A 288,358-nucleotide genomic window follows, 5' to 3' on the forward strand; every position below is an offset into this window, starting at 1 on the left:
TTTGACTCATAAGATTGGAAGAAATTAATAAGAGCAAAAAATAATCAGTATCATTAACTAGAGCAGCTCTTCAAGGGGCTAATGAGAATGTAGCTATATATTTTTCTCTTTTTCATACGGAAAAAGGAGACCTTCTTACTTGGAAAGATATAAATTGCAGTTCATTTTTAAAATCTACTATACAATATAGTAAAGTTTTAATTTTTAAAACCTAAGTTTATCTTAAGCTTTTAATTCCAACCTATAAATCATCTTGCTCTACTTACAAATGTAAAAAATTAAAACGCTTTAAAAATCTATTAATTTTTATCAATGTTCAGCTAACTTAAGTTTAGCAGATTAAATCCTTCCTTAATGTTTAGCCCACTTATTTTTAGTTAATCATATTTTTTGAAACTACAATCACACATTTAATACATCAGATTCTCTCAGGCTGTTGAGACTCCTGTCATGGCAGGCTTAACAGGAAAAATTATTCTCAGTAATTATGCACTTTTGAAAATTAATAAGTTGATCTCATAAATGTGATAAATCAGATTCTTTTACTCATCTTGAACATCATAAAAACAGAAAAGCAAACAAAGCAGCACGCTGATTTAATAATTTTGAGATTTATGGTATGTGCAAAGGATCCATTTGCTTTCATTATTCCTATACTTATTTGTATATGTGTCTATGGTTATGAATTTATCCTCCAACCAGGGAGAAAAGCACCAGCTTAATGAACCTGAGATCAGGAAGGTGCAGCCTTTCACTGCCTGGTCTGAGATGTGTTTGTATGCTCGCTCCATATTTTTTGTTACCTGTCCCATCACCCTCCTTCTACAGTTCTGAACTGACACAGTAGATATTATAACACGACATAGGGTGGTCATACACGCTAACAGGTCTCCCTCATAGCCACAATCTGGCAGGTTCACACATCCTGAATTGAGTTTAATCCTCCTATACATCAAAGAACTAAGAGAAATGCAATGCTAACCTACCATCTATAGCGAATCTTTCCATGTAGATGGACATGTCATAAAAGACTTTCTTCTTCATCCAATTTCACTTATTGTTCCCAAAGAATTTTTTGTACCCAGCAATAAAGTACCAGGGTAGAGATGACACTCATTAGTGAATCTTCTGAAAACAAAGCCCTTTCGTTTCAGTTAGTGTGAAGAGCAAGCTGTGAATCTAAGTCATTCAATAATGTACAGAACAGAAGCTTTCAGGCTATACCCTGCCTTGAGCATCTCCATTCTATGAAGCTCAGTTTGCCACAAGATACTCTACTTTGAGAGTAAGTGCTAAGATAGAATGACTTAGTAGCTTGTCTGGGCATATAGATGACAACTAGATGTTGGACATAAATAATTTATCAAAAGGAATAATCCCCAGCTTCACAGTGTAATCCTAAGGCACAAACTGATAAATAAATTGTGCTAATTAAAAATGACCACCTAGCCAGGTGTGGTGGCGCAGGCTTGTAATCCCCGCACTTGGGAGGCGGAGACAGGAGGATCGCGCAGGTTCGAAGCCAGCCGCACTGGCTTAGGAGACCCTGTTTCCAAATAAAAAAATATAAAAAATAGGTCTGGGAGTGTAGCCCTGAGGTAGGAGGTAGAAGGGTTTCCAGGAACTCCAGTGCCACGAAAAATAAATAATAAATAAATAAATAAATAAACAAAAAAATAATAAAAATGACCACCTATGAACTTATTGAATTATATCAGAAGCTCATGGATCCATGAGTTTATCAAACCCATATCATAAAAGCCTTTGAGTATCCATCTCACCAAATGTAACTCCGTTGCCTGAAACCTATAGAGAAGTACTCCAAGTCTATTTATGGAAGCGCCCACAGATCTGTCATCAGACCATCCAATGAAGGCATTATGAGGTCAACAGGCTATGAACCTCTGAGTCTCTATCCCCAGGCTTCAGCTCAGCTCCATCTCGTTGCTTGACATGGTAACTTTCAGAACTTCCCGCTATCCAGGCCCTGGCCTACAATAAGTCTTGAGCTCTGACAGCTTGCATCCTGACCAAGTTCTTTGGCTGGTTGTAATTTTTTATATACTGGGGATTGAGCCTAGGGTTGCTCTACCAACAAGCTGTATCTTCAGTTCTTTTTATATTTCTTATTTTGAGATAGGGTCTCACAATGTTATCCTGGCTGGAAACCTGCAATCCTCCTACTTCAGCCTCCCCAATAGCTGGTATTACAGGCAAAATGCATCTGTCTTGGTTATAATCTTATCTGAGCACCTACAGTGACTTTTTGCATTTTAATCTGCAAATACAAATACAATTGCTCAATGCTATTTCTCTGAGTGTAGCCTCCTTAACTCTTTCTTAGTCTATCTTTATACTTGTATAATGTGTGATGTGTGACTTAAGTGTTATATATATATATATATATTAATAATTAAGATTAGCATAAAATAATCTGTAATTGCCCAGATTATGGCTACCACGTGACCCATAAGCCCTCTGTGAATTGCATCTGAGGAAAGTGATGTAGCTTGTGAATTTATTGTTGTTCAATAAGCTACAACATTGTCAAAAGATGAATGAGCCACTTCAAAAGTAGAATTCCTTTGACCAGGAATCATCTACACTCATTTCTTGCACATCATGCTCTGTCCATCCGCGTACCTGTCAGCTTCATGTTCCATCCTGAACCTGATCTCCTCTCACCATTAGGTAGCCATCATTTCCTTGTATTTCAATTGCTTCCCACGAGTCTCCCTGCTTCTTACACCTACCCTTCCTTCTGTCCCTGTGTCTTTGCTCCACACAACACCCAGGGTGAAGACAGAGCCATGTCACTCATCTCTCATAACCCCCTGTGGCTCTGTTCTCTGGGTAAAAGCTGTTTATACGATGGGCTGAAAGTCCTTCCTGACAAATGGCCCGCCCAGAGCTGTCTCCCAGCCCTTGCTCCACCTCCACTCCTCATAATCTCAACTTTCTCCCTAGTGTTCCTCAGCCCTGCCAAGCACACTGCAGACCCAAGAACCTGTGTTATTCTTCCCTCTCTTGCCACTTCTCTCTCCCCCATCACTGATGCCCACCCCTTGCTTCTTTAAGCTCCATCTCAAGAATTGTCTCTTGAAAGAGATCATCGTTCTGACCACCCTATATCGAAATTGTAGCAGAGACCCTTCTCCCCCACTCGCTCTCCCCAAAACATCTAGTATCTTTTATAGTTACTTATTAAGTTATTTATTTTCCATATCCCTCCTCTGGAATCCATGATGGTGGAGAATTTGTTTTGTTAATTGCCGAGTCCCCAGAAAACCAGCGCTTTGTTGTAATTTTTTAATAAATATTTGGTGAATGAATGGACAAATGAGTGATTTTTGTGGTAGTCACCCTGGGAGACATTCTATGTACATTTGTACATTAACTCATTTCATCCTCACAACAAACCTACCAGATGGGAATCGTTATTTTTTTCTCTTTCTTTCTTTTTTCTTTTACTTTACTTTTCGTTTTTCCTCTTTTTTCTTTCTTTCTTTCTTTTCTTCTTCTTTTTTTTTTTTCAGTACTGGGAATTGAACCCAGGGGCATTCGATCTCCGAACGACACTCCCAGCCCTCTTTTTTATTCTCTATTTGGAAACAGGGTCTCACTGAGTTGCAGAGGGCCTCACTAAGTAGCTGAGGCTGGCTGCAAACCCGGATCCTCCTGTCTCAGCCTCCCAAATGCTGGGATTACAAGCGTGAGCCATGTGCTGCTGATATAAAACCAAGCCATGTTAATCAAATATATCACTCTTTTTCTAAAGGTCTGCCTTTTAAAAGAAAGTTATGGAGAACACAAGAGTTGAATCCTTAACAGTGCAAAGTCCACATGCTCTGGAATGGAACCTTTCCCAACTACTCAAGCCGTCTCACATGGGTGCCGTCACTCTCTCTCTCTCCTCTCTCGCCATCTCCTCTCTCTTCATGCCATCATCCTGAAAGAACAACCCTTTCCTATATATCAGAAGCAACCTAGGCCGGGCATGGTGGCACATGCTTGTAATCCCCGCTCTTGGGAGGCAGAGACAGGAGGATCGCGCAGGTTCGAAGTCAGCCTCACTGGCTTAAGAGACCCTGTTTCCAAATAAAAAATATAAAATAGGTCTGGGGGTGTAACCCGGAGGTAGAAGATTTCCAGGAACCCCAGTACCACCAAAAAAAAAAAAAAAAAATGAAGCAACCTGAGGAAACGAGAAACATTGGATGTGAACTCAGAACACTTGGATTCAACTCAGAACACTTGGATCAAGCTTTTCTCTAGAGTCTAATGTACTCACAGGGTGACCCAGACAAGATATCTCCCCCTTTTGAGTCTGGTCTCACTTGACCCATTTCTTTTTATTATGTTTAGATTTTTTTATTGGTGCATTGTAGTCATACATCTTAATGGGGTACAAGATGGTAGAGACTTACATGCACACATCATTAAGTTAGCCCTTCCCCAATTCCCACCCCATTCCCTCTCCCCTCTCATTTCATCAGGTGGTGATGAGGATCAAAAGAGGACACCTGGGCAAATGTTTTGCAAAGTGCTATTCAGGTGCGCGCCCTCATTATTACCCTGCAGTGTGAACTTGTCTTGCTTATATCTAGGAGCGTGCATCTTATGTTAGTGTTGACAGATGAGATGCCTCTCTCCAGCTCTGCTCTAATACTGTAATAAAATTAACAATTCCAGCCAGGCATAGTGGCACACATCTATAGTTCCAGTCCTTGGAAGGCTGAGACAGAAGGATCACAAGTTTGAGGCCACTCTCAGCAACTTACCAAGACTCTTGACAATCTAGCAAGAGCCTGTTTCAAAATAAAAAGGATTATGGTGAAACTCAGAGGTAAAATGACCCTGGGTGTGATCCGCAATACTTCAATAAATAAATAAACAAACAAACAAATAACTCGGCATTTCTGCTGTGCTTCCCTGTCCTCCGCCTTCAGTGTCTTCTGAATTGTCTTGAACTTTTGCTGGGCACCCTCCTGCCATTCACACCATATCTTTTCTTTCATTTCACAGACATGAGGTAAGAGAGGTACCTTTCTTGAGTACACATACACATACACACAAATATAGATTTTTCTCCCCATTCTCAGCTTTGGACAGGCAGAACTGTCCAAAAAGGATAGCCTGGTGAGAGTAAGGTAGAGCAACTTCATTGAGGAGATGCCCCAAATAAGGAGATGAAGTGCAAGAAAGGGGTGTGTGTGCTGGAGGGAAGAGTGGCTGGGCAGGGTGTGGGCGGTGCGGTGGAGCAGGTCAGGAGTGCTGGGCACACACAGCTGTGTTGGCCAGTGGGCAGGCTGTGGGCAGTAAGGCTTCTATCCTTGATCCTGGAAGCAGAGCAGTGTAGGGTTATGGCGAATGCTCTCAGTCACCCCACAGCCCCCTTCCCCACCTTATGTGGGGCTACTTGTGAGCAGTGATGTTTTAGAAGACTACCAGGCAGCCTTCTGTTCTTGGCTGATCTCTGTGTGGCTATTCTAAGAGAGATGTGAGTGTCTGTGACTCTCACCTCTCCTTCGCACATCTATCTTTTCCCTTACCCTTCCCAGTAAAGACTTCACACCGATCCTATTGCTTGGGAGTTCCAGCTTCATATCAGTCTAGGAAAATATCCTCTTTGAGAGTTTAGTCTCCAGTATGTAAAGTGGGAAATTCATCTCCTCTTAGTTCCTTCATCAAGAAAAAGAGAGAATCGAGTGACAAGAAAAAGAAAGCTTTCTCTCAGAGTGAAGAAAGCTGGAAAGAATGTTCTTCCCACACTAAAAATGAGTAAAAGCTTATACACTGCAAAATTCTAAACTTTATGGAGCCCTTGAGAGAGCTGAGTTCACTAGGCTACCAAGTAAATAAACAAAAATCCAAGGAAGGACAATGCCCTCAAAGGCAAGGTTGGACATGTGTTCAGTCTTTCCTTTGGCAAACCATGGAAGAAAGACATGACTACCAAACAAGGGAGGGAAAAAAAGAAACTAAAATGTCAACAAATCCTTAAAGGCATGGGGTGCACCTTATGTAACTGTAACCCATGTCAGTTGGGAATAGCTGAGGGCCCTAGACACAGGACAGCTGTACTTACTGAAAAGCTCTTCTTCCTCAAAGACTTAGGCCAGGGCAGGAAACATAAGAAATATACTTCACTGGCATGGAAAGGAAGAAGTCACCGAAGGCCGAGGGGGACAAAGCCTGCTTACTCCTCCAGAGCCTTTCCTCCTATGAAGCAAAACCCTGAAGTTACTAGAGGAAAGGTAATTAACCCTCTAGGTCCAGACTTCTTGTGGAGGAGTAGAATCAAAGCCCACCTCTCTCTGGAGAAGGTAGAAACACCTCTCCCAGGATGTAGGTGAAGAGCCATTACTACTGGGAGAAGGGTACTACTGCCTACTGAAAGAAGGGTAGAAGCAAAAATCTCATGTGTTGCAAGCACTTTCCCCAGTACAGGAAGTTTCAAAGATGGGGCATGACTGGAGGGCGTGGTGAGATGTGGCCTTAAGGAGGACTATGTCTGTCCCTGGACTCCTCTTCTAGCTTCCATGAGCTGATCAGCTTTCCTCTGCCTACTCTGCTGCCAGTGTGTCTGCCTCAGAGCCATCCAACCATGGGCTGAACCTCTGAAACCATGAGCTAAAAGAAATCTTTCCTCCTCTTGTTGAGTATTTTGGTCATGGCAATTAAAAAAAATTAGACAAATTAGACTAAAGTAGGCAGAAAACTTCTCAGGTATGGAATCCTACACTGATGCCAAGAAGACTGCATGACTGGGAAGAGGCAGTCAGTTTGATGGTAACCACAGATACAAAGCAGTTTGGCTGCCAAGGTGAGGAGGGCAGAAATATTAAAAGATAACCTTCCCAAAGCCAGGTGTCTGGGTTCCACCTAAGATGGAGGCCAGTCAAGGACAAGAAGACTTACCTCCTGCCCTCCCACAAGCCCAGCCCTGGGTAGCAAGAACTGTGCTGCTCAGGGAGAGGTGAGAGCAGTGAGAGAGACTCCTCTGTGGGCTACATGCTTTGGAAGGCCAACAATTGAGGGGGAGAAGAAACCCTGAGAAAAACTAGCACCCCAAGCCCATACTAAGAAGAGACAAGAGCCACCCTCTGTTAGAACATGAGCACAAACCAGCTCCAAGCCTGACTAGACTGGCTCATCTCTCACCTCCCTATTACAATACTGGCCTGACAAAAGATGTGTTTCTTTTTCCACTTGTGAAGGAGAATGGGTCCTCAAATAACGTTTCCTGAACCAGCTGTTCCCTTTCTTGCTTGCTATTTTCAGATTAACTGTAGCAAGAATGCAACATTCTGAGATAAAAATATGTATATATTTCCTGTAACAGCCCAGGCTTTGTCCTCATTCTTTCCTACAGCACTTGGGCTCAGTGATCCGCATTCACCTGGGGTACAAAACCCAGGGTGGAGTGTTTCTCAGCTGTGGTGTGAAGTACGGCACATAGAGATGAGACTCCATCATCCTCGCATAAGCTTTCCAAGCCATGGAGTGCTGGCTTGCCATGGATCCAAAGCTCCTATTGATTCTTGCTACCTACCTGTAAGGAAAAAAATTGGGTGTTCTGTCTCATTAGATTAACACTCTGGTAGCTGGGTTTATGCCAAACGTCTTTATAGATCTAGGAACCTAACAAGAAGATATAAATATATTTACTTCAGTCTCTATTGTTCTTCTACATGTGATATGTGGTATTTCATTAAAAATAGGAGGCAAACAAAATCACAAGAGAAAACAAACTATTTTCAAGAAGTAAAGAAATTTTAAAAAATCAGAATCAGAGATTTTATAGATTTGAGAACTATCACACAGAAATTTAACATAGCTAAATATATTACAGGCTGAAAGGAAAAATGTAAATGCATGAAGAACTGGGGGATTTAAGCAGAAATATGGAAATGATGAGAAAGAAATAGTATGCTATTATCAGATATAGTATTCCTGTGATGGGCCCATGAATGTAATTGACACAGCTGAGAAAAGAATCAGTGAACTTGACTCTACCTAGGTCAATAGAAACTATTCCAAGTAAAACACATACACACACACACACACACACACACACACACACACACACAGAGAGAGAGAGAGAGAGAGAGAGAGAGAGAGAGAGAGGAATAAGAAAAGAGAAAAGATCAAAGTATTCAATGCTGTATGATGCTACCAAATCAAATCAAATGTTCTAACATACATGTAACTTGAGTCTTAGAAGAAAAAGAGAGAGGACAGAGTTGAAGACATAAAAGTCTTTTTAAAATATGATGAAACAGCTGGGCATGGTGGTGCATGCTTATAATCCCCGCTCTTGGGAGGCAGAGACAGGAGTATTGTGCAGGTTCGAAGCCAGCCTCACTGGCTTAAGAGACCCGGTTTCCAAATAAAAATATAAAATAGGTCTGGGAGTGTAGCCCGGAGGTAGAAGGGTTCCATCCCCAGGACCACCAAAAATAAATAAATAAGTAAATAAATAAATAAGGAATCACAGATCTAAGAGCTACAGAGAACCTCAAGTAGAATGTATTCTTTTTAAACACTATCATTGCCAAATTATCAAATACTAGAAATAAGAAGAACATCTTGAAAGCAGCCAGAGAAAATAGAAACATGTGTGAGAAAAAAAAGATTAGAAATAATATTAGTCTTGTCAGAAGCTATATAGTCAGAGGAAATAAAGTGATATCTTTAAGGAATTAGGGGGCATCTGTCTATCCAAACTTAAACACTCAGAAAAAAATATATTTTAAAGGAAGATTGTTACCGAGAAAAGTGGCATTTACAAGTCCTGCCAACACTAGATCCCTATTGCCACAAAATAAGCGCTTTTCATAGCCAGAAAACACTATCAGCAGAGAAATAAAAACTGTAAATACAAGGGACAGAGAAAAAGAAGACTACAAGAACAACCAGAGACCAAAAAAGAAACCCACCCATATTGTGGTGGTGGAGCCCCACCGGCGCCATTTTGCCTCACAGCACCAGGCTCCAGAGAGGAAAGGTAAACAAGGAGCTGAAGTGAGCAGCTGCAGATCATTCCGGTGTAATTTAGCAGTTCTTTCAGCACAAAGAACGTCTAAAACTCCCAGTGGCCAAGCTCATCACGCCTTCCAGGGCCTCAGAACAGAGCTCAAAACCAGAAAAGAAATATGCCAGCCTCGTGGCTGAGGGTATGACAGCAGCACCATATTGCCAGCAGCAGCAGCGAGTTCACCACGCCCACCACAGTTCCAGATCAGTGCACCCAACAACCATAAGTGAAACTGCAGCCCCTAAAGGTGAAATCCAAGCACTGCACCCCCAGGGACTTGCTCAGCTTTGATAATTTCCCTGGGTCTGAGATTTTGCAGTCCAACCCAGTGAAGGAGCAGCGGTGGCAGAGATGCCACACCCTAGTCGCAGCTCCCCATGGGAAGACCCCCAGCCTGGCACCCCCATGGTATCATGCAGCCTCAATTAACTCTCTGGGTCTGAGACTTTGCAATACAACCCAGTAAAGGAGTAGTGGAGGCTGAGATTACCACAAACTCGAGATCCAGAGCACCCTAAGTGAAGTCGTGGTGACCCAGGGAAGAGCCCAGAGAAGGCACAAACTTCTGAAATTGGGAAATGGATGCCCACAACCCCACAATATCAGAACCTAATAACACAGAAATTCAGAGATCTCCAGAAGATTAAATGAGGAATATAACTGTAGAAATGATATAGGACCTTTGAAAGAATTTAGAGAGAGTCTAAAAGAAATAAATGATGCAATTAGTGAAGTAAAGGCATCAATTCAAACTATAAACAATTGATTAGACCACATGGAGAATGGAATCTTGCTCCTAGAAGATGAACACTCCAAAATCGAACAGATAATTTATAACTTAGAAAAAAAAATCTGACAGCAGGAATTTGACATTGAAGAAATATGGGCCCATTTTAAGAGAGCTAACCTAAGAATAATTGGATTAGAGGAGGGAAGGGAAGGTGAAACCAAAGGGATCAATAATCACTTCAAGGAAGTAATAGCAGAGAATTTTCCAAACATAGAACATGAGGTCGATACACAGGTCCAGGAAACTTATAGAACTCCCTTTAGACAGGATCAGAGAAGAGGTTCCTCACACCACATAATTGTAAAAATGACCAATATGGAAGCCAAGGAGAGAATCTTGAAGGTAACAAAAACAAAAGGACAAGTGACATTCAGAGGCAAACCAATTAAAATTACTCCAGACTTTCTTAATAAAGTGGGAAAGGTCATGGGTACCCAAGGTGAGCCAGCCACGGCGGGCCATGCCCAGCCGTGACCTGCCACATGAGTTCACAGGAGCCATTGTGATGGAGTCTCCCTCCAGGATCAGCTATATAAGGCCCTCACCTTATATAGTGTTTTGTTTTGTTTTGTTGCGGGTGTGGGGATGGAACCCAGGGATGTTTAACCTCCGAGCTATCCCCCCTGCCCTATTTTTTTTTTTTATTCTTTATTTTGAAACCAGGTCTCACTGAGTTGCAGAGGTCTCACTAAGTAGCTGAGGCTGTCCGTGAACCGTGATCCTCCGGTCTCAGCCTCCCAAATGCTGGGATTAAAAGTGTGCACCACCATGCCCGGCTGCGGTTGGTGTTTTTTATCTGATTTGTTGGTTTCGGCTTTGGGCTTTTTTGTTTTGCATGTACGTTGGTTTGGGTTTGTTATTTTGCTGTACGATTGTTTGTTGGTTTGTATAGATAGAGTCGTTAGCTGTATTACAGCTTTCGATGGAGTGTGGTAGGAGAGAGTGTAGGGAGGCCTGGCCAGGCCTCCCAGTCAGCTCTACTCCTGAGGATGGCCTCATGGACAGCTATGTGGTCCTGAGTGACATTGGCAAGGGTGCTTTTGGCCAGGTGAGACTGGCCTGCCATAGCCTCATGGGCATCCAGATGGCTGTGAAGGCCTTGTCTACATATAGGTACAAGCAGTCCCTGTGAAATTAGATTGGTACTCTGAAGGCAGTGGAGCATCTGCACATCGTCCAATTGTTTGAGGTCCTGGTCACCGGCAACTTTGTCTACCTGGTGATGGAGCGCATGAGTGGGGGAGATCTGATGCACTACATGTGGGCATTGGGTATGCTAAAGGAGAAGAAGGCCAGGAGGTTGTTCCAGCAGGTGGTAGGTGCGGTAAGCTACCTGCACCAGAGGCACGTCCCGCACAGGGACCTGAAGCCTCACAACATTCTCCTGGACTGGCAAGCAAATACCAAAGTCATAGACTTTGGGATGGCCTGCCACTTCAGGCCCAGGCAAGAGCTGACTCAGTTCTGCGGCACTAAGGGCTACTGTGCTCCAGAGGTCTACCGGCACAAAGCCTAGAGCGCAGGTGCAGACTTCTGGAGCCTGGAGGCGGTCCTCTACTTCATGCTCACAGGCTCCAGCCCATTCAAAGGGTGGGACTTCCAGGAACGGCTGTGGAATCCAGCGATGTGGGAAGAGTACTACCTGCCCGCTCGTGTGACCAGCTGGTCAAGAAGCCTTATTGTCCATCTGTTGGCTGAAAACCCCAAGTTGAGGGCCACCATGGATGAAGTCCTGGAACACCTGTGGCTCCTATCGGGTAATGAGTACTCATCTCCTCCCAAGGACCTGCTCCCCAAACGCCCCAACATGGCAGTCCTCGGACTCATGCACTGCTTTGGCAATTACCCGCGAGAACCTGGCTGGCCGTGGTAAACAAGACTTTTAATGCTGTGATGGGGACCTACTTTATGATTCTCTGCCATGGGCGCCACGGGGCAGGGTGCAATGTCCAGGTCCAGCCCAAGGCTCGGTGTGTGGCACCGCCTTCATCCCCAGCAGATCCCTCAGCATTCCCGTTACCACCCAAGAGAACAGCCAGCCAGAACTCCACACCTCCCAAGATGCACAGTGGAGGCTGGAGGGCAGAACACACAGCCTGCCTGCCATTGCCCTCAGCTGCCTGCTCAGGAGCCCCCCCCCCTCTCCCAGGGCTGGAGGCAGGTCATCAGGACTGTGGCCCGTCTCGTTCAAGCCTGCTGCTGCTGCATCCTGGACTCCGGAGCCAACAGAGTGGCTCCAGAGAAAGGGGGTCAGAGGCAGCCCAGACTCTTCAGAAACAGAGTCGGTCTAGAGGGACAGGGGCAGAGGCGCCTCAGACTCTTCAGGAATGAAGGCACTCCAGGAACACCAGGTGGATGAAACAGCACCCAGGATCAGGACTTCGCCCAGAGAGGTCTCAGCTTTAGGATGACGCGCTCCAACTGCCAACTGCCCAGGCCTCTCCACACAGATCCCCTACGAGAGGCCCCGCCTGGGAGGAACCAGACTTTCCCTAGGAAACAAGCCTTTTCCCGAAATTATAATAACATTTTTAGACAAAAAAAAAAAAAAACTAGGAGGATTAATTTTGGTAGAACTATTCTATAAGAAATGTTCAAATTTAAGTTTTTCATGTAAAAGGATATGACACCAAATGAAAACTTGTATGTAATCAAATAATTAAAAAATGAATGAAAGGCGTGGTTGCCATACTTGTAAACCCAGTACTTGGGTGACTGAGACAGAGGATTTGGGGTTTGAGGCCATCCTCAGCAACTTAGTGAGATCCTGTTTCAAAATAATAATAATAATAATAATAATAATAATAATAATAAGATTGGAGATGTAGTTCAGAGGTAGAATGCCCCTGGGTTCCATCCTCAAAACCAAAATATAAAATTTGTTAAAATGAGCCATTATTTGATTTACTCTGAATTACACTATAATATCTATTTGACCAAAGACAAAAGAATAACAATGCATTGTGCAATTTATAAAACTATATTAAAGTAAAATATATGAAAATCAAAAAATAATTGAAGAAATGATTTTTAGAAAAATCATTGTAAGTTTCTTATGCTATTTATAAACTGGTATATTATTATTTTAAGATAGAAGATAAAGATGTGGTAAATCCAAAGCCAACCACTACAAAAATTAAGGAGTAGAGCTAAAGAATTAATACTAAGTAAAAATAAATTACGAAGAAATAACACAAATGAGGGCACAAAAAGTAATGGCAATGTTTTACGTGTAAAGCCAAACAATTATGTCAAATGTTTAAGTTTTGCCGGTTTTGCCAGGTGTGGTGGCGCACGCTTGTAATCCCCGTGCTTGGGAGGCGGAGACAGGAGGATTGCACAGGTTCGAAGCCAGCCACGCTGGCCTAAGAGACCTGGTTTCCAAATAAAAATGTATAAAAATAGGTCTGGGAGTGTAGCCCAGAGGGGAAAGGGTTTCCAGGAACCCCAGTACCACAAAAAAAAAGTTTAACTTTAGGACTTCTGATTTTACACAAGATGGAATGATAGAGACCATATTTACCCTCCTGCCTGAGACCAAGAAATGGACAAAAACACAACACAATTGTTTTCATGATAGTGAATAATCAACAGAACAAACAAGGGAAGACCCAGGATTGATCGTCTAGGCTTATTGCTTTTGGAAAGCATACCTAGGAAAACCCTAAGTAGACTGAGCTTAGAGTGTAGGGAAACTAAGGAATCTAGAGTTTTCCATGGGAAACTTCATAATCCATGTGGCATTGAATAAAGTATTCAGAAACATCTCCTTCAGTGTCAAGAAGTGATTAGTCCTAGACTATACATGATGGTGGTCTCATGTATTATATCTTAAAAGTGATCCCTATAAGGATCAAATTATTTCCAAATAACTGTATCCCAGAACAAAGCTCAAGAATATTTATGGGAATAAACAAAATATCTAGTATACAAGAGGATGAAATTTAGAATGTTTAGTATCCAATAAAAATTACCAGGCATACAATGAGGCAAGAAAATATGATCCATAGTGAGAGTAGAAACCAGTCACTTGAAAATGACACAGAATGGATGTGGATGTTAAACTTAGCTGGCAAGGACATTTAAATAGTTAACTGCAATCAATATTTTCAAATATTTATGTAGAAAAACATGATACAAAGAGACGAAATAAAACTTCAAGGATAAAATTACAATGTCTAAAATTAAAATACATTGAATGGGATGAACAACAGATTCATTATTACAAAAGAAAACTTTAAAAAAATTGCTGGTGATTCAAATTGCAAAAATCTGAAAATTTCTTTATTTCATCTTAATTTTAGAATATTTTACTGGATATATAAGAATAGGTTTGTATAAGATTGCAAGTTAACTATTTTTTCTTTCAGTGCTTTAAGACATTTTTCCACTGTTTGCATGTTTGCATTGCTTCTGAAGGTAAATTTATTGTTATTCTTAATGTAGTTCTTCTACATATAATGAATGTGTCTTTTTTTTCCCCCTCCTAGGCATTTCTCTCTTTGATTCTGGTTTAGAGCAATTTTTGTTTTGATGGACATCAGAATAATTTTCTTCATTCTTCTTGTGCTTGGAGTTCATTTAGCTCTTTGGATTGAAGAATATAGTTTTTATCTTATTTGGAACATTAAAAGCCATTATTTCTTCATTTATTTTCTCTGTCCACTCTTCAGGAAACTCCTAGTGAAAAGCGTGATTTCTTTAATGGGTTTATTATGAGCTTGTGGCTCAACTAGAAGGTGGCTACTTTCTTTTCCTTCTTCCCAAATCCTTGTCCATGATTATGCGGTAGCTGTGAAATGGGGGTTTCTTCTGAGCCCCCCAAGATGAAACAGGGGGTTTCCTGAGAAGAAACCTGGTATTTCATCAAAGATGAAATGGAGTTTCTTGAGAAGAAACTCGGCGTTTCCTTACTGGGTTCTTGTCTACGGTGAGCGAAGAATGACACCCGCAGACCTCAGGAAGGGGAGTAAATGGTTTATTGGAAGCAGCAGGAAATAAGGAAAGGTGGCTGAACACACCAAAGGGGCTGGAACTCTGGGGTCCAGCAGCTGCCTTTAGGTCACTACCTGAGTGTTGCCCGAGCCAAGTGCCGACAGTTGCAAACTACTTTCTCCCAGGGTCCATGCGATCTGCCAGAATAGAAGTGTCTGTCACCCCTAGGGGCCCTGGTCAGCCTTGATGTCCAGCAGAGGCCTTCAGGTCACTACCCGAGAGCAGCCCAAGCCACGTGCCCTCAATTGCACTCTGTGTTCTCTCTCGGGGCTAACATGACCTGCGAGAGAGAGAGAGAGAGAGAGAGAGAGAGAAAAGCTCCCCAAAAGGGGAGGGGGTCCTGAGAGGGAAAAATCCCATTTGGTGGCCGGCTGGGGCCTTTGCCCCAATGTCTGGGTGTCCTCTTTTGGTTATGGTTAGTTTGGAATCCCGGGAATTCTGGGAAGCAGCTCTCAGAATTTGCATAGGGTATTTGCAAGTCCTTTGAAGAATCTCCTTTCATTCAGTAGGAGTGTCAGACTTGCTCCTGTGGTGGCTCCTGGTTTTGTTGATTAGTAAACCGATGGCTTTGTGAAGCTTTGGTCCTTATCTCTGAACCTTGGAATAGCTGATCTCAAAAGCCTTGAAAGTTAGTATTCCTCACCCCTCAGGAAATTGAGTTTTTTTCTACCGAGGCCTTTTCCCTATCTGCCTATTTCCTTTCTCTCTCCTCAGCTGGAACAAGAGATTTCAGCAACGCTGGTTTACTCATGTTTTACCACTTGAAGCCAGGCATGGTAGCACAGGCTTGTAATCCCAGTACTTAGGAGGCTGAAACAGGAAAATTCAGGTTTGTGGCCAGCCTCAGCTACTTAGTGAGGCCCTCTGCAGCTTAGTGAGACCTTGTTTTAAAAATTGTCCACGACTTATGGATTCTTTGCTCACACTTTATTTTTAATTTTTTTCTAGCCTGGCTGATCATAATAGGCACTATTTAATTTTCTATGAGAGCACTAGGTGTTTTCTCTCTTATTCATTCAATAGACACTTTCCCCTCACGCCTGCACTGAACAGGATTCTTAGAGTTTGCTTTTCCTCTCTCAACTGTAACTCTACCCTGCAGACCCTAGTCTCCCCTGCCTCCTTGGAGCCCTCGCCCCTGCTCTTCAATGCAGGGAGAATATCAGGCTCTGCTTGGGCTTCCTCTCCCTGCACCACAGCCTAAACACATCTCTAAGCAGCAACCTGGGGCAATGTAGGCATCACACCGTTTGTTTCCTGCCTCTCAGGGATCATTGTATTCTTTTGCTTCACCTTCAATTTCTCAAATCCTGTTGTTTCATGTGTTCTAGATTATAGACAGAACAAAAAAGTTTTTTTCATGTGGGAGGGTAAATCTAGCCCTGTTACTCTGTGTCAGCCCTGGTGTTAAAAAAAAATTAAAATGAAGTCAAATCTGAGAACTTTATTATTGAACTTAAAAGCAAAAATAATTCCAATTTTAAAACTTAAGATCTTTTATAATCAAAAGAAGGGATTTTTGTTATATCCTGAAATTTATAACTTATTAATCTTTCAGATTTTCACCTGGGGAGACCTACCAAAAATATTGCAAAGAAACACTTTTTTTCAATCAAAGAAAGGTAGAAGGAAAGAAAAGTGATGTGTACTGTAAGGAGTAGGATAGGCAGACGTCATTCATCAGGAAGGTAAAGAAAATTAACAAAAAAAAAAAAAAAAAAAAAAAAAACATTGGCCTGTGTTAGTTATTCCTGGGCTGAAATATCCACAAGACCTGAGATCAGCCTCAATCTTATAACCCAGGGAAAGTTGTGACCTAGTTGAAATTTTGTAAAATATCTAATTGCAGAATTGCCAGAAAAAAAAATCATTAAATAAGAGTATAGGTAGAAGATGGTCACTATAATGCCTACAAGAACACAATAAATACTAACCCTTCTCTATGGCCACTTGTATAGTTCAAAAATCAGCAAAGCCTGAATGGAAACCCTATTCTACAATGTAGATTTTATTATTATTCAGCAGTGGTGAAGCCAAACGATCAGGGACTTTAAAAGGATCCTTTGGCAGAGCCCCCAAGAGGAGGCATGCCGTGCTATGAGGGCCACAAGGGGGAGCCCCAGAGTCTGCAGGCGGCACAGGGAGCAGAAGGAAACTGAGGAGACACTTTATTGTGATGTCTTTGGGAAGATCCAAGCAAAGCAAGACAGGCAGGGTAGGACTGGCTAGTGGAACAGTTTCAACAGCCTCCGAGGGTAAAGACCGTCTCTCCTTGTCTGGTACCTGGCCTGCGGCGATTAGGGAAGGGGGATAGTGGACCAGGATATATGAGGCCCACAGGAGCCGGGGAGGGTAGGGGTGTGGGCTCTGGCTGGCTAGTTTACACATGGAAAGTATGCTCACAGATTAGTCTTTACCATCTCTAGAAATTAGCTAGCCCTGGGAGGGCCAGTCCCTCTGGGTCAGCAAAGCCCCAGTTGTCAAAGCATCAGAAATATGAAAATAAAAAGACAACATTAATATGGAAATAAAAAGACAACGCTAAGGGCTAGTGGTCTGATGATGTTGTCCTCCTGTGCCCCGACTCTGGGCCTCCTCCTGGCCCTCCCATCCTGCAGCTCCTGGGGCCAGTGGGGACAGGGCCACCCTCTCACCCTGGGCGATGCTGGGCCATTATCCCATCTGTGACTCAGGGGACCGGGTGTATCTGCTGTCAGCCAGGAGCCAAGGCCTTCCTTCCACTCCTGCCTCCCCTTCACAGCCAGAGCCCAGGGCCAGCCCCCTCAGAGCTGGTTCACCCTAGGAAAATGATGCCACCTGGTGTTAGTCTAAATAATTAGTTCAACACCATATGTGTTGTGTTATCCAAGTGCTTCTCATACATAGTTAATGAATTACTGGTGATGATGCCACAGATTAAAAAAATACATATGTATTAAAGAAGAAACTCCAGGTCCCAGACTATACCACTAGTGGGGTCCAGTTCTGCCCTCTATCGGCTTTGGCGTCAGCCTTTCTGTTGTCCAGGCAGGTGGGATCCTTTGGGATTGCCCAGCAGTCCCAAGGGCACCTGCACTGACTGGTGTCCTTCTTGGGCCCTCGGCCCTGTGGCTCGGCTCCTATTCTTTTCACTGATAACAAGGCTGCCCAAGTGCAGGCCTTGACCCTGGGCTTGGCGGGATCCTGCTTCTGAGCTTGAGCTCTGCCTGACATTGCCCTCCCCTGCCTGCTTGCTTTAGCCTGCAGAGGATACGGTGTGCCACCAGGGACTGGCCACCTGGGGGTTAGTGCCCTCGGGTCTCCATGGTTTGGATACAGGACTCATCCTGGAAACACTCATGTATTAGCAATGCAAAAAGTGCTTAGAGGTGAAATATTGAATCCCAAAGGTTCTAATCTCTGCAGTGGATAAATTTACTGATGGATTTATTGGGTGGTTAAGTAGGATGGGCTGGAGGAGGAAAGCCCCTGGGGCGTGACCTTGTGGGCTGTGTCTGCCCCTCATCCCCGCCCCCTGCTCTCTCCAGCCGTGTGGCCTCTGTGAAGGGAGAGCAGAGCTGTGTCCTTCCGTGCACCCTGCTGCCACTTACCCTTCAGAGCCAGCCCTATGGACTGAGACCTCTGAAGGTGTGCGCCCCAGTAAACCTTTCCTCCTCTAAGCTGTTCTTGTCTGGTGTTCTGGTCAAGGCGAAGGGGAAGCTGACTGACTAGAGCCCACACGCCATGACAGCTTGTGTAGGCCTCCATGGTGACTTTATACCAAGCACCTCAGAACCAGATCACGCTTCCGAGCCCAAGCTAAGCTATTCAATAGAAAACCCCAGAATCTCAACTGAGTTTTTAGCTTTTCACCTGGCTATTCCACCTTTATCCCAACTCATGAAAGATAAAATACTTATATATAGAAAAGTATGTATAATATGTTGGACATTCTGCCTGGAATTCCTGGGAGGGCCTTGGCTCTGTGAGCCCATTCAAATAGCTTACAAGAAATTGGGGAAGGTGCGTTTCTCTGTGGGTTTCCATCCCGGTGGCAACTGGAGCCTCAAAGGCACCCCAAGAAGCTCTCTGGCACATCTCTCTGGCCTCCCTGGCCCTGTCGGTGCTTCTTGCCTTCTGCCACACAGGGAACGCTGGGCCTCCTGCCCCCGCTGCGCACGTCTCACCTGTGCCTTTTAGACCTCTCACCTGTGCTCTGGATCACACGTCCTCTTTGTCTCCCAAATCATCATTTCTCTCTCAAATTTTGAACCTCCCTTTAGTTTCTTCTCCTGAACCTATAAAAAGGCTGGAGAACCTCTCTGTCCATATCTCATCACACCGTCTACACTTGTCTACTCTCCTCTTTACTGCATCGTCAGCTACACAGGATTTCCAAAAACTATAGTCACTACCATTAGTTTTTTTCTCTCTCAAACCTGCTGACAGAGTAGAATAGCTTATGGATTAGAAATGAGGACTCTGTGGTCAGCCAACCTGGGTTTCAAGCCTGGCCCCACCCATAGCAGCTGTGCGACCTCAGGCAAGTTATTTAACTTTTTCTGCAGTGTGGAATGTACATGATACAATACTGATGCTGTGGCTGTCGTGAGGAGTAAATAAGACCTGTGAAAACTCAGCACAGTGTCTGACACATCACAGATGCTCGATAAGTGTGAGCTACTATTCTTTACATCTGTACAGCCCACATGCCTAGAACCGAGCTTACATTTTCTCCTTCAGCTTCTTCCTCCTCCTGCTGCCCGTTTGTGATTAAACTTTGCCCATTTGTCATCTTGGGCACCCTCTGCCTCACCAGCTGCTAGCCCTGCTCCATGGGCCTCTCTCACCAAGCACTTGCCACACTCTCTTTTTTTCTCTCCATGCACAACCTTCAGTGGCTCCCCCCTACCTTCCACATGAAATAAAAAATGTTAGGTCTACCATGTTGGGTCCTCTGAGCTCTGGCTTCTGCTTCTCTTTTCCAGACCTATACCCACACTCTCCCACCCATCCTAGATTATTCTTCCCCCATGCCAGAGAGCCAACAGGTATCCTAAGGAGCCATCCTGCCTCAGCACCAGGAGACTCCTCCTTCCCCCATAATACCATCGGTATTCAGGTCCTTACCCTCCAACCTGCAGATCCTTGGCAGCTTCCTGTGGAACCCCTACCCCTCGCCCTGCACTAGCTCATTAGCAATGCACATGGCTGTCAGATGCACCTCCCTGGACATCCGCCATTACATTTCTGTGCCTTGGCTGGAGAGCTGCCTTCCTCTTTATCTGCCAAACACTCATCTTTCTTGTTCTGGTCCCCGGGCCATCGCCAGGAGAAGCCATGCCGCTTCTGCTGGTTGAGCTGGATCCTGGCGCTCTGTGCTCCCAGCATTCCCATCCTATCCTGGCCTCTGCCACAGCACTAACACATGTCCTTGCAAGTCTCTGTTTACATAGCAGTCTTGCCCTGGAGCGCCTGAGCTCCTCCAGGAGGGGTGTACACACTCCTGGCCTAGGCTCATGTTATCTTTCTCCTTAGTATTCATGTGGCTTAAGGAGGAGATGTTCTCATTGTTCATCTCTCTCTCCTTACTAGAATATAAATCTATGAGCAGAGGCTTCAGTGTTTTGCTGTGTCCCCAGACCTAGAGTAGTACTCACATAGTAAGTGCTCAATAAGTATCTGTTAAATAAATTGCCAGGTCACTGACTAGTATTACATTGCCTAGCCTTATGTCTCTAGCAGGGAACACATGCCTGGCACATTGTACACACTCCTCCACTTCTGATAGGGTCACCTCCCAAAGCAGTCATGGTTAAGTTGGAAATATCTCAAGTCCAAAATGTATTTAATGCACCTGATCTGCCAGACATCCTAGTTTAGCCCAGCCTAATCTAATAAAAAGCTTATTGTCTCTCCTTCTTCTTCTTCTTCTTCTTCTTCTTCTTCTTCTTCTTCTTCTTCTTCTTCTTCTTCTTCTTCTTCTTCCTCTTCTTCTTCTTCTTCTTCTTCTTCTTCTTCTTCTTCTTCTTCTTCTTCTCCTTCTCCTTCTCCTTCTCCTTCTCCTTCTCCTTCTCCTCCTTCTCCATCTCCTTCTCCTTCTCCTTCTCCTTCTCCTTCTCCTTCTCCTTCTCCTTCTCCTCCTTCTCCATCTCCTTCTCCTTCTCCTTCTCCTTCTCCTTCTCCTTCTCCTTCTCCTTCTCCTTCTCCTTCTCCTCCATCTCCTTCTCCTTCTCCTTCTCCTTCTCCTTCCCTCCTTCTCCATCTCCATCTCCGTCTCCTCCTCCTCCTCCTCCTCCTCCTCCTCCTCCTCCTCCTCCTCCTCCTCCTCCTTCTTCTTCTTCTTCTTCTTCTTCTTCTTCTTCTTCTTCACCTCTGAGCTACACCCCATGCCCTGTTTTTTATTCTTTGTTTTGAAACAGGGTCTCACCAAGTTGCGGAGAGCCTCACTAAGTAGCTGAGGCTGTCTGCAAACCAGGATCCTCCAGTCTCAGCCTCTCAAATGCTGGGATTACAAGCATGGGCCACCACACCTGGCTTGAAAAGTTTATTTCATAATGCAATGTTACATATGTAATTTACTGGATACATGTATGAAAAAATACAGTATAGTGTCAAATTGTTTCTCCTGCTGATCACAAGGCCTACTGAGATCTGTGCCTCACTGTGGCTATCCATACATTGCTAGCCCAGGAAAAGATAAAAATCCAAAGTATGATTTTTACTAAAAGTGTGCCACTTCTATAACCACTGTAAAGTCAAACAATTATAAGTAGAACCTAAGTCAGAGGCCTTCTGTATCTGTTCTTGGATGAATGAATATCACATCACTAGCATGTTTAAAAAAGATCAAACACTGGTGTTGGATTGACTGTTCTCTGCTTTCTAATCCTAGCCACTCAATTTTGAATCCTCGCTGTCACTGCCTAAGCCCTGTCTGGACTCTGGCTCTCTGCTCCCTGGCCTGCAGTATATCCTAAGCATTCCTTTCCACGGGGCCCACACTCAGGCAGAAGTTACTCCGCACCCACTTACTCAGCATGAAGACCTGAGCACTTGCAGCAGACCACTTCCTCTTTCGCCGCAGTCCTACCTCTATCTGACTCTTCCTCCACAGGGTAGTGGCACACTGAGCCTCCCTAGGGACGCTTTCCCTGACCATCCAGGCCTGCATGACTTTTGGGGGGCACTAATGACTCATATTGATGTATATGTATTAACCATTAAATACACACTAAACATGGGCCTATTTTATAGAAAATGGCCCTTTAAAAGATCAACAGTTTTTTGCTGGGCTTGGTGGCACATGCTTATAATCCCTGCGCTTGGGAGGCAGAGACAGGAGGATCGCACAGGTTCGAAGCCTCCTCACTGGCTTAAGAAACCCTGTTTCAAAAAAAAAAAAAAAAAGAAAAGAAAAAGAAAAAAGAAAAAAAAATATATATATAGCCGGAAGTGGTGGCGCACACTTGTAATCCCTGCCCTTGGGAGGCAGAGACAGGAGGATCACGCAGGTTCAAAGCCAGCCTCAGCTACTCAGTGAGGCTCTCAGCAACTTAGTGAGACCCTGTTTCCAAATAAAATATAAAATAGGTCTGGGAGTATAGCCCTGAAGTAGAAGAGGTAGAAGGGCTTCCAGAAACCCCAGTACCACCAAAAAAAATAAAAATTTATATATATATTAGGTCTGGGAGTGTAGCCCGGAGGTAGAAGGGGTTCTAGGAACCCCAGTACCACCAGAAAAATAAAAAAGAAAAGATTAACACTTTTTAACACTTTAAACAGTTTGGATGGAAATCTTTCTAATATTCAATTCAAAACTTCTCTGTCTTCTTAAATATAACACTGTGTACAGAGCGTCCATCTAGGTTTTTCAGTGCAGCCTCACCTCTGTGCATGGCAGCTATTTTTTTCCATGGCGTGGCTGTGTGCCGGGAGGATGTCTAGTAAAAGGAAAAGGAAAGGAAAGCTTTGGAATCACGCAATCCTCATAATGACCCCATTTGCAATCTCTGTTGTCTTCCAAGGTCACCTCTGATTCTCTTTTAATGTTTTTCTAATCTATAATGGGCTTAGGAATCAGATAATGAAGGTTATTAGAATTGTCTCTAGCCAGGCGTGGTGGCGCACACTTGTAATCCCCAGGCTTGGGAGGCAGAGACAGGAGGATCGCGCAGGATTGAAGCCAGCCTCACTGGCTTGAGACCCTGTTTCCAAATAAAAATATAAAAAATAGGTCTGAGAGTGTAGCCCAGAAGTAGAAGGGCTTCCAGGAACCCCAGTATCACCAAACAAAGAAAGAAACAAACAAACAAAAAGAGAATTGTCTCTACACTAAGCATAAACAGAACCTAGAGAGTTTCCTATTTATAAGCCCATCTGTTTTAAAGCATCATGTGTACAAGTTACTTTGTTGATCACAGGCCTTTCTCACTTAACTCTTATTTTCTGGGCATATTCAGAATTCCTGAGGCTGGATAAGTGACTTTTTAAAAAGTGCACCTTTAGTGCATTTAGTATTTTATATATTATTTGTGGTTAACTATCTTTATGTGCAGATATCATGACTTTTCAATAGACTGTTCCTGGGTTAGCTTATAAACTCCCTAAGGGCAAGGAGTTTTTGACATTCATTCATTGATTTGCTAAGTCTGTCTTATGTGGAAAGATCTGTGATAGAAACAATAGACAAATAAGATATGACATGTACATAATGTAGAAGAGAAGAGATGCAAACAGCCAATACAAGGAGAGAAGGTACTAAAAAATACAGAGGTGCTCTGGGAATTCAAATGGGGAAAGAGACTGTATTCTGGTTGGGAGAACTGGAGAAGGCTTCGGGTAATGGGACTTTTGAGTTGGGTCTTGGTGAGAGAAAGAACTTTAGTGGGTAGCATTCTAGACTTTTAGAAATCTGTACAAATGGACAGGAGAAAGAAATACACACATGAATGTGTGGGACGTGGTGATGCCAAAGTTTTTTGGGTTTTTTTTTTTGTGTGGTACTGGGGTTCCTGGGAGCCCTTCTACCTCCGGGCTATTTTTACATTTTTATTTGGAAACAGGGTCTCCTAAGCCAACGCGCACGGCTGGCTTCGAACCTGTGCGATCCTCCAGTCTCTGCCTCCCAAGCGCGGGGATTACAAGCGTGCGCCACCATGCCCGGCAAGCCAAAGTTTTAAAAACTTCCATAGAAATCTCTTTTCCAACCTTGTTTGGAATAAATGGATTAGTGAGACAAAGGAGTGGCAGATGGCACCACAATATTACTTTTATTACTGACTAAACCTAAGCTGGTTTAGTCAACTTTAGGTAAAAGCCAACTAAGGCTGAACTGTTCTGCAACTAGCAATTTGCTCCAGAATAAGACTCCAAGCAACACCAGACCACCACGCAGTGCCTGGGTAGCTCTCCAACGCTGACCTTTATAACTTTCAAATTCAAGATTGTTGGATAAAAACAAAGAGTAATAGCACTTACAGGTAAAATTATTGTTTTAAAATAGCTTAGTTTGTACTACCCTTCTCTCCCACAAAAAGCACTGTGGTAAGAGGTAGTAACCTAAAGTGAAATGAAGCCGGGCATGGTGGTGCATGCTTGTAATCCCAGCATTCGGGAGGCTAAGACCAGAGCACAGGTTCTCAGACAGCCTCAGATACTTAGTGAGACCCTGTTTTAAATTAAAAAGAATAAGGGCCAGGCATGGTGGCGCACGCTTGTAATACCCGCGCTTGGGAGGCAGAGACAGGAGGATCGCGCAGGTTCCAAGCCAGCAGAGTCGAAGCCAGCCGCGCTGGCTTAAGAGACCCTGTTTCCAAATAAAAATATAAAAATGGTCTGGTAGTGTAGCCTGGAGGTAGAAGGGCTTTCAGAAACCCCAGTACTACAAAATAAATAAATAAATAAATAAATAAATAAATAAATAAATAGGACAGGGGGTGTAGCTCGGAGGTCAAATGCTCCTGGGTTCCATCCCCAGACCCGCAAAAATAAATAAATAAAGTGAAATAAAATTACTTTCCAGGAGAATACATTGAGTATCTCCCTGTCACAGTGGGCTTCTCAGTAGACTGACAACTTGAATTGGAAAGCCCTGCCTTTAACTTTGAAGGCTCTAAATGTCAAAACGATGCTCCACAGCTGTGCACCTGGGCTCCTAATCATGGTGGGTAGACAACTGGCTCCTTGGGGGGATCTGGCTGCCAGGTCCACAGTGGCAGTGTCTGCCCTCTGGAGGCTGCTGAAAAGAGGGACCCGCTGGTCCAGTGTGGGTACATGTGGTCTGGAGCCTGGTCGCTGTGGTGGTGACACTCAGCCCCACTGAACATTTGGTTGTCCTCTTAGGAAGAGTGATGCGCGGGGAGAAAACACGAGGTAGAGTGTGAGGAGAAAGCGGAGCGGGGAGCGAGGGCTTCTTGGGGTAGAGGTCCCTGGCTTCCCAGCTTTCCAGCCCAACTGCTCTCAGTACCCCTGTAGAGACCCTTGCAAATTCAGCACCTCTGCATACACTGTCTCTGCTGGAAACTTGTCAGAGCAGCAGTTGAGTCCCAGCCAGATCTGACATACTCGGCATGGTGCCTAACCTTGGCGACCCAGACCTCTAAGGGGGAAGCGTGCAAATACTCAGGAAAGAAGTTGCCAAGGGCTCCAAGTCTGTTGAGTGTTGGGCACTTTCTATAACCCTCATCGCAATCGGCAAGGCTCCCATTGGCATCCTTGACCCTTTGGGGACAGGGGAACAGAAGCTCAGACCTGATTGAATCAGTGCAGAATCCTGGACGACCTGCCTACAGAAGCCCGCTCTTTCAAAACTTTCTAGGAGGCTGGAGGCAGGGACAGGAAGAGGCGGCTATAGGGGTGTGTGTGTGTGTGTGTGTGTGTGTGTGTGTGTGTGTGTTGTTACTTGTAGCGCAGGGACATTTCTCAGGCTATCAGTGAGTTTCAGTGTGAGTGCTACATGGGTCGAGGTGAGGGTGTATACGAATATTTGTGGGTGTGTTCTCGTGATGTATATACATGTGTGTGCAGGGAAGCGGATGGACTGGGGTCTGGAGAAGGCAAACGAGCTTGGACGCCATGCATAATTCTAAGTATGCGTGTGTTTGTGCCTGTGCGCGAGTCCGAGGGTTCGAGTCTCCGGGGGTCCCCGGCGGGAGGGTCAGCGCCCGGGCTGTGCGCTCGCCAGAGCGGGTGGGCTGGGGCGGGGCGGGCTCCGTGGGGCCGGGTGGGGCCGGCCGCGGCAGGTGGGCCGGCCGCTGCCTCCTGGCTGGCGGCCGCGGGGCGCGCGGGGCTGGGCCGGGGCTGCGGGGCGGCGCCGGGACAGGAAGCGGAAAGCGCGCGGCGGCTCAGCCTCGGGCGCCCAGCGCAGGCCGCAGAGCCGGCGGCGGAGCCCAGACCGCGGCCGCGGAGCCCGGGCGGGCGGCGGCCGAGGTGAGTCGGGGGCCGGGGGGGACCCACCGCCCCGCGCCCCCCGCCCCCCTCCATCGCCATCCGCGGCCTCCCGCCCGGTCCTCGGGGCGCGGCGGGGCGTGCTGCCCGGACCCCGGGACCCCAGGACCCCACTCCCCGGGACTCCAGGACCCCACTCCCCGGACCCCACTCCCAGGACCCCACTCCCCGGGACTCCAGGACCCCACATCCCGGGACCCCAGGACCCCACACCCTGGACCTCAGGACCCCACTCCCCGGACCCCAGGACCCCATTCCCCTGGACTCCAAGACCCCGCTCCCCAGGACCCCAGGACCTCACTCCCCGGGACCCCAGGACCCCGCTCCCCGGACCCCACTCCCCGGGACCCCACTCCCTGAGACCCCCACTTCCCGGGGCCCCACTCCCCGAGACCCCTCTCCCCGGGACCCCATTGCCCGGGACCCCACTCTCCGGGACCCCACTCCTTGGACCCGACTCCCCGGGGCTCCACTGCCTGGAACCCCACTCCCGGGACCCCACTGCCCTCCTGCCGGCTCCTTCTTTCCCGCCCCGCAGGGCCCCTCCGGCCTTGGGGGTGCGCCCCACGCCCCCTTCCACCCAGCCAGCCCCGGGGCGCGGCCCACGCCCCTTCCCACGGGCCCCGGGACGCCCCAGCCTCTCCCCACCCGGCCGGGGGCGCGGCCGCGGCAGCGCCGAGCGCAACAGGCGGGCGGAGTTTACTTTCAAAAGCGCTGGCGAGCAGAGGCGCGGCGCCCCCGGCCCGCCCCGCGGACCCCGGGGCTGCTCGGAGCCGCTCCACACAAGTGTGAGCTTCATAAAAATTTAAACGCGTCGGTCAGAGGCAGGAGTGGGGCGGGGCCGCGGCCTGCGCGGCTGAGGACCCGGAGGACTCGAGCTGAGCGGCTGTGGCTCGGCTTGTGCACCCCAAGCCGGGGCCTGCGAGGGAGGCGGGATGCTCCCGGGCCATCCATCGGGGTCTGGCAGGGGGCTTTAACCCTTCGAGGGGACCGCGGTTGGAAATGCGTGTGTTCTTAGACACTTATTCCACTGCTCACAAGCTGTACAGAGCCTGGCCTTTGCACTGACGAGTTTATAATTTACAGGGTTGCTGAAAAATATTATAACTTATGTCACTAATCAACAATGCTCGTTAGCATTTTCCTTCCTGTGGGTGGATTGTTGGATTAGCCAGCTCCCAGGCTCTTTAAGAGAGATGGCAGAAACTGTCTGAATCCAGGAAAACATAATTAGCCATTTTATGTAACCACTAATTAGAGTTTTTAGAGTTGAATTAAATCGATGTGATATGGTTGGGGCTTCCAGTAGATGGGAGGAAACTTGTATTCTACAGTTCAAAGAAATAGTGTATTTCACCTATTCATGAGCAGGGAGCATTTCCAAGTGTTGGGGACTCTCAGTATGATTGCTGAAATCACCACCAGAGTGACTTTTCACTGTTACAGTGTTGGAGTGTGACTTGGTTGCAACTTAATTTGTAAATAGAAGAATCCAGAGAAAGGCACACGTGTAAGGACCGTGTGGCCAGCAGTACTGCTTTGTCTTCTATGTTCAGCAGCAAGATTAAACCATAAGAAAATTGAAAGTTTCCTTACCAAGCAACAATTCCGTGTCACTCTTGCCTATTATGGAATTAATAAGTTGAATTACTCAACTGAACTAGGAAAGTATTTTCTCTCTTAGCCCCCTGATAGGTGCATAAACACACATCTGTTTGCCACCCCACACTCGAGAGGCTCTTGGGGTTGGATGGGCCCTTATTTCATTGGATTTGAACTGCACATGCCCACCTTCAGGTTGTGGGCTTCTTAGGACCTGACACTGTTTACAATTCATCTCTTTTCTCCTGAACCCCCCGCCCCCCCATCTCTGCGCCACTGAACCTGTGTGAGGAGTTGAAATGGCAAAATGTTCTATGAGGTTATGTGTGGTTTGGAATCATTTATGATAGTTGCTCGCCCCCCTCCACATAAATAACAATTCTGGTACTTGCTATATTGCAATGAATTTTCTGTAGCAAAGAACACCAGTTTTAGAATTAGTCTCTCAAAGCTTAAGCTCTAGCTTCAGCACATACCAGGTGTGTGGCCTTGATTTCAACTATACCATGAAATTAATATTTTATCTCTCTTAAGTGCTTGTTCTGAGGATTAAGTGAGATGTTACTTGCAAATGACTTCAGACAGCCCAAAACCTCGCAAGCACTTGATAACTCTTAGAGTACCGCTGCCTTCAACTCGCTGTGAAGTGAACCAGCCGTGGCTGGGGCGTGGCTGTGTATGGCTGGTGATCTTTGCAAGGCATGCTGCCATTTTCCCCAAGGTGGACGAGATTTGGTGGCTTGCTGCTGGATCTGCTTCTACTTGCAGTCTCCCTGAAGCAAAGGTGCTTGTGTGTTCTGCTGCTCTATGTCCCTCCCTGTGTCCTGAATCCCACAGCAGTCATTGGACCTGGCCCAGTGGTCATGAAATCAATTTTCTTTGAAGCTTAAAAATCTAGCAGGGGATAAAAGGGTTGCTCGAAGACAAATATCCATCATAGAATCCCAGCTGCATTAACCGTTCACAATGCTTCAGGAGTCTCCAGCTGCTGTAGGCATTTCAGAAGCCATTAATGACTCAAGCCAAGAGCAGTTATTCTGGGAATGTGAGTTGAAATCATTGGCAAAACCGGTCAGAGAAGGTTGATACTTTCTTTCCTCGTGAACAGTGGCCCAGAACCATTCATTTGTAAGAGCTCTGTTGCCATAAAAGGATCAGTAGCTCTCTCACAAGTGCCACAGGCCCTGCGGAGCCACACTGTAGTGACCTGAGTGAGGTTTTTATGGGTGATGGACCACAGGCTCAGCAAAATGTCTCATAGGACTTGGGTGCTTCTCTACACCCTCCCTCCCACCCTGTGGCCCTCGGAATATACCCGCACAGTGTTCTCTAATCTCTGACATTCACTTCCAAGCCCAGTAAATGGAATAAGAACCCAGTAGATGGACACCTGCCAAGGACAGAGTGGAAATTATTAAATTAACTTACCTAGCCACAGTTAATAATGGTTGTTAAACATGGACTATGAGTCCAAAACAATATATGTAAGTTTAGGGAAAACTGTATATAAACAATGTGTGCCATACAAAGGTATTCTTTCTAACTAAAGGAATATCACCTCATGGAGTAGTACTGGTTGACAGCTGTGTGAGTGATGTGCTAGGCGTTCTAGATGGTTTTCATGAATTAACTCACTTACTACCCACCACAAGCTTATAAGGTAAAGAAAATTGAATTCTGCTATTGTAGTAGGGAAACCAAGGAACAGAGAGGTCAAGTGGCTGGCTCTGAGGTCACACGGCTCCTGAGTTCTTGAGTCAGGGTTTGAATGGCGATGGGCTGACTCCAGGGCCTTGGCTCAGATGCACTTCCTCTCTAGAAGGAAAGTTGACTCTAAAGAAAATTATTTACTTTGTCATTTTCTGCCTGAGGGCTATATGGTTGTTTATCATCATCATCATCATTATTGGTGGTGGTGATAGTAGTAGTATAGGGATTGAAACCAGGGGCTTTCTACCTCCGAGTTACACCCCAGCCCTATTTTATTTGTAAATAGGGTCCCACTAAGTTGCTGAGAACCTCACTAAGTCACTGAGATTGGCCTCGAATGTGGGATCCCTTTGTCTCAGCCTCCCATGTGTTGGGATTACAGGCGTGTGCCACCATGCCTCACTGAGGCATGTGTGACGAAGGGACACATATGCACCAAGAGTCCTGTGCATGTATTTTTCTGTCACTCTATATTCCAATGTGATGTAAAATTACAATCCACCAAATTTAAAAAAAAAAGCTGGGCAGTTGGAGAAAGCTATTAACTTCAAGATAGAGTAAAATAACAATGGAGTAAGCCCTTTACAATCATGTGTATGGCAAAAATCAAATTAGTGTACGTAGCATATATAAACACAGTTGTACTTCTTTCCCTTGAAAATATCTCCTGTGCAGGGTGGCTCTTTAGTTTCAGCACACACCTCTGTCCCCCTTGCACAGTGACTTACCTTCCCAAGCAGAGCCCCCTTAATTACTTAATAGCTCAGGGCAGAGCTGTTGATGTTTTTATAATTTCCTTTTTGTGAAGATGAGCCTGTGATTACCCACTGTCATTACCATACCCTATTATTTCCCTCATTTGATTTTTCTGAGCACTGTTTTTCTTTTTAAGTCAGGAATCAGGTGTATTTATATGATTGAACATGATTTTAGGGGAAGATTCTTATGTGAGGACACTGACCTTCACTTTGCTTTCAATAAAAAGTGGGAAAGGAGGTTCTTTCTGGCATTTTTGTCTGGGACTTCTAAAATTTAAAGTGCTGTTCCTCATAAAAAAAAGTACCCCATACAGCCGGGTGAGGTGGCGCACGCTTGTAATCCCAGCATTTGGGAGGCTGAGACTGGAGAATCGCGGTTCGCGGACAGCCTCAGCTACTTAGTGAGGCCCTCTGCAACTCAGTGAGAACCGGTTTCAAAATAAAGAATAAAATATAGGGGAGGGGTTGTAGCTCAGAGGTCGAATCCCCCTGGGTCACATCCCCAGACCCACCAAAAAAAAGTACCCCATACACCTGTCCAACAGTGTCCCCATTGCTGTTGCGTGATGTGGTTTGACAGGCTCCCTTGGGGTCCTGACCCTGCCTCCAGTCTGCACACACGCAGGGCCTGTAGCTCTTAAGGAGTGTGTAACAAGAGACATGGGATGCTCTTGGGCAGCAGCTGGAAGAGGCCACTACTGAGTTTTACTTAGCACCTCTGGAATATAAACGCTGTCTCTGCGTGAGCTGCCTGTGAGTGTGGTGGAGCTAAGCCCTTGCGTGTTCCGACATCACCACTGCGTTGGCTCCTGGAAGGTCTATTCTGTGGTTCATGTAGTATCCAAGTCCTGAGATTTGCTGCAAAGTCTTTCATTCAGCAAACATCAGATCCCAGTTATAATCTAGGAGCAGAGAAGACAGTAATAAAAAAAAAAAATTCCTGCCTTCCTAGGGCTTACAGTCTACACAGGAGCCAGAGATTAAGTAATCACATAAGTAAATGTTTAGTTTACTTATGGGATAAGAAGAGTGCTGAGTGCTGGGAAGGACCTGATTTAGACTGGAGGGTTAAAAAGGCCCCTTGAAAGAAGCAGTGTTTAAATTGAGAAGAATTGGGCAAACCAGGGCATATAAAGAATGAGTACCAGCAAATACACCAGCTCTGCCAAGGCCCTGAGCCTGGAAAGAGGCTGATTACCGGTGCCTTAGAGGAGCCGGACAGAAGGCGGGGGTTGGGGGAGGCAAAGCACTGCAAATCAAATGGAGAATTTTGTATTTATTCACAGTTCAGAGGGTTACCATAGAAGAGTTTTAAGCAAGGAAGTGACATCTGCACTGTAGTTTAAAAGGTCACCCCAGCTGCTGCTCAGCCTGGACCAGACAAAATAGATCATGTCAGGGGTCAGTATGATAAAGAGACCACTCCAGGGTGGGATGCTGTGTAAGACTCCATCCCATCCAGGCCAGGAGCCTAAAAGGTTATCACCCAGGGACCCTGATACCTCTTCATTACTTGACTATTTTTCCTGATAAGGGATCCCTTCTGACCTTGTAGTGAGTGGGGAACTGTTAGCTGAATAGTCTGCAGCGATAAGCCTCAGGATATCGTCTGTTAACCCAATCGAAGCTCCTACCTGGGCTCCAATCTTCTTTTAAAATGAATTCACTGTGGGTTTTATTAGTTTGCTTCCTGTTCCTTCTCCTTGACCCTCACTCATATAGGACAAGAGTCAGTAACCACAGTGGGAGCAGGGCAGAGTTAGGAGAAGGGCTTGGCTCTGTGTAGACCGATTAGCTGGGGAAACCTGGAGGCTTTGCTACAGCTGAGCCCCATGTGGCTGTGATCTGGCAGCAGGAGGGGAGGACCTGGGGACAGGCAGAGCTTAGTGATGGCTGGATGTGTGGAATGGAGGGAGCAGGCACTGACAGTGGTCCATTAGGTCAGTAGGATGGTTGGTATCGCCATGGCAGAAGAAATTGGAAAGACTAGGCTAGGGCTTGAAAGAGCAGCAGGGTGATGGTAATCCCCAGCGGAGCGGGAAGTGTTCATCTGGGCTTTTGCTGGGGACCTGTCTTGTTCTGGGTGCCTTGGGGGTAGGGAAGCCATAGCTCCTGTCTCCAAGCAGTTGTTTAACTTAATAAAACGGAGTGTGGTTTGAGGGGTAAGGGATGACCTGATGGGGGAGAAGGACGGAGGTGTTAGAGAAGTCCTGGCACCTGTCCCATCTAATTGGAGTCCAGCCAGCAGCAGAGCCCGACAAGGACAGTGTTCGTCACTGCAGTGTCCTCAGCATGGCAGAGCCTGGGCTCTCGTGGCTGCTCGGTATTAGAGGTGAGTCCATGGGTCGGTGGGGTCGGAGCACGGGATGTGACCTTTGGAGCTGGCTCCAGTGGGTGGTTTCCACCGAGGACTGGATTTGGTGACGGTAGAGAAGCACGGAGTGGCCACATGTGCGGATCCCTCGTCTGTAAGCATAGGCAGGAACTGTGGGAGAGAAACTGGGCCAGGATGGGCAGTAGAGTTAGGAAAAGCCTTTCCCCACAGGGCACTTGGGGGGTGTGATTTCCTTTCCTTTTCTCCATGCCTAGAGTTGCTTTGATGGGTCATTGATGACCTTTAGCAGAGGAGGTCAGCAGTGAAACTTGAGTTCAACATGCTAGAGACTTTCTATCAGGAGTCTTGATTAATCCTCCCCAGCAACCCTGGGAAGAGGCTACTAAATGACTCATTTTCCTGGGGCCGGGGTGGGAGGTGGGATGGAAGCTCAGAGAGGTAAGCAGCTGGCCTTCCTTATCCTGCCTACCATCAGCACTGGTATGCGGGACTGGGGCCACTTACCTGAGGTACCCCTCAGTATTTAGCAAGAAATAAATGTTGGAGTGGAAAAAGGAACCAAGAGTTGTGGGTTGAAAGACAGAACCAAGTGTAGGAGTTATGCAGGGTTAATTATGAATGTAGTAAAGTTTTCTGGGTGAGGAGCCAAACCTGGGAAGCTGTAGGTCAGCAGGGAGCTGGGCCAGGGGCTCTTGGGGAAAGAGTCTCACTGTGCGCCTTGGCTGCACCTTCTAAGGCTGGTGTCTGCCAGGTGTGGAGCTGTTGAGAAAGCAGCCAGACCTGCAGCGGGAAGGCAGTGAGACTCAGAGGCTGAAAGCTCATTGCATTGCGGGTGGAAATGAGAGAGAGGGAACAGGGAGAAGAACCAGAAAGCTGTAGGCCAGAACAGAAGCCAAACTAACATTTTAAAAAAGGCCTGCCAGCCGGGCGTGGTGACGCACGCTTGTAATCCGCACGCTTGTAATCCCCGCGCTTGGGAGGCGGAGACAGGAGGATCGCGCAGGTTTGAAGCCAGCCGTGCTGGCGTAAGAGACCCTGTTTCAAAAATATAAAATAGGTCTGGGAGTGTAGCCCGGAGGAAGAAGGGCTTCCAGGAACCCCAGTACCACCAAAAAAAAAAAAAAGGCCTGCCGTGCTTCACTTTCGTGTGTGTGTGGTACTGGGGATTAAACCCAGGGTCGCCCTGCCACTGCGCTACACCCCTAGCCCTTTTTATTTATTCATTTATTTTGAACCAGGAACTCATAAAGTTGCCAAGGGTGGCCTCAAACTTATGATCCTCCTGTCTCAGTCTCCCAAATACTGGGACTACAGGTGTGTGCCATTGTGCCCGGCTGCTTCCCATTCATCTTTGGTCATCCCCCCAAATGAGGCTTTTTTCTGGAGTGGGCAAACCAGCACTCCAGAAAAAATGCCTTGTTCTCGGACACAGCTGGTCTGTAAGCAGTGGACAGGGAGCCTGGTGGACAGGGAGCCTCAGGCGGGAAGGCTCCAGGTGTTGGCTCTCTGCCCTGCCTCTTCCTAAGCTCTTCTTTCACTTGGAAAGACAAGGGGAACATGGAACTGCCAGAGAGAACACTGATGGCCATCAGCTTCCATTTACCTGGCACATCTGGAGCCCGTGCTGGGCATCGTCACAGCCCTTGGCTCCTTTGGCCATCACAATCAGCTTGCAGGTCCAGGTTTAGGGGAGCTAAATTATTTGAGTAAGGCCCCCGCAGCTTGGAAGTGGGTAAAGTGTGCGGTTGGAACCCAGCCCTGGCTACTTGGGCATCTGCTTATGTCCTCTTATCAACCCTGCAAGGCCAGTGGTTAATTGACTTACCCCCACTTAACAAATGTGTGTACCGCTGCTGGAGAAAGCAGACTGGTCCCAGGTCGTCCTCCTTGGTGGCTGGGCTGTTAAAGTAAAATGACAAGTCAGGACACCAGGGTCCGTGCGGCTAGCCAGGGCGACAGACCTCAGTACATCACTTCTAGGAGGAACAGATGGTCATTTGAAGCTTGGGGGGCCTTGTTGGTGGGTGGCGATGCCATGGGGGTGGGGGGGGGCAACCAGAAGCTGGAGGTTCCCGACCTGGCCTGCCTGATCCCCCGCAGCTTCCTTGCTGGGGTCCTGAGGGCCTCCTCCCGGTGGGGGCTGGAAAGGCATCTGCAGCTCCTTTGTGTTGTCATCACACTTATCTCCCTGGCTCTGTTTGCAGTTTCAGCTTCCAGGGGAGCTGGGAGGAGGAACTTGTTGGGTGGAGTCCAGCTCTGGGCGAGGGGTGCTGGGAAACTGAACTTTAGATCTTTCTTCCAGAAGTAAAGGTTTAGCATGTGGGAGCTCAGGAATGCACTTGGAAATGTTTCCAATTTATTTTTATTGCGAGGCAATAGCCAATGAAAGTGTGGCGAAGGACCTGGGAGCCTACAACTAGTAACTCCTTGCTTCTGATGTCCCCTTTTAGTCCTCGTCTGTACATGGCTATTTTGTGATTGTAACTCCAATAGAAATTCAGTACTTGTCTATAATTGTGTGTGTGTGTGTGTGTGTGTGTGTGTGTGTGTGTGTTACTAGGGATTAAACCCAGAGGCATGCTACCTTTGAGCTACATCCCTAGTAGTAGCAGTAGTAGGTAGGTCTCACTAAGTTGCTGTGGCTGGCCTTGAACCTGTGATCCTCCTATCTCAGCCTCCCAGATCCTGGGATTATAGGGGTGCAGCACCATGCACAGCTGTATCTTAGTTTTGTTTGCTCACATATGTGGAAATTAGAAATTGGGAAACAAAGGGGACTGCAGATGAGAAGAGATTCCACCAGAATGGTGAAGGGGGGTTGGGAGAGGGAGTTGGGGAAGGAGCCTCCATGAAGGAAACAGTTCAAATAACGCTGCTTCCATATCCGTAATTATCAATACCGTGCTCCGTAACATGTACAGGGAGTGGGCTGGGACCTGGACAGAAACACACCGAGTACTGTGTGCATGCGTGTGTCTTATTCCTCTGAACCACATTATGATGTATAATTATACCAATAAAAGTATACTGAATTACAAAAATTATCATTTGTCATAAAAATCTCCATTGTTTTTAATGATCACTCACTTTGTGGTATTTCTTTGGGTAGGTGAACTATGATCTTATTAACCTAAGCGCTTTGCTTCTACATTTTTTTTTTTATTATGGGCAGGGAGGCAATAATGATTTTTCTTGAAGAATTGGTTCTCTAAGACAGATTCTTAGGATTTGGGATTCTTGGATTAAAGAGACTGAGAGTTTTTTTTTTTTTTTTGAATGACTTTTGGAAATTATGATCAAATCCCTCCAAAGCGACCTCTCTGTTTTAGCATTGTTTTCTCAGCCAGCACCTGGCGGTGGGGGCTGGGCCTTCTGTCTGGTCATGGGTATAGGAAGCCACTTCCTCCAGCTCAGCTCAGGAAATGGACCACTGCCCAGGCTCTCACATCACATTGCCTTTCTTCCTGCTGCCGGGCTGGGCTGGCTGAGCGGGCACCCATCCGGTCTGACACCTGGGAAGCTTGCCTTATGTGAGTGGAACATTCTAGAGGTCAGCACTTGGCCCTTAGTAGAGACCCTGGGGAGGAGTGTGCTGTCACAGGGAGTGAGTACTTGCTGTCCATTTTCCCTTGGCCCAGTAAGCCTGACTTTGAAGATTAATCACTTTTCTCCCCTTTTTCCAGAATTTGTTCCTGTTGAAAGAGAAGCTCCTCCTCTGATCCCCAGACTCCTTGAGGCTTAGGAGCCAGGAGGTGAAATTCTCTACCTTGAAGGAGAAACATACCTGCTCCTTCATCAAGACGAAGCCCTCCATTGCTATGGATACCGAATCCACATATTCTGGATATTCATACTATTCGAGCCATTCCAAAAAATCTCACAGACAAGGGTATGTAAGCTATGGAGTGTCTGGAGTGTTCTACTCTTCTTTGCGGAGAACCCTGCAGGCTGGTGGGGCTTTCTAGACTCCATTCCCCCTGGAGGCTCAGTCCACTGGGGCGTGGGAATCTGAGCCGTAAGGGCGGTTGACATGTGTTGGGAGTAACTACACCACCAATTTATATTTTATAGCCATCATTAGAGTTGATGGCCTTAATTTCTCACGATTGGTTTTAAATTAAAATTTCCCCCTGCAGTGGAAATGTTTTCCACTTTCTAAGTGCTTCTTGTAGATGTCAGTTCTTTATGCTTAATGTAAATGAAAGTTTAAAAAAGAAGTGTTAATTTGTTGCTTTTCACCCAAAGCTGCTGACTCTATTATGCATTGCCACGAGGCTTCCACAGGAGCCAAAGTGACTGGCCTGGCGCCTTATTTCTCTTTGACTAGTCTTCCAAGTGAATTAGCTTGGGTTTCAAACACACCATCCTGGGTGATAGGGCCAGAGTCCCCCTCCTGTGCAAAATGAAGAGGTCCGCGCTGGTTTACATAGGGCAAGCTGTGTTACTTACTTGCAGGTTTGCTGAGGAGAGAAATGAGTGAATGGATGAAGAAATAAATGAATAAATAGGTGCAGGATGCAGCTGATGAAATTGTAGTTCTGCCTCTTAACCTGTGCTCTCCATGGGTGAAAGGAATCGATCTCCTCCTTAAGGGGTTAATCTCACTTAAGACTAAGTGAGATTCTGCTTGCAAACCATTTAGCCTAGCACCTAGTAGGAGGTCACTAGCCAGTGGCTGTGTTAATGCTAGTAAGGCTTTTACATTTCAGCACCCTGTTCAAAGGTAGCCGCTGGCCACAGCTCTGCTGGCAAGAGGACTGATGGTGGTGGTACTGTTTGTATCATGGAGCAGATCCCCATACATGCAGCTCAGTGCGGAGTGAGATTTGTTTCATGTACATATAATTTACTAATTTATGTACCAGCCTTCATGGATGTGTGCACATAAAAAGGTCTGGAAGTGCATCCTCCAGGCCGCCAGAAGCAGCCAGTTACAGGGAGGAGGCTCAGCTGCACACAGGCCCGGGAACTTTCATTTATGCTTTATCTTTCTGTACTCATTCAATTTTTTTGCAGGTATGTATTTTGTGATTTTTTTTTTAAAAGTGAATGTATTAAGAGAGCACAAAGGAAAGGCTTTCAAAGATTATTTGTTTATATGAGAATGTTCATGAGACCATATTAAACTTATTTAAAATGGGATCCCAAACCTTGTACATTATAATAGTTCTATGTACATATGATGAATGTGACCATATTGACTGTGCCTGTCTCTGAATATAGGATTATGGGTGGTATTTTCCTTAAACTTTTTTATGATTTTCTAAATTTTCATATACTGCTCTTATACTCATCGCCTGTGGCTCTTTGTGCTGGAGGCCAGGCCTGCGTTTCTGGTCGGGAGGGGAAGCACAAGGCTGTCCCCTGCTCTGTAGGTGCTGCTGGGTGGGTGGAGGGTCTGAAGTAATCCAGCAGGTCCCGAGAAGGTTAGAAATCCCCGGGTGATAAAAATTCAATCACAAATTTCAGCCAGATTAGTTATAACATGCCAGAGCAGCTATTTTAGTCATAGGTCTTTGGATCTAACTAGAAAAGGCAACTTGCTTGCCCCTGGCTTCCCTCTTCCATGCTGCAGTGGAGGGAGTGGGAGTTTGGGTTCTTTGGGAGCTTGGCAGTCGATAGGGGGATGGCTTGCTGGACCCTGAGTAGGAATCGGCTCTGACCTCCCTTGTCTAAACTCACATTTTTGACTTTGAGCTTCAGGGCCCGCTGCTGCTCCCCGCTGTTATCTCAGGCCTCTTGGGGCCCCAGAAATTGAGACCCCAGTGCTGTATGGGAACTTTAAAAGACTTTAACTTTTCACTAAAACAACACACAGAACTATCAGTGCCTTGTGGAGCCTATGTGGAAAGTACTTGGCAAATGTTAATGCAAGCTGAGGCTTTTAATCAATTAATTAAGGAATGTTACTGAATGTCTACTCTGAGAAAATATGAGGGAATATGAGCCTCAGGGACTTGTAGGTGCATTCCATGAGATCTTAAAAAAACACAAACCATCACCCTTGGGTGGTGAATTTTCTGACTGAGAGGCAAAGTAGGGGGACAGGAACCGTGTGTCAAGGTAGGAGGTACCTTGGATGAACGCGCGTTAAGCGGTAATGATGCCCTCAGCAGTCAGGAGAGCAGACCCCCGCCACTCACCGCACCCCTCGATTGCCCTCCTCAAGGCCGCTTTGCTCAGTGTCCTGTTGGAGTTTGAGTGGAAGGGTAGGAAAGGGGAGGGGCTTTGCTTCTTGGTAATTTAAAGCAACTCCAATTCAGAGGGAAATAATGAAATGTGCTAAGCTCCATATGCCCAAAGACACCTTCATCATCTTGGAGGACTGGCCAGCTTCCAAGCAGATGACAGGTGACTCTTTTCTAACAGAAAGATGGACAGCTCCTGGTTTTAGGATGCCACAGTCTCCAGTTACCTAGAGCTGACCTGACCTCACCTGTGTGATTGGGGCACAAGTTTCCCACCAGTCATGTGAACGACCACTTGGGAGTCAGCTGGACTCTGGGTCATGGCTACCTTCCTTCTCACATCAGTCCTGGAAGGGGGAGGTGGTAGCCCTGTTTGTAGGTGATGAGATGGAGATACAGGGAGCAACAGTGTTGCCTAAGGTTACAAGGTACCCTCTGCAGGCTTCAGGCCTGTTGGTCCTTTGGCAGGTAAATTTCACTTTTGACTGGGGAGCGAAGGGCAACTTAGGTCTAATGGACTAAAGTTTATGACAAGGCCCAGCGGAAGCACCCAGCCAGGCTCACAGTCAGCAGGGAAAGGACAGGTGGTGGGTGTTGGCAGAGAAGGAAAGGGAGGAGTAACCGGTGGGGCTGCCTTTCCCCAAATAGAAATAGACAAACAACAGAAACAGGACTAAGTAATCTTCCCAGGAAATGCTGACTGGAGGCAAGAATAGTGTGGGAATCCCGGGATCCCGGCTGGAGCCAGGGGATCATCTCAGCCCCCACGGACTCGGCTCCAGAACTGCAGATAGGTGCATTTATGTGCACGTGTAGGCACAGACACACATGGGTGCCCCCTGCATGCTGCTCTTCCCACCATCTTGTGCATGTGTATACACATGTACACGTACACGCAGGTATACTTATCTTTGCTCTTATGGGCGGGTGGTGTGTGTGGACAGATTTAGAGAAGATGCAGAGATTTCCATTGGTGACAAGGCTGCCCAGCAAAGGCACACACAGGTGATCCCAGCCACCAATTAGGCAACTCCACGTGTACACATGTTGTATAACACCGGTCTCCTGTTTCTGTTCACGTGAACACATGGACTTGTCTTCATCACTGGGGGCTTTCTCCCAGAGGACACTAGGAATGTCCTTGGAGTTTCCATATGGTGCCTACTGCGGCGAGGTAGCTGTGGTGTGACTTGTAGTTCTGCAGATGGCAGTATTTTTAGTTGACGTCACTTCTGAGTCCTGGCTTGGCTCAGAGATCCACCTGGATCAGGAATGGAGGAGTAATGATTTCTGTAAAAGTTGTATGGCAGGTCTTGCTTCCTCTGAAACCAGACTAGTATATGGAAGCCGGTGGCACAGCACTGGTGCCCAGATGGCAGGGCCTGTGCTGCACTCCGCCTCCCTTGATGTGTGTGGATTGCACGCTGCCTTCATCCACTGCTACTCTTTTAATAAAGAAGCACTGTGCTTTGTAACATATACATACCCACAGCTCCCATTATGGATCCCCTGCTGTGGATAAGGCATTTCACACACTGGCAGGCTTCCCCAGAGTCATTCCAGCCTCCCCCAGGAGCAGCCGAGTGGGCGAATCTTCGGGAAAACTTCCTGACCGCTGACTGAGTGAGAAATGTAGATTCCCATTGTCTCCCTTCCAGACAAATCCTTGGAGGGCGGGGCCAGCTAATCTGCACTTCTGTCTGCACCCCAGGCGGTTTTTCTACACCTTAAAGTTTGAGAAGTACTGGTTTTGGGATTGGGAGTCTGGAGGATGGGAAACCTCCCTCAGGTTATCAGATAAAAGGCTCCTATCTGGTTTGCCTCAGAAGTTCTGGGGTATTTGCTAGACAGTTCTGCATCTGGAAGTTCCTCAGCCCTTTAATAAAGAGCAGGCTGGGCGGGTGGGGTGGCATGGGGGGTAGGGCGCCAAGGCTGGTGGAGAAGGGAGAGGCTATTTCCAGTCCTGGGGAGCTCCGTCACTTGTTTTCTGCCCTGGTTGTGTTCAGACTCTAGAAATTAGTGCTCAGTGAAAGATTTTGATTTCTAGTGGAATTTGTGCTGTCACAGGATTTGACCCTGGGACTCGTGAATAGAGAGGCGGGTTAGATAAGCATGTGACTTGGCCGATTGCCGAGACAGTGATAGATGTGAGGGCAGTAAAGGAAATCGGATGTTTGCGGGGCCATCCCGTCCGGCTGCTAGTGGGGTCTGCACAGCGCTGGGACTGGGCTCCACTCACTGTGAAGACTGACCGGGCGGGCGTGGGGGACATCTCCCGCACTGGTCATTGTCTCTCCCAGGCAGGGCCTTTTGAAGTGATTGTATTGGACGACCCAAGTGTGGGGCACACGGCCTCCTGCTATCTAGGGTCACAGTGCAATCATGATTCCTACTGTAGCTTCAAAAGGGAATTCCATGGCTCTTGTAGTTTGACAAGTGAGGGTGTAAGGATGAGCTCCAGGAGTACTAATGCTGTAAAATCCTCCAGTTGGCCATTAAGACAGCGTAGCAGTGTAACACAGTGGTGTTGAATAGAGGTAGAGGCAACAGGCCTGGATTCAGCTCCTACCCCGTCACTACTACAACTATGGAAAGTCACTTAAGGGCTGCGAGTCTGTATCTGTAAAATGGGGACAGTAATATTGTCCTTGAGGGTTATTGTTAGGATTGGATGAAAGTAATCGAGTACAGCACTGCTCTCATGTAAAAATCCCGAGTTTTCAGAACTTGAATCGGGGCATCTAGATCTGTGCAAAATCTGCAGGTGCAATGCTTTTCCTGTCTTGCTTGGGAGACCTTCGGAACAAGAACAAGTCCTTGTTGGAAGGGGGATGGATGTTAAGCAGCCTGTCGGGACAGGAAGCTCAGGGAAACACTGTCAGCCATCAAGGGGCTGCTCTGCTGAGGGCTTCTGGATTTGCCCTTGGCAGCTGGAGGTCCACATGCCAGTGTCCAGAGGTGGTTATGGAGGTTGTGACCTCTAGGCATGGCCACAGTGATTGACTGATTTTGTGATTTCAAGATTGGCCCACAGCAGGGTGGCCTCCCCAGCATCCTGGAAGACCACCCAGAGAGTTCCTCTGCAGTCTGAGTATGCAACAGCTTGCTTCCCTTAGGAGACCTGAACACACACACACACACACACACAGCCTTTACATTTGTCCCAGCTTTGTTTCTGAGGGCGTTTCTGAGTTCAGCTAGAACCTATGGGAATGACTTTTTGTTGTAAATTTGTAAGGATGAGAAGTAAATGATTCTCTGTCCTGGTTTAGAATTTCCTTTCTTTTTGTCCCAAGTATAGAGTGACCCTGTGTCCCAGATTTTTTTTTTTTTGGACAGACCAAAACTGAGATACTCTGTGGCCATATCCCAGGTTTAAAAAAAAAAAAATATATATATATATATATATGTGTGTGTGTGTGTGTGTGTGTGTGTGTGTGTGTGTGTGTGTGTATTAGTTCAGGCAAATTATAATCAAATTAAGTGAGTAACTGTTATAATGTGTCTTAGCTACAGAAATTTAAAAATTACAATTTTAGATACTGAAAAAATGTGATAATTGTTGATAGAGCAGAAGTTTGACAATCTTTGTTTTGGGTCTTGCGGTAGCAGAAAGAAAATACTTAAGTAGGGAATGAAGATCAGTTTACTCTTTGCAGCCAGGGGTGGGAATGTGTGGGTATCGGTGCCGTGTGTGTGTGTGTGTGTGTGTGTGTGTGTGTGTGTAGAATTTTCCTAAATTCAAAATGAAATTTATAATATATTCTGGTAAGCTGGAGTGTTAATGAATATGGCATAAGTATACTAGCTGGTTATCGTCTATTTTCTTATTTTCTTTCAGGGAGAGAACTAGAGAGAGACACAAATCACCCCGCAATAAAGATGGCAGAGGGTCAGAAAAATCTGTTACTATTCAGGCGCCGACTGGAGAGCCCCTGTTGGGAAACGATTCTTCTCGGGCAGAGGAAGTTCAGGTAAGGGTCGAAGGTGGCGTGTCAGCACACTGCTGTCTTACCAAAGCCTCCTTTCCATAAATGTTTCCCTAAGTCTTGTTGCAATAGGTTCTCTTGGGCTTTTGCCTTTATTTTTCTAGCATGTTAATTAGTTTATCTCTGTCACGGTGGTTTCTTGTTGATCTAAGGACAGCCGGCCCTGCCATTGGGTAGCTTGGGGTCCCTTCTGAAGTACGATTGGTTGGCCTGCTTTGAATGGTTTTGAAAAGAAGCCAGATTGCTGACAACAGGACAGGGAAGGGAAAAGTTACACTGTTAGTGAAAGAAGCTCCCTCTCCAGAAAACCTAGGTAGTATTGGGAAGAGGGGAGGGGAGAGTTAGGAATAAATCCAGGTCTGGATACTCAGATCCCTGATACAGAAACGTGAATGAATCAAATACCCCTGGATCAAAAGAAAGGACAGGAACATGTCCAGCAAGCTTTGGGGTTAGCAGCAATCTGTGTGGTGGCTCAGTGTCCTGAGCATGGGCTGGTACAAGGGAGCCCTGGCAACCAGAGAACGCGTTTCCTCTGCCCAGGGGCAGCGGCTTTGCTACACTTCCTGGCACTCAGGAAAGCAGGGGCTTGGTGTGACTGGGTCTTACAGTGTTGAAGAGCTGAGCATTAGGATTTTATGTGAAATCACCCAGTTTTGAAATATAAACCGTTTGTTTCTTTTTTTATTTTTGGTACTTGGGATTGAATCCAGGGGCATGTTACCTTCAAGCTACACCCCTAGCCCTATTTTATTTATTTTAGTTTTTGTGGTACTGAGGCTGGAACCCAGGGCATTCTACCTCTGAGCAACACCCCCAGCCCTATCTTTTATTCTTTATTTTGAAACAGGGTCTCACTGAGTTGCAAAGGGCCTCACTAAGTAGCTGAGGCTGTCTGCTAACTGTGATCCTCCTGTTTCAGCCTCCCAATTGCTGGGATTACAAACCTGCCTGAGCCATCAGGCCTGGCTCTTAATTATTTTGAAACAAAGTCTCCCTTAGTTGCTTGAAGGCCTCACTATGTTCCCAAGACTGGCCTCGAACCTGCAGTCCTACTGTCTAAACCTCCCAAGTATTGGGACTACAGATGAATACCACTGCTCCTGGATATTTTTTTTTTTTTTTACAAACATTGTGTGGGTTCTTCTGTTTCCCAACTGTCTGGCAGCATATTGGTTTTAAGTAAATATCTGAGCTATACTCAGAAACATGTTTGCACACTCTCTACACCTCCTGAAATACATACATGTCCAGCCTTGCCTCGCATAAACAAAGCAATATATGCATACACAGCTGGAAAGATATAGGAATATAGATAAGCAGAGATCTGTATCCACCTGTGGGGAAACAGAGATAAGCACTTATAATCAGATAAATGGGCTGAAACTGCTACTCCTTGGAGCACACAAAGTACTCTTGGGACCCCAAATTGCAGCTGTGGGTTGTGTGGGGTTTGTTGAGTGATGAGTAAAAAGCCTTTAGTACTGCTGCATGGATGAATGGATGGATGGATGGCGCCATTCCTGGAACTGTACCGCCTTTAAATAATCCAAGGGTCAGTTTCCTCCTAGAAGTGGATTCAGAGATGCTGGTACCCCACTCTGAAGGCATTTCGTTCTTTGCACCTTCCCTACATCTTTTCTTCAGTGGGATGCTCCCTGTTGCACTCACACCGGGACGATGCAGTGGGAAAAGCATTTGGAGAGTGCACATTTCAGGAGCTGTCACCTGGGGCCGGCACTACATGTGTAGGCCTCTGCTTTCTGTTGAAAGTCTGGGGGATTGGATTAGAGAACCGAATCCTTTTTGTTCTAAAAACCTTAAGCTTCAAAGAAGCCTTTTGTACATCTACATTTTTGAGGCACAGATGTACACATATTCTTAAATTGGATGGGATTTAGTTAGCAACTATTTGGCAGGAAATAAAAAAGGATGAGAAGCTAAATCAGAGCAGTGTGTTAGGCAAGGAAGTGGTCACAAGATAGGAGTGAAAATTACTTCAGCATTGATGATCAGCTGCCTGCTAGGCCTAGCATTACTTGCAGATCAGTATTTGTTCTCACCAAGAGTGTTACAAAGTAATTGTTCTCTGTAGCCCCTGAACTCACCTTCTACTAGAGCAAGTTTTATATCTTTGAAATTTTGGCCTTTCCCCTTTTCTATGTATTTTCTTTCTTCTTTAAAAATTGGCCCATATTTGCACACAGAAATAAAACAAATCTTAAAGAACACATTTTGAGGAGTTTTATATAACACTCACCCCTTACCACAGAAAGTTCCTTTTGGCTCTTCCTAGTCTATCCCTCCCCCCTTCCCCCCAGTCCCACCCCTCCAAGGCAAACACTGTTTTGACTTCTATCTCGATGGATTAGTTTTGCCTGTTTTCAAATTAAAATAATTGGAACCATATGATTTTTTCCTCATTCAGCATAATGATTTTGACATTTATCCATGTTTTGGTGTGTTTTAGCAGTTCATTCTTTTTTGTTTTTGCTGAGTAGTATTCTATTGTATGAATTTACCACAATTTTTTATTCTTTCTCCTGGTGGGGAGACATTTGAGTTGCACCATTTGGGTTGTTTATGAAAGAAAGCTGTTAACTTCTTGTATAAGTCTGTTGTGGACATATGTTTTCATTAATTTTGTATAAAACCTGAGAGTGCAGTTGCTGGGCCACAGAGTTAAGGGTCTGCTCAAATTTCTGTGGAACTACCAGGCCAGTTTTCTAGAGGTGTTAGGCCGTCTCCCACTCCTCCTGGTGACGTCCACCAGCCCTGGCTGCTACCACCTGTTTTCTGTAGTAATTTCTCTCAGGGCACGTGGTACTTCTAATGCCCCAGGTGAAAGGCCTGTTTGTTAATAAGTTGAATTTTACCACCACCTCCTCTTAACATTTTAAGTTGTGGGTGCGTTTTTTTCTTTTTACTAGACTGGGGGTTGTTGGTTATGAGGGCTCTGTCTTGCTGATTTAAGTAGATGGTTCTAAGTTGGCGTCCTCATTTCACTCATCTTGCTGTTACATCTCAGTGGGTGTTTTTTCCTGAGTTTCTACATGTGGCTTTTCTGTGCCTTCTTGCTCTGCTGTGCTTTGGAATGGAGTCCTGGTTGCCAGTGAAATAGCTAACGTGTTTAAGATCCCAACAACTGGATCTTGTTACAGAAATAGACTAGTTGCTGCAACCAGCCACAGCCTAGACTAAGAAAAACGAGAGTAAAGCTACATTATAATAATCCTGGTTATTTGTGTTCTCTGAACATTTAGTTTGTCATGAAAACGTGTTTTCAAAAGAACTTTTTAGCTCTTCTGGCCTTTGCCAGATTGTTAAATTTTCTTAGCTTGATCCATGAGAGCTGCAGGCAAAGAGTATTTGCCTATGTATTAAGTGGATCTTGTGTGTGTGTGTGGGGGGGGGGTCTGGGGATATAAACATCATGAAGAGCCGGGCATGGTGGCGCACGCTTGTAATCCCTGTGCTTGGGAGGCTGAGACAGGAGGATCGCGCAGGTTCGAAGCCAGCCTCTGCTGGCTTAAGAGACCCTGTTTCCAAATTTAAAAAATATATCATATAAAATAGCTCGGGGAGTGTTAGTAACCCAGAGGTAGAAGAGGTTCCTGAGTTTCATCCCCAGCACCACCAAAAATAAATAAATAAAAATGAACATCGTGTAGATATTTTTAAAAATATGTGTTCTAGCAACGGGTGAGTCTGGATTTGTATAGTAATGTAAGATCCCTTCCTAAACCTTTTGCTCTGCAGAGCTGTTGGAGGGTGTAATAATGTCCCCAGCTTCCAGAAATTGGACTCTCTAAACCTTTAGAACTCAGCATGAATTGGGAAGAAAACAGAGGGCTTTCTTCTGTGGGTGAGCTCTCACCAGGTTAGTGTAACAACTGGGTTGTTTATTGCAGAGCAAACAGCCCCAAGCCCGGATCTTCTCAGGACTTTTCAACACAGGGAATGGTAATCAATGTTATGCTAATGAATCACCCAAACAATAGAAAGATTTAATTACCTTTTCTCTGTTTGGAAAAGCAAAACATATAATGCACTTTGAAAATTTTAGTGAAAATGGTTGAAGTTAAAAATTCCTTTGTTTATAGCTTACTCGGCTCCCATTTTCTAGAAAAAAATCAAAGCAGAGAGTTAGGTGTATGAGGCTGAGCCTTCACACCTGAGCGCGGTCTTTTCCCAGCTTTTACAAATGGCCTGGTTCTGGGGGATCATCATCCTCGTTGTGTTTTTTCCCGTCAGGATGACAACTGGGGAGAGACCACCACAGCCATCACAGGCACCTCGGAGCACAGCATATCCCAAGAGGACATCGCCAGGATCAGCAAGGACATGGAGGACAGCGTGGGGCTGGACTGCAGGCGCTACCTGGGCCTCACCGTGGCCTCCGTGCTTGGGCTGCTAGTTTTCCTCACGCCCATCGCCTTCATCCTGTTACCCCCGATCCTGTGGAGGGATGAGCTGGAGCCTTGTGGCACCATTTGTGAGGGACTCTTCATCTCCGTGTCGTTCAAACTCCTCATTCTGCTCATCGGAACCTGGGCACTTTTCTTCCGCAAGCAGAGAGCCGACGTGCCCCGGGTGTTTGTGTTTCGGGCCCTGTTGTTGGTCCTCGTCTTTCTCTTCGTGGTCTCCTACTGGCTCTTTTATGGAGTCCGCATTCTGGACTCTCGGGATCGGAACTACCAGGGCATTGTGCAATACGCCGTCTCCCTCGTGGACGCCCTCCTCTTCATCCATTACTTGGCCATCGTCCTGCTCGAGCTCCGGCAGCTGCAGCCCATGTTCACCTTACAGGTGGTCCGCTCCACTGATGGCGAGTCTCGCTTCTACAGTTTAGGGCACCTAAGGTAAGGGCGCCGGGGACATTCTGGAGGCAGCAGGGGTAGCTGAGACCTCTGAGACACAGCATGGCAAGGCGAGGACAGATCCTAGAACTAAGGCCTGGTTTCTGGTTTGCCTGCTTTCTGGTTTTGGGAGGAGCTGTGTGAGTACAGGAATGTGTGGGTGGTGGGGCATATTTGTGTGCGCCGATTCCTTGAACTTTCAGAGAAGGGCAGTTGCTGTCCCGGGTTCAGGTTCTGCTGGGTCTGGTCTCAAACTTGATGGCAGTTCCTAAAAGTGATGCAGAAATGGTATGCATACTGATGGCTGCCTGCTTTGAAATTGGCTAATGGACAATGGATAAGGTGACTATTCCATTTTTTCCAAAATGGTACATCTAATTTATCCTGGTATACCCGTGGATTTATAATTGTTTCTTTTTATCCACTCAGAGATATCTGTTTAGGGTAGTATATTACATCATTACTCTACTCCCCCCCCCTCCAATAGAGAGCAGATGAAAGGCTCCCAGTGTGTAAAGGTGGTTTTGAAAACATATGCATGAGAAAAACTAGGATGCCATAGTTTAATGCTATACATAAAATCTAATAATTTTGTGGTTAATTAAAAGTGAGCGTCATTTACTTTATAAATCAAGGTAAACACTTTATATTAATTATATACTTAATCTTCATAGAACCCTGTGATATGTTATTAATTATATATGAAGAAACAAGGGTTTAAGTAATTTGTACAAAGCAACATGTCTTGTTTATAATTCACTCAGATGTCATGAGGCTGGGCAGGCTAATGCCCCCATGGTAGCATCTCTTAATAGCTTCCTTTTCCATCTATTTCCTGCCACAAACTTGAACTCCTTGAGGACAGGAGCCAGGACTGACTCCTCCTGGCCTCCGCGGTACCTGGCATACCTCTGGCAGTCATGTGGCTCCTGGCATGTGTGACTTCAAAGCTTCACTCTCCTGGGCTCTTCTCCTGGGCAGTGTATGCTGATGTGTGTAACTTGTGATGGTGAAGCTGGCAGAGAGCCAAGACCAGCAAGGGCACCTTAGTGGGTACCAGAACAATTGGCTTTGTCATCGTTTTGGCCAAAGCCCCGGCAGGTGGCCCAGCCCTGAGCCAGAGCCAGGTTACCTTGCCAAACCTTGTTCCTGTAGGCTAGTACCTACTTTCATTCTTTCTGGCTCGGGTCACATCACCTGAGAATCGGATGATATAGTGTCACTTTAGCTGACCCTCATGTGTCTGAGTCATATGTTCTGTGCAGCAGAATCTGGTGTTTTGAGACCTTTGCAGGTACTTGTAGGGCTCTGAAGGCAAAGCCCTCCCATGTTCAATCTCAGAGAGCTTGCTTCTCAGAGTCTGCATTGGAGAATGACCAGCAGACGCTGATGAGCACTTGCTGTGTGTGGGGCCCTGGACTTGGGGCTCCAAAGACCCAAAGTTGGCTGCTTTCAGAGCTCTGTTTCAAAACTCCTGGGGCTCACAGTCACATAGAGAGAGACCAGTCCACTGTTCTACCATAGGCAGCTGCTGAAATGGAGACACAGAGGACGGGGTTTCATACAGTGGCAGCAAGTGGGAAGCAGTCTGTCTCGGGACAGGTTTTGCTGAAGTTAAAGCAGCAGGGAGAATCCTAGCTGTGGTCACAGTGGAGATGATAGTATTTGGGACTGGCCAGCAATGGGGCTTTTATCCCTAGTGGTCTGAATTTCACCTGCAAAGGAAAGGGCGGTACCTTTCCCACCTTAGGTCAGTCCAGGGTGCTGGGACTGACTTCCCCTCCATGGGCTCCCCCATTGCTCCTCTTGTCTGAGTAGAGGTGGGATTAGGCAAACCAAACAGCCCTAGGAAAGCCTGAAAACATAACTAGCAGGAGCCCCAGTGTCTCACACCATAGCCATGCTGGTCAGGGTTAGACATGAGTGGGGAAAGCCAGGCACTGTATGCTGCGCAGCCCGCAGGTTGCTGTAGACTTCTCAGTCTCTTCTCTCTGTGACTGACTGCTGCCTCTAAAGGGAAGCCATGCACCCCAACTCTCCAGGGATGATGGAGGGGGCAAAAGTCCAGCGCTGGAAGAGAGCTTTTGGACTGGTCTCCAGCATCTTCCTTTCGGCCCCTCCTTTTCTCTCTGTCCTGTAGAAGGCTCCTTTTGTTCTTCACCTGGGGACCATGGATTGAGGTAGAAAGAGTACTAGGAAGGAGAGACATCTTTCGTCACAAATAAGAGCCTTCAGGCAGGGCCATGGCAGGCTGGGCGTCTCCCCTAGTGCCGGGTGGCCTGGTCACCTGCCGATCCCTGGGCTAAATCTGTTCCAAACACAGCGGTGTCTGGAAGAGCCACTGGACCAGAAATACAACTTCTAAGCCTTTTTGTAAAGTACAGAGACAGGAGGGAAGGCGAATGAGGATGGACAAAGCGAGTATAGGACATCAGAATAGCAAGTTTTCATTAGGCCCAACCAGAACCGTGGGCCGTTCACTTTTCCCTTTATGCAAAGCCTGGCTGCAGCAGCAGGCACCTACTGCGTTAGGTGCAGAGCAATGGGGAGTTCTTTCTTCCTCTTTTCAAAGATGGCCTTGTTGAATGGACTGAGCTATTTTAGAGAGCTGTCAAAAGAATGCCTACTCTTTGGTTTCTTAAAGAAAATAGGCTTCTCGTTGCTCTAATAAAAAGGCACTTGCTGTGGCCCTTCTTGTTGGCAGGAATATAGTTTGGGACTTATTTGAAAACCATCAGAAATGCAAAAGGTTACCGCAGTAGGATGGGAGATGCCATAAATAGATTAAGATTCCTCCCTGACCTTCACCCAGTGCCTTAGGAGTTAGGAGGGCTTTGTGTGTGCATTGGTCTTTATTTACCCTGTAGGTCAGAGCAGATCAGGTAATGATGTCCCCTTTAAAAGCTGAGGGCCTGAGCCTGTGGGTTAAGGGACCTGCTTGAGGTCACAAAGAGCTGGAACCTTGCTCTGCTTCACGCTCTGTACTTTCAGCAGCACGCTGGGATCTTGGAACCATTGTTCTTGATTTTCCATCCACACCCCACTTGTCTCTTTGCTTGATGCCTGTTCTCACAGTGGTTTGCTAATAACCCTTCCACTGTTTCACCAGAGACTAGTAATTTTTTACCTGACTCTTATTTAGAGAGAAACCTAGATGACTATATCCAAGAGACTAAAAATAGCATTGAATTTTCCCAATTAATAACTTGTGTTTTGAAATCTCGAATGGGAAATACTGTGTTATTGGAACATAGGCACTATTGTAATTGATTGATTCCGAGTTGTAGAAAAACCAAAGACAAACACAGCCTTCACAGTGAACAATCTCACAGCTCAGCTCCTCATGTACAACTAAGTCTCCAACAGGATCCCAAGGGCTGGGTCCTGTTATCCTCGTTTTTAGAGGAGGAGACGGAGGTGTGGAGAGTTAAGTAAGTTGTCTAAGGCCCCACACGGCTTGTGATGATGAAGCCAGGATTGGAGCCTTGGGGATCTGATTCCAAAATGATCTTAACTCCTCCTTCTGCTGCCTCTGAACAGAAGGTTCGGTGCACAGCACTATTCTGGAAGCACATGAGCGACCTTGTGAGCACTGTGTGAGTGTCACTGTGTGCTGGGTGGGTGCAGACTGTTGTGAGCATCACCATTTGTCATTCAATTTTTTCTCCAGGGCTGGAGGGGACCAAGTGAAGAGGTGGTCAGTGCTGGCTCTCTACAGTCCATTCCTTTGTTTGTTTTGATTGTTTTGTAATAGAGATTGAATCCAAAGGCATTCTACCTCCAAGCTATGCCCTCAGCCCTTTTCATTTTTTTATTTTGAAACTGGGTCTTGCTATGTTGTTAAGAGTTACACTAAGTAGCTGAAACTGGCTTCAAACCTGTGATCCTTCTGTCTCAGCCTCCTGAGTGTTTGGATTACTAGGTGTGCGCCACTGGTTCCTTTATACTCAGTTGACAAAGTCTGGTCCTTAGGAGCACAGAGCAGGTTTGAACCTTTGGTCAAACTTTTCACCTTCTCTACTTCACAGATCTCAAGGAAGATGTCTTTTATCCCTTGCTGTGTTCCAAGTTCTCTACAGTATTAGCTTAAAATAACCACCACTGTATCATTCTTCTCACAGTGCTGCAGGCTGGGTTGGGTTCAGCCCTGGGCTCTTCTGCTGGTCTTGCTGGTGGTTCATGTTGTTGCATTCTGTGGCGAGCAGCTGGGCTGGGCTTCTTTCTCTTCCCAGGTATTTTGAGTCTTTCTCCCCTTCCTTCCACATGGTGTTCAGGCTTCTTAAATGGCTCCTTAAATGGCAGCTCAAGGCTCCCAAAAGCTCCCAGGCGCCTTATGGCTGAGGCCTGGAGCTGGCCCCGTATTACTCCTGCTGCATTCTTTATTCAAAGCAAGCCACAGCATAGCCTGGACTTGGAGTTACAACCACACACAGTGGGAACTGTAGGACTCCAGTAGTATGACCTGAGGCTCCCATTCTCAGTCTGTTCGTTCCTATTTTGCATATAACTCAGGCTTAATTATTGATTTGTATACTTTAAAAACACCAGAAATAACATTTTATGAGGGGAGAGAGAAGAGCTGATTTCAGGAGAAAGATAGAAATCAGGGATTCTGATGTTCATTGGCAAGGAGAGAGATAGGGAACTCACAAAAGCGGACACAACACACTGTTCTGGGGAAACCCTGTCCACAGTAGGGCTTTTATGTTGCTGAGTTCCAGAGAAAGGGTTTTCATATTATGCCCTTGTACCTAATTCAGTTTTTTTTTTAACTGTTTGAGTTATTTTTATTTATATATATTTTTTTACTTTTGTGTTCCTAGGATTTGAACCCAGGGCCTCATGCAGCTAGGCAAGCACTCAGTCAGTGAGCTGTACCCCAGTGTTTGCGTAGTTAAGCATTCATTCATTGAGACTAAGAGTATCTTGTAAATTGATCTTGAACGTGGACCTCTTTATCAGAGTTCCAATAACAAATCACAGAACCTCCTGAGCTGTAAGAGACGTGATTCTTCGATTGGTTTTCAGACTGTGGAAGTTAATGATTGTGCATGACTGTTGCACTACTGTGTTGAAATGGACTGCAGTGGATTGAATGTATTTCCTTCAAATTTAGACGTTGGAGCCCTATCACTTCGTGTGGTTATATTTGGAGATGGGGCCCATGAGGAAGTAACTGAGGTTAAATGAGGTCATAGGATAAGACCCTGATCTAATAGGATTAGTGTCTTCATATGAAAAGACTCCAGAGAGCTTACTCTGTTCTCTTACACCCTACATACACAATCTGCCCCCATCTCAATCAATCAATCAATCTCTCTCTCTCTCTCTCTCTCTCCTGTTTCATATCTCCTCTCTCTCTCGCTCACCAAGACAGAAGAAGGTCTCCATCAGAATGCCAGGAGGGGAGCCTTCACAGCCCCATTGGCTGGACCTTGGGCCCGGCCTTCCAGACTTCTGAACTACAAGTAAATAAACATGTCCTACTCTGTCTTGGTTTTTTTCTATGACAGCCCAAGTTAAGACAGGAATATCATGGATAATTGTGATTTTGTCAGGGAGAGTAGCAGGGATTGAACCTCCCTATTCCCATGTTCTGTTCTACCTCTGAGCTATACCTCCAGCCCTATTTTATTCTTTTATTTTGAAACAGTGTTTCTTTAAGTTGCTGGCCTTAAACCAATGATCCTTCTGTCTCAGCTTCCCAAGTACTAGGACTATAGGTGTGCATCACCATGCTCAGCTTGATTCTTAACCTCAGAGCCCTAGGAAACCATGGGGTCAATAAGCACAGCTCAGCCCTGATGCAGCCTAGCCCATCTCATCCTCTCTCCAGCTCCTGCACACACCCCTCCAGCTTGAGTGGGCCCTTGCTTCTCTGGGTTTTACTTTGGCTTGCTAGTTAAAATTGAGGAAGGGAGATTCTCCCAGGGAGGTTAAAGTTACGCTGGTAATGTCAGGATGTGTGCAGCTCCCTCTGCAATCTCGAGTCTGTTATTATGAATCGAATCATATGCAGGCCAGTGATCACACTGCCCATCAGACTTGGCTGTGGTGCGGGGCCAGGCCCTCCTTCCCATTTTGGCACTGGCCCTAACGGTCTTGGGAGGGGCCTGGGAAGGGCACAGAGCATTGGCTGTGACTGTGGAGCGTGTTTTAAAATGACCTTCAGAGGTTCTGGCTCATGTTATAGTGTGGTTTCATATATAATGTTATTTTTAGAATTTTTTTTTACTTGTATAAACTACTTTACAATAAACATATTGCTCCATTCCTCACCCCCACTCCCTTAAAAAAAAAGCCAAGGATAAAAAGGAATGAGAGCTAGAAGTAGAGCATGAAGGTTTTGCTCAGACTCTGCTCGGCTGCAGGAGGGTTTTGAAGGCAGGGACGGAGCTGCCGTTTGTGGTTTGAGGCTGTGGTGCTTGTTAAAAGTGGCTTTAATGAGAGTGTAAGGTGCTGGACACTGAAGCCCTGTGTTTATACAGCTGCCTCCTGGCAGTGGCCACAGCTGGGATGGCTTGCCCACGTCTGCTGAGCCCCGTGGGACTCCTCCTTTCCAGAGCAGTGCCTCCAGTGAAGGGGAGGCTGGTATAGACAGCCTTTCAGAGGGAGGCGGTCTTGCTGTGTTAACACGGTGCTGCTCTCCCCCGTGAGGCCTTTTCATGGGCCAGAACCGAGCTCTACACACTGACCCACGATGTGTGGGTGTGGCGGTGGAGCCTCTTGCCCTGACCCTGTCTCTCTGAGTGGAAATCCGGTTGGGCAGGTTAGTGGCCCTAGGACTCCTGACCTGCCGCCTATGTTCCTGTACTCTTAATTGCTGTGGCTGAAGAAGTCAGGACAGGAAGGGGAGGCCGGCCAAGCATCCCGGGTGTGTCTGCAGGTGCACTTGGTCCATATCTAGATTTGGTTTTCCAGCCATACTAAGCAGGTGCTTCTCTTTGATCCCTGGGCTTCTGCAGTTTATCTTGGTGTGATCCAGCACAGTAATTTTAGACACTGAGAAAGCTGAGTTCCCATCCCAGCTGGGAGGTGGGGCCCAGGCCAGCCATGCCATGTATTGGGGTCTGTTTCACAGCCTGTAAGCAGGGCTGCCAGGCCTCTAAGCAGACTGTGGCAGAGCTGGCCTACACCTGTGGACACATGTCTCCCAGGCATCCAATGCGAGAGGGCCCCGACGTCTCCGAGCTGTGGGTAGGGTGGCCAATGGGCTCCAGTGGTGACCCAGTTGGCTGCTCATGAGGAGGCTGTCTGTCCTAAGCTGCCACCTCATTCAGAGCCCATGGGGAAGTGGGGGGTCATGCCTGGGAGGGGTGAATGCCCATGACAGCTCTTTGTCCTTCCTGAGACCAAAAGGAGCAGGTCTTATTCTCACAGGCTCCTCCCAGTATGAATAGAGCGGTGCCCTCTGGGTGTGCTCTGGGTGTGGTATTGTGTTATTAAAGAGGGTATTTTCCAGGGTTATACTTCATCAGCAGAAACTTAAAGTGGGGGCACTACGGTGCATGGGAGTGCCACAGGTATCCCCTAACCTGTGCTTTCTAGGTCATCCCAGGATTGCTGACTCTAACCCATGGAGCTCTGGGATGAGATTATTCCAGGCTACCACCCTCCTTGCTCATCTTTCAATGGGGATACTCGGCAAAGCTTGTCTACAGACCGATATCCAAAGCAAAGGCCAGCACACTTTTCAAGTTTGAAGCTTGTCCCTAGCTGAGGAGCAAGCAGGCCTGGGCACCTGTAACCCAGGGAGCGGGGAGCAGGCCTCGCCAAGTGGGCTGAGCCACTGAGCTGCCTCCCCTCTCAGGATGAGCATCGTTCCCAGTGTCTCAGCATCTCAAAGCAGTATGTACCGTCCTTGTTTTTGAGAGTCCCAGAAACCTAGTCTTTTTCCAAGTCAGTAAACAACGAGCCAATTCCAGTTTTTGCCCCTCCTCGTGTCTTCAAATTCTAAGGTAATCATTGCTTTTTATCTGCGTGGGACTTGTGAAGTTAGAGTAAGCTAACTTCACCAATGCAACTTCCAGACCAACATTTTATTTAAAAGGCAGAGGTCCAGGAGGTGTAAACACTTCTGTGCCTGGTTGTCAGGAGAGGCAGTGGGGCTCAAAGGCTAATTATTACTGCTCCTCTGGGACTTACAAGGATGTTGCTGCACATGGTCCCGACTGTTGGTTCTGGTCCAGGTTTGGGGATCCGTGAAGCCCATAGTTGCAGGTAGACTCAGCTCTCATAGACACTTCTGGGTAGAAGCAGTAGCGATCAGATAAATAGAAGGCATTGCTATCTCGCCCTGGCTGGGAGTTTTCACAGAAAACTGCTTCAACTTTAGTTGGTGGTCCTGCACTATAGAACTGTCAAGGTCTAAGTTTGCTCCCTAAATACGATTACAGGAGCAAGCATACCCTGAAGAGTAGGGGGCAGCTGGCTTAGGATCCTGGCGGCCTTTGTTGGTGTCCCTGGGCCAGTCGCTGCCCTCTCCCTCCTGCCACCTCTCTCATTCTTGGTCCTCTCATCTCTGCCTCTGCATTCATACTGAGCCTCAGTGGCCAGTGACTCAGCCCAGCCCTCTCCTTTGCCTGTTTGTATTCTTGCCTCTCTGAATAGCCAGCCATGTGCTCACTTCCTAAGGCTGCTGTAATAAGGTATCACAGACTAGGTGGCTTAAAATGATTTCTCAGTGAATTCTCTAAAATCCGAAATCCAGGTGTTGGCGGGGCCATGCTCTCTTTGAAGGCTCCAGGGAAGGGCCCTTACTTGCTTCTTCTGAGCTTCTGGTGTTTGCTGGTGACCTAGATGTTTACTAACTTGCAGCCACACCACTCTAATCTCTGCCTCTACATGTCCTCTTTTTTTTTTTTTTAATAATGACAGCAGTATGACCGTACTTTAATTATACTATCATCTGTAAAGACCTTCTTCTTAAAGAAGGTCATACTCTGAGGTTCTGGGTAGATAGAAATTCCAGGAGATACTATTTCCTGTGTTGGTTTCCTCCTGGCTGTCCTGTGACTGTACACTGTGACCCTGCTGCTCCCAGTGTAGATGTTCAGGAGGATTATTTAGCACCTGTTTCTGCCCACACTGCTTCCTCTGCCAGGCATTGGCCCCATAGCCATTACCCACAGGTGGGACCATCGTGCATCTTTTTTTTTTTTTTTTTGTGGTACTGGGAATGGAATCCAGGGGCTTTCTACCTCTGGGCTACACTTCCAAACCTATTATATTTCATTAGAAACAGGGTCTCACTAAGTTGCTGAGCGCTTCACTAAGTAGCTGAGGCTGGGTTCGAACCTGCGCGATCCTCTTGTCTCAGCCTCCCAAGCACTGGGATTTCAAGTGTGTGCCACCAGCCTGGCTATCATGCATCTTTTAAGACTTAACTGAGAAACTCAGCCCTGCCTTCTGTGGTTTGAAACCCCTTTTCCTTTTCCTCGCCCATACACATGCTCTGCCATAGCCTCTGAATCTGATTGCATTCTTTGTGTAGGTGGCCGTCACCACCAAGTGGAGTGGAAGCCCTTTCAAAGGTCTGACTCACATCTGTATCTCAGTACTTGGGGCCTAACAGGTGCTCATAATTCATAATTGCTTGGGATGGAGCTAGAGAGGCTGGTTATTAGGGCTTTTCTGAATGTCAGCATCTTTAGTTGGCTTACAGGATAATGAGCACATACCCTAAAAAGAAGTCTTTCTAGATTTTACTGTGATGAGAAAACTGTTAAGAGTTTTCCTACCGGCACATACCCAGGTAGTCAGAATGGTGGCCCGGCATTGACGTGGAGCATTAACCTGCAACAAATACGTTTGCCATTTCTGCACATGAAGGAAGCTGTTTTTGTGAACAAAGCTAGAGAATCCAACTGATACTTGAAATGACTAAAACATGCAAGGAGCTTCCTGGCCTGGCCCTGGCCTCTCTCCCTCTCTCTGGGAGGAGTTGGAGGCCATGCAGTGTGAGGCCTGAGCCTGGACGGCTCTGGAGCTCAGCATTGGCTTCTGAACGTATAATGTGCAGTAGTTTGATAGCAGAAGCCACAGTCAAGTTAAGGGGAAAGTGAACAAGTAGCAAGCAGTTCACAAGGATTCCGTGGGTGTGAGTGTGTGTGTGTGTGTGTGTGTGTGTGTGTGTGTGTGTGTATGTATGCTGTTATGCAAAATGAAGGATTTATGGCCAAAATGACTCCCTTTAAGTATCTGATGGGCTTTTAGAAGGAAGTGGTGGGTGGGCCAACAGAAGAACTTAACCTATTTCCCTCAGCATCCCAACTACCATATTTGCTCAATGTTTTATTTATAGGACAGCTTAAATACATGTAAAAGAGATTAAATTGTTCCAATGTCCTATTTATAGGACAATCTGTATTTTCATTCTTATATAAGCTATAGATTATGATTTCTAACTTGTTTTAATATACCTGTGTCAATTTCTGAGATAGTTACAGAAATTAAAAACTTGGGACTTATGGGTTTTAAAGAAAGTCTAGTTTTTTTCTTTGTGCATGTGTGTGTAGGACTGGAGAGTGAACCCAAAGCCCACATATCTAGGCAAGTGCTGAGCTACACTCTCAGCCCCTTTTTTTTTCTTTTGAGACAGGGTCTTGCTAAGTTGTCCAGGCTGGCTTCCAACTTGCAAGGCTCTCGTTTAGCATTCTGAATAGCTTGGACCACAGGCATCTGCCACCCCACCTGGCAAATTATTTTAGTTTCATGTGAGAATGAACTTTCTTTTTATAAGCTGGAGGTTGTCTCGAGTATTATCAGTAGACTTAATAGATTAGGTCAAATGGACTCTGGTTTCTTTGATTTTTTAAATCTCTGGGTGAACACTGAGGTTCCCTCCATTTCTAGAATTCTGATTGTATTAGTCAGCCTTTCCTTGCTGTGACAAAATGCCTAAGATAACCAGCTTATAAGGAAACATTTATTTTGGCTCATAGTTTCAGTCCATGTGGCTCGGTCCCATTGCTTTGGACCTGTTACACGGCAGAACATCTTGACGGGGTATGTGGCAGAGCAGTACTGTTCATTTCATGACAGCTAGAAACAGAGAGATAGGAAGGGGCCCAGTTCCCAGTCTCCCCTCTGAGGACACACCTCAGTGACTAATTCTTCTTCTAGGTTCCACTTGTTAAAGGTTCTACCACCTCCCAGGAGCAGCATAGACTGCAGCCAAACCTGTAACACATAGACCTTTGGGGGAACACTTAAGATCCAAACTGTAACAGCGATTGAAAATAAGCAAGAATTGGGTTCTGTTTTATGCCCTGGGGACTGCATGAATATTCTGGTCACCAGCCAGCCTCATGCCCTGCTGCAAAGCGCTCATTAGTAGTGTGGTCATATTTTGTGTTTGCATAGTGCTTTATGGTGTGCAAATGCTTTCACTGGCATGATTTCATTTACTCTTCCCAGCAACCGCATGCAATAGTTAATTCTATCTGCATTACAGGCCAAGAAAGAGGAAGTTACTTCTAAAGGGTCATAGCATATTAAGATCAGGCCAGGAATCCAAACCGTCCAAGGCCAGGACTCTTTTTACCTTGAGAACCTTGGATACCTCCCTGTAGATAGATAGGATTTCCAGGAGGCTGAGCGTTGGCAGGAAATGGTGCAACAAAGAGTAGCAGACTTTATGGCCCCTGTCCCTGTGGGAATCTATGCAGGGGCCCCTCCTTGGATGGTGTTCTTGTGGTGGGCCTTCAGTGGGGGGGGGGGGTCAATACCAATGCATATGGGCCTTCCGAAAATATATGAACATAAGCTCATGGCATCTATCACTTGGTAGGCATTTATTTTGGGCCATTCACTTTAAAATACATGATCTTTAGAACAAACCTAAACCAGGCGGGCAGCTCCTCTTTAGGAAGCAGGAAATAGATGGTTAATTCTCATGTCTGTAGTTTTTTTCCCGGATTAAATAGAAATTAAATACAAAGCCTCAGAAAGTCCTAGAACTCAGAATTCCCCGCTTTTGAGACAGCCATCCCAGCGGATGCCAGCCTTAGCCACACGTCTTGCATTCTCACTAGAGTCCTGACTTCAGCCGCCTAGGAGTATCTTATACCAGTGAAACTTTGGAGCGCACTCGCCCCCGTATAGCAGGGCACTGCAGTTTGTTTCTCCCATCCTACAGAAGAAGAGTCAGAGGTCTGGAGAAGCTAATAATTTGTCTAAGATCAAAGAACAAGAGGAAGAGCCCAGCCTCATGCTTCTGGTGCCTGCTGTCTGCTCCATTTGTGGCGTTTCCTCCCAGAGTCTGTGTCTAGACTCAGGCAGGTGCAGAACCTGGAGAGACAGTGGAACATGTTGGCATGTGGAACTTTTTTTTTTTTTTCTTGTATGTGTTCTTGTTTTAGATAGAAATTTTATCTTTCAGAGCTAGAGCTTTCAGATTTGAACTATTTCCAGGCACTTGCTTCTCCCCAGGCCTGGCAGGAGGGTGAGTGCCTCTTCCTTCTTGCTGTTAGGGTAGGTCACGTGTAATAGTTGCCAGCCACACTGGCAGTGTTTTACATGGTTGATTAGACACAAAGATCACAGCCTTTCACATTCCACTTTCATTGTCCTATAAACAAAATGGACCAGTAAGGAGAACTGGTCAACAGTGAGCTTTATTTATGTTATACTTTTATTGGCGCATTATAATTATATCGCAGTGCAATTCGCAGTGATGCACACACATGCACAGAGCACTTGGTGTGTTTCCCTCCAGTTCCCCCCAACCCCTCCTCCCACCCCACACATTAGTGAGATTGGTAGTAAAATCTTCACGTATAGAAACAGCAGTGTTTGAACTGTTTCCTTCAAGCCTCCTTTTTCCTTCCTCATCTTCCTCCCCAAATTCCCTTCCATTATTCTACTGGGCTCGTTCCTCATTTATCTGAAATGCCTATTTCCGATCTTCTCTCCAGCATTTTACATATGAGGGAAAACATATAACCTTTGATTTTCCGAGACCTGCTGGTTTCACTTAGCATATTATTTATCCTTTTTTTTTTTTGCCAATGGCATAATTTTGTTCTTCATGGCTGTATAAAATTATGTTGTGTGCATAGACCACATTTTCTCGATCCATTCACCTGTTGACAGACACCTATGAAAATGCCACTATCCAAGTCCCTCCAGCCCTCCCATGCGCTCAGGTTGCGCCAGGTTGGGCACAGCACAGCTGAGGATGTTCCTTTCTATTGGTGGCAGCATCAGCTCTTCTCGTCCTGAGCTTTCCACTGTCCCTGTTGTCTTTTCACAGGTGCATCTGGGAGTCCTGTGGTTTTACATGTAGGTGTCAAGTAAATGGTTATTTCACCCAAGCACAGCTGTGTGTACTGTTGCACAAATGTGTGTGGTCTCTGGAGGGGCATTTTCCTGGGCAGTGATAGAGGAGGATGAGGTATTGACTCAGCACAGGGTTCTCTGTGTTGGGAGAATGCTCCTTACTTTAGACTTCAGATGGGGCCATATCCACAACCCGTGTCCACACCTGACAGAGCTCTTGCATGGGACTGTTTAGCCAGATTGCTGTGTTTTGCTTCTGCATGTGATGCTGGTGAGAAAAGTGGTGAGTTTCTTTCCAGTTTGGTTTTTCTTGTCTCTCTCTTTCTCCAGGGATGACCTGGTCTCAAGGTTGGGATTAGTTGGAGAGCTAGCCTTTGTTCATCTCTGAGGTCCCCTTTGCCTCTGAAATCCCATTGTTTTATGAGCTCTATTCTCAGGACAGAGCCTAGGCCTTTGAGAATTCTACAGTTTCATGAATGCACAAGTTGAGCCAGTGACTATTATGAGCCATGGAGAAATCAAAGGAGGGGGCCCTTGTGCCTGAGGGACATCCACAGACAAGCTGTTGAAGCAGGGAGGCCAGCAGCCAGACTGCCTGGGGGACGTCACAGGCTGTGTGTGTTGGGAGTTTAGGGGAGATGAAAAGTCTTCCTGAAAGAAATGGGTGCTGCTCTGGGTGCTGCTCTGGGCCTGTATGGTACCATATTTGGAAGATACAGAGGGATAGAGGCAGGAAGAATTCTGAGGCCTGCAGTTGGCAAAGGAAGCAGACATTGCCGGCATCCTAGGCTTGAGGATTATGGCTTAGGGCCAGTGCCAGGCACAACAGCTGGAATCACTTTGAAAGCCAGTGGGATGGGAAACTATAGGAAAAAAAAAAGTATAAACCAAAGAGCCTGGGGTTTTGATTCTGTGCGCAGCCTGGAGCTCAGGGACACAGCTTCTGCCTGTCAGTGGCTCTGGACATGGCTCAGCTCAGTGATAAAGACATTTAATCATCTTACCACCTCTCAACAGTAGTTTTCATGTATCACATAGCTTACACTCTGCAAAACAATGAAGGGTGGCATGTTGATTTTATATTTATTTATTTTATTTATTTATTTATTTTTTTTTTTTGGAGAAGAGCGTTCATTCTTTATTTACCTTGGAATTTTTTTTAGGTGAAACTATCATACATTTTTTTTTCAGAAAAAATCTATCCTAACATAAAATATGAACTCTAAATCCCCAAAACAACCTCAAAAAAATAACACAGCTAGAAGATGTACATTTTCTGATTTCAAACCTTAAAGAGCTACAATAATCAAAACAGTATAGTACTGCTATAAAGGCAGATATATAAACCAGTGGAGTAAAATGAAAAGCCTAGAAATAAATTCTTCCATATATGGTCAAGTTATTTTTGACAAGGTTTTCGAAAACATTTGGTGAAGGAAATAATAATCTTTTCATTAAATATTGTTGAAAAATATTAATTACATGAAAAAGAATAAAATTGGACCCTTACCTAACATCATATACAAATATTAACTCAAAATAGATAAAATACCTAAATGTAACTCTTTTTTTTTTTTTTTTGGTGGTACTGGGGTTCCTGGAAGCCCTTCTACCTCCGGGCTACACTCCCAGATCTATTTTATATTTTTGAAACAGGGTCTCTTACGCCAGCGCGGCTGGCTTTGAACCTGCGTGATCCTCCTGTCTCCGCCTCCCAAGCGCGGGGATTACAAGCGTGCGCCACCACGCCCGGCTCTAAATGTAACTCTTAAGACTATAAAATTTTAGAAGAAAACCTGGGTCATAAAACTTCACAACATTGAAATTGGCACTGATATCTTGGATATGATTCCAAAGGCACAGGCAACAAAAGAATAACCAAACAAACTTCATAAAAAATAAAAAATATTGTACATCCAAAGACAATGTAAACAGAATTAAAAGTTACTGATAGAATGGGATAAAATATTTCCAAATGCTATATCTGAAGGTATATTAATATTCCAAATATAAATCCTAAAAATTAGCAACTATAAAAGCAAACAATATAATTTAGAAATAGGTAAAAGACTAAAAGAGATAATGAATCTCCAAAGATTATATGGCCAATAAACACATGAATATCACTCATCATTATATAATATACCTAATCATTAAGGAAATACAAATAAAAACTATAGTGAAACACTACTTTACATTTGTTAGGATGGCTACTTAACATGAATTACCTTGCTCCAGCCCTTTACCTTGAGTTTGTTCCTATCTTTACTTGTAAGGTGTGTTTATTGTAAGCAGCAGATGGATGGATTCTGGTTTTTAATCCATTTTGCCACTTTATGTCCTTTTATTAGGGAATTGAGGCCATTTACATTCAGTGTGATTATTGAGAGATAACTTTTAATTCCTAACATGTTAAGATTTTATTTCTGTTTGAAATACTGTTTATTCTTCTTTGCTTGTCTTCTGGATGGAAAATCTTGTTTCTCTGGTTCTGGTGTGTATTACCTATTTCTTCTTTGTAGTTAATCTCTTTGAGTATTTTCTCTAGCACTGGTTTTGAAGACATAAATTCCTTCAGTTTCTGTTTGTCATGGAAGCTTCTTATTTCCCCATATAATTTGATAGATAGTTGTGCTGTATAGAAAATTTTTGGCTGAAAGTTGTTTTCTTTCAGAGTTTGGAATATGTTACTCCAAGCCCTTCTGGCTTTCATGACTTGGTTTGGGAAGTCTGGAGTGATTCTAATTGGTTTGCCTCTGAATGTCACTTGGCCTTTTGTTTGTGTTGCCTTTAAGATTCTCTGCTTGGCTTCTACATTGGTCATTTTGACAATTATGTGGCGTGGGGAAACTTTTCTCTGATCCTGTCTAAAGGGAGTTCTATAAATAGTTTCCTGGACCTGTGTATTGACCTCATGCTCTATGTTTGGAAAATTTTCTGCTATTTTTTCTTTGAAGAGATTATTGAACCCTTTGGTTTCACTTTCTTTTCCCTCCTCTATTCCGATTATTCTTAGGTTAGCTCTCTTAAATTGGGCCCATATTTCTTCAATGTCAGATTCCTGCTGTCTGATTTTTTTTCTAAGTTATAAATTATGCATTCATTTTTGGAGTGATCATCTTCTAGGAGCGAGATTCTATTCTCCATGTGGTCTAATCGATTGCTTATAGTTTGAGTTGATGCCTTTACTTCAATGATTGCATCTTTTATTTCTTTTAGGCTCTTTCAAAATTCTTTTCAAAGGTCCTGTATTATTTGTACAGTTATATTCCTGATTTGATCTTCTGAAGATCTCTGAATTTCTGTGTTATTAGGTTCTGATATTATGAGGTTGTGGGCATTCATTGCTCTATTGTTCTTCCTCTTTCCCATGATTTGAAAAGTTTATGCCTTCTCTGGGTTCTTCCCCGGGTCACCACGATTTCACTTAGGGTGCTCTGGATCTCGAGTTTGTGGTAATCTCAGCCTCCACTACTCCTTTACTGGGTTGTATCGCAAAGTCTCAGACCCAGGGAGTTAATCAGGGCTGTATGAGACTGTGGGGGTGCTGGGCTGGACGTTTTCCCACATGGAGCTGTGTGGTATCTCTGCCACCACCACCTTTTTACTGGGATGGACTGCAAAATCTCAGACCCAGGGAGATTATCAAAGCTGTGCAAGTTCCTGGGGGTGCAATGCTGGGATTTCTCCTTTAGAGGCTGAAATTTCACTTACAATTACTGTGTGTGCTGATCTGGAGCTGTTGCAGGTGTGTTGAACTCGCCACTGCTACTGGCAATATGGTGCTGCTGCCATGCCCTCGGCCGTGAGGCTGGTGTATTTCTTTTCTGGTTTTGAGCTCCGTTCTGAGTCCCTGAAAGATGTGATGAGCTTGGCCACTGGGAGTTTTAGACGTTCTTTTTGCTGAAAGAACTGCTGAATACACCCGAATGATCCGCAGCTGCTCACTTCAGCTCCTTGTTTACCTTTCCTCTCTGGAGCCTGGTGCTGTGAGGCAAAATGGTGCCAGCGTGGCTCCGCTGCTGCATTATGGGCTAATTTCCTTTCTGGTCCCTGGTTGTTCTTCTAGTCTTCTTTTTCTCTGTCCCTTGTGTTTACATTTTTTATTTCTCTGCTGATAGTGTTTTCTGGCTATGAAAAGCACTGATTTTGTGGCAATAGAGATCGAGTGTTAGCAGGACTCTTAAACGCTACTTTTCTCGGTCGCCATCTTCCCAGAAGTCTGTTGATTTTAATCTAGAAAGTCACAGCTATTTTGCCAGGAGTGGTGGTACACACCTGTCATCCCAGTACTTAGGAGGCTGGGGCAGGAAGGTCACAGATTCAAGGCCAGCCTCGGCAACTTAGTGAGACTTTCTTTCAAAATAAAAATAAAAAGGGTTGGGGGTATAGTTCAGAGGTAGAATGTCCCTGGGTTCACTTCCCAGTATAAAACACATACACAAGCACATACAACCATTTTTTTATGTTAAACCCAGTGGCTAATGTGTTTCCTTTAGTTCTGGGAAATTCTTCCTTCCTAACACTGCTAGATTTGTTGAGTATCAGACAAACCGTGCTCTGCAGGTGAGAGTATACACAGCTCTTTGCAGCATTTGTAGCTTGGCTCAGAGTGTCTTCAGCTCTGCGTTATCTTGTGGGCCTGGGAGTCCAGCCAGGCCCATGTCTGGCTTCAGGTCATCCCGAGGTGACGGTGCTATAGGGAGACAAAGATGTCTATACTTATTCCCTTGTACTTCAGAACAGAGGTCTGAGGCCTTGGAGAAACAGAGACCTGGGTATGAACCACCTTTGCTCTGCCAAGAGCACCTGTCCCATCCCTGGGCACTCCCCAGGGGACATCTGGGGCTTTGCTCTGAGGTGGGCTGCCAGGCGTGGTAGCCTTGCCCCAGTTTGGAGGGTGATTGCCCTGGCCCATGCTGGAAGGTGGTGGAGTGGGAGCCCTGCTGGAGCTGGGCAAGGACAGAAGCCACTTCTGCAGGCAGCATGGTGCTCTCAGCCCTGGTCTGGGGTGGAGGCCTTGGACAGTACAGCCACCCCTCACCGCCCACCTGAGATGCCAGGATTCCTTGGCTGCCTCCTTGCAGCCTGGGTGACCAGAAAAGCAAAACCCAGCAGCAGCCACAGGAGGGTTTTCTTTGACAGCAGGCTTGAGGAGAGAGCCTCTAAAATTGCCTTTTTAATACTTAAATTTTGATCATAGAAATAATTTTCTGGTAAATCCAGGTACTCAGAGAAAATTTTATGTCAGAATAAAAGTATTCAACCCCAATGTCAGAGTGTGTTGCTAAGGCTTCTTTTCTGTGAAGAGAAATAAGCCTTACCTGACCAAAGTCCAGGCACTCTAGAAAATTGGTCTGCAGACAGGGACAGCTGGTAAGAGGGTGGGCTTCTGCACAGAGGGGCGCAGTGGCACAGCACTCAGCTCCAGGGCTGCCTTCCCAGTGAGGCGGCTTCTGCGCTCCACGCTGTCCCCAGCAATGTGGGAGCTCTTCTGTGTGTATCGTAGAGTGAGAACGCACTCGTGTACATGGCCAGTACCTTGTGCCTGGGCTAAGGAGAGGCTCCTTCCCTGTGGTGCCAGCGCTTGGCAGATGCAGGGCTTTAACATGAGATGGTGAATGAATGGCTCACTGATGCAGTGACTACGGCTTTCTAAATAGGAATCGTTCTTAGGAATCTTACACTTCCATAACACAGGATGGATCTTAACAGATTCCCCTGACAGTGTTCCCTCAGCTCACATGACTGTCCATATGTAGGAAGATATTAGGCATTAGCTGAAAGCAGACCATGGATTGAGGCGCCGCCAGGATATAACTAAGGAAACATGGAGGTTAGCTGACTGACTTCTAGATTCAGAGTCTGTGAAACTCTTCAAGCAGAGCCCCCAGGGGAGCTGAGGGAGTGGGTTGACAAGTGTTCAGTGGTGTGTTAGGCGCAGCATTGTCTGCTGTGGAGTGAAGATCCTTGAGCCACTCTGAGAATGCTGGAATGCAGAGAGTTCATTCAAGGACCAAAGGCAGTCTGTCCTGGTGCTCCAACTATTGTAAATAATCCTTGGAAGCCCATGAACTGAGCAGAGTGCTAGGAATGAGTATCTAAAGGGCAAGATAAAAATACCCTTGTGGTGTTTAACACCTGATGTTTGGCGAGGAGCCTGAGATGTGAGAACTGACACCTACGGACCGCATATTACAGGGAAATGTTTACAGAGCCCACGTTGGAGGTAGAAGAGGCAGCACCCGAGTTCCAGCTCTCCTGAGTGTTAGGCGCATGTGGTTGTGAAGAGCATAGATTTTGAGCCTCAGTTTCCTCACCTCAAATGATCATGGGGGTCCAGCGAGCTGGGGTGTGGGGGACCCCTTGCTGTGTCATCATGAGTTGCTCTTCCAGGCAACAAGTGTCCTGTACCTGACACCAGGAGCGAGGTTTCATACCACCCTGCTCATCTCTGAGTGTGGCGCCCTCTTCACACCCATGCTCCCAATCATAGATGGTACCTGCTGCTCCCAAGGGACCAAGCCAATGGTAGCTGGAGGACTTGGACCTCAGGATAGGGATGGGCCCCCTCATGCCCTCAGCCAAGGGCCAGAGCCAGCAGTCCAGACAGGAAGCCTTGTGCACCTTAAACCTCAAATGGCCTCAGCTAAAGTCTTTTATTTAAATGGACTCTGCCTTGTACTGATGCCACTGTTCAGATTCATGTGATACCTAAAACCCAGGATTCCTTGCACCTGGGCAGTGAGGTATAGGAGACAAGACACTGAACTGAGTCCTAAGATACCTAAATGGACACTTTCTCCTTTCCTTCTAAGCGTTGGGACCATCAGGAAGTCTCTTGCCCTTGTGGGGTTCCTCAGTTTCCTTTTCTTTGTAAGCCTAGGAAAAGTCCTATGTAACCTATGTCTAGATGTCAATTACGAGTGGCCTCTTCCTCATCTTCTGCCTGTTGGCTGGTGGATGTGGCTGGACAGAGCCTGCAGGAGGGCAAGGAAGTCACTCGGAGACACTTAGAGTGATCACTGTGCTCTCATCCTGAAAGCAAGAGGTGTATGGGACCCACCACCTCTGAGTGGGATCATCCTTCAGTTTGTCACCGTACCTGACTCAGAGGACCTGTCACCTAGAATCTGTCGAGCCCATTGGAAAAAAACAAAACAAAACCAACTTTAAATCATTTCACCCTTTTTTTTTTTTTTTGGTGGTACTTGGGGTTCCTGGAAGCCCTTCTACCTCCGGTATACACTCCCACGGGCTACACTCCCAGACCTAATTTTTTTTAACATTTTAATGTGGAAACAGAGTCTCTTAAGCCAGCGAGGCTGGCTCCGAACCAGTACGATCCTCCTGTCTCCACCTCCCAAGCGCGGGGATTACAAGCGTGCGCCACCACGCCCGGCCTCATTTCACCCTTTTTTCCCCCCCAGTATCCAGCGAGCAGCATTGGTGGTTCTAGAAAATTACTACAAAGATTTCACCATCTATAACCCAAACCTCCTGACAGCCTCCAAATTCCGAGCAGCCAAGCACATGGCTGGGCTGAAGGTCTACAGCGTAGACGGTACGTACCTCAAAATGGCATCCACAGCATGTACAGGGGTGCGGTTAGGTTTGCACTTCATGGTACATTTGATTCTGCCTCCTCTTTATGCTTGTCTTATGTACTTTCCCATTTCAGAACAATTTCTTTCTTTTTTTAAATGTAGGCAAACATTTTCTGAGCACTGTTGATTTATATGTGGGAAACTCATTCATTGGGGGATTTTATGATTGAAAACAGTAGTAGTACATTTCCCCCTGTCTGCTGGGAACACCTTCTATTGAAATCCATTAGGAAAAACCAACTTTTCAAAATTGGAATAAGTTATTCAAGGATGCTGAACACTCCTCAGACACACTGGCATTAGAAATCTCAGTAGTCAGCCGGGCGTGGTGGTGCACACTTGTAATCCCTGCACTTAGGAGGCTGAGACAGGAGGATCTTGAAGGTTCAAAGCCAGCCCCAGCTGGCTTAAGAGACCCTGTTTCCAAATTAAAAATATAAAAAATAAAAATAGGTCTGGGAGTGTAGCTCAGAGGTAGAAGGCCCCTGGGTTCCATCCCCAGTACCACAAAAAAAAAAAAAAAAAGAAAGAAAGAAGGAAAGAAATCTCAGTAGTTGAAGCACCTGGTGAGATCCTTAAGGGCATTTCCCAGTCCTGGGGAGGAGCTAGCGATGAATGGGTAGCAGGAGGCTGATGGCCAAGATGGGTAAGTCCAAGCTATGTTTCAGGGTATCAGATGGTTCAGTGCAAGAAACAAGACACGGTGTCATTCCCTGCCAGGCACCTTGGTCAGAGCAAGAGCTTTGCAAATTGGAGAAGAGGATCTTGCTGTCAACAAGTCAAATGATTTACATACAACATCAATTCGGGGTAGCAGTATCCATCCCAGTTCTTTTGACTGTCCTTATTTATTATCCCTGAAGGGCTGATAAATTTCTCTCCTGACTTGAAAACTTAGCAGATTCTCACTAGTGAAATCAAGTCACCAGCTAAGTAACTCATCCATAAGGAAGCCTGAAATTGCCCATGTCTTTCTGACAAGGCGGTCAGTGGTCAGGGAACGAGTTATAATACTCTGAGTCCAAATTAATAAATGGGCCATTGTGCATGGCCTCGGATGTCGGTATTTTCTGTAAAAGTTGCTGCCCTGACATCCCAGCGTAGCTTGTTTTCCTGTGTGTGATCGGTGTCTCATGTCCCTTGACTCTCTTTTTTCTCTGTCTGTCCTTGTTCTCCCGTCCTGCTCATTCTCTCTCATTGTTTGCTGAAATGTGATGTCCCAGCTGCCCTTATGGCCAAACTGAAACTTTGTGTAACTGATGGTAAGTGACATCTTCAGCACACCCTTGGTGTTGTTTTTGGCCAACATTTTAAGTGACGAGAGTCGCACTTCCCCTCCTGAGTTCTCTTTCCGTTTCCCCCATCAGATCGGAGTGCGATCTCCTTGCTCTGGTGCATTGGCCCTGGTGAATGTGGAGCTGGGGCCCTGTTCCCTCTCCCGGGAACTCACTTGTAGGGTTTGTGTGTGTGCTTCTTGTGGGTGGGTGGGCAGTGATGCTAGACTGTAGAGCTTCCCAGTCCTTGGTACTAAGACTGCTGTGTTGTCTTCCTTTCACTGAAGGCCCCAGCAACAATGCCACCGGCCAGTCCCGGGCAATGATTGCTGCTGCAGCGAGGCGCAGGGACTCCAGCCACAATGAGCTGTACTACGAGGAGGCCGAGCACGAGCGGCGGGTAAAGAAGCGGAGAGCCAGGTGTGTGACCTCCCCAGCCAAATTCCCTCTCCCTGGGGACTTTTTTCCTTTTCTTTTTATATTGCCAGAATGGGATTTTTTTTTTTTTTTTACTTTTTTTTTTTGTGTGTGGTACTGGGGATTAAGCCCAGGGGTATCCTACCTCTGAGCTATATCCTCAGCCCTTTTTTTTATTCTTTATTTTGAAACAGGGTCTCACTAAGTTATGGAGGGCCTCACTAAGTAGCTGAGGCTGGCTGTGAACCTGTGATCCTCCTGTCTCAGCCTCCCAAGTACTGGGATTACAAGCATGTGTCACCATGCCCGGCACCCAGAATGAGGTTTCTGTTTACAGATGCAACCTAAGTGAGCCCTGGGAATGCACCTGGACTCTGTGTTTCCCAGACTTTGTTTATAACCATCACCAGGAAAGCTCATGGGGTCAGGGTCAGCCTGGGGTTGGACCCAGGAATTGGCATTTCTAACAAGCCCAGACAGTGCTGGTCAGTGGCCTGCATTTGGAGGGGGCCAGGCCTGCCCCTCGCTCCTGCTTTTCCAGTTTTTTTGATAACTGAAGGGACGTGTGTGTGTGTGTGTGTGTGTGTGTGTGTGTGTGTGTGTGTGTGTGTTTTATTGGAAATTGAACCCAGGAGCATTCTACATTAGAGCTAACCCCAGCCCAATTTTATTTTACTTGTTTTTAATCTTTGAAACAGGGTGTCACTCAGTTGCTGAGACTGGCCCGGGATCCTCCTGTCTCAGCCTCCCAAGTACTGGGATTACAGGAATGCACCACCAGGCTCAGCTAAGCTTCGCTTTATTATAAGCTGCTTCTGCACACCAGCTCCCTCTCAGTGTGTATGCTGATCCTGATTCCTTGTTGGCCAGAGTTTGAGGGGGCTTAGAACTCTTTCCATCTAGCCCTTATTATAGAGATCTAAAGTGGAGTAAATTGAGTTTCCCAAACTCGTTAGTGATAAAACTGAGAACAGAGTTCATATCTCAGCCCTGGTGCCCTGTCCTCCCTCTTCTTTTTGCTGTTATGCTCACAGCTAGGGATATGAGCCGTGTGATCAGTCCTTGGGTAATTTGGTGTTTCGCCAGGCCACAGCAGTGAGGTGGCCCTCTGGATCCTGTGGGACTGCTCCCCAGCCCTGTAGTGGCCTGGCCTGATGACGGTGGCATGTCCCTTTGCAGGCTGGTGGTGGCCATAGAAGAGGCCTTCATCCACATCCAGCGTCTCCAGGCCGAGGAGCAGCAGAAGGCCCCAGGGGAGGTGATGGACCCCCGGGAGGCAGCGCAGGCCATCTTCCCCTCCATGGCCCGGGCGCTGCAGAAGTACCTGCGTACCACCCGGCAGCAGCACTACCACAGCATGGAGAGCATCCTGCAGCACCTGGCCTTCTGCATCACCAACAGCATGACCCCTAAGGTGTGCTACGCAGCCAGTCGCATTTTAGGATGCTATGGGTTGGCTATCCCGTACCTGACCAGAAGTGTTTCACATTTGGGTGGTGGTTTTGGTTTATCTTCTCTCCTCCTAGATTTTAGACTCTTTCCATGTGTACAATGAGCTGTCTTGGGCACGAGAGGAAATTCTTTTACGCTTTATACATACCTCATACACTAGCCTGAAGGTAATTTTCTAAAATATTTTAATAACTGTATGCAAGAAACCATGTGTGTACACTGACCATCAGACTTGTAGCATCATGTCCATGCTCAAAATATTCAGAGTTTTGGAGGATTTTAGATTTTGAACTTTGTATTAGCCTGCACCAGGAATAAAAAAAAAAATGAAAGGCTATCTCTAAAACACCAGGGGATAAGAATGAATGATTCTTGTTTATCTTATATTACCTTAGTACAGTTATTTTCTAAATGTGCCTTTCAAAGGCCTCTAGATTCTAGAAGAAGAAAAAATTTCACCTAGAGAAAGCATAGAATAGTGGTTAGGGGTACTCTGTGGGCAGTGGGGCCAGAATGACCCTAACCTGGCTTCTCCAGCACCCGGCTATGCAGTCTTGGGCAGATAGCTTAATGGCTCTGAGTATCAGTTTTCTAAACTATAAATTAGGAGTAATGCTTACCTCATTTGGTCACTTTGGGAGCTAAAGGAGTTAACAATTTATGCAAAGTTGCTTAAAATAGATATTATATGTTTTTTGTTTTTGTTTGTTTTGTTTTGTTTTGTGGTACTGGGGTTCCTGGAAGCCCTTCTACCTCCAGGCTATACTCCCAGACCTATTTTATACGTTTTATTTGGAAACAGAGTCTCTTAAGCCAGCAAGGCTGGCTTCAAACCTGCATGATCCTCCTGTCTCCGCCTCCCAAGCACGGGGATTACAAGCCTGTGCCACCACGCCCGGTTTAGGAATGTCTTTTTTATGGATGGATTCATGTATTTTGTTTCCAAAGGATAAAATCTGCAGTCAAGAAACAGCTGTATTAAAGTTGCTGATTCTGCTAAGTCGCCCTTCTCAGAGTGTTTGCATTTCCTAGTTTGGCTTTTGGCATCCAAGACTTTCTATTCCCTGCACTCTTGGCAGCACGGGGTGTTGTCATTCTTCTTAAGCATTGCCCATCTAAAAGGAGAGGAGGGAATCAATTTTATCATTTTAACTTATCTTTCTTTAGTTATTAGTGGGTGGGAATTTTTCACATTAATTTTCCATTAATAGGAATTCTTTTATAGTTTGTATTTTTAGTTTTATTTTTCTAACTGCTGAGCTCTTTTTCTTAAGAGCTATTTTTATATTAGAAGTGTGAAAGTAGAGAAAGCTTCACTTTCTGCCATACACACACACTCTCTCACACACACACACACACACACACACACACACACACACACACGAAATAATACACCTGGCAGTAGCAGAGAGATGTGGATGAAGGAGGACACCACTTGCCACTTCAGAACTGTCCTTGACCTCTGTCTAGGACCAGATTGATACATTCTACTATTTTTCTGTCTGTATTACTAGCTGATTCTTCTTCTTTTTATTTTTCATAGCTAAGTCAACCTGTGTATTTAATTTAATTCAGATGCTGTTGAGTTCCTGGTCTCTGCCAAGCACATTGGAAATTAAAATGTTGCAAAAAAAAAAAAAAAGAAAGAAAGAAAAAGAAAGGAAACATAGTCCCTGCCCCCAGCCCCTGCAGATGTGGCTCTCAAGATAGTGAAGTCTAGGTGAGGTGGGGAAGACAAGTGATTTGGCAATTATAGTTCAGAAAGTGGATGTTATACCAGATCATGCTGCTGAGTATAGGAGCTTTGAGGTGGGCGTCTTAATTCAGCTGAGGGGTTCAGGGAAGGGTCTGAGAATTGGAAGGACAAGAAGGAATGAGCTGAACGGCAGTGTTTAGCAGGAGGAATGGCATGTGTGGGGATGTAGTGCCGAGAAGCCCTGGGGCTAGGTGCCCAGGGCAAGAGCTCACAATAGAGCAGGAGGTGGGTCTGCCACCCCTGGACTGGCCATGCGTGCGCTGAGCTCCACATAAAATAGCCATGGCTCCCAGTGATCATTCTTACACAGGCCAGCGTAGCTGAGAGCCAACCCTTCTGTCCTCATGGCAGCCTGTGAGCTAGGCGGTGCTGTTGCCCCCCACAGAGAAGGTGAATAACCTGCATCAGAGAGCACGTGCATTTGTCTGTCCAAGTATGTTTCTGTCTTTTCAGCTCACATTTACACCATTTGCCCTGCCCCCAAGGGATGCCAGTGTAGTTCCAAGAGGTGGAGGAGCATGTACAATGGCACTCACATCCTTCAAGTGGGTGGTGACCTGAGATGGCTTCTGGGCAGGCATTGACACCAGCCGCTCCAGGTCCCTCGCGGCTGTGCCATCACCACCTCGCCCTCAGGTTGGAGGAGAAGGTCCAACAGAGTCATCTCTCTCCAGTAAATGACTTGGCTACAAGGGTCTGATAGAAATTTGGTGTAATGAGCAGGGCTTTGGTCTAAGGTGTTGGTGTATTTGGAAAACATTTTCCTAGGTCTGAGGACAGTTCACAGCAGGACTTCCCTTGGAACATGTTTTCTTCCTAATGATCTCTGTCTGCTTTCAGGCCTTCCTAGAACGATACCTCAGCGCAGGTCCCACCTTGCAATATGACAAGGATCGCTGGCTGTCTACGCAGTGGAGACTTATTAGTGACGAGGCCGTGACTAACGGATTACGGGATGGAATCGTTTTCATCCTTAAATGCTTGGACTTCAGCCTCGTGGTCAATGTGAAGAAAATCCCGTTCATCGTACTCTCTGAAGAATTCATAGACCCTAAATCTCACAAATTTGTCCTTCGCCTACAGTCTGAGACATCGGTTTAAAAGTTCTATATTTGTGGCTTTATAAAAGAAGAATCTATATAGAGAGATATATGTCCAGAGGGGTGTCTTTTTTTATTATTTCTTTTTATTCATTGCTGACTGAACCTGGCAGATGACAGACCAGTGTCCCTTGACCACCTGCACTTTATTTGAAAGGAAGCAGGGGATGTCCACCTTGATAGAAGTGACTGACTGGTGGCCTCTGACTTTCGTGGATGGGACTTCTCAAAATGCTGTCCCCTGGAGTTTCCACAACGTGACGGCTGTAAACCAAAGCGGAGCTGCTGTGTCCTGGGGAGCCTCGCCTTACAACTAGTCCCTGCCTCTCGTCCCCTGTCACTTCTGGTCAACCCCCTCATAGCTTCTAGGGGACCCACGTTTGTTCTGTTTCAGGAAACCAAACACTGCACGCCCACACGTGTGTTTGTGTGTGTGACTGTTCACCTCACCCACAGGCATCTCCGGCAGTTCAGAGGATGCCCACCTTCATCTTCGTTCTTTGTTGCCTTAGATTCCTTGAAGAAACAGCCCAACAACAACAACAACAACAAAATACACTATCAGGTTACAGCTATTAAGTGATCTTTTTTTTTTTTTTTTATTGTTGCCCAAAGAAAAGACCTTCCTGTCCTGTTTCTGAGCCTGCTGGCCCGAAGCAATAGCAGCTCTTCAGTAGCCCTGGGACTGCCCAGGCAGGTGCCACTCCTTCCCGCCCTCCTAGCACACACACCACAGCCCTGCCTGGCCAGGCAAGCTCCACCCTCCAAAGCTGCCTGGGACCTGGCTGTCCATGTGTACCTGCAGGCTCTCTGCAATCTCAGCAACGTCCCATGGCTTGTTTTCATAGGGAAGTAGGGTATGGCCCACCAGGCAGAACACAGGAGCACAGGCCAGTGCAGTGTCACTTTTAGGCTACAGCAAGAGCTCCTCCCCACCCGGTCCACACCACTGAGTCCACCAACCAAGGGAAGCTAACACTGTGACTCGGGTTGGCGGGTGCCGCTTGGCGCAATCTGATTTCCCAGGGAGATAAGTTTTCATGAAACTCATACCAAGCTGCCCTGCTCAGGGAGACCAAACAGTGCTGCCCACACTGACAACTCCTGCTGGCCAGTCCCTGTGTTTTCTGACCACCGTCACTGTGCAAATTATCACCTCGGCCACTTACCACCGGGAAAGGGGCTTGCTTGGTACCTGATATGTAAATAGCTCTTAGTTGGTCAGGTAGACAGGGAAAGTCCATGTTGCTGCAGAGATGGGGAAAGAAGAGCCAGTCTTGGGTCTGGAATGATTTTTCTGTGACCTGCTTTTTAAATGCAGGCTTCCGAGGGCTCTTCCCCAGCTGTGGGTAGAGGAGTTGCCCTGGCAGAGACCTGTTGCAGGGCAGCCTGAAGGAGCCACATCCGGACACCTTGCAGTGGGCTCTCTGCCTCTGTTGGCCTTCCTATATCTGCAGCAAACTTTAAGAAGCATTCACTCTTCCTTTTCCAGATATTCAGGATGACCAGTCAGCTTGCTTCAGTGAAGGATGGCACCTCGCGCCCTCACTGCTGCATGCATTCCGCAAGTGGTCCCGTATTTTGTGTATCATTTTTAAAATCAAATTTGGCTTTGGATAATTGTAATACATCTATACCTGAAAGAGTAAACATTGTTCCTGATTGAACAGCCTGCAGCTCAGAAAACTATGTTGGGGCAGAAGGGGAAGCCCGTGGGTGTGGCGAGGAGCCGAGGTGTGCTGTTGAATTACACAGTTCTGTTTGTGGCAAACACATCCCCGTGTAACCATGGTGCTTTTGTTCTTAGTTTTTGCCTTTAGGTCCCTTCAAACTGGAAGTTCCTTATGACGTCTTTCTCAGGAAATACTAGGTAGGGTTAGGGATGGTGACTATGTGTGAAGAGGGTTACGTCCCAGACTAGCTTCTGCGCTGTGACTCTGGTGTGGTCGGGAGTGCCATGCCTGTATGTACACAGCGCTAGTGATGATACCGTGTGTCAGCATTCTCAAGTGCTGTGCTCTGACCCAATCTGAAGTGACCCGTCTGGAAGGAGTTCAGTAGATTCATTCAGTTTTGGCATGTACATTTCCAGCAGGTTAAAGAAAAGTTTAAATTAAAGAATTTATTTTTTCCTTTCTCTTCTCTTTCTTTCTCCTTCTCTCTCCCTCTCCCACTCTGCATAAAAGGTCAGATTTCCTGAAATTATTGCTTCTGTTTCAAATTGAGTATGGATTTTTTTTATACTAACTTTGTATTGAGTCCTTTTTGAAAGAATAGCCAAGTCAAATGCAAGTTTCTTGTAAACCGTTCACACTTTCAGCTTGAGTTACTGGTGGGAACCATGTAAATAAATGGCATTAAAAGAAAAATGTAAGGTTTCAGAAAGCTGCCTCACACAGTTGAACACAATAAATTTTTATTTCAGTTATTGGAACCAGTAGATTATTCTTTTTAAAGGAGGCAAACTGTGCCCCAAGGCTAGTAGAATCTATGTTCCTATTAGTGGAGACAGGATTTCATTTAAGTACCTTAAATGTTTATAGATTTCCTATAACTTTCAACCTAAGTTATTAAAATTCTAACATTAAATGTGAAAGAAGAGCTTAATGAGGAGTATAGGTCTGAGATCACTGTCTTCTCCGGTGGTGGTTTAACTAATAGATAACTTTTGTCCATAAGTGTTCTTTAAAAAAATACGACAACGTTTAATAGTCCATGAACTCAATGTTAAAAATTTTTAAAGCCTGCATTGGAAGAGATTTTAAGGTTTATTCATCCTTTACATTATCCATTGAGTCAAAATGATAAGCTTTTTTTTTTTTTTTTTTTTTTTTGCTAAGGTTCGGAAAGCCCTAGAGAAATTACTTGACCACCAGTTTTTTTGTTTGTTTGTTTGTTTTGCATAATGATTATCATCCTCCTTTTTTCCTCTTGAAATCCACAAAGAGGACAAGATTCTTTATAGGACAACGTTTTTACAGCAGAGAGTGAGAGGTAGGTGGCCCTGTGTGACTGTCCCCTTGCTGTATCTTGCCGGGAACTTGCAACTCATTTTTAATGAGCAGCTTGGCCTCATTGGTGTGTGCTGGGGAGTGAGGTGCTCACCCTGTCTCCAGTCAGTCAGTTCTGGTAATCAGTTCACTTGTTTTGCATCTCATCTCCTGGAGTGAATGTATTTATGTAAGGGCTGTAGTTCGATGAGATGTCACCAGCACCTTGGACTGACAGAAACTGACCACCTGCCCTTCCTCACTATCCTCACTACCAACCCATGCACTGAGTGAGTGTCCCAGCCACCCTGTGAAACCAGCAAAGTCCAGTCCTTGGTTTATCCTCTTCAACGTGGGCCCTACTGTGTAAGGCCCCTACACAAGATGCATATCTATGTGTGGGTGTTTCTATATTTGTGAGCATTTCTCTGTTATTACCGGGTAGATGGCTCACTGGTATATTAACCATCTTAACATCGGTGTTACTTGTGGCACAAGATCTCACAGATAACTCATGACTCTGTTTATGGCTGTGTGCGAGGGTCTTTGTGTTTCTGCCTATGTCCTGCGTTAGCTTTCCTGGTGGCCCCTGGCCTTTGGAAGGTTACTTGGCAGCCAGTTCCTTCTCCCTCTGCTTTATTCTCTGCCCTCAGTCACGCTGGCTTCTCCCTGGCTTTTTGCACAGCGGTGTCTTCTGGAGAGGCAGCTCTCTTGCCGGGCGTGTCCATTAGATTCATCCTTGCTTTAGGACCCTGTGCCCTTACAACAGCAAAAGACAGACAAAGGCCAAGCAATGAGAATCATTGCTCCAACTTCACTACCCTGGAAGCCTTACTATATATTTAATAATATAACTTACAAAAGAGAAAAAAAAAACACCTATTGGTTACTAAAAGTAGCACAAAAATGTTAACATGTTTATTTAAGGAGTCCTGAAGCAGAGACCCTGCAAATATAGGAATGTAAGCATTTCCAGGTAGTGTTTGTGCTTTATGGATCTTGTTACATTCAGAAAATGAATCACTACTGTGAATTTACTGTGTAACCTTGTCATTATTCCATTATAAATAAAATGTGGATTGTTGCTAAGCCCATAACACAGCTCCTGAATAGTCTTTAGCACAGTCCTGAGCTGAGATAGGCTAGCCCCTCCATCGGAACCACTGTACTGAGCTTTCCTCAGATCGATGCTCAGAAAATTAGGAGTTGGGTCACATTTTGACCAAGCATTTTACCTTGGTTGCAGAAGGAAAGGATGGGTACTAACACATTTATGAGGTGTTGAATATCACACACTGCTCTGCATAGTTTTTCTCACACTCTTAAGGTAGGGATTCTTTCAGCTTGACAGGTGAGAAAAGGGCAGATCAGAGAGGGGAGGACTTGCCCAGGGACCTGTGACCTTACCTAAGTGGGATTTCAAACAGGTGTTGGGTGCCAGTCCCTCTGTTCAGGATACCCTGAAGCACAGGCTGAGTGGTTCAGCATTTCTAAACAAAGGAGGGACCTAGAAATGCAAGTTAATTGGATCCTTGAGGGGCACGCCTCGGGGGGCAGGGGGAGGCACACAAAGGCACTGCTGTTCCGCCATTGCCTGTGCTTTTTCTTCTCCCATCTGGCCCCCTCCCTGCTGGCTTGGGCGGGATGCGCACCCTGGGCCCTGGGCTCAGGTGGGGTGCTGGGCTTGGCCTAGCCTCTTCCTGGTGCCAGTGCAGTGTCTGGCAGCTATGATGGGAGAGGGCTTGCATGTAGGGCAGCCGGGAGGTCTGGAGCAGGAGTTCAACCTAGCTCTTTGATACGGGTGTTCTCAGCAAGGGATTTGCATCTCTGTTTCCATACACTTGCCCTCAGGATTTTGAACAGAACAGACATAAAATAGTCTGAAAAATAAAGGGAGGTGGGAGTGTCTATTCCACTGCTTTGGAGTTTTGAGTCCGTTGTGCATAAACCATTTTTCCCTGCCCTCCTGTTTCAACAGAAGGCAGAGAAGGAAGGTGGGGTGCACACCCCTTAGCATTGCTTCCTATTAGGAATTAAGATGAGCTTTCAAGGGGGTGGGTAAGAAGTGTAAAACTACTGAGTAAAATTAGATTTTAGGACTCTGAGTCTTTTTTACCAGGTCCTGTCCTATCTCGACTTTAGCAATCCAGTTTGTTTCACCTGTGAAAGAGAACTCTTTAAGAGAATTTCCCTAACACAACCATGATTCTGGAAGCCTGAAGGCTGCTTTTACTATGGCCTTCAAAGTCTATAGTTTATGCCTCCCTCCCCTCAGAAACATCAGTGTTTTGTCCTGGTCTTAGTGGAATAAAGGCATTTTCATCTTAGCCTTGGGAACAGATGTGACACAGTCCCAGGTTTCTATCATAAGAATGTCTTAGTTACTTATTTTGGCACTGAAATAATATTTGGATGACAGAGTTTGATTGTCAAATTCTGTCAAAGTTGTCTGGCTTTGTATGTACTTTTGCTTTACAGAGCCTTCACTTGTGGGTAGAAACTTTACATTAGTGTAAAGTTGCTCATTATTTAGGAGTCCTTAAACCTTAAAATACCCTCAGCCTAGCAAAGCTTCATCTGAGAGGACAAGAGACTTGCTCAGGGAATTAGTTATGGGACTTTGGCATCTGATCTGCAGGTGGCAAGATTCATTCAACACATGTTGTAGGAAATGTACCCAGGTGTATACCATGGCCATTCTAGGAGCCAGAAAGAAACTTGTAGTTGTCACTTTCTTGTGCCAGTGCCCCTCTGTTACAGGAATAATGACATATTTCCTTAGTATTCAGCCAGCATTCCTTAAAAAACAAAAGGGAACATAAGAAAATCTAGACTTTAGTGATAGTTTCTTATTTTTTGATGGATTTTACTCTGGGCTTCAAATAGATGACAGACTCCCTGAGACCCCCCTAAATGCTTAACCAGGTTTGATTTCTAAGCAGTCATTTATGAGCGCAACTATTTCATAGAGGACAGAACACCAGCTAGGATGGGGTGGAAACAGATACTGGCTTGCTAGGTAATGAATTTAACTCACTTTGTGGGTATCCACATCCTCAACAAAGGTGCTAGAAGGAGAATCAGAGAGGCCTGGACCAGGTCATGTTGGAGAGATTATCTGACAATGGCTTTCATTAGCTGGAAGTTTCTATCCAGAAAGCTCAGTGATGAAACTCCATCTCACTGATGGAGACAACTGTACAAAACTGTCAGGGACCGTTGTGTTCTTTTGGATTAGTTAATAGTTCTGTTTGTAACCAGGAGGGGCAGTTTTGCTAATTAGCCTCTACTGAAGGTCACTAGTCATTATCTGTATGACGAAGCCTAAATGAGTTGTAGCAGTAACTGGGTGGTGGGCTCTACTGAGACATGTCAAAATATGTAAATTAATGAATCATACAGCCAGCAAAAATCTGTTTACTTCGGGAAGGTTTAGCTCCGAAACCTCTCAGTGTCATATTGCAGCAGTGGCGGCATCTGACATGGTCACAGTGTACCTGGTATCCAAGTTACATGGTTCCCTTTGGGTTCTCCAGTGATAGCCATCCCTCATCCCAACTAACCAGAAACCCTTTTACACATTACATTTTTATACTGTAAACATGGAAAATAAATTGAAATCCCAAATTATATATTGTTTCTTTTTTGTGTGTAATTATTTCAACCTAGATAGTTGGGGAGGCTTAGGGAACATTTTCACTCTTGCATAATTTTGATTCCCCATTAAAGATAACTTATTATGTTTCTATGAAAACCAAGACAATTTTAGTAGATTGGAGAAATAAAACTAGCATCATAACAAAAACCACAGGTTGCCAATCATTTAATGGTGATAAAAATATTTTAAATGTATAGATAACTAAAGATGAAATCTTTAGGCCCTAAAATTTTGGAACATACCTTTTGAGTACATCAAGTGAAATAGATACTGGAGTTAAGTAAAGAGAGAAAATGTGTCGGACGGACCCTGGATTAGATTGTTTTTGGAGAACGGCTTGTTTGGCAATTCGGTGTAAAGTATGGATTCCTTTTAGATAGGCATTTTTAAAAGGAACTTGATCATTTGACAAAGAAATGTCAACACTGCCTTCTGCTAAACCCAGCTATTCTTTACCTTTAGGTAATGCTGAAATACACAAATCCCTACTAGTTGCACTGATAAGAGCAGAGAAAGCAACTGACTTGAAGATATTCATTGTATAGATTATTGATAAACTGCTTCTTTCCTCCATCAGCCAGATGTATGCACTTTATAACTACACAAAAACCCTGCTAGAGGAAAGATCAAAGCCATATGAATATAATGCCAAAGGCTCTTCTTGTTGTCATCCACTAGCCAGGGTACAGCTATAGTATCTGGAGGAGTTCTGAGGCTCTCAGATGATAAACGACCAGATTATGGAGTGAGGGCTCTCAGGATGACACCAGGTGGAGCCAGAAGCAGAGACGGCCCACCAGCGTTGGGTGTGCAGGGGCAGCATCCCTGCTGTAGGAGAGAGGTGGTGATTCTCTGTGAGTGTCAGTGTATCATTCAAACATCCTCTCATTCTACAGGCTCAGCTATAACTTGTCATGGATAATCTAAAATTGTAATAGGCTTTTGGTGTGTGCTCTATGCTCACATCTGAATGTGTTTCCGTGGTCCGCAATTTCATAATATCTCAGACAAAATGAGGATGCGTTAGTAGAACTGACACAAGGTGTTTCAAACAAATTTCCTTTTTTAGGCTGCTCAGCTCTCCCACTTGCCGGCTGGTTTTTGCCTTCTGTGATCCACATATGGTAAGCTTTAAGGGTCCACTGGTTGAATTTTTGAATGAGCAAATGAACGAGAACACGATAGTATACTCACTTGTAAGATGACTGGCTGCAATTTAATTACAGGTGATTATTTTAGGGGATTTGTTAGGATTTTTGAAGGCCCCAGGGTTGTCATTAAGAACTCCAGTCATCATTGCTCTAACGAGTTTGGATTTAGAAAGTCACATTAATTTTGAAAGAGGTTGTTAATTCACCTTGTGAGCCTTTGGGTCTGTGAGTGCATCGAGTAGGTGACTTGGCGTCAGGTGGCTACGGGCCTCCCCTTCCCCGAGAGTGGGCCTTGGCGCTTCTGCCCTTGTCCTGGGTTACTTGGCTTCCCTTGATGGTGGCTGTGTTTCTGAGAACTTTGCTGTCTTCAGGAGATATAATATACTGCACTGGACAATTTCTCATGAAGCCAAGGGGATTCTCTGTTCCTGTTTCTTCAGCGGTTGGCTAGCCTCAGCAAGTCTGAACAGATAATGCCAGGTTGCCAAAAACATCTTTGTAAGAGTCATCTTCAATAATTACTAGATTTGTTTGCACATTCTGGTTTTGTTTATTTGTATTGAGGTCTTCTATTATTAGTGCACTGCAATTATACACCATAGTGAAGTTCAATGTGATAAAAACATACACACACACATAGCTCTTGTTGGATTTGCCCACCCTGCTTCCCCCTCTTCACTCCCCATACATTTTAGCGAAATGGGTAGTGATGACTTTATAATATACATATTTCTATTGTATTATCTAAACTCTTTTCCTCTTCAAATCCTCCCTCTTCCCTTCTCTAGCCCCTGCCCCTAATCCCCATCTGCTACTCTACAGGTCTCTCTTCACATTATGTAAAGTCCCTTGTGTTTCTTATTTTCTCTCTAGTTTCTACGTATGAGAGAAGACATATAACTCTTAACTTTCTAAGACTGATTTTACTTAGCATAATATTCCATCCCTTCTTCTGCAAACGACATACTTTTGCTCTTTTTTATAGCATCTTGATAAATGCAATCACTGAGGAATTTATTTTGCATCATAACTAAAGAATCTTTGGTCAAGTAAGATTTCTTAAGTGCCTATCAGAACTTAGGCACTGATGATGGGATCAGATCAGCCAATCTCTCCCCAAAGGTTACTTTCAGACTAATAAGTGAGAAACACAGACAAGTGGAAGTACAGTAAGTTGTAGGTTCCAGAGGAGAAGTCTACACAGGATTCAAGGAGAGCTCAGAGGAGAAAGTGGCCAATTTTCTGGGGCATAACAGGTGAAGGCCATGGAGTGGGTAACATGGCAAGCCCCAAAACTTTATTGATTCATGGTGCCCAGGGGACACACAGAGGGAGCTGGCCAGGGGCTTGGAACTCAGGCCGGAGAAGGAGGGGAGAGAGAGAGCGAGAGGGAGCAAACAGTGAAGCCATAGGTGGGATGAGATGACCAGAGTGAGCAGGAAGGGTGGTGCTCCCCAACCCTGGCTTGTGCCAGACCTCAGCGATTAGAGATGGTCAGATGTCAGTCCTGAAGATGTCTGTCAATAGCTCTGGGCTGGTGACAGGCATCTGTTTTCTAAAATAAGCTCAAGTGTATTCCACATGCTCACTGAGCAGGGCTGAAAACCCTGTTCAAACTGTGGAGTTTTCTGACAGAACCTCAGGGCCAGCATTTAAGAGGAACTGAGTCTGAGTTATCAGGAACTGTGGATCAAAAAGCATTGACTGGTAACTGGGCGTGGTGGCGCATGCTTGTAATCCCAGCATTTGGAAGGCTGACGGGAGGATCACGGCTCGAGAACTACTTTAGGGAGTCCCTTTGCAACTCAGTGAGACCCTGTTTCAAAATAAAGAATAAAAAATAGGGGTGGGGGTGTGGCTAAGAGGTAAAATGCTCCTGGGTTCCATCCCCAGTACCACAAAAAAAAAAAAAAAAAAAAAAAGCCAGGTGATGTTATTAACAAGTGGGCTTCTTCAGTGCTGCAAATGAGAAATTGACTGGCACACAACCTCGTTACAGAAAAGACCAGCTCATTGCAGGTTCTGGGATGATTTTTGACAGAAATGCATTGAAAGTGATTGTGTGTTCTGGATAACCCAGTGAGTCTTACCTTTCTTTTATTCTTTTTCCAACAAGATGACCAGAACTTCCATTTCTGATTGGCTTATATTTCCAATATTGCTAAAGTTGACTAAGGCCTCATAATGAAAGGAGAAAGGGCATTTGGTTCAAAAAATAAAAAGGAGTATGGGAAATTTACTTGAGTCCAACTTTGAGCATTATCTGAGTAAAAATGCAATCCTTTGATCCTTATTTTAAGGGATTAAATTAAAATGAGGACAATAGCGAGATGCAGCTCCTAAGCCTTTATGAGGCTAAAATGCAGAAACACATGTAAAGTGCTTAGCATACTCCTCTAGGTATACAACAAATATTCAACAAATCTCAGCTTAAAAGTTTCCTACTACTAACTACGCAGCACTTGAACTTTGACAGGGCCAGCCTTGCTCCCAGTGACTCTAACAAAGTGGCACCATAAACAACAGTTTAACTTAGCATGGGAATAAGGGAATTTTCCCAGGCTGAGAAATAGACTGCTTTCATGATGGACTTTGGCTACATGGAAGATGAACATCAGAGACTCCTTTGGGAAGTTTGTTCTCCAAGAGCTTAAGTTGTAATTGGGCCTAGGCAACACAGAACAGCTTGAGAGGCTCCTACTTGGCTTTGTAAGGGGAGAAATAAATGTGGAGGCCCTCTGGTGTAGACCGTGATCCCCCAAATTCATGTGGAAGCCTTCGCCCTTAATGTGACTGCATTTGGTCCTTTAAGTGCTCAAGTTAAATGAAATCAGAGGGTGGGGCTCTAATCTGATAGGATAGGTGCCCTCTTAAGAAGAGGAATAGACACCGGAGTTTGCAAGCACATGCTCTGTCTCTCTTGTCTGTCTGTCTGACTGTCTGTCTCTCTCCATTGAAGAAAGTCCATGTGAGGGCATAGTTAGGAGCCAGAAAGAGAGCCCTTCTCAGGAACCCAGCTGGCAACTTCAGCTTGGATTTCCAGCCTCTAGAACTATGAGAAAATCTTCTGTTGCTTAAGCTACTCAATCTGTGGTATTGTTATGACAGCCCAAGCTGACTAATGCACGTGATAATCTCTGTTATCTAACAGTGTTGAGGAATTACAGCTATTCATCTTAATCAATTATTCATGTATCAACTCAACAAATGAGTACCTACTTCATGATGGGCAAAGCACTAATTGCCTACTATGTCTTGCTTCTAGGGAGCCTACAGTTTAGTGAAATGGCAAACATGCAAAATATGTTAAAAGATTGGGGGGTAGATATGGGATATTGAACCCAGAGGCATTCTACCTTCAAACCACATACCCTCAACCCTATTTTATTTCTTATTTTGAAATGGGGGTCTCACAAAGTTGTGGAGACTTGCCTCCAACCTTTGATTCCCCTGTCTCAGCCTCCCAGATACTGGGATTACAGGTGTGTACCATCATGCCTGGCGATATATGTTACAACTTAAATGATAAATGTCATGACCCAGAGTACACATCAAATGCCGTAGATGCAGAGGGGAAAAAGGTGCTAGAAAACAGCCCACAGCAGTATCATCGACTGAGTGCAGGTTCTGTTGTGTTGAGTGTGAAGCGCTTGCATAGCAGCCAAGCCAAGATGCCCAGAGGCAGCTAATGAGTGGGTCTAGAACTAAGGCAAGAGGTCAAGGTTAGAGAGCCCTGTTTGGTGGTTATTAGCGCACAGGTGGTAGTTGATGAGCCTGGGTGATACTGCCTGGGAAGAGTGAACAGAGTTGAGAGATTGCAAAACCCCATCAGGCAGAGAAAGAGAGGCCTGATAGGGAAACAGAGATGGACTAGCAAGGTAGGACTGCAGCCAGCTGAGAGTGAGTAGGAGCAGAAAAACCAAGACAAGATTTTCAAGAGAGCCTCAGTATTTTCCAAAAATTAGTTTAATGACAGAGTTAGCTAACTACTCTTCCACAAAAGGATTTGCCCTGATTTCAAAAGCATTTGCAGTGTTTTTAATATATGTTAACAGATTGAGAAAATAAGTTAGAACATTGTACCGCAACTCAACACTAAGGCTACCAAGCACAATGTAACTTTGAGACAGTTCAAAAGGCACTTGGGATTTCTTTCAGTGCCCAAGGGCATCATCTTGAACTCCAGCTGTTGACTGGCTCAACTGTGGGAGCGCTGATAAATGGAGAGTTAATTAGCCCTTGCCTGGGTAGAGCCACCTTTAAATAGGAATTCTGGCTGGCAGTGACAAAAAAGGGGTATTCAGTGCCCAGCTCAGGCTAGCAGGCCAGCTGACCCATTCAGAGACCTGAACCCACCCCCATGGGGAAAAATAAGCATCTTTATTCTTCTGTATCCCCTCCCTCCTCCACTGCTGGTGAATATGTGGGACATATCAGCTCATGGGACGTTCAGAGAGCAAACCAACCTCCCATCCCAGATCCTAAATTGCCAGAGGTCAAGGCGACACCTACATGCGTTTCTAGGCCTCTCAGTCCCATCCAAAGTTTTGGATCTGAGTCCCCCTGATGTCCTTGGTATGGGGGCCACATTAATTAATCGTGTGTCACCCCAGGGCTCTGGTTACAAGGTCACTCCATGCTCATGGATTAGCAAACTGTCAGTTCTGTTACACACATGGTCAAAGACAAAAGTAAACTTGAGGAGAAGTTTTCGAGGGTTGTTCTCCCCAGACTGGCATATCTAGGCTCCTCCCTGAACCCTCAGCCCTCCCAGTGGTCCAGCAAAGAGCAAGAACTGTCCCATGACAGCCAGGCAGGTCAGCGTGGGGATCCTTCCCCTGCTGCCCCTGCTGAGAGGGCCAGGCTGGATTTGGAAGGCCTTTTCTTAATCGCCGGCTCCTGGTGAGGGGGAGTAGAGGGAGATGTGGGAGCAGAGAGTGGAGCTGATGGGGGCGAGGAGGCTGCGCACTGCTGCCTCGGGCTGTCTGTAGAGAGTGGTTAGCCATGACTTTGTTTTCTTCAGAATCACCTGGAGTTGGAGCTACTCATCATCGTCATCATCGTCACTATCATCATCCTCTTCATCAGAATTATCATCGTCATCGTCGTCATCATCGTCGTCGTCATTATCATCGTCCTCGTCTTCATCTTCATTGTCATCATCTTCCGTGTTGATCTTTCCAGACAGCACATCCTCGATCCAGTCTTCCAGCTCCTCGGCTGTGGGCAGGTCATCATCATCGGGAATCTCCATCCAGACGCTATCAGCCTGCAGGGAGGGACACAGTGGCTCAGTGAGCGAAAGCACCCAGGTGGAGCCAGACCAGAGGACTCCCAGAAGCCCCGGGTCTCCTACCCCTACCAGGAGTGTACACATGCTGCTAAATGAAAGCACCGACTCGCAGAGTGGCATGTGTGTATACTGTTTGTGTGACATAAAAGGAAATGTCTATTCCACTGCGCAGAGAATACACAGGTGTATATGAGATTTCTGGAGAGACACGTGCAACCAACACCAGTGATTCCTCAAGGACGGGACCAGGGACGGAGTCAGGACACAGAGGAAGTCTTCTCCTTTTCATTTTATCCTACTATTCTGTTTTAAGAGGTGTTTCAACTTAAGCATAATTTTTTTAGTTATTATTAATTTTAAAAGTAGTTTACAAAGTAAATGAATATAGAGTTCTCCTGGCAATTGAACCCTTCCCTATGGGGTGAAAGGAATTGCTGACTAACCTTTGTCACAGAGTCCATCCCCATTATGATTCTAAGGGGCCCTCTGCGATCATCCCTCTGTCCCCACCTCTGTTTTGTTGCAGTGGGGTTGAATCAGATGTCCGGACATCTGAAATTCCTCATACTCCACCAGTCCACCTCAGGGATCCTTCCCACCCTCATCTCCCCAGTGCCTGAACTGGGCAGGGAGCCCCTCGCTCATGCATGATTTCCACCCTTCCCTCCACGGGCTGATCTCCAGCTGTAGAGTGGTTTCCTGCGTGGGCTTCTGAACCACAAGTGCCCATCACCACCATGCAATGAGGACTCTGGGTGAGGCTCCCTGATCCTTGTTGTTTGGCTTCGGGAGGGGGGGATATAGGAGAATTTTCTTCAGTGAATTGTTCTAGGACAGCAAGTCTAACTAGGCTGGCCTCATAAGCTAGGAAATAGATCCATAGAACAAAGCAAGGAACATAGACTGGGACTGACTGGCTCAGAGGCCAGCCTTGGGCCACACCAGCAAGTTTCCTGAGCTCAGGCAGGGCCACAGGTTCTGCTCGTTTCTGAAGGAGCCAGACTTCTAAGCTGACCTCACAGTCTGGGTGCAGAGAGGCAGACGGGCGGGGCTGAGCATGATTTCATGAAGATACTTACATCCGTCACATTCACTACCCCTATCTGTGGCTTGAACAGGTCAATCTTGAAAGTCTTCTCCCAGTAGGCAACAAGCTGCAGCAAGAAAAACTCACATTAGACAGTAGGCAGAGGACATTCCCTGGAAAAGCCACTTTTTGCGGCTGGACTCACCTGCCACCCTCCCACAGCAACTGGGTCACCATTGGTTAAAGGTCTGCAAAACAGCTTCGGGCGCTTAGGGAAATTGAAGACTTGGCCCCAACCTTCGGGCATTTTTAAATGAGCATTAAATAAAGGATGGCATAGCACGAACTATGAAAACATATAATATCAAAGCGTCTGCAGCTGTGAGGAAGAAAATTACAGAGATGGTCTAATGTTAATCCCCAAATTACCTGTGGCTCTTTTATAGTTTATGGGTAATGAAAGAACCATTTCCCTCCATCTTTCTTTCAAAGTCCCATTTTTAAAATTTTGTATCTTGTGCCAGTCCGCTAGAAGAGATGGCTGGGGAAGCAGTGGTATGCTGGAAGTTGGCATGAAGAGTTAATAAGAAGAAGGTTCAAACAGGTTTGAATAAATCTTTGCTGGGGCAGGACTGAAAGAGCAAGAGGCCTTGGGGGTAAGAAAAGGGGGACATTCAGTGATAAAAAAAAAATCTCCTGGGCAAATATAGGGCCTGATAGGACTGAGATATTCAGGAATCTGGAAATCGGAATAGCCTGGAGATTACTACTTTGCAAAAACCAAGGCAGCTAGGTGTGGTGGCGCACACTTGTCAGCCTAGCATTCGGGAGGCAGAGACTGGAGGATCGCTGACAGCCTCAGCTACGTAGCGAGACCCTTTGGATCTTAGGAGACCCTGTTTCAAAAAATAAAAAAGACTAAAAAAAAGGTCTGGGGGTGTACCTTGGAGGTACAATGCCCCTAGTTTCCGTTGCCGGTGCCACAAAAATTTAAAAAAACAACAAGGCAAACACTTCTTATAATTAATCAGAAATGACTGGTTTCAAGGGTTATGGAAGTCTCTGCTTTTGATCCACACATCTTTATGTAGGATTGTGCACCAGGGTCCTTGAGATCACTAAAACCCTTTAGTGTTCTCTACTTAATCATAGTATCATCAGTTATAACCTATGCAATTGATAATAATTCCTGGAAGACCAAGTTGTCAACCAAACAATAACTAAACTTGTGCTGATTACCAGAAGTTATCTCTACCAGAAGCAGCCAATCAAGCAAGGCTTGGCATCACCATAGACCTAAATTGGAATATTACATCTTACTAGCTTTACTCTCTCCAGCTATCATTCTTTTCATCTGCTGGAAATTATAATGGTGCCTGTGTGACAGGGTCGTGGAGGGGATTAGCCATGATGACACATGGCGACAACTTAGATGGCAGTTCCAGACACACAGCAGAGGACAGGAGCTGCATTCATTGTCATCGCCTCCAGATTCAGGTACTACACAAATTCTGTTCATTCTTTTTAAGACTAAGCATAATCATGGGTTTCTGGCCATTGATCATGACATTGGCTGGAGTCTGAACTATAAGGTTCTTGCACTTTCAACAGGTTCTGAGATTATTCTGGGATCTGGGGAGCAGACAGTGGCCAGGACAGACATGACCTCTGCTCTCAAAGAGGTATCTCCACACTGAGTAACTTATGCAAAATGTCCATCTCTGGTTTGTATTATTTAGTAATAATACAAACCTTTGTATTTCTGCTGCTTCAGAATGATGGCCCCCCACTTAGAAATCGAAAGGAATTACAGGATGGGATGAGGGGCAGCTTCGGGGCTGCTGGCAGAAAGAATTCACCCAGCTCACTTGGGTGGGCCCCTTCGAGAGTCTCCAACTCCAGGAGTGAGAACAATAGTAACTGACCACGTCAGCCACTGTCCCAGGCCCCAAGTTCACTGCTGTGCCATGAGCTAGGATCTTCCACAAAACAGGAGGGGCACTGAGCTTCTTCAAACGCCTTTACGTGTTTACCCCGTCCTTCATGCTTGAGAGCCTCATTCTGCACAGAACACGGGACTGTGAAGCACTAGAGATGTGGCCCGGCCTGAACCACTCACCAGAGGAAAGTCGTCAGGGTCGATCCACACGATGCTCAGGTCAGGGTTGTCGGTGTTGTCCCGGGCGACTTGTTTCAGGATCTCTAGGAACTCGTAGCCATCTGAAGTAAGATTCAAGAAGGTTGGTAAACCCTGCACGTACATGGCTTCTCACGTGGAGAGCGGGAGAGCATGGTTTTCCACGAGGGTTTCTTAGGCTATTTGATGCACACCCTTAATTACAGGATTAGTCTATACAATGAGTCAGATGAGAGCCCCAGCCACAAAGCAGCTTATATGAAGGGAACAATAAAAAGTGAATAAAGAAATTAAAAGGTCACAGGGAACTGGCCAGTTTCTAACTAAAGGCCAAACTCAATTTGTTCATCTGCCCAGCCTTGGTGACAAAGGTCAGTACCAGCTCAGAGAACCCCTGCCTGTCCTTAAGGACCCTGTGCCATCTCTTGATGCCCACACTACCCTTCAGAGCCCCCACAACACCTTCTCTAGAAACCAAGAGCATTGCAGTCTGGCCCCTTGGTTGGCTACAACCTGGAATTCCTAAAACCTTCCAACTAAGGCTCCACAGTCACACAGGGCTCCCCTCCCTCCCTCGGCAGTTCTGTACACACTCTCCCTTCTCTCTATTCTGTCAGCAGCATTCACATGCCCAGGGAGGGATGATTCATAGGAAAGGCAGGCCCAAGACTCTTAACCTTTAAGGAAAAAAAAACCTTTGTAATTATTATTATTATTATTAATATTATTATTAATATTATTAATTTGTGGTATTGGAGGTTGAGCCTAGAGGCAATCTACCTCCATGCTATACCCCCAGCTCTTTTTATTTTTCATTTTGAAGCAGGGTCTTACTAAATTGCTGAAACTGGCCTCAAATTTGTAACCCTCTTGTCTCAGCCTCCCAAGTACTAGGATTAAAAGTGTGTGGCACCACAGCCCGCTCAACAGTTTTCATTTCAAAGGCCTGAACCTTGAAGGACTTGATGCATACATTTTTCTCCAGAAGCAAAATTTGTGGAAGAACATTTGGTAAGAGATAGCATACTCTAAGGCCTCAGCACACTATCCCAACCTACACAAGGCAAGAGCTTAGGTTCTGGCGGGTCCCTGAGAATGAATGCTATGTGTGTACATGTGTGCGTGTTCAGGTATCACATGTGCAGGGAGACGTGTATGTGTGTATATTTACCCACATACAGAATAGCCATGAGTTCAGAGAATCCCGGAGTATAGAGGACTCACACTTTGATTCAGAATGAAACTGTGAGAGACGTAAATGCCCATGAATCTCTTAGAACGTCCCTTAGCACAATGGCAGAAAAGTTCATCAGGAAGAACATGGAGAGTCAGAGGGAGGCAGACAGGATGCTGCAGCCCTGCAGGAGGGGGTGAGCGGGCCAGAGGACAGACAGAATGACGGCCTTCTCTGCAGACGCTAGTGTGGATGGACGATGATGACCCCACCCAGCTCTGCCTGGGAACCAGCAAGAACCTGGTCTCTTTGGATGTCTGAGTGGGAGCAGGGACGATGGGCAGGTGAGTTTCAGTTGTGCACAGCTCAAAATAGAGACTCAGATTCAGTTCTAAACAATCAAGGGACATTTCTTGCATAGCACAGTTTTGGGCCTGAAATTTATAATTTCTCTACAGGCAGCTCACCATCTGCCTGGAAATTCAGTGTGGCAACTTCCTTTTCTTTAAAAAGCCTCTCTCCTTTACTCTGCCTCCTAGAGAACTTGGGCACCTCTCAGCAGCCTCTGTATAACAAGCCTCCCTCTCCAAGAACTGACCTTTATTTGGCTATTTCTGCCTCCTGGTAAAGCTGTTACTTCCTCTTCTCTAATATATTCCTGGCAAAAGGCACACGATTCCTTGAAGGTCTGCTCTGAATTGGTGTGGTCACTGCAAACGTTACTAACTCTTTGAGGATTCCCACCAGCTGCCCCCCTTCGGCCCAGGCATTGTTACCTGGGAAACAGAGTGACTACTAACAGAGAAGAGGGTCTTTACGGCATGCAGCCCACTCCTGCAGAGATAGCAAGGATGGCCCAAGTGGTTTTCAACCCATGCTCACATCTACATTGCAAACGAGATCGGATGACAGTCACCTGAGATGAACAGGGCCTACACTTTAGAGTTCACGATCTACCATTTCTGTAATAGAGGCGAGGGTACTGCTTCTGCTGCCTCTAGGTGTGGCCACAAATGTCACGCCCCTCCAGAGCGGCACCTCTGTATAGGTTGACACTGTGGATCCTACCATGGCCATGTGGCTGTGTCGCAGAAGAGGGAAGTATGAATCTCCACAGACAGCCATCTGGGGATTCATGAGTCATAATGCACAGAGTGCAAGGAAGACTTCTTCTAAAACACCTGCGGTCACTGCTTTCAGCAGCAGAGAAGAAAAGGAAGAACAATGGAGGTGACACTGCCCGTTCCCTGGAAGACGAGATGCAAATGATAATGTGACCTTGACGAATCTAAAATCACAAACAGGATGAAATTCAACAACACAGACCCAAACTCAAAGAGTAAACTGGTGGTAAAACTTGAGATTGATTTATAGAAACATTGATTCAGAGGAAAAGGAGAGGCTGCCCCTGCACAGAGGTAGAGACATGCTCCGTCACCAGAACCGCACACCAAATACACATGTAGCACTTGTCAGTCCCATGAAAAAATTCAGAATTTTTTTTTTGTGTGTGTATGGTACTGGGGTGGAACCCAGGGGCATTTCTACCTCCGGGCTATACTCCCAGACCTATTTTATATTTTATTTGGAAACAGGGTCTCACTAAGCTGCTGAGAGCCTCACTCAGTAGCTGAGGCTGGCTTTGAACCTGCGATCCTCCTGTCTCGGCCTCCCAAGCGCTGGGATTACAAGCGTACGCCACCACACTCTGCTGATGTCAGAATTTATAAAAAGAAATGTTACACACAACATACCTACTCTATTTCTGTTCTGTGTTCTGGAGAAAGTTTGGAGAGAAAAAGAAAAGACAGATGGAATAAACCCTGGGCTCTACAAGAAAAATAAAAATCAAGTGATAAGCATTTTTACATAAATAAATGGATTCAGAACGATAGCTTAATGCTCATTTTTAAGAATATGAGAGGTATTTGTGAAGAGAATATTCTTCGTGTCTATGGGAAGCAAAGAAAGCTCAAAAACCACTCACAGAAAGAAAAAAAAATAAGATTGACATGAAAGCCAGAGAAGCTTCATGGAGATCCAAGGGCAACTTTGACTCCCAAGAAGATGGGTTCTATAATGGGCAGCCGTCTACAGCCCTGGATATTTTCCCTAACAGCAGAGTCTGCTCTTCAGGGAGGCAGCCAACACAACACTTAAACACAGGGGTTCTGGAGCCAAATGACCTTGGTCCAAATCAGAGTCACTCAGGGCAAGTGATTTAATGTCTTGTTTCTTCGTGTGAAGCCGGAGATTCAATAATAGTGCTACTGGCTTCAAGCGGGGTGGGGGTGGGGGGATTACAAGCGTGTACCACCATGCCCCGCTCCATAGCCCTTTTTAAAACCTTGAGAGCTGGGCGTGGTGGCACACGCTTGTAATCCCCGTGCTTGGGAGGTGGAGACAGGAGGATGGTGCAGGTTCAAAGCCAGCCACGCTGGCTTAAGAGACCCTGTTTTCAAATAAAAATATAAAATAGGTCTGGGAGTGTAGCCCAGAGGTAGAAGGGCTTCCGGGAACCCCAGTACCACAAAAAAAAAAAAAAAAAAAAAACCAACAACTTGAGAAACTCTTCCTAAATTGCCTAAGCTGGCCTCAAACTCGTTATTCTTCTGCCCCAGCCTTTGAATAGTTAGGATTCCAGGAAGATGCTGAGCCAGAAAATTTAATTATCTTCATTTCACAGAGGATGAAAATGAGACACAGTGAGAGAAAGAGTCAGGAGTCTAACTCTAGTATTTGATCTCCATGTCTAGTGCTATTTCCAACACCCTTCTTCCCTCTGAGGTCTCATCTCTCCCTTCCTTCCTTCCTTCCTTCCTTCCTTCCTTCCTTCCTTCCTTCCTTCCTTCCTTCCTTCCTTGAGTTTGTGCTGAGGTCCCAAGGCCTGTGTGAAGGCCTCCACATCAGAGGAGCAGGGCAGGAGCGTGGCGCTCACAGCCTCAGTACCAGTGCCGGGGCTGTCTCTGCTGTCCCTGGGAGCGGTGGAGCTGAGCCTCTCCCTGACTTCTGCCCACACTCCTGAGTCCAGTCCTGCCCACAGCCACTGTGGGAGGGGCGGCCTAACCTAGTAACCCTGTGAGTGGCACCGTAGTCTCAGGAATGGACCTAAATAAAGAAGGCTGTGCGAACTGCGAGTCATTCCCAGCCACACGGACTTTAGTCCCAGGAGTCCAGGACCCAAGGCGAGGGACACACCCTGAACCAGAAGGTTTCCCATAGCAAGTGAGTGGCCTCTGAAAACAGCTTCATGGGAAGAGGCCCCAGTGTTTACTCTTCCCTGCTTCCCTGCAGTCGGGTGGGAATGAGGCTGCACTGAGCTCTGGGGACCAGCTCCAGGCCAGTAGCTAGCGCCATGTTGGGAACCATGGCCCCACTGAACAGAAGCTTCTGTGTCTTGGTTCAAGCCATGGCCCAGGTGCAAAGAGATCCGCCAAGCTGCTGGCCCTGTCCTTGCCCCGCCATGGCCATGCTCAACCCACTGACTGTGCACCATGGGGAGTCATGCTCCTCTCCCTGGGAAGCAAGGTCTAGGCTTGGGGTTCCTCAAGAGGGATCCAGCCATGGCCAGGTGGCCAGGGACAGATGTGCAGGCTGGGCCTGGCCCATCACGCAGCTGGGAGGTGGTGTCTGAAGAGGATCTGGCTCAGGAGTTTGGAGACCCCACATGACCCTTAACCCCTCTAGGTCCTCTACTTCCTCCTCTGAAAACAGAGAGCATGGCTGCCTGGGTGGCCCACAGGCCTCCCGACAAGGAGATATTGTTATCCTGAGGTGAAAACAGTGGGACACCCACAGAAGTCTCCTTTCAGACCCACAGCAACCTTCATTTTAAGGAGCCTCTTACCCCCAACCACTTCCATCCTTCATGGACAGGATGGGTCCATTTTTGCCTCAGGTATTTGAGTCCCTACAACATTTCAGGGCCAGGGCCAGAGGCCAAGACACAAAGATGGGAAAGGCAAGTGAGTCCCTTCGGGTCCTCTCTCAGAAAGGCCCAGGCGGTCCTCAGGCTGAACCCACCCAATAAGCGTGGAGGTCTCCAACAGCAGAACTCTGTGAGCCCGGGCCCTGTGGGGAGCCTCGACAGGACAGACAAGGCGGGGAGCTCTTCCTGACGAGGCAGAGTCACCACAAAGCCACTGGTGAAAGCGAGACAAACCCTTAGAACAGGAGACATTGTGTGGGCCCCAGGGTTCTGAAATGGCACCTAAGACACTGGAACACCCTGCAGCTCCTGACTGAGGCTGCTTGCTCTGCTTCCCTTCTCCGGGCTTCCCTTCAAATCCAGAATTGGTGAAAAGGATACATTTTTATAATGGGGAGAAGCATAAGGTGGTAGGTATAGAGCCCAGACTTGGAGCCAGACAGCTGGGCTTGAATACCACTTTCTGAGCTTCCACCAGCCATATGAGCTGGGGATGCTACTTAACTTCTCTGTATCTATGCTTCCTGATCTGGGCAAGGTGACAGCAGTCCCTACACATAGGCTTGTTGTGAAGATTAAATGCATTGATAATTGGTATAACATTTTTTTTTTTTTGGTACTGAAGATTGAACCCAGGGGCATTCTACCTTGGAGATAGACCTCCATCCCTTTTGTTGTTGTTGTTATTATTAATATATATTTTTTGCAGTACTGGAGATAAAACCCAGTACCAGGATGGAACCCTGGGTTCCAGGGACATTCTACCTCCAAGCTACACCCCCATCCCTATTTTTTTATTCTTCATTTTGAAACAGGGTCTCACTGAGTTGCAAAGGGCCTCACTAAATAGCTGAAGCTGTCTGCGAACTGCGATCCTCCAGGCACAGCCTCCCGAATGCTTGGATTACAAGCGTGCACCACCACGCCCAGCTTCCTTTTTATTTTCTGAAACAGGGTCTCACTAAGTTGCTGAGGCTGGTCTCAAACCTGCAATCCTCCTGTCTCAGCCTCTGTATTTTGATTCAGGCACCTAGCAATAATCAAATATTGAACCTGATAAACCAACTTAAAATTTGAAAGCTCAAAGAGTCAGTTAGTGTTCCTATTTAAGACAATTGGTTTCCGAACCAATTTTACAAGAACCAGAGGCGGTGGAAGCTCAGGGTGACAGTGGATCTTCCCTCGACAGTGGCGAGTTCCTTCCTTCCAGAGCCCATCATGAATTCTGTTCCTCTCCTCAAAGACAGCAGCCTGTCCTTGCGTTTCCAGCTTGTTAGAGCTAATATTCCTGGTGCCCCTGGAGGATATCCATCCAGTATGCGCTCATGTAGAAATGTTGCTTTGCAAACCTTTTATCAAGTGTTATAAAGAAGATGTCAGCCTGATGCAGGCACATCTGGGGGCAGCAGGGAAAAGAGTCGTTCATTTTCAACCTGTCAACCAAGCAGCTCTGGCAGGTGCTCTGAGTGCAGCACTGGGAAAAGAGAGCAGTCAGAGAAACGGGCTGCAGAGGGCCACCGGCGAGAGCAGAGAGCAGACGGGCCTAGCAATGTCCTTCCCCGACAGGCCTGCCTACAGGCACCGGGGTGGGTGCTTATAACAGCAGAACATTTGAGGTTCTGCTCCAGGCCCAGGAGAGCAGGCGCCGCCTCCTCCAAGGAGGCCTGCCTGGCCTCAGCTTTCTGCAGTGAGCTATCATAAGCTCTGGCTATGAAGGTCATAACTGCAGCAAGAGTCCTTCTGGGCCCAGGCCGCTGGGATGATGTGTGTTGGGCCGAGGCCGCTGGGATGATGTGCGTTGGTGATGCTTTATAATCTCAGACTCCAAATCTGGGAACGTCCATGAGCAGTGAGAGGAGGTTGGACTTGTCTTCATTCGTTGGTTGCTCACGCTTCTGGATGCCTCTACTCTTTCTCCCCACTTCCTGGTACCCTCCACTTGCTCACACAGCCCTGACCCTCTCTCCTTACACAGCAGCACTGCACATGCTCAGAGCCTGCAGCTGGCCAGGGTACTGTTGGAGGGGTGGTGCTACAGGGTAGACCCTGCCAAAAGGAGCCCTTGGCAATTTCAGTTCCCTTCCTTCCTTCCTTCCTTCCTTCCTTCCTTCCTTCCTTCCTTCCTTCCTTCCTTCCTTTCTCTCTCTCTCTCTCTCTCTCTCTCTCTCTCTCTCTCTCTCTCTTTCTTTCTTTCTTTCTTTCTTTCTTTCTTTCTTGTGGTACTGGTGATTGAACCCAGAGGCATTCTACCTTCGAGCTACACCCCCAGCCCAATTCTATTTCTTATTTGGAAACAGAGTCTCACTGGCTTGATGAGAGTCTCACCACTTGCTGAGGCCATCCTTGAACACTTGATTCTCCCGTATCAGATTCCCAAGTACATGGATTATAGGCATGCGCCATCCTGCCTGGCTCAGTTCACCTTTATACCTTGCTTGTAACCCTGTGGTCATGAGCATGCTTCTGAATTTGTCTGTCTGGGTCTCTGCTTTCTTGAATTTTGAAGGTAGGAGGTGAGGGGGTAGTGGGGGACAGCAGAGGGGAGGACGGTGCATTGATGACCTCCTGGGTATCCTCAGGATAGGAACTCTGTGTGGCATGTGAGTATCTGGGGAGCCAGGGAGCCCTCAGTTTTATTCCACAGCCGCCCAGTGTGTTTCTCAGCCTCACCTACCTGAGTTGTAAAATGGGAATAAACGCAGAACCTCCCTTGTGGGATTGTTGTGTCATATAAGCACAGAGTAAATGATCATCATTCTCACTTTCATCACGGTCAAGATGCATTTATAGGCTGAGCGTCTGCTAGAACGTGAGTCTCAGCTTAGATGCTGTGTGTCGATGACATGGACACACTTTTTAACCTCTCAGACTTCTTCCCCTCATGTGACACTGGAGTAGTGGTAATCAGCATGCACAGATCACAGGGCAGCTTTAGGACCAAATGAGGTCGCTCCAGAAAGCTGCAGACACCGTTCCTCGATGAAGTTAGCTCTTGAATAAGAATCATGTTGTCTTCCTGGATGTGCAACCTTCCTGCTTTGGCACACAGGAGCAGTCTGGTGAGGCAATAGGTCATTTGTAATGTGCTAGCGAGAACAAAGTCATCCGAGGAACTGTCGCCTGTCCAGGAATGGAATTCCTAGTCCTGCAGCCAGGTCCAGGCCCCGGGTTACACATCAGTGCCCTGCAGTCAGTCACTGACTAGCCACAAAGTCAAAGTCAGGGACTTGCATGGAAAAGCCCTTCATTTTCGCAGCCCCAGTGGCGAGGCCCTCCCTTTGCTGAAAGACATGCTTCCAGAGCTCCTCCCTGCACCTCAGTGCAGGGCCTCAGCTTCCTGTGACAAGCCTCAGCTTGGGCTCTTGGGGGAAGGCAGAGCTTCAGGCCCTGGGATATTTGTGTAGGGAGGAGGTGGAAGCAGTTTCAGGAGCTTGATTCATTATAGCAGCAATCTCTGTCAAACAGGTTTCTACCACTTCAGGGAGGCCTCTTTGTTCCATTGTTGGAGAGAGCCAGACAGCCCCCCACCACCCTGGAAAGGGGCAGCGGGGTGGGAAGGAAGCCCCTGGAGTCCAGCCAGCTGGCCTCTGCCAGTGGCAACTCCATCTCTGTTCACACAACACCAGGGATCCGATTCTGCATGATTAGAGCTTGAAAACCTTAGGCAACTGGCTTCCTTTGGTACTTTCTTCCCCAGGGGCAGAGGGATGGCCAGAAACTGTGACAAGAAGCTAAAACTACATTGGTATTTGTTTGTTTGTTTGTTTGTTTATCTTTGGACAAGGCCTAGATCTTCTTGGAAAAGTTTTCCAGGTGCAAGTTTATAATGGAAAATCTGAGACAACGGGGAACATTCAAAAAACTTAATGAAGAAGGCAGGGGAAGATCTCAAGTAATTTGGAGCAAAAATTTGCTGCATAATGGATATACCTTGAAAATAGCATGCTAAGTAAAAGATGCTGGATACAAAAGGCCACAAATTCCATGATTCCACTTGTATGAAACAGACACATTTACAGAGGCAGCCAGAAATCAGTGGTTGCCAGGGGAAGAGGTAATAGATGTGATTGCTAATCACCTTCTGAGATGAGGAAAATGTTCTAGAGTTAGATTGTGCTGGTGTTTGCACAGCTTTGGGACTGTACAAAATCCTACTGGAGTACACATTTGAAAAGGGTACCTACTATGGTATGTGAGTCATGTTTTGATTTTAAAAGTTATATGAAAAAATCTTGACTTAAACCTATAGGTAAGTTATCTGCATATTAATCATCTGCCCCACAAGTATTTATGAGGCACATGACAGGTGTCAAGAACCTGTGAGCAGGTATCTGTCTTTCCTCCATGGTGCACTACCAAGTATGTTTCCTTAGGCAGAATGTTAAGTTTCTCTGAGTCTTCGTTCCCTATCTTTGTTGAAGGTCCTCTCTAGATCGTTCCCTATTAGAGATGCTGAGGTCCCAACAAGTACTACACAATTTCCTGTTTCCTGGGCCACTGCTGGCGCATCGCAACGTGGCTGGGGAGCTGTTTTGGCTGCCTGGGGTGGCTTTGCTGCATTGCAGGCTGAGCACTGTCAGGGTTTAGAATCCCTGCTCAGGCACTGCATCCTAAAGGGAGCCTTTTCCATCTCTGGATTGTCTCCCAAAATGCACCTCAGAATCCCCACTTCCACCTTCCCTTTGGAAGCTCTGCATCTCACAAAGTACTGCCATGGAGAACCAACATTTTACCTTCTGAAAAATTAATTTTTTCAACACTCCATCGGTGTTGAAAGAGAGAAACCAGGGGAAAGTTGTCCATGTTGCAAAAACTAAGCAAAATTACTCATCCATTCCAGGAATGGAATTCCTAGTCCTGCAGCCAGGTCCAGGCCCCGGGTTACACAAAAGTGCAAGGTCATCTTGCACTTTTTGGATACGGTGCTCAGTGTGCCCAGTTCTCATTTAGAGTACCTTTTTTTGTTGTTCTGTTAAATGATACATTATTATGTTAACAGAGGATTATGATTTCTATAGGCTAGATCACAAAATTGGTAAATAGAACATGTAATGTGCACAGAAGTTCACTCATTCACACATGCCCTGCAAGGTTCGGATGTTAGAATCCCTTCCCCGCTTCCCAGCACTCCTTAGTCTGGGCAGCTGAGCAGAATGCATGAGCTCCAGTCTGTTCACATCTGAAGAGACCCACACCTAACAGGTGACCACCAGGGGGTGCCCAATGTCTTGCGGTTGTAGATGGGATGCCAGGGAAGAGAAGGTAAGACCTAAGGAAGGTGAGAGCCAGCTCTCCCTTAAAGGCTGAGTACACTTGGGGGTCTCCTACCTGGGTCGCTTCTCTCTGCAAAAGCCACGATGTGGATCCCATTCAAATCATCCTCCTGTAAGAGAAAAGAATCAAAGGTTACTTTCTCAGGTGAAGAGATGCAAAGGAGTGGGAGGGGGCAGGAAAGCAGAGGCTAGGCTGGAGATGGGGCAGGGGGGTAAGGCCATGGAAGGGGATGGTCACAGAGGCACAGAACAGGGCCAGCACGCACTGGAAGGGGATGCTGAGGAGCGGCTGGGAGGCATGCGAGGAAGTCTGAGCAGGGAGCCAGGTAAATAGATTTGGGAAACACCAACCACACAGGAGACATTAGCACTAAATAGGTCTCACTCCCATGGTCTGGGTGGTCCAGGAGAGCAGCGGCAAAAGGCAAAATGAGGGAGAGTGTTAGTCTGGCTTATCCGGCGTTCCAGGGCAGCAGGCACTCCAGGAGATTTACCAGCCCCCAAAACATCCCCAAATGGGCAGTAGCCAGGAATCCCCCAGGTGCGTTAGGATGTGGGTCACTGCCACATAAGAATCGTGTGCAAGTCAGGACTCCATCAGCTCCTCTGGGTGAAGAAACAGAGCCAGGGACAAAGGGGACACGGGGAGCCTCAGCTGTGCTCCTGACGGTGCTTTCTGCTCTCACCCCAAAGCTTGCCAAATTAGTGTAAGCACTCTGTGAGTGAGGGGAGCTCCAAGAGGAGTCTGGAATGGGGTCGGTGGAAGGTCAAAGGTGTTCAGCTGAGATCACCGAGTGTGGCTGTCGGGACTGGGGTAAGGAAAAGAAACCAGAGAGAAGATTTTAAATTATGGGGCAAGCAAGGGCCATTCCGTTTTCCACCTCCTAGATGCAAAGGACCTTTTAACTATGGCTGGAAAAGGAAGAGTGAGAACTTGGGGAGAGATGTGCGTTGGGGGAGACTGTGAAAGTAAAGGTGATTCCCCAGGAGACCTGGAGAGCAGTGTGTGTGAGATGGAGGCAGGCGAAAGGGACAAAGCCAAGCAAATACAGATGGCAGAGGAGGGATTCACTGGGCCCCTGAATGTCATATCAGAATCATCCTATAATGGGGGAGAGAAAATAAAATAAAAAACAACTACACAACTCTGGGCTTCTTGACCCTCCCCTGATCTCCGTTTCCATTTCAATTGATTTTAATGCTGGTGCAATCCTATCTAAATGCTAATTTTTTTCCTTTGAGTTTGGAATGGGCAAAATCTCCAGAAAGTCTGAGAGAGATTAAATAGAAAATATTATTATTAAAAACAAGAGAGTGGGCACTGCTGTGGTCAGATTCTCGAAGGAATTGAATTTTACAGATATATATGTGCGTACGCCAGTTTATTACACAAATCCGACAGCAACCAGAAATCGAGTCTGAAGTTTCACTGTTTTACATTTGCTGTTACCGCCAGACAGATCTTCCTATCCGTTCTCATTAGGCTGCCGTGTCTCTGTCTCTTGCCATCAGCTAGATGTGAGCGCTGTTAGCTCTGTGAAGCAGCCCTCATTTCTATGTGTCCTTCTAGAACACGTTTGGAAATTGGTTTTAGAATTAAGAATCCATATTCGTTTTCTAAGAGACTGCTCATAATATGTCGGTCACTCCCCAGGCCTGAGATTGTCTCTGGATGGAAAATCATAACTAAGGGACACAGCTTTTCTCTCCCAGTATTCAGCATGCCAACCTGTACCAAACACCTGTGAGAAAGTAGGCACTTGCTAGGCACCAGGTATTTTCTTTTCTTTTCTTTTCTTTTTTTCTTTCTTCTTCCTCTTTTTTTTTTTTTTTTTTTTTTTTTTTTTTTGGTGTTACTGGGATTCCTGGAACCCTTCTACCTCCGGGCTACACTCCCAGACCTATTTTATACTTTTTTTAAAATTTGGAAACAGGGTCTCTTAAGCTAGCACAGCTGGCTTCGAACCTGCGCGATCCTCCTGTCTTCACCTCCCAAGCATGGGGATTACAAGCGTGCGCCACCACGCCAGGCTAAGGCACCAGGTATTTTCAGTAATCAACTCACGGAGCAAGAATCATGAGCTCATGAGTCAGGGGTTAGCTGGTGAGACCCCAGAGTGCGAGGAAGAGGTGAGCTGTCTGCAGGACTGGGGGAGCCACGGCCTTTCTCTGAACCCAGAACCTTGGCTACCCATTGGTCTTACATCATTCTGCCTTAGAAATTCTCTGTTATTTCACGAATCTTCCCTCAACAAGATGGTAAACTCAAGAGATTATGCTCTAAAATAGTGATGATGTTACTAAAATCAGCGACGATCTCTGCCACTTTTGTGTAAGTACTTTGTTCATCTCTAAATGTCAAATGAAAGTCCTATTCCTATTTAATGCTTAAAGAATCAGCAACTTACCTAAGGTCACAGAGCTGGTAGTGACATAAGTGTGATTCAAGCCATTTGTATCTGGCCCCAAAGCCCACTGTCTCAGTCTATGTTGGCTGCCATAACAAAATATCATGAACTGGGTAGCTTACAAACAACAGAAATCAGTGGGCTTTGTTTCTCACTGTTCTCGCAGATGGGAAGTCCAACATGCCGGCACCAGCAGATTCAATGTCCGGTGAGGATTTCCTTCTTCCTGCCTCATAGGCAGTGCCCTCCTCCTGTGTCCTCACAGTCAGAAGGGATCAGCTAACTCTCTGGGGCTTCCTTTTTTTTTTTTTTTTTTTCCTCTCAGTACTGGGGATGTAACCCAGGGGCATTCTACCTCTGAGCTACACTCCCAGCCCTAGTTTTTATTCTTTATTTTGAAACAAGATCTCACTGAGTTGCAAAGGGCCTCACTCAGTACCTGAGGCTTCCACAAACTGTGATCCTCCTGTCTCAGCCTCCCGAATGCTGGGATTACAAGCATGCACCACCACACCCGGCTGGGGCTTCTTTTATAAAGGCACTAATCCTATTTATAAAAGATGCTTATGACCCAATCACCTTCCAAAAGCCCCATCTCCTAATATCATCACCTTGAACATTGGGATTTCAAAATGTGAATTTGGGGGAGACTCAAATGTATACTATAGCACCCATGCTTTTTCTGTCTCACCACTGCAGAGCAGTCTTCATTAATTGATTGATCCTCTGCAGGGTTCACAGAAAATATTTTTTTTTCAGTACTGGGGATGGAACCCAGGGGCATTCTACCTCCAAGCTATACCCTCAGCCCTATTTTTTATTCTTTATTTTGAAACAAGGTCTCATTGAGTTGCTGAGGGCCTCACTAAGTAGCTGAGGCTGTTCACGAATGTGTGATTCTCCTCTCTCAGCCTCCCGAGTACTAGGATTACAAGCATGCACCACCCCACCTGGCTAATCTTTTAAACTTGGATCAGTGACTTTTAAGTTGAAAGAGGCTGAAAGGGAGACTATGCTTAGTCCCCACACACTGCATCCCCCAAAGGCCAGAGATTTGGGGATCACTTTGGTGAATACCCTCCTCTGGATGCCCTCACACTCTGAACACCCTTCTGTTAACAGCAGTGAGCACACTGGGCTGGTGTTAGGTTTTGAGATTGACTTATCTACTCAACCCTGAGCTTCTAAGGACAGAATAGCAACCCTCACATTCATAACTCCACTCTGCTCAGTGTAATAAACTCTTGCTAATGTCTATTGACAAAAAAATGTTTACATTCATAAAATCTTTACATTCATTTTGATTAAAGAAAATTAGAAAATATTAGAGATACCAAGAAGAAAATAACTTTATCAATTAGCTACCAATCAGATATGCTACCAGTGCTCATAGTTCTATTTCCTTCTTCCCTATTGAAAGTTCTCATATTTAATGAGAACACACACAAACACACACACACACACACACACACACACACACACACATACACACAGAGTTTAGACCAATGGGCTCCCTCAAGGGTAATGGCCCAAGGGTTTGTCTAGAACTCTTTTGCCTCATCTTGGAGGTACTTTGCTATTGCAATAGAGAGAGGATTCTTCAAGAAGAATTGCAGGCTCTCTTCCCTTAGGGACAGTTGCCAAGGACTCTGACTGATCCCTTGCCAGGGTAGGGGTGGAGTGTCCTAGGAGAAAGACAGGCCAGCACTGGGTCCAGACTGCCCTGCCTCACCTTGACATTCTTTGAATGTTATAATAAATAAATAAATGCTCTTGAACTTAACACACTACAAATATTTCTAGGCACTGATTTCTTTGGTAATAATATGTGATATGTTTTGTATGGTCTGCTACTGTTACAACCTACACACTGAGGGGCTGGGGGTAAATAGTTGCTGTAGCCTGGCTAACTTTCCTGTCTTTTTTTCTTTTTAAGTATTTGGCAATGTCTGGGAAAGTGGATGTTGACAATAAAGACCTTTACATTCATTCCCTGATCACCTTCGACAGCATCTGTGGTTTGAGTTGTTGTGACTAAGTGGCCTTCTGAGATGTCACTCTTTGGAGGAGTTCCTCCAGGTGAGCATGAGGCTGGGGAGGGGTCTGGGGAGTGATCCCTCAGGAGCCCTTCTGACCAGTTGGTTTCTCTTCTCTATTTATTTATTTATTTGTTTGTTTGTTTGTTTGTTTGTTGTACTGGAGATTGAACACAGTTTAATCCTCAGATTGAGCATTCTACCTACACCCTAGCCCTTTTTTAAAATTATTTATCTTTTGAAACAGGGTCTTGCTAAGTTGCTGAGGGTTTTACTAAGTTATTGAGGCCCACCTTCAGCCTAAAATCCTCCTGTCTCAATCGCCTAAATTCTGGGATTACAGGCCTGAGACACTGTGCCTGGATTCTCCTTTTTAAGGGTGCAAAGATTAACCCCAGAAGGACCCAATTGCCTTCCTTTCAACTTGGAGACTTGGGTGAGGGGCTGGTTGGGTCTGATTAGGCCTTTTGAGGAGGCCCACTGGCTGGTCCAGAATGGGGTGATGCAAAGAACAGAGCTAACTGTTCTTTCCTCTACTTGGTTAAACTTAATGTGCAGCATTTCTCCAATTCAAAAACAAATGGATATATAAATGAGGTAAACAACATGAGCCATCACTGTTATTTTATATTATAGCAAAAGGCTATACCTTATCTTATTCATTACATGAGAAGAAATCAGAGAAGGAGTTCCACTGAAGCCAAAGAGACTTCCTCCACAAGTCTCCTCTCATGTGAAGCAGGGTTTCTGCTGCGCTGTGGGTTATGGTCAGGGCAGGGCATGGGCTCCCCAGCTTTGGAAGTCATGGTCTTGGGTATGATATGTGGTGTCAGTAAGGAAAGTCCTAGGAGAAGGAAGTGTTCTATAATTGAGAATCCTCTCCCTTCTGAGGGCCTAGATGATTGAAGATTGGCTTTTAGGGATAAAGAAAATAAAAAGAGAAGCAATAGATAAAGACACAGCAGAACAGAACAGCAATAAATGCCTTCAACTTAAAATGGTACTTCATACCATGAAAGAAAGATTGAGAACCTGTTCCAGATCAAAGGCAGCTAAAGGATCATAACAACCAACCTGTGTGTAGTGACACACACCTGCAATCCTAGAACTTGGGAAGCTGAGGCTGTAAGTTCACAGGTTCAAGACCAACCTCTGTAATGTAGTGAGACTCTCAGCAACTTAGTGAGACCCTTGTCTTAAAACAAAAAATAAGATAGGTCTGGGAGTGAGCTCAGAGGTGGATGCCCCTGGGTTCGGTCATCCTCAGTAACACACACACACACACACACACACACACACACACACTCAAAGCCATAACAACCAAATGCAAATGTGAGATCCTCTATTGGATTCTGGGCCAGGAAAAAACAAAAACATTTTTCTCTTGCAATCAAAGATGTTAGTGAGACAGCTGATCAATAAGAAAAAAGCCTATAGATAAGATAGTGGAGTTTTATCAGTGCAAATTTCCTGACTGTGATAATCATACTGATGTTAGAAGAAAGCCTTTGTCTTTCAAAAATGCTCAAAATATTTAAAGATAAAGGACAATTGTATATGCGACTTACTCTCAGTTCAGGAAAAAATATGTACATTTACATATATACATATATACATTTACATATGTACATTTGAGACAGACAAAGTCATGGTGGTAAAATGTTAACATTTGGGGAATTTAAGTGAAGATTGTTTGCACTGATTTGCAAGTCTGAAATGACTTTAGAGTACAGAATAAAAACATTTTTAAAAAGAAATATTGCCTCAAAGCATTGTTATGCCCTTTTGTTATTATTTTTAAATTTAGTAACAAGACCTTTTAAAGGTTAATTTTCTGAAAGGCTTACATGTAAGGAAAATAGGTTTCTATTGTGCTGGACGGTTGTTAAATAATGCACTCCTCTCGCCTCGATTATTTGCCCTTCAGTGTCTTGTGAAATGTTTGCTTTCCCTTCAGAAATCCAAGTAAGTTATGTGCCAGCAAAAGAGTACATGTCAAGTTACTCCCTGGTTCTGTTCATCCATCACTTCAAGCTACAATTTTAAAAAAATTTAAATGCTTCCACGTTAACCTCCTTCCCCCACCCCAAATGGCAGCCTGTGGGGACATGGGCATCTTAAGGAGGCAAACTGGAGAGAACATGAGATTTGGCTCCAGATGGCTTTGATTTAAGTCCCAAGAACTAACATTAATTATATGTCCTTGAATAATTAGCCTAATCTCCATGACTATCAATTTCTCGGATGAAAAATGGACTACACTAAACCGATACCTGTTTTCCCACACCTTCTGGAGCTATTGTCTGGTCCAAGCTGAAGAACACAAGAAATGGGGAATGCTCCACAGACTTTAGCTGCTATTATCCGTGGAATCTGGTATACAGGGTGGTGAGATAGATGTGTGGCTATCTGAGTCACACATAGCAGGTGACAAAGGCCTAAGGGACAAGCTGACCAGGCCACTTTCCAGGGCCTCAAGCTGATATTTTTGAAAGCGACCATTCCTTAAAGGGCAACCTCCATGCTTTGAACTCCATCACACTAATCCTTACAAAAAGGCATGATTTTAAATGGAGAGCTAAAGCTCAGGCACATCGAGTGACTCCATGTAGAACACAAACTACTAGGTGGCAGATTCAGGACTTGAGCCCCAGTCTCCACGACTTAGAAGCCTGAGCTCCTTCTGCTCAGGTAAGAACCCTGGGTGACCTGCAAATGGAAGCCAGCAGTCTCCGTGGGGAATGGAGCAGACTGAGTACTTTTGCGTAGTAAGTAGTACCAAAGAGGCTTAAACTTGATCCATTGAGAAATAGGTTTTTACTGAGCTTGATGCTGTCTATATTTTAAATACACCCCTGTCCACACATCTTCCGTAGTCTGATAAGACTTAGTTTGAATCCTGGGCTGGAATCAAAAGGGCACCTTGGGAGGAATATAGTCCTCTCCCTGAGACAGAAAGGGTTTACTCATTTCTTACCCATGTTTCAAACATATCTTCTGGGCGCAGGCGACGTAGAGTGGGTCTGAAAAGCAAAACAAAACAAAAGGAGGATTTTCCTTAAGATCATAAGACAGAGAGGGAGCCTCAGCCAGGAGATGTAAACGCAATGTCTGTTCATTTGTAAGACATGAAGGCCCCCAAACCTACTTCTGCCCCAAGAAAGCAGAGCAGCTTTACCCTACTGCATGGGGCTGAGAGCTGGGAACAAACCTGCGACCTTTGCATAGACCACTTGATGCAGGGCATAGACAGCCTTTTACAGACAGTGAGTCAGAGGCTTCAGGGTCTGCTCATTCCCAGGGCAGGAAGCCTTTCCCTCCTAACAGACAGCAGCACCGTGAGAGCCCAGAGCAGGCCCAGAAAGAAAATGCTGGAGTGAGAAGACAGGAAGTCTTGGTTGTCCCAGCCCAGGCCTGCCACTGTTCCAGCATCAGGGTCATCCATCTAAAACTCCTTTGGAATCTTTGGGGAGACAGGGGGCTCTCTATACTGCTCAGTTTAATCTTTCTGAATATTGGCAAGTAATGCTAGACATAGTGATATTTGTTCTGAGTGCCCAGGTCGTAGTTCTCCAGGTTCAGTGAACACAATTGTGCATATGTGGGGGTGAGGGTGCACGAGGCAGGGGGCCCACTAACATGGTCCATGTTCTGGTATTATTCCTCCCTCAAAGCAGAGTCAGCCAGCTGCAACTGCCTGGCCAAATCCAGCGGGTACCTCTTGGTTTTGTAAACATATTTCGGGATATGGCCACACTCATTTGTTTACACACGGTCTGTGGATGCGTTCACCCTACAAGGGCATTGTTGAGCATCTGTAACTTGGAGGCCATCTGCCCCACAGAGCCTGAAGTATTTGCTTGCTACTTGGTGCTTTAGAGAAAGAGTGTTCTGATTGCTGCTAGAGCTACTCTGAATGGAATCACATCTTTTCCTCTCCCAGGAGTTGTATGTATAGAGTATCCATCCTTCACTAAGTTACTTAATGACTATGAGTCTTATTTCTTGGTCTGTAAAATTGAGATACTAATAATAGCTCCATAGGGTTGGAGATGGGATAAAGTAGTTCCCATAAGGCATCCACCACACTTTTAACATACAGGGAGCTTTTATTAAATTGATATCATTATTACTGTAGAATTTTACTTGTATCTTATTCTGGATTTGAGAAGATTCGCAGACTAGGAGAGGGGATTGTAACCCTACTTTACAAGTGCAGATCCATATTTGGAAGTAGTAACATCCCAGCCACTTATCGGTGACAAGCAAAGCCATACCACCAAGTTCTATTCTGCTGGCGTCCTTCCTCTAAGCTGCTTCCCTCAGTGGCTTGGTGGTTCTGAATTATCAGCTCTGGCTGAGAGCCCCTTCCCATTCTCCAGCTCCCCCATTCCCCCACGCCATCCCAGATACCTTTGGTGTTCCTTCACAAACTCCACAAGCTCCTCTTCTGTGTGAGGCTTATTGGGGATGGAAATGGGCTCGTCCATAAATGGCTCGTAGAAATCGACTTCATTCATCTTTAAGGACAATTTCTTTGCAACCTGAAACAGAAACAAAACTGTAACGCATTTGAATGCACAAACATGAGAGTAAATGTTCATACCTTAAATGTAGTCATCAGAAACTCATGACTTAGAATCCGGGCTAGACTACTCTTCTATAATCAAAGAAAGAAAAAAGGAGAGAAAAAGACTTATTTGGCAAATGAAGGTCAGGCAAGGGCAGGGAAGAGCCGAGCAAAAAGTGGAAAATTTAATTGTATAATCTCCACCACTCTCCTGTCTTTGCCAGGGTTGGAGGAGGAAGTAAATGCCAACGGAGTGTGTTTACTATACAGGGTTGGGTGGATTTAATTGAACCAGTTTTGATGGAACAGGTGATTGATGGAAACCCCTAAAACATGCAGGTATACAGAATCAGGAGCCAATCCATAATCTCTTCTTGATCAGCTCATAAACCCTAATCGCCATATAGGTTGAAGCACAGGCCCCAGGGTTCAGTCTCTCGGTGCCAGGCTTGCTTGGTGGTTTTTCAGGCTCTGGGAATTGTCTGGCTTGTTAGTAGTCCATAAGGTTACCCATCACCCTGCTCTTCTCAGAGCAGAGGGGTTTCCTGGGAAACAGGACATTCAATGCTAAAATCTGGATCGTCCCCAGCAAGCCAGAATGAGTGGCTCACCCTATAATAGGCAAAAAAGCTCAGGAACCAGCCTGGAACACATTTTCTTTCTTGATTAAAGTGGCTGCATGTCAATCTGTTGTCAAGCAGAACGGTTGCTGTGTTTGCCTGCAAAGCTGCTGAACTCAGGACTTGTCTCGTGACATGATTTGAGAGGCCTGGAATGTACAGTGCTCAATAGAAAACCAAATGTCACTCTTTTCTAGCTCAGAGCTGTGGTCCAAGATGAACAGGGATGAACAGTGGTTCCCTTGAAACTACAGAGGAGTTGCCTAAGAGCTGAAGTCCTGTGGTGGTTACCACATGACCCAGTGACCAGGGAGGGGGCTGTGACTAATTGAAGAGGGGGGGAGGGACTGGGTGTTACATAAGCTCTTACACAAGGCGGTCCATTCAGAGGAAACACTATGTCCATATGGCTTTTGTCATCAATTGCTATTAATTCCAAGTCACTATATGCCAAAAGACATTTCTTATAGTACTTAGGGAAAGAAATTCCAGCATCCTACTCAAAATCAAAGAAATTAGGATGAGTTTACAGCTACAGTCAGTAGAAGGAAACTTTATTATCATGTTGATTTTGTTTAAAGAGGTTTTCTTAGATCTCTCTCCCTCTTCTCTAGGGTGGATGGGGTGTAAATGTTGGGGTGATGAGACAGGGGCCCTAGGAGGGGAGAGCAAGTACACAACTAGTGTCTGGGTTTACATACAGTTCTCTGCAAAGCCTAGGGGAGAATGGACTTGAAAATGTCATTGGATTCTCAACTTCTTGAGTTCACTTCCTGTGTATTCTAGGATCCAGGAAACTGCGCTGCTATGAAATGGGACGTGACTCGATAAACATAAACAGTGATAATAGCAAACACGAGGAGAGCTAATGTGGGCCAGGCACTGTTGCAAAGAGTGTTAGGTGTCTTACTTTCTTAATCCTCGCGTTGATCGTATGACGTAAGAACTACTCTTGTACTTATTTTACAGATGAGGACGCTGGGGCGCAATCTGGGTTAGCAATTCATCAGGATCGCATATGTAGAGAGGAGCAGAGGAAGAATTCCAGTGCAGGCAGTGGGCCACTCCAAACCTCTAGTCTGCCTGCAATTCAGCTTTCTTTCCATTTGGAACTTACATTCTCCTTGACAGCACAAGAGAGGAATACACACGTGTCCCTGCAAAGCTTATGCTGAAGCTGCACATGTTTTAGTGAGATGTTTCCTTCTTATAATATGTTCTCATTAATTCATTCCCCATTACAGTCTGCTATAATTAACACTTCCTGAAGGTGAGAGAGGGGTGATCAGAGCCACGCTCAGGCAAGCAGCATGTCATGCTCGTGTGTGTGTGCGTGCGTGTGTGTGTGTGCGTGCATGTGTGTGTGTGCGTGCATGTGTGTGTGTGTGTGTGTGTGTTGGTAGTGGTGGTGGTCTCGGTCCTTAAATGCCAGTACCTGGGTCTGAGTGTTCTATTAATTAGTTCTATTAATGTAAAATTGGACTGTCACATTCTTAGTTTGAGACTTAGGAAATCTGAGTAAAATTTTCCAGAGGTTTCTTCACTCTCTCTCTCCTCTATCCTCACAGAGGGCCCTCATTTTGTATCTCAGAGCATCTCTCTCTTTCATTCTTGTTATCGTGTCTGGAGAGGTAGGGACTGAAGGCGAGTTGACTGACTGAAGCACTCATTCATTCATTTCATTACTAAGTATTTAGTGGGATCTTCTATATCCAATATACTGCCCTAGGAACAGACTTGGTTCGTGGACACTGTAATTAAATAAGAATGTATTGTACTATTAAAAGTCAAATAAGTCCATAAAAATAGATGTGCCTGTGCTCCCTCCCTTCAACTAGTTGGGATTTATTTTTGGCAAAAACAAGAACATTAAAAAATACAATGGCCATTTTTCTGACATTAGCATGTATGTTAATTATGATACAGATGATTTATTTTTGCAAGCCAGCAAGCCATTTCAAGTGTTACCAATGAAAAGCCATCCCAAAGTGAATGCAGACTCTCTCAGCATCTCTCTTCTCTGTCAGCTCTGTTTAGCTAGTCACAGTTCCCGTTAGGCCCAAGCACGATTCAGAGGAGATGGAGACTGTTCATCTTGCCGATCCCTCAGAGAGAAGGGAGCAGGTCAGGGGGAGGCGGTGTGAGATCATGAGAACCGGCATTTTTCAGACTTCTGAGTGCAGGAGAGTGGCTGCTACCTTTGGCGCTCCTCTAACTAATTTGTTGAGGCTGCATGTGGCTTGATCTAGGATCAGTATCAGTAGGTCCAAATCTGTGTCCTATAAAATTCCTGGGGAAGTTTATTCACAATGCAGATTATTGGGCCCTGTCATACCCCCAAAAATTCAGATTTCCAGGAGCAATCCCACAGATCAATGCTTTTGAAAGCTCTTTGGAAGATACCAGCATCGACAGTCTTGGGGAACTGTTGGCTTTCAAACTTACATCAGAAGCCTTGTCATTCCACCCTTTTCTTCTACACTTAGATGTATGACATATGTGTTGGCTTGTTTATTTACTTTCTGTCTTCCCACCTTCTCTCGCACACTACACTCTATATGGGGCAAGAGTCTGTTTTGCTCCGTGCCGTTTGTATCACTAGTATCTAGAAGAGTTACTGGCATTCAGTGAATGAATGAATGAATGAATGAAAACACCTCCAGTCAATTGTTTTCTCAATTTGTAAAATAAAAAAAGGCTCATAATCCCATCTTGTGTTCTTATGTTCCTTGGTAGATCCTTCTTCCTAGATCTACCTTTGACGATGTGAATGCTTCCTTAGCCTCTTACAGCTTAGTCTCTCCTGGTTTCAAACATCTACAAAGCACCTCCAGGTCCCTCTGAGATACCCTAGGGTGTGTTGTACAAACAAGGTCCTTTCAGCCATCCCATGACATTGACTCTTCCCCCTTCTGCTCTACCCACCCTGCTGTCATTACGGAGGCTGCAGCCACGCCTCCTGGAGCCACCCTCTCCCACTGGGCACTACTCCCCACTCCACGATGGGCACAAGCCCCATGTGGCATCACAGTGCTCCCAGTGCAACCGCCTCTGTGCTCCCTATGGGGGAATGTGTCCCTTTTTAAAGCGTTATAAAATCCCACAAGGCTCCATGAACAGTGGCACTTATGACTCAGTGTCTTTGGGAGTTTTTAGTAAAGCAGCTTTCGGAGTTTTTAATTACAGCCTGACCTCACCTTCTTCACAGGCCACAGACATGAAACCATCTAGTTGGACTGGGATCTGAAAACAAATACTACCCTGAACTCAGAATTGAACCACTCCTCTAAAAACTAAAGCTTTGTTGCTTGGTCAAGCTCATCTGCCCGACTCTCTGCCCTTCAGACAAGGTGTTACCCAGCAGCCCCTGAGCCACTCCCGGCCAGCAGAAGTTCCCACCAGCCATGGAGCCAGTGTAGATGTCTGTGTTCCTCTCCCTCACCATCTTGGTCCTAAATGACTGCCTTCTCCTCACAACAGCCCTGGTGACTAACTAACGTCGACTGGATTTTTACTGCATGCTAAACATTTTGTCTCTGTTGCTTTCTTCTCTAGAGCACTGACTCTGAAGCCAGGCTGCCCCAGACAACATCCAGCTTCACTACCGGCTGTGACTGTGAGCGAATCGCTTGATCTCTTGGTACCTCGGTTTCATCCTCTGCAGAATGAGAATATGGATTCCTCTCTTATGGGCCTGTGGAAAGAAGGAAAGGAAATAACCTACCTAAAGCTCTTAGCTCTGAGCTTGCACATAGTAAGCTGGTGCCTTGCCTGGGCATGGGGAGAGGGGAGCTGCACCCCGTGTGTCAAGGTGGGTGGAGGGAAATGAGGTGGGATGGGTGACATAAAAGGAATATGTAGAAAGAAGACAACAGGAAAGAAAAAGAGGGATGTAGCTCTAAATCTAAGCACTCCAGGGTCACCCTCCCCTTCACTCTGTAGGCATGTTTTCCTCCAAGCCTGAATTCTTAAGAGCCAGTAAATCTTTTAGATGGTTTGGACTCTATATATTTTGTTAGGTTGTGTAACATTCTACTTCTGAGCTTACCCCCAGCTTTTTTATTTTTTGCTTTGAAACAAGGTCTTGCTAAAGCTGTGGGGTGTCTCACTAATTGCTGAGGCTGGTTTTGAACCTGCAATCCTTCTGTCTCAGCCTTCCAAGAAATGGGATTGCAGGCATGCATCACTATCATGCCTGAGTTACATAATATCTTTTAAACTATTCAAAAGAAGTCCAAAAGCCAGGCGTGGTGGTGCATGTCTGTAATCCCATCACTCGAGAAATGGAGACAGGAGGATTGCAGGTTCAAAACCAGCATCAGCAATTTAGCGAGACACCCCACAGCTTTAGCAAGACCTTGTTTCAAAACAAAACATAAAAAGAGCTGGGTAGAATGCTCCTGATTCAATCCCTAGTACCACATACAACACACACACACACACGCACACACACACACACACACACACACACACACAGAGGAAGGGTACATGCCTGTAATACTAATACTTAGGAAACTGAGACAGGAAGATCACAGGTTCAATGTAGCTTCAACAATTTATAGAGGCCCTCAGCAACTTAGTGAGACCTTGTTTCAAAATAAAATATAAAATAGGACTGAGGGTGTGACTCAGAAGTAGAATGTCCCTAAAGCCAATCCCCCTTCCTCAGTACCACAAAAGAAAGAAAAGGAAGCTAAAAAGAAGTCTAGAGAAAGACATTGTTCAAACTCTGAAGTGGTTCAGAACACTTGGTCCAGTCCAAGTACTATCTATCATCCAGACAACTAAAGCCAAAGATTCTGAGAATACCCAGACTCAGGAGATCCCTGCTCCATACTCTGCCACCAAAGGAATCTAGCTCACTGAAACCACCTACATACCTCTTATGCTCACTGTTTACAATGTTTCCTATTAAAGCAGAGACATACCCTCTCAAAGCATCTATCCCCCTCTCCATCTCTGTCTCTCTCACCCTGGAGACAGCCTGCATTCTCCCTTAAATGTGTATTTCTTGCTTTCCTAAATAAACCTGTTTGTAGCTCTACTCTTTGTCTTGGAAATTATTTACCAACCCATACCTGTACCATGACAGTATGTACTTGATAAATTATATTTACTACTGTTTTGGTGTTCCTGATGAAGATCGTTTCCAACTCTAAAATCCAACCAATCAGAACAAGCTTGTTTCAAGTCTAAGGTTATTTTGCATAGATTATTGTCCTTTCTTCTGGAGTATGGGCTTAAAGAAAGACAGGGGTCATGTACACTGAGGTGGTTCAGTAAATATATAGGAGTTGAATGTGATCGCTTCCTTGTGCCCCTTCCCTGCTCCACCATCTACTGGACTCAATGAAAGAGAAAAGTCTATACTAGTATACCAGTTCAGTTTAGACACAATTTTTTTTTATTATTTTCCACCCAAGGTTGGTTTGAATCTTTGGATGTAGAACCCGCAGATACAGAGACTTGACTTTATATCAAACTGTGCCCAACATATAAAAACACTCAATGATTAGGGGCCATCTTAGCAGTTACAGAAGCCAGAGTAGAGTTCCCAGGCTATAGTAAACCCCAAATAAATTACCTGTTGATTCAAGGCTTGTTGGTCTCTTCTGTTCTTTGGACTATAAAATCATATGCCATATAATAAGAGCTATGGGATTATAGAAAACTGCACTGCCAACATCTCCTGAAAGTAACTTTCTAAAGCACCAGGGCTTCATGAAATCAATGTTCCTCCTCATTCAATTCCCATCCCAACTCCAGGAAGGAAGAGGTAAGAGCTTAGCGGTTCTGACTTTTGGGGCTCACATGCTTGCCATTCTTAGCATATTGGAAATTAAGGGGCAGGCCAGCACTCTTCATCAAATATTTTTAGAACATGCTTCCCTACTTAGAATGATCTTTGACTCATCTCTCACTCAATTGTAAGCCAAACTTCTAACACTTGTGGAGGAAGAGAGGCGAGGAAGGGTGGTTACTATGGCTCAAAGAGGGGGTGGTACAAAGTTCAGTCTTTAGTGCTTTTAGCCTACCAAAGTGTTGGGATTCCATGGGTACTCACTCCTTTGTCGAAGGTGGCAAAAAACTTGATGTAAGGCTGGAAGTGTTCAGCTGCCTCTTCAAATGCTTTGTAATCTAGGAGAAAAGGTAAAATGGAAATATTTTCAAGAGGCACAACGCAGACTTCTTTTTTTTTCTCCTAATGTGAGGAATCCCACCCATGGCCTTATATATGCCAGGCACTAACTCTACCACTGAGCCATATTCCTGGACCCAGACTTCTCTTTTTAAAATGATGTAGAGAGGACAGAAAGCCAATTAATCCTGATCAGATAATTATGTAATAGGTATTATTTAGGCAGCTAATTATTAAGTACTAATTTAAACCCAAGTTTCCCCAAGGAGTTTTAAATTAACTAGCATTTCATTGGCGGAGAGAAGACATTTCTGCTATGTTTTAAAGAGGTTTATAGATAGAAAGCAAAAGACAGAAAAGCGAGAGAAAACGGGAAGATAAAAAGACAAGATAAATCCTAAACCAAAGGAAAACGTCCTTCCAATCACACTTTACTGTAGTTATAATGCTGCATATATATATATATATATGTATATATATATATATATATATATATATATATTTACTGTAGTTATAATGCTGCCCTATAGAGAATTTACCGTGAAGTATAGCTGAGCCCTAATAAGAAAATTCACCTTCCTATGTGAAATAACTTCAATCAAGATGAAATTATAAAAGTAATTTAGTCTCCAAAGCAGGCATACCCCTGTTGGTGAATTGTAGCTTTTTTTTTTCCTTTTTAAATTTTCTATTTTTTTTCTAATCTTTTGAGAGGATTATTTAAATTTAACCAAGCCTATGCTTGATTCTGGTCCAAAACAAGTCTGAACTGGTCAAGGTAGGCATGCACCCACACAAGTGTGAGAATGCTGGGCGTTGGTACACCCAGGCAGGCACTTGGTCAAGATATCTACATTCAGGCCTTAGATGTACATACAATGGCAATAGTGATTATAGTGATTGTTCTGGATAAATTCCATAATCCTAAGAGTCTCTGACACTATGATTTGTTCTTAATAAGATTTAATTTCTTCCATTCTATGGAATGCCGTATCTCTTAAACATCAGAAATAGGAGCTACGGGCTTCTGGGAAGATAGTGACTGAGGGAAGCAGCACGTATCAGTCTTGCTGACACTCGATCTCCATCACCATGAAAATAGCATCTTGACAAGAGAAATAAATCAGCAAAAATTTGAACAGAACACTGACAACTGAAAGGTGACAAAAACAAAGCTAGAAGGCAGAGTAGAAAGCAGAAAAGTACCCCACCTGCCTTCAACGGCTGTGGACAAGGAGGCATCATCTTACCTCACTGCACCAGGACTGCCTGCATTATGGCATCCAGAGACCCCACAGCAAAAAAGCCAAGGACTTGAAATAAAGTAAACAGCTGCAGCTCATTGGAAGTGTAAGCAGTTGGGCCCCCCACCAGCCCCACCCAGACCTCAGCTAAGACCCGCAACATTGGCAGCCAAGATTTCTACACCCTCCAGAGATGCAGAGTGGCTCTCAACAACACCATAAGTGAATCTGCTGTCCCCTTGGAAGACCGTCTGGCACAGCCTCAGGGACTGGAGCAGTGAGCAAGAGGCTCAAAGGGTCTGAGACTTCGTGGTTCACCCTGGTGAAGGTGGGGGTTGATCTCAGATTAGCAGATAGCCCCCAGGACCAATCAGGCAAAAAGACCCTAGGCTCAGAGCTCTAGTAGGGCCTCCAGAGATCACCACATACCACTCAATCATGGTGACCAGGGAGAAGTCAGACCAACCCAGCCCTAACTGTGGAGGACACAGACTCCTACGTGTACGCTGGGTTTGGTCCCAGTGACACCCACTACCTACACAAGCCAGGAGAAATGCAGGCTTAGCATTAGTGGAAAGCATGGAGACAGAGATTTACATTTGACACAAGATCCAGTCCCAGTGATACTGGTCCCTGCATAGTCTGAGAAAGTCTCAGAGACAGGTTATTTTTGAGAGTGCAGAGATCCAGACTTGCCATGGGAAAGGTGTCAGTGTGATAGGCACCTGAACAGAGAGAGGCGCCAGGCTAGGTGCCCACCTGGTGTCTCATTGAAGGAGAACAAAAAGTGGGGCTATAAACTGACATCACTACTATAGGTTACAGAGCTAAGGAGAGTGCTTGGAACATGCTAAAGAACCTATTGTAGAATGTGAACCTTAATTGGCGGAAAGAATCCACGCAGACCCAGGATGATACAGAGGCCAATTCTGCTCAGTATTCATATATTTGTAGGGTTGTTTTATTTTGCTGTCATTTTGTTTTTGTGTATGTGTGCATATATGCTTGTTTGTTTGCTCTCTTCCCCACCCTTTTTACAAGCTTCTTCCCTCGTACATATCCACTCTCTTCTCTCCATCTCTTCTCTTTTTCCTTTTCTGTTCTTTTTTTTCTTTGTCTAATGTTAAATCCACTTTATATCACTATACTAAATATTCTACACTGGATAATAGAATACTACTACATATTCACTATCTCCAATCTCTATTATATATTACCTTACCAAACTCAGATGCTCATTCTATTCGATACTATCTGCTACTTTATCCTATTCTTGCATTTACTACTTCATCACCTTCTTCCTCACTCAATCTTTACCACTGAATACAATAGAACTTGCCATTGTATATACCAGCTGACACCTACAGAGTGAGAGAAAGCTATCAAAAGCAACAAAGATACAAACCTAAGAAACCTGAAATCATGAGGAGGAATAGTAAGGAAGTAATGAGCTCCCACAATCCCACAATAACAGTACCCAACAACACACAATTGCAGAGATTGCCAGAAGGACAAATAAAAAATTTAACAGTAGAAATGATTCAAGGTTTCTGAAGCAAACTTAGAGCCTGAAAGAAATAAAAGATCAAATAAAAAAGAATCTGACACCCTGAACAGGAATAAAAAAGACCTGAAGGAAGTAAAGAATGGAATCATTGAAGTGAAGATATCAATACAAATTACAAACAACAGATTGGACCACATGGAAAGTAGAATCTCCCTCTTAGAAGATGATCACTCCAAAAGTGAATGTATAGTATATAATTTAGAAAAGAAAACAATTCCATGCACGAATTGGACATGGAAGAGATATGGGTTCATCTTAAAAGAGCTAACCTAAGGATAATAGGCATAAAAGAGGGAAAATAGAAGGTGAAAAGAAAGGAATCAACAATCTCTTTCAAGAAGTAATATCAGAAAAACTTCCAAATATAGAAAAAGAGGTCCATACACAGGTGCAGGAAACTTATAGAACCCCCTTTACACAAAATCAGAGAAAAGGTTAACCATGCACATAATAGTTAAACTGATTAATGTAGAAGCCAAGGAGAAAATCTTAAAGGAAACAAAAGCAAAAGACTAAGTGCATCAGAAGCAAACCAATTAGAATCACTGCAGACTTCCCAAACCAAGTCATGAAAGCCAGGAGAGCCTGGAGCAACATATTTCAAACCCTGAAAGAAAATAGCTTTTAGCTGAAAATTTCTACCTAGTAAAACTAACTCTTGAATTCGATGGGGAAATAAAAATCTTCCAGGACAAACAAAAACATAAAGAATTATGTCTTCCAAACCAGCACTAGAGAAAATACTCAAGCAGATTAACTGCAAAGAAAAAAAAGTAATAAATGCCAGAACCAGAGTAACAATAATTTCCATCTAACAAATAACTAAGCAAAAACAAACACTACCTCAAACAGAAATTAAAACTCAAAATGTTAGGAATTAAAAATAATCTCTCAATAATCATGCTGAACATAAGTGACCTCAACTCCCCAATCAAAAGACATAAGGTGGCAAATTGGATTAAAAATCAGAATCCATATATATGCTGCCTGCAAGAAACACACCTTACAGGTAAAGAAAATCACAAGCTAAAGGTAAGGGCGTGGAGCAAGGTAATCCATGACAATGGAACTTGAAGACAAGGAGGAGTAGCAACTGTAATATAAAACAAATTAGACTTCAAGCCCAAGCTTATCGGAAGAGACAAAGCATGTCATATTTTACTGCTAAAAGGAATAATCCAGCAAGAAGAAATAACTATAGTCAACAATTATGCCTCAAGCATAAGAGCACTTTTATAAAACAAATGTTTTGTGACATTAAGTCACACATAGATACCAATACAACAATACTGGGAGACTTCAGCACTCCTCTCACACCACTAGACCTATCTGGTAGATAAAAGATCAGTAAAGATGCCTCAGACCTAAAGAACACCATAAGACAAATGGACCTATTAGATACAGAATATTCCACCCAACTACAGCAGAGTTCACATTTTTCTCAGCTGCTTATAGGACCTTCTCCAAAATAGACCACATCATCCATAAAGTGAGCACTAGCAAATTCAAAATATGTAATATATCCCCTTGCATCTTTTCAGACCAAACTGAAATGAAACTAGAAATCAACTATAAGAAGACCCAGAGTTAACCATATAGACATGTGGTGACAACACCACACTGCTAAATGAGAAATGGGTCATAGAAGAAGTAAGAGGTGAAATTAAGAAATTCCTAAAAACAAATGAAAATAAAGACATGACATATCAAAAACTCTGGGACACCTTGAAGCAAGTATTAAAAGGAAAATTATATCACTGAGTGCCCACATAAGAAGAACAAAAATTCACCAATTAAATAACCCAGTGACACAACTCAAAGCCCTTAAAAAAGAATAATCTAACCTCAAAGCCAATAAAAGACAGAAAATTATTAAGATCAGAGCAGATATCAATGAAGCAGAGAATAAAATAGTACATAAAATCGACAAACCCAAAAGCTGTTTTCTTGAAAAAAAAAATAAACCACTAGTCAAATTAACCAAGAGAGTTTGGACTTTGCTGAGCATCAGAATAAACTTAATTGAAATTTTCAAGGACCATGTAGAAGATATCAATTTCAAGGCAGAAATACCACTTATCAAAGGAAGTTAAGATGGCCCACTAGTAATTTGGTTATTTATATTTTAAGAATTATTAATACTAGAAGAGCAATATCTATGTGTTCCTAAAGACAAGCCTCATTATTATTTTGGAATACAGAGTATAACATGAAAAATATTTATTTGGATTTTCAATCCAATTAAATTTTTACAAGAAATAGAAACATTACATTTGCCAACAAAAAGAAAAAACATAGATGTCAAATTGAGAAGATGTTCATGCCCTTGAAGGACAATTCAGAGATTCGATTATCTGAATTATGCCCATTCATTTCCCACCATCCATATAGGCAAGCAAATCTCTTGTCCCTGATGACTGTCAAGAGCTTGAAGAAATCTTTAATTAAAACCTTGATAGGAAATTGCATGCTGCTATTTCAAGCATAACATCTAATACCAAAAAAAATTTATTCTTGGGAATAAGCTTGAGTCTCATTTAAAATCTAAAAATATTTTATCTGGAAAAATTTATAATGGAACATTAATAAATGATACGTATGGGTATTATATAATATGTACTTGTAATATATTTCCCATTTTGTTATTATATCATATACAAAAAGTAAACCTTTTCTTACTGAGCCTAAGTCTCTTCCAGATTACCCTCATTTTATGCCTTCCAGCATTATCACAGCTTATGTGTGCCATCACCTGACAATTTCTGAAGTCTTGAAAGGATAGCCCAGAGTATGTGACGCTATTGTCAGGTTGCTGGCATTTAAACCATATCTCTAGCATTTACTAGCTCTGTGATCCTGGGCGACTTAATCAAACCTTTATATTCTACCCTTTCAATCATCACTAAAATGCAGACAATAATGGTCACTGCCTCTCAGGCTGGTTGTGAGGATGAAGTTCTCCATAGGAAGCTCTAGCACAGGCCCTGGTCTAAGGTGTGAGCTGATGAAATGGACCTGTTACTATGATTAGCTTAGAGTAAAGGAAGAAAAGTACCCAGAAGGCGCTCTCCATGCTGAGCTCAGTGTCTCCTCCTCACCAACACCCTGAGCTCCATGGAGGAGGAGAGAGAAGCTTAAGGATGAAAATAAACTGAAAGAGAGGGACTGGATGGGAAAAGAGAAATAGAAGGGAACTCTGTGAGGAGAAAGGAGAAGCTTCCTGGAGTAGTCAGCACCCACAGAAGTGGAGCAAAACTCCCTGGCTAGCACCATCCCCGAATGCACCCACCCTAGGCGGTGTGAATGGGAGTTTTAATGACGCAAATGAGAAGAGGGTTAAGTTGGGGCATGGAAGAAAGAAAGCAGGCGGCTTGTTGATGGGTGACTCAGGATGCTGCAGTTAAAGACAGTTTTGTAAATAATTTCAAAATACTTTAAGCATTCCAGAAATAGTTAGAAGCAGCCCATATTGCACCACCTACTTGGATGAATGCCGCCAGATCCTCTCACAGTTGTGCCCACCTCCTTTCCCATTTCCCTCTCTCCAAGGAAAAGCCCTAGCTCCTTGGGAGCTAAAGCAGTTTAACTCCAGGATGCTGAAGCAGTTTTTATTCTTTTAATTTTTATTTATTTCTTTTGGTACTGGGGATTAAACTTGGTGGGTTCTCTCTCCAAGCTTTTTAATTTTTAATTTCAATTTTTTAATTTTTAATTTTAAAACAGGGTCTTGTTAGGTTAAGGATGGTCTTGCTAAATTGCTGAGGCTGGCCGGAAACTTGTAAGCCTCCTGTCTCAGCCTCTAAAGTACTGGGATTACAGGGATGTGCCACCATGCTCAGCTCTAAAGTGGTATTTTTTTTTTTTTATGAACTCAAGTGTTTGCCCTTCCTGGCCCCTCTGCTCTTCCCACTCCCATCCATTACCACTGCATCCCTGTACGGGCTGTGGTGATGCTATCAGAGGTTCCTGTGCCACCCAGAACCTGGCCACAAAGCCTTCCCAGGGGATATGCCCAAGGGCGTGTGATGCTGTGGCCTGCAGCCTGTTAGCAGCTGCAGTGCCCATCCCTTCTCACATTTTCCTCCAAGGCTCTCCAGTCATTTGAGAAGCTCTGAAGCTGGTGCCCAGGGGAACCAGCATGTTGGGGGCAGCCTGCTGTGTGTACCACTGCAGGGAGAATATAACTGAGAGGTGGGCAGGTAGGAAAGAGAGGAAAGGCTCTTTGCTGAAGAACACACACACACACACACACACACACACACACACACACACACACCCCACTTCAAGGCCAGGCCAGAGGACATGGCCCCACCTTATAGTTCTTTTGGTTCTGCTACCTGTTTTGCAGTTTCTGCTAGGCGCCACTGCACAAAGCCCAGGAAGGCTTCCAGCCTCTGTTCTTCCCAACAAGCGATGTTGAAGAGCCATCATCTGTTGGGAGAATCTAACATCCTTTGCTGACAGGTAGGGATTGACAACTTACATTCTGAATCTTCACTCTTGAAAAAGCCAAGGAGTTTGATCTGGTCCTCGATGCGCTCAAATGCCTGGACTTCCAGTTTGCTATTGATGATCTCCACTGGGTCTTCAATGACCTGAAATGCCACACGCAGGCACATACATATACTCAAATAAAAAATCTTTCCTCCCCAGGGGAGTAGAAGTAGACCTTGTGGTCGGGGCCAGGAGCATCCCCCACCCTGCCTGAGTAGTCACAGCACTGGTGCTTTAAGGGCAATTGATCCTAGCTCAAGGGGTGAGGTGATTGGTCTGAATTGGGGCAATTCTTTTCCTTTTTCAAATTTTTTTATTTTTAGTTGTAAACTGGAAAACCCTAATTGTATGTATTTCTGGGGCAGAAATGATGTTCTGAATTAGTAACATAATGTGAAATAACTAAACAACCTAATTAAAATATGCATTAGCTCAAGTAATCACTCTATGATGAGATAATTTGAAACTTTCTCTCTTGGTGATTTTGAAATGCACCATATGTTATTATTTACCTTATCTACCATGGTCTGCAGTGCATCTCAAAAGGGGAAAAATCTAAACCATTTTCCTTCTGTGTGATTGAGGCGTGTATCACTTGATCATCATCTTTCCATTTTCCTGCCCCATTCTAGTCTTGGAACCACCAATTTACCCTCTGCTTCTTTTTTAGTTTAATTGCTTTGGGTTTCACATATAAGCAAGAACATGCAATATTTGTCTTTCTGTGTCTGGCTCATTTCACGTAGCATACGTTCTCCAATTCCATTCATGTTGTCACAACTGACAAAATTTCGTTTTTAAAGCTGGGTAGTACTTTATTTTTTGGCCACTTACTGATTCAGGAATGGGCTTATGGCCCATTCTGGCCCTGAGGATAGATTTACTGTAGGTCCTGGGAATTTGTGTGTGTGTGTGTGTGTGTGTGTGTGTGTGTGTGTGTGTGGTGGTACTGGGGTTCCTGGAAGCCCTTCTACTTCCGGGCTACACTCCCAGACCTTTTTTACATTTTTATTTGGAAACAGACATGCGTGATCCTCCTGTCTCTGCCTCCCAAGCGCGGGGATTACAAGCGTGCACCACCATGCCCGGCTGGGAATTTTTTTTTTTTTAAGAGAACACTGGCACCGGGCGTGGTGGCACATGCTTATAATCCCCGCGCTTGGGAGGCTGAGACAGGATCGCGCAGGTTCGAAGCCAGCCGTGCTGACTTAAGAGACCGTTTCCAAATAAAAAGTATAATATAAAATAGGTCCGGAGGTAGAAGGGTTTCCACGAACCCCAGTACCACCAAGAGAGAGAGGGAGAGGGAGAGGGAGAGGGAGAGGGGGAGAGGGGGAGAGAGGGAGAGAGGGAGAGAGAGGGAGAGAGAGGGAGAGAGAGAGAGAGAGAGAGAGAGAGAGAGAGAGAGAGAGAGAGAGAGAGAGAGAGAGAATGAGAATGAATGAACACTGGGCAGCCAGATTTGGTAATTTTTCCCCTCATTGGATATGGGTGAGGAAATGATCCATCAGCTCCTGCTTCTGGTCATCTAATAACTACCTGGAGAAGAGTCAACTTGGAGACAAAGTCCACATACTAAAACCAGAATTACCTGTGTCTTACAGAGGTAGAGCCCTGTGACCGAGTCTAAACTCTACCCTAACTCTGATTTTCTACCTATGTTGGCCAATCACATGTTAATGGTTTGAAGCAGGGAGAGTCTCATTTCTGAGCCCCCTCCTTACTATTTCAGTAGGGACAGCACCAAGGTGGCCTCTAGTTATTATACTACTTTTCTCAATGTTTTTAGGGCTTACAGATGTGAGAAAGAATTGCCCTCAGATCACTGAGATGGCCAAGAAGGGACTGGGCACTGTTTTGGTGGTAGGTGGCCTTCAACTCACTTTTGACCTTCTTTCTGCTTTTTGAGACTATAAAGAGAAAGCAACAGACCATGGTTGCCAGACAGAGGACAAGGAATGGCCAGGATGGACATTCAGCAGTAGGTCCTTCAGCTTGCAGAACATGTGTTTTTTAGCATTTAGCTTCACAGTTGGTACTGACAGTATGACTTTAACTGTGGCTACAGTATATTTTTATAGTGTATTTTCCTGTTTGAGCACATGGATCTGAAGAAGTGGGAGCTGAGTCTTTTATTACTCCCTGCCTCTCCTCAATGCTGCTCTGAGGATAACTCAGGGCTACTCAACCAATTGGTCCCTCCTCTCTCTTCAAGTGATGGGCACCCCTCTCTTTCCCTCCTCCTTAGCAGCACTGGAGCAAAGCCATGGAGATTTCAGTGGCTATCAGTGTCTGGCTGGTAAGATAATTAGCATGTAATTATTACATGGTCGTGATTTATGATGCTTTGGTCACTAATAAACAATTTCTAAAAAATAAGATGAAAAAACAGTTTCTAGGGTAACTTAAGTGCCAGCTTCCTAGTAAAAGTAGATAACTCTGATATAAGCACACCCTAACTTTTATAGTGTAGAGCCTAAGAAAACTTTATGACCACAGTGTCCAGTGTCTCTGTTGTTACTTCTGGCTCTCCCTGATCCCATGTTTGAGTCCAGAAAGCCCAGGCAGGGCCACTGTGCATTAATGCTTACGTCCAAAAGAAACTCCACCAAGACATCAGCTGCAAACTCGCCATCAAATTCAATTGTGCGATCGCCCTTAAGAACATACAGGCTTCCTTCTTCATTAAAACCTGGAAGAAACAAAGAGGTCCAACAACAAGGTCATTCTGATATAGGAAGAGCCACCATGTTGGCTGAGGTCCCTGAGTAACTGAGGTCAGGATCAGTGGGACTGACATTAACCCGAGAACCACTCCTCTCAAAACATATTTCTGGAGGGCTCACAAAGTAGGCGTTTAATTGGAAATAACCATGAACTAACAATTCTACTTGGATTTATCTTAAAAGAAAAACCTATGCTCCACCCCACCACTACATTAGTTTTTCAAAACTACTGCTGGCCCATGTCATTCTCCTTTTCAGAGAGCTTTAATGCCACTGCCCAGCAGCTATTCAAGTCCCTCCACCTGGTGGTCAGCGGTCCGCTTCTGTCCTCCTTTGCCTAGACACTTTGAGAACTGCTCCTCAGTTTCTAGTGTGACTCCCTTTGCTTCCTGCCCACATGCTGATATGAAAGAGTGTGTAAAGAAGGAGCCACCAATGAGATTCTTTACACTCAGGTTCTCCTTGTTTCCCAAGCCTGCAGTGATCTGCCTGGTGCCACCCTCTGTCCCGTCTCCCTTAGGTCTCAGCTGAGGATTCAGTTTTCCCAAGGCGGTCACTCTAACCTCACTGAGCTCATGCCATTATTGATATTCCCTCTGCTCTATTTGCAGGTACTCACTCTAACAGCGGCTTCTCTGAAGGTGGGGTCATTGTCTTCTTGGTATTCCAGTGCTTTGCACAGAACCCAGACTCATCAATCAGCACCCATAAATGTATGAGGTCAGAGTGAATACCTTGCACTCCTTTTCTAGCGGAATCACACACTTCTCTACCCAGTTAGCGATGCATCTTCTCCGCTCTCCTCTACTGCCCTGGATGTAATGGGCACCTAAACAAATGCTTGCAGGAAAACTGTCTCTCTCTTCTCAAATCCTGGAATTAAATAGCTGCGGCTGCATTTATTCCAATTGTATGACATCTTTCATTCTTTAGATTGTTTTTCAAATACTCTGTTAGCTGGAGAAGTGCTTTCTCCAAGTGAACCCTTCTTGTAGAATCTCCAGTGGCAGAAAGACTGCATTGCTGCCTGCTGTCCCAGTGCATCCGAGGAGTCCTTTGCATACAAGAAGTTGCTCACAAATTGAGAGAAGTAGTGTGCCAGGACTGAACCCAAGGGCACTCTACCTCTGAACTACACCCACAGCCATATTTCTTTCTTTCTTTTTTTTTTTTTTTTTAAGGAGAGCCTCACTAAGTTGCTGAGGCTGGCCTCAAACCTGGAATCTTTCTGCCTCAGCCTCCCAAGTACTGGAATTACAGATGTAAGCCATCATGCTCATCTGGTGCCTGGTATTTTTGAAGCCAGCAATGGCTGATTTAGAAAGGCGGCCTAGGGAACATCAGTCAATGTCCTGCTGTTGGGTTTTGTCCTGAGCAAAATCAGGAGGTGATTGTACTAATTCAGACACAGCCAAATGGAGTTAAATTAGGATTAATGGAAAAAGGGATGAAATTAGAAGGGACGTTACAACCATGCCCTCTAGACTCCAAGGATCAAAAATAAAGAACCAGCCTCAATTTCTTTAAGCTGAGCTTTGTTTTAAAATATTTATTTGCTTATTTATTGCAATAATGATGACCAAACCCAGCATCTCACATATAATAGGCAAATTCCCCACCACTGAGCTACATTCCCAGCCCTCCAAGTTCAGCTTGCAGAAAAACTCACTTAGACACACCAAGCTCCATCATCTTCTTAACTGGTTCATTTTTATAAACTCTGGCCCAGCTTGTTCTTCCTAAATTTGTAGATTGCTAGAATGCTAACATTTTCTACTAACTAAATTTATTGGAAATTCTCCCAAATATAACATTCTCATGAAAATATTGGGAAGGGAGCAGACCAGGATTCAAAAGGCAGCTGGAGGAGGATGCAGAACTAATTAAATTGGTTTTGACTCTGTGAAAAAAAGTTCAATATATTTTTCTCATGCTTAGGAAGAAAAAATATTCTGTAATATATTTTCAGGGAAAGAGACATCGCAGACATTCTTAATATGTCATTGCTATTTGAGGCATATGAATTCTTCTGTATCTAACCTAAGTAGTTTCCTATAATTTAAATCTTTTTTTTTAAAGGCTGGTCTTCTAGAAAGGGAAATAGAAAATGGTTGTTTGTAATTTTCTAGGATAATGAACTTTCATGTACCTGAAGGTATTTATTGAACCACTACAAAGCTTTTTTTTTTTTCCCCTTTCTGTGCTTACTACTCCAAATCCAATTAACCTTTCTTCAAAGGTCCTGTTTTATAACCTCCTGCTATTTTTTAATAGCCATTCTTCACTGGCCATGCAGAAAAAGCCACATAGGCAGTGCATGTGTGTGGGTGTTTGGAAAGCTGAGGAGTTACCTGTACCCTCTCTCTGGGATTACAGAGTAAGAATCCTAAAGGGCACTTGCACTTAAGCATAACATATTGACAAGAGAGATTACAGCTTCCATGTTGTAGTCACTTAACTGTACCTCCTCTAATACTCCTTTGTGTCCTTGGTGATAATGTCCATCTGGGGTTTAGCCTGAGATTTAGAAACTCCTGGGACCCCGGAGTCACCATTAACATTATCTTTTGTAGGCTGCTTCAGCCAAGAGGCAAAGAAACAATCGATGAGGAAAAAGAGATTTTAGCTCTCTCAGGGAGGTCACCACTGCTGAGACAGAGGAGCTGGACTCTCTCTCAGATGCTTCGGGAGCTGGAAATAGAGGCTAAGTCTTTCACATTAGTTTTTCCAGGAAGAAGCCCTCTCATGGTACTGATATAGTGTGTGTGTGTGTGTGTGTGTGTGTGTGTGTGTGTGTGTACTTGGGCATTCTACATCCAAGCTACATATCCAGCCCTTTTTTTTTTTTTAATTTTGAAACAGGGTCTTGCTAAGTTGCAGAGGTTGACCTTGAACCTTTGACCCTCCTGTCTCAGCCTTCCAAATACTGGGATTACAGGCGTGTGCCATCACATCCGGCTCACAGATATATTAACTGATTAATGTGACACCATTCAATTCAGACCTAGATTTACCTTCATGAGAATCTTCCCCAACCAAGGATTAAGGCACACAAGATCATTTTAAATGTATTTAAGAATAGTTCCATTAGTATTCAAGAATAAATGCAACTGTACTTTTCTTTTACAAGACACATTTTGCTTCTTCCTAATATATTTCAAAAATCACACTTACCCAGTTTCTTGGCAAGCTTGGCTTCCTTCTTGGCATCCACCAACGCAAAGCCTATATCTTTATGCTCCAGGACTTGGGCCACAAGCTGAAGGGACAGAGAATAAGACAAGTGGAATAAGGCAGAAAGGTGGTGGAAAACATCATAGGATAAGACTGTGATGTATGGATGGGAGGGCTTTCCTCTATGCCCCCTGCTACTCGAGCAGCAGTACCACCAATCTGAGGAGCAGGAAAGGGTTCATGCTTCTCCCTCAGGAGGATGAGTCAACAAAATGCTGAGAACCAGACAGGGGGCTCTGGGGAGCAGACCTAAGATACCAGATTTGGAATAATATAAACACTGGCACGTAACCTTTTCTGCCCTCAGAGTAGAGAAAATTTGGATTGAAAGAAAGGAGAATCAAAAAGATTGAGTACTCACAGGTAACTGTCCAGGGGGCCTGAGCCCTTCCCTAGCTGCCAGATGAACCTACCTGGGCCGGGGACACAAGACCTTGAATGAAGAAGGCCTGTGCCCCCAGTATCCAAGTGCTTGGCCCTGTAGTCCTTTCCTGCAGTATCTAAGCTTAGCCCTGGAGTCCTCCCCCAAAGTAAATAAGCTTAGCCCTGGAGTCCCCCACGTATTCAAGCTTAGCCTTGAATTTCCTCCGTCATTGCAGTATCCAAGCTTAGCACCGGAATCCTCCCATCAGTATCCAAGCTGAGCCTTCACGTGTCCCCCACAGCCAAGCGTAGCCCTGGAGTTCCCCTACTCCTTGGATTGTGGAGTGGGAATGGCCTTTGGGTATATCTGGTGAATAAACTTGATGGGCACTGGAGCTTCCCTGCAGCACATTAAGGAGAGTTTCTGGCAGTGGGAGAAGGTGGGCAAGGGGGTGAGCCCCAAAGGCCGGGAGGATTCAGCAGCATGCTAGATGAACAGATGGCTGAAACAGTCTGGGTGAGCACAGCACAGGAGCTCACACCATGAGCCAGACTGGCATTGTGCTTGCTAAGCTCCACGAAACTTCCATATGCCCAGGCAGGGAGACTTTTAATTTGCTGAGATCTAATTCTTATCATGTAGCTGAAAGGGGGTTAGAAATAGAAACGGGGTAAAGAAGTTACCAGAAAGATCATAAAATACTAATCTTTTCTTTTTTTGCAGTTCTGGGAATGGAACGCAAAATCTTATGTATGCACTGAACTACATTACAAGCCCTAATATTGCTTTTTAAAGATTAAACTTAAACTTTTAACATGGGGTTGTAAGAAATAACAGTCAGAGCCCTCATTCATTTTATCCTGTTTTCCCTAATAGTACTGTCACAAAAAACCAATGTCCCAAATTCAAAGGGATATTGCCACTGAATCAGTGAAGATACAGAACATTCCCATCACCACAGATCCCTCTGTTGTCCTTTATAGCCATGTCCACTAACACATCGCCCTGTTAGGGTCTGGAAGCCATTAAATGACCTGTTTATTTCATTTCTGTAACTTTGTCATTTCAAGAATGTTATGTAAGTGCAATAATATAGCCTGTAAGCTCTAGGGATGAACTCTTCCCTCAGCATAATTATCCAGAGACTTATCCAGGCTGTTGCATGTATCAACAGGTTGTACTGAGTAAAATTCCATGGCATGGATGCACCACTGTCTGCTGAATCATTCATTCATTGAAGGTCATCTGCGCCGTTGCCAGTTACTGACTATTATGAATAGAGCAGATGTAAATAATTGTGTATATATAGGGGGGCTTTTTTGTGGTACTGGGGATGGAACCCAGGGGCATTCTACCTCTGAGCTATACCCCCAACCCTATTTTTTATTCTTTATTTTGAAACAGGGTCTCACTGAATTGCAAACGGCCTCACTAAGAAGCTGAGGCTGTCCGCGAACCGCGATCCTCCGATCTCATGATTTTGAGTGTAAAATATTGGTCTTAATTTCTTTGGAATAAAAATTTAGAAGTATAATTGCTGGGATGTAAGGTAGTTTCGTGTTTAGTTTTTATTGGGACTGTCAGACTGTCATGAGCAATGTATGATAAGCAATGTCCTGAGTGATTCAGTTTCTCTGCATCCTTTGGCAGTATTTGATGATATCGCTATTTTTTATTTTAGTTATTCTGATAGGTATGCAGTGATATCTTACTGTGCTTATAATTTGTATTTTCCCACTGGTTTATGATTTTTAACATGTTCCCATGTAATTATTTGCTATATGTATGCTCTCTTCTATGAAAAAACTTCGTGTCTTTTGCCCATTTTCTTTTTTTTTTTTTTTTTTTTTTTTTTTTTTTTTTGGTGGTACTGGGGTTCCTTCTAACTCCGGGCTACACTCCCAGACCTATTTTTACATTTTTTATTTGGAAACAGGGTCTCCTAAGGCAGTGCACATGGCTGGCTTTGAACCTGCACGATCCTCCTGTCTCTGCCTCCCAAGCGCGGGGATTACAAGTGTGCGCCACCACGCCCGGCATTCTTTTGCCCATTTTCTAATTGGTTTGGATTTTGCCATGTTTCTAGAGTATTTATTTATTTATTTATTTATTTATTTATTTATTTATTTATTTTTGGTGGTACTGGGGTTCCTGGAAGCTCTTTTACCTCCAAGCTACACTCCCAGACCTATTTTATACTTTTTTTATTTTTGGAAACAGGGTCTCTTAAGCCAGTGGGGCTGGCTTCGAACCAGCGCGATCCTCCTGTCTCTGCCTCCCAAGCGCGGGGATTACAAGCGTGCACCACCACGCCCGGCTCTAGAGTTCTTTAATAGTAGCTTTTTTCTTTTGATTATGTGATTTAAAAATATTTCTCCCACTCTGTAGTTTGTCTTTATATATGCTTAACCAGGACCTTTTATGGCACAAAAGCTTTTTAAATTTGATGAATACCAATTTATTAGGGTTTTGGGTGCTAAGTTTACTCTCGGCCTAGTCCTAGATTTTGAAAAATTCTCTTTTTTCCTAAAAGTAGTTAGAGATTTTTTTTCCCTAAAAGTTTTATTATAAATTTTATATTTTACATATAAGTCCATAGCTAATTTTGATTAACTTTTGTGTAAGGTCAAGTTGAGGTTCTTTTCCTTTTTTTTTTTTTTTTTTTTGCCGTTAGATATAGCAGCATTTACTGAAGGCCATCTTTCATCCACTTGACTGCTTTGGAACTTTTATAAAAATCAGGAAGTATATTTGTATATCTATTTCTGGTTTCTTTTTCTGTTCCATGGATCCATGTGTCTGTGCCAATACCACACAGTCTGTATTACAGTTACTATTTAATACATTTTGAAAACAGGTAAACTGTTGTTTATTCTTTTTCTAAATTTCTTCAACTACACTAGTTCTGCTTTTCTATATAAATTTCAAAATAATCTTGTTTATGCCTGCAAAAATATCCTACTAGTATTTTGATAGGAAGTGTATATTGACTTGGAGATAATGATATATTATGCTGAATCTTCCAATTCATTAACATAGTATGTCCACTTACTTGATCTCCTTTGATTTATTCATCAGAATTGCATAGTTTTCAGCATATAAGTCTTCACAAATCTTGTTAAGTTTAAATCTAAATACTTAAATTATTTTGATGATTATAAATGCCACTCTATATTTCATCCTAGTGTCTATGTGTTTATTGCTAATATATTGGTATACAACTTTTTTCTGTTTATCTTGTAACTTTGATGAACTCATTTATTTTTTATAAGATTTTCTTTTATGTAGATTCTTTGATATTTTTATGTAACAAATCATGCCATCTGCAAATAATTTCTTCCTTTCCAATTTGAATGCCTTTTTTTTTTTTTTTTTTTTTTTTTTTTTTTTTTTTGGTATGGCGATGGAACCCAGGGGCATTCTACCTCCAAGCTACACCCCTAGCCCTATTTTTTTTTTAATTCTTTATTTTGAAGCAGGGTCTCACTGAGGCAGAGGGCCTCACGAAGTAGCTGAGGCTGCCGGTGAACTGCGATCCTCCTGTCTCAGCCTCCCAAATGCTGGGATTACAAGCGTACACTGCCATCCCGGCTTTTGAATGCCTTTCTATTTCCCTCTTTCCTTATTGCCCTGGTGAGGACTTCCAGCACCATTCTGAATGAGTTTCCTGTTCCCTTACCTTGTTTCTCCTTGTCTTCTCAATCTTAGGGATTTATCTATTTCCCTAGTAAGTACTGTTATATATTTTTCAGTTCTGTTGTTTGTTCTAATTACTCTCAAGATATCTTTCTTCTGAGTGGATTGACCCTGGGCCTGCTTGGCTCTACAACTCACTTCTTTTAAGTCCCCCTACTTTCTGTTCTACGGCATGTCTTTCATTTCCTTCTCCAGTCCTGTCTTCTTTCATCTTCAGCCGGCATCGTCTCCCCTGGATTTCCTCTCCTATTATAACTTCCTGAGGTCGTCTCTTGCCTATTCGTGATTCCTCCCCTCACCTTCTCATCTGATCCCCATTCTCTTTCTTCCTCTCTGGCTTCTAACCATTCCTCTTCCTCTAAGGTTAAGAACACACAGAGGCCTGCTCTGAGGAGTGCCCTCCTGGCTGGGTGGAGGGAGAACCGAGGCCAGGTAACACGTGGCATCCCCTGCCCCTGTGCACTATCCTCTTCTTTACTGGATCTTGGCAAGGACTAGCAAAGGCTTAGGATGAAAGGCGTCACCCTCAGTGTTTGTGTCATGACTCACTGTGAGCTTTTCTGCCCTGTCTAAACAGGCCAGTCTCTGCAAAGTCACTTAGCTTTAGTCTGTTGCATTGAATATATCATACAAGGTCATTTTTTATGTGTTTTCCATTTTCAAGGTCAGCCACTCTGTCTGATTTAGTGCTGTCAAAGTCTCAAATGTTCCCTCATCTATCAAGTCAGTAATGATGAGACCTAAGGCTTTGTGGTATGGTAAGTTTCCCTATTCCTAGAGCATGGGCCTCTGACAGTGTTTCTTAAATTTCAGTCAGCAGAAAAATCAGTTGGGCACTGGTTAAAATGGGGTTTCCTGGGCCTCAACATCAAAGAGTAAAGAATGGAGCTGGGGTGGGGCTCAGGAATGCACATTTTTATAAACCGCACTGTCACACCCCATGAGTCTGATGTATCACATCTCAAACCACACTGGAAAATACAGCTATAAATGGTTGTTACTCATCCAAAACTGATAGGGTATTGTATTATTGTATTATTCTAACTGTGTACCCGTGTCGGCTTTTTTGGTTTCTCTACTCTGGTGTAGGGGGAAAGTTTTGATAATAGTATAAATAACAAACAAGAAAAAATATAAATTAATTCTAAGAATTAAACAGAGAATTTAACTTGATCTCTGCTAGGCATATGCCACCACCTTCCATTTGTTTTTAGGCATATGCAAATGCGTGCCTCTCCCAGGTAGGCAGAGCACCTCCCTCTCGTTACCATATTGATACTTACATGTGATTTTTAAGAATATATGAGTGGAGCTGGGCGTGGTGGTGCACGCTTATAATCCCCGCGCTTGGGAGGCTGAGACAGGAGGATCGTGCAGGTTCGAAGCCAGCCTCAGCTAGTTTAAGAGACCCTGTTTCCGAATAAAATGTAAAATAGGTCTGGGAGTGTAGCCCGGAGGTAGAAGGCCCTGGGTTCTGTCCCCAGTGCCACCAAAAAAAAGAGTATATGAGTGGGAGGTGCTATCTCAGCTGAACTCAGTTCTGTTTTTCCAATTCCCCGATTACCTAAGCACAGCCAGTCTCTGTCCTGTACCACCGATGAATAGATAAAGTAGACAATTTGAGGTAGGCCAGGAAGCCACTCTAGCTGAGACTTGCCCTCCTCTTCCTCTGTACCCTGATGTTCAATCCCTGTAGTACCCCAGATCGCTCTCACCTCCCCACTCTGACTTGGTCCAAAGCCTGTCCATCTGAGCCCTTTCAACTCTGCCATTAGTCCTACCCAGCACCCTTCATGGGCCTAAACAAGGGCAGCCAGGGCTGGTAGCAACCCAGGAGCACTGGGAGATGGAGTCAAGGAAATAGCTGTGGTGAATAGCTGGAGCTTCTGGGCTGACTCGATATGACCAGGAGTTCCAGCTGGGCTGGCGGGGCAGGCAGAATGCTGCACATCTGCCCCTCACTCTTGGCTCAAGCTCAGGTCCTCCCTATGCCAGCCTTAAGTTCCCAGCTCATTTCTTTTATTCTTCTGCAGGCTAGTATTACAGTATATTTTCTCCGGCCACTGCCAGCGCTGGCCAGCCTCAGCAGCAAAACACAGCTCTAGATATCTTTCAGCCAATTCACCTGTCTGCAATTGCAGTAGCCCATTATAGGGACAGCTCTCCGGTACCTATTCTGTAATCATTAATACTGCGTATTGGCCTATTTTGTATTACGACTTGCCTCTTCTTTAGGAGAAAGGCGGTTTTGTGTGTTTGTATCTTGCACAGTTTCTTAGAGATGCTCAGCATACTTGTGGATGGATGAATGAGTTGGTCTGAATATTTCACAGGTTCAAAAGGCTGTGATTTAACGGAGTAAAAAGCAGTTCTCTTAGAAGTAAAGTCTTTTAAGAGAAGAAAAGGTAGAATCAATATTTCCTAAGTGCCTAGAAACCTAGAATACTCTTCAGATGTGATTGCAATATTCTTTTGTTAAATTTCAGTCATTTCTCTGGTGGTTTTGTTTGGTTGATGGGTTACTTCTCAGCCTTGCCTGCTGTCCATCATATCTTACAGATTGGGGCTGTTTCTTGGTTGGTTATGTGAGGCCCCTGGATATAGCTCCCTGCTCATTCCTTCCTGAATCATTAGGATTTGTTTCGCCATTGATGATTCTTTTGAATACAAAAGGAACTTTTAAAAAGTTTGATACAGGCAATTTGAATAACTTACTAGTAAAGAATTGGATGTTTATAGTATAGATTTACTCTCTCTTCTATTGTTTTCTGTAGGCATTTACTGTGTGAGTGATACCTCTATAACGGTAAGGTCCAAGGAGATGTAATCTTTACATGAATGGCTCATGGGTATTAATCACAGTGATTAAGAGCACAGGGCTTAGTATCAGAGGCCTGGATTCCCAACTCAGTCAGAAGCCTGTGCTGTGACCCTACTGTTGATTTCAGACAATGGCAATATTGATTTCATGGAGCTGTTTTAAAGAAGAACAGAGGTAATGCATGTGAAGAGCCTAGCACTGTTCTTGACATGCAGTAAGTACTTAATAAATGTTAGACTTCCTTATTAAGATGATGACAGCTGGATAGGGTTCTGGACATTGTGCCAAGTCAGAAACACCAAAACCTAAGTATCAGAATGGAGAGAAAAGAACAGCCATTAATAGGAGACTTACTGTATTCAAGATACTGTGTGAAATAAAAAGCTATAAAATACATGTCAGCTTCAAGGACTTGTGATCTAATAAGGGAGGAACCTCAAGCACCAGGAAAGAAAATAAGGACTGTGGTGGCTTGAAAGGAAAGAGGGCATGAGCAGGGAGGTCAAATCACATGGAGTCTAGTGGGCCAGGATGAGTGCTGCAGATTTAATTTCCACGCACTCAGGATAGATCTAAAATCCCTAGCATGGTCAGTAAGGCCCTGCCTGTTTTGGTCTGTGTGCTGCGCCAGCCTTACCGGGGCACACTGTGCATTGTACTTACTGCATTCTTCTTCAGCTCCTCTAAACATCTAGCTCTGTCCTGCCTCAGGTCTTTGCACAAGATCATCCTATTCAGCTGTGCTCCCAAACCCCAGGCCTGGGCACAGGTTCAGCTGCCTGCAGGAGACAACTTGTTCTAAACTCACACAAAGTCACAAAAACATGCTCTTCTTTTACACATGCCCTTTGTTCTCTCTAGAAGACTTTCCTCATTTCTTTACCACTCCTACCATCTCTGAGGTCCACACTGAAATATCAGCTCCTCAAAGGGCACTCCCTAACTCCCATCCTCAACTGGCTTCTCTCTTTACCCTTGATCAAACACGTTGGACTTTTCTTTTCTCAGTTGTAAGTACCCACTGACTTTCATCATTGCTGACTCTGAGCTGTCCGTGTTATGACCTATAAGCACATCCATGTCAGTCCACCTCTTCTTGCTTATGTCTGGCACCTAGCATGGTACCAGAGCAGAGTAAATTTTCATGACAATCTCAAACAACAACAAAAATAGTGCCTTAGATAAATTAATGAATGAAAAAGAAGGCTGTTTGGAAGAGGGAGGCCAGCAAGACCTTGAGAGAGGAATGGGTGGATGAGCAGAGGGAACAGCAAGGGCATCCCAGGAAGAATAAATGGCATAAGCAAAGGTTTGGAGGTGGGAATGTGCAGAGGGTGTGGCAGAACAGGTCGGCTTACTTGAGTGAAGTAATTCAACTTGAGAAGAGCGTAGCCGCGGCAGCTGAAGGAGTCCTGTGTCTAAGGCATGTGGGAAAAACAATGAGAAAGACTTGACTATCGGGATTGGAAGTTCTGGCTTGAAAGTTGTGTAAAAGGACAATGTGACTGATGTGAGCCGCGAGAGGGTGGATGGGAGGGCACAGACCAGACAGAGGGAAAGGAGAGTGGAAGGAAGGCGGCCAGCGGGAGGCTGAACCTGTGGTCTGAGTGGGAGAAGGACTCAGACTAAGGCGGGACAGTGAGCATTAACTTGTGCAGTTGAACCTAGACGCTGGGAACTAGTCAGACCTGGTAGCTCCTCCATGGTTTTGGAAACAGAGGGAGGTAGGACAGAGGGGAGCAGGAGGCAAGATGGTTCCAGGGTCCTGCAGGGAGTGAAGGACCAACAGTGACGTCAGGAGGGCATGGCGGACCAGGGGCCGTTTCTCAGCACGCACTCAGCTGCAGTGAAGTCCAGCCAAGAGTGGGGGCACCTGCCTGCGGCTGGCGGGGAGGGGAGGAAGCAAATGGAGCTGGGGTGAGTGGTGGAGGCATGAAGGTGGGTGACTTCTCTGGGAGGCAAGTGCATGAGAAAGCCTCAGGATCGGCATCTTGGAGGGGAGTACGCGGAGAGGAGCCTCCCTGCAGGGCAGAGTAGGGAACTGATCCCTTGCCAGGCGACTCCAAGGTCATGGAGGAGTGGGTGGCCTTGTCAAATGCCACAGGGAGTGGAAGGGGGTGGGACCCCCATGAGGTCTCTCCTGTTGGAGCTGGTCAGCCACGGGTGACCTTGTAGAGCAAAGCTGGGACTGAAGCCAAGGCGCGGGCACTAGACAGTCAAGTAGGTGGCGAGGACAGGCTGCAGCAGGTGTGGCTACTCGTTCAAGAAGTTTGCCCCTGAGAGGAGGAGGCACCTCGCAGAGAGAGCAAGAGGGCTCCCTCCCTGTGCTGCGTTGACTGTGCCCCGGGCCTCAGAGGGCAGCACATCCAACATACCTACACGCGTCTTCCAAGGCCAGTCCCTCCATAGGATTCATCAGCCTTAATCCAGGGAGAGATTGGAAGAAAGTTTCACTTGTACACTTCCCAAGAACTGCCTTTGTAGAGAAAGCCCAATGCCCTCATGGTTACAGGTAAAAGTCAAACAAGAAGGAGGAGTTCCCTAACTAAAGGAAGGGGGGGGGGGACTACTTTCTGCACGTTCAAAAGTCTTAAAAAAAAAAAATAAGAACTGAGGCATCTGAGGAGAAACATCAGAAATCTCTACTCAAAGTGAACGTCTCTCAGGCCAGTCACTAAAAAGACCCTGGCTGCGATCCTGCTCTTTCCATGTAAGCCAAGAGCCAAAGGGCTGTTTTTACCCACTGTCCCTGATACCATCTGGCAACATGTCAAACTATTCAACAACTGTGTGCCCGCCCCTGAAACCAGAGAGCTGACGCTTATCTCCGGTAATCTCCTGTCCCTTTTGGCTGCCCTCGAATGGGGCCTGGGCTATGTATAGCTGCCTGTTGGCACGTGATGTGTCCCTGCAGAGGCTGGATCAGGGAAGAGAACAGCTATTTGATGAGAATCAAGCAAATCCTGGGGCCCCTTGGGGCTGGAATAGGGGACCCTTAAAAGAGACTTGAGGGAAAGGGAGCTGTAGATTGTTTTATTGACTGGTAACTATCTTTTTTTTTTTCAACTCTAAAGAAGAGATCCAAGGGCTGTCACTGTACCCCACCAGGCTCAGAGGCTGTAAAACAGCAATGATAAAAGTAGCATTTACTGTGTGTTTGTTATGGCAGCTCCAACTCCTCTACATGGATTATGTGACTGACTTTTCTCAAAGCTCTCCTGAGGTGGAGGTTTGCAGATGAGGAACAGAGACACGGAGCTTAACCAACTTGCCAGGGCCACACAGCACTTGAACAACCCCACTGGATTCCTGACACAGTAGATCCAGAACTCAAGCTCTCGCCCATCACATTCTGCTCCTTCACAAGGGCCTCAGGAACCAGGACCCAAATCCTGGCTCTACTGCCCATCAGCCAGGAGACCGAGCAGATCACAACTTCTCTGATCCTCAATTTTCTAATCTAAGACAGATCTAATTCTTGCAGGAGTAACATGTGTGCAAGTGTTTAGTAAATGTTTATTTCATATAAATGGACTATTAGGAAACCCCACCAGGCTAAGCCTGTGCTTCTCAAACGTGAACTCATATCAGCATTTCCTGGAGGGACGGCTGGTGACAATGCAAACTGCCAGGCCCGCCACAGAGTCTCGTATTCAGCAGGTCTTGGACAGAACCCAACACTATGCATTTCTGACCAGGTCCCAGGTAATACAATGTGGCTGGCCCTGGGCCCAAACGCTGAGAACCTCTGCTCTATGCAGCCTCTAACAAACAGCCACAATACTGTCTTGTGTAGCATTTTGTGATATTCAAACTGGCAGATTGAGGAAGTCTGTCCCTGGAAACCAGAGTTTTTGTTTTAATTTTTCATTTTATACTAACAATATCATTGTATGGGATTGTTAAAAATGTATTTGAGCCGGGTATGGTGGTATTTGAGCCGGTTATGGTGGTCCACGCCTATAATTCCAGTACTTGGGAAGCTGAGACAGGAGGATCACAGTTCGTGGACAGCCTCAGCTACTTAGTGAGGCCCTCTGCAACTTAATGAGACCCTATTTCAAAATAAAGAATAAAAAAAAGGTCTGGGGGTGTAGCTCAGAGGTAGAGTACCCCTGGATTCTATCCCCAGTACCACACGCACACACACACAAAAAAAATGTATTTGATCCCCAGCACCAAAAAATAAAATAAAAATAAAAACCTAAAATAATACTTGGGGCTCAGGGTATAGCTCAGTGATAGAACACTTGCTTATCATGAAAAAGGCCTTGACTTCTATCCTCAGCGCCATGAAAGCAGAAAATAAGTAAATAAAAATTAAAAATGGCCGGGCGTGGTGGCGCACGCTTGTAATCCCCGCGCTTGGGAGGCAGAGACAGGAGGATCGCGCAGGTTCGAAGCCAGCCACGCGCGCTGGCTTAGGAGACCCTGTTTCCAAATAAAAATGTAAAAATAGGTCTGGGAGTGTAGCCCGGAGGTAGAAGGGCTTCCAGGAACCCCAGTACCACAAAAAATAAAAAATAAAAAATAAATAAAATAAAAATAAAGTAGGTCTGGGAGTGTAGCCCAGAGGTAGAAAGGCTTCCAGGAACCCCAGTACCACACACACACACACACACACACACACAAAATGGATTTCACTGACACTGGGGCTAGTTCATGCCTTCTTCTAATTTTTTGTCAGCGGAGGTCTGTGTCCAGGAGGTAGTATGACTGCAGTCTGGCAGCCCAGACCCCAACAGGCCACTGTAGCCCCCTCTCCAGCGAAAGGAGTCTCATCCAGTATTCAGCATCTTTCTGAAGCCAGAGAGAGAGAGCATCTTTTTTTAAATTAACCTTCCATAGGTTGGTCTCTTCATTTATTAAAAGGGAAAAGGAGTAGGTGTTTTAGCACATGAAGAGAGCCCCTAAATGTAAAATAATGACTGGGTGAAAACATCTTTGACTTTTCTCTCCCATCATGCACACTAAAAAGCAAAAGAGCCTGTTTGCTGTTTGGCTGAACTTCCCCAAATGTCTACAAGTAGTTATTGCAAAAGCATGTCCCAGGGATAACAGATGCTGCGGATGCCTAGCTTGCCTGGACGACTGGAGCTTTGGAGCTCTCATCCACGGTGAGTCCAAGAGAAGCCCTTGACTGAACACCAAGATGTGCCGCCACTTTGCACATGTCAAATCACCCATGAGGAAGGTGCATATTGTGGTTTATATTTTACAGAAAAGGCACTCAACTCTGGGGGAGTTAGGTGACTGCCTGCAGCCACAGGCTAGCTAACTCAGAAGGGCCTAACCCTGAAGCCTGGGCTCCTTACACTGTTAGGCACTATTACTGCTGGCCATTTTGTATCAAATTCGCTTGGTCCTGAGTCCAGGGATGTTCTCATTTCATTCATGATTTGTTGTCAAGGTAACTGTTTGATACCCTCATCCGAGTGGCTGTGTGTATGTGGAAGATGTGAGGCAGAAGCGGTGAGTGTGTGAGGGAGATCTGTTGGCTTGCCTGGGCCCCCGAGCCCACAGCAGATGGAGAGGAGAGGTCTGCCTGGCTAAGGGCAGCGGGCAGCAGGAGGGAGCTCCTGGAACCAGGCACCGTGGGCATGCAGAAGCAGCTCTGGATGGCCCAGCCCATTACATAGCAAGATGGCATGCTGGCCATCTTCCTGTGTGGCTGTCCACACAAACGCAGCTTATTTGGATAAAGCTGGCCCAAGGCACTCAGTTTATAAAGTAGGCAAGTCTCAGAGGCATGAAGTCTCAGACATACTTTTACTGCAGGTGGCTGGCTGTCCAGGTTGCCCAAGTCATTCCAGAGATTTACTAAGCTAAACTGATAACCACTCAGAAACGCTGCACATCAGACAGGAAAGCACAGATTGCAAGAGGCTGGATGCTAATTTTAAAGAAGTGAAGTCTCTCATGATTATAAAGCAGAATTTATGTCTTAGCTTTTCTTTTACTGCTTTATATCATAATAACATTTATCACATTTTCATAATGATGACTTTCATGGTATCTTGTATTCCCTTTTAAAAATGTATATTTTGTGGAGGAGGGCTACCTTAAAAATAAAATGACTTGCAATCCTATTTGGCCTGGTGTATTATTGGAGAATTTCTTTCTTTCTTTCTTTCTTTCTTTCTTTCTTTCTTTCTTTCTTTCTTTTTCCTTCCTTCCTTTCTTTCTTCTTTTTTTTTTTTGTGGTACTGGGGGTGGAACCCAGGGTCTTTTCTACCTCCAGGCTATACTCTTAGACCTATTTTATACTTTAATTGGAAACAGGGTCTCACTAAGTTGCTGAGAGCCTCACTAAGTAGCTGAGACTGGCTTTGAACCTGTGTTATCCTCCTGTCTTAGTCTCCCAAGAGCTGGGATTACAAGCGTGCACCACCACACCCGTCTTATTGGAAGATTTTCAATTAGGAGTTGTGAGAAGGTTTCAATGCTCTAAAATATATAAATCAATAGTGAACTTTCCACTTTGTAAAATCTTTGTTTTCTTATTAATTATACACAGGGAAGGAAACTTTTAACTACATTCAACTTGACCCATGCTCTTACGATAGCACTTCTTGTTCACTGACCATCTTGCTCCAAGCATCAGTTGCATTTCTGAAAGTCGCAGCAAAAGCTCATCCAATAGCTCTAGAGTTTGAGGGCTTTAGGAAGAACTGGAGTTTCAAAGTGAACCTTGCTCGGTGAGGTAAGCCAGGTGCTTGGAAGGCTGGAACAGGAGGATTGCAAGTTCGAGACTAGCCTCAGCAACTTAGCAAGATTCTTCTCTTTCTTTTCTTTTCTCTTTCTTTCTTTCCTTTCTTTCTTTCTTTCTTTCTTTCTTTCTTTCTTTCTTTCTTTCTTCCTTTCTTTCTTCCCTCCCTCCCGCCTTTCTTTCTTTCTTTCTTTCTTTCTTTCTTTCTTTCTTTCTTTCTTTCTCATTTTTTTTTATAGTACGGGGGATGGAACCCAGGCCTCTACCTCCGAGCTACACCCCCAGCCCTATTTTAGTCTTTTTGGTTCTTGAAACAGAGTCTTACTGAATTGCAAAGGGCCTCACTAAGTACCTGAGGCTGTCTGCAAACCACGATCCTCCGGTCTCCGGCTCCCGAATGCTGGGATTACAAGCATGCACCACCACGCCCGGCCTCCTTACTCAAAATAAAAAATAAAAAGAGCTGGGTGTGTAGTTTAGAAGGAGATTGCCCCTATATCCAGTGCCAAAAATAAAAATAAGCAAATAAAAATGATTGAGACTCTCTTGGGACAGCCCAGGCTCCACTTGAAGATTTGTTCCCAAAGCCAAACCAAAATAAGCCTGACCTCATCTGGTTTTTCAGAGTGGAGCAGGTGCGCGTTTGGAGAGTGCCATCTTTGGGCAGTGAGCAGTTGGAAAAAACATGCAAATCCTCTGTGTGCTGCTATTCTCTGCCCACTATTCCCACATCACTCCATCTGTAGACTTACTTGACTCCAGCGACTCCATTTCGCCTTGGGGTTTGGAAAAGCAACTGCTGGGATCTTTGCCAGTGCTAAATATGTTCAGATTGCAGGGTCGGCCTTATAGAGGCTGCAGGTTCCTGCCCATGTGTGTATATACTTGGGGCCTAGAGTCTTGTGGTTTAAAAAGTATCTGTTTTACCCACTGTCACAGTTTGGGGTTGGAGGCCCCCCAAAGCCTCACTAAGTAGCCTGTGGTGCTAGTGGGAGGTGGTAGAAACATTAGAAGGCAAGAACTGGTGAAAGAAGTTGTGTCGTTGAGAGGACACCCTCGAGGGGGATCCTGAGACACAGGCCCTTCCCTCTCCTTGCTTCCTGGCCACCCTGAGGCTTCGGCCTTGCATCACCTGACACTCCCCACCATGTCGGCCTCACCTCCCGCCTGAAGTGACTGGACCCAGCAACCACGGGCTGAGGCCTCTGAAACCTCAGAAATAAAAAAGCTGGAGTCAAAATAAACATTTCTCGTGTGTGTGTGTGTGTGTGTGTGTGTGTGTGTGTGTGTTACTGGGAATGGAACCCAGGGGTATTCTACCTCCGAGCTGCACCCTGCAGCCCTATTTTTTATTTATTTATTTTTAATTTTATTTATTTATTTTGGCGGTACTGGGGGTGGAACCGAGAGGCCTTCTACCTCTGGGCTATACTCCCAGACCTATTTTATATTTTTATTTGGAAACAGGGTCTCACTAAGTTGCTGAGAGCCTCACTAAGTAGCTGAGGCTGGCTTTGAACCTTGCAATCCTCCTGTCTCAGCCTCCCAAGCGCGGGGATTACAAGCGTGCGTGCGCAACCACGCCCGGCCCTATTTTTTTATTTTGAAACAGAGTCTCACTGAGTTGCAAAGGGCCTCACTAAGTAGCTGAGGCTGTCCGCGAACCGCGATCCTCCTCTTTCAGCCTCCCAAATGCTGAGATTACAAGGGTGCACCATCACGCCCAACTACATTTCCTCTTTTTAAGTTAATTGTCTCAGGTACTTTGTCACAGCAACAAAAAGCTAACACACCCATATTTTAGTGGGACTAAGCAAATGTAGCATACAGGTTCCTGAATCTGATAAATTCAAACTCTTTACTATTATACAGAATACTTTTAATTATTTTTTATTTTAACACAATTTTAAAAAGAAACTGAGAAGAAATATTTCTTAAATGTAGGCAATGTAGTTATAATTTCTTGCCTTTTCCTTCTCTCCCCGTCTATCCATCCAACATTTATTAAATTTCAAGCTAACGCTAAGCATTTGTCCATTTAATCCCACTAATCACTTAGGCTCCGTGCGTGATACTCCGGTTGTACAGTTTAGCCTCGCTAAATGTGGGTGAAAATCCAGAGTGTCAAGTCGCTTGTCTTTGCATAGACTGGCACTGCTTACAAACACAATGCTATCCCTTTCACTTGCTCCTTGGTGTAGTGAAAGAAACGTGCCATTTAGGAACAGTGAGGCACGGGTTCAAATCCTGCATCGCGCTCTGCTACTTTATAGTTTGGTCATTTGGGTCACTTTTTACTGAACTCTATGGTCCAAATTCTCTACAACATAATAATATTATAAAAATTAAATTAAAAAATCATACATAAAGCAACCATACTAAGCCCAGTTTATAAGTTCATGATAAGCATTATTTACCTTTTCCTTTCTCCTCTTCTGCTCATTTAATAGTCTTTCAACATACCTACTGAGTCAGACCTTGATCTTGGAGCTGGGGTACACAAGGAATGGAACTAAGTCTTTACCTTTGTGGATTTGGGATTCTGTAGTAGGTGCAGCATGTCACTCAAGTACTAATGGGAAAAAAAAGAAGTCTTGGAGAGTGCGATTTATACAGATGGTCAGGAAGGTCAGGAATGTCTCTGATGGGGTGACACTGAAGTATAGACCTAAAGAAACTGACTACTCATCTACGAAAGAGGAATATCCGAGCTATCTGGGGCCAAGCCATCTGCATCCTTGTAAGAGGAATATTTTATGAATGAATGAAAGAATGAATATTTCCATTTGGGCATTCACAAGATGTTGTTTCACATGATAGACCACTCACAGTTTACTCTGGGAAACTTCCCCATACCAATGCTTCCCATGAAGCATAATAATATCTCAGTTCCTCACATCCATCAAACTCCAAGCTTCTCAGATCTGTCATCTATTTTGGGGAAAGGGGTCATATGACCCAAAAACCCAACAGATGTGTGTCTTCCCTTTTCTAACGTGAATCCTAGACCCTGACCTAAGGGAACTTAGAAAACCAGGGAATTTGATGGGAAAGCTCTCAAAGAAGGTGAGGATTCTTGAGTGTCCAGATTGTTCCCTTCCAAGGAGGCCTCACATAGTAATTACTGACTGTGAACTAGAGTTCAATGGGAGAACTCTTGGAAGCCTAGCTGAGTCCTAAAACAGACTCTAATCCCTTCACCCCCAGACTCATTTTAACATCCCAGTAGTCTTCCAAATCAGAGCTATACTGACAGATCCAATGTCACTCAGAGGACTCTATAGGCCAAAGGTCAAACAGGCCCAACATGACCTAGACATCTGGAAATTTTTCTCCAACTCTATAGACCTGCACAGCACTTTTTTAGCTTAAATGTACATACTCACCACCTGGGTAGCTCATTTAAATGTAGGTTCCACCTCTTTAAAACTCAGGAGGTACGTAAACAAATGTATCAAAGATAATCACCAATCAAGCATGGGATCGAGGGAGGGGGAGGGAATGGGATGGGTACTGGATGAGGGCTAATTGAATGATGTGTGCTTGTATATCCTCTCAAGTCTTGTATTCCAATGTGATGTATGATTACAATGCACCAATAAAAATTTTAAAAATAAATAAATAAAATTTTTAAAAATGTAGGTTCCGATCCTAGGATGGGACCTTCACTGTTAGCATGCTCTTGGGCCAGGCTGTTGCCATTGATCTGAGCTCTACACTTTGAGCATCAAGGCTCAAGTTGGCCTCAAACTTGGCCTCACATTAGAATCACTTAGTGAGCTCTTAAAATTGTAGTATCTGGACATCAGCCCTTACAAATGACCAGTTATAGCAGTATCCGGGGGAATGAGATTCAGGCATCGGCGTTTTTAAAAATTCCTCAGGTGCTTCCAGTATGTAGCCAAAGCCAAGCACTACTGCAATGGGCTAAGAATGTGTTCAAAAGTTCAAATGACAAGTGAAGGGGACTTGATAAGCACCAGCTGCATTTCAAACTACCAGGCATTATAAATAAGTGAATTTTCTCAACAGCAGCTGATATTAACAAAAATAATAATTCCTATATCTTATACAGCTTCTTACAATTTAAATGAAATTCTTATTGGCTTGCTTTTATTGAATTTTCTTAATTCACAGAGGTAGACCCTACACAGTTGACTTTAGAGTCGAGTATAAGGAGATGAATCTCCGTTACTTGCCCCAGATCAAACTGTGAGTAAATTGGAGAGAATTCAGGGGCCCTGGCTTCCAGTTTTTTTCCCCAAGCACAGATGCCTCATTGTAGGTTGGACATACAAAGATGACCGTGATCTTAAAGTGCACACAAGAGTCTTGTCAAGGATTCTGGGCACATTGCAGGGTCTTCCCAGGCTATAGTCACTCCCAGCTAAAGATTCCCTTTCACTTCCGGGAAGATGGCGACCGAGAAAAGCGGGGCTTAAGAGCCCCGCTAACAACTAATCTCCATTACCACAAAATCAGCGCCTTTCATAGCCAGAAAACACCATCACCAGAGAAACAAAAAAATCACCAGGCTCCAGAGAGAAAGCGGACTGAGAACAGAGCTCAGAGCCACAGAGGAGATAACTGGCCTCATGCCCGAGGACGCAGCAGCAGCACCATACTGCCGGCGGTAGCGGCGAATTCACCGGACGGCTACAGCAAGCCGAGGTGAGCCGCTGAGGAACAGCCAGGCGGGATTTCTCGCCGCAGGTAAAATCTAAAGCTCCCAGTGGCTGAGCTCAGCACACGCTGCATGGATTCAGAGTGGAAATCAAAACCAAGAAGAAATACGCCAGCCTCACGGCCGAGGGCATGGCAGCAGCGCCATATTGCCACCGGCGGCAGCAGCAGAGAATTCACCGAATCCAGTACAGCTACATCTGCGTACTCAAGAACAGTGAGTCAAATTGTGGCCCCTAGAGGAGAAATCCCAGTACTGTACTCCCTGGGACTTGACCCAGTGGGGGAGGGGCGGTGGCAGAGATATCACACCATAGGAGAACGTGCAACCTGGCACCCCCCCACAGTCTAAAGCAGCCTCTATCGACTCTCTGGGTCAAAGACTCTGTGATACAACCCAGTAAAGGAGTAGTGGGGTCTGAGATACTACAGACTAGAGATCCAGAACACCTTAAGTGAAGTCATAGTGACCCAAGGGAAGAACCCAGAGAAGGCACAAACATCCGAAATCATGGGAAAGAGGAATAACAATGGAGCAATGAATGCCCACAACCCCACAACATCAGAACCTGATAAAACAGAAATTCAGAGATTTCTAGAAAATCAAATCAGGAAAATAACTGTAGAAATAATAGAGGTGCTTCAAAAAGAACTCAGAGAGAGCCAAAAAGAGATAAAGGATGCAATTAATGAAGTAAAGGCCTCAATTCAAAGCACAAACAACCGATTAGACCACATGGAGAACAGAATCTCGCTCTTAGAAGATGATCATTCCAAAAATGAACGCATAGTTTCTAATCTAGAAAATAATATCCAACAGCAGGAATCTGATATTGAAGAAATATGGGCCCATTTTAAGAGAGCTAACCTAAGAATAATTGGAATAGAGGAGGGAAAAGAAAGTGAAACCAAAGGGATCAACAATCTCTTCAAGGAAGTAATAGCAGAAAATTTTCCAAACATAGAGCAAGAGGTTGATACACAGGTCCAGGAAACTTATAGAACTCCCTTTAGACAGGATCGGAGAAGAGGATCCCCACGCCACATAATTGTCAAAATGACCAATGTGGAAGCCAAGCAGAGAATCTTAAAGGCAACAAAAACAAAGGGCCAAGTGACATTCAGAGGCAAGCCAATTAGAATCACTCCAGACTTCCCAAACCAAGTCATGAGAGCCAGAAGGGCTTGGAGTAACATATTCCAAACTCTGAAAGAAAACAACTTCCAGCCAAAAATTTCCTACCCAGCAAAACTTTCTATCAAATTAGATGGAGAAATAAGAAGCTTCCATGACAAACAGAAACTGAAGGAATTTTTGTCTTCAAAACCAGCACTAGAGAAAATACTCAAAGAGATTAACTACACAGAAGAAATAGGTAACACACACCAGAACCAGAGAAACAAGAGTTTCCATCCAACAGTCAACTAAGATTGGTTATCTGTGGAGATTCATTACTTATGTTAGTCTTTTACCTATCTCTAAATGGTATTGTTTGCCTTTATTGTTGTTAATTTTTAGGATTTCTAGTTGGAATATTAATATACCTTCAGATATAGCATTTGGAAATATTTTATGCCATTCTATTAGTAACTTTTAACTCTGTTTACATTGTCTTTGGATATACAATATTTTTTTTAGGGAGTTTGTATACTCTTCTGTTGCCTGTGCCATTGAAATCATATCCAAGAAATCACTGCCAATTTCAGTGTTGTAGGGTTTTATGACCCAGATTTTCTCCTAAAAGTTTATAGTCTTAAGATTTATATTTAGGTCTTTTATCTATTTTGAGTTAATATTTGTATATGGGATTAGGTAAGGGTCCAACTTTATTCTTTTCCATGTAATTATTATGTTTCAACAATATTTAGTTAAAATATTATTATTTCTACTACCAAATGTTCGTGGAAACCTTGTCAAAAATAACTTGACAATATAGGGAAGAATTTAGCTCTAGGCTTTTATTTAACTCCAATGGTTTATATATCTGCCTTTAGAATAGTACTATACTGTTTCAATTATTGTAGCTTTATATTGTTTGAAATCAGAAAATATATATCTTCTAGCTTTGTTCTTTTTCAAGATCGTTTTGGGTATCTAGAGTCCATATTCCATATTAGGATAGAGTTTTTTTCTGAAAAATAAATATATAAATATATGGTAGTTTCACCTTAAAAAAATAGAAAAAAATATTCTCTGGTAAGAAAGAAAGTAAAAAGAAATATTGAAATGTTATCTTTACGTCATCAAAAGCTTGGTATCAGACAAATGAAACTGTTATGTGAGATTATCATTTTTAATTTTGGATAAATTGCTATAATACTAGATGTCAACCACTAAGCCAAGCATGGGAGGGAGGGATGGGGAAAGAATGGGGTGGGGATCGGGTGGGGGCTGACTGGGCGATGTGTGCATGTATGTCTACAAAAGTTTGTATCACACTATGATGTATGAATACAGTGCACCGATTAAAAAAAAAAAAAGAAGTTGGGAAGGGGAAAAAAAAATTTCCCTTTCACTGATACACAGATCAGTGAGGAACTGAGACCTGCACAGAAAAGGGGCAGTGAAGGTCCCTGGCATACTGAGAACAGTAACATGGGAGGACTCTTCTAACAGCTGCAGAACCCAGAGGCCGAGAGTACATGGGTTTCTGCCTCCAGGTTCTTCTGTGGGTGAGGGAATCAGCCTCGCTCTTTCCTATAGGACTTGATGGATAATCTGTGCTAGAATCACCATCTACAAATTATTGGAATGTTATTTGCATCCCAGCACTGGAAAATTAGTCCTAAGAGCAATCATTTTTGCTGTGGATAAGCTGTTTCCAATTATTTTAAGGTAGTAGTTTGGCTACTTAATACCCAAGGGGGATTAGGATAGAGGCCCTGGGAAGGTCCTGCTATCCCCACAGCTCCTCTGTGGTGAACTAAAATGGGACCTTCTTAAGCAGAAAGAGCAGATGTCCCAACAGAGGGGACAGAGGAGAAATCCTAGATCTCAAATTCTAACTGCAGACTGTTGAGAAGCAACCAGAGCAACGGGCCAATCCTTTACTCAGCTACCAAGATGATGCACTTATCTTTGTGTAACAACCCCAGGATTCCTGCCAGTCCAAGGAACCTCACTTGTCCAAAACAAATGAGCCAGTTTTGAGTATTCACAATGTGGAAATCATTGTTTATTCGTCACCCATACATACATTCACTTAATCATGCTAAGATTGTTGTGTCTGCTGAGAGCAATGAATATCTGATAAACAAATATTTCTACTTAGGGGTTCATTATTATTTTCATGTTCCAAAACATGAACTTGCCTGAGAAAATACCCACGACTTTCCTCAATCCTCAGAAGTGTTAGAGGTTGGTCTACTGAGTCCTTCCTCATCTCCCATCCCCACCCCAGACAAACATACTCAGTTACCAGCATCAGCTTTACATTGATCTATGTGAACATGACATGGAAGGTGTCCAGAGAGCCCCAAACTGAGGTCTCAGATCCATGCATGTATCCTTTCCCTCTGGGTAAGATGTAAATGACTATAAAATTATTTCTGTATAAATTGAAAACCCCACCAGCTATTTGTTGTTTTACTCCCTTCTTTCCCAACAGTGAAGTGGTATAAAGACTGGACATGGGCTTTGGCATTGAGGATAAGATCTGTGAGGAGGTAGGAGGGGAAGAGGGTTCCCTGTCCCCGGGCGAGGTGTTCAGCAGGTGGCAATGTCATTCCCAGACCCCTGGGAGCTCGGCCCATGGACACCATGTTGCTACTCATGGCCAGCTGGGTCGCCTTCTGGCTTTTTCATGAGATCAGTTTGTTCGCTCAGTTGTATTTTTGAGTCACATGCAGTTTCTTAATCAGCTTGGCCGAATGTGAAATTGATTCAGGTATTGGGGTTGCCGAAATTTCTCTTCCCCTATTATCAGGTTTGTTTTGATTTCAGGAAGTTGACAGTCTGGAGAGAGGACTCGTAACACGTGTCTCCATGGGGAGAAAGAACAAGTTGGAAGGAGTTAGAAGTGAGAAGAGAATCAAAAGCACCTCTCAGAGGGAGGGAGACAGAACCACGGCTGAACATGGGTAAGGGTCTCATTGAATAAAGGGTGTTGAGAAGCGTGTGGGATGCATGGACACAGGCTCGGCAGAGCCTTGGAGAATGGAGGGCTGCTGATCATGAGAACATCAAAAGTCTGTGCTGGTGGGTAACCGTCCCTCTCTAGGGCTCTGCTGTCTGCCAGTGAGCAACCTGGCAACACACTCTCAGCCCCAGCTCTTGTCAAGCAGCCTCGCTCATTCCTCAGGACTACACAGTTCTATTTCACAGATGGGGGTCCGAATGTAGAGGCTGCTTGCTTGGGAATCGAGCACAGGGCTGCGTGATTGGGACACCTATTGGGAGTGACTGTCTCTCGAGCGTTCCAACCTGGGGGGAGACTGGCCCGGGGGAGGACTTTTTCTGGTAATATTTATAGAACAAGAGCAGAAGCCTGCACAACAGCTTCGAGAAGAAAGAATCAGAAAACAAAGAAGCAAGGAGGAAGCCCTATCCCACTCCTGTGTCTTTGAGTAATGCTAATAGTAGTAGTTGGCCTCTGAGGTGTGACTCAACTTGGTGTCCTGGCCAAAGCTGTAAGAGACAGCATGCAAAATTGTAAAGTCCTTTTTTATTTTTTAATATGTTTTTATTGGTGCTTTATAGTCTCACATTATAATGCAAGTCCAATTTTAACTTTTGTTAACACTTCAGTAGAAAAAATGAGAAAAGGAATAAAAAATAATTTATGGAAGAGAAAAAATACAAACTGCAAATAATTTTATGAAAAATCTATCTAGAAATCAAAGAAATGCTCATTAAAATGACAAAAACCTAAATAGAGATTTTTTTTTATTTTTTATTTTATTTATTTTTTGGTACTAGGGGTGGAACCCAGAGGCTTTCTACCTTCGGGATATACTCCCAGACCTATTTTATATATTTTTTGGAAACAGGGTCTCACTAAGTTGCTGAGAGCCTCACTAAGTAGCTGAGGCTGGCTTCGAACCTGCGCGATCCTCCTGTCTCAGCTCAGGGATTACAAGCGTGCGCCACCACACCCGGCTTAAATAGAGATTTTTAAAACCCTGAAAATTGTGTCAGGATCCAAAACCAGGTAAAATTGAATACTATTCCAGTTTACATTATGTTTACAAAGAATATAAAACTATGTAATAACACTGGAATATTCATAATACAAAAAAATAAAAGTGGCAGAACAAAACTGTATAAATTATATAGCAATAATTGAAAAGTATATGTTTAGGCATCAAAACACTGGAAAGGAACTATCAGAACATCACACATGTTTACTTCTCGGTGGTTATTTTTATGGACTCCTTTATCTTCTCTGACATACTCTGAAATTTCTAAGTGAGTATGTGCTATTTTGTTGATAAAGAGGGCCCAACTAGAGATTAGGCCTACCAGCTATTTAAGTCAAGGCCATATCTATGAAATGAGAGGTTCAGAACAATCTAGATGATTCTCAAGTTTCTTCTGAGTTTGAACATTTCGTTTGCTCATTCAACAAGCAGGTGAAGAACTGTGTCCCATGCACCTTCCCTGGGGCCCTTGGGAGCTACGTCCTGGCCAGGATTTGAATTTGGTGTCTCTTGGTGATGTTTTATGCACTTTTTTTCCCTGCTAAGCTTCCTTTAAAAATACTTGTATTAATGTACTGTAATTATACAGCATAGTGAGGTTTAAAGTGATACCAACACATTGTAGTAGTAGGATTATATACCCCTTGGCTGAGAATCCCAAGTACTGTGGTTCTACTGTTTAGTAGAAAATTCTGGAAGTTAAAATATTGAATATGAGAAGAGGCTTTTTATATAAATGGGCATCATTGTATGGAAAATTATCCATACAAATCCAAATATTTTATGGTTTTAGATTTTTGGGTTATATCTGGTGCTTGGAACAAATTTTAAGGTTGAAGGTGAGATTTGCATGCGCCTGTTAAAAAGCATAATAATAAATGCAAGGCCAGCTGGTGGAGAAGGGAGGCAGAATGGAGCTTGTCTATAGATTTTCAGATAACAATTATAAGAAATGTGCTTTATAGATTAAGATTTATTGAAGTATATGTAGTAATAATATAATGTTTTTAAGTTATACAAGAAAATGTAGGGGCTTTTGTTTGGGTCTTTTTCTCTTTGTGGCTGAGAGGAAACAAATCAATGTCCAATAAAGCTATAAATTCCTCTGCTCTAAGATTAAAAAAAACAAAGGGACACCAACACACATGCACACAGCGCTCGATGCACTTCCCTTTGCAGCCCGCCCCGTCCCCCACCGTTAGTGAGGTTGGTAGTGATGCCTGCATGTACAGACATAGCATTGTCTGAACTGTTTCCTTCCTCAACCCTCTTTCCTCTTCCCTCCTCGAATCCCCTTCCACTTTCCACTGAATTTGAGCTGGTCTCTCTTCTCACTTACCTGAAGGCCCTTTTGTTTCCTCTGGTCTCTTAGCTTCCACATATGAGAGAAAATATATGACCCTTGACTTTCTTAGATTGGCTGATCTTACTTAGAATAATATTCTCTATTGTGCCCTATTATTCTCCTGCAGATGATATAATTTTGTTCTTCTTTAAGGCTGAGTAAAATTCCATTGTGTGTATACACTACATTTTCTTTATCCATTCATCTGTTAAAGGACACCGAGGTTGGTTCCGTTACTTGGCTGTTGTGAATTGTGCTGCTATAAACAGCAGTGTGCATGTATCACTATAATATTCTGACTTTAATTCTGTTGGAATGATGCCAAAGAACTGAATAGAAACTTCTCAAACACCAAGTACAGCTGGGTGTAGTGGCACACTCTTGTAATCCTAGTGCTTGGAAGGTTGAGAAAGGATTGCAGGTTCAAGATCTCAGCAACACGCCAGGCGTGGTGGCTCACGCTTGTAATCCCCGCGCTTGGGAGGCGGAGACAGGAGGGTCGCGCAGGTTCGCACAGGTTCAAAGCCAGCCACGCTGGCTTACGAGACCCTGTTTCAAAATTATTAAAAAAAAAAAAATAGGTCTGGGAGTGTAGCCCAAAGGTAGAAGGGCTTCCAGGAACCCCAGTACCACCCCCCCCAAAAAAAAAAATAGGCCGGGCATGGTGGCGCACGCTTGTAATCCCCGCGCTTGGGAGGCAAAAAAATGTAAAAATAGGTCTGGGAGTGTAGCCCGGAGGTAGAAGGGCTTCCAGGAACCCCGGTACCACCAAAAAAATAAAAAATAAGAAATAAAAATAAAATAAAATCAGGCTTGTGGTGTAGCTCAGAGATAGAACGATTCTGAATTCAAACTCAAGTACCACCACAAAAAAGGCAAAATACAAATGACAATAAATATATTCAAATGTTCAACATCATTAGCAATCAGAAAAAATGTAAATCAAAACTACAGTGTAAATCTAACTCCAGTTAGGATGACAATCATCAAGAATACAAACAATAATAAAGGCTGACAAGGATGTGGATTCATGTTTTAGGTGAAATAGAATAGAACAGACAAAAATTTGGAGGAAAAAAAATTAAATCCAAACATTCCCTCAAGTAATGGCAAGTTCCATCCCATGAAACTTGTGCTTGGACATTTTGTGTGTCTGAGTCAGACTGGGGGCCAGTAACATCACGGGAAGCTACCTTAAACTCCAGGAGGAAAGGAGCCCCGGCTCTCTGGTGGCTCTGAGACCACACAGCCTGTGGACTGGACTCTGCCTCCAACCTCCCCTCCACCGGCCCAGCATCCACAGTGCTCTAACTGGAAGACCATCTTCCTTAGTGTAAGTTTAGGATTCGGGGGATCAGAGGATAAATGGTTATTTTGACCAAGAAGAAAACCTAAAGGCTAATATATCCTCTGTCATTTCACCCATGGTATTTCTGGAGCCATTTTTGTCCTGGATTCTATAATGCAGAGCCTGCTCCTTGCAGGATCTCACAAAGGGATGCCCCTCCCTCATTCCCACCCTTATCAGGGAGCTCTGGCCACCGCCCTGCCTTAGAGGGTGACACAGCCGGCATCACTGGGCCCAGGACTGGGGCCTACCAACTCTGTTCAAGGGAAATGCTTGATGCCAGGCATGGTGGCCCACTCTTGTAATCCCAGTACTTGGGGGGCTGAGATAGGAGGATCACAGGTTTGAGTACGGCCTCAGCAAGTAGTGAGACTCTCATCAACCTAGAAAGCCCCTGGGTTTTTTTTGTTGTTGTTGTTGTTGTTTGTTTGTTTGTTTGTTTTTTGTACTGGGGATGGAACCCAGGGGCATTCTACCTCTGAGGTACACCCCCAGACCTATTTTTTTATTCTTTATTTTGAAACAGAGTCTCACTAAGTAGCTGAGGCTTTCCTCGAACCTGGATCCTCCTGTCTCAGCCTCTCAAATGCTAGGATTACAAGTGTGTGCCACCAAGCCCTGGTGAGCCCCTATTTTAAAATAAAAATAAATAGGACTGGGGGTTTAGCTAGGAGGTAGAATATTCTTGGGTTCAATTTCCAGTGCCATGCACACAAAATGAAAGATGCTTGAAATTATCCTAGGCAGGGTATATAGCAGCTCCTGTACACTGCCCCACAGGCTGCAGGAGGAGGTCCATGCAGGGCTAAGACACCTTCACCTGCACTAGTGGTATGATGTTAGACAATAGGGCCTAACGTCTGTGTCTATTTTCCTATCTGTAAAATGGGGATAGGAAATGCAATCAGGTCATTGAATCATTATAAGGATTAACTCACCTGACACATAAAGAGTGCTTTGAACGGTCCCTGCACACAGTAATTATTAACCCTCCCATAGAGGCCTATGGTTATTATAGTTACCATGTTATGATATCATTGTTATTAAGTTTTCCATATTTCTAGATAAGAAAATGGGGCCCCAAGCCAGGTACAGTGGTGCATGCCTATAATCCCAGTACTAGGGAGGCCAACACAGGAAAATCTCAGGTTTGAGACCAGCCACAGCAATTTAGCAAGGCCCTCAGCAACTTAATGAGACTCTGTTTCAAACTTAAAAAAAAATACATAAAAAGGCTGGAAATGTAGCTCAGAGGTAGAACTACCCTGGCTTCAACCCTCAAAACAACAACCACAGCAATAGAAGAAAGGGCGCCAAGAAATTAAGAAACCTGCCTGGAGTCATGTGCCTACCAGAGGCAGAGCCAGAAATTAACTCTAGAGCTCCTGGCAAAAAGTTGTATACCCCACTCCTGCTCTGGAGCCGCGGGGCAGCAGGCTAGCTAGCTCCTGTAGTGAGTCTCCCTCATCAGCCTCTCCCAGGCCCACCGCCCATGCAGGAAGGTGCAGTCTTGATTCAAAGATATCTGGAAGGATGGAAAGCCCAGGGGAGGACCCCTCTCATGATTTTGCTTGAGGGCCTAGAACTTAGTCTTTGGAGAGCTATACGTGTGTGTGTGTGTGTGTGTGTGTGTGTGTGTGTGTGTGTGTGTGTAAATTATGTATCCATACACACAATTGAATATGATAGGAAATCATTATCAAAGAATATCTAGCCCCACCTAGACATTCTTTTTGTGTTCTAGGCTAACTGGACAATCATGATCATATGGAGTAGAATCCTTCTGTTCTCAATTAATTTGCTCATAAACATGTGTCTTGGTGAGTGAGGCAGTTGGAGGTGGAGACAATGGCCTAAGAGCTGAGTTCACAGGTTAAGCACCAGCTCTGCTCTCTCTCCTGTTCTTTTCCAGCCCACAATTCTCCCATTTCTACAGTACAAAGACCAATCACCATCCCTGCTTTCTCTTCACCTCCACAAACCACAGAGAGAACCAAGCAGCCATGTCCAGCCCCCAGGGTAGAGCCTGAGAACAAAATAAAATGGTAGTGGTAATATTTTTTTAAACACCAGAGCTCTCGATGGAGCAGGAGGCACTTGTGATTCTGAAGTGTTTTCTCAAACATCAAAGTTATTTTCCTATATTCACGATGGTTTTGCTGAATTTTATCATAGTTACTTTTTTGATCATTTAAATCCATGTGGGTTTTCTATGTTAATTCTATTTGATTAACCTGAGTTCTCTGGCTGTGCTAATAAACTCTGGAATTCTCAAACAGCCCCTTCTGCGAATTTACACTGAGCTGAGCCTGGAGGCTAGGAAAGGCATTTGCTCCTGCTAGGACTCCGGGTGGCACAGGTGTTCCTAAAGGGTAAGAAGTCTCCTCAGCTGTCCAGGGGGATGGCGGGAACAGTTCCAGGGGCTCCCACAAAGGATTAGAAATGGACCCAGTGCCAGCTCACCAACGGACCACGTAATGCAGATAAAATAAGAAGTGACTTCAGCATATGCCCTGAGCTCACACCAAGAACTTCCAGAGAAAACGAAAATCCCCATAACAAATGTGCAGCTCAGACGATCACACATCTATACTCTGTGATGCTGACGGAAAGCGAATGGAAACCCCTCAGCATATTCTCCATCTGACCCTGGAGGAGAGGCCAGGCCAGGTGGCCCTTCTTCCTCTTGGATCACGAGGAGACTTGAGAGGGCAAAGTAGGGGAGCAGCACACAGGAAACCCACAAGTAGCCCCCCAAGTTTCACATCAGCCAAGTCTGAACCCTCTCTCAGAGAACAGGGGATGGGGTGACAACCCGTGAAGAATCACGGGGACCTGTCGTGACATTAGACCTGACCCATGGCCACGCAACACGCTTGTTCCCTCCACCTTCAGTGTAGACCCTCCTTCCCTTCCCTTGCACCCACCCCAGCTTTGCAACAAGAAAATCTTTGATTTACGTGAGACTAAGATGCAGCAGACCATTCTCTGCCCTCGTCCCCACGCCCCAGCCCCTGGCTGAGGACAGCATCCCTCCAGCTCACTAAGGCTGGTGGTCAGCCCGCCCGCACTCACCTCCAGCACGATCTCTTTCAGTTGGAACTGTTTTTGTGCGATTTTATCTGAAGACACTGGCCCATGGTAGAAGAGGCAGAGCAGGTCGTACTTCTTCAAAATCTGCTTGAAGTTCTTCTCAGAAAGACTCACCACTCGGTCCTTCCCATCATACGTGGGGAAGTTGAGTCCCTCCTCTGCCCTGCAAGAGGACAGCAGATAGACCCCCACGACAAGCAGGTGTGTTCTCTTCATTGGAAAGAGTTTTGTTTCTCCTTCCCCCAAATTGCGTGTGCAGGAGAGACGATGGGAGACTCTTAGGGCCTTTGCTCAGCCCAGCAGTGAGCAGAGAGACTCTAGCTCTCCTGACCTCCTTGGGTCCTGAGAGCTGTGTGATCTTGGGCTCAGGACAAAGAGCCCAGCTCACATGCGCGTGGAGTAAGAGCCAGGCAGGGAGACTCGGAGGCCAAGCCCCAGATACCTTACATAGCTCGGCCCAGCCCCTGCCTCATTAACAGCTCCATTTTTAGGATGCAGTTGTTTCAGGCTAAAAATAAATCATGCAATGAATAAAAAAGTTAGATATGACACTGTTGAGGGATTCACTGTTACAGTGTGTCAGCGTGGTGGAAAGGCAGCGGGCAGGAGGAAGGAGAGACTGCGTGAACGTGTAAGCCGAAGTCTCAAAAGGCCAAAGGAGAGAAAGAAACTCGGGAGGCAGGGAAGAAAAACAATAGCAGAGAAATACGGGACAATGGCATCCATGAGAAAATGGAGAGATTAGGACATGCAAAAATAAAATGCCACTCAGATGTTACTGTGCTGTCGAATTCCTCTAGGGACTTAATGCAGCCCATCCCTTCCTGGCCCCACTCTGACTCAATTCAACGTGGGAACAGAATAGAGGCCAGAGGTGGAATCACATTCTACATCGGTCTTTCCAACTCTTCTTGGAAACCTAGCCCTGGCTGTGCTCAGCTGGCCTTCCCAGTCCCAGAGTGAGGGACATGGGGACACCCTTTCCCACGGCCCTGCACACAAAGGGCTCCAAGGCCCCAGACTGCCCTGGGCCCCAGTTCCTTTCCTCCAACCCATGCCCACAGTGCTGAGAGAGACAGTCCTCATTTTAAAGTTCAGTAAATCAAATCTATTTGGTTTTCTACTACCAAAACTTTTTTTTAATGTTAACTCTTATTGTACCATTTTACCCCTTTCCCTCCTCATTTGCAATAGACTGATGTAAAGGTTCTCAGAGTTGGACAGATCAGAGTTCGAATCCCTGCTTTACTGTTTAATAGCTGATGGACGTTGGAGGATCACTTACCTGACTCTCAGATCCCACTTATGTAAAATGGGGATGATTGTAACTATCAGATTTGGAACAGGTAAAAGGAAAAGCACCACACAAAGTAGAGACCCCCCAATCAGTAGCTATTATACTTCATTCTCAATGGAGGTGGTAGAGAGTTGGTCATTACAATAATTATTTGTCAGTTCCTAATATTAACTGTTTGTCAACTCTTTCTTGTCCATTCTTTCCTTGAACCCAGCAGGCATCTGGAGCAGGAGTGATCTGTGCTCACTTTATAGATGGACTGAGGTTCAGAACGCTCAGCAGCTTGTCTGAGGTCACAGAATTTGACCAGTGTGAGAACTTGACTCTGCCTCAAAGTTGGGGACTCCTGGTTGCTTCTGCCCGACAACTGGGAGATTTCTTCACAGACACCTCTTTTTTTAAGTGCCTTCTTTGACAATCTCTTCTGATCAAACAATGGTCCCGTCTATCTGTCCACTCTTCATAAGTCTGGCTTTTATGGTTGTGTCTGAGGTTTTGTTTTCCTTTGGTTGGAAAGCCGGTCATTCCCACATTCCTCAGAGGCTGAAAGGAAAAGTGAAGTCCGCCGGCCCCTCTTGCAGCCAGGTGGGCCTGATGACGATAGGGTGATGAGTAACGGTCTTACCTGGTATGTCCAGGAAGCCAGGGCCTTGGAAAACCATCGTCAATTGCCTTGACAGCATTCAGTTCTTGCTAGTGGTGTAGCTTCCACGCTTTCTAGAGTTGGAGCCAAGAGCAACCATTCCGAGGCACAGTGAGCTTTCCAGGTCATTGGCAAGTATGTAAGATCTCTGCTTTCTTTAGAAAATTTAGGGAGGAAAAGACTTCTGAGAGAAACAATGTATGTCTTGTCTTTTGGAGGTCAGCTTTCCAAAACTGTTCCCAGCTGTCTCAATCTCATTGGGTTACCTTTATTTAGAATTTGCTCCACTTTCTGTAATATGTGTTAGGTTTTTTTTTCCTATGAAAAACTGGGAGATATTTAAAGCTGGAGTTTTTTTAATTTCCTATTGACTTACAACTGACAAAATCAGGACAGAAGGAGAATTCTTTAAAATTTAGTTTAGCCCTCGAGGCTGGCTTCAGACTGAAAGCCTCCCTTGGGGAAAGTCCCTGTGCCTAGATGGTGGACTCTGGGACTTGCAGCTCAGTCCCAAGGATGCACAGATAGGATTCTGCTGGGGGGATCAGCCCCCCTCCCCCGTATCACTAGTAGATAGGAGGGTCTGAATTTGTGCCCATATTGGGAAGAAGTAGGTTTTCATGGTTTAAAGTTTATGTACTAGCCTTATTTTCTGCCTGCCTTTTATTTTTATATCTTTGTTTTTCCTTTGTGTTATTGCCCACCAATATGTTGTAAACAAGAAGCATTTCATACATCTCTGGGCCAAGCTTACCTTCTGCAAATAGGCAGTTTTGTTTCAGTGTTAGCTGTGCCTGAGCCAGTGTGCCATGGGGTGTGGTCCTGCCCAAAGGTGTGCATTTTTATGTACAGATATTTTTTGTTTTGTTGAGTTTCATTATTGAACAATAAAGGGTAAAGCAAAAATAAACAAATCAATTCAAATAAATGTTCATTGTTGTCACGATGCATGACAGGCCCCTTATTTCTCTAACAATTTCCATTCGTTCGCTCTGTGAGTGAGCACTACCCAGGCTCCCTTAATCTAACCTCGCTCCTTTCCTTCATTTATTCTCGACAGGTGGCAGAATGTTTTTGCATCTATTATTTAATTTGACCTTCATGATTCTCCATTTGGCAGGTGCATCAGGGTTTGAAGCCATAGTCTTTTGTTCACATGTCAATTAAACAAAGTTTTATGGAGCATCTTCTATGTGCCAGACACTTCTCTGGGGAAGGGGACAGATACATCGTGAACCTGAACTGGTGAGCAGACATCCTAGAGGAGAAGCACACAGTGATCAAAAAATAAAATGTGCATGTGCGTTCATGCATATGTGACTGTGTGTGTGTGTGTGTGTGTGTGTGTGTAATGTGATATCAAGTAGAGACATATGCTCTGAAGAACAACTAACTAAGAAAGGCCAAGGGTGACTAAGGGCCATTTGATGGAGGAAAACATTCTCCATCTCCAGGAGGGAACCTGGAGGAGAGGGAGGAGGAGGAAGAGGAGAAAGAAAAGGAGAAAGAGGAGGCTCTGAGGAGGGAGAGCCCAAGGGAGCAGAGGGGTGCCTCCTCTCTGGAGATCTGAGACCTGAGGGTATCTCACTAGCTCTAGGGTGGAAGGGGCTGGAAAGGGCTATATTCATTCACCTCTTCCTTTCTCTATGTCGGCATTAGGTTTCTCATTCAGATTCATCTTTTCATAAAACACATGTGTTTACACCTGCATTTTCAGGTCACACTTGCATGCAAAGGTCTACAGGTATCTCTCTGAGCCATGCTCAGGAAGTAGGAGGCCTGGGCTCTATCCTCCTGTATGATCAAGGTTAGCACTCCTCACCCCTCGGCTCTCACATTTCTATGTGTGAAAAAGACTCCTGATCTTCAATGGCCCCTCTCTGGCTCTAAAATTTTAAAATTTGTTCCCTGATTCTTTTTTAGCGGGAGAGGCCTGGGCACAACTCACAGGAAGTGTGCGAAACAGACTGCGGCTGGGTTTGGTGGGCGGGACTCTGGCAACACCCAGGCACGTCCTAGCCGCCGCCTCCATGGGGCCGTTCTTTGGTTAAAACACTCCCCCTTGTGGCTAAAACAGAACACGGCCGCTCTCATTGTTGGTTCCCTTGCTTCATGCTTCTCTGCCGGGCAGCAGGGCGAGCCGCAGGGCGAGCGCTGGAGAGAGCATAGAGATACTTGTTTCTGGACCGTGTGCGCCCCGCCGCCAGGCTCCATCAGTGCATCCCAGGTTTAGATGAACGCCACATCCTCTCAGGGAGGCCCTCGGTGTAGACCAGAAACCACTTGCCCCCCTTCCACATTGCACTCCTCCGGCGGGGCTGCTGCTTCTCTCCGCTAAGGCTGAGCCTTCCTCTTTGAGCAGAGCTGTAAGACTGCAGCGTTCTCTGGAACCAGCCTGGCCAAGCGCCCTATTCAGCATTACTGAATAGCGTTACTTTGTGCTAGGTCTTTTATTTATTTATTTATTTATTTATTTATTATTTATTTATTTATTTGGTGGTACTGGGGTTCCTGGAAACCTTTCTACCTCCGGGCTACACTCCCAGACCCATTAATATATATATATATATATATATATATATATATATATATATATATATATATTTTTTTTTTTTTTTTTTTTTAATTTGGAAACAGGGTCTCTTAAGTCAGTGAGGTTGGCTTCGAACCTGCGCGATCCTCCTGTCTCCGCCTCCCAAGCACGGGGATTACAAGAGTGTGCCGCTGAGGAGATAGAAAGGAAATAGGCAGATAGGGAAAAGGCCTTGGTAGAAAAAAATTAATTTCCTGAGTTTCCTGAGGGGCGACAAATGCCTGAAATTCCAAAGGCTCAGAGATAAGAAGGCCAGAGCTTCACAAAGCCATCCTGAGTTTCCCTAATCAACAAACCCACCTAGCAAGTCTGGCATTCCTGAAAGGAGACCCTTCAAAGGACTTGCAAATGTCCTATGCAAATTCTCCTTGGAATCCCAAAAGTCACCCTAACCACAAATGGACTTGCAAGCGGTCAGGCATGGGCCAGTCAGATGGCAAAAGCGGGGACTTTCCCGCTCCGGACCCCCTCCCCTTTTGGGGAGCTGTTCTCTCTCTCGCAGGTCTCAGGTCGTGTGGCTTGGGCTACTCTCAAGTATTGTCCTGAAGGCAGCTGTTGGACCCAGAGTTCCAGCCCCTTTGGGGGTGTTCAGCCACCCTTGCCCCATTCCCTGCTGCTTCCAATAAACCTTTTACTCCCCTTCCTGAGGTCCGCGGGTGTCATTCTTCGCCCACCGTAGACAAGAACTCGCCGGGGTTTTCTCGCAAGAAACCCCCGTTTCATTTTGGAGGTCCCACCGAGATATCATCTACGGAGGGGTGAGTAATTGCGTGAATCTCTCGGCTTCCTAGTGTTTTTCTGTAGGATGTTTTCTGTAGCCGCTCAAAATTTCAGTAATATTCCATCTGAGCAGAGATTAACTAGCTGTGCCTTTACTCAATCCTAGTGGAGATGCCTTGTACTTTTGGAATGAAATGTAGCTCACAGATAATATCAGAAATCCCTCTCCAAAGAAATAGAAAAAGGGAAAGATCGGTAACTTAAAATGTGCTCTAACATCGGGCTTACTTTAGGAGGAACAAAGTTTGAAGCTGGGGACGTGAAATGTAGCAGACTCTCGCCAGGATTCCCTCCAGAGCCCTCCCCTCAACTAAGAAAGGTTCCGGGTTTATTCAGCTAGGGTGGAACAGGGCTTATTCAGCTAAAACTTCTCTTGGTAATTTAGGGCCCACAGACAGGCACTAGGGGTACATGCACAGCGGCATGTGCTGACAGTTGTCAGGGTGCTGGGCACAGCTTGCTGACATTCGGCCATTAGACCCGGGCGTCTAATGGTGGCGACGGATGCCAGTTCCAGCCACGCCGGTAGAGCATGGATAGAACCCGGTAGGCTAAAGCATCATCATTTATGGCCATGCATGAAACGATATGCGAGCCCAGAGGACGCTCTGGGAAGGTTGCGATGGTGGGAGAAATTATGGGATGCCATTATTTTTTCCCCTGTCTTTCCGATGGGAAATTGCCCATCTCCAAAGCTCACCAGCACCCCCAGTAGATTGCGTAAGGAACAACTGGGGATCCTTATCCCCAGACACTGAAGAAGCGTTTGGCCTTCTTCTCCAGTTGTGCCTGGCCTCTATCAGGTGGGAGATGGTAGAAGCTGCCCTCCCCCTCGAGGAAAGTACAAATTGTGATACCATCTTAGATGCCTTTTGCAGGTGAAAGGCTAAATGGGCTGAACTGCCTTACATACAACTATTCCTGGCTTTAAGGGAAGATTAACAGCGTGTAAATACACTGGTTGGAACAACTCAAATGCCAGTGGCTCCCCCAGAAGCTCCAGAAAAAGAGAAAGATATAGCCAATGTTCCTTCAGCACCTTACTCAGGGTCCCTAGATCAGAGAAGGCCTATACCCCATCGTATTGGATGCTCAGGGCGCGCACAGGCATCCTTTACCCCCTCCAAGCTGTACCTGCTGGGGATAAACTTGGAGGAACTATTTGGGTACAGGTCCCCTTTTTCCCTTCAAGATATGAGACAGATTAAGGCTGATCTAGGAGAATTTTCGGGTGGTCCGGATAAATATATTGGGAAGTTTCAGGAACTTAATCAGACCTTTGATCTTTCCTGGAGGGATGTGAGATTAATAATGGATCAAACTCTCACAACTAGTGAGAGAAGGGCAATTTTAGATGCTGCTCAAAATTGTTAAAGGTTTAAAAATAGAAATTTCAAATACAGAGATATGGTCCTACAAGATATAGAGACTTTAAAATTCCTTTGTGTAATTGGTAATTAATATTGGACTAATACAGCTTGTTTTTATCTTTAGCCTAAACTGTTATAACAATTTATATGATAGATTTTCTAAGTGCAGGGGTTTGTGTTTTAACACTTGGTGTTAACTAGACTAAGGGTTGGATTTGTCTAACCAAGGTCAATGTTTCAAACAAAATTATAACTCTAGCCTGATGGCTCAGAGACACAGAAAAAGATTTTATTGTTTGGCCTACATCTGAAGGCTTATTCTTGATACTGGTTCAATCCTGGAGGCTCAGTCTCCAGCAGCTTTTGTTCTTAAAGGAAAACTTTGTTAAATGTTTGTTAAGTGAGTAAAACAAAACTAAGAAAACACCTTAGTTCAGTTCGTGTGGCTTAAATTGCTAACAGTTTAAGTTTGTTAATTTCAAAATTGTCACTAAAAGATTAACATACTTTGGTTTCTTCAGGCTAAAACAACCACCATCATATTGTCTTCCTGGTAATAAATGTTTAAATGGTAATGTGATTCTAAAGATTTGTTTTGTTAAAATGATGGTTTAATCCACTGGCTGGTTATTAGAAAGGATAAATTAGTGGGCAGATGTAAGTAAACAGATTGTGTCTATACCTGGGACATATAGAGATATTTATCTAAAAACTAAATATGTTATGTATCTAGAGTCATCTAAATATGTTAAAAGATTTCAGAAATCAAAAGTTAAAGGTTAAAGGTATAAGTTTTTATTTGTATGTGAACTGACCAATAAGATTTTTGTCTTTAATTCAGAGATTTTAGCCTTAAGACCTGGTTTACATCTGTTTGTCCTGATTAAATAAATGTCTTGTTTTATAAGAAAATACGGTCGATGGTCAGGTAACACATTTATTTTCATTGTTAATGTTCTCTAAAATTATAAAATTGTTAATTTTGTCATCTAAAAGATAGAGCTATCTGGTTTTTGTCAATACTGTTAGCTCACATAGACTTATAGTTACCAGTGTAGTCCAGTATAAAATTGGGTCAATGGACTACCAGAGCAAGGGCAGAGTAAAAATGGGTCAATGTGCAGAAAACCTTTATAGATATATAGACCTGGCTATTATGTTTGATCTAACAAAAATGAGATACATATCTTGTCTCTGGAATGAATGGTCCCATCAATCAGCTTTTAAGTTTGACCTTTGGGATGTCTCAACAACAGAAATAAGGAGACAATTGCAGATATGGGGACAAGCTCATTTAATAGCTCTGCATTTGGGTAATAAGTCTTTGCCCCCTCAAGATACCAATGGATTCTTAAACAGAGAGGGAAGGAGCTAAAGGCCTTATACCTGGCATGGCAAAGGTGCCTGGGTGTCGTGTCAAGGACTGCCCTGAGAGGAGTCCCATCTGCTTCTGGGCAATGCCACCTCTAAAAAGCAAGCATGCTACCCTCACCTTTGAAGGAAAGTGAGGTCAGTCTGCTTCCTCGTGGCTACGAGGAAGACTGAGGACTAAGGATGCCCAAGGCTCGGCAAGGCCCCTCTGATCAGCCCTCTGACCAGCTTGGAGAAAGCCTGGGTAGCTCTTGAGGTGACAGGCAAAATATTGGTTTTTTTTAATACAAGGCTTAGTCCTCTGCTTGCTTTGTCTCTTCTGTTTTGTATCTGGGGTTGACAGCACCCCAAGGCCAAAGAAATTTGTAATGTCTTACAAATTCTCTCTTACCCAGAGACCAAGGGGGATCTAGAACAATAGACCCAGCACTCAGTCACCAGTATCTCCTCCCCTACATCAAAAAAAAAAAAAAAATAAGTCTTCATGGGGAGTACAATGCTTTAAAGTGTTCTTAAATACATAAGGTTTAAAGTGATTCCTCATTCTTTTAAATGATTTTTTATTGCTGATATATAAACAACATTAAATGATATGCTTCTTTTGGGTTTGCTTATATATAACAACAAAAGACAGATGTAGAGAATGCATATGTTGATGAATACAGAGAAAGAAAAGTTTGTGAGACTAAGAAAGCATATTGTAAGGTTTATCCTGGTTGTCCCAAAGGAGAAATAAAGGACCAGATAAAAGTCAGAGGATTCAAGCTAATTATAAAATATTGATGGAATATTTGTTTGATTGTAAGTTTTATCCTAAGATTGTCCCATATGGGAAAGAAAGGACCAAAATAAGACAAGAAGACTAAAGTAAGTTGCAGAAGGGGTATGATAGGTTGCAAAAAATGTCTGTAAAATGTTTGTTTGTATATGTGATAAAGATGGATTATTAATAGGATGGAGGTTTCTAATAAACCTACTATTTGTTTATTCCCCAAAGAAGAGTTCAGCAACAGAGTATACTATGATACAGTTTTTAAGGTATGTGGACAAATAAGATATCCATTGTCTTTGATATTACTTCTTTGGCAAAATTAAAAATTGTTGCTGGTTTAGGAGCAGGAATTGCCCTAAACGCAGCCTCAGTGGCTAATTTAACTACCTCAGTGACTCCAGTGGCCAATGACACTGGACTAAATTTTAGGGAGATGCAAAGACCCTTAGACTCATTGACACACATGATTTTAGATCAGACTAGCCCTCAATTACTTGCTAGCTGACCAAGGAGGAATTTGTGCTATTGCTAATACTTCCTGTTACATACATGTAAACTCCTCAGGAACAGTAAAAACTAAAACTGAGGACATTCTAAGACAACCTCAGTGGCTACAAAAATGAGCTGCAAAATCTCTGTCACCCAAATATGGGAACAGATCCAAAATGTGTTTCCATCCGTTACCTCGTGGCTGCTGCCCTTTTGGGGCCCTTTAATCATGATACTTGTTATTCTCATCTTTGGTCCATGTCTTCTTAACATGCTAACCAAGTTCATCTCTTCTCCTTTAGAAAGATTCAAGCTACAAACGGTCCTTCAAATGGCGCCTCTCATGAATTTCCAAGCCCCAGTCTACCATGGCCTTCTAGATTGCCCACCTCCGATGGGGTCCTAACTGCCGCTGCCCCACGACGCCCCCTTACAGCAGGAAGTCGCTAAGAGCGGTCATCGCCCCGTTTTCCTAACAGCAGTTAGGGTTCCCTATTCGGAAGGGGGAATTGAGGAGATAGAAAGGAAATAGGCAGATAGGGAAAAGGCCTTGGTAGAAAAAAATTAATTTCCTGAGTTTCCTGAGGGGCGACAAATGCCTGAAATTCCAAAGGCTCAGAGATAAGAAGGCCAGAGCTTCACAAAGCCATCCTGAGTTTCCCTAATCAACAAACCCACCTAGCAAGTCTGGCATTCCTGAAAGGAGACCCTTCAAAGGACTTGCAAATGTCCTATGCAAATTCTCCTTGGAATCCCAAAAGTCACCCTAACCACAAATGGACTTGCAAGCGGTCAGGCATGGGCCAGTCAGATGGCAAAAGCGGGGACTTTCCCGCTCCGGACCCCCTCCCCTTTTGGGGAGCTGTTCTCTCTCTCGCAGGTCGTGTGGCTTGGGCTACTCTCAAGTATTGTCCTGAAGGCAGCTGTTGGACCCAGAGTTCCAGCCCCTTTGGGGGTGTTCAGCCACCCTTGCCCCATTCCCTGCTGCTTCCAATAAACCTTTTACTCCCCTTCCTGAGGTCCGCGGGTGTCATTCTTCGCCCACCGTAGACAAGAACTCGCCGGGGTTTTCTCGCAAGAAACCCCCGTTTCACCGCCACACCCAGTGTGCTAGGTCTTTTTTTTTTTTTAAGTAATTGCAAATTTAACTCATTTATTCTTACCAACCCCATGAGGTTGGCAATTTTAGCCTCCCTACTTAATATATGGGCAAAACGAGGCACAGAGAGGTGAAGAATGTTTCCTAGAGCCAGCGGTGTGTAATGGTGGGTCTGAGATTTGAACCCAGCACGTGAGCTCCTGTGTCTGTCCCCTACACTCTGACCACCTGCTCCGGGGCTCTCCCGCATGGCGCTGGCTCCTAGAGTTGCTGGGAGGCAGTAACTGGCTGCCCACATTGATAGACTGCTCCATGGAGAGAGGTCCTGGTTTTTCAGCCTAAAAGAAATAACCTCCTTCCTCAGCCTTCTTTGTCTGTAGGAGGGAGACAAAAAGAAACTAGTATTTTGGTGCTATGGGTCAGTCACTGGATTCATTACACTTTCTCGATCATCTTCATCAGACTGATTATTATTTATTGAGGTTCATCAAGACCAAGAAATTTGTCCAGGTCACAGGGCTGGTAAGTAGCAGAGACTAGAGTGGACACGTGGTCTGCCTTCTTATCCCACAGTGCTCATCCTAGGGAGAGCAGTTGGCTCTATCTCCTTCAGAGAGAAGCAGAAAGGGAACGCCTGGCTTGTGTGACAAGAAAATAAAGGTAAACCAGGTATTTCAATAAGAGAAGCAAGAGGAATGGTGAGAAGAGGGAGAAAGAGAAGAAGAGAGAGGAAGAAAGGGACAGAGAAAAGAAGGAAATATGGGAAGGAGGGAGGGAAGGAAGGAGGGAAAAGAAGGAAAATTGAGATTTTAGTTCAGAAAAAAAGGTAAAAAAACCAGGCGTGGTGGTGCATACCTGTAATCCCAGCATTTGGGAGGCCGAGACAGAGGATTGTGGTTTGAGGACAGCCTTAGCTATTTAGTGGGGTCCTTTGCAACTCAATGAGACCCTGTTTCAAAATAAAGAATGAAAAATAGGGCTTAGGGTGTAGCTTGGAGTAGAATGTCCCTGGGTTGTATCCCCTGTAACACACACACACACACACACACACACACACACGTAGACAAACCAGGCGTAGTGACACTTGCCTACTGTTTAAGAGACTGGCAAGGGAGGATCATAAATTTGAGGCCAGCCTGGGAAATTCAGTGATGTCTCAAAATAAAATGTAAAGGGCTAGAAATAAATATAGCTCAGTGGTAGACATTTGTGGGTTCAAACCCCAGTACCAGAAAAAATAGACAAGAACAAATGGAAAGATTAGGGTTAGTTTATCTTGGAGCTAAAAGGAAAATTAAGACTTGTCAAATATAGCAATGGACAACCAGAAAAGAAGCCTGTATACAGGGGCCATATCAAAATCTCAAATGGAGGACAGTATGGTAGGCAGAGGAGGAATGCTCTCATTCTTTGCCATGTCCAGATGCTAATCCCCAGAACCTGTCCATATTTATGTTTTTTTTTTTTTTTTTAATGTGGCAAAAGAGACTCTGCTGATGTTTTAGGTACAGGATCTTGAGATGGGGAGAGTGGCCTGGATTGTCCGGATGAGCCCCATGTAATCATAAGAGCCCTTCTGAAAGAAATCCAGGAGGGTGCAAGTGAGAGCAATCTTGCGAATGAAACCAGGGTTGGAATGAGGCAGGGCTGCCAGCCACAGCCTCTGAAAGGCAAAGCGAGACTTCCCCTGGAACCTCCATAATGACTGTTAACCATGGTAACTGTAGGATCGTACATGTGGGTCGTTTTTACCACAAAATCTGTGGTAGCTTGTTATAGCAGCAACAGGGCACTAATACATTAGGAAAAAGGAAAAAGTGACTCCTAAGTGAAGAAAAGCTGCCTCTCTTATGCCTCAGTTGTTTTACCTGTAAATGATATCTTCACTGAGCCCCACTTGCTCACACCAAACAGGAGAGGGAAGGATTCTGTGGTGCACTTTTTTTCCCTTTCCCATTCAAGGTACCTTTGATCTCCACTTTCAAGGGAGCTGGAACTTGTGTCTCTTGCACCTTGCAGACTCTCTGTACAGCACTTCCCCACCTTCTCTATATTCCCTTTTTATAGGAATACACAATCTTTGATCTCTCAAGAATTAAAAAAATGATTTTCAAATACTTTAGTATATTATTCCAGACCTTTATAGAGTTCACTTTGATATTGTTCCCAGTGGCTATCATTATGTAGAGAATAAAGTTCAATGTGTCCGTTTATAATTATTTATCCTGCTTAAATAAAACAATTTTGCAAGAAAAAAAGTTTGTCAACAAATGTTTAGCTAGCATATTGGTTTGAGAAGCATAAAACATTTTATTTTTCATTTGTTTTAATTGAGAAATAATTGACCTACAGTAAATCACATATATTTAAAGTATAAAATCCAATGTTTTGAAATATACAGATACCCATAAAACAATCACTACAATTAAGACAGTGAATAGATTTATACCCACAAATTTCTTGAGTCCTTTTATAATCCACCCTTCGTCCCTTCCATTCCATACTTGTGCCCCTGTCCCTAGGCAGCCTCAGATCTCTTCTTTGTCACTACAGGTTAGTTTTCATTTTTAAGAATTTTACTAAATTTGTATATTACCTGTGCTTTTGAGGGGAATTAGACTTTTTCGCTCAGCCTAATTACTTTGAGATTCAGGGACATTTTTACATGTATTAAATGTTCATAATTTTTATTGCTACCTGAAATTTCATTGTCAACAAACACAATTTGTTTATTCATTCCCCATTGGTGGAAATTAGAATTGTTTTCATACATGAAGCTACTATAAATATGAAATTTAAGCTTGTGACTCAGTTTATATAATGTGAGAAACTCTGGCTATCCCATTTTTTACCATTTCTTGAAATGGTAGTCTATCTCCACTGCATTGCACATGCACCTTTGTCAAAATTGGTTATCTATACATGTGTATATCTATTTCTGGGCTCTCTGTTTTGTTTTGTTTTGTTTTGTTTTAAGTGTCAATACTACCTAGTCTTGAGTACTTCCACTTTGAAAGTCTTGAACTCTGAGCACTAGCCCTACAACTCTGTTCTTTTCTTTCAAGTTATTTTAGATATCTTTGCATTTTCTTCTGAGCTTTATAATCAACTTATTAAAATCTTTTTTTTTATATTTTACTCTTTTTTTATTGGTGCAATGTATTCATACATCATAATGGTATAAAGAAAATACTTTTGTAGACATGCATGCACACATCACCCAGTTAGCCCCTACCCGATTCCCACCCCGTTCCCTCCCCATCTCTCCTTCCCATGCTTGGCTTAATGGTTGACATATACTTTTATAGCAATTTATCCAATATTAATGATGATAATCTCACATAACAGTTTCATTTGTCTTATACCAAGCTTTTGATGACTTAAAGATAAAATTTAAATATTTCTTTTTGCTTTCTTTCTTACCAGAGAATATTTTTTCTTTTTTTTAGGTGAAACTATCATACATTTCTTTATTTATTTTTCAGAACAAATCTATCCTGATATGGAATATGGGCTCTAGATACCCAAAACAATCTCGAAGAAGAACAAAGCTAGAAGATGTATATTTTCTGATTTCAAACCATATAAAGCTACAATAATTGAAACAGTGTAGTACTGTTCTAAAGGCAGATATATAAACCATTGGAGTTCAATAAAAGCCTAGAGATAAATTCTTCCATATATTGTCAAGTTATTTTTGACAAGGTTTCCACGGACATTTGGTGGAGGAAATACTAATCTTTTAACTAAATATTGTTGAAAAATAATAATTACATGAAAAAGAATAAAATTGGACCCTTACCTAACACATATACAAATATTAACTCAAAATAGATAAAAGACCTAAATATAAATCTTAAGACTATAAACTTTTAGAAGAAAATCTGGGTCATTAAACCTCACAACATTGAAATTGGCAGTGATTTCTTGGATATGATTTCAATGGCACAGGCAACAAAAGGGTAAATAAACTCCCTAAAAAATAAAAAAATAAAAAAAATTGTATATCCAAAGACAATGTAAACAGAGTTAAAAGTTACTGATAGAATGGGATAAAACATTTCCAAATGCTATATCTGAAGGTATATTAATATTCCAACTAGAAATCCTAAAAATTAGCAACAATAAAAGCAAACAATACATTTAGAGATAGGTAAAAGTCTAACATAAATAATGAATCTCCACAGATAACCAATCTTAGTTATCTGTTGGATGGAAAATCTTGTTTCTCTGGTTCTGGTGTGTGTTACCTATTTCTTCTTTGTAGTTAATCTCTTTGAGTATTTTCTCTAGTGCTGGTTTTGAAGACATAAATTCCTTCAGTTTCTGTTTGTCATGGAAGCTTCTTATTTCCCCATCCAATTTGATAGAAAGTTTTGCTGGGTAGGAAATTTTTGGCTGGAAGTTGTTTTCTTTCAGAGTTTGGAATATGTTACTCCAAGCCCTTCTGGCTCTCATGACTTGGTTTGGGAAGTCTGGAGTGATTCTAATTGGCTTGCCTCTGAATGTCACTTGGCCCTTTGTTTTTGTTGCCTTTAAGATTCTCTGCTTGGCTTCCACATTGGTCATTTTGACAATGATGTGGCGTGGGGATCCTCTTCTCTGATCCTGTCTAAAGGGAGTTCTATAAGTTTCCTGGACCTGTGTATCAACCTCTTGCTCTATGTTTGGAAAATTTTCTGCTATTACTTCCTTGAAGAGATTGTTGATCCCTTTGGTTTCACTTTCTTTTCCCTCCTCTATTCCAATTATTCTTAGGTTAGCTCTCTTAAAATGCTGTTGGATATTTTTTCCTAGATTAGAAATTATGCGTTCATTTTTGGAATGATCATCTTCTAAGAGTGAGATTCTGTTCTCCATGTGGTCTAATCGGTTGTTTGTGCTTTGAATTGAGGCCTTTACTTCATTAATTGCATCCTTTATCTCTTTTTGGCTCTCTCTGAGTTCTTTTCGAAACACCTCTATTATTTCTACAGTTATTTTCCTGATTTGATTTTCTAGAAATCTCTGAATTTCTGTTTTATCAGGTTCTGATGTTGTGGGGTTGTGGGCATTCATTGCTCCATTGTTATTCCTCTTTTCCATGATTTCGGAAGTTTGTGCCTTCTCTGGGTTCTTCCCTGGGTCACTATGACTTCACTTAAGGTGCTCTGGATCTCGAGTCTGTGGCATCTCAGTCTCCACTACTCCTTTACTGGGTTGTATTGCAGAGTCTCAGACCCTGGCAGTCAAACGAGGCTGCTTTAGACCATGGGGGGGTGCCAAGTTGGGCATTCTCCTATGGTGTGATATCTCTGCCACCGCCACTTCCCCACTGGGTCAAGTCCCTGAGAGTACAGTACTGGGATTTCTCCTCTAGGGGCCACAATTTGACTCAATGTTGTTGAGTACGCAAATGGAGCTGTCGTGGACTCGGTGAATTTGCTGCTGCTGCCACCAGTGGCAATATGGCATCGCTGTCACGCCCTTGGCTGTAAGGCTGGTGTATTTTTTTTCTGTTTTTGAGCTCCGCTTTGAGTCCCTGCAAGGTGTGCTGAGCCCAGCCTCTGGGAGCTTTAGATGCTCCCTGCGTCGAGAAATCTGCCGAATTCCTCCCCGCTGATCCGCAGCGGCTCACCTCGGCTCGCTGTCCACCGCTCCTCTCTAGAGCCTGGTGGGCTGTTGAGTGCGTTGGTCTGGTGCTGTCCGGTGAGCTTGCCGCTGCCGCCGGCAGGAAGACGCTGCTGCCGCATCCTCAGGCATGAGGCCGGCTTATCTCCTCTGTGGCTCTGAGCTCCGTTATGAGTTCCCTTCCTCTCTGGAGCCTGGTGCTGCAAGGGAAAATGGCGCCCGCCGCTTCGCGCTGCGGCTCCGGCTGCAGCACTGTGGTCTGGTTTCTGGTGTCTCGTTTTTCCAGGCCTCTTTTTCTCTGTCCCTTGAAATTACATTTTTTGTTTCTCTGCTTGATGGTGTTTTCTGGCTATGAAAGGCACTGATTTTGTGGTAATAGAGATTGGTTGTTAGCGGGGCTCATAAGACCCGCTTTACTCCGTCGCCATCTTTCCGGAAGTCCTTATTAAATTCTTTTTAAAATGTCATTGAGATTTTGATTAGGATTGTGTTAAGTCTATAAATTAATTTGGAGAGAATCTTCACAATAGTGAGTCTTTTGAAACATGAACGAGGTATATGTCTCCATGGATTTAAGACTTTATTTATTTATTTTTATTTCTTGTTTTCTGTACTGGGGATTGAACCTAGGGGCATTCTACCTCCTAGCTCCACCCCCAGCCCTATTTTTGTATTCTTTATTTTTTTGAAACAGGGTCTCACTGAGTTTCAGAGGCCCTCACTAAGTAGCTGAGGCTGGCCGAGAACCTGCGATCCTCCTGTCTCAGTCTCCCAATTACTGGGATTACAAATGTGTACCACCACACCCAGCATGTCTTTTTTTTTTATTTCACTATATGTTCCATAGTTTTCACTCTATGTATCATGCATCCTTTGTCAGATTTATCTGTGATTATTTCATATTCCTGATGCAATTTGAATATAATTTTATAAAATTTTGATTTCCACCTGTTTGTTGCTAATATCCTGTAAAATTGCTAAACTCAATTATTAGTTTCAGAAGATTCTTTTGTAGATTCCATTGGATTTTCTATATAAAAAGTTATGCCACCTAAAAATAAAGAGCATTTTATTTCTCTACTTGGAATCCTGATACCTGCTGTTTTCTCTGCTTGCTCGTTGTACTGAGTGGAACTTCTAGTACCATGTTGAATAGTCATTTTGAGAGAGAGAGCGAGAGAGAGAGCGAGAGAGAGAGAGCGAGAGAGAGAGCGCGAGAGAGAGCGAGAGAGAGCGAGAGAGAGAGTGCGAGAGAGAGCCAGAGAGCGTGAGAGAGAGCGCGAGAGAGAGCGAGAGAGAGCAAGAGAGAGAGAGCAAGAGGGAGGGAGAGAGAGAGAGAGAGAGAGAGAGGGAGAGAGAGAGAGAGAGAGAGAGAAATATTTGCCTTGCCCTTGATCTCAGGAGAAAAGACTTCATTCTATTCATTATTAAATGTGCTGGGAGGACCTGTAAAATTTTCATAGATGTCATTTATTAAGTTGAAGACATTTACTTCTTTCCTAGTTGGTCAACAGTTATCAAGAATAAGTGTAGAATTTTGCCAGAATCAGTATTTTTTCTATTATCTATTGGCATTACTCATATGGTTTTTCTTTATATTGTTGATTTGGAAAGTTAACAAAATGATTGATTTTTGAAAGCTAAATCAACCTCAGATTTCTAAGATATATCCTATTTGATCATGATTAATTATTTTTTATAAAGTATTTGGTTCCATTTACTACATTGAACCCAGGGTCTTTCTTCCTCTGAGTTACACTCCAGCCTTAATTCATTTTGAAACAAGGCCTTGCTACATTACTGCTATGGAGGGTCTTGCTAAATTGCTGAAGTTGGCCTTGAACCTACAATCTGCTAAATTTTTGCAGCTTTGCTCATGAAGATTATGGGTCTGTGATGCTTTGTGTAGCCATCTGAGTTGTCCTCTAATAGTTGCAAGTATTTTCCTTCTGCCTGAAGGATTTCCTTTAACATCCTTGTGATGCAGGTCTGCTAATGACTATTTTGTCTGTTTGAAAATACTTTTATTTTGCTTTTGTTTTTGAAAGATATTTTTTCTAGGTAAGCCAGTAAATGTTTTAGGCTGGCAGGAGGATTTTTTTTGTTTTTGTTGTTTTTTTGTTTTGTTTTGTTTTCTTTTCTTTCCGTACCTTAACATTCTTGCTCCACTCTTATCTTACTTTACTTGAATTATTTTCTACAAACAAGTGATATCATTCTTTCCTTTGTTCTATTGTATTTGATGCTTCTTTTTTCTGTGGCTGTTTTCAAGATTTTTTTCTTTTTCTGGGTCATGTTAAGCAACGACTTAGAGGTTCTGTCATCCTCACATTCCTGTGTGTGGGCTTGTTGGACTCCCTGCATGTGTGTCTGCACAGGTTTCATCATAGTTGCTAAGTGTTTGGCCACTATCATCTCAAATGTCTTTCCTGTCTCCCCCATTCACCTTGACTCCACTTATACATATATTAAACCATGTGGACATGCTTTGCTAATGTTCTTACATTTTTCAAAATTATTCTTCCCTGCCGGGCGTGGTGGCGCACGCTTGTAATCCCCGCGCTTGGGAGGCGGAGACAGGAGGATCGCGCAGGTTCGAAGCCAGCCGTGCTGGCTTAAGAGACCCTGTTTCAAAAATATAAAATAGGTCTGGGAGTGTAGCTCGGAGGAAGGAGGGCTTCCAGGAACCCCAGTACCACCAAAAAAAAAAAAAAAATTATTCTTCCCTGCTCTGTTTCATTTTGGACAGTTTCTATTGCTATGTCTTCAACTTCACTAGTCTTTATTTTCTTCAACTTATAATGTTTTGTTACTACTACCTAGTGTATTTTTTCATCTTGGGCACTATGGTTTCACCTCTGAGAGTCTGACATAGGTCGTTTTTCTATCTTTCTTGTCTTGAATTTTTGAACATATGGAATACAAATATAAAAACGTTTAACACCTTTGCTAATTCTAACATCTGTGTCAGTTCTGGGTCAGTTTCAGTTATTATTATTCTCATGGTTAAAGGTCATATTTTCCTACTTCTCTTAATGCCTGGTAATATTTGATTGGTTGACAGAACTTCCCTGTGAATTTTGCCTCATTGGGAGCTGTATTTATTTTATTTTTGTAAAACTTCTTGACCTTTATTCTGAGATGTGGTTAAGCTGTTTGGAAACAGTGTGATCCATTTGGGTCTTAATTTTAAGATTTTTTTGGCAGTACTGTAGCAACAACTAGCCTGAGACAAATTATTCTTCACTATTGAGGCAAAACCCTGCTGAAAGTTTACCCAGTGTCCTATGAATTACCAAATTTTCCAGTCTGGTTAGAGGAAGCTGGTACCATGACTGGCTTGATATGAGCACTGGGTAATATTCCCTCTTGTCTAATTCTTTGGATTGTGTTCTTCTCCCCAGTCTCATGTAATTTCCTTTAAATATATGTGGTGGCATCAGCACTTTGCTCAGCACCTGAGGATGGCAATCTGCAGATCTGCAAAACTTTCTCTCTGGGTACCTCTCCACTTTTTTCCCCCAGAAATTGAACCCAAGGACATTCTACTCCTGAGATGCACCCCCAGGCCTTTTATTTTTATCTTTAAACAGTCTCACTACGTTGCTAAGAGTTTTTCTTAGTTGCTGAGATGGGCCTCAAACTTGCAACCTTTCTCAGCCTCCCAAGTACTAGAATTAGAGGTGTGCACCACCATATGTATCTTACTTCTTCTCTTTGATGCTTTAACTATGAACTTCAGCCTTTCTGTGCCCCTGGACCTTCAGCTTCACTCCTCCACACAGGGACTTCCTGGTGTTTTGTTCCTTATCTTTTTATTATTTGGTTGTGTTGGTTGGGAGAGTGAATTTGTCTTGGTTGCCCCATTTTAGATAGAAATAGACGTCTTAGAAAAAATTGAAATTTAGCCTGGTGTGGTGGCGCACGCTTGTAATCCCCGTGCTTGGGAGACGGAGACAGGAGGATCACACAGGTTCAAAGCCAGCCGCGCTGGCGTAAGAGACCCTGTTTCAAAAATATAAAATAGGTCTGGGAGTGTAGCCCGGAGGTAGAAGGGCTTCCAGGAACCCCAGTACCACCAAAAAAAAAAAAAAAAATTGAAATTGAAATTTAGTGTCTGAATACTATAACAGAATACAATAGGCAAAGTGGCTTATAAATAACATAAATTTATCTTTCACAGTTCCAGAATTCCAAGATCAAGCTGCTATCAACTCTGATATTTGATGAGGGCCCACTTCCTCTTTCATAATCTCTCATGATGTAAGTTCTGGGGACCCCTCTGGAATTTCCTTTATAAGGGTACTAATCCCATTAATGAAGGCTAAACCTTCATGATCTAATCATCTTCCCAAATATCATAATACCATCACATTGGGGGTTAGGATTTCAGCATGTGAATTGGGGAGGCATAGACATTCAGTCTCTAGGATTTAGCTGTCGATTATACATGGCAAAATGGAAAAATTTTATGAGCAGATATCAGTTATTCTTGAAGGTTGCACTTATCTCAGTTAACTCAGGTTTAATAATTTTTGTCTATTTCTAAATAATTAGAAACCAGGTGTGGTGGTGCATGCTTGTAATCCCAGCATTTGGGAGGTTGAGACAGGAAGATCGTGGTTTGAGGACAGCCTCAGCTACTACTTAGTGAGGCCATTTGCAACTCAGTGAGACCCTGTTTCAAAATAAAGAATAAAAACTTGGGCTGGTGGTGTAACTCAGAGGTAGAATGCCCCTGGGTCCCATCTCCAGTACAGCAAAAGGAGAGAGAGAGAGAGAGAGAGAGAGAGAGAGAGAGAGAGAGAGAGAGAGAGAGAGAGAGAGAGAAGAGAGAGAGAGAGAGAGAGAGAGAGAGAGAGAGAGAGAGAGAGAGAATGAGAATGAATATGGAGAGTTTTCCTCCCAGTAACAACACCCAACTTGAGTCATGTTTCCACCTTTAAAAAACAGAGTCCAAGTGATGCACCTGCCATTCAGATCCTCGTAGGCTCAACCTCCAAAAAGCCCTGGGATATCAAGGCTGGGACACCTAAAGGAGGCTCAGGTCATTGTCAAAAGTGGAAAAATGTAGGGAAGCAGTCACAGTGTCCACTTGGGTGGAAATTATGTTATATCTAAGCACTTAGGGACAAAAACAAAAGGCCAAACACATGATTGTGATAGCATTTTTAAGACTCTTAACTTTATTTTAGATATATTGGGGTGCGTCATTTGGGGGTTGGACCACAGTATGTTAAACTAGCAGGGTTATAAAGATCACCTCCACAAGAATGTGTTGTCGGCACAAATTAGACAACATGATGACTAAGAATAAAGATAATCAAGGGCTCTGCAGAAGTCATAACCACTATGGCAGCTGAGCAGTCATCTGAGGGCCTCAGTCAGGAGCTGGCCCTTCTGCACCCCACAAAGCCAGTGGGCTAATAACTGAAATTTTCAGTAGTCCTATTTTAAGCAACAAGACATTCAAGTTAGTATTTTAGGTGCTCATTTTAAAAAACAAAGTATAAAAGAAACCTTAGGCTAGGCGTGGTGGTGCACGCTTGTAATCCCCGCACTTGGGAGGCGGAGACAGGAGGATCGCACAGGTTCAAAGCCAGCTGCGCTGGTGTAAGAGACCCTGTTTCCAAATAAAAATATAAAAATAGTTCTGGGAGTGAGTGTAGCCCGGAGCTAGAAGGGCTTCCAGGGACCCCAGTACCACCAAAAGAAAGAAACCTTAGTACCACTGATACCACGAACACTTGGAACGCTCATAACCCCCAGCTAAGAAGTGCTGGATGAAGTCATTGGTTGGGCTCACTGAGCACCAAGTACTGTGCTGAGCACTCTGTGTGATGCCATGAGTGTATGCCCTCACAGCTGCCCTGTGAGGTAGTCACTGTCATTATCCACTTTAGTGAGAAAGAGGCTGAGATGCAAAGTGATGGAATTCCCTTGCCCGATGTCACAATTAATAAGGGGTAAAGCTGGAATCTGAGCAGCTGCAGCTCTGGTTCCAGAGCATGTGTAATTAACACTGTGCTGCGTGCCTCCGTGAAGTGCTCTGGGAAAAATTCTTATATAAATAAGGACTTGGGGCTTCACAGATATCAATGGAAATGTCAGATTTCTTAACACAGGTATTTGTTACAAATGCTATCTCTTCATCTGAGGCTTAAAAAGACTAGATGGGTGACTGAATCAGAAGTGATATTGCACCCCAGAAAACAGTTTTGGTGGTCACAACTCAGGGGGAGTCAACTGGGGTGTCACTGGTCCCCAAAGAACAGATATCAGTGGTATGCTAAGTGTTCTGCAGTGCATGAGATAGCTCCCTACAAGAAGGAATTGTTCAACCCAAAAATGGCACCAGTGCTGAGGCGGAACAATTCTGAACTAAACTAAAACAGAGCTCATAATAGGCTATGAGTTCCCTCTCTGTGGACATGACCCAGGGTCTTGTTAACTCATGTGACTTGAGCAGTAACCCTAGCTCTGCTCACAGAACCTGGAGAATATGTCCCATATGTCACTCCTTGTCTCGTCCATGAGCTCGTGTCTCCAGCTTCAGCTGTGGAGTGTGTTACTCTTTATAGCCTTGCCTCCTGCCTCGTGAGCTGTGGGATAAGTTTAGACTGGGAAGAACATTCTCTCCTTAGCTCTTCCAAGACAAGTATTCAGAGCATGGCTGGTTCCTTTATCTTCCCTGAGTTATGCTCTACTATGATCCTATGGTTTCTCTTCCTGCCTGTCCTGTTTTCTGGATCCTTGTTGTAACAGCCATCTATTCTCAAAATTCCCTGATTATTATTGCTGGTGCATGACCGGCCTCATGAAGCAGACGTGCTCATGCTTCTGTGAGGTTCTGTCCTGTGGGTGGGATCCTCAAGGGCTTACAAAGTGAGACCCAGGGCAGGGCGGGTCCTTCTGCTGTGGGGCCAGCGGCCTCCTGGCACCTGTGGCCTCTTGTGAGCGGCCGTGACGTCCTCTCCATCATCTCAGCAATGCCCCAGGAATAGCACCACCTCTTGCAACGTACGGTCTGGATCCATAACACCCAGAAACATCCCTTGGCTGCTCCAGGGACGGCTAATCCTCCCTCTGACTCATAACCAAAGCCAACTTGCACAGTGGTGAGGCCGCAGAGCTCAAGGAGGGCCTCCAGCCCCACTCCTGCTCCACCTGTTTCCTGCACCAGCCAATTCCTACCATGGTTAATCTTACTATCTGCCACTCCAATTTTATAAATGAGAATCCTTAAATCTAGAGAAGTAATTTCGCTGAGGTGACACAGCTAACAAAATAGATGATTCCTGTCTCTTTGTTTCAAATCCCCTATCCTTTGCTGGCTTATTTCTGGGAAGTTTCCTGACCTTAAGTACTGGGCAAGACCAGTAGCTGAGTTTTCTAAATGGCTCATAATAGGCTATGAATTCCCCCTCTGTGGACATCACCCAGGGTCTTGTTAACTCATGTGACTTGAGCAGTAATCCTAGCTCTGCTCTTAGAACCTGAAGAACATGTGGCACATGGCACTCCTTGTCTGGTCCATGAATTATGCATCAATAATTCTAAGTAAATTATTAATGAAAATGAGAAATGAAGACTTGTCCTTATAAAAGTTGACAAATTCATGATCCATAAAGTCTTACAATAAGAAGAAAATACTTAAAATAATGAAACAAAATCTGATAGAATTGAAGGGAGAAACACACTTATAATCAGATGTTTTAATATCTCTCAATAAATGATAGGAGAATGCTGAAAATTAATAAGACTATAGAAATCTTGAATAACACTATCAGTTATTGTGATCTACTTGATATATATGAAAAATTTTTTTGGTGGTACTGGGGTTCCTGGAAACCCTTCTACCTCTGGGCTACACTGCCAGACCTATTTTATATTTTTATTTGGAAACAGGGTCTCTTAAGCCAGCGAGGCTGGCTTCGAACCTGCGCGATCCTCCTGTCTCCGCTTCCCAAGCGCTGGGATTACTAAGCGTGCGCCACCACGCCCGGCTGAATTAGTTTATTTTTTAATATGATGAAATAAAAACTTTTGAAAGTACCTATAGGTCAAGAATATAGCCCATATTCTGGACCATAAAACAAGTTTCGATAAATATAAGGATGCAGTGCAACTAAATTAAATCACAACTAAATTAAATATAAATAATAGGGAAATGTGAACAAACATAAATATTTTGAAATTAGACACTTTTAAATAGCCCAAGTGTCAAAATTAAAAATCACAAGAGAAATCTGAAAATATTTTAAATTGAATAAACATGAAAACACAAATATAATTAGATTTGTGAAAAGTACTAAAGTAGTACTTTGAGATAATTTTATTATATTAAGCTCAATTAAATGCTTATATGAGAAATAAAGAATGATCTCAAACCAAAGACCTCAGCCTCCATTATTAAAAAAAAAAAAAAAAAAAAAGCTAAGCCGGGCGTGGTGGTGCACACTTGTAATCCCAGCACTTGAGAGGCTGAGACAGGAGGATTGCACAGGTTCGAAGCCAGCCTCAGCTACTTAGTGAGGCTCTCAGCAACTTAGTGAGACCCTGTTGCCAAATAAAGTATAAAAAGGTCTGGGAGTATAGCCTGGAGGTAGAAAGCCTCTGGGTTCCACCCCCAGTACCACACCAAAAAAAAAAAAAAAAAAATAGGTCTGGGAGAAAAGCCCCTGGGTTCCACCCTCAGTATCACAAAAAATAAAAATAAAAATAAAAAAATAAAAAAGCTAGAGTAAAATGAACTCCAACATAAATAGAAGGAAGGAAATAATAGAGATAAGGGGAAATTATGAGATATAAAATGATAGAAAAAATTAATATAACCAAAATATGATTCTTTGAAAAGATCCATAAAATTGATAAAACTTTATCAATACTAACCAGAAAAAAAGACACAAATTGGGGCTGAGGGTGTAGTTTAGTAGAACATGCATTTGGTAAACATAAAGCCCTATATTCAATTCCTACCCTCTCCCAAAAATAGACACAAATTACCAAAATTAGGAATGAAAACAGAAACATCATTATAGATGTTACATAGTTTCTTGAAAGATAGGAGTATCAAAATGTTACATGTAGCCCAAATAGCTTTTTATCTGCTAAGGAATTTAAATTTGTTATTAGAAACCTTCCCACAAAGTACATGCAAGGCCCACATTGCTTGGTGTTTAAGGAAGCAAGAGACCCTAATCCTAGACAAACTCTTCCCAAGAACAAAAGAGGAGAAACATTTCCCCTACTTATTTTTTATTAGCCAACAAAACCAGGAAAAGATGTTATAAGAAAGAATTTTACAGACCAATATATTTTCTGAGCACAGATACTAAAGTTTTTAAAATCATTTTAGGAAGTCAAATCAGCAGTATATGAACCATGACCAAGTGAGACTCACCTCAGGAGTGTAGGATTGCTTTTGAAAGCCAATCAATGTACTTTTTTATTGTTTTCAGTGCTGGGGATGAAGCCCAGGGGCAGTCTACAATTAACTTACGACCCTAGCCCTTATAAAATTTTTATTTTGAGACAGTCTCTTAAGTTGCTGAGGCTGGCCTTGAACCTGCTATTATCCTGCCTCAGCTGCCCAAGTCCTGGGAGTGTAGGTGTGTGTTCTAGCCCGACTCATCAAATGTAATTTATCATTTAAACAGAATAGCAACAGCAATGAAAAACCCACCATATGTTCATTTCAATATTAGAAAACAAGTATTTAATAAACATTCAACACTCGTTCATGGTAAAAATACTCTTAGCAACTAAGAAATAGAGAGGAATTTCTAATTGAAAAAATAATAACTTTAAAAACCAACAAATAACCTCATCCTTCATAGTAAAATATAAAAAACTTTTTTTTTTTTTTTGCAGTACTGGAGATTAAACCGAGGGGCATTTTACCTCCTAGCTATATTCCCAGCCCTATTTTTTACCCTTTTTTTTTTTTTTTTCCTTTCTTTTTGAAACAGGGCATCACTAAGTAGCTGAGCTGGCCGTAAAGCTATGATCCTCCTGTCTCAGCCTCCCAAGTACTGGAATTACAAGCGTGCGCCACCACACCCAGCTTGAAAACATTCTTACTCCTAAAATTAAACAGGAATGTCAGCTCCTACCACTTTTATTGAACAATATAATGGAGGTTTAATCAGTGCAATAAGTCAAGAAAAAGAAATACAACATATACACATTAGAAATGAAAAAACAAAATTGTTTCAGTTTTTAAACCACATGATTATCTGTACAGAAAAGTTAAAGATTTATAATAAAAACTTTTATAACTAATCAGTGGGCTTAACAAGTTTAGTTTACAGGATAAAATGTCAATACACAAAACAAATCTTATTTTTATATTCTGGTACCAGAAAATTAGAAAGTAATTTAAAAATGCTATCTACCATAACAATGTTTACAAAGGTAAATCTAACAGTAGGTATACAAGATCTTTTCATTAAAAACTATAAAATATTGCTAAAATAAATTAAAGAATACCTAAACAAATCAAGAATACACCACATGTATAGGTTGGAAAATTAAATATTGTTAAGATTTCAATTCCTTCCAAATAAGCCACAGATTCAACTTAATCCTTATGAAATTTTAAGAGTCATTTTGATAGAAATTGACAAACTGACCTTAAAATTTATATAAAAGTACAAAGGACTGTGAGTAGTTGGAACAATTTTGATAAAGAAGAGTACCTAAGAACTTACCCTTCTTTTTTTTTTTTTTTTTTTTTTTGGGTACTGGGGTTCCTGGAAGCCCTTCTACCTCCGGGCTACACTCCCAGACCTATTTTATTTTTTGGAAACAGGGTCTTTTACGCCAGCGTGGCTGGCTTCGAACCTGCGCGATCCTCCTGTCTCCGCCTCCTAAGCGCGGGGATTACAAGCGTGCGCCACCACGCCCGGCCCCTTACCCTTCTTTTTTTATTTCAAGACTATTATAAAGCTATCCTAATGAAGACAGTGTTGTATTAGCACCAGTCTAGGGATGTACATCGACATGACAGGTAAGAGGGCTGAAAAGTAGAGTCACACCAATATGATGAATTGAGGGCTACAGCTCTTTGGTACTAGAACTCTTTAAGCCCCAGGTTCAATCCCAGGTTCTGCAAAATAAATAAATAAATAAATAAAGCATATTGTTTACATATAAATATTAATCATAAAATTAATGTTCTGTACAATGCAATTATCTATTATATAATTAATATTAAATTAGTATATATTAAACTAAATTATTTATTATTATTATTATTATTATTATTATTATTATTATTATTGGTGGTACTGGGGTTCCTGGAAGCCCTTCTACCTCCAGGCTACACTCCCAGACCTATTTTATATTTTTATTTAGAAACAGGGTCTCCTAAGCCAGCGCGCGCGGCTGGCTTCGTACCTGCGCGATCCTCCTGTCTCCACCTCCCAAGCGCGAGGATTACAAGCCTGCGCCACCACGCCCGGCCAAACTAAATTATTTCTATATTAAATAAAATGTACTATTTATATGCTATGCTATGTATTACCTATGTATTATATATATATATATAATTGTTTTCAACATTGTTGCTAAGATAATTCAGTGAGGAAAATATAGTTTTATTAAAAGTAGTGTTAGAAAATTTGGATATTTATATGCAAAAAGCAGACCTCAAATCTCACTTCGTGACATACACACACACACACACACACACACACACACACACACACACACAATGCCTCATAGACCAAAATGCAAGAGCTTAAAATAATATTAATCCTCTTTACTTATGTGGAAGAAAATATTTGTGACCATGGATTGGGTAAAGTCTTCTTAGAACACAAAAAGAAGAAAAGCATAGAAATAGTTGACAAATCTGACCTCATTAAAATAATTTAAAAAATCCTTTTGCTCTTCAGATTATCAGTAAGAAAATAAAAACCATAGCCAGGCAAGGTGGTGCACACTTGCAATCCCAGTATTCGGGAGGCTGAGACCGGAGGATCGCAATTCGCGGACAGCCTCAGCTACTTAGTGAGGCCCTCTGCAACTCAGTGAGACCCAGTTTCAAAATAAAGAATAAAAAAAATAGGGCAGGGGGTGTAGCTTGGAGGTCGAATGCCCCTGGGTTCCATCCCCAGACCCACACACACACAAAAAAAAAAAAAAAAAGGAAAAGGAAAACCATAGACTTCATGAACCTATTTGTAAGACATACATCTAATAACCATCACAACTTAATAACAAGGTAAACAATCCGATTAATAATTGGGCAAAAGATTTGAAATAATACTTAACCGAAGAAGATACATGAATCACAAACAATGTATGAAAAGATGCTTAATATCATCAGTCATTAAAGGAGTCCATATTAAGTAAGAGTAAAATGTCGTTACATTACTCACTATGCTAACCAGGAAAGATGACCACAGCACTGAAGAACATGTGGAACTGGAATTCTCATGCATTTCTGAAATGCACATGAAAAATGCAAAACAATATGCTAACTTTGGAAAACATTTTGGCGGTGTCTTTTAGAGTTAAGTGTACATATATACAACTCACCAATCCTCTAAATATTTAGAAGTAAAAACTCATTTCCACACATAGCAGCTTTATGTATAATAGACAAAAACTAGAAACAAAGAACTACAGATCATGTGATTCTATGTAATTGAAACTTTAGGAAAGACAAAACCACAGTTAACTTTCAAAGAATTTCATGAGTTGATTAAACTCAGCCACTGTGAAATATAAAATCTATTAACTTATAATTAAGCTATATTAAGACAAACTAATAAATACCCCAAACTCATAAGCTTCCCAATTAGTTTATTACATTTTACTAATAAAAATGCTTTCAAGGTTGTCTTTCGATTCTCTATGGTGGAAATTCTGTATACTGGTGTTACGGTTTGGATAGAGCGACCCCTGGAAAAGCTCGTGCATTGGCAATACAAAACTGCCCAGAGGTGAGATAGTTGAATCATGAGGCTTCTGGTCTCATCAGTGGATAAACCCGTTGATGGGTTAATAATTTGAATGGATTTGGATTTGGGGTGGGCTGGAAGAGGCAATCACTGGGCTCTATATGTCCACAGTCTCCTCCTCTCTCCCTCTCTCTGCTTCTGGCCTCCATGATGTGAGAGCAGCTTCCCCTCCACACACCCTGCCGCCACCACCACCATTGATGCTCTGGATCCAGCCCTATGTTCTAAAACCAGGACCCCAGTAAACCTTTCCCCTTTATGTTTTATGCATCAGGCACTTAGATTGTAGCAGTGATCATGCTGACACCTCTTTGCCCACTCTGCAGCCCACCATGGCATGTGGGTAGCTTGAAATGTGGCCATGGTGGAAATGTACACTATGGAAATGGACAAAAATATAAGTCGGAGTTTGGGGTTTTGGAAAAATTGTTGTCAAGAATTTGCCAACACACCTCTGAACATATACTTAGAAGACTTTATCTAAGAGGGAAAAATCTGGGCAGAATATTTAAGATGAATGAAGAGAACTTTCTGGAGGCCCCTGGACTTGAATTAACCCTTGAAAATAAAGTTTAGACTGACAGAGAAGGGAAAAAAGGACAGGACGGGCAAGAAAAAAGCAAAAATGTGATCTGGCTGGAGAATGAGCTGTGTGAACCCTCAGTGGGCAGTGAGGCTGTGAGCCTACATTGTACCCAACGGAGAAAGCTTTGAATGGTAGGTGCAATCATAACTGCTGATTTTCTTCATTTCGTTTCCCTCTTTCTTCTCATGACAGCCTTTAACCTCCAGCCGTGTTGCTACATGGAATTCTGCCACCACAGAACACACCCCACCCTCTGTGCAGAGTGGCAGGTCCAAGGAAGGACACAGCCCAGGACGGCTGAGCAGAGGCCTCACGTCTGAGGTTCTTCACTAGGTCTGTGTGTCAGGGTGTGTATGTCCCCTTCTCTAATTATGAGAGAATCCAAGCATAATGGAAGCAGAGCTGCGGGAAGGAAGGGACAGAAGTTTCTGGCTTTCGTTCCAGTTGCCTTCATATCAGCAACCCCTGTCCTTCCTGAGGATGAATGTGTAAGCCAAGAATTCTTTTTATTTTTTCATGTTTAATCTGGATCAAACTACTTTCTGTCCCTTGCCATGGAAGATTCATGGACATTTTACTATGATCAGGACTGGGAATTGAACCCGGGGGCATTCTACCTCAGAGCTCCACCCTCAGCCCTATTTTATTTTTATATTTTGAAACAGGGTCTCACTCAGTTGTGGATGGCCTAAATTGCTGAGGTTGGCTGTGAATCTGCCATCCTCCTGGCTCAGCCTCCCAAGTACTGGGATTACAAGCAGATGCCACCACACCGGCTATGCTCAGGACTTTAACATGCATTTATTATCCCTGAAAGCTTGAATTGGTGTGTAAATAATGAAATGAAACGGATCACAGAAGCCATGACAGCCAGGGGCCCTGCTATTGGGATGGCATCAGTTGCAGTCTCTGTCCTCTTTTGAGGTAAGGTGACCACTGGCCCTTGGAAAAGGAAGGAACTTTGAGGTCACCTGGGCCCCAGGTTTGTTGTGATTTTCAGAGTGGGTCCCTGGGGCTGTTGGCTTCCACAGATGTGCCCCCAAGAGTGCTAACAGTGATGACACTGTTGATGGCAAGGCACCTGAAGTCATCTTGCAGAGCATGACAGCACTTTGTACAGGCGTATGCTGTTGCTTGAAGCATCATGCACACTCAGAGGAAAGGGTTTTCTTATGAAATAAAACCTCCAAATCCACCATGGGCTCAACAGGGAAGAAGGCTAGAAGGATAACCTACTGGCAGAGGAGGGGCCGTTGAATGAGAATTCCTAGAAACCAGTCCCCTGAGTTTCATCTCCCACTTGGGATTCTCACCCCAGGGCATATCAGTTTCCATTTAAAACTCAAGCTCCACGGTGGACAAAATTGTTTCCCTTGGTTCTTCATAGCACAGCTGAGATGACCTGACATTTTCAAAAAGAATTTAACTAAATACTAAGGGAGAACGAAAAGGAAATACTAGCAGAGAGTACAAATAGCGAATTTCCAGAGCATTGGTTTCTGATCCTAAGGTAACCACATGGTGGTCTTAAGGATGGTGTGATAATTTGGGTCACTGTTCAGCAAATATCCATGTCCCACCCCTCCTCCTTGTGGAATATGTATTCCTGTCCCACTGGTATTGAGCCTGGCCATGTGACTTTATTTGTCCCAGAGAATGCTAATGGACACGATTTGATCAGGGGCCTTAAATATGTTTTGTTGGCTTGGCTTTTGCATCCTTGGGTAGCATTTTTCTTTCAGCTGGACCCCAGAATGACACATGAAATAGTCATAAACCCAATCTGAAGCCAGGATCCCTACTCACTGGCCCACAGCCTGAAACACAGCCTTCCAGTCAGCCTGTCCTAGAGCCACTAAATTGCAGAAAACCTACAGAGCAGGACCACGGCTCGAGGCTGGTTGTGGTAACTCCTGGATACCAGACTGACTTGTTTCTCAGCATTATCATGGCAGGAGCGGACTGACACAGACAGTGCCGTCACAGGGTGCTGTCTAACAAGGAAGGACCTTGGAACAAGTCCACCTATCTTACTGCCTGCTACTCAGGTGTTGTATCAGAACACCTTGACTTTGTTCCTACTAGCCAGACACTTGTGTGAAACAGGGGATCTGACTCCAGGCCCTACTGAAGACAAAATTTGCCATCAGACTCAGGAGAAAGCCCTGCCTCATCACTGCCCCCCAGTGGAAAGCGGCCTTGCCATAAATACTATACTCCTATAATACAGAGCCTAGCATCCAGGACAATATAACATAGCGTAGCATAAGCCCAAGCCAGACAGCAATTAATTAATTAACTAATTAATTAAATTTTTGCGGGTCTAGGGATGGAATCCAGAGGCATTCGACTGCCGAGCTATACCTACCCCCTGCCCTATTTTTTTTTTAATTCTTTATTTTGAAACCGTGTCTTACTGAGTTGCAGAGGGCCTCACTAAGTAGCTGAGGCTGTCCAAGAACCGCGATCCTCCGGTCTCAGCCTCCCGAATGCTGGGATTACAAGAGTGCGCCACCACGCCTGGCTTCCAGACAGTAATTAATAGAGTGAAAATTAAGACCCAGCCTACAAGCAACTGCCCCTGCTCTTCCAGCAGCTCAAAATGCTCATCCTTCCCTTTTTTGCATAGTTAGCTTCACTTACACACACACACACACACACACACACACACACACACACACACACAGAGTTGTTATTGTTGCTGTTATTTCTGTGGTGCTAGGGATCAAACCCAGGTTGCTCTACCTCTGAACTACACCCCCCCAGTTCTTTGGAGTTTTTTTTTTGTTGTTGTTGTTGTTTTGGGGTGTTTTTTTGGTGGTACTGGAGATGGAACCCAGAGGCTTTCTACCTCCGGGCTATACTCCCAGACCTTTTTTATATTTTATTTGGAAACAGGGTCTCGCTAAGTTGCTGAGAGCCTCACTAAGTAGCTGAGGCTGACTTCGAACCTGCGCGATCCTCCTGTCTCAGCCTCCCAAGCGCGGGGATTACAAGCGTGCGCCACCACGCCCGGCTGGAGTTTTTATTTTGAGACAGTCTCACTAAGTTGTGGTGGCTGGCTTGAAGCCTGCGATCCTCCTGTCTCAGCCTCCCGAGTCACTGGAATTAGAAGCCTGGGCCACTCACCTGGCTCCCTTATCCTTTTGCTCCCATCTCAGTGGCTACTTTCTCACTGGCCTTTTCCGGCAGGATGGAGGCCCACACTGGCCACTCCCATAGCTGCCTGCTTCTTCACAGCTCTAGGAAGTGCTGCCTTCCATTTATGGTCTTTGTCTATTTGCCCCTCACACTGTAAGTTTCATCAAGGCCAGAACACGGGCAGGTGGTTTCTGCTCACCACTGTGTGCTCAGCACCCAGCACCCAGCACCGTGCCTGACACACAGAGCATCTGTGTGTGCGTACGTGTGTGTGTGTGTGTGTGTGTGTGTGTGTGTGTGTATTATAGGGATTGAACCCTACGATCCTTCTGTTTCAGCCTCTATAGTCTGAGACTGTGAGCCTGTGCCACCATGCCTGGCTCCCATAGCACAGACATCGATTGATGAGCCCAGGCTTGTGCCTCTCACTAAGCCTACCCTTTCCCAAGGTAGGCATTTGATTTGATTTCCTGGGTGTTCCTCTCCAGCACTTTTTAATCCCATAGCTCATGAACTAATATGATTCTGATTCACAATTTCAAAGTCCCTTCCAAGGTCACAAATACATGAATAGAAATGGAATCCTCTCTCAAAATACATCTTACTCTCTGAGCCTCAGTTAACAACGTGGGGAGACTAAGGCACATCGTCCCCCCAAGTTTACTCAGCTGGCTACTGGCAAGTGTGAGCACTGTTGACAGGAAATTGGTTCTGCCCCTTCTGTTGTCACCGTGGACATAAATTGCTTTCCTCCTCTAACAACGACTTTGGCACCAAGTGCCACTGGTCTGCAACCCCCTTCCTTGTTAAGCAGCCCTGGCTTCGGAGGGCCCATGAGTGAATAGGGACAGCTTGGGAGCTGTCCCCTGGCCAGGTGTTTGGTAGCATCTGCTACGTTCCTCCCTTTGTTTTTTCTACCAGCGCTGGTTTTAACCCTCATCTAGAAGGCCACTTTGTCTGGGACAGGGAGATAATTTAGTCTCCCTTCTGTTTGGCAGCTCCCTGATTGCCAGCTGAGCCTGATTACACAGTCTGTGTGCTTGTCCCAGGACAGATGTGGGCTGCTGCGCTGGAGGAGGAGGCTGCGATGGAGTCTTGCTTCCAGCCCCTCTCTGTGACTACCCCACATGCGATTCCAGCAGGCAGCCAGCTCCAGCTCCGGTGCCATGGCTAGCGTCAAAGTGACCTGCACCCCCTTTCTCTTTCCAGCAGGAATTCCTAGAACAGAGACCAGAATCTGTCTCTCTCTAGAACTCAGGTCTTTGCAGACTTAGACTTCCTGGGAGTTTATTTCCCCTCTCTCTAGAAAGATCAGCTTCCATTCATGAATTTAAGAGGTTTAATGAAAACACTTGGTAAAAACTTATTGATGATTTCTGTGCCAAGGACTATTGATGTATGTTGAGTTAGACACAGGAACTCTCAGAATAGAGATAGAGACAGATGTACATTGTATATAGAGACAGATGTGCAAGAGTTCTTATGGTGGAAACCCAGAAGAGACTAGTTTTCTCAGAAGGAGGGTGCAGGGGCAGATTTGGGAAGGCTTCACAGGAGAGGTGCCATCTTGGGTGAGTCTTAAAGAGAATCCTTGGGGTGTGTTATTATGTGTAGCTGAGTGGTGCACAGGCACGGGAATGCGGGATGTGAGAAGTGGGGGGAACAGCATGGGTGATCACATCCATGGTGGGTTGGGGGGCTGAAAGGCACACCATGAGGGCCCTGGAGAGGCGAAGAGTAGAAGATGAGGCTGGGAAGTCGAGATCAGAGGGGAGAGGATATTTGTTACCTGACCAGTGAGTCGACTATGAGTCAGGCAGAGTTGCAAACTTTAGTTACAGACATCAGCACCTGTTTGGACGTGGGGCAGGTTATGGATCACTGAAAAAATATAATTTTTACATGATAGATTAACTATTTTCCCTGGAAGATAAGACACATGGCATAAATAAGCCAAGCGAGACTACTTTTAAAAGATCCTTTTAGTAAGTGGTATTGAGGCTGGATTTCGCATCACTGTCGGAGGCGAATCTGCGGCCGACACCCATGCGATGCTTGCGCCATGCCAGACTCCGCTTTAACCCCAGAACACCAGGAAGGGGGTGTTATTTTATCATCCCCCCTTGGTAACTGAAGAAAGTACCTAAAGTGACCAGCATCTGCAAGGAATGCATTTGAAGCCCATCAATCTGATTCCAACTATACAGCAACCTCTCTGGTATTTGGGAGACAGAATCCTAAACTCAGGCATGTGGATTTCCTGCAGGCGGTGGAGAACCAGTGGGGATCCTGAGTATAGGAGAGACCTATGCTAACAGTGACAACCTCTCTCCATTGAGCAAATAAGGAAAATGGAAGAAATACTTGCAGAACTTTCAGGAGCAGCACTTCAGGCAACGGATCAGACGTGGGCCACTGGCAAATGTGAGAGCCAGGGAGGCCAGGCAGAGGCTCCTGCCTCCCAAATAAAGGCATTGTGCTGTCCATTGAAGGGGGCACACTGCCTCTGAGGACAGAGGCCTGCCTGTGCACATCAGCAAATGGCCTCTGTGGGTCCCGAGGCACAGTCCCCAGCAGCAGACTAGCCTGTGTTTTACCCTCAGCTGGAGCACCTGGAGCTACAAACTCAGAGATTCTAACTTAAAGCCCCATTTGCCACCATATTACTGAAGTCAGAGGTATAAGGACAACCGGAAAACAGTAGGTGGAAAAGACCTTCACCTATGGGTCCACATTCCTAAAATGGTGTGTGTGTGTGTGTGTGTGTGTGTGTGTGTGTGTGTGTGTGTGTGTTTCCCACTGAGCAGAGGTAAAACCTGCCTGTGCTGATGACTGCTGCCAGGTGCTTGGAGAATTCCTGCAGCGGGAGGTGTTGCTCTCGGATCCCTCCATTTCAAAATTTCCCAGCCGGAATCTCTTTTGTTCTTTTCTGACTACCTTTCCGAGGGAACCTCAAAATTTCATTCCTGCTCTTCCTGGGGCCTGTAAATCCTCTGTAATGACCATCTGCTGATGGTCATTTCTATGCAGTTTCCCCTCCCCCCTCAGATTGGTAATAAAATATGAAGCAGGACCAAACCTGGTCCTGACAGCCCTGCACCCTGTCAGGCAGCCTGCCTCAGGACGGGCTGCCTTTTATCTTGGCCTTTTTTTTTCTTTCTTTCTTGTGATTGTTTGTCCAGTTTATGGTCATCGGCCCCTGTCCTTGGCTAGTTGGTTTAAACTGAATGCGAAAGTAAAAATGTTGGGAGCCATCCCCAGCTTCCTAGTGAAGCTTTCAACATTTTTTACTTTTACAATCAGTTTAGACACAGGGACAAAGGAGATTCGGGATGCAGGAAGCAGTGTGTGAACACCGTAAGGGCACCACGTGAAATATCAGCACAGGTCAGGGTCATCAGGATAGTTGACCAAATGCCTCGATTTCAACAGGTTCTTTGGAGTCTCACGTTCATAACTTAACAAATGTTAATAAAGAAAAGAAACTTTACGCAGCTTCTCTTTTGGGGGATAACAAACTCAAAACTTGGGGCATTTTGTAATTCAGTATCTTCAGATGTAAATACAGCAATCTTAATCTGTGTAGTACAACAAACTCTAAAATGTTTAACAGAGCCGCAAAGGATTGTATATTTCTTTAGAAATGCTTTGCTTTCTTTCTTTTTGCAGTGCTGATGATGGAACCCAGGAACTTGTGCATGCTGGGCAAGCACTCACCACTGAGCTAGATCCCCAGCGTTTACTTGTTTGTTTATTTAGTGCTAGGGCTTGAATCCAGGGTCATTCTACCTCTGAGGTACACCCCCAGTACTATTTTACTTTAAAAAAAAAAAAAAAACAAGGTCTCATTAAATGGTTGAGAGCTTCACTAAGTTACTGAGGCTGGCTGTGAACCTGCGATCCTCTTGTCTCAGCCTCCCAAGTACTGGAATTACATGTGTGGACCACCATACCTGGCTTTTTTTATTTCCAGATAGGGTCTTGCTAAGTTACTGTGCCTGGCCTCAACCTGTAATCCTCCTTTCAGCCTCCCAGGTACTGGGATTATAGGCATGTGCCACTACATCCAGCATGTTTTGACTTTTGACACAAACATCCCCTTCCCCCAATTTGGGAATCCCAACAGGAAGATGACCAAGTAGATCTGTTAGATAGATAGTTAGATAGATAGATAGATAGATAGATAGATAGATAGATAAGATAGGGATTTTTTTGTGGGTTTGGGGATGGAACCCAGGGGCATTCGACCTCTGAGCTATACCTCCTGCCCTATTTTTTATTCTTTATTTTGAAACCAGGTCTCACTGAGTTGCAGAGGGCCTCACTAAGTAGCTGAGGCTGTCTGCAAACCACGATCCTCCAGTCTTAGCCTCCCGAATGCTGGGATTACAAGCATGTGCCACCACGCCCCACGATCCTCCAGTCTTAGCCTCCCGAATGCTGGGATTACAAGCATGTGCCACCACGCCCGGCTGATCTGTTATATTTTTACTGGGGAACTGCCTCTCTTCCCAAAGGCCTGGGCAAAGAGGAGCATCTCACTCTAAGGCCTGCATTCCAAATGTATACTCGGGCTAGGAAGCTGGGTTTTCTTTTCTCCCTTGTCCTCCTGAGATGCGATGTAGGCTCCTGGCATCAAAAGCTCAGGTGCATCTAGCCATGAGAAGACATCCTTTAAGGCTCTGTTTATCTTTGCCTCTGTGCCCTCATCAGAGTAATGAGGATGGACAGAGGTTTAAAATCAAATACGACTTAATGAATAGGACACACTGCTTTATGATCCACATCCCACACAAAAGACAGCCCATCCCAGAATTAGCTCAGCAGGAGAGAACACCCTCATCTCATTCTAAAAACCCTTTTGTCATGTCTCAAAACATCCAAAAAGTCTTACACTTTCAGGATAACTGTAAAGAAAGAGACTTTAAGATTTGGCATATGTTTTTAATTTTTGTGACATTTTCCTGATCAAAAATGCCAGAACAAACAAGATTGCCCATTCTGAAAACCCTAATCAGAAATTGTACCATACAATTAAACAAAAGACCCTAAAGTAATAAAAATGCTACCATTCTCAATTTTTAACTCTATGGTATAGAGAAAAGATAGAATAAAAGTAAAAATTCTGTAGTTAATAGATTATCTTTCATGACAAATACATTATTTGCAATCTTAAGAGATCACATATGTGATGAGGAAATTTCTAAAAATAATATATTTTAAATATAGTACATACTACTGATTGGTTTACTTTATATACACACTCTTTGCTGTGTTGTATATTACACGGGCACACATTTTTGTGGATGTATTTCTAAAATCATACATGAATGTAATTTCACCGGTTAGCCGTCTCATTGATATGGTGATGTGGGTCCTCAGCCTGGCTTTCTTTGTATCTCTGCACATGGGTCTCAATGGCAATGGAGTGGGAGCTGTCCCTTTCTGAGTCCCTGAAGCCCAGGTTGTGTTTGTGTATGGGGAGAGTTAATGAGAACAGAATGGCTTTCTTCCCCTAGCTTCCCCAATCCCATCTGTTCAAACAAAAGGCTGAAAGGGAAAGAGAACGGAGACCCTGCTGGTCAAGGGGGGAAGAATAATAACACATATCCTTGGGCAACATTTCAACACATGCAACCCTTTTATACCATGCTTAAGCTTTTATTCAGACAAAAGAAAGTCAAGCCAATGTATTTTCCATTAAAAAATATTTTAAAAAATACATCAGGCCCAAAGGCTTAGTTTTCTTGTTGTTGTTTTTTTGTTTTGTTTTGTTTTGTCGTTCAATGACTACATTTGTAAGTCTAGATTGAAAAATGAAAAATACGAAAGGGAAGGAAAAAAAGCAATTTGATTCTAGTGAAATCCGCTGAGTTACCCACCTGTGTAGACAGCTATAGAAGGCTAATTTCACTTACTTTGCATGCAATTCAAGATGCAAGTAGTTAGCATTTGAATAAAAGGGGTAAAAGAAGTCGCTTCCTAAAGAAAGTCTATGAAACTATTGTAATTTCCAACAGTAGACAAGAAAACCAGTTGCCTCCCATCCCTGAGGTCAATAGCTCATGCACACAAGCACAGCCAGCAGCTCTGCAAGGTCAGGGTACATCTCCCTGGAGCTGCAGTTCACAGGATCCTGGAGAGGGATCCTGGAGTCCTGGTGGACACACTCAAGGGATTATTTCCCAAGGTTCACCGGTGTTCTGTGCATACTGCTGTTCAACAAAGCCAGAAGAGAAAAGATTTCCTGGATGCAACAACATTTAGTTGGAGATATTAGATCCATAGCTAGGAATATGAATTTGCCCTCAAACAATTAATTTTCTTTCACCTGTATTACAAAACTTGTATTTTAAGACAGCTCTCACAATAGCTATGTTATCATCACATATCTATAGCTCTATTATTACTGTGGAAAATGTATGAAATAAATTCTGTTCTCTCCTCTTGAGTTAACTCGGATGTTTTCACTCCTGTGATAAGAAAGGGAAGAGAGGTTTACCAATGGAAATTGCCTACGAGTTGAGTTGTTTAGGTCACTATATATTGGCACAGGAAAGAGCCTAGGACTTGAGAATAATTTTCCAAAAGATAAAAAAAAAAAATGAAAGAGAGAGGGATAAAGAAAGGAAAATATAAAGCAAATGCAAAGTATAGGAAGTGTCATTTTAGACTCTTCTGGGAATAAAAAAAGCCCAAAGAAATTGTATAAGAAAATGTGTATAGAATTCCCAAGACACTGAGACAGTGAGTGTAGCCCTTTCCACAGAACATCCATCAGCTGCTCAACAAAGGCAAACAGATGTCCAATCCAGAAAGGCACTGTCTACGAAACAGGGAGAGATTCTGAACTGAGGGGAGGGGATTTGAAGTTCCAGAAGCATAAGATCTTTTAGTGTGTGTGTGTGTGTGTGTGTGTGTGTGTGTGTGTGTGTGTGTGTGTATTAATGGGAATGAACTCAAGAGCATTCTGCCCTGAGCTACACTCCCAACCCTTCTAAAAAAATTTTAATTAATTAATTAAGTTTATTGCAGTTCTGGGAATTGAAACGAAGAGTATTCTACCTCTGAGTTAGACTCCCAGCTTTTTTTGTTTTTTAATTTGAAATTGTGTTTTGCTAAGTTACTGTGCATTGGCCTCCAACCTGTGATCCTCCTGTCTCAGCCTCCCAAAGACTGGGATTACAGATGGGCGCTAACGTGCCTTGCTTAGCACATATTGACCATCTTCTTCAAATATTTTCTCATAAATGTTCACTTTCGTTTGTTGTAACATTCAACTTTGCGTGCAAATGGAGGGGGGAGGCAGAGAGAAGACAGCCCAAAGTGGCAGCAGAGCAAAGCTTCATTATCTGGCTCTCACCTGCGTATTATTCTTTTTTATATTTTTAACAAAGCATTTTTATTCCTCATTATTTATTTTTGCCTGGGATAATTTTAAAATGAGTTTTTATTCCCCTGATACACCGGTCAGTGTTGGCCCAGAATGAAAAACATGCCCCTGACGATCCACAGGGAATCTAATCCACCGCATTAATAACTGGTGAGCTGAATGCATTTGCTTACTCCATTTCCCTCCTTTATCCTTAAAGGAAAATAGAAATAGAAATATACTGGCTTTGCAAAATAAATGAGTTCTTAAAGGTTTGGCTACAAAAGAAATCTTTGGTTAACAGAACTAGATTTTGACCTGAATGTTTATCTCAAAATTGAAGTTGAATACCATGTGGGAGGTCTTTCTCTGAGGGGTAAACACACTTAAAGAATCGCAGGATGCTAAAGAATTCTGTCGGAGTAGCAGAAAGGTGTGATACCCCTTCATCATATGAATTATGGCCAACCCACCCACCTATAACAAAAGGCACGTTAGAGCTGGGTATGGTGGTGCACACTTGTAACCCCAGCACTTGGGAGGCTAAGACAGGAGAATCACACAGGTTCGAAGCCAGCCTCAGCTACTTAGTGAGGCTCCCAGCAACTTAGTGAGACCCTGTTTCCAAATAAAATATAAAATAGGTCTGGGAGTATAGCCCGGAGGTAGAAAAGCCCCCGGGTTCCACCCCCAGTGCCACAAAGGGGGGGAGGGCTGTGAATGTATCTTGGAGGTAGAATGCTTCTGGATTAAAAAAAAAAGCAGGTTAGCAAAAGAAAAGCATAACAAACTTATTTCATCATAGTTTTATGACACAAGGACCTTCAGACTGAAACCCAAATGCTCTGTTTCATGGTTAGATTCTATGAAAATTGGGAAGCTGCATAAATATGTGATTTGTATTCATTTTTTATCACGGACTGCAACCAAAATAACCAGCACACACAACTTAAAGGAGAAAAGGCTTATTTTGGCTCAGATTTCAGAGGTCTCAGTCCATGGCTGACCAGCTCTATCGCTCAGGGCCTGAGGCGGGGCAGGACATCATGGCAGAGGGTGTGATGGAGGAGAGCTGCTCCACTCATGGCAGCCTGTAGGCAGGAAGAGAGAAAGAGGCTGAGGACAGGGTAAGAGTCTCCAAGGGTGCACCCTCAGTGACCTACTTCCTCTGGCCTCCCAGTAGGCCATTCAAATTATTAACCCACCAAATGGATTAATCCACTGAAGACAGTAGTGCTTTCATGGTCCAATTGCTTCCCAAACGTCCCAGCTGTGGATATTACTCTATTGGGTCTACATCTTTAACACATAAGCTTTTGAGGAGAGATTCTAGATCCAAACCCTAACATAATTGGATAGAAAGGGTTTAACCTCATGAGAATAGACGGAGTGTGGAAACCCAGCAAGGCCTATCTGTGTAGCATCTCTTCCTCCTGGACATTTTTTCTGGAATGAAGATCTAAAGAAGATTTAAGGAAAACTATTGAAACTATATTCTTCTTCTTATATCCCCGGTGTCTCTCATAGTACTTGGCACAAGATAGGTGCTTGGAGGTTGGGATGTCCAGCCCCATTTCCTGACCTCCAAGGAGGGTGGGCTGGAGATTGTCAATTATATGGCCAGTGATCAAATCAATCATACCTAAGTAATGGAAGCCTGGATTAAACACTAAACTTGCAAGGAGCTTGATGGTTGGTAAAGAGATAGATGTGCTGATTGTCTAACCATCCAGGGAGGAGAGGAAACCCTGAGTCCTTCTCCCCAGACCTGGCATGTATTTTGCATTTGGTCATTTCTGAGCTGATGCCTTTGTGCTCGTCAAGGGACAAAATTACAATTTAGTTTAAGATCTCAGTTGGCTTGATTTTTTTTATTCTAGAAGCATACAACACTTTAATTCACAGACTTTGAGTGTTCTGATGGTCTGAGCTAAAGGGACTGGTTTTATACACAGAGAAAAGGCTTAAAAAGAAAAGAAGAAGAAACAAAGAACAAAAAGTGGATGATCAGTTACTTTCCTTGTGTGGTGGGATAGGCAGCAGATCAGTAGAAAATAACTAAATAACTGATGGTTAACATCAGATTCCTTCTGGCTACCATTTTTTTTTTTTTTTTGGTAGTGCTGGGGGGTGGAACCCAGGGGCTTTCTACCTCCGGGATATACCTCAGCTCTATTTTATAATTTATTTGGAAACAGGGTCTCACTAAGTTGCTGAGAGCCTCACTAAGGAGCCAAGGCTGGCTTAGAACCTGTGCGATCCTCCTGTCTCAGCCTCCCAAGCACTGGAATTACAAGCATGCACTACCAAGCCCATCTGGCTACCTTTTTTTAATGTAAGATTAAGGCAAAGGGGATTTCACCATTGTGCCAGTTGAAATTGGTTGGGAAAATTTAGCCGTTACCTCTTTTATCCTGATATTACTCAACATTTAGCTGAAACTAAGCTTGGTGGTGATGTGAAACTTCAGCATGAGTGACTCAATTTTGATTTTCAGATTGTTCTGTTGGGATGTAGTACAGGAGCTCAGTTTAAAACAATGGCTTCCTGTCATTTTTATTTAACATAATAAAACTTCAGCTGTAGGTATAGTGCTTCCAGTGAATTCTGTGAATCCTTCTAGTGCATAATGGAAGCTGAATATGCTTATGTGACCCCTCCGAACTTTGTAGTCATGTCAGACAGAGTGCAGACCTCCCAGGAATATGAAATGTGGCTGGTATTTGAAGGAAGGGCATCTCACTGGGGACCTCGCCCTCTGACTTGTGGGATTTGTTGCTAACTTCAGGAAGTGTCAGGACAAAGGATGTGGTCTTACAAGGTGGGGTCTGCTCGATCTCCAGGTAATGTCAGAATTGAATTCTATGACACTCAGTTGGTATTGGAGAACTGACATTTGTTACATAGCAAATCTTTGCATGTGCCATAATAAATACTATTAACAAGCACCCTCCCGGTGCCAAGCACTCAGTGTTTTTATGTGCATTACCTCATCTAATAAAAAACTATGTAGTTGATTGTCATTATTATCCTCATTTTACATATAAGTAAGTAAGACAGAGGGGGTCATTTCAATGTCACACTGCTGGCAAAATTGGGATTTGAATCTAAGAATTTGATTTCAGAGTATGTATCCTCAACCATTTTTCCCACCCAATCCTGCTACTTGGCTCTGTCATTTTGATTCGCAAGCAGCTGAAGCCAAACTGAGAGCCAGACTTGAAGATGTTGGGCATACCTGGTGGCAAATGCTCTTAAATATGCAAAAGACTTCGGAGACACTTCATAAAAGAGGCTGTGACGCCGTTGCCAGTTCCCCGAGCATTGAAATGATGCCACCTGGCTCATCTCAACACAGATATTAAGTGTGAAATTCCTCAGACCTTATTAATCAAAGCAATCACTGGAATCAATATTCATTAAACAACCACATGCATGAACAAAGTTAATCACAAAGAAGACAAGATGCTGTTCCTAAATTGGCTCTGTCCAAAAGGAAAGATAAGACTCATGGAGACAGACCCTCCTTCCTGCCTTGGGAAGAGGGAGGGTGTAAGAAAATTACACTTATCCAAATGGATTTGAAGTACTCCGCAGCTGCCCTGATGTCCTCCTCGTATCTCTTCATATGTAAAGTATTTTCTGTTTGGAGGACAGAGCAAGACTAGATTAATGGCAGGGCTGGTGACCCCTATCTGTAAAGGGCCTTGGCCTCTCATAAAAATACTTAATAGAGTTCTTTCCCTTTAATTGCATGCCACAATCTTTGGGGGCCCATCCATCTCCATGGATGCTCTGGGCACTAGCCTCCCTTTGTAATATGGTTCTGCCTGAGTGTGGAACCAGCTGATGAGGCCAGGGGTCCCAAGGCGGGACACCATCTGGCCAAGGTCATGGGTGGCAGATTACCAATTAGGAAGCATGGCAGGGAGGATGTTGCGTGGCTGAGGGCCAGGAATAGATGGTGGGTCGGCCATTAGTAAAGGAACCGGTGTAGGTGTTGCAACAGATGAAAACACAAATCTTTGCTCTCAGGGGACCCTGCGTGCAATCTTAGATTGGGTCACAAGGAGTTTTTAGAGGTGGAATATAAAGCAACTTTGTGAAAATATACACATGCACTTAGACCCGTGTTTTTCAAACTTTCGTGTGCATATGTATCGCCTGGGGATCTTGTTGAAATGGAATGTTGGAGTTGGTGGGTCTGAACGGGCCTCAGATTTTATATCTACTATAACCTAGGAGATGCTAATGCTGCTGGACCACGGACCACTCTTGGACACAAGGTCTTAGGACACATCCCACTTTTTTCTCTACGTCTCCTCTAGACTGCCTCCCCGGCAATCATCTTCATCATTGGAATCCAGTTTCTACAGTAGACCTGTCTTTTACTCCAATGTCTTAGATTAAATTGAAGCTTCTCTTGTATGTTAATTATGTTACGAAAAAGACCTAATCCTTACTCTTTTTTGCTTCGTTTTCAATTATACAAGTAATATATCTGGAAAACTTTAGCCAACCCTTCAAATTATATCATTTAATCTTTCATATCTATCTCTCAAGTAGACTCATTTTTCTTGTCAACAAGGTTAATAATAATTCATCTCATAGCTTAATCCGTACTTAATTTCAATAAATATTCCCAAAATGTCTTTTTTTGTGGTACTGGGGTTCCTGGAAGCCCTTCTACCTCTGGGCTACACTCCCAGACCTATTTTTTATACTTTTTTATTTGGAAACAGGGTCTCTTAAGCCAGCGCACACGGCTGGCTTCGAACCTGCGCAATCCTCCTGTCTCTGCCTCCCAAGCACGGGGATCACAAGCGTGCGCCACCACGCCCAGCCCAAAATGTCTTTTTATGGCTGATCTGTTTCAATAAAAATCTAAACCATCTAGGCGATGGGTTTGATTGGTTTGACTATTAAATCTCTTCTAATCTCCAACAGTTCCTTTTCTTCTTCTTCTTTTTTTAATGGTACTGAGGGTGGAACCCGGGGGCTTTTCTACCTTTGGGCTATACCCCCAGACCTATTTTATACTTTATTTGGAAACAGGGTCTTACTAGGTTGCCAGAGCCTCACTCAGTATCTGAGGCTGGTTTCGAACCTATGCAATCGTCCTGTCTCAGCTTCCCAAGCGCTGGGATTACAAGCATGCTTCACCATGCCTGGCTCCTCTTATTCTTTTTTAATATTTTATTTATTTGTTGAAGAAGGTAGATAGCTTGCCTTATGGAATTCCCTACCCTTTGAGTTTATCTGATTGCCTTCACATGGTGTTATTTAACATTTTCATTTACCCCTGGTATTTCCTGTAAATGAGTAGTTACAACCAGAGACCTAATGAGATTTATTTTTCTTTGTTTTTGTTTCGAACAGAATAATACTTTATTAATGGTGCTGTGTGCTTTCTATCCCATCACAATGGGAGGAACATAGTGTCTGATTGTTTCACTTCTAGAGATGGTAGAATTGATCACGGGGTCAGATAACTTTAACCTGAACCATCTATTATAAAAGTCTTCCATCCACCTACCATATAACAGTTTTATGTCATTGATGACCCCTGTTTGCATTCTTGGAAGTGTTCCTATAGCACCTGCACTTCCATATATATATAATTTTTTTTTGTAGTACTGGGGATGGAACCCAAGAGCCTTCTATCTCTGGGCTACACTCCCAGACCTATTTTATATTTTATTTGGAAACAGGGTCTCTTAAGTCAGCTGAGGCTGGCTTCGAACCTGTGCAATCCTCCTGTCTCAGCCTCCCAAGCACAGGGATTACAAGCGTGTGCCACCATGCCTGGCTCCTATTACAATATTTTTATGCCTCCACTTTCTCTACTTGATGGTGAATTCTCTTAAGGTAGGATCATGTTTCCCTCTACTCTCAGCTCTTAGCTCAGTGCTCTGCATATAATTTATATATTCAAAAGTTGTGGAATGAATGAATCCTGCACCTAACATCCCCTGAGACCAGGGGATGCCTGCTCTAGGTTGCATTCTATCTAGGGGTATAAGGGACTATAAAAGACTTTTTACTATCAAAGGCATGCCTTCTAGAAATTCTGCCCCTATTGGGTTGGGTATAGAATTCAAGAACAGATATTTAAGCCGTGGCTGGAGATTCCAAGCCTCATATTGCTAGAGAGGAGAGATGGAGAGAAAAAGAAGAGATGCTTTTGTAGAACCTTTTTGGATCAAGGAGACACATCTCAGAGTCAGGCAGAGATTCGCTGAGGGCACACATGTGTTCCTGCTTTGGGACCAAGTTAGGAGACTCTCCAGGAAAGCATGTTTTGAATGGCTGTTGGCTGATAGAACCCTGATCTTATTTTCAGAGTGGAGGGGTCACTATTGTGTGCACTGAACATTTTCCCCCTCTTCCAGAAAGTCTTTGAATTTTAACTAAGGAAGGCCTGGGAAGACCCTCATGTGGAGTCCTTCTAATCTGTGCTATCATAGATGACCTTTGAACTTCTTCAGTTCATTAGTGACAGGGAAGAAAGGCTATAGGGTGGGTTCTTGCTTTAACAGCCTCACTCAAGGTGCAAGAGCTAAGCTTTTAAAAATTGAAGGGTTGATGGCAGCATGCCCAGTAGGGGGAGCCCTTATCAGCCAAGATGCCTGCGGTCTGCTGGCATGAAGAGGAAATGCCAGAAGAAGGTATTTGCTCAGGTCCTGAAGACATCCTTAAAACACATAAGATTAAAAGGGAACTGAAACTTTCTGGTTTCCAAATGCTGGCAGTCTCACTGCCCTCTCTACTTTCTCTGCTCAACCCAGATTCTTAAAAGTGGTTTTCAACTGGGGACAATTTTGCTCCCCAGAGAACATTTATCTATGTCTGGATATATTTTGATGATCTCAACTGGGGATATGGGGTTTCTATGTGCAGCTATGCATCTAGTGGTCCAGCCCAGAGCCCCTACTAAACAATTTTATCTATTCATCAATTATAGTCACATTGACTTGTACAAACTCTCAAACTCTTAGGCACTCATCCCTCTTAGGCCTTTCATCTGTATTCCCAAAATCTCATTCTCAAGTTTCTGGGGCTCTTCCTCTAGAATTACCCTAGAAACAGTTGTGTTATAGCCTTCAAAATCAGATGTCAAAATGTATTTTCATTTTTACTAGACAAGGTTCCACTCTATCCCCACCTCAAGTCCTGTCTTCCTTTCTCTCTACTTTCATCCCTCTTACCCCTCTTCTTAATTTCTCTCTTTGGTGTTGTTTTTAAAATTCTACTTTTTATATCCCTTTCTTGTTTTAGAAAATAGAACAGAAATATAGAGGCCAGAAAATGAGATAAACAAAAGAATTTTTAACCTAAAATATTTATTCTCTGTGGCTACCCCTCACATTCCCTATTTCAGGATTCTCCAAGGCACACTTAACCTGGGCACCTTGGAGTGAGGCCCTTACATTCAAATTTAGGAGATAAGATGTTTTACCTTGGCTGAATTTGAAAACAGAAAGCAGTGACATCTCTCTTGTGTGGCATCCCCTGAAATATTTTGACAAAGATGGCAGAAAACTCAAGAAATAGAGCTGGAGAGTAACTAAACCACTGAGACAATTCCTTGAAAAACAAGGGGCTGACTTCAGAGTCACTCTCAGTTGGGGACAAGGGGCTGAGTTGAAAGGTTTTTTTTTTTTTTTTAATAGTCAGAAGGGCTGACAGCTAAGCAGGAGGGACCAGGTGGGCTGCAAACTGGAAGATGGAAGATGTTTTAGTAGGTTTGTTACGTCCCCTCATGCCTTTTCCTGGAAGTATTATGGTCTTTTTAATTCACCATTGTCATCACCATTATCACTATCACCACAAGCAAGAGCTAATACTTTGCCTACTAATCTCCAATCTTCAAAATAATTACTAAAGAACATAAATAGTTTCTTCGGAGTCAAGCAGAACAGAGATGCATATATGTATGTACGTAAATATATTTCAGGGGGCAAGAGGTGCAGGATGGGAGCAATATGAAAAGAACTTAAGAAATAACAAAAACTGACCTCAGGTCCTCGAGCACTCATGGAGACAGACCGGCCATCACCCACCAAGTGTTGACAAGCCCCACTGCCAAATGCGGTTCATAACAGCAAATGCCGTGTGGCATTTTCCTCCTGTACTCCCTCTGTAATGAATGTCTGCCGGCCATGAAGCCTCTAGAAGTAGTGGCAGTATTGCTACTTCAGATGGTGTCTCCCTGTCCCCAGGAAGCCAAGATTCACACCACCTGCTCTCAGTCATAACTTTTAGGTTTGAGTGTGGCCTGAAGTTTATGGCAAAAAAGAAATATTCTTCCCTCACTTCTGACTAGATCTTTGTAACTGCCCTTAATGCTCTACCTTCAGGGGAACGATTACTGTTTCTGATGCCATTAATTGACGAAGAAAACACACGTGCGCGCACACACACACCAACAAACTCCAAATTTCCCTTTAGAAACTAAGCATTTTTCCAAAGTAAGCAAGGTGTGCAGAGATGCAACTCTGTCCAAAACTTAGATAATGTCTTTCAATTTTTCACCTTTATTTCCTTGCAATTCAGGTGTCTCGACTATCTCTCTTCCCAATTGTAGCCACTGCTTTTTAATTTAAATAACTAAATGTCTATTCTAGGACATTTTTAAGACTTAAACTTACATGTGTATATTCTACTCCTTATAAAAGTAGAGTTATAAGACATAACTCTGATTATAACTTTGGAATCACCATTTTAAAAGCTGTACCTGTCCCACGAAGGCCTATGGACTCTGAGGCCAAAGCTTTCATCAGAACCAGGCTAAAGTTTCTCTAAGCTTCTAGTCACTCCTACACATGGCCTGGAAAGCGCTTCTTCCAAAGCAGATGGCAGCAAAAGCCAGGCTTCCCTCTTCTACATCCTTCCCTGGAGAGTGCTGCCCTCTCCTCTTCAGGCTCCTGCTCATACATTAAGTGTCAGGTCTTGAAGGGACCTTAGTGGCTTGCTGTGGATGCAGCTAATTGCCTAACTCAAGCTCCATCCTTACCCCCTAGTGTGTTTCCTGCACCGTGGGTGCTAAAAAGTTTAAATTTTCATTTCCAAAATTTTGCTGGCAACTAAGGTCTTGCATGCAATTTGAGTTCTTTTACTTACGTGCATGAGCAAGATTTGAATATCAACACAAGGTGGGTGCCGTTTTCTCACTCCATTGGCTGCTATTTCTGATGAGCGAGGTGAAGGGCACAGGGCATGTCCCACAGCAGTGTCTGTCCCTAGCTTCCTGAGGTGAGGTGGCAGAGGTGAGGGCAGCCAAAGGTGCAGAGCCTTGGTGAACAGCCCTGGCCATGTGTACCTGAGCTCAGCGTTGCTGGTGGTGGCTTTCTGGAGGCCCAACCTAGACCCTGCTCCTCTAGCCTTTCCAATAACTTTGTTCTATATTATCTCCTGTATTAAATTCCTTTCTGCTTAAAATAAGCCAGTTCTTGCTTTGTACATTGAACTTTGCCACATTTAAGGTCATCACAATGAATAAATCCTTGTCTTATTAACCAGTGGTCTAGGTACAGGACTAAGAGCCCGGGTGCTAGCAGAGTGGGAATCAGTGAAGAGGAAGCTATGCCAGGATGTGGGAGGCCAGGGGAGGGGTGTCTGCTCTTAGACTTGGCTGGGGGAGACCTCAGGAAGGCTTCGCAAATACGTACAAGGATGTGTTCTACAAAGTCATCAGTTTAGCTGAAATACTGTACAAAATTCCTAGTGCCTAGGCTTGCAGTTAAAAACAAGGATTGGCTTAGATTGCGTGATGAACAAATACCTGCTAATCTAAGTCCTTTTCCAGAGCATTATGAAGAGGAGGTAGGCGTCGTTTAGTAACTATAGCTCATATTCTCTAAACAAGATGATAAAGTAATGACACCAAAGTTGGTAGTAGCAAAAAACTCCAAACTTAGGCTTTCTGCCTGTGGATTACACCCATCGCTGACGAGTTCAATTCCCCTGTTGCAGCACAGCACACTATCAGGAGAACCTACACATCTCTAGCACCACAATGCATTACATTTCTTGGACATACCATAGATTCTCACCTCTGTTGTTCAGTGTAACTTCTACTTTATAGTATCTGAACGTTGCCTACAGTTACAATTTTGACACTACAATCTGGGGAAAGATACACACTGGAGGGGCAGTGAGAGGACAATTAAAATTTTTTCAATTTGGGCATGGTGGCACATATTTGTAATCCCAGTACTTGGGAGGCTGAGACAGGAGGATCCCAGGTTCTCAGCCAGCCTTAGCTACAGAGGTCCTCCATAACTTAGTGAGAACCTGTTTCAAAATAAAGAATAAAAAATCGGGCTAGGGCGTAAAGCTCAGAGGTAGAGTATCCCTGGGTTCCATCCCCAGCACCACAATAAAATAAAATAAAATTGCAGAAGCTGAAAGTAAAAAGGTGAAGTGCTCTGCTGGGTAAGAAGCAAAGCCAGATCCCTGAGGCCACTAGGAGAAGAGCAGTGGCCTGGACTCCAGGAAGCTGGGAGACCTGCTCCCGTGCTCTCAGTATTGTCCATCACCGCTCCTTGGTTCTGGGCAGTACACAGAGTGCTCCACGGAGTCACTGGCAGGACCTACTCTGATTGCTACATTTCCAACTATCCCTTCTCTGTCACCCCCTGTGTATATTAGGGCCCCAAGATCATTCTCAGGCTTGATGACCCTGGAGACTGACTGCTGAACTGGTGATCACTACAGGTTATTACAGCAAAAGGAGAGAGATTAAAAATCAGTAGCAGGAAAAGACACCTGGGCAGAGTCCAGGAGAGCCTTTTCTTCTCCTTGTCCTACTCACTTGCTCCCTTTGATCCCAGAAGCTGATTGGCCACCATGTCCTCTGATTCAGCCTCTCCCAATTCTAAAGGTCTCTTTGCCTTTGCCAGAGAATTCTAGGGCATAGGGGTAGGGCCTGAGACTTTGAAATCATGGCCTCTCCTACTGCCTAAACTGAAACCATTCTACCTCTCGTCCATCCTCATCTATCGTGTAAGTTCACCACTCCCTTGGGGTCCATGTGAAGGCTAAGGGGAGTGAACACCTTAGCAGAATGCTTGGATCACAGCAAGTACTCAATAAGTCATTATTATTGTCAGATCTGATATCAATCCTCTGCTTAGGAGTTTTTACTGGCCTACCACTGTTTGCAGAATAAAATCTGAATCCCTGTATGCAGCCTTCCAGGCCCTGGATGATCAGTGCTCTCCCCCCACCTCACCCTGAGCTTTTCCAGCTCTTTGTCTTACATCACTTGGAATGCCTTTTCCCCACTTTGCCTGTTGAAACCTGCCCACTGAGGCCCAGCGCAAATATGATTTCCATGAAGCATTTCCTGATTCACTTAGTTATAATTAGTCACCTTTTCTCTTGGGCTCCCATTGGGTTTAATTTATATTTCCACTCTACCTCCTTCTGGCTTATGTTTGTATTAGTTAATTCTGTTATCAGACTCGTTACCTACCTCCAACTAGAGAATACCTTCATGGTGCAAACAAACATTGGCTGAATTGCTGAGCACAGAGATGTTGGCCTTTGGAATAGAAAATGTGCAGATGGGTCAGGCCAAACCTGCAGGACAGAGCTGCCAGACTGGCCATGGGAGTAGAATTAGTGCACTAGGGGCACTACATGGAGGAGCAGTCTCTAAGTCAGAGACTTCTGGTAGGCAGTAGACCTAGGAAGGCATCTGTTCTTCGGAGAGGATGCAGACTTGTTTGTGGAACCTGGTGGAAGAGTAACTGGCTCCCCTACTTAATGAGCCCGGTTGCCTCGGGGACACAGGAAAGTGGAAACAGTTTATACCTGCACCCCTCCTCTTCTCACCTGTGGTTAATAGAGCTGATCTCGGGCTCCAGACGTTTGCACTGCGCCAAGTCAGAGGAAAGAGGGTCAGAGAGGGAGCCTCCAACCATGCACCCAGTATGAGATTCTTTCTGCAGGTGGCTCTGAGAGTAGTCTGGTCCTTCAGCCTATGAAGAGAAGGAAAGAATGGGCCTTGGGGCCAGGAAAATATGTCTCTCAAATCACATTTTGTCACAGTTCGTTCTCAGATGACCCCCCCCATCCTTCATTCTGACTGGGCTTTTTGCTTGTTAATTTTTCTCTCCTCTCTTCTTCCTCCCCTCCTATATTTGGGCCCCCTGCAGTCATTTTGTTTTTCATAACCATTTCAATGACCAGACCATCAGCATCCTTGTTCCAGGCCGTTGTCTGAAAACATGATTCATCCTCCCGGAATTAAGTACGTGAACATCCCCCGTGACAAGTATCAGGAAAGTCAGGTTGGGTGGGGCATTTTCCAGCACATGGGATTTGGGAATGAAGACAGCCTCTGGGACTTAAAGGTTCTAGGTTGATGGCAGCTACATTCAACCATCACTGGCAGGGTGAAAATGTTAACATTTCCCATTTTATTAGTTTGACTTTGAACAACCCCCAGAAGAAATCCAGTTTCCTTTAGTTAACCATTGGTGAACATGTATCTTGGAAAGCTGACATCTACTACAATTTCAGAATTTTGGCTTAACGCTGGTAAGTTTCCAGAATTCATATGGATGTTTGAGGGACACACATCCAAGCCATAGCATGTGCATTTGCACAGTAGTTGGATTCTGGAAACTTACCAGAGATGGGGCCCAGTGGGAGAGCTCTCCAAGGGAATGGTGGGATCTCTGTCTCCCAGGCTTTGCTTTCTGGTTCCTGTGAGCACTTCTGGCACCTGTTTTCACCGTGATATCCCACCCTTGCCAGAGGCCCAAACCAATAGGACTGTCTAATCCTGGAATTGACCTTCAAAACTGTGAGCTAAATAAACTTTCTTGTCCTTAGAAGTAGCCTGTCTCAAGTATTTCATTATGATCATGTGAAGCTGATTAAAATAACACAGAGCCGGCCATGGTAGTGCATGCTTGTAATCCCCACGCTTGGGAGGTGGAGACAGGAGGATCGCGCTGGTTCAGAGCCAGCCTCACTGGCTTAAGAGACCCTGTTTCCAAATAAAAAAATATAAAAAATAGGTCTGGGAGTGTAGCCCGGAGGTAGAAGGGCTTCCAGGAATCCCAGTACCACAAAAAATAATAATAATAAATAACACAGAAATACATGATTTCTCTGCCTAGTGCCCCTTCCTCTGTTACTGTTCTCTCAGGAAGACTTAGGTAAAAGGTCCAATTTCTTCCCTAAATAGAAAACACCAAAGGATATATGCACAATGTTACATATTACTGTTTTTTTTTATAGTCGTGGAAGGCTCATAACAACCTAAATGTCTGCAATTAAGGAACATGTCCTATAAAATATGGCTCATCCGCACAGTGGCATACCCTGTTGCTACAAAAAGGGAACTATCTAGGAGTGCAAAAATTGGTCTTACGGTGTGTAAGAAACCTTTGAAGAAACTGACAAGATACATTCACATCAACAATGACATGTAGATTCTATTACAGTGCTATGCATAAGATCCAAAACCTGAAGACAACCCAAGTGTTCATCAATTGGTGATTGAGTAAATAACTGAGCAGCAGTAAAAAATATATATATAATATACTTGAATAAATCTTTTTTTTTTTTTTTTTGCGAGTCTGGGGATGGAACCCAGTAGCATTCCACCTCCGAGGTACACCCCTGCCCTATTTTTATTCTTTATTTTGAAACTGGGTCTCACTGAGTTGCAGAGGGCCTCACTAAGTAACTGAGGCTGTCCGCGAACCGCGATCCTCCGGTCTCAGCCTCCCGAATGCTGGGATTACAAGTGTGCGCCTCCATGCCCGGCTCTACATGAATAAATCTTAAAATCATTGCTGAGTAGAAAAGGTAAAGAGAAAAGGGTATGTTGCATGAAATTCTAGAAAATGAAATTTAATCTGTAGTGACAGATCGTTGACCAGAAATTCTCTAGGAACAGGGAGGGGTAGCTGGAGAGATAAATTTACAAAAAGGTATAATAAATTTCTGGAAGTAATAGAAAGTGTTCGTTATTTTCATTGTGGCTTGCATATATAACAAAATGAAGCAGATTATATACTTTACATAGCTTCAGTTTGTTATTGTCTTTCGATTACTCCTCATTAGACATAGGTAAAAATGCTTTAAAAGGAATATGAAAGCCAGGTGTGGTGTAACCCCAGCATTCGGGAGGCTGAGACAGGAGGATCTGGGTTCGCGGCCATCTTCAGCTAAATAGTGAGGCCCTTTGCAACTCAGTGAGACTCTGTTTCAAAATAAAGAATAAAAAGTAGGGCTGGGGGTGTAGCTCGGAGGTAGAATGCCCTGGGTTCCATCCCTCGTACTGCAAAATAAATAAATAAATAAATAAATAATACAAGCGAAGTGTGAATATTTCCACATGTTGTTGCAGAATGGTTTCCAGGATATATTAAATGAAAACACAGTGTGAAGAGGAATACATATTATATGCTAGCATTTATCTTAGAAAGTGAAAGGTATAAATACATATATGGAACACACTACATGAAATCCTCTTAGACTCTTCAGTTAATTAACATATTTTTTACAGTAATCTTGGTTCCGTCATTTTTAACATTATGTAGCTTTGATGTTGGATGAGTCAAATAAGTAATTTTATTGCTCTCATTGAGAACTGGGTTATTTCGTGTGAAAGAAAGGAGATGGAGATAGAAAGTAAAAGGGGGCAACTCAAATCCCTGAGTCTTGAATTTGAATCAGAAGGAAGTAATGATTTATCCAAAAGCAAAACAAGAAAACAAAAATATTTCCTAGCCCTTCACACTGAAAAGACTTAGTAACAGTGGCCAACAGCGAAGAGGACCTCTGCTCGGATGGTAAGTACCACTGTGCACCAAAAAGAACCAGAGAAATGGCTAATTTTAGATCTGGGGAAGGAAATGAGAATAAGATGATTTGGGAACATTTTGTCATAAAAAGCAAGAATATTATAAAACATTACTGGGTTCAAAGAGATCTAGAGGCCAACTTAAAAAGGCTCTCTCTGGTCAAGGATGGCACAACTTGAGCATTCATAATGTATATATTTGTAGTCCTTGGGACTGAACCCAGAGGTACTCTACCTCTCATCTACACCCCTAGACCTATTTTATTTTACTTTATTTTTATTTAGAGACAGGGTTGGTCTCATCAAGTTACCCGAGCTGGCCTCAAATTTGTGATCCTCCGGCCTTAACCACCCCCCAAGTTGCAGAAATTATAGGCATGCACCGCCGTGCCCCATTTATAAACTTTTGTTTTTCTCAACAACCATTTGGTTAACCTGAGGTGCAGCTCAAATAGAAAATATAGAATGAATTATTGTTCCTTTCCTTTTCTTTACCAGTTTTCATTAACATGTTGATTCGCTAGCATCCACCAAAGGTGAAATAAAGATTTTTAATGGGTTTATAAAATAATAGATTTATAGTGATTGTGTTTTCACTCGTTATGGATGTTATTTTTATTACTATGGCTCACATATATAACAAAATGAGTCAGATTATAGACTTTACATAGCTTCAGTTTGTTACTGTCTTCAGTTACTCCTTGTTAGCTGTGCCTCTGAAGGTACTGCTTTTTTTTTAACATAATATGATGCTAATGTCAATACAAATCATGTTCTTTTATGTTTTCCCTAAAAACTTAACATTTTTTCTCTTTCAATCTTTGAAGATCTAAACATTAATATGCTCTTGTGCGAGCGCTTCTGTATTCATCTTGTTCTTAGTAACATAATAAAAATGAAATAAAATTTATTAAGCACTTACTATGTACCAGGCGTTGTTTGAAGTATTTTATATGCATGATTATTCAGAACAACCTGGTAAGGTAAGTATTTCCTCCACTTTACAGCTAAGGAAACTGAATCAGAGAGAGGATATGTATCAATATCCTTTCAATTTGAATAATGGTATATCCTTTAATCCAAGAAAATATTTATTGTTTTAGTTCTTTATAACTTTCTTGCCTCTATTTATTTCACTTTATTTTTCTATAATCACCATTTTTATCTCCTAATGTATATCTCCATATAACTTGTCTTTTCTATTTCCCATTTTTTTTTTGGGGGGGGAAATGTCATGAAAGATTTACCTGTCTTTATTTTCTAACCCTTCTGTTTACTTTTTCTTCATGAATTACATTGTTTTACTCCCCAAAGTATGTCAATATCTGGTTTTCATTTTTCTTATTTTTTCTTGACCATTTGATTAAGACAATATCTTTATTAATATAATCTCTCAGGCATACTCCTCATGAATAATTTTGTTATCATCTATTTTCTGAATTATCTTTCTTAATTCTAACGTCAGATTTACATCTCTTGAGAGTGATATCAGCCATGTAGCCAAATAGGACTCGCTAGGCTTCATTGCCTCATAGAAACATCAATTTAGACAATTGTATGTGCACACAAATACCTTCACAAGACCTATCCAGGAATCCAGGTGAGTGACTTCAGTGTCTAGACAGAGCATAGGAATAAAATGAGACACAGTAAAGAGAGTGAGAGTGACCTTTCCAATTTGTTTTAGAAAGTGACCAAAGAATTTTATATTCCCATGAGCAGGGTATGAGAGCCCCAGTTGGTCTACATTCTTGCCAGAAGATGATAATGTAAGTTTTTTGTTTTTAATTCTGTCCTAATTATTTAAATACGTGTACAGCAGTATCTCATTGTGTACTTAGTTCACCTCTCCCTAGTAACTGACTAACATAAAGCAGCTTTGCATGTGTTGTTTGCCACCCACATCTCCTTGATACCGACGTGTTTTAGTCAACCTTCTCAGGGCTATAATCCAAATACCTGACCACATAACTTAGAGGAAGGAAGATCTATTTGCTCATGGTTTTCTCTACAATGAAATCTATAATCTGGACGTCCAGTCCACGTGAGGCTAGGGACTGTGGATCTAAAAGCATGGTGGTGGGAAATGGAGAGAGAGAGAGAGAGCACAAGGTTTCCTTCTCACATCATGAAGGCCAGCAAGAGGGCGATGGAGGGAGGAAGGATTCCATATGATCCCCAAGGCTGCAGCCCCAGGGACCTACCTCTCTAGCCACGCCCTGGCCACCACTGCTGAAATGCAACCCAGCTCCACTTCCAACACTGCCACCCTGTTTGCATGAGTGATAGGGGGGCATTCTATTTCCAAACCATTATACAATAACTATTTAAATCTCTTTTGTTCTGCTTTTTAATTGGGTTGTGTTTGTTGAACTTTACAAGTTCCTGTGTGTGTGTGTGTGTGTGTGTGTGTGTGTGTGTGTGTGGAGAGAGAGAGAGAGAGAGAGAGAGAGAGAGAGAGAGAGAGAGAGAGAGAAAGAGAAACTGGGGATGGAACCCAGGGACATTCTACCTCTGAGTTACACCTCTATCCTTATTTTTTATTCTTTATTTTAAAACAGGGTCTCACTGAGTTGCACAGAGCCTCACTAAATAGCTGAGGCTGTCCGTGAACCATAATCCTCTGGTCTCAGCCTTCCGAATGCTGGGATTACAAGTGTTTGCCACCATGCCCGGCTGATCTTTACAAATTCTATACAGTCTAGATGCTTCCTAGACATTTTGCTTCTTTCAAAAACCATGAAAGAAGGTATTCTATACCCAGTTTATAAATGATGAAATCAAGGTACATAAAAGTTAGATAATTTACTCAAGGTCTCACAGCTAATAGTGGTAACACTAAAACCAGAAACCCAGCAAGCATTCTGACTCTAGAGATCTTGCTCTAAATCAAGGTTTGGCACACTTACAATGAGGGGCCAGATAGTAATGATTTTAAGTTTTGTGGACCATCAAGCCTCTGCTACAAATGTTCAACTCTGCCACTGCTGCTCAGGGACAATAAAAAAAAAAACACAAAAACAAGTAGGTACAGCTATGCTCCAATAAAACTTTATGTATGATGAAATTTGAATTTTACGTGTCTTTCACATCATGAGAACTGTCAACTGTTACTCTAAACTATGGATTCTCAATTTCCAAACTTACTAGCTTTCATCGACCCCTGACTTTCATTCAATGACCCCAAATTGTGCCATAGGCTACTACCTGCCCCATTATTCCAGCATCTCCGAGGGCAATGAGTTGGGGAAATCTCTGAATCTAAACCATGGTATATTATACTGGTTTCTATCTGAACTATTTACAATTTCCACTCATGTTTCCAAATACCAAAATGTTAAGTACTTGCTATAAAATATATATTGACTTATCTTAAGATTGAATGTTTGTCTTACAATTATTCATATTGTTTTATGATTATCTGAACTATTTACAATCTCCATTCATTTCCAAACACCAAAACGTTAAGTACTTACTATAAAATATGTATTGATTTGTCTTATGATTACATGTTTGTCTAACAATCATATTGTTTATGATTCCCAGTGGCATATAGGAATCTGGTAAATACCTGTTGAATTCAAATAACTGAAGTGAATTGGCATACGGATGAGACAACACATTTTATTCCTGATCCTCTTCCCATAGTCTCTTAATAACTGCCAAGTACCTTCTCCACTGCTGTTGTTCTTTATGTGTCATGGGTTTATCATCCTCCATAATAATGGAGTTAGTATTTTCAACATTTGTCTTCCTCCCTGTCAGGTCTCCATATTAAACCCTTTTGAACAGTTTGCAAAGTTTCCCATGATGTTCTTCCACTTTGTTATTCAAACATGAGTTGAGGGCTTGTTATACACCAGCCACAGCACAGGTGCTGAGGAGACAATGGCTGATAATTGCCTGCCTCAGGGAAACTCAGAGCCTAGAAGTCAGAGACATAAGTAGACCAGAATAGTACCTGGTGTCGGTGTTATGACAGAATTTGGCCCAATGGGAGCATTTAGAAGGCTCCTCGCTTAGGGGAATCACAGTCCAAATAAACTGACCCTGACCTTGCATAATACTGTTTAAGCCAACTTTTCTGGAAAGCAAAGGCAAGGAAAACCTTTGAAATTATCTTTGGATTTGCCTATCCACTTTCCAGATTATTCTTTCTTTACCATCTTGTATGATTTTCAAATATAAGAAGCCAGCTGGACATGGTAGCACATGCCTATAATTCCAGTGCTTGGGAGGCTAAGACAGGAGGATCCCAGGTTCAAGGACAGACTCAGCAACCTAGTGAGACCCTCATCAACCCGTAAGTCTGTATCTCAAAATTAAAAAAGAAATTAAAAGAATAGATGGTATGGCTTGATTGTAGAATGCCCTAGGTTCAATCACCCATACCAATAAATAAATAGTAAAAGAAGAAGCAGCAGATGAAATATTACCTGTGTTGCTGATAATTTTCATTTCATTAAAAAAATTCAAAACATATTTGGTTCCTCCTCCTCCTCTTCCTCCTCCTCCTCCTCCTCCTCCTCCTCCTCCTCCTCCTCCTCCTCCTCTTCCTCCTCTTTCTTCTCCCATACCACAGGGGGAACCTAGGACCACCCTGCCACTGAGCTACTTCTCCAGCCCCCTCCCTTCTGTCTTTCTGTGGCTCAGAACCAAGAGCACTTTACCACTGAGCTACACCTCCAGCCCTTTTCTCTTTTGAAACAAGATCTCGCTAAGTTACTGAGGCTGGCCTCAAACTTGTGACCCTTCTGCTTCAGCCTTCCAAACAGCTAGGGTTGCAGATGTGGCTGGCCCTGCTCCAACATTTTGGTTTCTTCTAGCTGTATCATTCATTCTCACATTTGTCAGAGAGATTAGCAGCAGGTTTAGAGCTCCAGGGAGTCTCCTCCCCCCAGGTCTTGGGTACCTGCTCTGTGATGAGAATAGAACTCCCAGCAACAAGGTCGAGCCCACAGTCCACATCAGCAGGTGTGGTCTCAACGTTGCCTAAAACTGGCTTTCTTTTACTCTCCATTGCCTGTGAACCCATCCCAGTGTGGATCCTGGGACGGGGCTACCCCTTTTTCTTGTTCACACTGTAGTCTTGGCCAGGTTGCATTTCTTGTGTAAACATGTGTGTCAATGGCTGGTAATACCTGTGCTGATGAAGCTGATTAAGGGCCAAGGTGTCCTAAGTAGTATTTGCACAGCAGGCCGGGGAGCCTGCCAGGGAAAGCAGCCGCTGTTTGCAGCTGTATTGGGGTAGGGAAGACAGAGGAGGGTGAAGGCCTATTGAGAAAGAAGGGTTTCCAATCATCTTGCTAGATACACCTTCCTGAAAAAATTTCCTTGTTGCCATAACTGTTGTGTGGCTGTCTCGCATGTTGATTGTGCCTTTCCTGGGAAGAGCTGGAGAATGTGGCTCCTTCTGCAAACCTCAGAGTGCTTTGGTCCACGGGTCATCTCTCAGTGTCACCATCTCTTTGAGAGGCAAAACTCCAAGAGATAGACTGCCCAAGAGAAGAATAAACCTGATAAAAATTCCCTTGTTCTTTGTACTAGAAAATAATTTTAGCATCACACTCTGTCCATCTGGACATCATTAATATTGTCAACCACTCCCTTCAATAGCCTTTAATGTCTAAATAATTACTCCCTGTGGCCATAATCCGACATGATGTCACTCCCCTCCTGATTTGCATTTCAGAGATAACAGACAGCTTGGGAATTACAGGAGCCTTTGTGAGCGGTTCTGAAAGCCTAACACTCTCACCACCACCTCAATCACATCGGGTCCCCTCCCCTAAATCTGTTTGTCACAACTGCAACCCTCCCCCACTCAATTACCCTTTTCCTTCTGTTACACCATCATTGGCTCTGTCTACAACAAGCACAGCATCCACATGGATACCTGGAAACAAAGTTGACTAATCAAGACATTTCAGTGCTCTGCTTAATGTGGATATCCTTGACTGGAATTCTGACTTTTCATCCCTACTCCTCTCCATCAACATATTAATCACCTTTTCGTTTTGTGATCTTACCTCTTCGTAGGCACAGAGCTGCTCTCCCTGGCAAAACCTGAAACCTGGGCCAAGGATGTTTCAGCAGATTTCCTTCCTGGTCACTCTTACACACACACACACACACACACACACACACACACACACACACACACCATCATCATCATCAAGACCTGACAAGCAGAAATACTTGCCACGGAGACAAGCTATTATCTATTAAGAAAAAGAAGCTGTTAAGCTGCTGAGGCTGGGCTCTAACTCAGAGGTAGACTCTAGGTTTAACCTCAGTAGCAAACAACAAAACAAAACAAAAAATAGAAAAATGCTCTCTTTCTGAATGCGTACTTGCTTTTCCTTTTAATCTCTCTTCCTATATATTTTTAAATCTTCCTTTCCTTCTCATCCCTACTCAGTTCCTCTTCTTGGCTGTCCCTGTAAAATCAACTCTGGGCAACCCTCTTCCCTGTCAGTGGGTTTTCTCTTCCATGCCTAGGTTTGGTCTTTGTCTACACAATTCCAAACATCTGGATACACAGTAAAAACGTGCTGTCAAATACCCAGATGCTTAGAAACATCTGGGTACTTGGGCAAACCACAGCACTAACAGCTGGGTGGTGGAATTAATTTTTCACTTCTCAATCATCATTTGACATCAGGTGGACAGAGTCCTATCAGCCACAGTCTAAGCAGAGCCCGTTCTCTGCTAGCAAGTCTTTATTTCCCTCTCACATGGGAAATTCTCCCTGTCAATCATTTTATTGTCAAAGAAAAGAGGAAGAGATTTGTCTCTTCTTGGACCTGCAGTACCGCATCGCTCTAAGCCTCAGTTCTTTTCTTGTTGAAAGAGCTGGTCGGAACTGACGATTTCTTTAACCTTTCCCACCCGGGAGGCAGGGAACGGGAAAGAGCGAGGCACTCAAATCAAAACACGGCTTTCCCCATGCGCGTCTCCAGCCTGTGACAAGGCTTGTTTCGTATTAGGACCGAGCTCTGTCTCGGTGGAGACTGTGTTTCCCCTGTTCTCTCCTTTTGTGCCACTCCATCTACAAAAAAAAGCAAAAACGATGGCAATTTATTATTCCTGCCCCCTGTTTTCCACAAAGAACCCACATGAGCTGTTTGTATTTTCTCGGGTAGCTTAGAATAGCACTGCCTTGCCCCGCTGGGACCTTCCGTGGAAGGGCGATCCCTCGGGGAGCGCCGCAGCCAGCCAAGTGTTCATCATTATCCCCGGCTATCTGCGGCAGCCTCAAAGAAGCTTCCCGGCGTTAATGAAGCTGCGGACAGCAGGCCCGGCGGCCGCGGTCCCCCGGGCTGCGCGGAGGGCTCGCGCCGCCGCCGGGACCAGGCAGCGCATCCCTGCATCCCTGTCCGCACGCGCTGCCGGCTCCTGGCCGGGCTCAAAGGCGGAGGTAAAGGGGCCTATCAGACGTTTCCAGCAGCCTGAGGACACACAGCCCGCAAGTCACAGCAGTCAGAAAATGGATCGGTCAATTTAGTGAGAGCCGATTCCGCTGAGCCGCATTCGCCAGCGCCGGGTGGACGCGGCGGTCAGGACGGCCTGGGCCTCGGCGGTCCTCGGTGGCGCGGGCCCCGGGTCCGAGCCCTCCCGGGCAGACCAGCGAGCAGGCGGCGGCTCCTCGGCTCCCCGGTCCCCACTGGCCTCTCCCTGGCCCCTCCCTTCCCGCTCCCCTCCCTCCCTCCCTCCCTCCCTCCACCTTCTCCCAGAGGAGGTGACAGACGGGCCTGTAATTTGGTTCCCTACGCTCGACTGGAGCAACACCTGCCCCCCTCCCCTGGGACCGGAGGGTCTCATCCCAAACCATACAAGGAGCCAAAGACAAATCCGAGCCCACATGCAAATGCGACTAGGAAGAGAGGGGAAAGGGGACAGGAGAGAGGGGAGAGGAGAGAGGGGAGTGAGGGGAGAGGGGAGAGGGGAGAGGACAGAGGACCCAGGGGAGAGAAGAGAGAGGGGAGAGAGAGGAGCAGAAAGACAGATAGGGAAGAGACAAGGAAGAGAGAACTCAAGGAGAGAGAGAGGGCAAGCATACCCTGTACTTCATGCCCCTGTTCCAGAGGGCCACAAACCCAGAACCAGGACTCTCCAAGTTCAATCTACTACACACCACCTGAAACTTTCATTTTCAAGTTTACAATTAAACACTATCAACTGGCTACCAGGTAGTAAGCAATATTTCCCTCCACGCAGGCCGCATCACAAGTAAAGTGCCTGGCACCAGGCTGTGTCCACAGCAAAGTTCAGAGGCAGAACCAGGTGGAGGGAGAGCTGGGAGGTGTGCAGGTCTGTGTTAGGGCCCTGTGCCCTCTGTGTCTGTCGTGCTACTAGTGGTTGGTGAGCCAGCCCTGGATGGGCTGTTGTCTTTCTGTTAGGTCTTTTGTGCCCACCAACAGCCTCTTTAGTAAGAACAACACTCTTTCCATTTAAAGGAAATTGCACAGGGTGTTAACCACTAGACTTTCTGCGTGTTTCCTGAAATTCAACTGTTGCTGGATCATCCTGAGAAGGGGACTCAATTCTGGATCCTCCCCAAGCTTGACCCAGAGCAGTAAGTCATGGTACTGTCAACAGGGAACCTTCCAAAGCCGTGCCAAACCTTCTAAAGAACATGCCACATCTTTGAGGTGCCGAGGACAGTCTAAGGGACGCACCAAAATCTAAACCCAGATCCAGGCTACTTCAGAGAACACTGTGTTCCCTACCAGTTACTGTAGTTCTGGGGATTTTTCCTACATAATTAAATAACTTTTTTTTCATCTTAATCAAAGAGTAAGCTTTTGAATTTTCTTGCTCTTCAGGTCCACCTTCCCTTGCAAATCCTTATTAGCAATGTGACCTAGGGCACATTACCTAACTTCTCTACACCTGGGTGTCCTCATCTATAATTTAGAAACGAATGCCCCCTACTTCTTTGAGCTTTTAGAGGATGGACAAGTTAATAAGGAAAGGCACAGGATAGATGCTGCCTGCGTAGTTGTTTTTGCCAGTGTTATTGTTAATCTCCAGGGTAAAGAATGTGGGGTCTACCTGTAGAAGGAACACTGGGTTAGTGTCAAAAGGTTTCTAGGGGGCTCTGAATGAGGCTGTGAATGATTATCTGGTCTCCTTTGAACAAGGGGCTTGAGGGCTCAGAGACACCGCAGGTGGCAGAGAACTTCCTAAACTGAAAGGCCCAGAGGAGGGGCACTGCTGTTAATGACTGCCTTTGAGAAAGGCTGGCAGGCCTTCTCTCTTAAGCCCCCACAGATCTTCGGACTACAGGTCACCTCCTGACCCCAGCTCCTGGCCAATGCCCAAGAAAACCTGATTTTGATTCTATCACTAAGATCTGCCTAAAGTGGGCTCTCGCAATGTGTCTACTTAACAGGTTCATTGGGCTCCTTAAACCTCCTGCATCCTTGCCATCCTTAGCCAGGTCCCAGCTGCCCTATACCCCTGCCAGGCAGCTTTGGACTGCGGCGTGGCCCTCTGCAAGACACCCATGGGAGGGCAAAGGGAGTCATGTCCTGCATGTGTGTAAGAGAAAGTGCCAAAGTTAAGGGACAGGTTGTGAATTTTAAAAGGAGAAGGAGAAGGACCAGAGAGCATCAGACTGGCTAGAGGCAAAGGACAGTCTGGAAAGGTGATCAGACCAGCAGTGGAATTCCTTCCAGAACCTGAGCGCTCCCAGATGATACACAGGAGCTGGTCTCCATTGGTCTCTCTGTGATAATGGCATTTTTGTTAAGTTAAAGAAGAAAAAAAAAGGTCCTATCTATTAGAGATAATTATTCATATTTTTGTGGATAAAATGATGCCATGTTTGGGATTTGCTTCAAAAAGCAAATGGTTGTTTTAACATTTTATTATTAATGCCTTATAGCCTTATACAGGAAAAGTTGGACATAGAATCCCCGAGGGCAGACAGACCCACTCCTTTAATATTTTGCTTTTAGATGAACACATTTCTAACAGATAATGAATGAATAACCAGAAATATGACTTTCAAGAAGGGACTTAGAGGCACATTACTGCCTATTATAAAGAATTTATTGTGACAGCTGCAGCTCAAATAAATGGGTATGTGTGTTGTGTTGAAAATTTGCATTTCACTTATAAGCACTGAATGCCTATTTGTTGGGTTTGGTTTGGTTTGGTTTTTTTGTGGTTTACATATTCAGAATTATTTGGGTCTCAGAAATTATCATACATATGATCATTTATTGTGATGTTTTTAAAAATATCTTCAAATTGAAAATTTAGATGTGAAATACTTTTATACTAATAATAGGTTTAATATATACCAATATATTGCTTTTAAAATTGTTAAAACTGAAACATACAGAAATTTGATAATGTTATTTATTTATTTATTTATTTATTTATTTATTTATTTATGGTTGGGGGTTAGAACTAAAGGAAATAGCCACCAAAGATACTGAAAATATTTTAAATTATTATAATAATTAACCTTCATAACTATTTATAAATCTATCCTTACTTTCTCTAAAACTGATCAGCATGTTTGTGATTCAATCAGTTTACAAAATTTTAAAAACATTAGTTGAACCATTTTTATTAATTCAACATTATATATTTATATAATCTTGGTATTTATAGACAACAAAATTTTAAACTCCAAAAGAATAGTGGGAGAGAAAAAAACAAGACTACTTATTAAAGATAGATGTTGGAATATTAGAATCCATTTTTATCATTCTCTTGGCTTTTGTAACTTGTATTTTGTATTATTTTGAAAAAATGTTTTACATTTTTTCATAAGAATAATTTTGTATTATTATTATTATTTTGGTGCCAGGCATTCTACCTCCAAGCTACCCCCCCCAGCCCTTTGATTTTTTTTGTTTGTTTGTTTGTTTTCTAAAAAGGTCTTGCTAGGTTGCTGAAAGTCTTACTATGTTGCTGAGGCTGGTCTTGAACCTGCAATCCTCCTGTTTCAGCCTCCCAAGGACTGGGATTACAGGCATGCACCACCACGCCCGGATCATAAGAATGATTCTTAAAAATTCATTGTGATTGATTTCTTCTCACCTTGATTCCTAAGGACTTGCACCTGATTTAGGGCAACCTTCCCTCGGTATAGCTCCGCCCTCCAGTACCACTCACCTCCTGCCACTCAAAGCACCATCTCCAGCCCTCACTGCTATCAGTGAGCCAGCTTTTGCTCCAGAGTCATTTCTCTTCTTCTCTGTGGGCCTGACTGCTTTTACTTTCTAGCAGACTGACTTTGATGACCTCCTCTTCCAGTTAGTTCTTCCTGAACCCCGGATATCCTGAAAAGAATTGCCCCAACACACACATACACATAAACCCATACATATCTACCCATGCACATAAAGCCATACATATCTTACAACACCTTCTCATGATTCAAGAAGCTCCTGAAATCTCCTCTTTTCCTGATAGCTTTCCGGATTAATCCACAAGACAAGAAACTTCTCCCACAACCTGGAAATAATTTGTAAAATTGAACAGGAAATCCAAATAATTTCTTTGTCCATTACCTCAAGAACAATGTAACTGTCCAATTTCATTTTCACAAGGTTGCCTACCATGAGGGCTAATAAGTTAGTGCTATTGGGTTTCCAAAATGCACCAGACATGTTCTAAGAGCTTTACGTGAATTAATTCAATCAAATCTTCCTAATGATGCTGCCAGCTGGGTACTGTATCATCCCCATTTTACAGATAAAAACCGAGGCACAGATTTAAGTAACTTGTTCAAGGCCATAGCGAGACATGCACATGGTTGCATTTGATGGAAACAAGAAATCATATCATGAAATATAACTAGTTTTAGCTTCTCCTATAGGACTTCCTATGCATACAACAAATACAAAGACATTCGTAAGAGCTCACATATTTTGAGCCCTTTCTCTGTTTCCCATTTCTGAAAACAGGATGCACTATCCCATGGAAACGCCCTAGCAGGCATGTGCGATGTGCACATACGCTGTTGCATCCCACAGACTGAAAAAGAAGGCTTAACGGGTCATGGCGACATGCTCAGTGTCCTACATGTACAATAGGTCAGTCAATTCTGAACCTGGCTCCGGAGCACTGGGACTCACGCAGAAGCATTAAATTCTGGCATAACAATGTGTGTACATGGGACTCAAAGAGCAGAGCGGCTAATGCTGCCCACCGAGGGTGAGGAAAGCCTGCAGGGCGGCCATGTTGGAATCGGGTCACAATGAATCATTGGAACTTTCTGGGTGAAAATAGGGTGGGAGGAGAGCAGGATGAGCAGAGGGGCAGCCAGTGCAAAGGCTCAGGCTGTTAAGGCCAGCATGCCTGGGAAGGGAGGAAATCTGGGTTGGCCACAATATTTAACTTTGGAGAGAATGGCTGGGGACGGTGGGTGCTGGTGAGAGTCTAGAAGGACATTGTGAGAGATTTCTCTGCTCAGAGCAAGATCTTGAATTATATTTTTTAAAAAATAGGCATTGAAGAGTTTGGGTTGGGAGAAAGGCAGAGAAGGACATGACAAGTTTGTTTACTTATTGTGGTACTGGAATTGAACTCAGGAGCATTCTACCTTTGAGCTACACTCCCAGCCCTGTTTTTTATTCTTTATTTTGAAACAGGATCTCAATAAGTTGCAGAGGACCTCACTTCGTAGCTGAGGCAGGCCTTAAACCTCCAATCTTTTCTCAGCCTGCCAAGTACTGGGATTACAAGCTTGAGCCACTGTGTTCGGCTAGGACATGCTAATTTTAAAAGATGGTTCTGGGAATAGCACCAAGGAGTGGGGGGCCGTACTGAGGAGACAGCCCAGGACTGATGCTAGCCTGCTGTACCTTCTGGGGGCGGGGGAAGCCCCTGCCCCTTCCTCCAGGCAGTTCATCCCCACATTAGGGTGTTCACCTGTCCTGGAGAACAGAGCCTAGGCTCAGGTTTGGCTTCTGCCCACCAGGTGTCTTGGTGGCACAGCTTTGTGCACTGCTGTCTCCAGGCTCCTGAGGCCTTGCCTGCACTGAGGTCACCCTGAGCACGTGGAAGTACAGAGGTGGTGCAGGGGCCAGGGGGAGGGTACGCACATGGCGTAACCACACTGGTATCACCGGATACCTGTAGATAGGATGGTTAGGAGCTGAGATTTTGCTAAACCCACAGTCATGGCTTCATGATCCCAGGCAAGTTAATGTACTTTCTTGAAGCCTCGATTTCCTAGGTTAGATGGAAATGGTAAAAGTACCTACCATGATGAGTTATGAACAATGCGAGGTAATGCACACCTGGCACTTAGTAAGCAATAGCACTCACTCGGCACCTGTTATCTATTAATATGCTTACTACTAATAACAATAAATGAGACAGCCCATCTGTATCTGGAAGATGGCACTGGCTGTCCATGCCCTCAAGCTGGCTCTTAACTGGGAAGAACACTGGTGGCCAGAGACAAACAGAAGTAACAAGAGCTGTACAAATCAGAGCATCGCAGAGGGTGGCCCCAGCTTCTCACCTCATCGTACAGTTTGGCAACATGTGTTCATGGGCCAGGGCAGTGGAGGAAGCCCCCCAAACAGGGCTTCTATGGGATGCAGCCCCCTGCCTAGGCTCCCGTGCCTGTCTATCCTGGTCATCTGCATGCCTCGGCTCTCCCTTCGCACTCCATCTCACCACCACCATTGCTGTCCACTGCCATTCTCGACTTTGCTTTCTCTTCGTAGCTTTTAGCATTATCTAAAATTAAATATTGTTCCAATAAAAACATTTTTAATTAAAAAATAAAAGTAAATATTGTTTATTTGTCGTCAGGAGACTTTGTCTCACTCGTTCTGTTTTTAGCATAAAACAATGTCCAGCCCGCCGTAGGTACTCTGTAAATAACTGTTCATTATTCAGAGGAATCCTAACTCTCTGGTCAACCGAATACTGAGTCAAGGGTAGATCAGACAGTCTCTGCTCCGGCAGGGTGTCACAGGGCTTGATTTCTCTTTGGAGGTTGAAATGGCATTGCAAAGAGCCTCTGGAGAGGGCCCATGGACGGTGTGGCTGGGAAGAGATGCTGCCCTTTGCCCAACTCTAAGGCATGGGCCCACAGAAGTGACAAAACAGGTCCTTCCTAGATGCAAATGGGAGGACTGTGTTGTTTAATCAAAAGTTGGGCTCCTCATCCAGCAACACAGGCTCAGAAGGTTTCCACAGGTGAGAAGCACAGGAAGAGGTGCTATGAAGACAGAGTAGCCATCTCTCCCCACTTCCTAGAGGTGAGCAGACCCACAGCCACTCCGCGTCCTAGATAACATGTGTCACTGAAAGAGAATGACTAGGCGTGGCTGTGGTGGCCAAGACACTGTCCAGGTACCAAGGCAAAAGAAGGCACTGTTCTTTTTCATGTCTTAGGTAGGAAGTGGTTTTCTACTAAGCTCCTCCACATTCAGAAGAGAATGAATCCCACTTTTTAGGTATCTGTGAGCTTGACTACGATAAACCTAAGAGAAAAGTAAAAAATGCTTGGAATCCTACGGATTATAGGTGATCCAACCAAGCATGCACAGAACTGCATTTGTGTGTGTGTGTGTGTGTGTGTGTGTGTGTGTGTGTGTGTGTTACTGGGGATGAAACCCAGGGGATACCTCCGGGCCTATTTTTTATATTTTATTTGGTAACAGGGTCTCTAAAGCCAGCTGAGGCTGGCTTCGAACCTGCGCGATCCTCCTGTCCCCGCCTCCCAAGCGCAGGGATTACAAGCGTGAGCCACCACGCCCGGCCACAGAACTGCATTTTTATACTAAATCAGAGATTTGGTGTGATACAGACTCAGAGTTTACAATATTCTGTTTGTGTGTATGCATACATATAGTTTCTAGGTGTTCTCTTTGTAGAAAGGATATTTTCATTTTTATGTAGCCATAGGCTTTTTTTTTTTTTTCCCAGCTGCCGCCTATGTCCTGATTACTTGTGTGATCTTTACTCTAGGTAACGCACACCTTGTTCTTAGTAAGTGCCATGAAGGAGTGTTATGACCAGGGCCCTTCTTCTCACTGCCATTAAAGTAGCCACGTGACTTACTGCAGATCACTTCTGGGACTTAAGTTTCCCAACTCTGACTTGAAGAAGTTGCGTTAGATAGTTACTAAGCTTCTATCACCCAAGCCCTATTTTCACCTGACAGTATACTGCTCCTCCTCTTCTGGGGTGGCATGATCTGTCATCACCCACCACCGGATGTGGGGCATCTATTTATATGCTGACGCATGTACAGATTTAGGGGAGCACTAAATATCTCAATACATGAATGTGTTCATGTTAAGGTTCTGTTTTTGTTTTGTTTTACTAAATCCCTTCTAAGGAATCGAGTCCATTAAGATACATCATGCTCTGCCAGACTGTTCATTATTTTCAGACAGATGCTTAAAATAAAGGAGAGGACTTTATTTGATACCTTTATTTATATGCAAAACAGCGCACCATTCATGAGATATGAAAAACTCGTCAGATAGAAACCAGGTTATATCTATTTTCACTACAAAATATTGCATTATATAAAGCAACAGAGACACAAAAAAACCCTGAAAAAGACTAAAATCTTTGGATAGCAGATGTGTTTTTTTTTCCTTGTCTCTAAAATACACTCCTTGCTTTAAGAGTTTCACAGCTGAGAACATGAAACATTTTCAGGTTATAGATTTTTTTTTCTTTTTGGTTGTCACAGAGGAAAGTAGTTCTGATTTTTTTTAGGAAAATAACTTAATTTCCTAAACTCATCCCACGCACAAACATCACACATACATACATACATACACACACGCACACACAAAGAAGCTACTCTCCTTATAAACAGTTCGTACTTTTCATACATAACTACAGGTAAGAATAACACTTACTCTTTTAAAAAACTATAATAGTGAAGTGCTAGTGTTGCCGATCTCACAACAAAAGAACCTTTCAAGAACAAACATCTTAATATATAAAATATGCTTAGAAACAGGGGGCAGTGGGAAATTTCTTATACAAGTGCAATATAATTAGCGCAAAAAAGAAAGACCACAGTATAATCTTAACACACACGTAAAAAGTTAGACATAATTATTCCACAGGAAAAAGTGTAAACACTTGACTATAAATAAATTGGCACAGAGTATCCAAAGTAAAATTATCACCACTCTGAAAAATAAATGTCTTGAAAAAAATACTCTACTCCTTCTAACATAAATAAAAATAGGTTGTCTTTTTCTAACTGCACCTATGGGTCCACATATTTAAGGTCACAAATAGATGTTTTTGGATATATAAAGGGGCACTTCGCCTGAATAAGCAATCACATATTAAGCTTTTCATTTAAATATGGATTTTCCTGTTCACGTTAGTGTCTTATCTTGGGGTTAAAATCTCACCAAGCTCAAGTCCTCCCAAGGCGTTTCTCTGTGTTCTCAAAGTGTCGGTTTAACCTTATCAAATACTCGGGGTTTAACTATTTGGATTCTAATAGGATCTTCCTTTTGACCAGAGGGCAGGGAGTTTCCTGTTCCACCTTTCTGTGCCTTAATCTCTGTATGGAACTCTCTCTTCTTTCCTCCTCCCCAGTGTTTGGTGACTTGTGAAAGAGAAAAATCCCGATAGTCTAAAGTTAGGAGCCTGTACTCTGAGCTGCTGCCCCCATTCTTTCAAAACAGGAAGATCTGCGGGAGATAAATGCGGAGAGCGCGGAGCCTCGGGTGGGTTAAAGCAACAACCCTGAAGGGAATCCAAACACCCCGAGGGGAGGCCGGAGGCAGATCCTCCTGGGTGCAGCGGGAAGGTTCTTCTGGCCTGGAAAATACCAGCTGCGGGCCCGGGGCTCTCCGGCCAACCCACCGCCCCGCGTCCAGACCCCTCCCCGGCGCCCGCGACCCCCGCCGCCCCGCGCCCTCCGCGGCGCCCGCCCTACACGTCCAGGACGTGGTTGAGATAGGAGATGTAGCAGATGGCCAGGCGCAAGATCTCGATCTTGGAGAGCTTCTTGTCGGGGGGCAGCGTGGGCAGCAGCTTGCGCAGCTCGGCGAAGGCCAGGTTGAAGGCCTCCACGCGGATGCGCTCGCGGGTGGCGTGCGCCGAGCGGTACTTGGCCGTGGCGCGCCGGCGGCGGCGCTTCTCCTCCCGGCTCAGCTGCGGCGGGTGCGGGTAGAGCGCGGCGCGGCCGCCGCCCTTGCCCTCGGCCTCGGCCTCCTCCACGGGCTCCAGGTCCGACACGCTGCCCAGCACCTTGGCGTCCGCGCCGCCCAGGGACTCCGGGTCCGAGTGCGCCGAGCTGGGGTGGTCCGAGTCGGCGGCCTGGTCCGGACTCAGCATCATTTTGGAGGCTGGGGGGAGGCAGAAAGTCAGAGGGTTAAAGGGATCGGGGCTCCCCTGCTAGGAGGGCGGCGGGCGAGGACCCGCCGGGGCGCAGCGATGCGGGGCCCGGCCGCATCCCGCACCCGGACAGGCCGAGCCCGCCACCCGGGGTGGGGGGGTTGTGCGGCCTCTGGAGAAACCCCGAGCGCGCGATGACACCTCTCACGCCCCGTCCCCTTCGCAGGCAAACGAGTGGTCCCGAATCCCGAGGCCAGCGGGCTTCCACGGCGGGGAGACGGGGGGCCTGGGGCTGCGCCGGGGTCCCCACCCCTGAGCGCAGGCGGAGCGCCCCGGCCCCCCTCGTGCTTCTCCGAAATAATAAAGAAATGACTGAACAAACGTGCAAGCTCTTTTCAAAAGAAAATTGACTCCTGCGCCCTCGCACGCTCGGGGCGCGCCATCTGTCACGCAGACAGCCGCACAGAGGGGACGCGGGGCGGCGCGGGCGGCACAATGCCCGGCCGGCTGTCCACACCCGGGGCCGGTCGCGGCGGCCGAGGGGAGGGCGGGCCGGGGCCGCGGGAGCCGAGCTGGGGCCTGGCCGAGGCCCCGCGCTGCGCTCCCCTCCCGCGATGCCCGGCCTGAAAGGCCACCTGGCCCGGCTGCCCTGGGCTCCTGGAGGAAGGGCCGGGAGAAGGGCCTTGGGAAAGCCGCTGGCTCTGGGGACCTTCGGGCTGTAAGGAGGGCCCGCAGCAGCGGGAAGGCACCTGCCCGGCGACGGAGGGGCCGCGGGGCTGCGAACCCCGGCCCGGCCGGCGCCTCCCCGGCGACTAGGGCGCGGGGCGAATCCGCGCCGGCAACGTGCAGCAGGGCTGCCTCCGAGAGAAAGAAAAGCCGGGGTGTGGGGTCGGCTCCCAGCAGCGCACTTGGCCTCCCAAATGGCTTTCTTTCCCGTGCCAGGAAGACAGGTCCTCTAAAGCAAAATATAAAACAAATGCTCCAGGTGAACTATATGGGATTCCCTTCAGGCTCTTCTCCGATGCGTTTGCAAGTAAGATAACTCGCACTCACACGGGAGGCTTGGAAGGGCAGGAATACCCAGGCGAGTAATGGGAAATTACAATAAGCCACGACATAGTTGTAGTTCCCATAAAAAGTTCCTGGATTCCCGCTCAAATCATGTTCGGTTCTTCCCCAGATATCTCTAAAATACTCATAAATAGCACGTCGTGTATGCACTGTAATTCTTTACAGACAGAAATGCCTCTGGAAATGTATTAAGAATGAACTTAGTTTCTACCTGGGAAAAATTATTTAAGGAGTCTTACCTTGCAAAAGCCCTTTTGATAATCTTTTCTCCAATCTTTTAGAGTTAAAATTCCAGAGAAGAGCGAGGGGAAATTCCGGAAAATATTAAAAGCAGCAAATATTTATTACATTCAGAAATGAAAACGCAGCTACCATCTCGCCGGTGCCCACCGCCAGGGACGAGATCGCAGGAGGTGGACGAGGGGGATGATTGTTCACTTAGATGAGAAATCAAAAATGCCTTTTCCTTTTAATTGTTCTCACACATTTCAAAAAATTCGTTGTTGATTTTTTTTAACGATGTGTTGAAAAGTCTCGTGCTTTTTTTCTTCTTCTAGGGTCCTATAAATAACAAAAGAGATGCAGAGATAAACACAATCGCATCAAAGGGCCGATTCCTCCACTTTCTAATAGCGGAATAATCAATAAGAAAGATGGTTAAGATACTGCTCCTGGAAGAGTCCCTTTCGCTCCCTTAATAGGGCTGAGCAGAAACTGGGAAGTGCAGGGCATAGATGCAGTCTTTCAGAAGTGATTTTTCCCCTCCAGATAAGGCTTTGTTCAGCTGATGTCTCCCCAGTTCCCAGGAACACAATACTGTAACTCAGAGCTAAGGTCGCCCCTTCCTCTCCCTCATTTACTTGTATGCTTTATAAACAGGCACCTATTTTCCAGTTTCAAAGTCTTTCAAGGCTCTGTTACACCCACCACTCCCACCCCCTCCTCTCTTTACCTTGTAGCAAAATACAGAGTCAGTGGCTTGGAGAGGCTTGGAGAAAGGTTGGTGGAAAGTGAGCGATCTCTTGGAGTAACAGTGACAAGGAAGCAGAGAAAGAGGCGGTGGGAGAGCCCAGGGAAAGAGGCTGCTGCGTCTTGGCTCTCCCGGTACCAATTGACTCAGCCTGGAGATGGTGGAAGAGATAAAGGCTTAAGAAGGGGGATGGAATTTTTTTCCCCTAAATTGATATTTAATGGGAAATCCTATTGGACAGAAACCTGGACATGAGTCACTTAATTGGACTTGACATCTGTCACAGTGTGGGAGTTTTCACAGCCCAAATATTTTAGCAGATCAGATTCCCACTGAATCTGTGCCATAAAATATAACAGTTGAAAGCAGTCCATGATAGGACCCGTAGCCTTTAAACAGAGTCTCTAGTTGTAATGAGGCTATTTCTTGTTTTCAGATTGTTGATGTGGCTTTTAGGTGCAAATAAACAACATGGAAAAATTCCTTTGGCATATCACAAAGCCAGCATCTTTCCTTAATGTTTAGGAAAATATTTGTGCCTGGCACATGGATATATATACTATACAAGATGCTAAAGTGTTTGATATACAACTATATATAATTAGTGGAGATCATTTACATTTCAGAAGATACTTGAAGATGGTTTGAGTAAGCATATTGATATTTTTAGAGATATCTTGCTATGAGACTAAGCTATCAATAGATGGTTTTTAAGAGATACCTTTCTATACATTATAAGTCACTGGTGGAACCAGAAATGGTATCCAGGTATTCAAGGACCACTGTATAACACAATTCTACTTTTCTGGTTATGTTTGTTTTTCTCTGTACTCATTCATTCAACTTAAAATATGACATACTGCATGTATTGATTATTGCACTTAATTCATTCCTGCCTGTCTTAGCATATGAATACATTAAGCTTTCTACAGTGCAGTGGACTAGAATGTAAACACATGCAGATCACCAGTGTATTCCAGCACATAATGCCTGTATGACCCCATTGCCCTGAATTTATAGACTTTAAAACAAAAGGGAAAATCAAATTCAATTTTTTGCCACTTAATAGAAATACTGTTAGTAACCATCTGTTACATATTATTTACTACCAATTATAGTTTTTCAGCTACATCATTGGTAATATATTCTGTGATAATTTTAGCCATTTTGATTGGTCAAGTTTAAAAGAAATGAGACTATGATAGTCTCATTCCCCACATCCTCAGTTCCCAGAAGAACATTTATAAAGAGGAGTTTTTCCTTTCCCTCCTTTATCAGTGTTGCCTAAAAACAGGCTTTATCTCCAGGAGAAGGCCACTGGGTAGTGGACCCCTGTGAGTGGCCCTCTGGGCCCCTCGAGGCTGCCACAAGTACTGTTTACCTTTCACAGGTTTTCTCCTCTGGGGGATTCCTGGGCCTTGGTGGTGGTGGTGGTGGTGGTGGTGGTGGTGGTGGTGGTGTGTATCTCTAAGAAATAAGGGCATCCACAGTGCCTCAGCCCTGCCTCTCCCAGTCCCAGCAGTGTATTTTAGAGATCCCCAGCATGTGAAAGTGGGGGGCAGAAGCCAGTCTTGTGCCTGTGGCAGGTGGATAAACTTCCTGAGGTTTGAGATGAAGAGAAAAGGAAGGCTTCCCAATCTGGCTAGGAGCAGCGATACTAAGCCTTCAGACAGCCAGAGGGTGTACACCCACAGATACTAGACCCCTCACCCCAGCACCCATCCAAGCTGGCTGGTTCCATTAGACGACTGCACATTTAGATCCATGGGCTGAAATCCCTGGTGTCTCCAGTCACCTTACCTCTAGAGGGGGCAGCTGCTGGGGTAGGAAGGGACCAGTGTCCCCTTAACCCTGGTATTGGGAGGTAGCTGAAGAGAGCATTTGTTTCAGAGCTGTTCTGATTCTGCTATGGTGTGCGAGTCCAGACACTTTTATTTTGTGTTCAGGTTTATGCTTTCCACACCGACAGCCAGCATATTCATAGATTAATACTTTCGTGAGTAAGCCTCTGTGGGTACATACTCGGATTCCCTCCACAGCCGTGTCTTGGACACGCTGTCAAGACACACACCTGGATTCACCCTCACACACAAGCATTCCCTGTTCAGGGAAGCCCTCCCTGCCTTCCTCACCACCTTCGCCTTTCTGAAGCTTCCGGAAGATGGTTCCTCTTTCTATGCTCCATGGTCACATCTCCCTTTGAGACAACACATTGTGTGACCTGCTTCTCGGTGTCCGTACCTGTGACACTTCCAGGGCAGGTCTGCGGCTTTCCTAGCTCTTACCTCCGAGAGGACACATTGCAAGTAACTCAATACATTTGTGCAGAGTGACTCCCTGAGTACAGAGGCACCCAGGACCCTGGCAACACAGCAACACTCCCACAAAAATACACCCAGATTTCCATTGGTATCGTCTTCTCTCTTATAAAAGTGAATAACCCTGCCCCTTCTCACTGCGCAGGCTTGCTGCAAGACTCAGCCTATGTGACAGTACTGGTCAAAATACTAAGCACCATGCAAGTTAAGATATCATGACACGAAGTGTGCGGGTAATATTAAAGAAAACTCTTAAACCAAGGAGTGAGGGTGAGCGGTGACTTAAAAGCCACGCTTCCTGGCTCTGCCACATGACAGCTTTGTGAACTTGTACCAGCCAGGAGTTACTTGCCTTTCTGGGCCTCAGTTTTCTAAACCTGCAAAATGAGAGTAATGAAAGTATATACATTATGTTGTTAAATGTTTTTTTTAAAGAAGTGAGCAAGATAGGTAATGCCCTTGAACTAATGCTTAGAACGCACACTCAATACATGTTGGCTATAAACACTGAATGTTGTTAATACTATTAATACATATTGAAAACCAAACATATTTACATAAAATTGAAATACACCCAGATATGCCAGACAGATTGCATGTGTGTATTCCCACAACTCCGGTGGCTAGCCTATAGTGAGAACTGTCCATGGGTCAACATTGGCGTAGGCACAGTAGGCGCAGGGATTTTTCTCTAATCCTCTCCACAAACCTATGAGAGAGGTTCAGTTCCTGGCCCCATTTTGCGTACAAGGAAACTGGGACATGGAGAAGACAGTGATCTATTCAAGGTCAGATAGCTAGTAAGTCCTGAGGCCAAGATTTGGATTCGAGTGATCTAAATTCAGAAACGGCACTTTCAACCGCTGCATACTGCTTCTTTGATTATTGAATCCTATTCCAGAGTATTTGTACAGAAGAATTGTTTATCAACCGATATGCAGATGACCAGGGAGAAATAGGCGTGCACACTTAGCACAGATGACTGCCACCTTCAGCACTCAGGGGAGGTCAGTGAGTTCATACAACTTTAAGTGGTCAATGTGCATCTAGTATCATGCCAGCTATGGTTGACTACTAAAGGCTTTATAATATTGTCAATTCAATTAGACGGCTGTTTCCGGTCTATTTTTCTCAAGTTTGCATCCCATCAGTAGAAGCTTGAGCATACATATTTGGTATTTGTATATTAGTTATTAATGAACTATATATGTATACTACTGTGCTGTCATATTATACAATTATAATACATAAGACAACCTAAATGGTAAATATAAAATCAGTATCTATGAAATAATTTTATGTATTAACTGTACAAGAACCTAGTAACATTATTGGTAATGTTTATTTCTTAGAACAGCTGGCTTCATTTTGTTTTATTTTCTTTGACTTTATTTATCTATTTATTTTGTAGTACTAGGTATTGAACTCATAGCTGTCATGTGCCAGACCAGTATTCTACCACTGAGCTAAGCCCCAGCCCCTTTCTTAAAGTCATTGTTTAATTCTTTGTGAAAACGTGATTTGATGGTCTGGTGGTTTTTTTTTTTTTTTTTTTTTCAGTACTAGGGATGGAACCCAGGGGTATTCTAACTCTGAGCTATGCCCTAGTCCTATTTTTTATTTTTTATTGAAACAGGGTCTCACAGAGTTGCAAAGAGCCTCACTAAGTAGCTGAGGCTGTCCTTGAACCATAATCTTCCTGTCTTAGCCTCCCAAAGGCTGGGTTTACAAGCTTGTGCCACCATGCCTGGCTGAGAGTCTGATTTTAAGTTCAGTTTATTTAGAATCGGTTTTATGGCCAATATATAGCAGAGAAATTTGTAATACAAAAATCCAAACATCATCACAGAAATGATAATTTTGTGAAGTGATAGATATGTTAATTGGTTTGATTCAATCATTCTATATATACATATATAAACATGTTTTAAAACATAAATGTTTAAGTTTTTCACTTGTCAATTTAAAAAATAATAACAATAAAAAATCCATGAATCATTGAATGGATAAACACAATGTGATCTATTCATACTATGAAATGTCATCTGACAAGAAAAAGGAACACGGTACTGATACGTGCTGCTTTAAGGATGCATCTCAAAGACACTGTGCTGACACAAAAGACCACATCCTGCACTATTTCATTCATTCAAAAGGTCCAGAATAGGCAAATCTGTACAGATAGAGTAGACTAATGGTTGCACAGGCCTGCAGTAGGAGGAGCGGAGCGGGGAAGTAACTGCTAATGGATACGGTTTCCTCTGGAATGATGAGATGTCCTAAAATATATCTCAGTGATGATGCCACAGCTCTTTAAATATAATGAAAAACACTGAGTTGAGCTGGGCGGGGTGGTGCACGCCTGGACCCCCAGTACTTGGCAGGCTGAGACAGGAGGGTCACAGGTTTGAGGACGGCCTCAGCACGTATGAGACTCTCAGCAACCTAGTAAGACCCTGTTTCAAAACAAAATTTTAAATATTGGGCTGGGGGTATAGCTTGGAGTAGAACGCCCCTGGGTTCAATCCCCAGCACCACACACACAACAAAAATAAATAAATGACAAATATTGAGTTGTAAACCTTAACTCTGATGTGTTAATTATGTCTCAAAAAAAGTGGTTAGAACTTTCACGAGACTGAGCATGCCATTTTTATATTAAAATCTATCTCTTTTATATTACCTATGTACTCTATTAATTATTTATCTGTATTGTTATTTATTACATTTGGTTTTAAATGATGAGAGTTTTTATATATATTTCAGTACCAGGGATGGAACCCAGGGACATTCTACCTCTGAGTTATACCCCCAGCCCATTTTTTTTATTCTCTATTTTGAAATAGGATCTCATTAAGTTGTGGAGGGCCTCACTAAATAGCTGAGGCTGTCCTCAAATTTGTGATCCTCCTGTCTCAGCCTCCCAAGTACTGGGATCAAAAGAGTGTGTCACGACGCCTGGTTAATTTTTTGGTTTTTAGGGTTTTTTTCCTATTCTGGGTCTATGTTCTTGAAAGGTAGAGACCACCATTAGGATAACCTTTAAAAACTTACAGTCCTAGCCGGGCGTGGTGGCACACACTTGTAATCCCCGTGCTTGGGAGGCTGAGACAGGAGGATCGCAAAGGTTCAAAGCCAGCCTCAGCTACTTAGTGAGGCTCTCAGCAACTTAGTGAGACCCTGTTTCCAAAAAAAATATATAAAAGGTCTGGGAGTATAGCCCGGAGGTAGGAAGCCTCTGGGTTCCACCCCCAGTACCACCCCCCCAAAAAAAAAAAACTTACAGTCCTGTAACTTGACCAGAACAAGGAGCCTATTTTAGTCAGATTGTCCATTGCTGTGACTAAAAACCTGAGAAGTATAACTTAGAGGAGGAAGGTTCATTCACGTTATTGTTTCAGAGGTTCAGTCTATATATGGCCAGCTCTTAGGCAAACACTGCGGTAGCTGTGCACGTGGCAGAGAAAAGCACCTCTTAGTCTTGACAGCTGGAAGCAGGACATGAGAGGACAGTGTCCAGGGATGTAAATACTCCCCAAGGCGCTATCCCCAGTGATGCACCACCTCCAGCCATGCCCCGTCTCTGAAACTTGCTGCATGAGAGATGTGCTTACAATACACTGAAAAGCGTTTGGGAGACATTCTAGACCCAAACCATAACACTCTGCCCCCGGCCCCCAAAGCCACACACATCTCTCAATGCAAAATGCATTCAGTCTAAATGCAAGGGTCCCCTTACTCTTAAGAATTCCAACATTGCTCAAAAGCCTAAGTCCAAAGTCTCTTCCGAGACTCCAGCTAAACTCTTAGCTGAGAGTCCCTCTAAAAATAATTTTAACAAGCAAGGTAGCCGGGCGTGATGGCGCACGCTTGTAAACCCCGAGCTTGGGAGGCTGAAACAGGAGGATCCTGCAAGTTCGAAGCCAGCCTCAGCTGGCTTAAGAGACCCTGTTTCCAAACAAAATATATAAAAATAGGCCTGGGAGTATAGCCCAGAGGTAGAAAGGGCCTGGGTTCCATCCCCAGTGCCACTAAAAAAAAAAAAAAAAAAAGCAAGGTAGGTACTTCCAACATACTTCCAATATACAATGACACAGAGTAAACAGTCCCATTCCAAAAAGACAGAATAGGGACATAGAAAGAAAGGATGGGACCTAAGCAAGACAAAATCCAGCAGGACAAACATGAAGTCCTGTATTTCCAGGCTCAGCATCAGGGGCATATCACAGATGAGACCTTCAGAACGCCTCGGCAGGTCCCTATGGCCTTGCTGTTTGCAGCGGTGTGGCTATTCTCTTCCCCTGGCTCTACCACCCCAGATCGAAGCTTTCCTTGGCAGACATTCCATATTCCTGGAATATCTTAATTCCTGAGGTCTCCATTACATCTTCAGATTCATCCTCAGAGCCTTGCAAATTGCCCCCGCAGGGCCTACCTGCAGGAATTCTGACCCTGCTACACAGCGTCTGTCCTCCGAAGCCTTCTTTTGAAATCCAGTGGAAGCCTCCATGACTCCTGACCTTCAGCATCGTGTTTTCCTGCAGAAGCAGCACCAGGTAGATGATGCCAAGGTCTTCCCCAACCTTAAACAATAGATGGGCCCTTTTAGACCATGGCTGCAGTGGACTCTGACTGCCTAGATCGCTAAGCATGGTGAAATAAATCCTGAGGAAACAACTTCCTAGGTGGCCTCACACAAGCAGGACACCTCCAGGACCTCTTTTCAGAATGACCTCTTTCAAGCAAGTTTCCATAATTATACCCTTGAGCCTGCAATGAGTGTGGTCTTGTTGATTACTCAGTAAGTCTTAAGGCATCTTTCCTATTGCCTCTGTATCCAACTTATATTTACTGACTCTAATATCTTTAGCAACCATGCCTTTCTTGTCCTCGATTTTTACATGTGCCTTTTGGCCTACACTGCAAATTTAAAAAATATTTTCCCTCTGTTTCCTGCTCTCTTTTATCAGAGTAAACCTTGAAAAAAAGCATCTGGTAAAACCCATGCCACTGTCTGAATGTTTGGATGTTTTGAAATTTCCTCTGCCAGATTCATTAGTCTGTCACCTTTAAACTTGGCCTTGTACAAGGTTTGAGGCCATGGGTAAAATGTAGACAAGTTGCTTGCCAAGATATAACATGTGGGGGCCCTACCCCATTTCCTGATAGAGTCCTCCTTGCCCTTTGAAACCTAATTAGCACAGTCCTTACTTACACATTCCTATCAGCATTGTGGGCTTTCCAGATTCCTCCTGCAAACCAGTTCCAACTTTTCCCAAACCTCAGGATCAGATTTAGACGCAACAATGACTTTATTTCTCTTATATCAATTTCTGGGGTTTTCTTGGTGGTACTGGGGTTCCTGGAAACTCTTCTACCTCTGGGCTACACTACCACACACACACACACACACACACACACACACACACACACACACATATATATATATATATATATATTTTTTTTTTTTTTTTTAATTGGAAACAGGGTCTCTTAAGCCAGCAAGGCTGGCTTCGAAACTGCGCGATCCTCCTGTCTCTGCCTCCCAAGCGCGGGGATTACAAGTGTGAGCCACCACGCCCAGCTAAAACTCCTGAAATTTTGATTTGAAAAATTTTTTAACAGTTTTAAAGAAATGTACGTGTCCAAGTGTTTTAGTGTTCAGATGTCAAGAGATATTACTACATTCTGTTATTTGGGGCAGCAAAAATAACATAATAGTAGAAAAAACTCCAAGTAACTCTTCAAAATGCCTTCTCCATGACACAAATTTCTTTTTTAAAAGTTGCCAGTTAATGGCATGGCTACCATGGGTATGGTTTCAGTACTGTGTAACTTGGTGGACACTGCATATTTATATAAATGACAAAATATATAATTACAATTATTTGCCAGCAAGGATACTCTATATTTCAGGTTCTACTCGAGTTACTATCAAATTCACATTGGAAACCTTTATCTGTGAATACCCTTTATTTACAATAATAGGATCATGTACAGATCCTATTAAAAATCATGTAAAAACAAAATAGATGATAATTAAATTGCAGAAGGCATCACTTAAAAAAACTTACCACTGGATCATTTAAAAATATATACTTAGCAGCCAGGTGTCTATAAAAAAAAGACTACTAAATCTTTAAAGACTTGGCTATATTTCTAAAACTAACTACACAAATCCATGGATACTTCTGCTCCAAATTCCCTATGCAAATTCTGGTCAGGAATCCATGTTTACATTCACATAACCAACACACTTAAAATACAGACCATTTCTGTCACCTTGACAAGCTTTCTTTACCCTTGATCACCAATCCTTTATCCACAACCAACCTCAGATGATCACTGATCTGAATTCTGTTCCAATGGCATTGCTGTTCCAGAATGCCACAAAACTAGAATCATATAATACATAGGATTTTAAGTCTGGATTTTTAAACTTGATCATAATATTTTGACATTTTTCCATGCTAATGCACGAATCAGTTGTCCATTCTTTTTTTATTATTGGTTGTTTACCCATTCACAACTAATAGGTATTTGGATGGTTCCAGAATTTTTGTTATCAAGAATCCAGGTGATAAGTCTGGTACAACCACACACATATAGGTAGTCAGGAGGGGTGTGTATATTCAGTACTCCTGAGTAAACAGCTAAGAGTGAGATTGCTGGGTTGTTTGTTTGACTGTAGGCGAAAATGTCAGACTGTTTTGCAAAGTAGCCGTACCATTTTACATCCCTGCCAGCAATATTGAGTTGCTCCATATTTTCACTAGTATTTGTTATTATTAACTTTAACAATTATTTTTAAGCCATTCTGACATATGTCTAGAATCACGTGGCACATTCTCTTATTTTACTGCCTTATTTAAACCACTCATAGTGATCCATATATACTGTCATGGATAGATCTGCAGCCTACTCTTTTTTTTATTGCTGAGTAATATTCTTTACTAGAGTTCTTCATCTTACTGTGTAGATCTAAGTTTCTACTTGACAACACATTCCCCCTGTCTGAAGAACTTCCTTGAATGTTCACTACAGGGTAAGCTGGCTGGCAAGAAATTTCTCAATCTATTTTCTTAAAATGTCTTTGCTGTTGCATTCTAAGTTGAATGTTTTTTACTTTTCTTGCAGTACTCAAAAGATGTTGCACGGCAGAGGCCTTTCTCAGGCTCACTGCCCCACCCCCAGCTTTCTGTTTTCCTGTGTTTTGCACCACCAGCAAGGTCCCTCGCAAGGCCCAGCCTCCTCCCCAGCCTCCCTGCACCTCCTGTTGCTTGTTCTTTGTGTCCAGCTTGTGTTGGGGTAAGAGGACTCCCTTGTTGCCCTCCAAGTCTTCCCAGGGCCTGTGTACTTGTGCCTCTGCATCCCTGCTGCTTCTCCTTGTATGGCCTAATTCTGCCTTGTGTTTTCTGTTGATCTTGTTCTTCCCCTCCCCAGCAGTGGGAAGCCTCTGCATCTTGTTATTTAGAGTAAGATCTTGGGCCCAAGAAGGTCTAGCATTTTTTCCCAGAGATAGACTTTTCTTGGGTTCTTACTCTTCCCCTCAGCGTATCTTTTCCTGTGCTTTGAGTAACAGTTCTTGCCGCCTCTCCCCTGCAAGTGTAAAACTTTGTATCACATGAGCAAAGTGCATGGTGTTTTGCTCTTCCCCCAGGCCTGCCAGTCACCTGCTCTACAGCTGCTCCACCCCCAGTCTTCTTCATGAGCTCTCACTGGGCTTCGTGGGTAGGAGCTTGGGGATGAGTCTGAGCTTCTGGGCAGGGCCTTCATGATTCTGCACTGACACACTGACTCATACTCGTCTCTAGCAGTTCTTAAAATTGCAACTAATTATTCCTTCCCCAGTTGTTTGGTGGCCTGTACCTTCTTCTCCTGTGGCCTGCATCAGTGAGATTCTCATTTTTCCTTGGAAGGGCTTGTCTCTTTAGAACTCAAGTCATCCTCGCCCTATTTCATTTTTTATTTCTTAAGTTGCTGAAGGTCTCAGTTGCTGAGGCTGTCGTTGAACCTGTATATCTCAGCCTCCCAAGTACTTGAATTACAGCCATACACCACCATCCCTGGCTCCATTTTCTTAATTTCCTTGTCTTTCATTATTAGACTTACTCTTAAGTAATGCTGTCTTAATATGAATTTTTAAATCACTTGTCTCTATATGAGGGTTAATTTTCTTTTCTTTTTTCTCTTTTTTTGTTGTTGCTTAAACACTTTATTTTTGTGGTGCTGCTGGGGCTCAAATTCAGGGCCTTGCATATGCCAGGCAAGTAGTCTACCACTGAGTTACATTCCCAGCCCAGCATGACTAATTTTCTTAAAGCAAGATAATATCATTGCAAATGTTCTTATCTAACCACACTCAGAATGCAATACATTCCAGTATGCTGAAAGTGGTTAAAGTACTGCAGTCTCCTGTCAGCCCCTCTAAGTCTGAGAACTCCCACTTTGAGAGTCCTTTCATACGTGCTTGACGTGTGACTGTATGACACAGACTTCAACCAGGAGCAGTGCACATGCTAAATATGAGTAGAGCTCTGTCTTTCCCTAGATGAATGTTCACCAAAGTATCAGAATTAGAAATTATGAAGATTATAGTTCCTAACACTTTCTCTATAGCTCCTCTATAGGAATCCAATGAGGATTCTCACTAGACTTCTATAGACCCTCCTGTGTACTCTGTGGCTTGCATACCCCAACTTAAGAGCGCTACACCAGGCTATGAGTTCCTTGAAGGTAGACCTTGTGTCTCAACTGCTGTTTACTTCCCCCAGTGACTACTATAGGCCTGATTCTTTGTACATAGGCAACATATATATTTTTACTTGTCTAATAACTGCACACATAATCTCTGACTTCAAGAAGTCTTTTCATTCACCATATGGATTGGGTGAGTTATGACTGCCATATGGGAAAAACAGAAACCTGTATAAGATGATAGGTATATTACTAGTTGTCGTACTTGTGACGGTATCCGTTTGACTTTAGAAAGTCTTGGAGAAAGGTGCATGGAGAAAGTGTGCTTGGGTTGAGCCTTGCCACTGGGAGCACTGTGGCAGACAGAGATGGAGGTGCTGTTTTGCAGCAGAGAGGACCATGTGAGCAAAGTGGAGCGGGGGGGGGGGCGCTCACGCAGGGCGTGATAAGCAGAGAACGGTGGTCCCTACAGCCTGACCCCAGCAGCAGCATGGGGAGTAGGAGGGAATATGATCACAGGCCCTAACTGTGATTGTCCTTTCTGGCCTCCAGTGTCTTCTCACTAGTTCAGCAGAACTCAGCACACTGGGGTAGTCATAGAAGCATAGAAAAAAGCCAGGATGCATACCATGGCCTTTTCTTTCTTCCTCTATAGCAGTGTGTTCATTCCCCAGTGTGCACATTTCTACTTTTTTTTTGGTTTGTGATACTAAGGATTGAACCTAGGGGCACTCTACTTCCAGAGCATTTTTTTTTTTTTAATTTGGAAACAAGGTCTTACAAGTTCCTGAGAGCCTAAGTTGCTGAGGTTGGCTTTGAACCTGTGATCCTCGTCTCTCAGCCTCGCAAGTACTGGGATTACAGGTATGCTCCATCATGCTCAGCTGTTTACTGACTTTCAAATATAGATATTTAGCAACTAAGATGGGATACATCCCATACAAGATGCCAGAGCTAAAGAAGAATAAGATGTAACCCATTCCTTTTAAGGAACATATTCTTAAGCGGGGGGGGGGGGGCAGAAACATAAATGAATATTTAAAACATCTTCCACTGAGCACTGATCTTTGATAACACATTACAGGAGATCAGAGAGGGACAAGCAATCCTGTTTGTGAGGAAGAGGACAGAGATGAAGAGTGATGACAGCAGAGAAAGCGTCTCTGAGAAAGGAACACCACCACTGAGTCTTGAAGTCCAGTGGGAACTATGTAGGTAATAAGGAAGCGAAGAAGCTACTTTGTGCAAAAGAAAAACAAATGCCACTAAGTTGAAAAGCAAGGCAACACTATGGTTTGAATATAGAACACTCCATGGCCCATGTGTGAAAAGCTTGGTCCTGGACATAGAACTATGAAGAGGCGGCAGAACCTTTAAAAAGGGGTGGGCAATAGGAAGTTCTTGGGTCACTGGGGGCATGATTTTGAAAGGGATTAAAGCAGTTCTCTTGTAATCCTTTGATAGTTCAAGAGAAGGTGATTATTAAAAGGAGAAAGTCTGCCTTCCACCCCAGCTTCTGTTCAAGATATGATTGGTCCACCCCCACCCCATTGCTATCTGTCATGAGATGATGGAACCAAGAGCAGTGTCCTTGCTAGAGCTCACCAAATACTGTTTGGATTTTCAGCTTCCAAACTGTGAGCTAAGGAAACCCATTTTCTTCATAAGTGGCTTGCCTCAGGTATTTTATTACCATCAAAATATGCCTTATATGGGCAGGTTGTAGGGGGAAATTAGCTTAGAGAGTTAAGCAAAAATCTATTCAATGAGAGTCTTATGCCAACATGTTAGAACACTTATATAAGACAGGTGGCAAGATCTAAATTACAGTTCCTTGATGTTGACAATACAAAAGCAGACTAGAGAGAAGAAGACCTTCTTTAAAGATCTGGCTGAGAAATGACACTGACTTGAGTTCATAAAGAGAAGGAGGGATAAATATAAAGGACATAGCAATGGCGATAGCAGGACCTGACTGCTTGATGCGAAGCCACAGAAGGACTTATAATCCTGAGAACAGGATGAAGATGAGGAAAAGAAGATGACTTAGAGGTAGGTAAGTCTGGTTCTTAACATGATGACTTTGAGACCTTGGTGGGACATTGGTTAGGCAGTCGAATCACAATGCCTGGGTGTCTGAAGAGCAGGTTGGGATGGGAATAACCCTCATGTATGGCAGCTGAAGTGCAGAGATGTGGATGAAATGACCAGAGAATAGTGTGCACCATTAAAGAATGGAGCAAGGATAGCACCCTGCAGCATATCAACGTTTCTGAAGCTGGGGGTGGGGGGTGAATACAAGAAGGAAAGAGGAAAGGAAGAGCCACAGTATTTCACACATGATAAACACACTGTCAGAGAATTAAACCATGTCAGTGAGCCGTGTTTCAATGAATAGCCCGCATCCTGTCAAGAGCCAAGGACAAATATCTGAAGGACCGGCAACATTTAAAACAGGCATGGAGGAGAGAGATTCAGAGAGGGGAGCAAAAGAATGATCTGAGAAGCACAGAGAGGAGCTGGAAAGGGTTGGACCATAGGGGTCAAGAGGATTAAGCACTTTAAGAAGGAGAAAGCGACTGGTGTCAAGAGAAGCAGAAAATTCCAGTAAAAGAAAGAACAAAACGTGCTCCTTGGGTTTGGTAATGCCAAGGTAACTGGAAATTTTAACTATAGCAGTTTCTGGGGTGGAATCAGAAGCTAGATTCTCTGGAGTCCAGGCTGGGGGGAAGGAAGGAAGGAAAACCCCACGAGACTGAAGGAAACTGGAGGAACATAGCCATGGAGGTGGTTCTGAGATTGAAGAGGGGTGTAAACAGGAGGATGGGAAGGAGAGGTATCTCAGCTCCACAGGAATGGTGGCTGGAGAAGACTGGGGGTGATGTGGAGGACTTCAAAATGGGGTCTGGCTGTCCATGTGGAGACTAAGGTCACTAGGGTATGAAGATGCAGACAGTGAGGCTGGGCAGTTTTCAGTGCATTTGGAGAAATGACAGGAATTTAGAAAGTGATAGAGATAAGAGAAAATGGAAAATGGCAAAACCTGGGGTATTGGTCAGTATTTTACTGCTATAATACAAAGACCTAGCCACATAACTTCAAGAAAGGAAGATAGATTTGCTCATGGTTTCAGGTTCAGTCCCTGTGAGTCTGGGGACAGAGGATTTCAAGGCATGGGGCATGAAGTGGAGAGAGAAAGCAAGGCTTCGCTCCTCATGTCATGGAGGCCAGAAGCAAGAGAGAACTCACGGGGAGCAGGACTCATAGATAACCTCCAAGGCCACAGTCCTTGTGACCATCTTCTCCAGAGACACCCTACCAGCCTGGTCACCACCCAGTAAGTCCATTACAAAGATTTATCCATTGCTGAGAGTTCAACCAAGCCCATCTGTATTGCCACCCTGTTTCCATGAGGACTGGGGACACCCTACATCCAGAACACTACACTCTGCCTCTGCTCCCCTAGACTTCATGGCCACCTAGCAGTGCAAAATGTATTTAGTCCATCTCTAAGAGTTTCCGAAATTTTAACAACTCCAGCATCACTCAGAAGTCCCAAAGTCCAAAGTCTTCTTGGAGACTCAATGTGAACTCTGTGAGACCTGTAAAAGAAAATGAAGATCAAAATAAAAATCAAGATACATGCATCCGATATGGGAAAGAGTAAACATTTATATTCCTAATGGGAAGAATCGGGCTGTAGAAGGAAGGAAACAGTATGAGGCTCTGGGAGGGCAAGTATGTGAGCCTGCAGCTTTACTTCTGTCATAGGGGGCACATGGTGGTGAGATGGGATCTCCAAAGGGCCTCGGCAGACTTGCCCCTGTGGCCTGGCTGATTGCAATGGACGGCTCACAGCTCTTCCAGCCTGGCTCCATGTCTCAGCTAGCAGCCTCACAGCTGTTTAATGTTTCTGGTATTTCTAAATCTCAAGGGAGGGGGTCTAACAACCTTGGTTTCATCCTCACACTTCGCAAATTGCCCCACCTGGGTCTGCTTTCAGGGATTCCAACACTGCCATAAATTGCCTGATTTCCCAGGGCTTCCTTTGAATTCTGAGGGGAAGCCTCCATGGCCCCTTTATTCCAACAAAAGCAAAATTACATGAACACCAAGGTGAACACCAAGGTGGACCACCAACAGAAAGGGTAGTCATGTCCTGCTTATCACTGGACTCACCTCCATCTGACCATGGCAGAGCCTCCCCTCCATCAAGGCCACAGGGAAGGAATCTGAGTGCAAATAGCCACCCTTGTTCCTAATCAAAGCATTAAACTTTTCTTCTGCCATCTTTCTTTGTTTCACAGCACTGTCTCTCTGGGCCCAACTTTACACATGCCTTTCTGGCCAAACTGCAAATCTATAAGGTCTCTCTTTTCTTTCTGCTCCCGAAATTCAGTATACAATCTGCTAAATGCAGACATCAATATCCATAATGCAATTCGGAGAGTTTGCTCTTCTGAGGCTTTCTCTGCCAGTTTATTAATAAGTTCATCATCTTTAAATTTGGCCTCATACAAAGTTTCAGGACATGGGCAAAATGTTAATAAGTTCTCTGCCAAAGTGTAGCACCTGTGGCCTCTACTCCATTTTCCTATGACGTTCTCTTTACCCTCCTCACAGTCTCTACCATCTACCTTTCTAGCCACACTCTGGCCCTTTCAATTTCTTCTCACAAAGCAGTTCCAAATATTCACAAAACACATGGTCAGACTTAGATATAGCAGCAACCTCACTTCCCTGGTACTTATTTCTGTATTAGTCAGCATTCCCACAGCTATCATCCAAAGACCTGACCATGTAACTTAAAAGAAAGAAGATTTATTTGCTCATGGTTTTGGATTCAGTCCATATGAAGCCAGGGACCACAGATCTCAGGGTATGGTGGAGAAAGCAGAGAGAGGGAGAGAGCAAGGCTTCACTCCTTATGTCTTGGAGGTAGAAAGCAAGAGAGAGGGGAGGAATCCAAGGCCACAGCCCTTGTGACCCACCTTCTCCAGCTACACCCTGTTGGCCTGATTCACCACCCAGATAACTCCATCACAATGGATTCACCCAGTGCTAGATTACAACCAAGCCCCACTTCCAACATTGCCATCCCATTGCTGTGAGGCCTGGAAGACACCTCAAATCTGAATCATCACAGTCACAGCATCCTCAAAGGAACGGGGATATAGGGATATGTTAGCAGGGGTAGAAGAGAGTGCATCAGAAGCAGCCTTGGGATGTGAGGACCACTGAAGATCTGAGGCGGTGGTGAATGAGGAGCCTCCATGGGAGAGACACAGAGAAGCCTCAGTGTGCTCAGGAAGAGCTGAGAGGCTCATAACACTGAGATGTGTGGGTCACCTACCAGGGAAGAGGTCTGAGGGGAGGGAGTAGCAGGGGTCCAATCAGAGAAGAGGATGCACAGAGGAGTTCAAGCTGAAGCAGGAGAGGCTGGAACTTAGAACAGGAGCAAGGGAGCCGGGTGGGCTAGCAGCATGGCTGGACAGAGACTCTTTTGTGAGAACATGATTTGCGTCTCTGAGGTGAAGCCTGAGATGGGCCTGAGCTGGAGAGGATGGGAGCTGTATCCTCAGAGCACAAGCTTTAGCTACAGCCCCGTGGCCTGTGCAAGTCCACTCTGGGGTTACAGGTGTATTCTACCACACCTGGTGAGAGTCAATTTTATATATTAAAATTCCTCAGTAGCCAGCTGTGGTGGCACATGCTTATAATCCCTGCATCTGGGAGGCTGAGACAGGAGGATCATACATGTTCAAAGCCAGCCTTAGCAACTTAGTGAGGCTCTCAGCAACTTACTGAGACCCTGTTTCCAAATAAAAATAAAATAGGTCTGGGAGTATAGGCCGGAGGTAGAAAGCCTCTGTGTTCCACCCCCAGTACCATCTAAATGAATGAATGAATGAATGAATAAATAAATAAATAAATAAATAAATAAATAAAATTCCTCAGTAGAAATTGGCCAAGTTTTTTTGTTTTGTTTTGTTTTGTTTTTTGTTTTTTTCCGTACTAGGGATTGAACCCAGGGGCATTCTACCTCTGCCGAGCTATACCCCCAGCCCTATTATTTTATTATTTAATTTTGAAAAAGGGTCTTACTAAGTTGTGGAGGGCCTCACTAAGTAGCTGAGGCTGGCCGCCAACCTGAGATCCTCCTGTCTCAGTCCCCCAAGTATTGGGATTACAAGCGTCCACCACCATACCCAGATATTTTTTTAATTAAAAATTTGTTTAGAGCCAGGCGTGGTGGCACACATTTGTAATCCCAGTACTTGGGAGGCTGAGACAGGAGGATCCAGGTTTGAGGCCAGCCCTCAGCTACTTAGTGAGGCCCTCACTCAATTAGTGAGACCCTGTTTCCAAATAAAGAATAAAAATAAAAATCAGGCTAGGAGTGTAGCTTGGAGGTAGAATGTCCCCTGAGCTCAATCTCCAGTACCACAAAAAAAAAAAAAAAAAAAAAAAAAAAAAAAATCTGGGTGGAAATTTCTTGCTGAAAAGACTCCTAAATATGACTTAACTTTTTCCACCTGACTAAAAGTCAGGCATCCTGCCTGAAAGGAGGCGGCCCGAGGCTAAGTGGAGGGCCATCCATCGACATCAGTTACATGTCACGCCCCAATAAGCTGATGCTCGAGGGATCCCGAGATGGACTGGGAGCAGCTGCTCTGCCGTGCTCCTGAGTGGTGCCCCACACAGCACTCTCCTGGCTCCTGGTCTGCTGCGCACTGAGCCATCCGTCCATCTCTTCCCTTCACTCCACCTCCCCGCGCTGCCAGTCAGCGGCCTCGTTCTTCACATCATCACCATCACGAAGACAATTCGGCCTCCCGGAGGATGACCCTCTGAGACTTCTGCATAACCACTACTTGCTGGGGAACTTGCTGTCTTCCAGAATTGGGACCAGGTTCTGCTTGACCCACATTGCCTGATTTTATCTACTGATTTTAAAACATATATAGAGCCAGGCATGGTGGCACAGCTTGTAATCCTAGTACTTGGGAGGCTAAGACAGGAGGACTGCGCAGGTTCGAAGCCAGCCTCAACTACTTAGGCTCTCAGCAACTTAGTGAGACCCTGTTTCCAAATAAAATAGAAAATAGGTCAGGGAGTGCAGCCCAAAGGTAGAAAGCCCGTGGGTCCCATCCCCAGCACCATAAATCCATCCATCCATCCATCCATCCATACATACATACTACTTATTACCTGCCAGGCTCTGAGGTAGGAACTGGAGTGAACAGAAGAGTCTCTGCTATCACAAAGTCCATAAAAGAAAAAATAGATACTGAACAAAGCAATGAACAAAAATTGGAAGCTGAGAAGAAAAAAATTAGTGAAGAAAACGAAGAGAGCGATGGGTTGCGCCTGTCTTCTTTTAGAGTGGATGTGGTGGGGTTCATTTAGGTCGAGTGGCCTACACGGCCCGTTTCCAGAGTGACATTTGTGATGAGTCCCAGAGGATGACAGAGCCTGCCCGGCAGAGCTGGGGCAAGGGTGGCCCCAGCAAGACGACGGCATGTGTAAAGGTCCTGAGCAGAGGAGACGTTGGTGCTGGTGAGGACTGAAGAGAAAGCCAGTCGTGCTAGAACGCAGTCAGCGTGTGAGGGGAAGCGGGGTGCAAAACAGAGAGATAAAGGCCAGGCCAGGTTCTGCAGCCAAGACAGATGTGCCCTAGAAGGGAGGATCTTGTCTCTAGCCCTTTCTACTGTGCGCATGTTCTCATTCTGTCTGTCTGTCTGTCTGTCTGTCTGTCTGTCTGTCTATCATCTATCTCTTTCCCCTTCCCAGCCATCATGAGGTGGGCAGCTGTGTTCCACCACGCCCTTCTTCCATGATGTTCTGCTTCCCCACAGGCCCAGAAACAATAGAGCCAAGCAGCCATAGACTGAAACCATGAGCCAAAATACACTTTTCCTCCTCTAAGCTGATTTTCTCAGGTATTTGGTCACAGCAACAGAAAGCCCACTAAGAGCAAGCACTACAGCTACTGTTGCAATGGATAGAGTTGGAGGAAGAGGGTGAAGGTCAGGGTTCAGGCAGTGCTTGTCGCAGAGCCCTCAGTGAGAGAAGCTGATGATGGACAATGCACTTCAAGCTTTAGCAAACATTCATCACCCATGTATTTTTTTTTTTTTTTGCATTACTGGTGATGGAATCCAGGGGTATTCTATCTCTAAGCTACACCCCCAGCCCTATTTATTTATTTATTTATTTATTTATTTACTTACTTACTTATGGTACTGGGGGTGGAACCCATAGGCTTCTCTACCTCCGGGCTATTCTCCCCAACCTTTTTTTTTTTTAATACTTTATTTGGAAACAGGGTATCACTAAGTTGCTGAGAGCCTCACTAAGTAGCTGAGGCTGGCTTCAAGCCTGTACAATCCTCCTGTCTCAGCCTCCCAAGCGCGGGGATTACAAGTGTGCACCGCCATACCCGGCTTCCCCTTGTCTGTTTTTAATTCTTCTTCACACCAAAATTATAAAAATAGCAGAAAGAATCTCTTTATACCCTTTATATAGCAGTCCCCCAAACATTAACATCCTTCCATAACCACAACTAACAAATAAAAGAATGTAACATTTAGCCAGGTATGGTGGCACAAGCTAGTAATCCCAGTACTTGGGAGGCTGAGACAGGAGGATTGCAGGTTCATGGCCAGCTACTTAGTGAGGCCTCTGCAACTTAGTGAGAGCCTATTTCAAAAACAAAGAATAAAATAGGGCTGAGAGTACAACTCCAGGATGGCATGCCCCTGCGTTCAATCCCCAGTACCACACACAAAAAAAGGAATTTAACACTGACACGGTCTTATTAACTAGCTACATTTCTTATTTACATGTTCTCCAGGTTTTTTTTTTTTTTCCTTACTGTATGGAACCCAGGTTTACATACCACCTTATTCTCTCCAATCTGGCTCAGTTCTTGACTCTTTTTCATGATCTTGATACTTGGAAAACTACTGGCCAGCTAATTTGTTCCCTGACTCTTGGTTTGAGTTTGTCTGCTATCCCCAGTGATTGTAGTCAAATGGTATATTTTTGGCAAGAACATCACAAGCATAGCACTGGGCCCTTCTCAGGGCCTCATATCAGGAAAGCTGTGACTCTTTGTCATCTTACTGGTGATGTTTACTTAGCCACATGGTTAAGATAATATCTATTGTTCTTCTCCATTGTGAAGTTAATACTGTCTCTTGTGTAATTAATGCATGTCTCATGGGGAGATACTGTGTGACTATGCAAATATACTGCTTTGCCTTGAACTTTTTCCTTCTAATTTATGTATGCACTGATGACTCTTGCCTGCAACAATTATTATTGCTGTAGGTAGGGGGGTGAAGGAAGGGGCTAGTTTAGATGGAGTGTCCAATGTATGTGGAATTCTGAGATAGATAATCTTCAAATCTCTAACAGGAATTTTCTACCTTTTAATTCCTTACATATTTATTTATTTATTTATTTATTTATTTAATTTGGTGGTACCGGGGATGGAATCCAGAGGCTTTCTACCTCTGGGCTACACTCCCAAACCTGTTTTGTATTTTATTTGGAAACAGGGTCTCACTAAGTTGCTGAGAGCCTCACTACGTAGCTGAGGCTGGCTTAGAACCCATGCGATCCTCTTGTCTCAGCCTCCCAAACGCGGGGATTACAAGCATGCGCCACCACGCCCGGCTCAAATTCCTTACATATTTGTAATTGGAATTTTACTGTAGGAAAGAATTTTCCTTTCTCCTTATCTATATAGTCAATAATGTATTTATATGTGCATGGATTTTTTAATATATTTTACTCTGTGTGCTAGACTATCATTACTAATTTTGTTACTTAGATTTCTAGGTTTGGTCATTGAGGGCCACCTCAAGTTGACTCCCGGGTCTTTTTAGTATGTCCTCCTCATTTTTGTAGCCTTTCTTTGCTGTCTTTAACCACAGGTATTCCAAGCTTATCTTGTACTTTACCTGCCCCAGCTGAGGAACCAATCATTTTTCTAAGAATTCCTAATTTCTTTTTTGAAGAATGAGTTTCAGAAGCCAAGTCTGAAATCCACATGTGCTCATGACTACAATTATGTTAATATTTTTGTCCTTCTTTGGCATATAACATATAAGTATAAATCTGTACATAGATTCATGTACAGCTCTTTTTATTTCTCAATCTACCCCTATGTTTTGAAAACTGACACTTTCTATCCCAAACCAACACACTCAGAGTTCATGCTACCTTCTCTTTTCCTTATTTGTAAATACTTTCTCTTACACTGAGAAATCTGGCTCACATTCTGCACTATACATTTTTTTTATTTCCTCAGTCCTAAAATACACATAAATTAGTTTGAAAATTTCTAAATCACAGCCTGGCAAAAAATAACTCACTAACAAGTACTAGTTAGATTACAGTATTTATTTACTCCTTCTCCTTCTCCTTCTTCTTTTCCTTCTCTGTCTCCTCATTCTTCTCCTACTTCTCCTCCTCCTCCTCCTCCTTCTCTTCCTCCTCCTCCTCCTCTTCCTCCTTCTCCTCCTTTCCCTCCTCCTCCTCTTTCTTCTTTTGTATCCTGGGGATTACACCCAGGGGCCTTTTACCTCTGAACTATAACCCCTGCCCTACTTTATATTTATTTTGAAACAGGGTCTATTAAGTTACTAGGGGTCTCGCTAAGTTGCTGAGGCTGGCCTTGAAAAAGTTATCTTCCTGATTCAGCCTCCCAAGTACTATATTATAGTATTTGTGTAGAATTCTTTCTTTCTTTAGCCTTATTGTATCTGTGATGATCAGTGTTATTGTTTGGATAGTGAGATGTCCCCAAAGGCTCATGCGTCAAAAGGCTTGATCCAGGTTGATGATATTAGGAGGTGGTAGAATATTTAAGAGCTGAGGCCTAGTCTAAGTTCTGCTGGTCATGCCTTTGACCACCCTGCCCTCTCCCTTCTTTCTTCCTTTCTCTCCCTCTCATTTTCTCTCTGACAATGTGGTGTATGATCTTCCACTACCACATACTCTTGCCTGGATGCTGCCTCACTGTAGGCCCAAAGCAACAGGAGTAACCAACCATGGACCAAATCCTCTAAAACTGTGAGCCAAGCCGGGAGTGGTGCCGCATGCTTGTAATCCCATTTGAGAAGCAGAGACGGGAGGATCGCAGTTCGAGGACAGCCTCAGCTACTTAGTGAAGCCCTCTGCAACTCAGTGAGACCCTGTTTCAAAATAAAGAATAAAAAGTAGGGCTGAAGAGATAGCTCAGAGGTAGAATGCCCCTGGGTTCCATCCTCAGTACTGCAATAAATAAATAAATAAATAAATCAAACTGAGCCAAGTTGAATCTCCTCTCTTTTTATTATTTTTATTTTATTTATTTATTTATTGGTGGTACTGGGGTTCCTGGAAACCCTTCTACCTTCGTGCTACACTCCCAGACCTATTTTATACTTTTTCATTTGGAAACAGGGTCTCTTGAGCCAGTGAGGCTGGCTTCGAACCTGAGCGATCCTCCTGTCTCCGCCTCCCAAGCACAGGGATTGCAAGCATGCGCCACCACGCCCAGCTGAATCTCCTCTCTTTTTAAGTTGATATCTCAGGCATTTGTTATAATGATGGGAAGATGACTGACAGTTTTATGTGTCTACTTCGCTGAGTTAGTCTTCACTTACTCAGTCAAACCTGTGAAAGGATTTTGTACATAGAATCAAAATTCATAATCTGTTAATTTTAAACAAAAGAGGTTATCCTAGATAATCAGGGTGAGTTTGACTCCATCAAGGGCTTTTGTAGCAGAACCGAGGCTTCCTTGAAAAAGAAATGCTGCCCATGTACAGCAGCTGCAGCCCACATCCAGGAGCTCTACCCTCCCTCATGATGGCTGCCCTGTGGATATTTATTTATTTATTTATTTATTTATTTATTTATTTATTTTGTGGAACTGGGGATTGAACGCAGGGGAATTCTATGTCTTAGCTATACCATCAGCCCTATTTTTTATTCTTTTTATTGAAATAAGGTCTAAGTTGCGGAAGGCCTCACTAAGTAGCTAAGGCTGGCCATGAACCGGTGATTGTCCTATCTCAGCCTTCCAAGTACTAGGATTACAGGTGTGCACCATCATGCCAGGCTTGTCCTGTGAATATCTGACTTGGCTAGCCATATCTTTCAATATTGTAAGTCCTTTTCTTACATATTCTCTTTCTCCCTCCCCGTTTGGTTCTAGCCTTAAACCCAGGGCATTCTACCTCCAAGCTATACTCCTCGACCTTTTTACTTTTTATTTTGAAACAAAGTCTCACTAAATTGCTGACCTTAGCTTCAAACCTGTAATCCTCCTTTCCCAGCCTTCCAAGTACTGCGATTACAGGTGTAATCCACCATGCCCAGCTGCAACCAATCTCTTAATGCACAGATCCTATTGGTATTTCTCTGGTTGAACTCTGAAAGATGCCCTATCCAATCAAAATGATATTGTTCAGATTAATTTAATTTCCCCCTAAACCCTTCAGTGTGATTATGTTATTCATTAGAAGTCTGATAAATTCATTTGTTTGCATCTGGCTTCCATTTTTGTTTCCTCTTCATCTTGGATGATTTTTTATCATCATTTATTCTATTTTGAGTAGGTTAAAAATAGGATTTTAAAAGTCAGAACTAGACCAAATATATACTCAGAAATACATTATTCTGGCCAATAAATATATGAAAAAATATTCAATCAGAGAAATGCAAATCAAAACTACCCTGAGATTTCACCTAACTCCAACTAGAATGGCAGTCATTAAAATCACAAACAACAACAATGCTGACAAGGATGTAGAGAAATGGGAACTCTAATACATTGTTGGTGGGATTGCAAATTAGTGCAACCACTTTGGAAAACAGTATGGAGGATCCGCAGAAGAATGGGAACAAACCTACCATATGATTCAGCAATGCCACTTTTGGGTATCTCCCCAAAATAATGGGAACAAAAGTACCCAACTAATGCATACATATCTATGTTCATAGCTTCACAATTCACAATTCCCCAAACTATGGAAGCAGCCAAGATGGCCATCAACAGATGAATGGATTATAAAACTATGGGATATGTACACAATGGAATTTTACTCAGCCATAAAGAAGAACAAAATTATATCATTTTCAGAGAAATAGATGGAACTGGAGAACATTATATTAAGTGAGATTAGTCAGTCAAAAAAGTAAAATATTGGACACTCTCCCTAATATGCAGAAGCTAGGGAGAAAAAGGGTTATAGTCAAAACTCTTGATGAAAAAGGAGAAACCATACATATGCAAATAAGGCTACCTAATTGAGGGAGACAGGAGGGGGAAAGAGGGAAATTCCCTAATGTACATGACATACATTCATAAACATATCAAAGTCAACCAGTAAGCCAAACATGAGAAGAAGGGAGGGGGGAGAAATTGGAAAAGGGCTATATTAGCGATGTGCACATGTGTTGCCTCTACCATCTTATATCCCATTAAGATGACTGCAAGGTACTAATAAAATAATTTTTTAAAGACCTTAAAATAAGCCGGGTGTGGTGGTGGCATGTTGGTAATCCCAGCATTTGGGAGGCTAAGACAAGATTGTGGTTTGAAGACAGTCTCAGCTACTACTCAGCTGTTGATGGATTAATCATTTTAATTGACTTATTGGGTGGGAGCTATAGGCAAGTGAATCTACACATATTGTAAGATACTTTCTCAATTATGTTTTCGTTCTTTTTGTGTGTGTGTGGTACTGGGGATGAAACCCAGGGGCATTCGAACTCTGAGCTACACCCCTTGCCCTATTTTTTATTCTTTATTTTGAAACAGGGTCTCACTGAGTTGCAAAGGGCCTCACTAAGTAGTAGCTGAGGCTGTCTGCGAACCAGAGTCCTCCTGTCTCAGCCTCCCAAATGCCGGGATTACAAGCGTGTGCCACCACGCCTGGCCTATGTTTTCACTCTTTAAAACCAAGAATTACTGGCTGTGGTGTAACTCAGTGGTAGAGCACATGATTAGTATGCATGAAGTCCTCAGTTCAATCCCTAGCAAGAGAAGAGAGGAGAGGATACCAGAAGTGGGGAGGGGAGGGGAGGGGAGGGGAGGGGAGGGGAGGGGAGGGGAGGGGAGGAGAAAGGAGGGAAGGGGGAGGACAGGACAGGAGGAGAGGAGTCAGGATAGATTAAGTTGGAAACTACAACTTTGAATTTCCAAATTAAAAAGTGTTAAGCCAAGATTTTTAAAAAGCTAACTAAGCATATTCACTAAAGAAATTTTTATTATTAGTTTAAAAATATAGTCTATTTGCTATCTACATATTCCCTTTTGGGGAATATGGATGCCTTATACACATATAACATCTCAGTACATTAGTATTTGTAAATTAGCAGACACACATGCTAAGTGTGTTAAAACAATTTTGACTGCTTGTGATGTATGATCAAGATGTTTAGCTAACACATCTTAAGAGATACATTTAGCAATATCAATATATTTAACTTTTTATATATTAACATTTTCACCATTAATATCTGACTAGTAGACTTTTAAAATTGATTTCCTTTAATTTCTCAATTTTCATAGTAATTGGTTGGTGTTAACTCTATAGGCATACACACATTCGTGTGAACATACATTTACATATCCATATAATCTTCTTAAATAATTTGGAAATAAATGTCAGATTGTGCTCCTTTATTCCTAAATAGTTCAACACATATTTCTTAAGAGTAAGATATAGCCAGAGCATAATTGCCAAGTCATGAAATTAATGTTTCTTTTGACAGCAGAATTTAAAGATGTTGACTTAATATGCTCAGATAATAAATATAACGGTGATAAAAGGTAAGAATAAATAAAATGTCTTCACCTGAATTGTCTCATCTATAATATAAAAGCTATCTCCTGCTTTACATATCCCACAAAAACACTATGAGCAGAAAATGAGTTAAAAATGTTGAAAGTACTTTGAAAATAAAAAGTCACATAAGTTAGATTTTCATATTCATTTTTCTATCCATTTTATTGTTTGTGTATATGTATAGGTGGTTGTTCATAAGTACATTTTTTTCTTTTTAGTGGGCATTATTTTTATTTTTATACATAAACTGGAGAATCATGCAATGCTGCCTACACTGGATGCAATCCTGGACCACAAGTCTGTGTACTCCGTGACAACTGGGCCTGTGATGGCAGAACCTTCATCTCACTTGTTTACTATGACCCCTGCAGTATCTTCAAAATAAGAAAACACACCAGCTTTTCTCCAGTGTGACTTTTGTTGTCAAATGACCGCTGCTGGATGTCCCTTCTTTTGAGCTTTGGTTTGCCTTTCTTGACTGTGGCCATCACCACGTCACCCACACCAGCAGCAGGAAGTCTGCTCAGCCATCTCTGTCCCTTGATCCCCTTCACAGATATGATAAACAGATTTTTGGCTCCTGTGTTGTCAGTGCAGTTGATGGCGGCTCCTACTAGAAGACCCAGGGAAAGCTGCAATTTCGCACCGGAGAACACACCAGGTCCTTACTTTGACATCTCGAAGGCCAGAAACAGCAGTACAATTATTTTAAGTGCAGTTTTATTTATTTGTTTGTTTGTTTGTTTGCTTGTTTGTTTTATTTTTGGTGGTACTGGGGTTCCTGGAAGCCCTTCTACCTCTGGCTACACTCCCAGACCTATTTTTATACTTTTTTTATGTGGAAACAGGGTCTCTTAAACCAGCACGGCTGGCTTCGAACCTGCGCAATCCTCCTGTCTCTGCCTCCCAAGCGCTGGGATTACAAGTGTGCGCCACCACGCCCAGCCCTTAAGTGCAGTTTTAAAGGGCTAGACACCTTAATCTAAAAATACATACACATGGCTGGGCGTGGTGGCGCACGCTTGTAATCCCCGCGCTTGGGAGGCAGAGACAGGAGGATCGCGCAGGTTCGAAGCCAGCCGCGCGCGCTGGTTTAGGAGACCCTGTTTCCAAATAAAAATGTAAAAATAGGTCTGGGAGTGTAGCCCGGAGACAGAAGGGCTTCCAGGAACCCCAGTACCACAAAAAATAAATAAATAAATAAATAAATAAATAAATAAATAAATAAATAAATATAAAAATACATACACAAAACCACATATATGTGCATGTGTATGTACACACCATATACATATATGTGCATATATATACATATATGTATACACACATATATACATGTATATACATGCACATATATATACTGGTTAAATTACATCGAAAAGAAAGCCTTGCCATTGGCGTAATATAACCTACCACCATTGCAAGAAGCCCAGCAGCAAAACAGAACGCAAGGCAAGAGATGGGAAGATACGGAGGAAGCATCACCGCGTGAGTCTGTGTGGAGAAAGCACCATGCTCTCTCACCATGTGTACTGAAAGGGACTGAACTTTGTTCACTGCTAGTTCAATTTACTGCTAATTACCGATGGCTTGCAGATGATCAGAAGTTATGATAGAAAGGGAGGAAAACAGCCATGTCAAGTTAATGACAGTGTTACCGAGAGTCCCTGAGAGGCAGGAGCTCAGAAGCCATCGGGAGAACGGGAGGGAATTGTTAACTGTTACGGTGAGTCTCAGGTGGTAGGGACATCCAGGGAAGCATTCTGGAGTCCCCCACACCCTCTTCCCTTCTCATCTCTGCTCAGCTGTGCCATAAATGCCCCTAGTCTCCCTGGAGAAGGTGAAAGGGTTTGAGGAAAGACTCCCTATTATCTTTAGCAAAAACAGCAAAGAATAACTAGACTGGATGGAAAAAAACAACTTAGAATGTAGTCAGAATGAGAGGCGGGAGTAGAGGGGCACCGTGTGCCTTGCAGACAAGAAAAGCCATCCAGTCTTGTGGTTCACTCCACCAGCCCCAAAAGGAAAAAGGCATCACTACCCTTGAGAAAAAACCCAGAGAGCACGCAGGCACTGACAGGTTTGAGACACCCTGATGTGAACATCAGGTCAACAAAGGACTAGCAAGTGGCTCACACCTGCCTGACGGCGGCAGGGAAATCCACCCGGATGGCACAAGGCAGATCAGATTTCCTCATTTTTTCTTCCCATTGAGGTTTGAAAGTTGGAAGAGACAGGAGGAGAAAAGAAATGAACAGCTGGTTGTATAGTGTATCCCAAGCCAGGATTTGGTTTTCTCAACCACGGCTGGTGATACTAGAATGATAGACTCCTGGCAAGAAGAGGGCATCTCTCAAAAATTAGGATGAATGTGTTTGGCAAGAACCTCTGCCATCTGACAGAGAGGATTTCAAAGTGAAATCTTGGAACAGGAAATGTGCTCAGATAAAACTGTCAAGATACTGTGCTGAGCATCTTCCGCCTGCCCCTCTGTCCCTCTGTGCCCGAGAAGCTGACCAGGCCAGTGGCCTCACTGGGATCCTACACCTTCTCCTTGGCTTGTTCCACCATGGAGGAACTCTCTCTGGGTGCCGTAGCCACACCTTCCTCTTGCTCCTGCAGACTTCACAGCAATAGCAACTTCCTGTGGTTGCCACATCCAGGCTGCTACCTTAGCCAGTCTCGGTTTCCTGCTTCGTGTTTTCCTCTTTGTAGGTAGGACCTTTAGTCACTGCACCTGAATCGAGTAGGCCAGCTCTTTCTTCCATGATTCTGACAGAGTTATAGATGGAGAAAAGGGTGCAAGGTAGATAAAGACAGTGTCTGAGAAGAAGTGTCCAGTGACTTCTATAGAAAGGTAAAAGAGACAGGGGCTGTGACATTTGTGCCAGAAGCAGTGATACTTGTGGCTCCAGAAAACTGCAGGCAATGAGTGCATTTGGATGACAAAATGAAGTACTCTTAATTCAGCTTGCTAAATACAACCCAATCCGTGCAGCTTGTGACTGTAGGCCAGCACTTCAAAAGAAACTCCTGGATCCCAGGGCTTAGAGTAGCACTGAATGAGGGACATTCACATCTATATGTCTGAGGATAGACTCATGGCAGAGAGCTAACTGGGGAGGAGGTGAAAAGAGGCATCAAAATAGGGGGTTTTCTCTATAGTGGCTCTCAGCTACCACCACCCCGATCATGTGACACTATCTGAATGCATTTTTTTATTATCAGGAATGGTGGGAAATGGGGGTGTTTCCGGCATTTAATTGGCGGAGGCTAGGGTTGCTGGTAAACATCCTAAAACGTACAAGGCAGCTTTCACAACAAAGAATTACCCAGCCTCAAGTGGGCAAAGAAGAAGTCCAGCTCTGCAGCCCATCAGCCAGGCAGCAGCTGTGGGCCACGCGCCTGGTGGAATGGCTTCGAGTGCAGCCTCCGGAGTTAGCTAGACCTGGATTTGGATCCCAGCTACGATCTCAGGCAAGTTACCTAAGCTCTTAAGGCTTCAGTTTCTTAGTTTTAAGATGGGAATAAGAGTAAAATCTACCCTATCAAGCTGTTGTAAAAATTAAAATAAGCAACATGGCCAGGTATGATGGCGCATGCCTATAATCCTAGTACTCGAGAGGCTGAGACAGGAGGATCACAGATAAGAGATCAGCCTCAGCTACTTAATGAGACCCTTAATGACTTGGGGAGATGACCTAAGTTTCAAAATAAAAGCCGGGCGTCCTGGGGCATGCTTGTAAATCCAGCATTTGGGAGGCTGAGAGAGGAGGATTGTGGTTTGTGGCCAGCCTCAGCTACCTAGTGAGGCCCTTTGCAACTCAGTGAGACCCTATTTTAAAATAAAGAATAAAAAAGTAGGGCTGGAGGTGTAGTTCAGAAGTAGAATGCCCCTGGGTTCCATCCCCAGTACTGCTAAATAAATAAATTAAAATAAAATAGGGCTGACCAGGCGTGGTGGCGCATGCTTGTAATCCCCGCACTTGGGAGGCGGAGACAGGAGGATCGCACAGGTTCAAAGCCAGCGGTGCTGGCTTAAGAGACCCTGTTTCCAAATAAAAAATAAAAGTATAAAATAGGTCTGGGAGTGTGGCCTGGAAGTAGATGGGTTTCCAGGAACCCCAGTACAAAAAATAATAATAATAATAACAATAGGGTTGGGAGTGGAGCTCAAAGGTAGAACACCCTGGGTTCAATCCCCAGCACCACCCCCAAATAGGCAACATATATGCCTAGAATGTTTAACACAGTGTTTGGCATGTTTAGTTCTCAACAAGTGCTTATTCCTGTTATGGTAGTTATCATCTTCCAAGCACAGATTATAACTTCATTAAAAGTAAATTATAAGATGACAGTTTCAGTGGAGCTGATAGGTTCTGATTAGATACTTAGATGGACATGTATTCTTGAGAAAATTTATTGACCTCTGTGGTTATGATTTAAAGACTTTCCTATACATAAATTATAATCCAGTGAAAAGTTGACTTAAAATAACTAAAGTGTCATTTTTCTCCCTCCTCAAAACTCACAACATCTAGTGAGGAAAGTTCTTGACTTTCCTCATCAGAAATCCAGCCTCAGAAGGTGATGATCCCGGGAACGAGGTGGCTGCTTTTTGTCCTTTCCTAACCTAAACAGAGGGGCTAGAAGCAAAGTGCAATCTGCAGCATCCTCACAAGGGACCATCACATAAGGAGCAGGAAGAAAATGCCAAAGTCCTGGCATCTAACCTAGATTAGAAGAAAGCGGAATTCAAAGGGTTTGGGGAGCCAGGGGTGGCATGGTGGTGACACCCATAATCTCAGTACTTAGGAGGCTGGGACAGGAGGATCACGGGCTCCAAGGAAAGAGACCTTCAAATGATAACGAATAGCAAAGTATTGGCTGGGAAAGGATTTGAACCCTAGCTATTAAATAAGTAATAAGAGCCCCCTTTCTCACTTTAAATGGGCTCACACTCACTTACTGGATGACAGATGTTGTGCAGTTGTGCCTCGGTGGCCTGGAAGTGAAGGAGCAGGAGGCTCTGCATCAAAAAACTTAAGAAGGATAAGTACATGTCTTTTTAAAGAGAAGGATACATATTTCAGTCTCAGCAACTTAGTCCATTTTAAAAATTTATTTATTTATTTATTTTTATGTGAATCATATTGAAAATGGCATACATTCAGACTATGCGTGGTGGCCTCTCCCTCCACCCTGTAGCCCCTTCCTCCCCTCCCAGCACCTCCTGGACACCTCCCAGTGTCCAGGTTGACCATGCTCCATTCACACTTTTACACACTTTCAATGTAGCTCCTCCATTAATCAACCTCAGCCTTCTTCTCCTACCCTTTCATTTCAGGTTTGCTGAGGTTTCTCCTCCATTATTTAGAGCCCCTCTGGTATTCCTAATACTCTGTAGTTTGGGCATATTAGAGAAAACATTTAAAAATTTAAAAAAATAAAATAAAAAGGACTGGGAGTGTAACTCAGGTAGAGAGCCCCTGGGTTCAAGTCCCAGTACCCCCTTCTCCCCGCCAAAAAAAAGCCAGGTATGGTGGCACACACTTGTAATCCCAGTACATGGGAGGCTGAGACAGTAGGACCACAGATTCTCAGCCAGCCTGATACTAAGTGAGGCCCTGCACAACTTAGTGAGCCCCTGTTTAAAATAAAGAATAAAAAATAGGTCTGGGGGTAGAGCTCAGAGGTAAAATGCACCTGGGTTCATCCTCAGTATTGCAATAAGTAAATAAATAAGTAAATAAATAAGTAAATATCCAGGAGTGGTGTTGCATGCTTGTAATCCCAGTACCTGGAAGGCTGAGGCAGGAAGATACGAGTTCGCAGCCAGCCTTGGCTACTTAGTGAGGCCTTTTGCAACTTAGTAAGACCCTGTTTCAAAATAAATAATAAAAAATAGGGCTGGGGGTATAGCTCATGTTCAATCCCTAGTACTGAAAAAAAAAAAGTTTGGAGAAAAATAGAGTTGTGGTGCCAGGGTCTATATTCAAAAAGAAAAGATGACTTAAGAGGAATGGTAGGTTTTTAAACAGAAATAACTCTTTGGCCATAAATTATCATAATGAGGCAGGAAAGGAGATGGTTCTTAAGAAAGCAGGTCGCCCGGAATGGTGGCGCACGCTTGTAATCTCCACGCTTGGAAGCTTGGGAGGCAGAGATAGGAGGATGGCACTTGTTCGAAGCCAGTCTTGCTGGCTTAAGAGACCCTGTTTCCAAATAAAAAAATAGGTCTGGAAGTGTAGCCCGGAGGTAGAAGGGTTTCCAGGAACCCCAGTACCACCAAATAACAACAACAACAACAACAACAACAACAACAACAACAACAACAACAACAAAGCAGGTCAGCATGTTGGTAGAAGGAGGTCCTTTTTTCTTTTTTCTTTTTTTTTTTTTTTTTAGTCCTGGGGATAGAACCCAGGGGTATTCTACTTTCAAGCTATATCCTAGCCCTATTTTATTTTTTGTTTTGAAACAGAGTCTAAGTTACTGAGTACTGAGTACACTAAGTTGCTAATGTTGGCCATGAACCTGGAATCCTCCTGTCTCAGTTTCCCAAGAAAGTACTTGGTTCACAAGTGTGTGCCACCATGCCAGGCTGACTTCAGATCTTAGAGAGGTGTGCACAGGGAGAAGGAAGCGTGCCCAGCCAGGAGCTAGTGCACGCGATGACACAGTGGATGCATTCTGCCCACAGTGGATCTGTTCTGCTGGACAGAGTGAAGGGAGGTGTGCAGAGCGAGCTAAAGACATTGAAAACTGAGATATGTCTGGAGCTGAAGGACAAGGAAGCACATGGCCATTGCTCAGTTTAGTGTTAACAGCAGCCCAAAGAAGGCAGAACAATTCATTCCACCATTTCTTTAATTTTCTCTATCAAGGAAAATGTTCTTCAAATGATAATGAATAGCACATTATTGACTGGGAGAGGATTTGAGCCCTAACTATTGAATAAGTAATAAGAACCCCTTCCTCACTTCAAATGGGCTCAGCTCCACTTGCTGGATGAAAGATATGCATCTGTGCCTGGGCATCCTAGAAGTGAAGGGGCAGGAGGACCTGAGAAGAATACATGCACTTCTTTTGATTTTATTTTATTATTTTTTTGTGGTACTGGGGTTGGAACCCAGAGGCATTCTGCCTCCGAGCTACACCCTGGGCCTATTTTTTATTCTTTATTTTGAAACAGGATCTCACTGAGTTGCAAAGAACCTCACTAAGTAGCTGAGGCTGCCCTTGAACCACGATCCTCTGGTCTCAGCCTCCCAAATGCTGGCATTACAAGCATGTGCCACCACGCCCGGCCTCAGGGGAAGTTCCAAGCTGATTTAATTAACAGCGAGTTTGTGATTATTTGGTGAAATAAAAGAGTCAAAAGCCCTGAACTTGACACGATTTTCCAAAGAGAGGTGCTACAGTAATAATCCCTCACATTTCCTGAGCACCCCTATGTGCCAGGAATGCTCCAGGCCCCCCTTCATCCAAGCTTCAGAGACTCCTGGGAGGCACTTACTACACTATCTCCATTTTCTGCATGAGGAAACCGAGGCACAGGGCAGAGGCCACACAGGTAACATCTGTTCTCCCTCTGCTCTGCGAGGCTTTCAGCAAAGCATCGGTCATGATGTAATCCAAGTATCTGGAAGGCTGAGACAGGAGGATCACAGGTTGGAGACTAATGAGCAGTCACTTAGACTTGTTTCAAAATAAAAAATTAAAAAGGACTGGGGGTGTAGCTCAGAGGTAGAATGCTCCTGGGTTTAATCCCCAGTGCTACCCAGGGGGGAAAGGAGTCAATTTTATATGTTCCAGGTAACACTTCTCTCTTGCCTACTACTTTTTTCAAACACCGACTTGGACATGTGTAGTGTCTGCGAACCGTCTTTAAACGACATGTCATCGGGATTGATAATTAGGGACAGGACAGAATCGCAAGTCTGAAGGCTCTTTACAGAAGAGTAGTGGGCTGCAGTTAGAATGGAATGGATTTTAACAGAAATAAACGTGAAATTCCGGATTTAGTTTCTGACCTTCAACTTACACAAGCAAAGGATAAGAGACACCAAAGTTCCATAAGGCACAGGATTTTAGGTCTCTGCCAGCTTATTCCCAAATAAGCTGCATGGGTCCCTGTGTCACTGAGGTAACAGGAAGACAAGGAATTCTAGGCTGTGTTTAATCAGCTCACCACAACCACTGGGCTCTGCCTGGGAGACCCCCGGGGCCAGAGATGGGGTGGCACTGAAAGGTGTTAATGGAAGAGGGCTGATTGTACAGAGTACCTGATAGAGTTAGAAACTTTTAGCCTCACAAGGCTTGGGGACCCTTGATAGCAGCTTCTGAAAATGTAAAGAGCTACTATTCATATAAACCTGTACCTACAGATAAAAAGAACTGAGCCATAGAGCTATGGGAGACTGGAAAATAAGGAAGAATACTGTGTGACTTCTGGAGGCTTGTTAACAGAGGTGGCTCTCTGGCAAAGTGACAACTAACGTAGGAGGTAAGTCGATCGTTGCTGTAACAGAGACACCAATAAGCCATAATCATTGTGATTTCTTTCTTCTTTTTTTTTAGCAGATATTTATAATACAAAGAATTTCCATTTTCTAAAAGAACTGGTGAAAAAGAAATGAGTAGTTTGTCTGTAAGAGGTGTTAGAAGACTTAGTGGGAAATAGAATTCATGTAATTATAAGGAAAAGATTTCTAAATTAGCGCTCACAATGGCATAGATGGTGAGGTGAGAGAAAGCCTGGTGAGTGTTCGGTCAGGGGCCAGAGGCCCCTGTGGCAGGATGTTCCTGCTCTGGGCGCGTGGGTTGGCGAATCTCCAAGAGCCTTTCTGAATTAGATGAGTCTCTGACTCTGAAAATAAACTATTAGGTGAGAACAGAAACGCCAGTGGGGACATAATCCGATTTTCCTGTGTGTTAGCTGTGGTGCGCTGACCAGCGTGGAGCTCAACACAGTCAGTGTGCAAGCGGGTTTGTTGATAGGATCCAATTTTTATTACTTGGTGGAATTATAAAGCACAATCCAGTTTTCAGAAACTTTGACCTTATAAAACAGTTAAGTCTAATTTTTAGAGGTGGAAACCACCTTTTACCCATTATACACATGAGGAAATTGAAGCAGAGGACTTGCTGCCCTGCCCACAGCAATACAGAAGCTGTCCCGAGGGCTGTGGCTATGTTCCTGTCCTCTCCAGTCTAGCAATTTTCCATCAAGCGCTGCTGTCCTGCTCAGCTTCATGAAACAGAAGTAGACAAATAAAACTAGCCTCTTGTGGAGTTTTCCTTTAGTGTGATTATTTGTAGGTTTTTCATATGCTACTTTTTAGTCTCTATTTTGCATTTATGTATTCTCTCTCTCTCTCTCTCTCTCTCTCTCTCTCTCTCTCTCTCTCTCTCTCTCTCTCTCTCTCTCCAAGATCTCACTTTTAATTTTTTTTTAACACAGAAGAAGCCACTCCTTTGGTGCAGTTTAAGTGCTGAGCTGCTCTAGGGAAGTTGCCCCCTTTCCCATTTCCTTCATTTGTCATAAGACCCCGTGCCAACATTTAAGGACCATCCCCTGGCTGCCACTGTGGAAAGCATTCTGCTTTGAAACCTTCACAATTCAGACTGAATGAAGGGCCACAGTCTTTGTGACAAGCCGGTATACCATCACGGTACCGCAGGAGTATAAAGGGTGCAATATCAAGATCGGCAGTTTCCACCTGACAGCTAACTCACAATCAGCTCCATTTATGTGCCCATCACTAATCTTGATAAAAAAATTCAGCAATCATTTGATTTGAGCTATATATTCCTTTGCTAGTGTTTTGCCAAGACGAGGGTAAAGGGACATGTTTCCATGGTATTTCCAGTTAATTCTACAGTGGGCATTCCCTAGGCTTGATATATGGTGGGCAGAGACAGCCTGAAAGTTGATACAAACCCAAGAGAGAGCATTTTGCACTAAAAACGCAAAACTTCTGTGACGACCGATCTGATTTCTCACAACAAAGTTCCAGCACTAGCACTGGTCCTCCAAGGAGTCACTATGAAAATTTTTAGTAACTTGAAGATTTCCAGGCTGTTGCTCACTTATTTTATCACCTCTGTTAACATGCTCAGGTGCTAAGGTATGAGGAGAGCCTATTTCCTCATGACTGTTGCCAGGGTACCCAAGGGCTTTAATCAGCTCATGAAATAAGCCTCTGCTTCACAAATGAAAAGCAATTATTTTCCTGTTACTCTATTGCATACAGTCTCAAATTGTTGAGGAAGGAGCACTATGATGTTCACTAAGATGAGAATCCTAAAAGTACTGATTGCTAGGTTGGTGGGATTGTGAATAATTTTTAAAAAATTCTTTAGAATGTTAAATTATTCCCAGACATCTTGTTTTGCTTTATGATGTTCTTTAATGTTGACATAAAATCCTTTGAAAAAAATGAGCATTGTTTTAAAAGTTTACAAAGGGATGTTTTTTTTCCCCCAGGAGAAAACCGAAATGTTTTTCAGAGTTTCCAGGCACAAGGGAATGGGGACAACAAACTAATGGATCCAGAAATGAAATACTGATCTGCCAGGTGTGGTGGCCTCTGCCTGGAATCCCAGTGCTTGGGAGGTTGAGACGGGAGGATCACAGGTTTGAGACCATCTTTGTGAGACTATCAGCAACCTAGCAAGACCTTGTTTCAAGACAAAAAAATTTTAAAAGGCTGGGAGTACAGCTTGAGGTTGAATGCCTCTGAATTCAATCCCCAGAACCAAAAAAAAAAAAAAAAAAAAAGAAAAAAGAAAATGCCAATCTAACAATTTCAATATAAAAAGGGAGAACTTCCAGGAAGATGGCGACCGAGAAAAGTGGGGCTTAAGAGCCCCGCTAACAACCAATCTCCATTACCACAAAATCAGCGCCTTTCATAGCCAGAAAACACCATCACCAGAGAAACAAAAAAATCACCAGGCTCCAGAGAGAAAGCGGACTGAGAACAGAGCTCAGAGCCACAAGGAGATAACCAGCCTCACGCCCGAGGACGCGGAAGCAGTGCCATACTGCCGGCAGCAGCGGTGATTTCACCGGACGGCTACAGCAAGCTGAGGTGAGCCACTGCGGAACAGGCAGGCGGGATTTCTCGCCGCAGGTAAAATCTAAAGCTCCCAGTGGCTGAGCTCAGCACACGCTGCAGGGATTCAGAGTGGAAATCAAAACCAGAGAAGAAAAAATAAGCCAGACTCACGGCCGAGGGCGTGGCAGCGGCGCCATATTGCCACCGGCGGCAGCAGCAGAGAATTCACCGAATCCAGTACAGCTACATCTGCGTACTCAAGATCAGTGAGTCAAATTGCGGGCCACAGAGGAGAAATCCCAGTACTGTACTCCCTGGGACTTGACCCAGTGGGGGAGGGGCGGTGGCAGAGATATCACACCATTGGAGAACGTGCAACCTGGCACCCCCCACAGTCTAAAGCAGCCTCTATCGACTCCCTGGGTCGGAGACTCTGTGATACAACCCAGTAAAGGAGTAGTGGGGTCAGAGATACTACAGACTCAAGATCCAGAGCACCTTAAGTGAAGTCATAGTGACCCAAGGGAAGAACCCAGAGAAGGCACAAACTTCCGAAATCATGGGAAAGAGGAATAATACTGGAGCAATGAATGCCAACAACCCCACAACATCAGAACCCGATAAAACAGAAAATCAGAGATTTCTAGAAGATCAAATCAGGAAAATAACTGTAGAAATAATAGAGGTGCTTCGAAAAGAACTCAGAGAGAGCCAAAAAGAGATAAAGGATGCAATTAATGAAGTAAAGGCCTCAATTCAAAGCACAAACAACCGATTAGACCACATGGAGAACAGAATCTCGCTTTTAGAAGATGATCATTCCAAAAATGAACGCATAGTTTCTAATCTAGGAAAAAATATCCGACAGCAGGAATCTGATATTGAAGAAATATGGGCCCATTTTAAGAGAGCTAACCTAAGAATGATTGGAATAGAGGAGGGAAAAGAAAGTGAAACCAAAGGGATCAACAATCTCTTCAAGGAAGTAATAGCAGAAAATTTTCCAAACATAGAGCAAGAGGTTGATACACAGGTCCAGGAAACTTATAGAACTCCCTTTAGACAGGATCGGAGAAGAGGATCCCCACGCCACATCATTGTCAAAATGACCAATGTGGAAGCCAAGCAGAGAATCTTAAAGGCAACAAAAACAAAGGGCCAACTGACATTCAGAGGCAAGCCAATTAGAATCACTCCAGACTTCCCAAACCAAGTCATAAGAGCCAGAAGGGCTTGGAGTAACATATTCCAAACTCTGAAAGAAAACAACTTCCAGCCAAAAATTTCCTACCCAGCAAAACTTTCTATCAAATTAGATGGGGAAATAAGAAGCTTCCATGACAAACAGAAACTGAAGGAATTTTTGTCTTCAAAACCAGCACTAGAGAAAATACTCAAAGAGATTAACTACACAGAAGAAATAGGTAACACACACCAGAACCAGAGAAACAAGAGTTTCCATCCAACAGTCAACTAAGATTGGTTATCTGTGGAGATTCATTACTTATGTTAGTCTTTTACCTATCTCTAAATGGTATTGTTTGCCTTTATTGTTGTTAATTTTTAGGATTTCTAGTTGGAATATTAATATACCTTCAGATATAGCATTTGGAAATATTTTATCCCATTCTATTAGTAACTGTTAACTCTGTTTACATTGTCTTTGGATATACATTTTTTTTTAATTTTTTAGGGAGTTTGTATACTCTTCTGTTGCCTGTGCCATTGAAATCATATCCAAGAAATCACTGCCAATTTCAGTGTTGTGAGGTTTTATGACCCAGATTTCTCCTAAAAGTTTATAGTCTTAAGATTTATATTTAGGTCTTTTATCTATTTTGAGTTAATATTTGAATATGGGATTAGGTAAGGGTCCAACTTTATTCTTTTCCATGTAATTATTATGTTTCAACAATATTTAGTTAAAATATTATTATTTCTACCACCAAATGTTCGTGGAAACCTTGTCAAAAATAACTTGACAATATAGGGAAAAATTTAGCTCTAGGCTTTCATTTAACTCCAATGGTTTATATATCTGCCTTTAGAATAGTACTACACTGTTTCAATTATTGTAGCTTTATATGGTTTGAAATCAGAAAATATATATCTTATAGCTTTGTTCTTTTTCAAGATCGTTTTGGGTATCTAGAGTCCATATTCCATATTAGGATAGATTTTTTTTCTGAAAAATAAATATATAAATATATGATAGTTTCACCTAAAAAAATAGAAAAAAATATTCTCTGGTAAGAAAGAAAGTAAAAAGAAATATTGAAATATTATCTTTAAGTCATCAAAAGCTTGGTATCAGACAAATGAAACTGTTATGTGAGATTATCATTTTTAATTTTGGATAAATTGCTATAATACTAGATGTCAACCACTAAGCCAAGCATGGGAGGGAGGGATGGGGAGAGAATGGGGTGGGGATCGGGTGGGGGCTGACTGGGCGATGTGTGCATGTATGTCTACAAAAGTTTGTATCCCACTATGATGTATGAATACACTGCACCAATAAAAAAATAAATTAATTTAAAAAAGGGATTACTGGATAGCCTACTTCTGTGGATAATCAAGCATATGAAAGTTAGTCTGTTAATAAAATGGCCACATAATAATTAAGTACTGCATTTTCATCCAAATATTCTAGTGTCTAGCAATGAAAACCTCAAAAAATAAATACACAAACTGGCTCAAGGGGCATTTAAAGCCACTGTTTGTGTCAAAATAACTTTGTACATTGAAAAAGTAGAAATGACCCGTCTTGCCTTTCAGCTGTGACCTGGTTTACATCTCATTTTGCAGAACTATAGGTGACTAAGGTTAATCTGATAAACCGATCTGTGTTAAAGTAGATTATTTCTGGGCATCTTATATTCTTTATGATGCTTTCATGTTTGATCTGAAGGCATTTGTGAATTTCAGGTGCCTAGAAGTTTAATCTATGTGAAGATCAGCTGAGGAGCTACTTGCATGTCACAAACCTGACAGCTCCTGAAACTCCTAGATGTCTTGTGCATAAGTAGTGATGGAGGCTTCGGTCCCCTGGGATTCTGACAGCTTTGGGGTCCATGGTGAGCACGTCCCCAAAGGCATCCATGTCGAATACTTGGAACCTGTGAATATTACCTTATGTGGCAAAAGATGAGACTAAGGATCTTGAGAGGAGACGCTGGATCTTCTGGAAAGGCCCTAAATGCGATCACAGGCATTCTTGTGAAAGAGAGGTAGAGAGAGAATTGAAAGAGACACACACAGAGGTGATGTGAAAACAGAACAAAGAGATATGTGAAAACAGCCGGCCCATGGAGACTGGAGGAAGCTAGGAAAGCATTCTCTCCTAGCTATTCCGGCAGGCATGGTGCCCTGTTGACACCCTGACTTCAGACTGCTGGTCTTCAATCTCGTGAAAGATAAACTCCTATTCTTTTAAGCCATGTAGCTTGCAATTGTTTGTTATAGCAGCCACAGGAAACTAATACAGAATCTGTTAAAGTCTTAACCCTGTTAACTGTGTGTGATCTTAGGTACTGTGTTCTGAGCCTTGGTTTCTTCATATATAAAGCAAGAGCAAATGTGTAAGGCCTCTATCAATATTTGATACACACACATACATTGGCTTTTGTGGAGAAAGAATGATTTAGTGGCTAAAGCTTGTATCATTTTGTCCATGAACACGAGGTTCTCAGCTTTTAAAGATACTCTAAACACTGATGAGCAAAGTGCTGTGATGGCGGGCAGAGGAGGGAAGGGGCCAGGAATGGGTGTAGAGGGAGATGACAGAGAATTGGGGGTAAGAGATTGTAAAGAAGGTCAGCAAAGGGGTCACAGGACTCTTCCATGATTATAAGGCAGATGGACCAAAGTCCTTAGAAGAAGTTAATGGGAAAATTACCATTTCTTCCTGAAGGCCTTAGCTTTTTTATATCCACATCCATATTTTAAACCTCATAACTGAAATCTAAGTACACTCTTCATTTGTAGCTTGTCAGCGAAGGGAAAATTACAGAATGGGTCATGGCAGCAAGGAGATTATGGGTTGCATCTGATAAATGGCTATTTACATGTACTGAGCCGGCCCTGGGGTATTCTCAGGGTATAATTTCATAGCAGCATTAATATCATCACATAAAATATGACAACAGGTTTTGCACTGCAGATCTGAGATGAAATCTCAGCCCTCTGTAATGAGCAAGCGGTGCCCAAAAGGCAGAATGGATTGAGGCTCCCCAGTACTGTCACAGGCCCTTTGAGAGGAGACAGAATAAATAGGCAGAGGTGACAGGACACGGTCCCATTTCTCTGTGGCTCCCAGCAGCCCATGCGGGGAAGAACACTTTCTGGTTTCTGCATCATGGCGTTGCTCGCGCCCTGCTTTCTGTGGACGCGTGTCCTGGAGCCTCGGCTGTAAGTGACAGCGCATCTCTGTCCCCTGGACTCCCAGCATTTCCGGGCTGATTTACTGTTACTTCTATTGATCTCCCATTGGCGAGGACTCTCAAGTCTCCCTCGCTGCATGCCCTTGACTCGGTGGTTAATGATTTATGAAAGACCTCTAAATGCCCTAGAGGTGGTCCATACTTAAAGGAACTACCAGAGTAAATATTTTAAGTGGCCCCTTTTTGAAATGAAAATAATCACAGCAGTGTTAATCTCTTTGGTCATTTGGGACTCTGCTTCCTCTAATTGCAGGAGGACAGGATTGCTCCTGAGGTGTTTAAGGAGCACACCTGCACTTTCTCAGCTCATTTTTCTTGTTGCAGGAGCTGGTCTTCCTCTAAGTGAAACAAAATTATGTTGTTCATAGCCTGGACCCATTTGGATTTTCATATAGTAAATTTGCTCTTCTTCCAGGATTTCCATGCTGGAGTATGAGCATCTTTGAGAGACAGAAATACATATTAGCCCGGGCATAGTGGCACACACTTGTAATCCCAGCATTTGGGAGGCTGAGACCGGAGGATCGTGATTGCAGACAGCCTCAGCTACTTAGTGAGGCCCTCAAACTCAGTGAGACCTGGTTTCAGAATAAAGAATAAAAAATAGGGCAGGGGCTTTACGTTGGAGGTAGAATGCCCCTGGGTTCCATCCCAGACCTGCCAAAAAAGAAAAAAGAAATACATATTAGGATATTATGTCCACCAATGATGTTATTACTCAGGGTGTTTGCTTGTTTGTGTATCTGATTATTTTGGCTACTGGGGATGGAACCCAGGTGTGTTCTACTTCTGAGCTACATCCCCCAGTCCTTTTTACTTTTATTTTGATACAGGGTCTCACTAACTTGCTGAGGCTGGCCCTAAACCTGCTATCTTCCTCTCTCGGCCTCCCAAATACTGGCATTACAGGCAAGTGCCACACTGCCCCAGGTATTACTCAGTTCTTTTACATCCATTGTCTTATTCTTTTATAGCTGGTCTTTGGGTTACTTTAGACAGAAGGAGCCTTTATCTTTTTATTTAACATATTTGAGTATAAATGTTCATTCCTATCTTTCTCGTTCTCCCACGCTCAGCCTTCAAACAAAAGCCAGCTGGACCAGCATAGGAAGGAGATAAGCAACCACAGGATTAGCGGGCGCCCTGCTTCCACCCCTGGGGAAGGTGTGCTTGGACCTGAGGTTCCCAGGGCCAGCATCTGCTCACGTTTTAAGTTACTTGTCAGGACTGGAAGAAATTTTTTTTTAAATTTTCTAATCAAACATCTTTCTTCTGATACTTTCACGTGCTTCTTCCTCGTGACGAACATCCTTCTTTCCCCTCACGTACTTCAGGCCAACAGATACAGAAAAGTCTTACAACAAAGTAAATTGATTGGAATCCAAGGCAGTTTTAAAATAAAAACCAAGACTCAAGTAACTTTCCACAGCCACATTTTCACATTAGGAAGATTAATCCCCTACCAAGACATTATGTCAGGTGTAGCCCAAGGGCGGGGTGCTTGCCTAGCAAGCAGAAAACACGGGGGTTCACTCCCCAGCCTTGCAAAAGCACTAAGTCATCTTTCTCCTTTTAGACTGTGGTATACAGGAGGGACTCGGCCTTTCTCTTGAGAGTTGTTTAGGACTTCCTGGTCCCTTAGATGTCAAGTAATTTTTAGGTTATATCTTGAAAATTTTGAACATCATGAAAATCTGAGTCCTATTTAAGTCATCTATAAAAGGACGGATCTTTTTTCTTTCCTTAATCAGGCAGGTGATCCAGGTAGGTCATACTGCTGTACCTGTTAGGCTTTCCAAGACATTTACAGTGTTGTTCTGCACCTGCCTGTGCGTCACCCGCTGTCAGCCTGAAACCTGAACAACATCTGCACTATAGTTCAGTGTTCAGCGCCTTTGCTATGCTGACTCCAGGCAGCACTTCAGGCGCCATTTTAAAGGCTCCTTATCATCAGCCCTGTTCTGAGTCTCCACTTTGCTCTGTAGCGCTGGCTCCCAGGATTTCTTTCTCAGGGTTCTGGTTTGAAAGCTAAGGCTTTTTCCTGCTTCCTTTTTCTTCCTTCCCTCTCTTCCTTCTTTCCTTCCTTCCTTCCTTCCTTCCTTCCTGCATATATCCATTTCCAGATCCCAGGCTTCTCTAGCACCCACCATCAGGATATATAGGAGGCAAAAAAGATATTTGAAAGCCTTAGAGGAGGCCAGGCGTGGGTGTACGCTTGTAATCCTAGTGCTTGGGAGGCTGAGACAGGAGGATCGCACAGGTTCGAATTCTACCTCAGCTACTTAATGAGGCTCTCAGCAACTTAGTAAGACCCTGTTTCCAAATAAAGTATAAAATAGGTCTGGGAATATAGCCAAAAGGTAGAAAAGCCCCTGGGCCACTCCCAGTACCACCAAAAAGAAGAAGAAGAAGAAGAAGAAGAAGAAGAAGAAGAAGAAGAAGAAGGAGGAGGAGGAGGAGGAGGAGGAGGAGGAGGAGGAGGAGGAGGAGGAGGAGGAGGAGGAGGAGGAGGAGATGGCCTTAGAGGAATCATCACAGCTCCTGGGTGACCCAGGGACCCTCACCCTCTCTGCTCTCTTTCATCGCTTTTCAGGGATGTCTGAGAGGCAAGTGGTGTGGGTTTGCCCCGGGTTTCCACGTGTAGTTAGCAGGAGCAGTACAGCTGGAGGTCCTTATTCTATTGTGTTCAGAACTCAAAGTCTGCATAATTTTTATGAATGAGTGGGAGAAACAACTATGAAAACCTTGGTGTCTCTTTTGGGGAAACTGCCCGTTTTCATTTCTGAGATCTATATACATGAACCTTTAGACTTTCTTATCTCTAAGGAATAAAATACTCATTGTAAATTAGGCTTCAGCGATATTATTTTTGCTTTTTATTGAAATGATTGATTTTTCTCTGCTCTTACCACTAGGCTCACACAGCCTGCACTGAGGGGGCAGGCAATGGTGTTCCAGCTTTGGCTCAGTCATCCTCTGGCTGCATGACTCTGGAGAACAGTTTTTTTGGGGGGGTGGCACTGGGTTTCTGGAAACCCTTCTACCTCCGGGCTATGCTCCCAGACCTATTTTTATACTTTTTTATTTGGAAACAGGGTCTCTTAAGCCAGCGCGGCTGGTTTCGAACCTGAGCCTGTCTCTGCCTCCCAAGCGCGGGGATTACAAGCGTGCACCACCTCGCCCGGCTGGAGAACTTTTAAATGACCTAGAGCTCTGTCCATAAGACAAGCGTCTAAGACTGGGGTCTCTAAGTTATCTCCCAACCTTCACACTCTACCACCCCAATCCCTGGCAAGCCCGATGTTGCCACTGCCTTGTCTCTCCAGCCTGGGATATACTGTATTCATCTCCTTCTCTATATATCCCAAAGTCTAGGAGATTCGCCCTCTGTTCTACCTCTACATCACCAGGACAGGCCCATCCTGCAACCCTAGATTCTCTCTTCTTTGAACCACAGGCTCCAGCCCTTCTGTGCAGACTCTTGACTCTCACTTTCTTTGTAGACTTAGTAATGACAAAGAAGGTTGAATTTAAGGGATCCTGGGCAACCACTCCCACAACTCATGGCCGCTACCATGTGTGTCTGACTCTGTGCGTTTGAATCTTTATGTTCTGTAGAACTCTGCCAAACATTTTGGACAATTTCTTCAGACATATAATAGCCTGGAATTAACCAACAGAGCACCTCTCCCTAAGTTTGCTGGAATTGTAGCTGTTCTTTGGCCAGAATCCTTCAAAACAGTCCTTATTGACATTCTGTCCAGTGGTTCTCTCTCTCTCTCTTTTTTTTTTTTTTTTTTTTTTTTTGGTGGTACTGGGGTTCCTGGAAGCCCTTCTACCTCTGAGCTACATTCCCAGACCTATTTTATACATTTTATTTGGAAACAGGGTCTCTTAAGCCAGCATGGCTGACTTCCAACCTGCGCAATCCTCCTGTCTCTGCCTCCCAAGCACGGGGATTACAAGCGTGCGCCACCACGCCCGGCTGTCCAGTGGTTCTCAAATGTGGGAGGTCAACACATTGACACTCTGGAGCCTTTTGTCATTCTTCTGATTTGTCACTTATTATTATCTAGGTATTTTTTAAATGTATTATGAAAGTTACCTCCACAGGCTGAAAATAGGATTTAGTTGAAAACAAAATATCTGCAAAATTGAAGTTTCAGAAACACTGTGTTGCTCACCTTTCCTGGAGGATTTAACCTTTAATAAAGTTTATGCGTATTGTGACTCTTTGGCGCTAAACAGTATATAACCACTTTGTAATACTTTTGACCACAATGCTTTTCTGAAAGAGACTTCAAGGGATTTGTGTTCAGAGGAGCTTTCTCTAGGAAACAGCAGTCTCGAGTGAGCCTCCTTCCCATTAGCAGAATACTGCAGGTAGCCATATCTTCCAGAATAAAGTTAATAAAGGTCACTGCTGTCCTTTTGTGTAAATCTTCTTGCTCGTTGGACCCCAGCCACTGATTCACACAATATTTTAAAAGGTCCCTTATGTGAAAGCCTTTTTATGACTCTTGTGATAGACTAATATTCTCAACACAATCTACAGCACAGCTTTGTCTACTCCATCTCTACATTCCAGCCAAACTTTGTTGCTTTTAAAACTCATTAGCTATTCCCCTGCTACAGATCCTTTGTCCCAGTACATGTTTGTCTAAACACTCTCATTTTCCCCAAACTTCCTTCGATTGATGCCTCATCATTTCAACATCACTTCCAGAAAGTCTCCCCCCAGTCCCCACCATTCCCTCCAATTCTTCTCACACTAAAACTAGATCCTATTGTTACATGGTTGCATAGAATGATGATCTTTCTCTTCAAAATGGATGTCTCCATTCTAAGTATATGCCCATTTATGTGTTTACTGTTTTAGTGTCAGCCCTCTCCCTACTCAGAGCATTGATCTGAAAACTATGAGAACAGAGACCATGTTGGTCACTATTAGAAACATGATATTTGCTAGAGGTGAGCAAATGACAGCTGTGGTTTCTGACTAATTAACTAAAAGTCAGTGGAAAGACTAGTGTAGTCTTCAAGGCAGTCCAGTAATGCTGATCAGCGTAGCTCTAGGTCTCATGATGGAATAATGGGCTGGAGTCATGTGTCGGGCTCAGGCCATCAGTGATCATATAAGTTTCATTGTTCATTTATAGAAAATTTATTCTTCTATCCTCTTCAATGCACTTTGGTTGAGCCACAGGGGAAATTTCATTTGCTGGTGTTATTTTTCAGCAGCATCGAAGAACTCAATCACATAGCAGACATGGTGACCTGGATGACTCTTGATGTCAGAAAGCTCATGGACTAGCAATGCTCAGAAAACCTGTGTGAGGGTCTCAACTTGTAATCCTAAAAGTGGCCTGGGAACGTTCTTTGGTCAATTCGTCACTACTGTCTATCTTGGTTATTTATTGAAGGCTGGCTATATGCTTCCTTCTAGATATTGGGGATACCAAAATTAATAAGACATGGTTCCTTGGAGATACCTGGACTGGTAAAGAAGAGACACATGCATAGTTTATGCTGCCCCTTTTGCTCCTTTGAGTGTCCTATTAATATGAAAGTGTCCTCTGGACAATGTTAGTGGGTGCTGCAATTCTTCCGGGTGGAGAATAACTAAAATTTAGATAGTATCCGACATGTGACAAAGTTGAGTTATTGAGCCCTTTACAAATATCCTCCTTTTCTTATCTCCAGGAATGTGTAAGCTTGCAATTCCTTGTGCATTTAAAGTAGAGTGTAGTCATGTGACTTTCTCCAGTCAATAAATTTTCAGTAGAACTGACGTGCTATATCTGAGCATAAACCTGCATCACTACTGCATATATTGTCATGTCTCTTTTCATTTCCATAGCAATCAACAACAAGTCTTCAGAAAGTAGGAGTGTATCTACCTAGATTTTGCAGATATGGAAGAGAATCCTCAGCTAACGCAAAACCAACATGGGCAGAATTCTGGGTGTTGAGTAGACATAACCATTATAGAGATCCTAAATTTTCTTTCCTTAGCTTTATAGAACTCCATCCAAGAGCTCAGGGACAGTTCACGACTCTGTACAGGATCCATTGCCTTAGTTTCAGTCCATTTGGCAGGCTCCATTGCTGTGGGCCTGAGATGAGGCAGAACACCATGGCAGAAGGATGTGGTAGAAGAAAGTTGCTCAGCAAATGGCAACCTGAAAGCAGGGGGGAAAGAGCTGGGAAGAAGGTAAACCTTCTAGGGTATAGCCCTAGTGACCTACTTCCTCCAAGTTAATTCCACTTCCCAGCAATCCATCTGCTGTCAGTGGATTAATCCACTGATGTGGTCAGTGCCTCCAGACCCAATCACTGCCTAAAAGACTCACCTCTGAAACCTGTTTCATGGGGACCATGGTTTTTTAAAAAAAATTTTATTGGTGCATTATATTCATACATCATAATGGGGTAAAACACTTGTGTGTACATACATGTACACATTGCCCATTTAGCCCCTACCCAATTCCCACCCCATTCCCTCCCATCCCTCCTTCCCATGCTTGGGTTAGTGGTTGACTTCGATATGTTTAAGTATATTGTGTGCTTTAGAGAATTTCCTTCTTCCCCCCTCCCATCCCCTCATTTAGATTGTCTTGTTTGCTCCTCTATAGGATTTTCTTTTTCATCTAGAGTTCCTCCTATGACCCATTTCTCCTTAGCTTTCACATATTAGGGAAAGCATCTGATTTCTTATTTTTTGTGACTGACTAATCTCGCTTAGCATAATGTCCTCCAGTTCCATTCATTTCCCTGAAAATGATGTAATTGAGTTTTTTTTAATGGCTGAGTAAAATTCCATTGTGTACATATCCCACAGTTTTGCAATCCATTCATCTGTAGATGGACATCTTGGCTGGTTCCATAGTTTGGCTATGGCGAATTGTGCAGCTATGAACATAGATACACATGCATTAGTTTGGTAGTTTGGTTTCCTATCTTTTGGGTAGATACCCAGAAGTGGTATTGCTGGATCAAATCTTAGATTTGTTCCCATTCTTCTGAGGATTCTCCATACTGTTTTCCAAAGTGGTTGCACTAATTTGCAATCCCACCAACAGTGTTTTAGAGTTCCCATTTCTCCACATCCTCGCCAGTATTTGTTGTTTGTGTTTTGAATGATTGACATTCTAGTTGGAGTTAGGTGAAATCTCAGGGTAGTTTAGATTTGAATCTCTCTGATTGCCAATGATGTTGAGCATTTTTTCATGCATTTATTAGCCATTTGAATTTCTTTTTTTATGAAGTGTCTATTTAGTTCGCTTGCCCATTTTTTGATTGGATTATTTGTTTTTTAGTGTTGAGTTTCTTGAGTTCTCTTTATAGTCTAGATATTAGTCCTCTATTGGAGATGTAGGTAGCAAAAATCTCCCATTCTTTGGCTCTTGATTAAAGTTCTTGACAGTTTCCTTTGCTGAACAGAAGCTCTTCAGTTTCATGCAATCCCATGTATTGATTCGCCTTTTAATTTGTTGTACCTTTGGGGTCTTGTTGAGAAAGTGTTTATCTGTGCCCATGTGTTGCAGTGTTGGACTTATGCCCTCTTCAAGGAAATTCAAGGTCTCTAGTTTGATTTCCAAGTCTTTGATCCATCTTGAATAGACTTTTATACTGGGTGAGAAAGTGGGATTAATTTCTAATTTTCTGCATACGGTTAACCACCATTTGCTGAAGAGGCTATCTTTTTTCCAGTGTGTATTTGGCCCCTTTGTCAAAAATCAATTGGCCCGCCGGGCGTGGTGGTGCACGCTTGTAATCCCCGCGCTTGGGAGGCAGAGACAGGAGGATCACGCAGGTTCGAAGCCAGCCGTGCGCGCTGGCTTAGGAGACCCTGTTTCCAAATAAAAATGTAAAAATAGGTCTGGGAGTGTAGCCCGGAGGTAGAAGGGCTTCCAGGAACCCCAGTACCACCAAAAAAAAAAAAAAATCAATTGGCTGAAAGTGTGTGGACTTGTTTCTGGGTCTTCTATTCTGCTTCATTGGTCTATGTAACTGTTTTTGTGCCACTACCATGCTGTTTTTATTACAATGGCTTTGTAGTATAAAGTCAGGTATTGTGATTCCTCCTGGATGGTTTTTGTTGCTGAGAACTATTTTGGCTATTCTGGGCTTTTTATTATTCCAAATAAATTTAAGGACTGATTTTTCTATGTCTGTGAGGAATGATCTTGGTAGTTTAATGGGAATTGCATTGAATCTGTAGATCACTTTTGGAAGGATGGCCATTTTAATGATATTTATTCTGCCTATCCATGAACATGGAAGATCTTTCCATCTTCTAAGATCTTCTTCGATTTCTTTTTTCAATGTTTTATAATTTTCTTTGTAGAGGTCTTTTACCTCCTTGGATAAGTTAATTCCCTAAGTATTTTATTTTTTGTGGGAGAACCTGAGTGAAAGTGTTTTCTGAATTTCTTTTTCAGTGGATTTATGATTGGTGTACAGAAAAGCTTCTGATTTTTTAAGACTGATTTTGTATCCAGACACTTTGCTGAATTTGTTGATCAGTTCTATAAGCCTTTTGGTTGAGTGTGTTGGGTTTTCTAAATATAGTATCATGTTGAAAAGGGCTGGGGACTTCCGGGAAGATGGCGACCGAGAAAAGCGGGGCTTAAGAGTCCCGCTAACAACCAATCTCCATTACCACAAAAAGAGCGCCTTTCATAGCCAGAAAACACCATCACCAGAAAAACAAAATAAAACCACCAGGCTCCAGAGAGAAAGTGGACTGAGAACAGAGCTCAGGGCCACAGAGGAGAAACACGCGCCCGAGGACGCGGCAGCAGCGCCATACTGCCGGCAGCAGCGGCGAACTCAACGGACGGCTACAGCAAGCCAGGTGAGCCGCTGCGGAACAGCCAGGCGGGATCTTTCGGCGCAGACAGCATTTAAAGCTCCCAGTGGCTGAGCTCAGCACACGCTGCAGGGATTCAGAGTGGAAATCAAAACCAGAGAAGAAAAAATACGCCAGCCTCATGGCCGAGGGCGTGGCAGAGGCGCCATATTGCCACCGGCGGCGGCAGCAGCAGTGAATTCACCGAGTCCAGTACAGCTACATCTGCGTACTCAAGAACAGTGAGTCAAATTGCGGGCCACAGAGGAGAAATCGCAGTATTGGGCCTCCTGGGACTTGACCCAGTGAGGGAGTGGTGGTGGCAGAGATATCACACCATAGGAGAACGTGCAACCTGGCACCCCCCATAGTTTAAAGCAGCCTCTATCGACTCCCTGGGTCGGAGACTCTGTGATACAACCCAGTAAAGGAGTAGTGGGGTCTGAGATAATACAGACTCGAGATCCAGAGCACCTTAAGTGAAGCCATAGTGACCCAAGGGAAGAACCCAGAGAAGGCACAAACCTCCGAAATCATGGGAAAGAGGAATAACACTGGAGTAATGAATGTGCACAACCCCACAACATCAGAACCTGATAAAACAGAAAATCAGAGATTTCTAGAAGATCAAATCAGGAAAATAACTGTAGAAATAATAGAGGTGCTTCGAAAAGAACTCAGAGAGAGCCAAAAAGAGATAAAGGATGCAATTAATGAAGTAAAGGCCTCAATTCAAAGCACAAACAACTGATTAGACCACATGGAGAAAAGAATCTCGCTCTTAGAAGATGAGCAATCCAAAAATGAATGCATAGTTTCTAATCTAGAAAAAAATATCCAACAGCAGGAATCTGACATTGAAGAAATATGGGCCCATCTTAAGAGAGCTAACCTAAGAATAATTGGAATAGAGGAGGGAAAAGAAAGTGATACCAAAGGGATCAACAATCTCTTCAAGGAAGTAATAGCAGAAAAATTTCCAAATATAGAGCAAGAGGTTGATACACAGATCCAGGAAACTTATAGAACTCCCTTTAGACAGGATCGGAGAAGAGGATCCCCACGCCATATAATTGTCAAAATGACCAATGTGGAAGCCAAGCAGAGAATCTTAAAGGCAACAAAAACAAAGGACCAAGTGACATTCAGAGGCAAGCCAATTAGAATCACTCCAGACTTCCCAAACCAAGTCATGAGAGCCAGAAGGGCTTGGAGTAACATATTCCAAACTCTGAAAGAAAACAACTTCCAGCCAAAAATTTCCTATCCAGCAAAACTTCCTATCAAATTAGATGGAGAAATAAGAAGCTTCCATGACAAACAGAAACTGAAGGAATTTATGTCTTCAAAACCAGCGCTAGAGAAAATACTCAAAGAGATTAACTACAAAGAAGAAATAGGTAACACTCACCAGAACCAGAGAAACAAGAGTTTCCATCCAACAGACAACTAAGATTGGTTATCTGTGGAGATTCATTATTTATGTTAGTCTTTTACCTATCTCTAAATGGTATTGTTTGCCCTTATTGTTGTTAATTTTTAGGATTTCTAGTTGGAATATTAATATACCTTCAGATATAGCATTTGGAAATATTTTATCCAATTCTATTAGTAACTTTTAACTCTGTTTACATTGTCTTTGGATATACAATATTTTCTTTTATTTTTTAGGGAGTTTGTATATTCTTCTGTTGCCTGTGCCATTGAAATCATATCCAAGAAATCACTGCCAATTTCAATGTTGTGAGGTTTTATGACCCAGATTTTCTCCTAAAAGTTTATAGTCTTAAGATTTATATTTAGGTCTTTTATCTATTTTGAGTTAATACTTGTATATGGGATTAGGTAAAGGTCCAATTTTATTCTTTTCCATGTAATTATTATTTTTCAACAATATTTAGTTAAAAGATTATTATTTCCACCACCAAATGTTCGTGGAAACCTTGTCAAAAATAACTTGACAATATAGGGAAGAATTTAGCTCTAGGCTTGTATTTAACTCCAATGGTCTATATATCTGCCTTTAGAACAGTACTACACTGTTTCAATTATTGTAGCTTTATATGGTTTGAAATCAGAAAATATATATCTGCTAGCTTTGTTCTTTTTCAAGATCATTTTGGGTATCTAGAATTCATATTCCATATTAGGATAGATTTTTTTCTGAAAAATAAATATATAAATATATGATAGTTTCACCTAAAAAAACAGAAAAAAATATTCTCTGGTAAGAAAGAAAGCAAAAAGAAATATTGAAATGCTATCTTTAAATCATCTTACGCTTGGTATCAGACAAATGAAACTGTTATGTGAGATTATCATTTTTAATTTTGGATAAATTGCTATAATACTAGATGTCAACCACTAAGCCAAGCAAGGGAAGGAGGGATGGGGAGAGAATGGGGTGGGGATCGGGTGGGGGCTGACTGGGCGATGTGTGCATGTATGTCTACAAAAGTTTGTATCCCACTATGATGTATGAATACAGTGCACCAATAAAATCAAAAAATAAATAAATATAGTATCATGTCATCTGCAAATAGTGAAAATTTGAGTTCTTCTCTTCCTATTTGTACTCCTTTGATTTCCTTTTCTTGCCTTATTGCTCTGGCTAGAGTCTCTAGTACTATATTGAAGAGAAGTGGAGATGATAGACATCCTTGTCTCATTCCTGTTTTTAGGGGGAATTCTTGAAGTTTTTCCCCATTTAATATGATGTTGGCAGTGGGCTTATTGTAGATTGCCTTAGTGATGTTGAGATATGTTCCTTCTATTCCAATTCTCTGCAGTGTTTTCTTTCATCATAAATGGATGTTGGATTTTATCAAATGCTTTTTCCGCGTTTATTGAAATGATCATGTGATTTTTGTCTTTGATTCTGTTTATATGGTGAATTACATGGATTGATTTTCATATGTTGAACCAGCCTTGCATCCCTGGGATGAACCCTACCTGGTCATGGTGGATGATTTTCTTTATGTGGTTTTGAATGAATGTTGCTAGTATTTTATTTAGTATTTTTACACCCAAGTTCATCAAAGATATAGGACTGTAGTTTTCCTTTCTTGAACTGTCTTTATTTGGTTTTGATATTAGTGTGATGTTGGCTTCATAGAACATATTTGGGAGAGGCCCATTTTTTTCTATTTCACGAAATGGTTTTAGGAGTATTGGGGTTAGCTCTTCTATAAAGGTTTTATAGAATTCACTTGGAAAACCATCTGGTCCTGGGCTTTTCCTTGATGGTAAGCTCTTTATTGCTGTTTCAATCTCTTTGATTACTATTGGTTGGTTTAACTTTTCTATATCTTCTTGACTCAGTTTAGGAAGTTTGTATTTATCTAAGAAGGTGTCAATTTCCTCCAGATTTTCCATTTTGTTGGAGTATAGTTTTTCAAAGTAGTTTCTGATAAGCCTATGGAGTTCTACATTGTCAGTAGTAATGTCTCCTTTTTCATCTCTTATCTTCATAATTTGGGTTGATTCTTTCTCTTTTTTTTAGTTAGGTTGGCTAGTGGTTTATCTATCTTGTTAATTTTTTCAAGAAACCAGCTTTTGGTTTTGTTGATTTTCTGTATTGTTTTTCTCTTCTCTACTTTTTTAATTTCTGCTCTAATTTTAATAATCTCCTGTCTTCTACTGTCTTCTCCTGTCTTTTCCTTTAGGGTCTGCAATTTCACTTATGGCTGTTGTACATGCTGATCTGGAGTTGTTGTGGGCATAGTGAACTTGCTGCTGCTGCTGGCAATATGACACCGCTGCCACGCCCTCAGCTGTGAGGCTGGTGTATTTCTTTTCTTGTTTTGAGCTCCATTCTGAATCCCTGGAGGGTGTGATGAGCTTGGCCACTGGAAGTTTTAGATGTTCTTTGCGCTGAAAGAACTGCTGAATTATACCCGAATGATCCGCAGCTGCTCACTTCAGCTCCTTGTTTCCCTTTCCTCTCTGGAGCCTCGGGATCATGGTTTAACATATGAGCTTTACAAGTCATTCTAGATCTAAAACACAACAGAGGGTAAACAGTTTTTAAAGATGCTACTATTTGGAGGTATCATGTTATTAAATCATATCCAACTCATCCTAGTGGATACACTATATTCAAGTCTGTTTTTAGCAAGACTCGGGACTCTTCTAAAGCAGGTACTGGTTTGAGGACATACCTTGCTGACCCTGCTAAATCTTCCTGAGGCCTAACAGCAGCCTGGTTCACTCCTTTCCAACCTTCCTTTCCTCCCTTCTTCACTTGCGTCACACTCTACTGGCTCTTCCCACTTCTCAGGCCCCGTCCTCACTCTGTCTTGCAAGCATGTCCCCTAAAAAGAAATTTCCACATTTAATCCCACCATGGCATCTTCTCAGAAGACCTAGAAAAGCACAACAGTCATATAACTGAAATTTACTCTTTTGACT

General features: G+C 43.9%; 3 protein-coding genes across 3 annotated transcripts; 1 reads left to right on the forward strand and 2 right to left on the reverse strand.

Annotated features, from left to right (window-relative positions):
• Nucleotides 1-26,165: 26,165 nt before the first annotated feature.
• On the forward strand, nucleotides 26,166-74,581 carry VANGL1 (VANGL planar cell polarity protein 1; the record flags this gene model as incomplete). The annotated part of the gene is made up of 9 exons (XM_080690809.1): nucleotides 26,166-26,234; nucleotides 36,341-36,546; nucleotides 42,687-42,819; nucleotides 47,089-47,696; nucleotides 68,405-68,538; nucleotides 69,805-69,843; nucleotides 70,143-70,275; nucleotides 71,452-71,686; nucleotides 74,321-74,581. The coding sequence occupies exons 2-9, from the start codon at nucleotides 36,476-36,478 to the stop codon at nucleotides 74,579-74,581; spliced, it is 1,614 nt and encodes a 537-aa protein (XP_080546935.1). The 5' UTR covers nucleotides 26,166-26,234; nucleotides 36,341-36,475.
• A 12,839-nt stretch (nucleotides 74,582-87,420) lies between these two features.
• Nucleotides 87,421-159,663, reverse strand: CASQ2 (calsequestrin 2; the record flags this gene model as incomplete). The annotated part of the gene is made up of 11 exons (XM_080692016.1): nucleotides 87,421-87,648; nucleotides 88,752-88,826; nucleotides 90,819-90,919; nucleotides 101,267-101,321; nucleotides 108,633-108,678; nucleotides 110,069-110,199; nucleotides 116,910-116,983; nucleotides 124,279-124,390; nucleotides 126,881-126,981; nucleotides 130,190-130,274; nucleotides 159,430-159,663. 11 exons carry the CDS (start codon nucleotides 159,661-159,663, stop codon nucleotides 87,421-87,423), a joined length of 1,242 nt encoding a protein of 413 aa, XP_080548142.1.
• Nucleotides 159,664-231,273: 71,610 nt separating this feature from the next.
• On the reverse strand, nucleotides 231,274-231,681 carry NHLH2 (nescient helix-loop-helix 2; the record flags this gene model as incomplete). The annotated part of the gene is made up of 1 exon (XM_080691030.1): nucleotides 231,274-231,681. One exon carries the CDS (start codon nucleotides 231,679-231,681, stop codon nucleotides 231,274-231,276), a length of 408 nt encoding a protein of 135 aa, XP_080547156.1.
• Nucleotides 231,682-288,358: the final 56,677 nt, after the last annotated feature.

Source organism: Muscardinus avellanarius (assembly GCF_963383645.1).
Source record: "Muscardinus avellanarius genome assembly, chromosome: 3".
Classification (NCBI taxonomy): domain Eukaryota; kingdom Metazoa; phylum Chordata; class Mammalia; order Rodentia; family Gliridae; genus Muscardinus; species Muscardinus avellanarius.